Source organism: Bos javanicus, chromosome X, assembly GCF_032452875.1.
Source record: "Bos javanicus breed banteng chromosome X, ARS-OSU_banteng_1.0, whole genome shotgun sequence".
NCBI classification, from domain to species: domain Eukaryota; kingdom Metazoa; phylum Chordata; class Mammalia; order Artiodactyla; family Bovidae; genus Bos; species Bos javanicus.
This window is the reverse complement of record NC_083897.1, coordinates 100461844-100733745: the sequence shown is the minus strand read 5'-3', so window position 1 is coordinate 100733745 and position 271902 is coordinate 100461844. Positions and strand designations below refer to the sequence as shown.

The following is a 271902-nucleotide window of genomic DNA, read 5'->3' as shown; positions in this document are numbered from 1 at the left end:
TCTTGATTGAAGGATAATTGTTTTACAATATTGTGTTGGTTTCTGCCATACATCAACATGAATCAGCCATAGGTATACATATGTCCCCTCCCTTTTGAACCTCCCTCTCACCACCTACCACTTCCCACCCCTCTGCTGCTGCTGCTGCTGCTAAGTTGCTTCAGTCCTGTCTGACTCTGTGCGACCCCATAGATGGAAGCCCACCAGGCTCCCCGTTCCTGGGATTCTCCAGGCAAGAACACTGGAGTGGGTTGCCATTTCCTTCTCCAATGCATGAAAGTGAAAATGAAAGGGAAGTCGTTCAGTCGTGTCCGACTCTCAGCGATCCATGGGATTTTCCAGGCAAGAGTACTGGAGTAGGGTGCCATTACCTTCTCCTCCCACCCCTCTAGGTTGTTATAGAGACCCATTTTGAGTTCCCTGAGTCATACAGCAAATTCCCATTGACTATGTATTTTATATGTGGTAGTGTATATGTTCCCATGCTACTTTCTCCATTCGTCCCACCATCTCCTTCCTCCCCTCTGCCTGTGTCCATAAGTCCCACAATCTTCCATCTGCAAGCTGAAGACCTGAGAAAGCTGGTGGTGTGGTTCAGTTTGAATCTGAAGGTCCGAGAACCAATGGTGTAAATCTCAGTCTGAATATAGACTGGGACATATTCTAATGTCCCAGCTCAGCAATCAGGCAGAGCAAGGGTGAGTTTTCACCTGCTTTTGTATTTATTCAGGTCCTTGAAAGATTGGATAATTAATGCCCACCCACACTGGAAGGAAATTATGTTTCACTGAGACCATTGATTCAAATGCTAATCTCATCCAGAAACACCTTCACAAAAATACCTAGGAATAATGTTTAGCTAAATATTTGGGCACCCCATGATCCAGTCAAGCTGACACATAAAATTAATAATCACAATCACATAGCTCATGTCCCTGTTTTGTGTCTAATTATTGCCAAATTCTTCCATCTACTCACAGAATCTTGTAACCACAGGCTGCTCCTTCACAGAAAGGGATTTTTAATTTTAATATCTCAAGATACTTAAAAGTCTTCATGGTTAGTTTTAAATACTTTAAACTTGACAGAATCTTACATTTTCCATCTTTCTCAACATAACTCTTACAGACAGAAAAGACATCCGGAATAATTTCTTAAGGCTTTGCCCCTAGTTTTAAGGACATTGTATCCACACGTTTGGACATTTAAGAGAACTTTAAGATTCATTGTACTTTTAAGTTTAATATATTATGTTTATCAGAATTAATTAAGTACTGAGAAGGTTTTATTTGTTAAATATTTAAAGGGCTTAAAAAGTAAACTGAATTATCCAATTTATAAAGGTACTGAGTTACATGGGACCAACATTCAGTCAAAAGCATTTGTGTAAGTGATCATTAAACTTTACTAGATTTATAAATAGAATAGTAAGATTTGTAGATTGAATTCAAAAGCTTGAGGAAAAAACTAGGTTTGGAGTTTGCAGCTTTAATAAATAGAGCATTTAGGTTAAACTCCTTCATTTAATAGTAAATAATTTTCTGCAAAAAACCCAAAATCTCATTATAGCTTTAAAAACAAAAATAAACAAACATCCTGCTTCAGCACCGCACCGTGCATGCGTGCTAAGTTACTTCAGTCGTGTCTGACTCTGCAACCCCATGGACTGTAGCCCACCAGGCTCCTCTGTCCATGGGATTCTCCAGGCAAGAATACTGGAGTGGGTTGCCGTTTGCTTCTCCAGGGCATCTTCCCCACCCAGAGACTGAACCCAAGCCTCTTACGTCTCTTGCATTGGCAGGAGGGTTCTTTACCACTAGTGCCACCTGGGAAGTCTGCATTTCACAGTGAAAGTGAAAGAAAATGAAGTCGCTCAGTCGTGTCCAACTCTTTGCGACCCCGTGGACTGTAGCCCACCAGGCTCCTCCATCCATGGGATTCTCCAGGCAAGACTACTGGAGTGGGTTGCCATTTCCTTCTCCAGGGGATCTTCCCAACCCAGGGATCGAACCCAGGTCTCCCGCATTGCAGGCAGATGCTTTAACCTCTGAGCCCGATAGCTTGTAATCTACTCTGTGCTGGGAAACCAGATAATCAGGATTTTGAGAATACTGCTCCAGTCAGTATCTGAGGAGCTCCTCAATAGGGAAAGAGCATGAATTTTAGTGCACATAAAAGATGTAGTATATTTAGAACAGAACAATGATCAGGGATGTTTGTTAAAAAAAAATCAGATCCTGGGCCTCTTACCTGTGACTTGAGGTCAGATTTGAGGGATCTGGAATTTTTAACACAGTGCTTTTCAAAGGGTGGTTCATGAACCAGCATCATCAGCTTTACTTATATTAAGATATTTCTTTGCAGGCCACAAAAGCAAAAATAGACAGGATGGGACTATATCAAACTGAAAAGCTTCTGTACAGCAAAGGAAAAAATCAGCAGTGTGAAAAGGCACTATTTGGAATAGGAGAAAATATTTGCAAACCATCTATCTGATAAAGGGTTAATCTCCCAAATAATGAGATAGTGGAGGACAGAGGAGCCTGGAGTGCTGCAATCTATGAAGTCACAAAGAGTCAGACAGGACTTAGCGACTGAACAGCAAGAGCAGTCGTTGGGGAGGTATAAATCTAAAGCACAAAGAGATATCCCCACATACCTGTCAAGATGGTTATCATCAAAAAACGGCAGATAACAAGTGTTGGTGAGGGTGTGGACAAATCGAAACACTTGCACACTGTTAGTGGGAATGCAAAATGCTGCAGCTGCTATGGAGGAGCCTGTGCAGATTCCTCCAAAAATTAAAAATAGAACTACCATATGATCTAGCAATCCCACTTCTGGGTGCTTATCCCAAAGAATTGAAATCAGGATTTCAAAGAGATATTAGCACTCCTATGTTCTTTGCAACACTATTCACAACAGTCAAGAGGTTGAAACAACCTAAAAGCTCATCAACAGATATGTGGAAAAAGAAAATGTAGTCTACACATACAAAGGAACACTATTTAGCTTTAAAAGGGAAGGAAATTCTGCAATATGAGACAACCTTGAGGACATTAGGTTAAGTGAAATAAACCAGTCATAGAAAGTCATCTACGACATGATGCCACTTATATGAATATCTAAAACAGTCGAATTCATAGAGTCAAAGAGTGGAATGGTGGTTGCCAGGGGTTGGGGAGAAGAAGAAATGGGAGTTACTAATCAATGGACATAAAATTTCAGTCAAGCCACATCTATTCCCTGAAATCCCTCTATAACAATTCAGTTTTGCTATACTTATGATTTTCAATCATTAAGCAGCCCTTAAGAGCTAGAGGAGCCACTGGTGGCTCAGATGGTAAAGAATACACCTGCAATGCAGGAGACCCACGTTTGATCCCTAGGTTGGGGAGATCCCCTGGAGAAGGACATGGCTACCCACTCCAGTATTCTTGCCTGGGAAATCCCATGGGCAGAGGAGCCTGGCGGGCTACAGTCCATGGGGTCACAAAGAGTCAGACCCAACTGAGCGACTAACTTTCACTTTCAAGCGCTAGAGTGTCTCAAAATTCTTTGGAATTTTAAGTGCTTTATGAAATAAAAAAAAGAGTTTAGTGTTTAATCAGGTTCATGGAATTCTGCATATGTTATCTCCCTGACTTGGTGACTTAATAGAATAGCCTGGCATATTAAAGGCTCTGAGAATTCCTGAAGTAAGCAAATATGTTTCACTTCATTTAACTCTTTGGTTCCCATATGAATTTGAAAATAGATATCCCATTCTTTTGATTTCAAAGACAAGCTTACTGATTGTTTCTGCGCTAAAGGAAAGTTAAACTAAGGCACTTATCTATTTATTTGATACCTATTTATTATCCCAAAGACAAGACTAGACATACAAAGGGAAACAAAATAAGACTCTGCCTTTGGGGAGCTATTAATCATTTTACCAATGACTTCAAATGTTGATTCATTTTTCATTTTAAATTTGGAGAAACCTCAGTTTTGTTTAGGAATCTTGGTTCAGTTATAACGCGAGGTCAGTTTCCACTTAAATGGTTGGAAAAAATGCAGGACTGTCAGGGTGTGACTGTTGCTGATTACATTTTTCATGTGTTCTGTGAAAGGGGTTTTGAAATTTGAAAATCAGATATCCTTTATCTTGGACCTTATGGGTACCATTCCCCAAACCCCAGGGTACTTTGGGACTGATGTGGCCCAGCACCAACCTCCTAGGATTTGTTGAGGGGCTAAAGTAGGCCAGTATTACTTCCTAGGTTACTTTTACCAACCTCTCATGATACCTTGGGGCTTCTGTGGCCTATCCCTACTTCCAAGGGTACTTTGTAGGCTGTCAAATGATCTTCCAGGAGCCTGTTCAATCTAAGAGTCAGTAAAATATTAGAGTTGTTGCTACTTAGAACCATTGCTTTTGTTGAGTGGGCATAGGCTCTTTGGGGACCTTTCAGAGCTTCCCGTACATTTCAAATCTTCGTTTTATCTCACCGCTTGCCTGCCATGATCAGGAATGTGTGATGTAACTTGATATGAAATAAGAACTGCTTGTCTCCTTAGGGGTGTTTTTAGGTACTACCTTTGATGAAAACAGGGAAAGGTCTGGGCGGTCTCTCAGCAGCTCTTTAGTTTTTGTGATTGTAGCAATACCATTGGTGCCCCATCTGTATTTCTTCCGTATTCACCTCTACATGCTGAAGGCTGCTTACTGTGAAAACCCATGATTCTGAAAGAGGGCTTTTGTTTTTTTCACTTTGATTGGGGGAACATGCTCAGCTCTCACATATACTAAGCATAAAGTGCCTGACAGTTAATGCTTCTGGAAGCAATCTTCAACCAGTGATAGTGGAAAGTTAGTGAATAAATACCCCAGCTTTCTCATCCTTAGTTGAGATAACTCTGAGGATCTACAGTACAACAACCCAAAAGGACCTGAATTCTGTCCATAATGGTATAGTGAACTTGGAAGTGGATCCTTCCCTTCCTGAGTATTGAGATGAGACTCTATCCCTAGCTGACATCTTGATTGCCGCCTCATAGGACACTCTGTGGCGCTAGTGGCAAACCCTCCTGCCAATGCAAGAGACGTAAGAGACCTGGGTTTGATCCCTGAGTCAGAAAGATCCCTTGGAGAAGGGCATGGCAACCCACTCCAGTATTCTTGCCTAGAGAATCCTATGGACAGTGGAGGCTGGAGGGATACAGTTCATAGGGTCGCACAGAGTTGGACACGATCGAAGCAACTTAGCATGCACAGGGTACTCTAAGGCAGAGGACCCAGCTAAGCTAAGCTCAGATTCCTAATCTACAGAAGCTATGAAATAATAAATGCGTGTTGTTTTAAGCCCCAAATATATGTGGTAATTTATTATGCAGCAATAGATAACTAATATACTTGTGTGTACATGGCTCAGACGGTAAAGCGTCTGCCTGCAAGGCTGGAGACCCTGATTCGATTCCCGGGTCGGGAAGATCCCCTGGAGAAGGAAACGGCAATCCACTCCAGCACTCTTGCCTGAAAAATCCCATGGATGGAGGAGCCTCATAGGCTACACCGTCCATGGGGTCGCAAAGAGTCGGACATGACTTCATTTTCACTTTCACATGCTAAGTCACTTCAGTCATGTCCGACTCTCTGAGACCCTATGGACTGTAGCCTGCCAGGCTCCTCTGCCCATGGGTTTCTCCAGACAAGGATACTGGAGTGAGTTGCCATGCCCTTCTCCAGGGGATCTTCCCGACCCAGGGATCGAACCCACGTCTCCAGCACCTCCTGCATTGGTGGGTTGGTTCTTTACCACTAGCGCCACCTGGTGTAAAAATGAGCAATAGTTAAGCATTTGAACTTCTAAAAATTCATTCTGTATTAGGAAAAATACTTGGGATGTAGAAGGAAAATTCAGGCTCTAACAGGGTCAATGTCACCCTGAGTATTGAATCAAATTGACCATGATACTGATGGATTATGCTTAAATTTCAGGCTTGAGCTCCCACTGTTCTCAAAAGAAAAGGAACATATCTTCTCTTTGAAAGTAAGATTCTTTATATAAAAATGACCAAGATTCTTTATATAAAAATAGCCACTCATAGATTAGCTTTTAAGTATATTTTCTACCAATGATCTTAAGTCATCCCTAAGCTTATGCAAGTCTCTTAGCAACAGAATATGATCCCAAATGAGAAAGCATACTGAGCCAACTCCCCTGCAAGCTTCTGAGGCGACAAAGATGGGATTTTAAACTTTATTTTAAAAAATCTTTTAAATGAATTCATCTTGAGAAAATGGAGCAGCATGTATAAATCCATTAACTGTTTGAATAAGTTCAGTTGTTTCAAGGTTACACCTTCTGTGTCTAGTATAAATATATTTTAAAAATCCACACGGGAAAATATGAAAAATATTTTCTTTGGGATCAACATGTCTGCTGCCAGAGAAGTCACATTTCTTGTAAAACAATGTAACATAATGGATGATGATGGAGTGAGGCCAGCTGGTTTTAAATATCAAGCTGACAGTGGAATGTGATATTTAGAAGACAGTCACAGCACAACATACAAGAAGACACAGAAATCTATTGGTTGACAGCTTAGCAAAATGCGGTGTGTTCTCCAAAGGATTATTTCATCCTCAGAAATAGCTACCTTTCACATAGCTTCACTTTATGCCTAGCATATTCTGTCTGTTTTGGGTGAATTCCACAGAATCATCTCAGAGATGAAATTGCTTCATGACTGGGTCTTTTTGCCCCTTTATTCTCTAGCCTAGATATTTCTGAGTATCTGAGTGGAGGTACGTAAGATAATCCACTGGGGTATAGGGAAAAAAAGTATTAGAACTTTTCCTTTAAAAAATAAGAAAGAAATTAAGCTTTATTAACAGTTGATATTCAGACTGACACTGATGCCTTCACTCTGCATAGAAAGCTATTTTATGTCAGGCTCAGTGTCCATGATTTCCTGACAGAAAAGTGGGATCCCCTAATGCAGACAGATTGACTGAGGTCCCTTCACCTTTGTTCGTTCTATTCCAGGGTATTGAAGTTACCATGAGACTAATTAAGCGGATTTGACTGTTATGTTTTCTTGCCAAGTAGAAGCTACAGTGAGTGATCCTGAAAATCTTTTCTACCACACACAAGTTCATTGGCTATCCCAAAGCAAAATGTGAAAAAGAGGTATTGAACTTATTTTTGTTCTTTTTCTTTTCAGTTTCTTGACGTGGAAACTTAGATTATTTATTTGACACTCTTCTTTAATAATAGAAGAATTTAATGTTTACATTTCTCCCTCATTATAGATATCTGTGGACAACACATAGGTCGGTCTTGTTTTTTTAATCCAGTTGGCCGATTGCCTTTTAACTGATGTATGGACCATTTTAGCTGCATCTCACAAATTTTGTTATGCTTTATTTTCATTTTTTTGTTCAGTTCAAAATATTTTATAGTCTCTCTTGGGACTTCCTCTTTGACCCATGGATTATGTACAAGTGTGTTAATTTCTAAGAGTTGGGGGATTTTTGAGATGTTGTTCTATAATTAATCTCTAGCTTAATTCCATTATTGTTGAAGAACATACTTTGGATCATTTTAATTCTTCTAAGGTTTATTTTAATACCCAGGATATAGTCTATATTAGTGAACATTCTATGTGCACTTAAAAAAATGAGCACTTTGCTGTTAAGTGAATTTTTCTATAAATAAATATCAATTAGATCCAGGTGATTGATAGTTTTGTTTGGTTCTTTTATATCCTTGCTGAATTTCTTATACTTGTTCCATTAAGTACTGAGAGAGAAGTGAATTTTTCCATCTGTTTTGTGAATTTATCCATTTCCTCTTTCAGTTCGATCAGATTTTTGCTTCATGTAGTTTGAAGCTCTGTTTGGTGCATAAACATTTAGAACTCTTATGTCTTTTAGAGAATCGAGCCTTTTACATTTTGTAAAGTCACTTTTTTTTTAATTTAAATTTATTTATTTTAATTAGAGGCTAATTACTTTACAATATTGTATCGGTTTTGCCATACATCAACATGAATCCTTTTAATCCCTAGTAATTTTGCTTGCCTTTAAATCTACTTTGTCTGATATTAATATAGAACTTCTATACCATGAATAAATAAAATATAAAATATTATATTTTCTATAGAAAATATATTTTCTAAAAATATAAAAATTTTGAAAATATTATTTTATTCCATCATCTTAAATTTCTCTTTCATGTATGTTATACAATGTATATAATACTTAAGTACACAGTGGTTGTACAATGTATGTAAAATATAAATAATACATAATACTGCTTGCAGATATATTATTTAAAAGTTTGGAGATCATTTTCCTAAACTTGCATAATCCAAAGTGTACTGTAATTTGCACTGTTTTCACAGAGAACAGTTATTATGATGAATGTAAATGATAATAAAGGTTCTCATAGACTTAAAAGGATAGGAAATGCTGTATTAAGCAGAACTGAACATATTTCTTTGCTCCATGACTTCTTGGAGCCTTTAGGGTGCCAATATGTATGATTACTCACCAAGAGGGGTATGGTATGCAGTATTCCCCAAGCTCTGGGTCTTGGAAGAGATTTGTTAGCTTTACTTTGTTATCAGTCTGTGTGCCTCACAGTAGTCAGACTTATGGTAAAAATGTCACATTTGGCTTTTTGTGTTTGTAACGTCTTGCTAGCATCAAGTTACCAGTATGTTTTTTTTTCATCCTAAGTAAAGAGCAGCATCACTTTATTTTCCCAAAAGAAGTGAAATTGTATTGGGCAATTAATCAAATTCTGACCAGCCTTGAAGTACGAAATAATTTTCTTAAATTAATCTAAAATAGTACCCAAATATTCACTACTTTATTTTGGTCTAACTAAATAGCGAGATCTCTCTGTCTCCACACACACACGCACCCACACACACATATATGTGTGTGGATTCTCATGCAGGCTAAAGTTTGAGAACCACTGTGCTACTATAATTTAAATTTTTTTTGGATTGGAACCTGTAGTGATAAATGCATTTAAAACAATATCCCACTACCATCCATATTACATTCTCTCTATTTATATGACTGCAACCAAATTTCCATGAAACAATAGTAACCCTGAATATAGGTTACTGTGATGTTTTCTTAGATTAGAAAACTGTTATGTTTTCTAATCTGTACCATCTCATTCCATTTCATTGAAAAATATGAGTCATAACTCCTTAAATTAATTTTACAATCCACTAATGTGCTATGACCTGCAGTATGAAGAACACTGATCTCATGTCCTGTCCTACAGAGGCTGGGATATTAAAATCTATGTTCTGAAGACTCCCTTGCAAACTGTGACACTGAAAAACAGGCTAAAAAATTTATTCAAAATTTAGAAATAGACAAAAGGATGACTACATATCTTTGCAGAGTCATACTGGGATATTGGCAATATACTTATTGCCTGAAGGTCAATTCTTTTTAAAATTAATTTATTTTCTTATTTATTACTAATTCTTTAGGTCAGTGGTTCTCAAACTTTCATTAAGCATCAGAATGCCCTGGAGGGCTTTTAAACCCATAATGCTGCATCTTATCCCAGAGTTTCTGATTCAGTAGGTCTTGAGTGCGGCTTAAGTAATTGTATGTCTAACAGGATCCCAGTGATGCTGGTGCTGTTGGTCTGGGAAGCACACTAGAATCATTGCTCTAGAGTAACATACCTGCGCCCTGCCACGCGTTGGGACCGGGTGCAGAGTGCCCTTCTTCGTAGGACATGGGCACGGCCTGAAAGGCGGCCACCGCCTCGTGGGTCACGCACCACACATTCGTGGGGAACGTGGTGCTAAACCATTGATAGATGACCTGCTTCTGGGTGGCGTTTCATACTAGTGAAAGTCAGCCCTGGACACAATGGTTTGAAAAATAAAGAGAAGAAGAGTATTTTAAAAAGAAGGATTATTTTTCTTTAATAAAAATTTTTAAAAATAAAAAAATAGAGTAACATACCATTGCCTGATTTACTATTTATTAAGTTGAGGATTCTGCACAGTTGCAAGTTAACTTGTAGAAGTTGCCAGTGATTTCTGTCAGTAGAAATACAAATAATTGCTGTCCCATGAAAAAGATAATTTCAATAGTTTTATTCTCTTGTAAGACATTCACCTGTTTTATATTTCAGCAATTTAGCGATCTTATTTCAGCATTCTTCCTTTCAGTGACAGTATATACTAGTCTCTCAGATCCTTCTTTGCGCTAGCATTAATACATACTTTCATTAACAAGTTAAATAAATCTTTGTGTTAAAATAAACTTTTACATGCATACTACGTTTGTATGATAGTCATGATTTTTAATTTTTTGAAATGTATATAGAGTTGTGTGATCAAACAAGTTTTAGACAAGCCAAGTTAAACAAAGTTATCCAGGATTCTTTTTTTTTTTAATATAAATTTATTTATTTTAATTGGAGGTTAATTACTTTACAATATTGTATTGGTTTTGCCATACATCAACATGAATCTGCCACAGGTATGCACATGTTCTCCATCCTGAACCCCCCTCCCTCCTCCCTCTCCATACCATCCCTTAACAAAGCACCTCTCCCAGACTTTAATTTCTGTTTAAAAAGTAGATGATGCAGCATTTCACAAACTTATTTGGTATTGGACATTTTTTCCTCAAAGTGTCTTTAGAAAACACTGCCCTACACAGTTATTATCAGTGACATCACAGCCATTTCCACAAGTTCTAAAAGAAATATGTTACCTAACTGCACAGATTGAATCTCATCTCAGTGGGAGAGCATATTTTTAAAGCCAAGGAAGAGAGCTTTTGTGTCATTTGGCACTGAGGAGGCCTCCACCACCAGATTCGGGGTGGAGAAAGGTTTTGTCCTCTTTTTATCTCCTAATATCAAGCAGGACTCCAAAATTCCCCTCCGAGTTCCTGTGAGATGACAGAGAAATGTTCAATGCATTTTTTGCTTCCAAGGGCCAAGTCTCCCATTTCCAAAAAACCTTTCTTTTCAGCCCAACAAAATGTTTGTAGATTTCTCTTTTTTCAATGATGTCTAGGATAACTATGCCACAGAGTTGGAGAACATTCACTAGTGGTTTGAGAGCAAAGGTAGCTACTATGTCAGGAATTCAGGGTTTTCTGTTTCTGCAGCCCCACATCAGTAGAGGCCTGGATTGAGCCCAAACCATGTTCCAACTATGGTTTCTCATTCTGGAAAGCTCTGTTGTCTGAGCTTCTGCCCCCACCCACCCCTTCCAGAAAAGCTCTTGCTTTCTCTCTCCACAGCCAATTGACTCCCTTGAGTGCTAAACTAAAGTTGGAGAATTTGAGGATTGTAAAGATTGACAGTTTGTGGTCTGCTTCAATTTAGAAGCAAGTCTTGTAGAGGATCGTGTATCTATGTCTATGAAGTAGAAAAAGTGCTCTCCTTATGAGTGAGCAAGGAATTAGAAGACTGATCCTATGAACAATTGTGTGTTGGTCTAAACTGAGTAAACCACATAGGTTTATGTTTGAAGTTCCTGGAAGCATTTCCAACAATTGGATTGTGATGTAGTCCTTCTAACCTATAAATTTGGTCACTTTTTAAAAACCTGCTGGAACTTATTCTCTCAAGCAGCTCTTTCCCATATTTCATTGACATGAAACACCCACTGAGGTTGGTAACCTCATTCTTGGTGGGCTCCACAAGAGATGTATGAAGATCCTTAGCATCCATATGTCCACACTCACACTACCCTCAATAGTCCCTTCAATACTGTGCAGATTGGAACAGGCCCTGAGTCTACGGAACAACTTAAGGCTGGAAAAGTTTCCTGAGGTGAATCTCCAATTTCTAAAACTGAACCCTGGCTTTAACTACCATCAAGGCCATCATGTGGCCATAGTGATACAAGTCAACTCTCTATGAGCAAAAGCTTTCTTGTTGTTCAGTCAGTAAGTTGGGTCTGACTCTTTATGACCTCAAGGACTGCAGCATGCCAGGCTTCCCTGTCCTTTATCATCTCCCAGAATTTGCTCAAACTCATGTTCATCGAGTCAGTGATGCCATCCAAACATCTCATACTCTGTTGTCTCCTCCTTCTGCCCTCAATCTTTTCCAGCATCAGGGTCTTTTCCAATGAGTCAGTTCTTCATATCAGGTTTGGCCATCAGTATTGGAGCTCCAGCTTCAGCATCGGTCCTTCCAATGATTATTTAGGACTGATTTCCTTTAGGATTGACTGGTTTGATCCCCTTGCTGTCCAAGGGACTCTCAAGAGTCTTCAGCGCCACAGTTCAAAGGCATCAATTCTTTGGCTCTCAGTCTTTTTTATGGTCCAGCTCTCACACCCGTACATGACTACTGGAAAAACCATAGCTTTGACTAGATGGACCTTTGTTGACAAAATGATGTTTCTGCTTTTTAATACACTGTTTTGGTTTGTCTAAAGCTTTCTATATTTGGTCAAGTTTGTCTCCTCCTTTTACAATGTACTGGACAGGAAAAGCACTTTTCCTACTATCACAAGATTTGCTCTTGCCTTGGAGAAATGTTCCTATAATTCATTCTGTTTGTATGTACCATGGTCACCATCTTGCCTCTCCTTTTATTTAAACTTTTAATTTTGAGATAGTTGTACATTTACATGCAGTTGTAAGAAATAATACAGAATGAATTTGTGTACCCTTTACTCAGTTTCTCCCAGTTGCAGTATCTTGCAAAACTGTCATAAAATAGCAAAGCCAGGATACTGACATTAAGACAGTCCAAGAACAGACCAATTTTCATTACTACAGGAGCCCATTCTGTTGTCTTTTTATAATTATATCCACCACCTTACCTCCCTTCACCTGATCCCCTGGCAACCACTAATGTGTTCTCCAACTCTAAAACTTTATCTCTTCAAAATGTTACATAGCTAGAATAATATAGCATGTAACCATTTCAGACTGACTTTTTTTTCACTAAACATAATTCTCTAGAGATTCATCAAAGTTGTTATGTTTATCAATAGTCTGTTTCTTTTTATTACTGAGTGGTATTCAATGTTATGAATATATTGTCACTTGGTTAACCATTTACAAGTTGAAGGACATTGAGTTTATTTTCCAGTTTTAATTATATTTGTATAAGGTTTTTATATGAATTTAAGTTTTCATGTTTTGAGTGCAATTACTCCTTCATATGGTAATTTCATATTTAGTTTAAGTGAAAGTGTTAGTCTCTTAGTCGTGTCCAACTCTTTGCGACCCCATGAACTGTGGCCTGCCAGGCTCCTCTGTCCATGGAATTCTCCAGGCAAGAATACTGGAGTGGGTTGCCATTTCCTTCTCCAGGGGATCTTCCCGACTCAGGGATCCTACTTGCGTCTCTTGCATCTCCTGCATCGGCAGGTGGATTCTTTACCGTCTTAGCCACTCAACAAAGCCGTAGTTTATTTAAGACACTGTCAAACCAATTTACAGGATGGCTATACCATTCTACATTCTTACCAACAATGTATATGTGATCCAGTTTCTCCACATCTTTGTCAGCATTTTGATGTTATCAATATGTTTTTATTTTAGTTCTTCTAATAGCTGTGTAGTAATATCTCATTTTGGTTTTAATTTGCGTTTCTCTAATGGGTAATGATATTGGATATCTTTTCATGTGTTTAATTTTCCAATTAAGTATCCTCTTTGGCAAAATGCCTGTTTATGTCTTTTGCCTATATTCTAATTGGATTGTTTGTTTACTGTTACATTTTGAGAGTTTTTTTTATTCTAGATACAAGTCCTTTGTCAGATGTGTGTTTGAAAAAATCTGAATAAATTCTATTGCTCTGTCCTCAAGTTTACTGATTCTATCTTCTGTCATCTCCACTGTACTATTGAGTCCATTCAGTGAGTTTTTATTTCTCATATTGTAATTTTCACTTCTTAATTTCCATCTAGTTTTTTACAACCTTCTGTTTCTTTGCTGAGATTTTTAAAACTTATTTTTCACATCTTCAATATAATGTGTAATTCTTGAATCTTTCTAAGATAATTCCAACATCTGATTCATTTCAGTGTTGACATCAATTAAATATCTCTTTTCCTTTAGGTTTTGATTTTCCTAGTTCCTGATTTGAAATGATTTTCAATTGTATGTTGGACATTTTGGCTATTACACTGGAGAATTCAGTTCAGTTCAGTCTCTCAGTCATGTCCGACTCTTTGTGACCCCATTACCCCATGAAGGGTCACCCCATGTGACCCCTCAGCACACTAAGCCTCCCTGTCATCACCAACTCCCGGAGTGCACCTAAACCCATGTCCACTGGGTCAGTGATGCCATCCAACCATCTCATTCTCTGTCGTTCCCTTCTCCTCCTGCCCTCAATCTTTCCCAGCATCAGGATCTTTTCAAATGAGCCAACTCTTCGCATCAGGTGGCCAAAGTATTGGAACTTCAGCTTCAACATCAGTCCTTGCAATGAACACCCAGGACTGATCTCCTTTAGAATGGACTGGTTGGATCTCCTTGCTGTCCAAGGGACTCTCAAGAGTCTTCTCCAACACCACAGTTCAAAATCATCAGTTCTTTGGTGCTCAGCTTTCTTCACAGTCCAACTCTAACATCCATACATGACCACTGGAAAAACCATAGCCTCGACTAGACAGACCTTTGTTGGCAAAGTAATGTCTCTGCTTTTTAATACGCTGTCTAGGTTGACCATAACTTTCCTTCCAAGGAGTAAGCGTCTTTTAATGTCATGGCTGCAGGCACCATCTGCAGTGATTTTGGAGCTCAGAAAAATAAAGTCTGATACTGTTTCCACTGTTTGCCCATCTATTTCCCATGAAGTGATGGGACTGGATGCCATGATCTTCGTTTTCTGAATGTTGAGCTTTAAGCCAACTTTTTCACTCTCCTCTTTCACTTTTATCAAGAGGCCCTTTAGTTCTTCTTCACTTTCTGCCATATGGGTGGTGTCATCTGCATATCTGAGGTTATTGATATTTCTCCTGGCAATCTTGATTCCAGCTTGTGCTTCCTCCAGCCCAGCATTTCTCATGATGTTCTCTGCATATAAGTTAAATAAACAGGGTGACAATATACAGCCTTGATGTACCCCTTTTTCTATTTGGAACCAGTCTGTTGTTCCATGTCCAGTTCTAACTGTTGCTTCCTGACCTGCATACAGGTTTCTCAAGAGGCAGGTCAGGTGGTCTGGTATTCCCATCTCTTTCAGAATTTTCCACAGTTTATTGTGATCCACACAGTCAAAGGCTTTGGCATAGTCAATAAAGCAGAAATAGATGTTCTTCTGGAACTCTCTTGCTTTTTCCATGATCCAGCGGATGTTGGCAATTTGATCTCTGGTCCCTCTGCCTTTTCTAAAACCAGCTTGAACATCTGGAAGTTCACGGATCACATATTGCTGAAGTCTGGCTTGGAGAATTTTGAGCGTTACTTTACTAGCGTGTGAGATGGGTGCAATTGTGCGGTAGTTTGAGCATTCTTTGGCATTGCCTTTCTTTGGGACTGGAATTAAAACTGACCTTTTCCAGTCCTGTGGCTGCTGCTGAGGTTTCCAAATTTGCGGGCATATTGAGTGCAGCACTTTCACAGCATCATCTTTTAGGATTTGAAATAGCTCAACTGGAATTTCATCACCTCCACTAGCTTTGTTCATAGTGATGCTTCCTAAGGCCCACTTGAGTTCACATTCCTGGATGTCTGGCTCTAGGTGAGTGATCACACCATTGTGATTATCTGGATCGTGAAGATTTTTTTTGTACAGCTTTTCTGTGTATTCTTGCCACCTCTTCTTAATATCTTCTGCTTCTGTTAGGTCCTTATCGTTTCTGTCCTTTATTGAGCCCATCTTTGCATGAAATGTTCTCTTGGTATCTCTAATTTTCTTGAAGAGATCTCTAGTCTTTCCCATTCTATTGTTTTCCTCTATTTCTTTGCATTGATCACTGAGGAAGGCTTTCTTATCTGTCCTTGCTATTCTTTGGAGCTCTGCCTTCAAATGGGTATATTTTTCTTTTTCTCCTTTGCTTTTCGCTTTTCTTCTTTTCACAGCTATTTGTAAGGCCTCTTCAGACAGCCATTTTGCTTTTTTGCATTTCTTTTTCTTGGGGATGGTCTTGATCCCTGTCTCCTGTACAATGTCACAAACCTCTGTCCATAGTTCATCAGGCAGTCTGTCTATCAGATCTAGTCACTTAAATCTATTTCTCACTTCTACTGTATAGTCGTAAGGGAGACCATACACTGTATAGTCATTGGAGAATGTGGACCCCTTTAATTTCAGCAGGTAGTCACTTTGTTTAGATTTAGCATGCAAGTCCTGACCTAATTTGGGGACTGTGGTTCCAGTGAAAATGTTCCTTTTCAGAGCCTTTGTGGTCCTATTTTTGTCCCTGTCATTTGTCTCATGCCACTGGGGCTTCCACTGATCCTTGCAAGCATTGTATGAGGGAGCCGAAGAAGTTTGCTCCGGATTGGTTCTCTGCATCTTGCACGTGGGGGAAGGGAGTCTCCTGCTTCAGGGTTGAATGATGTTTCCTGGTGCTTGTTTCGGCAGGCTCCTCCTATCTGTGGAGGATGAAGAGTGCCTCCCTAGCTTGGTGCTTGTTATGAGGTTTGTCTGTGAGTGGGGGCAGGGAGAGTCTTAGGCCTGCAGGGAAGAATAGGCTTCCTCAACTGGGTGCATCTTGTTGCAATCTCCCCACTGTCTGTGGAAGATGAAGTACACCTCAGGCTACACATTTATTGTGGCATGATCCACTTGCTAATCCCCCCTCCTTCCCCCCAATCTGCACACGCACACACACGCACATACACACACACATTCACACACACGCATACACACAGTGTCTCTGAGTGGAGGAGGAGGGGAACCTCAGGTCCAATGCGGAAGGAGAAAGCTTCTCCAGTTGACGCTTGTGCTGTGACCCTCTTTGTCAGTGCCTTCTAGCTGTGTGGCATCTCTAGGTGGGGGAGTTGAGTCTCAAGCAGGGTAAGGATAGACGACTGCTTATCCTAGTAAATAATTTATTGTCAGTAGGACTTTCAATTGATTCCCCTTCCTGGCTCTGCCAGGGACACATAATATTGTCATGGGACTCCTGTACCATCTCGGGGAGGAGTGAACCTGTCTGGGCTGTCCTTTCTCTGAATAGGTTGGGGGTCAGGAAATGCCAGGTCTTGGTGGCCTTCTTGGCCTTCTTCAGTGGGATGGTGGTTCAAAAGATGCCTTACTCCTTTTGTGTTCCTTCAGTATTGTGGTCCATCTTTCAGAGTTTTTCTTTGTTGCATCTTGAGTTATTTTTAGGGTTCATAGCTGTTTTTAGCAGGGAGCAGAGAAAAAGTAGTCTACACCATCTTGTCTGGAACGCTCAGCTTTCTTTTAAAATATAATCTCTATTTTAGGATTCCTAGTAATCTTTCAAGTCTCTGTACTATCACTTTTGACTTTATCACTGCTTTGGCACTTATTAGAGAATTAATAATATTTGTAAGGCATCTTATAACCAAGTACCAGGTCAGAAAATATGAATCCATCTAACAAATATTGTGAGACTAGATGCGAAAACGTTGGCATACAAACACTGATAATATAATAATCATGCATTTTCTGTAGAGCAGGACTTTCATTGTTCCTAGGTAAGCTCGTAAGTAAAGAAGACTTAACATGTTTGTAATCATAGTGATCATTTATTGAATTCTTACTGTCCATGGGCAATATGTTACTTTGATTTGGGGATCCTTAATTTAATCATCCTGGATTACAAAAAAATGAAAGTGTTAGTTGCTCAGTCATGTCAGACTCTTTGAGATCCCATGGACTGGAGTCCACCAGACTTCTCTGTCCATGGTATTTCCCAGGCAAGAATACTGTAGTGGGTTGCCGTTTCCTACTCCAGGGGATATTCCCAAACCAGGGATCAAACTCAGGTCTCTGACATCACAGGCAGATTCTTTACCATCTGAGCCACCAGGGAAGACCATCCTGGATTAGAGTAGGCCCTAAATCCAGAATAGCAAGAAAAGATAAGAAAGCTTTCCTCAGCAATCAATGCAAAGAAATAGAGGAAAACAATAGAATGGGAAAGACTAGAGATCTCTTCAAGAAAATTAGAGATACCAAGAGAACATTTCATGCAAAGATGGGCTCAATAAAGGACAGAAACGATAAGGACCTAACAGAAGCAGAAGATATTAAGAAGAGGTGGCAAGAATACACAGAAGAACCGTACAAAAAGATCTTCATGACCCAGATAATCACAATGGTGTGATCACTCACCTAGAGCCAGACATCCAGGAATGTGAACTCAAGTGGGCCTTAGGAAGCATCACTATGAACAAAGCTAGTGGAGGTGATGGAATTCCAGTTGAGCTGTTTCAAATCCTGAAAGATGATGCTGTGAAAGTGCTGCACTCAATATGCCAGCAAATTTGGAAAACTCAGCAGTGGCCACAGGACTGGAAAAGGTCAGTTTTAATTCCAATCCCAAAGAAAGGCAATGCCAAAGAATGGTCAAACTACCACACAATTGCACTCATTTCACATGCTAGTAAAGTAATGCTCAAAATTCTCCAAGCCAGGCTTCAGCAATATGTGAACCATGAACTTCCAGATGTTCAAGCTGGTTTTAGAAAAGGCAGAGGGACCAGAGATCAAATTGCTAACATCTGCTGGATCCTGGAAAAAGCAAGAGAGTTCCAGAAGAACATCTCTTTCTGCTTTATTGACTATGCCAAAGCCTTTGACTGTGTGGATCACAATAAACTGTGGAAAATTCTGAAAGAGATGGGAATACCAGACCACCTGACCTGCCTCTTGAGAAATTTGTATGCAGGTCAGGAAGCAACAGTTAGAACTGGACATGGAACAACAGACTGGTTCCAAATAGAAAAAGGGGTACATCAAGGCTGTATATTGTCACCCTGTTTATTTAACTTATATGCAGAGTACATCATGAGAAATGCTGGGCTGGAGGAAGCACAAGCTGGAATCAAGATTGCTGGGAGAAATATCAATAACCTCAGATATGCAGATGACACCACCCTTATGGCAGAAAGTGAAGAGGAACTCAAAAGCCTCTTGATGAAAGCGAAAGAGGAGAGTGAAAAAGTTGGCTTAAAGCTCAACATTCAGAAAACAAAGATCATGGCATCCAGTCCCATCACTTCATGGCAAATAGATAGGCAAACAGTGGAAACAGTGTCAGATTTTATTTTTCTGGGCTCCAAAATCACTACAGATGGTGCCTGCAGCCATGACATTAAAAGATGCTTACTCCTTGGAAGGAAAGTTATGACCAACCTAGATAGCATATTCAAAAGCAGAGACATTACTTTGCCAACAAAGGTTCATCTAGTCAAGGCTATGGTTTTTCCTGTGGTCATGTATGGATGTGAGAGTTGGACTGTGAAGAAGGCTGAGCACCGAAGAATTGATGCTTTTGAACTGTGGTGTTGGAGAAGACTCTTGAGAGTCCCATGGACTGCAAGGAGATCCAAGCAGTCCATTCTGAAGGAGATCAGCCCTGGGATTTCTTTGGAAGGAATGATGCTAAAGCTGAAACTCCAGTACTTTGGCCACCTCATGCGAAGAGTTGACTCATTGGAAAAGACTCTGATGCTGGGAGGGATTGGGGGCAAGAGGAGAAGGGGACGACAAAGGATGAGATGGCTGGATGGCATCACTGACTCAATGGATGTGAGTCTGGGTGAACTCTGGGAGTTGGTGATGGAAGGGAGGCCAGGCGTGCTGTGATTCATGGGGTCGCAAAGAGTCGGACACGACTGAGCAACTGAACTGAACTGAACTGAACTGGTCTCCACGTAAGGAGGAGAAGGAAATTTTGAAAAACAGTGTGTTAATCACTCAGTGGTGTCCGGCTCTTTGTGACTCCATGGACAGTAGCTCACCAGGCTCCTCTGTCCGTGGAATTCTCCAAGCAAGAATATTGGAGTGGGTTGCCATTTCCTCCAGGGAATCTTCCCAACCCAGGGATCAAACCTGGGTCTCCTGCATTGCAGGCAGATTCTTTACGTTTTCTGCCACTGGGAAAGCCCTAAGTGTTTCTTTGAAACACAGAGAAAGTGGTAATGTGCAGACAGAGGCAGGAATTGGAGTTATGTAGCCCAAGCCAGGGAACATTAAGGTTTGCCTGTAGCTACCTGAAAGTGGTAAGAAGCTTGGAATGGATTCTCCCTCAGAACCTCTACAAGGAACCAACTCTACCAACATTTTGATTTAGGGCTTCTGGTTTCCAGAACGGTGAGATAATAAATTTCTGTTGTTTTAAGCCTCCAACTTTGTGGTCATTTTTTATGACAGGCTCAGGAAACAGATACAGGTAGTATTACCACATATCTCCATTTTATAGATGAAGAAACAAGGTTTGAAACATTAAATACATATCATACGTTCACATGGCTAGTAAGTAGTGGAGCTGATAATTCAGCCCAAGACTATCCAATGCAAAGCTTGTATTTTCAATCTTAACCTTCTATTAATAAAATATCATTGATAACAGTTTATAAACAGCCCCAAGACCTCTTCACTTCTCACTCTCCCAATCCTTTCTTCAGGGGTCTTTCCCTATTCCAAGAGACTTCCATTGCTCTTAAGCCATTCCTGCTTCCTATCACTAGTAGAGATTATTGACTACAGTTGGCACCTCATGGTTGGGTATTCCTGACCCTCAGTTTTTCCATCTCAAGGCACATTTATACAAGTTCTAGAGGAGAGGGCCATACTTAGCACAAAGGCAAAGCTTCTGATAGGCAGTCTTAAGGCCATGAGCAGTCAATCAGTAGAAATGGCTTTAGGCTGAGCAGGGTCTGTCGGTTCATGTCACTCACGCTGATGCCAAGTTTTGCAGTGGATAGTCTTGGGCTGAATTCTCAGCTCCACCTCTTACTAGCTGTGTGAATGTATGCAAGTCATTTAATATTTCCAACCTTGTTTCCTTATCTATAAAATGGAGATATATGATAATATGATAATACTACCTGTATCAGTTTCACTTAAAGCCATTCCAGCCATTGTTTTGAGGATAAGGCTACAGGTAAAGAGACTTGCCTCCTGAAACAGTCTGTGGGCCCTGGAAGTGAGCAAGAGCTGTTAGTCAATGCTTCTATTGCCAAACCTTGTATCAGGTGTTAAGGAGAAAAGCAGCAATTGTTACTTCCCTGTGGTTCTTCTAAAAGTGTTTCTTTGTTAATAGGATGTCATTAAACATTATGCACAGTTGGCTGGATATTAAAATTATAGATGAAAACATTTTTTTAATAAAATGTGTGCATGTAAAAATAAACCAATGTGTGAGAACAGAGTACCTAAACAACAGACAGCACACTCTGGGGCTGGGTGCCAGATGTTTCGATGTGATGTCTGTCACCACACTCGGGGTTGTTAAGTTATTTCAATATCATATACTTATTAAGCACCTACTGTGTGTTAGATCTTGTTCTGGCTGATTCTCTGCCTAGTGTCAGCTACATTGCACAAATTCTTAATTTACCAGTCCTCTGAGTATAGCTAAGATGAAGCAGAATTTTTTTTTCTTTTGCTTCGTCTGGCAGGAGTTAAGAAAAATTGGAGCATATATTTCTACACTAGAGCCAAGTAAATTTGAGACTGAATTCTGTTTTAATCTTGACCTCTCCAATTGGAACATTTTCCACATGCATTCAACTGACAACCTTGGACAAATGGCTCAGTGATTAGAAGTCAGAGAGAGAATTAGCAATCAGTTCTTTTCTGAAAGACTAGCAAAGAACTGTTTCTCGAATACTAGCTAATTACTTAAACATTACTGGAAAAACTGTTCTAGTACATATCAGTTAAATTGCTTGGATAAACAGGGGTACATGAAACCTTATCAGTGTAATCATATCTTAGAAAATGTGAGCATATGCCCCAGTATCCTTCTCTTTGAGAACTTTTCAAGGAAAAAAATATTCCCTGGACAGTGAAATCCTTCATGTGGCAAGAGTCTCCCTAGATAAAGCCTAAGGGGAGAAGAAACAAATGCTGAGATTGAACAATCTCTACAGCTTGTCATGTGGTCTAGTCAGTGATGGAGAAGATCCCTGACTTAAGAATAGACCCAGTAGAGAGGCAGTCTTTGAACTGAGCCACGTGCTGGTTGTAAAATGTGACATGATTAGAATTCAACTGGGGATTGGCTCTATAAAATAGTGTGTGAGCAACATACCCAGTGTCAAAGGTAAGAATATTCTTGATGATAGAGAGTTATTCTGAGAGGATCAATTGTGTGATATAATGACAGTGGTGAAGCAAACTTCAATCTTATGGGGTCACATAGCATCTGACACATGCAGGCAACAAGGCCCTCCCAGGTCTGAAGGAAGAGTATAAATAAAAGACAGAAATATATGTTGAAGATTCCAATCATTTTTATTTGCTCAACTGACTAGTAGAAGTTTATGTAAAGTTCTGACATGAGTCTAGAGAACTCTTTTAGTAAGTTGAAGGCCCCATCAAACAGGAATTTTTTTCCTGAGGGTGGGGTGGCAGTGATATTTCAGTGAGGATGTAAAGCTCAGAAAAAAAGAGTCTCTTTCTTTCAGAAATGTGAAATTTACTTAAATTTGAGAAGAACTATTATTTTGACTAGAGTGTGCCCTGACAGAGATTATATATTTTTTTCTTCTCCAGTAGAAGAAGCAAATAGACGTTTGCCACACATGCAGAGGTAGGTCCCTATGGAGGAGGTATTTGAAAGTTTCCTTTGAATTAAGTTGGTGGAAGGCAAGCCCAAGAGAATGATATCATGAGCTCTCATTTAACTTGGCAAAGCCAAGTCCAGGCAGAAGTTTTGCATGAACAACTAAGAGGATCTCCATCTTTTTCTCTGCAATTCTTGGTCAGTGTTTCCAGCCTTAGACACTTGCTCACTGGCCAGGTCTGGAAGAATTCAAGGATGATCTGCATGCTCTTCAGTCCTTGACATGCCAAAGGCAGGTTGCCCCAGCATCAGATGTCTATCAAAAACTTGGGTTTCTATGGCTTTCTAACTGCCATCACCCTTTTCAGACTCTTACCCTGTGTCTTTCAGAGCATTCCAATCCCATACCTTGCCCACATTACCATCCCATCCTTCCTCACTGAAGTTGTTCCCCGCTTCCCCGTACCCCCAACAAGAGACCCAGCCCTCAGTGACAGTTCCTTTCAGGAACAGGCCAGATGACTTCTCCAATAATGTTCCTGTGTTGACTCTGAAACTGCTAGAAGGCTTGCCCTGGGGAATAGAAATGGGTCTATGTCCTTCTGTGCTACTTTTTGAAGAAACTATGGGTTGTTATCAGGACTGAAAGGAGTTAAGAGTGTGAGGGTATGAAAGCAGAATTCCACCACTGCTGAGTCCTGCAGTTTGGAGTCAGAAAGGGAACAAGCAGGATGGTGACAGCCAGATGATTCATGTGATTCCACAAAGAGAAGTCATTTTAAAAAATTATTTATTTTTAATTGAAGGATAATTGCTTTACAGAATTTTGTTGTTTTATGTCAAACCTCAACATGTATCAGCCATAGGTATACACATATCCCCTCCCTTTTGAACCTCCCTCCCATCTCCCTCCCCATCCCACCCCTCTAGGTTGATACAAAACCCCTGTTTGAGTTTCCTGAGCTAGACAGCAAATTCCTGTTGGCTATCTATTTTACTTATGGTAATGTAAGTTTCCGTGTTACTCTTTCCATACATCTCACCCTCGCCTCCTCTCTCCCCATGTCCATAAGTCTATTCTCTATGTCTGTTTCTCCACTGAGGGCAGTCATTCTTAATCACACTTAACCATCTTGACTGGGACCCTAACCTCCCCTTGTGAGAAGATAGGGATTTTTAGTGTTAATTTAAATTCTTTTTTTAATTAAAAAAATCGAATCTTAGAAGGCCAGTTTATATATCCATTTCAATAGCCCTCAATCCTGTCATCTATCAATCTATATCTATCATCTATCATTGGTGTATCATTGATTTATCATCACTTATCTATCAATCAGGACTTCTCAACCTTGGCACTACTGAATTTTGTTCCAGATGATTCCTTGTGGCAGAATGTCCCGTGCTTTGTAGGATGTTTAGCAGCAGCACCTTTGGTTTCTACCTACTATATACCAGTAGCATTGTGGCTCCCTTCTCAGTTGTGGCAGCCAAAAATGTCTCCAGCCCTTGCAAATGTCCTCTGGTGGGGAGCAGAATCACCCCCTATTTGAGAACTGCTAATCTATATCTTTCTATACAAAACAAAGTGGTTAAAAGCACACAGAACCTCTGGAGTCAGACTGCCTAGATTTGAATCTGGACTCCACCTGGCTCACTAGTTATGAGTCCTTGGGCCTCTCTAAGCCTTGGTTTCCTCATCTATAAAAAGGGGATGATAATATTACTTACCTAACAGGGTTTCTGCATGATACTGTTAAATGAGTTGATATGTTTGTAAAGTACTTAGAGCAGTATCTCACATATATTAAGCACTATAGAAGTCTTAGATATCAAAGCCATTATCTCTTAATGTATTATTGGAATGTTAACATTTAATCAAGATTCTATAATTTAAAATAAATAGAAGATGTCAGAGTAGGAAGACTTTGAGCTCACCTCTGACAGCTATTTACAGAGCAACTATTTATAAGAACCTGAAGATTGGCAGAAAAGACTTTCATAATTTTGCTCTAATGTTGCAGAAAAAACATGCATACAGTTTGTATCTTGTACTTAATGTTATAAGTAGAAAGATATAGAAAATATGAATGATTAAACGAATGTTAGAGAAAGGAAGTCATAAACTATAGAAGTTACAAAATATTTCTTTCTCCTTGTTCATCCAGGTCAAGTCAAACAAATATGTTTCTTCCTCTAGGGAACGACATGATCAAAGCTTACTTTCCCTTATAGAGAGTATATACTTTAGAACAAACACATTGATACTGGTTAAAATTATGTTGTTACTTAAAATGGGAAAGGAGCTAAATTATTTCAGAAGTTATACTCACCAAGCAAGCTAGATATTTTTTTAAACTGTACTTTCACAAGAGTACCAGAAGCCTAAATATACTTTCAAAATAGCCTCCAGACACCCAGTAAATTTATACAAGCCACAGTTTGAAAAATCTAACTCTAGCTTTCCATTGTTAGTTTCAAAGCCAAGGCAATGTGAATGCTGGATGACAGATAGCTCAGAGGGTTGCTGTCTATTTCAGCTCTCGCTCGGGCTCTGGATTCTGACCTCAGAACACAAAGCAGGGCCCTCCCTACTCCCAGACCTCAAGGGAAAGGGCAACAAAGACAGCTGAATCCCCCTCCCTCCACATGGTGTGTTGCCTAGTTTTTTTTTTCTCTTAGGAGTCAGTGACACATGATTGAGGTGAATCCCAAGTTGTCTCTTTAGGGTTCTCAGAAAATAAAAGATTTTATGTCCAAGTACTCAGTGGGAACAGATAAAACTGATGTTATTTTTTTTTTTTTTTTTTGTATTTAAAGAGTTTTGAAGTCAAAAGCCTTTAAGCATGCTGACCTGTCCAGACAATCAACCTATGTACAACCCCGCTTGCAAAATCCTGCATCAATAATCCAAAGGCATCTCAGGATCATAATTCTGGGGTTACCACCACTTGAAGTTATCATAGATGTCTTTGAAACAAATAAAACATGGAAATATATAAATTCAACTGAACTTCAACCAAAACGGTGATAGTGAAATACTCAACTCATCTGAAGACAATCTTATAAACCTCAAACACTTAAAATTGTCTTTCAAATATAAAAACAATCTAAAAAAAGGAAGTGGTATTGTGTATGACTCAGAAACTAAAAGATTATAGCATTTGGTCATAAGATTCTTGGACAGGCGATTTTCTCAATGACAGCATACTCTGAATCTTACAGCTTGGACCAGTCACCCATTTAGTTAGTATCACTGCCTCCTACTCTTGCCAATACTCTGTCAAGCACTGAACATATCATAATGAACAAGGTGCCATCTCTGTCTTCTTGGAGTTTATACATATTGTGGGGACAGACAGGTAAATAGGCACCTCTAATTCCTATAAGTAAGATGAATGCAGTTTGAGATGGGACCACATAGGACACCTGACACATCTAGAGTATTCACCCGAAAGATGGAGTTAGTGAGGGAAAGGAAGTGGGTAGTGCAAGAGGTGGTGGTGAAAAGTGGGTAACATTCCAGGTGAAATCAGAAGCAAAGAGCACTTGAGAAAGAGCCCTGTGCTCTAAAGCAGCTGCTTGTAGTCCATTTTGGCTAGAGCCTGTAGTTGTGGTGGGGGCACAGGGTAGAGTTGAGATTAGTAATCAAGGGGAAGGGACAATCATGGCCTACCAATCAATTTTCTAGGTGGCCCATGTCTCTTTGAAATCTCTCCCATCTCCCTCTGAGTAGGTAATGGACCATAGGGGTCTGTCCCTTCCCTGGTTACCAGTGATTGGGTCGGTACATGATTCAAGTTGGCAAAATTTGGTTTCTTTTCATAAGGATTTGTATTTATATTTAGTACATGGGGATTGAATTCAGTCTTTGTTGTGTACTCAAATGGGGGAAGTAGTGAAAAGCCATGAATGGGGCAAACAAATTTGGCTTCTATGTAGGTGCAACACAGAAAGTATGTCCAGACATAGATAGAGAATTAGCCAGATGCAAAAAAACAGCAGTTCTCTCAGCATCTATAGGGCGTTCAACTCCTTGCCCTGGCCTTATCTAAAGCATGGCTGTGTGCTTTCTGACCAAAGACTTAGAGATGATCTTCTTTAAGCTGGCTTGAAACGGATTTATTATTTGCAATCATGTCATTCTGCCATGAAATTAATGCAAGCCTCCATATACAAGGAACTTGAGCCCCACTGTATGAAACGTTATGGAGAAAAGTCCCAGTACTGTATCTAGAGTTACTTGGGACCAATTGTGAGTATTGGTTATGAAATAATTTTAAGTCAAATCACTAACATACAAGTAACCCCAAATCTTTGTCTGATACACACTTAAATGTTTCCAATGGATTAGGGTTTTGGTCCCAGAAAATTAGCAATCTTTGGCAGAAAATAAAACATTTGCAGCATTTCCACCAGCTTCCTTGAAACTTACAAATTCAAAGTCCCTGATGAAAATGCACAGTTACTTCTGTATTTGCTTATTCACGGGATGTCTTTGAAAATCCTGAGGTTCTTTCTACATCAGTGAGAACTTCTTAGGGAACTCTGTAGCACCCAGGTTTTATATTCCCTCCCTGTGATAAAAACACAATTCTGGAAAGGTGAAAAATCAATCAAGCAAATGAGACACACTTCTTGAGAGGTCACCACTATGAAAAATATGGAAGCCAGAGTGATGGCTTATTGTCAACCTCCTCCCAGACATGTGGTAAACAGATTGGGTTCCCTGAATAATTGCTTTTTCAGAGTCAGGAAAAACTGTGATATTTGTAGATTTGCTCAGAGAAGGAGAAACATTAAAATATTTTGTGGGGATCATGGTGGCACATGATGCTCCCATTGTCTCTCCCCTTCTGTCTACAACCAGTAAAACATCCATAACTCAGCAAACACACCAATAACTCTGTCCAACACACCAGGATGCTGGACAGTTCCGGACATCTGTACATCTAAAGGTACTGGGCCAAAACACATGGAGGAGGCAGAACTGGGGGAGCAGCAGAGGCGGTGCTTGTGATCCTGGCTCCCTGGCTATGAACCTGCAGCCCCGGAGCACTTGATAGCAGAAGAGGAGGCAGGGCACTTGAGTCTGGTCTCCCAGCTGCAGTGGCACCACAGCTGCAGGGAACCAGGCAGCAAGAGCAGTAGGTGCTGGGATCCCATCCCCCCAGCCATGGAGGCACACATGACTCCAGCCTTCTTGACTGCCGGGTTGGTACCCATGAACCCAACAAATCTGGAGGTGGCAGATGCACTTGTGATGCCAGCTGGATAGCTCCCCTTCTCTCCCTCCTCACATAGCAGTGACCATGCCTGTGACTCAGGTAACCCTGGATGTGGTGGAGGTATCTACCATCCTGGTGCTCCAGGGGCAACAGCAGCAACACTGGAAGCAGCAAGGCACCAATGACTCCAGAATCACAAACAGCAACAAAGAAGTCACCAGGAGACGTTTTTATCGGACATCGTAGAGGGTGGAAAGTACTGATTTTCAAATATAGCCAAAGGCTCAGGTAAAAGGAACCCAAAACTTGTATTATATCACCACCTACTGAAAAACTAGAGAAAAGCCTCTAATCACGAACCTGTTGAATTCTTAGAAGTAAAAAAAAAAAAAAAAAAGCTTTACCTAAAGAAGAAAAGTGTTTGCTATTTCAAATGCATGGGAAGAAGGACTCATCAAGCATCATGAGAAACTATGGTAACATGGTGTTACAAAAAGAAAATGACAATAAAAACCAAACTTCAAGTCATGGAATATTGTGGTCTAAAAGAGAATTCAAAATAGCTGTATGAAGAAACTCAATGAACTAGAAGAAACTCAGAAAAGCAGTTCAATGAATTCAGAAATAAAACTAATGAATAAGAATAGTTTACCAAAGAAATTGAAATTATAAAAATAACCAAACAGAAATTGTGAAGCAGAAGGACTCAATAAATGAGATGAAGATTGCATTAGAAATCACTGGAAAGAGAATAGACCATATGAAAGAAAATAATGTGAGTTTGAAGATAGAAATGTGGAAATGATACACATAAGAGAGCAGAGAGAACTAAGATCTAAAAAAGAAAAGAAATTCTATAAGAACTATCTGACTCCATTAGTTAGGGCAACATAAGGATGATTGGTATCTCAGTAGGAGAAGAGAGGGAGAAGGAATCAGAGAGTTTACTTAAAGAAATAACAGTTGAGAACTTCCCAAACCTGGAGAAGGAACTGGACATGTAAGTCCACAAAGCTAAGAGACCATCTTAGCTTTACTTCAGTGCAAAAAGACCTTCTCCAAGATATATTATATTAAAACTGGGTAAATGACAAACATAATACTTAAGTGTCAACCATAAGCTAATCTGTACAAGAATCAGTCATATGAAGATTTAATACTGGGATGGATCATTTAACATCATTGGTACATGTGGGTGTACAAGCACTTCTTTCTTGTTTCTGCTTCTATCCCTCTGCTTCTTTCTTTGCCACTCTTTGACCTCTTCCTGATTTCCTGAACTAGGATTATTTTATGTGTTACTTTGATTCCTATTTATTTTTCAAAGAATATGCTATTTGTCTGAAGAATGTGCAGCTGGAAATAATTCAGAAACAACCACAAGCCCAGACTCCTGCCCCTCAATTATGTAGTCTCTCTCATGTAAAGAATAAACAATTCTAGGGCATTAAATAATAAAAAAGAAGTAAATTTTTTTATTTACAAAGGAAGAATTTTAAAAATAGCTATGAAAAAGTACAGAAAACTACAAAGGAATGCCCATTAGGGTATCGGATTTCTTAGCAGAAGCTCTATAGGCCAGAAGAAAGTGGAATAACACACTCAACATGAAAGTTTAAAACTGGCTGCCAAGAATACTCTATCCAACAAAGTTACCTCTCAGGTTTGAAGGAGAAATAAAGGCTTTCCCAAACAAACAAAAGCTGAAGGAGTTTATCACCACTAGTGTTACCTTAGGAAAATGTTAAAAGGAAATCTTCTACCTGAAACAAAAAGACAGAAATACACAACAGTTTGAGTAAGGTGGCAGTATCAGAAGACTGCAACTCTACATCAGAAGAGGTTGTTAAACATTTAATTATAGAATAAAAAGCAAAGAGAAAAAAGCAGTAGAAATAACTGTAGCTACCTTAATTTTGTAACAAACTCATAAATAAAAAAGGATACTTTGAGGCAACAAAAACATAAAAGGGGAAGAGGAAAAGGAGAGAACCTGTATAGGTAAATGAAGATAAAATGCTAACAGCAGAAAAACGACAATTTTATCTATGAGACAAACTTCATGATAACTACAAAACATAAATCTAGAGAAGAGACATGAAACATAAAAAATAAAACTGAGAAAAGCATCATAGAAAACCACCAAACTAAAATAGCAGACAGAATAACAAGGAAAAGGAAACAAGGGAGCTATAGAACAACCCCCAAAAAATACAAAAGAAAAATTGGCATTACTAAGTCCTCATTTATTACTAATCATCCTAAATGTAAGTAGACTGAGTTTCCCAGTCCAAAGACAGAGTGGATGGATGGATGAAAAAATAAGACCCAACTATATGCTGCCTCCAGGAGACTAATCTCAGCTCTAAAGACAATCATAGGCTCAAAGAGAAGGGATGGAAGACCATACTTCAACAAAATGACAACCAAAAGAAAGCAAGTGTACTGTACTCATGTTAGACAAAATAGACTTCAAGGGAAAAAGGGTAACACATAACTGTTATTAATATACGCATACCCAGGATAGGAACACCAAAATATATAAAGCAATTAACAGACCTAAAGGGAGAAATTGACAGCAGCACATTAATAGCAGGGGACTTTAATACTCCACTTTTATCAATGGATAGATTATGCAGATAGAAATTCAACAAGGATACAGTGGCCTTAAATGAAACATTAGACTAGATTGACTTAGTGTATTTACACAGAACATTTCATCTGAATGCAGCAGAATACACATTTTTCCCAAGTGCACATTCTCCAGGATAGATCACATCCTAGGCTGCAAAATAAATTTAACAACTTGTTAAATTTCAACAAATTTAACAAGATTGAAATCATATGAAGCATTTTTTCTGACCACAGTGTTTGAAATTACAAATCAACTCTAAGAAGAAAGCTAGAAAAATCACTAATATATGGAAATTAAACAACATGTTAGTGAGCAACTGTTGTGTCAACAAAGAAATTAAGGGAGAAGTCAAAAAATATCTTAAGACAAATGAAAACAAATATACAACATACCAAAACCTTTGTGATGCAACAAAAGTAGTACTAAGAAGGATAGCACTATAGGTCTATCTCAAGAAACAAGAAAAATCCTCCCCCAAACAATATAACTTTACACTTAAAAGAACTAGAAGAAGAACAAATGAAGCCCAAAGTTAGTAAAGAAGAAGGAAATAATAAAGATCAGAGTGGAAATAAATGAAATAGGGACTAAAAAATAACAGAAAAGATCAATAAAACTAAGAGCTGGCTATTGAAAAGATAAACAAAACTGACAAATCTTTAGCTAGACTCACAAAAGAAAAAGAGAAAGCTCAGATAAATAAAATCAGAAACAAAAAAGCAAAAGTACAATGACTGCCACAGAGACACAAAAGATTATAAGAGAATATTATGAATATGCTAAAAATGGACAAATTAGAAGAAATGGATAAATTCTTAGATTCATAAATCTTCCAGGACTGAATCATGAAGAAATAGAAAGTCTGAATAGATGGAATTCTAAGGAGATTGAAACAATAACTAAAAACTTCCCAAGAAACAAGAGTTCAGGACCAGACAGCCTCACAGGTGAATTCTACCAAACATTAAGAGAAGATATAATACCTATCCTTCTCAAACTTTTACAAAGAAATAAAGAGAAGGGAATGTTTTCTAGCATTTTATGAGGCTAACATTACCCTGATACCAAAATCAGAAAAGGACAACACAAAAAAAAATTATAGGGGAAAGTGATGAATATAAACACAATAATTCTCAACAATATATTAGCAAACTGAATACAACAATACATTAAAAGAACCATATACTATGATCAAGTTGGATTTATTGCAGGGGTGCAAGAATGTCTCAACTTTTGCAAATCAACTGACATAATACAACAAATTAACAAAAAAGAATTATTAAAATCATATGATCATCTCAGTAGATGCAGAAAAACTTTAAACAGAATTCAACATCCATTTATGATAAACATAAACTCTCCAGAAAGTGGACATAAAGGGAGCATACCTCAACATAATAAAGGCCATATATGGCAAGCCCATAGCTAACATCATACTCAAAGATGAAAAACTGAAAGCATTTCCTCTAAGATCAGGAACAAGACAAGGATGCCCACTCTTGCCACTTTTTATACAATGGTATTGGAAGTCCTAGCCAGAGCAATCAGGACAGATGAGGAAATAAAAGTAATCCAAATTGGAAAGGAACAAGTAAAACTGTCACTGTTTGCAGATGACATGATACTATAAAATAGAAAATTCTAAAGATGCCACTAGAAAACTCCTAGAGTGCATCAATGAATTTAGTAAAGTTGCAGGATGAAAAATTAATATACAGAATTCTGCTTCATATCTATACAGGAACAGCATGCTATCAGAAAGAGAATTAAGAAAACAACTCCATTTACTATCACACTGAAAAGAATAAAATACCTTGGAATAAACCTACCTAAGGAGGTAAAAGACCTATTCTCAGAAAACTTTAAGACATTAATAAAATAAGTTGAAGACAATGCAAATAGATAGAAAGATATACTGTGTTCATAGAACTGGAAAAACTTATTATTGTTAAAATTATCATACTACACAAGATAGTCTAGAGATTCAATGCAATCTTTATCAAAATACCAAGGGCATCTTTCACATAACTAGAAACAATAATTTTAATATTTGTATGGAGACACAAAAAATCCTGAATAGCCAAAACAATCTTGAGAAAGAAAAGAACTGAAGGAACCATGCTCCCTGACTTCAGACTGTATTACAAAGCTACAATCATCAAAACAGTGTATCACTGGCACAAAAACAGACACATAGATCACTGGAACAGAATAGAGAGCCCAGAAATAAACACAAAAGCTATGGTCAATTAATCTACAATGAAAGAAGCAAGAATATACAATGGAGAAAACACAGTCTCTTCAATAGTGGTGCTGGGGAAACTGAGCAGCCTCATGTACAAGAAAGCAATTAGAACATTTTCTCACATCACATACAAACAAATTCAAAATGGATTAAAGACCTAAATGTAAGACCAAACCTCACAAAACTCATAGAAGAAAATATAGACAAAACACTCTGACATAAATCATAGCAATAGTTTTTTGGATCTGTCCTTTAAAGCAAAGGAAATAAAAGTGAAAATAAATAAATAGGACTGAATTAATCTGAAAAGCTTTTGTACAGCAAAAGAAAGCATTAACAAAAACAAAAAGACAAGCTACTGAATGAGAAAAAATATTTGCTAATGATTGCGGCTCACAATAAACTGTGGAAAATTCTGAAAGAGATGGGAATACCAGACCACCTGACCTGCCTCTTGAGAAATTTGTATGCAGGTCAGGAAGCAACAGTTAGAACTGGACATGGAACAACAGACTGGTTCCAAATAGGAAAAGGGGTACATCAAGGCTGTATATTGTCACCCTGCTTATTTAACTTATATGCAGAGTACATCATGAGAAACGCTGGGCTGGAAGAAGAACAAATTGGAATCAAGATTGCCAGGAGAAATATCAATAACCTCAGATATGCAGATGACACCACCCATATGGCAGAAAGTGAAGAGGAACTAAAAAGCCTCTTGATGAAAGTGAAAGAGGAGAGTGAAAAAGTTGGCTTAAAGATCAACATTCAGAAAACTAAGATCATGGCATCTGGTCCCATCACTTCATGGCAAATAGATGGGGAAACAGTGGAAACAGTGGCTGACTTTATTTTCTGGGGCTCCAAAACCACTGCAGATGGTGATTGCAGCCATGAAATTAAAAGACGCTTACTTCTTGGAAGGAAAGTTATGACCAACCTAGATAGCATATGCAAAACCAGAGACATTACTTTGCCAACAAAGGTCGATCTAGTCAAGGCTATGGTTTTTCCAGTGGTCATGTATGGATGTTAGAGTTGGACTGTGAAGAAGGCTGAGCGCTGAAGAATTGATGCTTTTGAACTGTGGTGTTGGAGAAGACTCTTGAGAGTCCCTTGGACTGCCAGGAGATCCAACCAGTTCATTCTAAAGGAGATAAGTCCTGGGTGTTCATTGGAAGGACTGATGCTGAAGCTGAAACTCAAATACTTTGGCCACCTGATGCAAAGAGTTGACTCATTGGAAAAGACCCTGATGCTGGGAGGGACTAGGGTCAGGAGAAGAAGGGGACGACAGAGGATGAGATGGCTGGATGGCATCACCGACTCCATGGACATGAGTTTGAGTGAACTCTGGGAGCTGGTGATGGACAGTGAGGCCTGGCATGTGACAATTCATGGGGTCACAAAGAGTTGGACACGACTGAGCAACTGAACTGAACTGAACTGAACTACCTATAAGGAGTTAATATCCAAAATATATAAACAACTCATACAATTCCATATTAAAAAACAATCTGAGTAAAGAATGAGCAGGAGATCAGAATAGACATTTTTCGAAAGAAGACATACAGATGGCCAACAGGCACATGAAAAGATGTTCAACATCATTAATCATCACAGAAATGCAAATTAAAATCACAATTAGATGTCACCTCACACCTGACAGAATGGCTGTCATCAGAAAGAACATGAATGACAATATTGGCAAGGATGTGGAGAAAAGGAACTCTTGTTCACTGTTTGTGGGACTGTAAACTGGTGCAGCCATCATGGAAAACAGTATGGAGGTTTCAAAAAACTAAAAATAGAACTACTACATGATCTGGCCATTCCATAGTATCTATCCATAAAAAAATGAAAACACTAATATGAAAAGATACATGCACACCAGTATTCATACCAGCATTATTTACAATGACAAAGGTATGAAGCAACCTAAATGTCCATCAACAGATGAATGGATAAGGAGGTAGTGTGTATACACACATGTAATGGTACACTGGTTTTCCAGATGGCTTAGTGGGAAAGAATCTACCTGCAATGCAGAAGTTGCAGGAGACATGGGTTTGATCCCTGGGTTGGGAAGATCCTCTGGAGGAGGAAATGGCACCCAATCCAGTATTCCTGCCTGGAAAATCCCATGGACAGAGGAGCCTGGCTGGCTACAGTCCACAGAGTTGTAAAGAGTCAGATATGATTGAGCAACTGAGCATGCAAAATGGAATATTACTCAATGTAAAAAAGAATGAAGCTTTGCTATTTGCAGCAACATGGGTGGACTTGAAGGTTATTAAGTGAAATGTCGGACATAGAAAGACAACTACTGTATGCTGTCATTTACCTGTGGAATCTAAAAAATATAACAAACTAGTGAATATAACAAAGCAAAAACAGACCTGCAGATACAGAGAACAAACTGGCAGTTACCAGTGGGGAGAGGGAAGGAAGGAGGGGCAAGATAGGGATAGGAGATTAAGAGGTACAAATTATTATTTATAAAAGAAGTAAGCTACAAGGATATATTGTACACCATGGGGAATATAGCCAATATTTTATAATAGCCATAAATAGAGTATAACCTTTAAAAATGTAAACCAGTATTCTGTGTACTCATAAATTATATAATATACATCGAATATATCTCAATATTTTGAAAAGGCCTGGTACATAGAAGGTATGCCATAAATGTTTGCTGATTAACTGAATGAACTGATGAATGAGGTGTTCTGGCTGTGGATTCAACACATAAACATACCTTGGGAAATGAAGAATAAAAGAATTCTAGATTATAAGTGTTAGGAGATGAATTAGGGGAAGAAGGATGTGAAATGCAGTGTCAGAGATGGCAAAAAATGAGAAAATGAAGGAGAAATGGGTGCATTTAGTGGTTAATGGAGAAACTGGGTTTTAACATGTATTTCCCAGAGTGAAATTGGAATTATCTAATGTATTGGAAGATCCATCTAACTTTATTTAGTTAATTGAGTTTAATAAATAGTTATGTGTGAGGTTTTGAGTTAGTAAAGAGTTTCATTCAATGAGAATTTCATGTTAGATATCTCCTATTGTACCAAAAAAGGTCTTAAATGGCTTCAATCCACACAGTTGGAGGCTATTTATGCAGGCAATTTTATTCATGATCCTTTTGGGTACAGAATTAGAAAAACTGAATTGATTATTTCCTGAGGAAAAATTCCTGCTAAAGACATACTCAGAGTTTAAATACTAGATATAGTGTTGGTTTGATTGGATCAATTGGTCAGTTAATCAGAAATAGCTCTTGTGTGGGCATGTGCTCTGTGAAATAAACATGAAATATCCCTGAAAGTGTGTTGTTCCACACTCTTTACAAAATAATAAAAATTCAGAAAGCTTTTCTACGAAATAATTATTTAAATTTATTCTATTTTAAAAAGTAAACATTATGCAGCATTTTGAATAAAATTTCTAAAGATACTGGTACATGATTTATTTCAAAAATAAATGTACATGTAATAAGATATTAATTAAATGGATCCTGATTATAACAACAAATTAAACTTAGGTTAAAAAGGCAAATGAGAAGAAAAAAATCTAGAACTAAGGGACTTACTTAAAGAAAACAAATAGGATTTATGTGTAACCAGTTTCCTATACGAAGCCCAGACAAGACCAGAAAGTGCTTTGAGATATTTAGAATCAAGACAATGAAGGTATACTAAGATGTGATTCCCAAGTAATCAGAGTTCTTACTCATTCACCCTAAACTAAAAACATACCACCATAGTTTCTCACCACATGCTTCTTCTCTTTTTTTCAAATATTTTGAAGGATAGACACTTTTGAAAGCTTGATGATTTGCCTGCTTCCTCTTTTGATGCCTTCCACACCCATCTCTAGGGTCCCTGAAAACCTTCTTACCTGCTACCACATTCCTGAGTCCATTTCCCACCTTCTAGAACCAATCTTGCATCTAGAGAAAATTTAAGAAGCCCAGTGTATGAGCAGTGCCTTCCCTGTGTGCCTGGCTTTGATACCCGGCTTCCTGCTTAATTGCCATTTATTTTTGCTCAAGTTCCAGAGCGGAGGTTCCTGTTTTGGTTCTTTCACTGAAATCTTGCTTGACTCCCCTTGTCCTGAAAAAATCACTCCCTTCTTAGCTTTCCATGGTATCTTTGAATCCTGATCTTATCTTATTGTTGGATCCTTATATCCGATGCTTCTTGCCTGCATTGTCCTCCATTTACTAACTGAATCCCATGATGCATGGCCTCCTCCTGGGTATTTATAGGTACTGTAAACTCTAATACATGTACTATAGTTGAATGGCAAAGAGGAGTATATACCTTAATATTTGGAGACAATCATTTCGGATGTTATTCTCAACTAAAGGTACACAATAGAATCACCTGGGGAACTTTTGGAAATATGAAGTTATTCATATTTCATATTCATAACCTAGGCTCAACCCACATTTAAGTTTAAATTATTTATATATGATTCTGATGCTACCCATAGAACAACAGGAGGCTATGCACTCCATCAAGGAGCTCCTTCCTTTCTGTTTGCTGAGATTAGATGTTACCTGATTCATGAATTGTTGAATAAAGCCAGTAAGATCTTTAAAATTTATTCAGTTGAATTTTTTTTCACAATGTTGATTTAGCATGTGATGTTTTAAATATTAAAAGAAGTAGGGAGAAAACAGAAAATTGGCAAGGCTTTCAAAATTCTTCTGTCTTATGTGATTCATGCCTAAAACTAGCTTAATCAGCCATAGATGGAGTCCCTGGATATATGCTTATCTCTCCCTAGTTTAGATCAGTGGTTCTCAAACTTGAGTGGGGTTGAGAATAACCTGGAACAGTTGCTTAAATGTAGAAGTTACAATTTGGAAGGTCCATGGTCTATATGATTGAATAGTTATTCCAGGTGTTTCTGAGCAGGTGGAAGACATTTTGAGAAATGATGTGTTTGTATTAGACAAACACAGCCCTTACCTGGTAGCATTATCTGTGTGGCTAGGGGGCAGATATAATGTGTCTCATGGATTTTTATCTTTCACATCTTACCTAATTCAGGAAGAGAATCATCACATAACTCAATCACCGAGTTCGAGCTTTGTTTTGAAAATACTTGATTTCAAGAGTAAAATGAAGTTCTTTCTTTGAGACACCTTCTTTGTGGGGTATCTTCTGTGTGTTGAGGCAACCTGAAGGAACTGAAGCATTGGGACATTTGGTATTGAAGTGGGAACAGCCAGTGTACGACACCATATACTGATTATTCTTCAAGAGGAAGGAGGGAGGTGGGGTTGTTTATTGGTACAAAGTAACTGGATGCTGAGGAAGGCTGGCATTTGTGTTTGTGGGGGTTGAGACTACCTCAGACTTGGTAATTTCTCTGAGTCAGGTTCACTCTGTGGTGAAAGATGGTAGCTAACTCAACTTGTTTTCTTTTACCCACAGCTCCAGAACAAATGCCCCCAAATACAAACCCACCAAACAAATAGGGGGAGGAGACTATACAGTTCTGGTGGGTGAGGATTTGCCGGGCAGCTTGTTCTTTGCTCATGAGAAGGGAGGTGTGCACTCCAGTCACTGTGGGATGCAGCAGACTTCCTCTGTTGACACCCACAGGCTAGTAACATTTCTGTGAAAAAGAACATGATTTTGTATCTTATTCCCTTGGTGGAAATTTAGCAGACAGGAGGATTTTTTAAATCACCACATTTTTCAAGTCGGAGTTCAGCAAAGGGCCTAAGGGTTCATCTGTGACACTAGTCATTATTTGTGAGTGACAGTGGGGCACTCTTTGTGAAGGCAATGGGAGTTAACACAAAAGCAGCCCTGGGAGCTGAAGGCAGAGGGAAGGACAGGTGGAGGAAGCAGGGGGGTGTTGGGGAGAGGAGGGAAGAGGAGAGGGCAATGCAGGGAGGCGCAGGGACTTCTTGTTCTCACTCTGATGTTCATAACACTGTGAGACTATTGTCCAGCAGATTGTGAATTTCAAAAGCACAGGACATTTTTATCCACAATCTCTTTGACTCAGAGTGAATTGCCTATTGAAAGGCAGAAAAAAACAATGTTCTCTCTTTTTATAATGAAGATTACAGGTCATATCCCACAGAGAGATTGTAGAGCACAGTTTGAGCTTTCTGTTTACTGCTCTATCAAGGCTTAGCAGGTATGCTTTTCCCAAAGGCCCCCACACAATCTGTGAACATGCCACATGGTGGTAATCAGAGTCTCTATTTCTTCCTCAATTATAAATGATAATAGCTAAAGTTTTCTTTGGTGAATAATTCTTTCTAGAAATGCCAAGAGCCAGTTTGTAGAGTAGTTTTAAAACGGTTCTCCCAAGATGTTCTTCTTAGCTGCAGAAATGGCAGGCATAGCAAAGGAAAGATGATCATGGGGTTCTCCTTTACTTTCATCCCAATAGCCACACAATGTCATGTGTATGTAATGGCCTTAGAGCAAATCAGTGAATTTTGAGGCCTTGACTTTTTTGTCAATACCTTGTTTCTAGGACCCTGAAGTTAGGCACTTGGAGAAACTATGGGGTCCTGTAGTCAGCTCAGCTATTAACCATCTGGGTGACCTTAGGTAAGTCACCTTATCTTCTCTAAGCCTTAATAGTCTCAATTGTCAGTGGGGCTATTACCTGTCCAATCTCATCTCAAATGGTGCTTGGGAGAGTCACATCAGAGGATGAATGTGCTACAACATTGTTAAGTTCTATATTTTCTTTTTAAGCCCTTATATCCAAAGGCATAGAAGTCAGGAGACGTGATTGGGGTAGAAAGTAACTCCTTTCACATGCCTTTTCAGACTTCTACAACCACTTGGGGTTGTTACATTGCTCTGATCACTGTTAAAACTGAGAGAGATCTAAATGTAAGACCAGAAACTATAAAACTCCTAGAGGAAAACATAGGCAGAACACACTCTGACATGAAGAATCACAGCAAAAAGAAACAAATGGGACCTAATTAAACTTAACAGCTTTTGTGAAATGAAGGAAACTATAAGCAAGGTGAAAAGGCAGCCTTCAGAATGGGAGAAAATAATAGCTAAGGAAGCAACTGACAAAGAATTAATCTCAAAAATATACAAGCAGCTCATGCAGCTCAATTCCAGAAAAATAAACAACCCAATCAAAAAATGGGCCAAAGAACTAAACAGACATTTCTCCAAAGAAGACATACAGATGGCTAACAAACACATGAAAAGATGCTCAACGTCACTCATTATCAGAGAAATGCAAATCAAAACCACAATGAGGTACCATCTCACGCCAGTCGGAATGGCTGCTATCAAAAAGTCTACAAACAATAAATGCTGGAGAGGGTGTGGAGAAAAGGGAACCCTCTTACACTGTTGGTGGGAATGCAAACTAGTACAGCCACTATGGAGAACAGTGTGGAGATTCCTTAAAAACCTGGAAATAGAACTGCCATACGACCCAGCAATCCCACTGCTGGGCAATACACACCGAGGAAACCATAATTGAAAGAGATACGTGTACCCCAATGATCATCACAGCACTGTTTAGCCTGGAAAATCCCATGGATGGAGGAGCCTGGTAGGCTGCAGTCCATGGGGTCGCTAAGAGTCAGACACGACTGAGCGACTTCACTTTCACTTTTCACTTTCATGCATTGGAGGAAGAAATGGCAACCCATTCCAGTGTTCTTGCCTGGAGAATCCCAGAGACGGGGAAGCCTAGTGGGCTGCCGTCTATGGGATCGCACAGAGTCGGACACAACTGAAGCGACTTAGCAGCAGCAGCAGCAGGACATGGAACCAATCTAGATGTCCATTGGCAGATGAGTGAATAAGAGAGTTGTGGTACACATACACAATGGAATATTACTCAGCTATTAAAAAGAACTCATTTGAGTCAGTTCTAATGAGGTGGTTGAAACTTAGCCTATTATACAGAGTGAAGTAAGTCAGAAAGAAAAACATCAATACAATATCAGTTCAGTTCAATTCATTTCAGTCACTCAGTCGTGTCTGACTCTTTGCAACCCCATGGACCACAGCATGCCAGGCCTCCCTGTCCATCTCCAACTCCCGGAGTCCACTCAAACTCATGTCCATTGAGGTGGTGATACCATCCAACCTTTTCATCCTCTGTCATCCCCTTCTCCTCTCACCCTCAATCTTTCCCAGTATCAGGGTCTTTTCAAATGAGTCAGCTCTTTGCATCAGGTGGCCAAAGTATTGGAGTTTCAGCTTCAACATCAGTCCTTCCAATGAATATTCAGGACAGATCTCATTTAGGATGGACTGGTTGGATCTCCTTGAAGTCCAAGGGACTCAAGAGTCTTCTCCAACAGCCGAGTTCAAAAGCATCAATTCTTCATTTCTCAGCTTTTTCTTTATAGTCCAACTCTCACATTCATGCATGATTACTGGAAAAACCATAGCCTTGACTAGACGGACCTTTGTTGGCAAAGAAATGTCTCTGCTTTTTAATATGCTGTCTAGGTTGGTCATTAGCCAAAGGCATAATACAGTATATTAATGCATATATATAGAATTTAGAAAGATAGTAATGACTACTCTATATACGAGACAGCAAAAGAGACACAGATATAAAGAACAGACTTTTGGACTCTGTGGGAGAAGAGGGTGGGATGACTTGAGAGAATAGCATTGAAACATGTATATTACCATATGTGAAATAGATGACCAGTCCAAGTTCGATGCATGAAACAGGGCACTCAAAGCCAGTGCAGTGGGAAAACCCAGAGGGATGGGATGGGGAGGGAGGAGGGAGAGGTTTGGGATGTAGAGGGTGGGGACACATGTACACTCTTGACTGATTCATGTCAATGTATGGCAAAACCCACCACAATATTGTAAAGTAATTAGCCTACAATTAAAATAAATTAATTAATTAAAAAAAAAGAAAACTGAGATAGCCTAGGAGTTACTAAGCCAGAAAAGAATATTGCTGTCAAACACTTTCTATTTATAACTGAGGGCCCTGACACTATGTTCTCTTCAGATTGGCATGATTGGTTACAGACAGGCCAAGGCTATGTCGGGAACAGAGGGGTACAATACACACACATGTGAATATACACACAGAGCTCCTGCCTCCAGAGGAGTAGGACACAGGATAGAAGATCAGGGGAAAAGGCCTGGAGGCAGAAGTCACTTTTAGCACTTGAGTGACCCATTTTCAGTTCATCTTGTGCTTCCCTCCCTTCTATCTGTGATCCAGGATTTCGAACACTGAATTTTTGTTCCCCCTGCTTAGTATTATAGAGGAACAGTGATCAAAGCTACTGCTGTCTCCTCCATTGCACACAAACTGGATAAATGTGTACTGATGTAATAGAGAAGGCAGTACTTTTTTCATTGGCCAGTCCATCATTTTTACCTTAAAGGTAAGTGCTAAAGGAACCATTTCTAAGATTAGCACACAATGCATTGCTGGGAGACAAGAATTGCTATCCTAAAAACCTAAGTATTCTTTAAATCAACAAGAAAAAGCAGTAAATAGATTTTTACCTTTCTTGTGGATACCATTACTGTTCCTAAGATGACTTCATTAAGATATATTCAAGGGCAACCCTGGGCTTCCCTTGCGGCTCAACTGGTAAAAAATCTGCCTGCAATGCAGGAGACCTGGGTTCCATCCCTGGGTTGGGAGGATCCCCAGGAGAAGGGAAAAGCTACCCATTCTGGTATTATGGCCTGTACAATTCCATGGACTGTATAGTCCATGGGGTCTTAAAGAATCGGACATGACTAAGCATGCATGCAGCCAAAGGCAACCCTCAAGAATATGAAAGAGTTCGCAAGACCATGTACATCTGCATACAGCTAGGTGATTTTCAAGTTAGTATTTCATGATCATGCTTTTGGTTCTCTGCTTACACTTGATTCTCTTTGATTTCAAGTCATTGTGTGGAAAGAGCACTGGACTGGGAGTCAGGAGAACTCATTCTTCCCTATTTAAGTCATTTAATTTCCCTAAACCTGAGTTTCCTATCTTCCAAATGAGAGTCTTAGGCTGGATGTCTTCCAGTGTCCCATCCAACTTTAATGTTTTATGATTTTATGACTTAGAGAAGAATCAGATGAGATCAGATCAGTTGCTCAGTCGTGTCTGACTCTTTGCGACCCCATGAATTGCAGCATGCCAGGCCTCCCTGTCCATCACCAACTCCCAGAATTCACTCAGACTCATGTCCATTGAGTCAGTGATGCCATCCAGAAATCTCATCCTCTGTCGTCCCCTTCTCCTCTTGCCTCCAATCCCTCCCAGCATCAGAGCCTTTTCCAATGAGTCAGCTCTTCGCATGAGGTGGCCAAAGTACTGGAGTTTCAGCTTTAGCATTATTCCTTCCAAAGAAATCTCAGGGCTGATCTCCTTCAGAATGGACTGGTTGGATCTCCTGGCAGTCCAAGGGACTCTCAAGAGTCTTCTCCAGCACCAAAGTTCAAAAGCATCAATTCTTCGGCGCTCAGCCTTCTTCACAGTCCAACTCTCGCATCCATACATGACCACTGGAAAAACCATAGCCTTGACTAGACGGACCTTTGTTGGCAAAGTAATGTCTCTGCTTTTCAATATGCTATCTAGGTTGGTCATAACTTTCCTTCCAAGGAGTAAGCGTCTTTTAATTTCATGGCTGCAGTCACCATCTGCAGTGATTTTGGAGCCCAGAAAAATAAAGTCTGACACTGTTTCCACTGTTTGCCCATCTATTTCCCATGAAGTGATGGGACTGGATGCCATGATCTTTGTTTTCTGAATGTTGAGCTTTAAGCCAACTTTTTCATTCTCCACTTTCACCTTCATCAAAAGGCTTTTTAGTTCCTCTTCACTTTCTGCCATAAGGGTGGTGTCATCTGCATATCTGAGGTCATTGATATTTCTCCTGGCAATCTTGATTCCAGCTTGTGTTTCTTCCAGTCCAGCGTTAATCATGATGTACTCTGCATATAAATTAAATAAACAGGGTGACAATATACAGCCTTGATGTACTCCCTTTCCTATTTGGAACCAGTCTGTTGTTCCATGTCCAGTTCTAACTGTTGCTTCCTGACCTGCATACAAATTTCTCAAGAGGCAGGTCAGGTGGTCTGGTATTCCCATCTCTTTCAGAATTTTCCACAGTTTATTGTGATCCACACAGTCAAAGGCTTTGGCATAGTCAATAAAGCAGAAAGAGATGCTTTTCTGGAACTCTCTTGCTTTTTCCATGATCCAGCGGATGTTGGCAATTTGATCTCTGGTCCCTCTACCTTTTCTAAAACCATCTTAAACATCAGGAAGTTCATGGATCACATATTACTGAAGCCTGGCTTGGAGAATGTTAAGCATTACCTTACTAGCATGTGAGATGAGTGCAATTGTGCGGTAGTTTGAGCATTCTTTGGCATTGCCTTTCTTTGGGATTGGAATGAAAACGGACCTTTTCCAGTCCTGTGGCCACTGCTGAGTTTTCCAGATTTGCTGGCATATTGAGTGCAGCACTTTCACAGCTTCATCTTTCAGGACCTGGAACAGCTCAACTGCAATTCCATCACTTCCACTAGCTTTGTTTGTAGTGATGCTTTCTAAGGCCCACTTGACTTCACATTCCAGGATGCCTGGCTCTAGGTCAGTGATCACACCATAGTGATTATCTGGATCATGAAGATCTTGATTGTATAGTTCTTCTGTGTATTCTTGCCATCTCTTCTTAGTATCTTCTGCTTCTGTTAGGTCCATGCCATTTCTGTCCTTTATTGAGCCCATCTTTGCATGAAATGTTCCCTTGGTATCTCTAATTTTCTTGAAGAGATCTCTAGTCTTTCCCATTCTGTTGTTTTCCTCTATTTCTTTGCATTGATCACTGAAGAAGGCTTTCTTATCTATTCTTGCTATTCTTTGGAACTCTGCATTCAGATGTTTATATCTTTCCTTTTCTCCTTTGCTTTTCGCTTCTCTTCTTTTCACAGCTATTTGTAGGCCTCCCCAGACGGCCATTTTGCTTTTATGCATTTCTTTTCCATGGGGATGGTCTTGATCCCTGTCTCCTGTACAGTGTCACGAACCTCATTCCATAGCTCATCAGGCACTCTATCTATCAGATCTAGGCTCTTAAATCTATTTCTCACTTCCACTGTATAATCATAAGGGATTTTATTTAGGTCATACCTGAATGGTCTAGTGGTTTTCCCTACTTTCTTCAATTTAAGTCTAAATCTGGCAATAAGGAGTTCATGGTCTGAGCCACAGTCAGCTCCTGGTCTTGTTTTTGTTGACTGTATAGAGCTTCTCCATCTTTGGCTGCAAAGAATAGAATCAATCTGATTTCGGTGTTGACCATCTGGTGATGTCCATGTATAGAGTCTTCTCTTGTGTTGTTGGAAGAGGGTGTTTGTTATGACCAGTGCATTTTCTTGGCAAAACTCTATCAGTCTTTGCCCTGCTTCATTCTGTATTCCAAGGCCAAATTTGCCTGTTACTCCAGGTGTTTCTTGACTTCCTACTTTTGCATTCCAGTCCCCTATAATGAAAAGGACATCTTTTTTGGATGTTAGTTCTAAAACGTCTTGTAGGTCTTCATAGAACCGTTCAACTTCAGCTTCTTCAGTGTTACTGGTTGGGGCATAGACTTGGATTACTGTGATATTGAATGGTTTGCCTTGGAAACGAACAGAGATCATTCTGTCGTTTTTGAGATTGCATCCAAGTACTGCATTTCGGACTCTTTTGTTGACCATGATGGCCACTCCATTTCTTCTGAGGGATTCCTGCCTGCAGTAGTAGATATAATGGTCATCTGAGTTAAATTCACCCATTCCAGTCCATTTCAGTTCACTGATTCCTAGAATGTCAACATTCACTCTTGCCATCTCTTGTTTGACCACTTCCAATTTGCCTTGATTCATGGACCTGACATTCCAGGTTCCTATGCAATACTGCTGTTTACAGCATCAGACCTTGCTTCTATCACCAGTCACATCCACAGCTGGGTATTCTTTTTGCTTTGGCTCCATCCCTTCATTCTTTCTGGAGTTATTTCTCCACTGATCTCCAGTAGCATATTGGGCACCTACTGACCTGGGGAGTTTCTCTTTCAGTATCCTATCATTTTGCCTTTTCATACTGTTCATGGGGTTCTCAAGGCAAGAATACTGAAATGGTTTGCCATTCCCTTCTCCAGTGGACCACATTCTGTCAGATCTCTCCACCATGACCCACCCATCTTGCGTTGCCCCACGGGCATGGCTTAGTTTCATTGAGTTAGACAAGGCTGTGGTCCTAGTGTGATTAGATTGACTAGTTTTCTATGAGTATAGTTTCAGTGTGTCTGCCCTCTGATGCCCTCTTGCAACACCTACCGTCTTACTTGTTTTTATCTTACCTTGGGCGTGGGGTATCTCTTCACGGCTGCTCCAGCAAAGCGCAGCCATTGCTCCTCACCTTGGACGAGGGGTATCTCCTCACCGCCGTCCTTCCTGACCTTGAACGTGGGATAGCTCCTCTAGGCCCTCCTGTGCCCGCGCTGCCACTGCATGGGGTTGGTCCTCCCCGCAGCTGCCCCTGGCCTCGGGCTTAGGGGGGTGGGGTAGCTCCTCCTGGCCACCACCCCTGACCTCGGATTCTGGGTATCTTCTCTCGGCCGCCCCCCTTACCTCGGATGTGGGGTAGCTCCTCTCGGCCGTTCCTGCGCTGTCGCAGTCTGTCACTCTCGGCCACTGCCCCTGACCTCGGACGTGGGGTAACTCCTGTTGGCCGCCGCCCTTCGGGCATGGGGTCCTCCTGGCTTCTGCCCCTGACTTCGGACGTGGGGTAGCTCCTCTCAGCAGCGCTTAGCGTCCCCATCGCAGCCACCTGCGCTTTTTTAGGTTAGCCTAAAGAAGCAAGAACTAGGAAGGAACTGAGTTCAGTCTCTTGGTCAGAAAGATCCTTTGGAAGAGAGCATGGCAATCCACTCCAGTATTCTTGCCTAGAGCATCCTATGTACAGAGGTGCTTGGCGGGTTACTGTCCATAGGGTCACAAAGAGTCAGACAACTGAAGCAACTGAGCATGCATGCATGCATGGAATCTAGAAAGATGGCACAAATGAACCTGTTTGCAGGGCCAGAATAGAAATTCAGATGTAGAGAAAGGACATGTGGACACAGTGGGGCAAGGGGAAGGTAGAATGAACTGGGAGAGTAGGACTGGCATAAATACACTACTGTATGTAAAATAGATAGCTATGCTATGCTATGCTAAGTCACTTCAGTCGTGTCCGACTCTGTGTGACCCCATAGATGGCAGCCCACCAGGCTCCCCCGTCCCTGGGATTCTCCAGGCAAGAACACTGGAGTGGGTTGCCGTTTCCTAGCTAGCAGGAAGCTATTATATAACACAGGGAACCCACCCTGGTGTTCTCTGATGACCTAGATGGGTGGGATGGGGAGGTAGGAAGGAGGTTCCAGAGGGAGGGGATATATGTATACATATAGTTGATACACTTCATTGCACAGCAGAAACTAACACAACGTTGTAAAGCAGTTATATTCCAGTAATAATTTAAAGAAAACCTCCTGAGTTAATTCTTGTCAACTGATGGAATACTAAGTGTTGTCTAACAATGACTTCATGTAGGTACAAATGTCTGATAGGGTGAATGGAGAGACTATCAAAAATACTCTGGATTTTAGCAGTTTGGGACCTACCTCTCATAGGAAATAAAATAATTCTCTTCTTACTTTTGCTCTCTTCTGACCACTATTGTAGGTGCATCTCCTGTGTCCTTTTTCAAGGATTAATCAAAGAAACAAAACTAGCTTCACTCTGGATTAGGCCTAGAATATAAAGTTCCATAGTTGAAATTGTGAATTGCTTTTACTGAGAGTTGACCAAGTACCTCTCCAAGAACTCGCCTCCAATATTTCCAAGACCATCCCCTACATCCTTATCCACATTTCACAGGACCTTTATAAGGATCTTTGCGATTGCTCCCCTTTTGTTTGTCTCTGAATGGAGGAAGTGTTGGAGCACCATTGACTTCATTGTTCATGTCATTCCTCTGTTTTCCAGACAGATCCATAGGACAGTAATTTCTCAAGATAAAAAAATCTGATCAAATAAGCTTGGGAAGTACTGTGTCTTTTACCTATTCCAGGAGAGTCATCAATCACAGATACATATTAAGAGCACTAGAAAATTTTTAGCATAAATTGGCTTACCTTAGTTTAATTTAGAGCTTCCTAAGTTTGTTTAATATGGAAACTTTTAGAGGGCACTTTAAAAAAATTGGAACTGTAAAGGTTAGATTTTACTTAATCTCTGTTGTAAGAAATAGTTTAAAAGAAAAATCAAGCAATAATTTTGGAAATTTTTTATTTGGCATAATTGTAATGGAACTAGAAGGGCAGAGGAGGCAATAGTGAGAAAATAACTGTCAATTGAATTTGCAGATGGTCCTGAAAAAGAAGTGCTTTCAAATGCCAATGCATAGTCATACTTCTAAAGCAGAATATGATGGTTTTGTCAAGTTTTAAAAATCAGCAATTTATCAACAGATAAAAAGAACTTGCAAAGTGAGCATATTGCTGAGTCCAAGCTCTCTCGGCTCACCACACAACAGGCCAAAGAATTTGAGATGAGGTGTTGAGGCAAGGAATATGATTTTATTCGGGAGATCTGGCTGACTGAGAAGATGGCAGACTAATGTCTCAAAATAACCATCTTATCAGGGTCTGGATAACAGGTTCTTTTATAGATCAGAGATGGGGGAGGTGAAGAAACAAAGCAGAAAGGCCATACATAAATCTTGCGAATATCTCCTAGAATGGCAAGCCTCTGGCAGGGAATGTGTTAATTTCTTCCTTCCTGCCATCTACTGGTGGACAAAGTTCTGAACAAAGGCACTTTAGAGTAACAGTCAGGCAGAGGGGCTGGATTCTCTGAAGCAGACCATTATGAATGATTACAATAACAAAAGCAACGAAGAGCGAATCCAATAAACAGTTTCAACATGGAATCAGAATTGGCTTTTCCCTGCAGCAAGCAGACGTCCAGCATGGTTCTAGATGTCCTGTGTACTGCATATCTCTATTTGCTCCTCCAGACATGTCTTTCACTCTTCCCTTGTCTCTGTCTCAGGAGACTCACATGTTTAGACCACATAGTCTTGCTTGTACTCTGATTTCTGTTAGATTTGTTCAATGGGAAGCATCAGTAGGAGATTGGAATGGTGACTTCAGTTATTTACTCTCACTATAAGCTTGTTTCGGACTTCCCTGTAGCCCAGACAGTAAAGAAACTGCCTGCAATGTAGGAGACCTGGGTTCGATCCCTGGGTAGGGAAGATCCTCTGGAGAAGGGAATATCAAGCCACTTCAGTATTCTTGCTTGGAGAATCCCATGGACAGAGGAACCAGGTGGGCTACAGTCTGTGAGGTAACAAAGAGTCGGACACAACTGAGTAACACTACTACTACTACTACTACTACTGCTACTAAAAGTTTGTTGAGGCTGGCTGTATCCCCTACCAAAATTCACAGCCCTCTCCACATAGCTTTTTCTGAGTCCAGGTTCTGCTAAACACATCTTCCCCTCATCCTCTCAGGCCTGGGATTGATAACAAAACTTCACTGTAACCTGCCCCTCATAATGTACTATCCATGTGAGATCCATAAACTCTAACTTCATCTTGGTAAAAGGTCCCTTTAATTAAAGTCTCCTTAAGTTACCCAATTTGAGTATGTCACCAATTTCTGCCAGAACTCTGATCAATATACTCTGAAAAATAGCTTTAAAATAAAATAATACCAGTGTATGAAACATCGGCCCTACCTTCAGGGAGCTTACAATCTTGTGCTATAAAGTTATTATAAGAGGAATATATTTTAGCACCCACAACATCCACTATATCAGCAGAGAGATATTATAGAGCAATGAGTTTTGTTTATTCTTTTTTTTGTTTGTTTACTTTAATAGCTTTACTGAGGCCTTATGGCTATGCAATTAAGTGCACTTATTTAAAATGAGGGCTTCCCTGGTAACCAAGCTGGTAAAGAATCTGCCTGCAATGCAGGAGACCCCAGTTTGATTCCTGGGTCAGGAAGATCCCCTGGAGAAGGGATAGGCTACCCACTCCAGTATTCTTGGGCTTCCCTGGTGGCTCAGATGGTAAAGAATCCGCCTGCAATGCGGGAGACCTGAGTTTGATCCCTGGGTTGGGAAGATCCCCTGGAGGAGGGCATAGCAACTCACTCCAGTATCCTTGCTTGGTGAATCCCCATAGACAGAGGAGCCGGGTGGGTTACAGTCCATGGGGTCACAAAGAGTTGGACATGACTGAGAGACTAAGTACAGCACAGCACATTTAAAATGCATCATTTGTTAAATTCCGACATATGTACACACCCATGACATGATGTGTGTGTGTGTGTATAGCATGCACAGGATATATATGGTATCATGTGTATGATTTTTTCTCTGTATGCATTTTGTCTTTTCATTCTCTTCAATAGTGTCTTTATCAGAGTGGGATTTTTAACTTTGATAATGTTCCAAACGTCAAATTTTTTTTCTTTTATGGATTGTTCATTTGGTGTCATATGTAAGACAACTTTCCCTAATCCAAGGTCATGGTGGAGCCCTTATAAGTTTTTTTCTAAAAATTTTATAGTTTTAGGTTTTACATTTAGGTCTATGATCCACTTTGAATTAATTTTTATATGATATGAAATACAGGTTGAAGTTCTTTTTTGTTTTTGCATATGATATCCAATTACTCCAGCTTCATTTGTTGAAAAGATAATTCTTTCTCCACTGAATTGTTTTTGTACCCATGTGTGTGTGGGTCTGATTTTGGCAAGTGAAAGGACCTTGGTCCTAGTCTTATTTGAAGAAAGAATTCAGCAAGGAGACAAAGATTGAAAAGCAGACACAAAGTTTATTAGAAACACAGTAGATGTGGGAGAGCACACAAAGAAACAGTTTATTTAGGGCAGAGGTGAAAGTTACACACTTAGAGAAGAAGAGTGTGAGTTTCCTTGGGAGCAAGGAGCATATTATGGGGGCAGTTTAGGTTGTTAATATAGTGGTAATCTTCCAGAATTTAGATTAGGATGACTCCTCTTTTCCTTCCCCTAGGATTATGTCATCTATAATTCTTTATTTGGATTTATACCAGGCCCCATTTTGAATCTTTGCCATGAGCACCTAAGTGAAACCCATGGTGAGGAGTGTGTGTCAAATCTGCAATGTTAATATTATTATAATGAAATTACAATGTGATCAAGGCCATTAGAGGACCACTTGACACCCCTTCTGTGTTGAGCTGTGAAATCCTCTTGACCACAAAAATGGGGAGGCTGGGGTGGGATGCTTCATCTTTTACCCCATCATCAGCAACTTATGAATTTTTATTTGCAAGTGTTCCACAGTTTTCAGGGTCAGAGTTTGTTGCTCAGGTGCTACAAAGTTTCTGTTTTAGATGCCATTCCTTCTTGTGTCATGGCCTCCTTATGTGCAAAACAAGGAGGTGGATTTGCCTTCTGCTTAATACCTATGCATGAGGAGGCTGTCCCTGGGCTCGAGCCTGTCTTTCCTGTCTCAGTTCCATTTCCTCTTCATTCTGTTCCTATTTGCATTACGAAGAAGCACAAGCTGGAATCAAGATTGCCGGGAGAAATATCAATAACCTCAGATATGCAGATGACACCACCTTTATGGCAGAAAGTGAAGAGGAACTCAAAAGCCTCTTGATGAAAGTGAAAGAGGAGAGTGAAAAAGTTGGCTTAAAGCTCAACATTCAGAAAACGAAGATCATGGCATCTGGTCCCATCACTTCATGGGAAATAGATGGGGAAACAGTGGAAACAGTATCAGACTTTATTTTTCTGGGCTCCAAAATCACTGCAGATGGTGACTGCAGCCATGAAATTAAAAGACACTTACTCCTTGGAAGGAAAGTTATGACCAACCTAGATAGCATATTGAAAAGCAGAGACATTACTTTGCCAACAAAGGTCCGTCTAGTCAAGGCTATGGTTTTTCCAGTGGTCATGTATGGATGTGAGAGTTGGACTGTGAAGAAGGCTGAGCACCGAAGAATTGATGCTTTTGAACTTTGGTGTTGGAGAAGACTCTTGAGAGTCCCTTGGACTGCAAAGAGATCCAACCAGTCCATTCTGAAGGAGATCAGCCCTGGGATTTCATTGGAAGGAATGATGCTAAAGCTGAAACTCCAGTACTTTGGCCACCTCATGCGAAGAGTTGACTTATTGGAAAAGACTCTGATGCTGGGAGGGATTGAGGGCAGGAGGAGAAGGGGACAACAGAGGATGAGATGGCTGGATGGCATCACTGACTCGATGGACGTGAGTCTGAGTGAACTCTGGGAGTTGGTGATGGACAGGGAAGCCTGGCATGCTGTGATTCATGGGGTCGCGAAGAGTCGGACACGACTGAGCGACTGAACTGAACTGAACTGACACATATACTACACTGTATTGATTACTGCAGCTTTATAATAAGTCTTGAAGTAAAATAGTACACATTTTCCAAGTTTTTTGTTCTCTTTGTAAACTTGTAGATTTTAGGTTCTTTTCATATCCACATGAAATTTAAAGTCAGATTGTCAATTTTTACAAAAAGGCTGCAGAAATTTACAGTGAGATTATATTGAATCTATGCTTTAAATAGGGAAGAATTGACATCTTAACAATATTTGGATTTCCAACCCATAAATTGACCAGCATTTGGTCCCTTTATTTAGGTCTTCTTTAATTTCTCTTATCAATATCTTATATTTTTTTATGAGTAGGTTTTTCACATCATTTGGTATATTTTTCCCAAAATATTTAATATTTTTAAGGCTGTTGTGAATGGTACTGTTTTTTATTTTAATTTTTGATTGCTTGTTCCTAGTATTGTATATCAAAGATACTTTGAATTCTGTATGTTGATCTTTTATTCTACAATCTTGCTAAGTTCATCTACTAGGTTTAATAGGCTTTTTGTAAGTTCCATAAGGTTTTCTACATATATCATCATGTTGCAAATAAAGATAGCTTTATTTCTTCTTTTCCTTTCCAATCTGGATGTTTTTATTTCTTTATCTTGCCTTTATTGTTGTGGCTAGAATATGCATTATACAGTTGAATAAAAGTGATGTAAATGGACATCCCTGTCTTGCTTCTAATCTTAAAGAGAAAGCATTAACTTTTTGACTATTAAGTACGGTGTTAGCTGTTATTTTTTTGTAGATGCTCTTCATCAGGTTGAGGAGTTTACCTTCTATTCCTAATTTGCTGTTTTCTTTGATTTTTAAACATTAAGAATGGGTGTTATCTTGTGCCAAATATTTTTTCTAGGACTATTCAGGTGATCATATTCTTTTACTTTGTTAATATGATTAACTGCATTATTGCTTTTTAAAATGTTAAGCCAACTTTGCATTTCTTTGACAAACCCCATTTTGTTATTATATAGATGAAACTGGAGCCTATTATACAGAGTGAAGTAAGCCAGAAAGAAAAACACCAATACAGTATATTAACGCATACATATGGAATTTAGAAAGATGGTAACGATGACCCTATATGCGAGACAGTGAAAGAGACACAGATATAAGGAACAGACTTTTGAACTCTGTGGGAGAAGGCGAGGGTGGGATAATTTGAGAAAATAGCACTGAAACATGTAAATTATCATATGTGAAATAGATCACCATTCCAGGTTTGATGCATGAGACAGGGTGCTCAGGGCTGATGCACTGGGATGACCCTGAGGGATGGGATGGGGAGGGATGTGGGAGGGGGTTCAGGATGGGGAACACATGTACACCCATGGCAAATTCATGTCAATGTATGGCAAAACCACTACAATATTGTAATTAGCCTTCAATTAAAATAAATTTAAAAAAAGATATAGGGAAATTTACATTATTTCTTCTTGAGTGAGCCTTCATACTTTGTATCTTTTAAGTAGTTTTTCAATTTCATCCAAGTTGTTGAATATAATGAAATAAAATTATTATTATCTTTTTAATATCTGTAGAATATCTAGTGATATCTCCTCTTTCAGTGTGAATACTGGTAATTGTGCCTTCTCTCTCTTTTTTCTTAAACAGTTTGGCTGGAGTTTAATCAATTTTATTGATGTATTCAAGGAATTATGTTTTGGTTTCATTGATTTTTTTTCTATCATTTTTCTGTTTGCTTAATTTCCTTTCTGAGATATATATATATATATATATATATATATATATATATAATATATCTCCTCTAAAATATATATATACCTAAAACTCACAAGCCATGTGGCACAGTCAAATATATATATGTGGGTTGTGGATTTTAGTTCCTGGACCAGGGATGGAACCCAAGTCCCCAGTACTGAGAGTGTGGAGTCCACTGGATTCCCAGGGAATTCTCCCTCTCTGATATTTATTATTTAGTTTTTTCTGCTTAATTTTGACTTAATTTGTTCTTTTTTTCCAGTTGTTTACAGTAGACACTAGCATGACTGATTTAAGACCTTTCTTTCTTCTCTAATATTGGTGTTTAGTGCTATAAGCTTCCTCTAATTACTGCTGAATTGACATCTCACAGATTTTGATGTGTTGTGCTTTAATTTTTATTCAGTTCAAAATACTTTCTACTTTCTCTTTTAATTTCTCCTTTGACCTATGGGTTATCCAGATGTGTGTTATTCAGTTTCCAAAATTTTAGGGATTTTCCAGAGATTATTTCATTATTGATTTTAAAGGAAATTCCACTGCGGTCAGTGGACATACTTTTTACGACTTGAGTCATTTAAAATTTATTGCTTGTTTTATGGCCCAGACTATGGTCTATCTTAGTAAATATTCCATGTACAACCAAAAAGAATGTGTATTTTGCTAAATTAGATAAAGTAATCTATAAATGTAAATTAGGTCAAGATGACTGAAAGTACTGATCAAATATATTTCCTTGCTGACTTTCTATTCATTCTATCAGTTATTTGGGAGTATTTAAATCTCCAACTATGATTGTGGGTTTGCCTCTTCCTTTTTGCAATTCTATTAGTTTTTTATGTTTAACATATTTGGGTCTTTATAGCAATAATACAGTTGAGTATCACTTTTTTTATTCAGTCTGACAAACTGGTTTTTTATTGAGGTATTCTTGAGGTTTTACATGTTATCGAATCATTAATATGGTTAGATTTTATTTTATTTATTTATTTTTTTAAATTTGGCACGCAGGCCTCTCCACCGCACGTCCCCGCTCACCCGCGAGCCCGCAGCGCCCCACACGCTACCACCCAATATGGTTAGATTTTAATCTGCCAACTTGTTTTCTATTTGTCCCATCTTAGTTTTGTTCCCTTGCTTCCTTTTTCTTTATCTTGTTTTGGATTGATTTTTTAAAATGATTTCATTTTATTTTCATTTTTGGCTTATTACTTATTAGTAGTTGCTTTAGGATTTAAGTTATTACATTCTGCCTTCAAATGACTTTATTCACTGCATACATATTATAAAGGCTTACAATAATGTGTTTTCATTTCTGCCCTCTTGGTCTTTGTGATATTGTTTTCATGTATTTTACTTATATATATAAGCTTCACACTCCTCTGTCATTATTTTGTTTAAATAGTCTTTTAGAAAAATGTAAATAATATTAAATATTGATCAGTTATTACTATTTCTTGTGTTATTTATTGTGTAGAACCATATTTCCATCTAGTGGCATTTTCTTTTTGCCTTAAGGACTTCCTTTAACATTTCTTGTAGTGAAAGTCTCCTGATGATGAATTCTGAATCTAAAAATTTCTTTATTGCAAAATTTTTTCAAAGATATTTTTAGCAGTTATAGAATTCCAGGCTGATTATTTTGTTTTCTTTAGTACTTTAAAGTGAAAGTGAAGTCGCTCAGTCGTGTCCAACTCTCTGCGACCCCATGGACTGTAGCCTACGAGTCTCCTCCATCCATGGGATTTTTCAGGCAAGAGTACTAGAGTGGGTTGCCATTTCTTTCTCCAGGGGATCTTCCTGACCCAGGGATCGAACCCGGGTCTCCCTCATTGTAGGCAGACGTTTTACCATCTGAGCCACCAGGGAAGTTCCAGTACTTTAAAAATATTACTCAATTTTCCTTACTTGCATTGTTTGCAACAGGAAATGTGTCATCATCTTTCTCTTTGTTCCTTTGTATGTAATGTGCCTTTTTTCTCTGGCAGTTTTTAAGACTTTATTGCTAGTTTTGTGAAAGTTTATTATTATGTGCATTAGTATAGTTTTCTTCACACTGATGGTGTTAAGGTTTTTGCGGTTCTTAGACCTATGAGTTTATAATTTTCATCAAATTTGCAGAATTATTGGTTATTATTGCCTCAGATTTTAACCCCCTATATACCTCTCTCCTTATAAGAATCCAACTACATGTATAATAAACTGCTTTGAATTGTTCCACATATGATTCTGAGTTTATTTCCCCCCTTAATTTGATTTTTTCACTTTGGACAGTTTCTATTGCCATGTAAGTTCAGTTTCACCAATCTTTTTTTCTATTATATCTATTTTGTTATTATTCCCCTTGAATGTACTTTTCATCTCATTATAGCTGCCATATCCAGAAGCTTGTATCTTCCATATGTTTCTCTCTAGCTTTTTGGAAAAAACCCACTCCAATATTCTTGCCTGGGAAATCCCATGGACAGAGGAGCCCAGTAGGCTATAGTCCATGGGGTTGCAAAAGAGTTGGGCATGACTTAGCAACTAAACAACAACAACAGCACTATTGTTATAACTCTTTTAAATGCCCTTATCTGCTAACTCTAACATCTATGTCAGTTCTAGATTGGTTTTAATTGATTGATTTTTCTCTTCATTATAGGTCTTATTTTATGCTTATTTGCCTGCTTTGTAATATTTTTCATAGTTTATTGAGATACAATTAACTCACCATTCAATTCACCCATTTAAAGTGTTTACATCAGCAATGTTTGTAGACTGATAATTTTGATTGAATGTCAAATGTGATGAATTTTCACATTTTGGAGGTAGATAATTTTTATTCCTATATACATTATTGATACTTTTTTCCTATGATTCAGTTAAGTTAATGAAAAATAGAGCCTTTCAGGTCTTACTTTTAAGACTTTTTAGGCAGAAACAGAGTTGTATTCAGTTTAAGGCTAATTATTCCCTACTACTGATGCAATATATTTCTGTGTACCCTACCCAATACCTTGTGAATCATTAGGCTTTCCACTTTGACTCATTGTAACAGGCAAAATTCCCAGTTCTGTGTGAGCACCAGGTATTGTTTCCTGTAATCCTTTTAGACAGTTCTTTTGCCAGCAGTTTCCTGCATGAATTTGAAGACAATATCCATTTTCTTCAAAATCATTGAGTCATATATTTGTTTCTTTCAGGTAGGAAATTAATCTGGCCATTTTACTCCATTTTGGCCAGAAGCAGAAATGTGAAGTGGTTTTCAAACAACATTTTTCTGTAATTTTGGAATTTGTCATATATCACTTAAAAGATAGTATGATTTTAGGATACATGAAGCTTGTATCTACTCCAGAATATTTAACCTTGACCCAGTGTAGCACTGGGTTGAAAAATAAACTAAAAAAAAATCTAAAAGCATAACTCAATTGCTTTTTAAATGAGCCAATCTGCAATGCTCTTTTTGGGTTACAAATGATTCTTATAATCTATTTATCAGAAACTACCCTTCTCTTAACATTCACTTTCTACTGCAGCTGGTGCCTTTGAACCATCCTCAATGGTTTGCTTTTTTCTTGACAATGGAAATGTAGAAAACCAGAGGAGATGAGGCGCAGGTTTGGTATCCAGTGCCTTCAAAGTTCGGAGAAGGCAATGGCACCCCACTCCAGTACTCTTGCCTGGAAAATCCCATGGACAGAGGAGCCTGGTAGGCTGCAGTCCATGGGGTCGCTAAAAGTTGGACACGACTGAGCGACTTCACTTTCACTTTTCTCTTTCATGCATTGGAGAAGGAAATGGCAACTCACTCCAGTGTTCTTGCCTGTAGAATCCCAGGGACGGGGGAGCCTGGTGGGCTGCCGTCTATGGGGTCGCACAGAGTCGGACACGACTGAAGTGACTTAGCAGCAGCAGCAGCCTTCAAAGTTACCTACTGAATTTCTTGCCTGGATAGTGGTATCCATTACTCAGACCCTGTGTCCCATCTAGAGCTATTCTAAACTGTGACCATTCTTTCTACCTAGCTTTGTATTTATTTCAAATCTACCAGGAATCTGAATGTTCTTCATCTTTAGCTTCCAGCCTTGTTCCAGCTGTCCCGAGTCCACTTCCTGATTGGTGTTTACATCCACTCAACTCAAGCACTAATGGAATAGGGCTAATTGCAATGCTCAATCTCTAGCATGCTTGTGGTTCTTTAAAAGAGCCATGAATTGAATTCATTTGATCAATAAAGAGTGTGGGAGGGGACATTATTGAGGCTAACTAAGTGATAGAATCAGGTCTCCATACTCTATATAGACACTGGATGCCATTTATTTGTCTTTTGTCTTGTAATATAAGGTTTTTTTTCTTCTCCTGAATGTGTCCCTTGATTTAAAAATTTCCCCTTTTATGTTCATGGATCTTAAAATGTCTACAAAATGGTATTTTCTGTTTTTGAGCTTCACTGGTAAAGCCTTGATGAATTATCAATCTCTGTTCAGTTCAGTTCAGTTCAGTTGCTCACTCATGTCCATCTTTTTGTGATTCCATGAACCCGCAGCACGCCAGGCTTTCCTGTCCATCACCAACTCCCAGAGTCCACCCAAACCCATGTCCATTGAGTCAGGGATGCCATCCAACCATCTCATCCTCTGTCATCCCCTTCTCCTCCTGCCCTCATCTTTCCCAGCATCAGAGTCTTTTCCAATGAGTCAACTCTTTGCATCAGGTGGCCAAAGTATTGGAGTTTCAGCTTCAATATCAGTCCCTCCAATGAACACCCAGGACTGATCTCCTTTTAGGATGGACTGGTTGGATCTCCTTGCAGTCCAAGGGACTCTCAAGAGTCTTCTCCAACACCACAGTTCAAAGGCATCGATTCATTGGTGCTCAGCTTTCTTTATGGTCCAACTCTCACATCCATACAGGACTACTAGAAAAACCATAGCCTTGACTAGACAGATCTTTACTGGCGAAGTAATGTCTCTGCTTTTTAATATGCTGTCTAGGTTGGTCATAACTTTCCTTCCAAGGAGTAAGCGTCTTTTAATTTCATGGCTGCTGTCACCATCTGCAGTGATTTTGGACCCCAGAAAAGTAAAGTCAGCCACTGTTTCTCCATCTATTTGCCATGAAGTGATGGGACTGGATGCCATGATCTTCGTTTTCTGAATGTTGAGCTTTAAGCCAACTTTTTCACTCTCCTCTTTCACTTTCATCAAGAGGCTCTTTAGTTCTTCACTTTCTGCCATAAAGGTGGTGTCATCTGCGTATGTGAGGTTATTGATATTTCTCCCAGCAATCTTGATTCCAGCTTGTGCTTCCTCCAGCCCAGAGTTTCTCATGATGTACTCTGCATATAAGTTAAATAAGCAGGGTGACAATATACAGCCTTGATGTACTCCTTTTCCTATTTGGAACCAGTCTGTTGTTCCATGTCCAGTTCTAATCTCTGTTAATGAGTCACAAAGAATGGTTTTGCTATTTTCTCCTTTAGTCCAGAGCTTGCCATGGGGGATAAGAAAGCTTTACTTCAATTGCGATATGAAGTGTAGACTAATTAGACTAAATTTAGCTTGTGTCATCTGGGATCCTAGCAGGTAACTGTATTCAACAAGATAGATCAAACAAAATACTTTGATGAAGGGACTACTTACAAAGGTTGGGCTTGGTCAAGAAATTCAACAAAGAATGTTGAGGCATTTAGAGACTAGTGTCAGTGGAAAACCATTATCACTCCTAGGACTGAGGGTCAATGGAAAAAAATCATGGAATGAGGCAGAGGGGGAAGCTTCCCAGCACTAGCAATAGTCTCATAGGGATACAACCATGTAAGAAATGTGGCACTAATGAACAGAGAAAGCAGGGGAATAAATAACTTTACTCCTCTTAGCACTTTTAAATCTTCCATGAGTGCTTCCTTTGTAATCGCCCACCCAGAAGTCTACTGGCAAGGAGGCTTGGATAATACAGTTCACAGGGCCCCCTTGGGATACATAACAGGGCATGAAAGGGCATAGAATGTACATGATAGGAATGCAAACAGAGGAAACCTGACCAAAAACCTTTGCCCTTTTCTGGATTCTAGTTGCTGCGTTAGATGATTACTTAATTGTTGTAGGTTACCAACTACAATAACTAAGACTAATAATCGAGCTAAGCTACCATTATGCTATTTTTTTTATTAGCCACAGAAATTAAAAAAGATTTTTAAGCACCAACTAAATTGTTTGGGATGATGTTTTTAAAATCATGTTGGCTATTTCAAAGTTTTAATGGCTTGTAGTATAAAAGATTTTTCCAATGCAGACTGTGAGACATGCATGTCTCTATTTTAAAAGGGCCAATAAGCTGGGGTGGTATGAGTCTACACTCACTGACCACTCCAATTTTGACTTCTTTTTTAATGCTCAAAAATAAACAACAAGATCCCTGAGTGCTCTTGTTGGCAGGGCTTTGTTTTTTAAAGTACTTCCTCAGAACACCACAGTTATTTGAAGGATGTGTCATACAGTCTGGCTTAAGAAAAAAAGAGACAGGGGACATTCAGTTGCCTTTTTAAATTTATTTATTCGATTTTAGAAGTAAATGCATGACAAAGGGAGCTTTGAGTCTATAAGCTGAGACCCTGTGCACAAGTCCTAAACTTTTAAGCTTTACGTCTTCTCTGACTCTGGAGTGAGTGGTTGTCTGGACTGACATAGATTCACCAGCCACAGCCGGCAGTGTGTATACTACTTCAACATACTTGATCCCCAGGCCCAGTTGTAGGAATTTCTGAGCAAGTTAATACTTGTACTACTGCAGTTCAGGTTCACTCAACACGGATGGCTTGAACCACCACAATGTATCAGGTACTGTGCTTGATACTAGGGGATCAAAGATAAACAAGATGTGAAACCATAAGCAGATTCTTTCAATAGCATGTGGTGTGTGTGATATATGTATCTCTACACCCCATATAGGTATGCAGTATTTAAGGCTTCCCTGATGGCTCAGAGGGTAAATAATCTGCCCACAATGAAGGAGCTGCAGGAGACACAGTTTCGATCCGTGGGTCAGGAAGATCCCCTGGAGGAGGGCATGGCAACCCATTCCAGTATTTTTGCCTGGAAAATTGCATGGACAGAGGAGCCTGGCAGGCTACAGTCCATGGGTTGAAAAGAGTTGGATACAACTGAAATGACTGAGCACACAAGGGTATTTAGCTCACCTGAGTCATAAGAAACCTTCCTGGTGACTAATAGATTATGTAAGGTTTCTGTATTTCACATCCAGTGGGGGAATGAAGATGGAAAGAGCGGTCATGGCAGGAAAAATGTCATAACTAAAGGTGCAGAGGCATGAATCAGGATGGTGAATGCTGGAAACTATACTAACCATGAATAGCAAAGAAGGGAGCGATAGGGGATTAGGCTGAGGGAAGTCAGTAAGACAGTCGATGTCCTAAATAGGACACAAAAGCATGGACCACAAAGGATAAAATTGATAAACTGAACCACAACAATTGATAAATTAGGCTATTTTAAGAATTTCTTCTCATCAAAAGACATCAATAAGGGTGAATGGGCAAGCCACAGAGACTCAGATCTAGTTAATTACAAGGAAAGTATAACAATAAAAATGGAAAAAAAATTTGAATAAGAATTCACAAAGGTGGATAATCAAATGGTCATTAAGCACACTGTCAAAGATCGGTTGATTTTATTTATGAGTCTATTTATGGGCTCTCTATTCAGTTCCATTGATCTATTTGAATATTTTCTCACCAGTCCTCACTGTCTTGATTAAAGTTGGGTAGTGTCAGTTCTCCTTTTTCTTCAGTAATGAATTGGCTGTTCTGAGTCTTTTGCTTCTCCTCATTACCTTCAGAATAAGTTGGTAGATATCCACAAAATGATCTTGCTAGAATTTGATTGAGGTTGTACTGAATCAATAGGTCAAGTTGGGAAGAACTGACATCTGGACAATATTGGGTGTCAGATGATAAAGAATCCCCGTGCAATGCAGGAGACCTGGGTTCAATCCCTGGGTAGGAAATATCCCCTAGAGAAGGGAATGGTTTCTTGCTCCAGTATTCTTACCTGGAGAATTCCATGGACAGAGAAGCCTGGCAAGCTACAGTCCATGAGGTTGCGAAGAGTCAGACCCGACTAAACGACTAACACTTTCATTTTTCCCAATTATTAAGTTTTTCTTTGATTTAATTCATCAGAGTTTTGCAGCCTCACTCACATAGATCTTGTATGTATTTTGTTAGATTTGTACCTAAGTATTTATATCTTTTTTTGGTGCTAATATACATGATATTGTCTTTAATTTTAAATTCTAATTGTTCATTGCCTACACATAGGAAAGTGATTGACTTTTGTGTATTTACCTTGCTGCTACCTTGCTATAATCTCTTATTAGTTCCAGGAATTTTTGTGTGTGTATTTAAAATTTTCTACATAGACAATAATGTCATCTGTGAACAAGGATGGTTTTATTTCTTCCTTCCCAGTGTGTATACCTTTTATGTCCTTTTCTTATTGCATTAGCTACAACTTCTAGTATGATATTGAAAAGAATGGCTTATAAGGGACATCTTTGCCTTGTTCTTATTTGTTATTTATATATCTTATGTATTTTATGTTCCTTTATTCCCCCATTACTCCCTTTTGGGTGTTAAATCAATATTTTCTAGTATAACATTTCATTCTCTTGTTTCAGTCTCTATATTTTTTATTTTCTTAGTAATTTCCCTGATCAAGACAACTATCACTTTAAAAAATCTAATTTGGAATAATGCCAACTTAATTTCAATAATGTACAAAAATTGCTCTAATATACCTCCATTTGCTCTTCCTTATTTCTGTAATTATTGACACAAAAATTATATCTTTATGTTATGATCCCATCAGCACAATTTTTAAATTATTGCTTTATGCAGTTGTCTTTCAAGTCAAATTAAGAAGAAATAGGAAAAACAAAAATACATTGATATTGTCTTTTGTATTTACCTATGCAATCACTCTTACCAGTGCTCTTTATTTCTTCTTGTCAATTTAAACTGATACCTAGTATTCTATTTTTTTTAAATTTTTTACTGGAGTATAGTTGATTTACAATACAGGTATAAAGGAAAGTGTTTCAGTTTTATATATATATATATATATATATATATATATATATATATATATATCCCCACTCTTTTTCAGATTCTTTCCCCATATAGGTTATTATGGAGTCTTAAATAGAGTTTCCTATGCTAAACAGTAGATCCTTATTAGTTATCTATTTTATATATAGTAGTGTGTATATTCCAATCTTTTCAATTTATCCCTCCACTCCCCATAAGTTTGTTTTCTACATCTGTAACTCTATTCTGTTTTGTTGATAAATTCATTTGTAGCCTCTTTTTTAGATTCTACACATAAGTGATATCATATGATATCATTATTTATCTTTCCCTGTCTGACTTACTTCACTCTGTATGACAATCTCTAGGTATATCCATGTTGCTGCATGATTTTGTTCTTTTTTATGACTCAGTAATATTCCATTGTATGTAGGTACCACATCTTCTTTATCCATACTTCTGTTGATGGACATTTAGGTTGCTTACAAATCCTGGCTATTATAAACAGTGCTGCAGTAAACATTGGGATGCATGTATTTTTTTTTTTTAATTATGGGTGTCTTCAGATATATGCCCAGGAATAGGATTGCAGGATCATATGGTAGTTTTACTTTTAGTTTTTGAAGGAACCTCCTTACTGTTCTCCATAGTGACTGTACCAGTTTACATTCCCACCAACAGTGTAAGAAGATTCCCTTTTCTCCACACCCTCTCCAGCATTTATTGTTTGTAGATTTTGTGACAATGGGCCGTTCTGACAAGTGTGAGGTGATATCTCATTGTAATTTTGATTTGCATTTCTCTAATAATTAGTGATGTTGAGCATCTTTTCATGTGCTTTTTAGCCATCTGTATGTCTTCTTTGGGGAAATGTCCATTTATATCTTCTGCCTATTCTTTGATTGGGTTTGTTTTTTTTTTTTAATTGAGCTAGCTGCATGGATTATTTGTATGGTTTGGAAATAAATCACTTTTTGTTTCAGTTTTTTTTTTCTTTTTTAATTTATTTTAATTGGAGGCTAATTACTTTACAACATTGTGGTGGTTTTTGCCATACATTCACATGAATCAGCCATGGGTGTACATGTGTTCCCCATTGTGAAACCCCCTCCCACCTCCCTCCCCATCCCATCCCTCAGGGTCATCCCAGTGCACCAGCCCTGAGCACCCTGTCTCATGCATCAAACCTGGACTGGCGATCTATTTCACATATGATAATATACATGTTTCAGTGCTATTTTCTCAAATCATCCCACCCTCGCCTTCTGCCACAGAGTCCAAAAGTCTGTTCTTTACATCTGTGTTTCTTTCATTGTCTTGCATATAGGGTCATCATTACCATCTTTCTAAATTCCATATATATATGCATTAATATACTGTATTGGTGTTTTTCTTTCTGGCTTACTTCACTCTGTATAATAGGCTCCAGTTTCATCCACCTCATTAGAACTGACTCAAATGTATTCTTTTTAATGGCTGAGTAATATTCCATTGTGTATATGTACCACAGCTTTCCTATCCATTCATCTGCCGATGGACATCTAGGTTGCCTCCATGTCCTGGCTATTGTAAACAGTGCTGTGATGAACACTGGGGTACATGTGTCTCTTTCAATTCTGGTTTCCTTTGTGTGTATGCCCAGCAGTGTGATTGCTGGGTCATATGGCAGCTCTTGGAGAAGGAAATGGCAACCCACTCCAGTACTCATGCCTGGAAAATCCCATGGGTGGAGGAGCCTGGTAGGCTGCAGTCCATGGAGTTGCTAACAGTCTGACATGACTGAGCGACTTTACTTTCACTTTTCACTTTCATGCATTGGAGAAGGAAATTGCAACTCACTCCAGGGTTCTTTCCTGGAGAATCCCAGGGACGGGGGAGCCTGGTGGGCTGCCGTCTCTGGGGTAACACAGAGTCAGACACGACTGAAGCGACTTAGCAGCAGCAGCATGGCAGTTCTATTTCCAGTTTTTAAAGGAATCTTCACACTGTTCTCAATAGTAGCTGTACTAGTTTGCATTCCCACTAACAGTGTAAGAGGGTTCCTTTTTCTCCATACCCTCTCCAGCATTTATCGTTTGTAGACTTTTAGATAGCAGCCATTCTGACTGGTGTGAGATGGTACCTCATTGTGATTTTGATTTGCATTTCCTGTGGTCATGTATGGATGTGAGAGTTGGACTGTGAAGAAGGCTGAGCCCCGAAGAATTGATGCTTTTGAACTGTGGTGTTGGAGAAGACTCTTGAGAGTCCCTTGGACTGCAAGGAGATCCAACCAGCCCATTCTGAAGGAGATCAGCTCTGGGATTTCTTTGGAAGGAATGATGCTAAACCTGAAACTCCAGTACTTTGGCCACCTCATATGAACAGTTGACTCATTGGAAAAGACTATGATGCTGGGAAGGATTGGGGGCAAGAGGAGAAGGGGACGACAGAGGATGAGATGGCTGGATGGCATCACTGACTCGATGGACGTGAGTCTCAGTGAACTCCGGGAGTTGGTGGTGGACAGGGAGGCCTGGCGTGCTGCAATTCATGGGGTCGCAAAGAGTCGGACACGACTGAGCGACTGATCTGATCTCATCTGATCTGAATAATGAGTGATGTTGAGCATCTTTTCATGTGTTTGTTAGCCATCTGTATGTCTTCTTTGGAGAAATGTCTGTTTAGTTCTTTGGCCCATTTTTTATTGAGTCGCTCATTTTTCTGGAATTGAGCTGCAGGAGTTGCTTGTATATTTTTGAGATTAATTCTTTGTCAGTTGCTTCATTTGCTATTATTTCTCCCATTCTGAAGGCTATCTTTTCACCTTGCATATAGTTTCCTTCATTGTGCAAAAGCTTTTAAGTTTAATTAGGTCCCATTTGTTTATTTTTTCTTTTATTTCCATTACTCCAGGAGGTGGGTCATAGAGGATCCTGCTATGATTTATGTCAGAGAGTGTTTTGCCTATGTTTTCCGCTAGGAGTTTTATAGTTTCTGGTCTCACATTTAGATCTTTAATCCATTTTGAGTTTATTTTTGTGTATGGTGTTAGAAAGTGTTCTAGCTTCATTCTTTTACAAGTGATTGACCAGTTTTCCCAGCACCACTTGTTAAAGAGATTGTCTTTTCTCCATTGTATATTCTTGCTTCCTTTGTCAAAGATAAGGTGTCCATAGGTTTGTGGGATAAATCCCTTTTTGGTTGCTTCATTTGTAAATATTTTCTCCCATTCTGAGGGCTACCTCTTTGTTTTGTTTATGATTTCTTTTGCTGTGCAAAAGCTTTTAAGTTTAACTAGGTCCCATTTGTTTATTTTTCTTTTTCTTTTCACTACTCTAGGAAGTGGATAAAAAAGATCTTACTGTGATTTTTGTTTACCCCTGTTTTCTTCTAAGAGATACCATGTTCTTGGATTGGAAGAATCAAATTGTGAAAATGACTATACTACCCAAAGCAATCTACAGACTGAATCCAATCCCTATCAATTTACCAATGGCATTTTCCAAAGAATTAGAACAAAAACTTTACAGTTTGTAAGGAAACACAAAAGACCATGAATACCCAAATGGAGCTGGAGGAATCAGGCTTCCTGACTTCAGATTCTATTATAAAGCTGCAGTCATAAAAACAGTATGGCACGGCCACAAAAACAGAAATATAGATCAATGGATCAGGATAGAAAGTCCAGAGATAAACCCATGCACCTATGGTCACCTAATCTATGACAAAGGAGGCAAGAATATACCATGGAGAAAAGATAGTTTCTTCAATAAGTGGTGTTGGGAAAACTGGACAGCTACATGTAAAAGAATTAAATTAGAACACTCCCTAACACCATACACAAAAATAAATTCAAAATGGATCAAAGACTTAAATGTAAGGTCAGATAGTCTAGTAGCCTTTCATTTCAGCTGGAAGAGCTCCTTTAAGAAGCTTTTGTAGCTACTGTAGGGCAAGGTTGCTGGCATTTCTGTCAATTTTTGTTTGTTGCTAGTGTCATTTCTCCTTCATTTTTGAAAGATGATTTCGCTGGATCTAGAGTTCTTGGTTGGAAGTATTTTTCTTTGAGTACGTTGGGCATATTATCCTACTGCCTTCTGGCTTCCAGGGTTTCTGATAAGAAATTAGCAGTTAATCTTATTGAGGATCTTCTGTACATGACAAGTTGATTCTTTTGTGTTGCTTTCAAGACTCTCTTTGTATTTGTCTTTTGACTGTTTGATGACAAAGTATTCTAGGTGTGGATCTCTTTGGATTTATCTTACTTGAAGTTTGCTGAGCTTTATGGATGTGTGGGTTGTTTTTCTGTCAAATTGGTAAGTTTGGGGCCATTAATTTTTCTCCAAATAGTCTTTCTGCCCTTTCTCTTTTTGAGACTCCCAGTAATGTATCTCTGTACATTTGATGATCCTTCACATGTCCCTCAGACTCTGTCCATTTTTCTTCATTCTCTTTCCTTTCTGTTCCTCAGACTGGATAATACCAATTGATCTTCCCTCAAGTTCACTCATTTTCTTCTTCTGATAGTTCAAATCTGCCAAATTACCTTTAGCAAATTTTTCATTTTGGTAATTATAGTTTTGAACTCTGGTATTTCTCTTTGGTTCTTTTATTGTAATTTCTGTCTCTTTTATTTGTATTCTTTATTTGAAGAGACATTACTCTCATACTTTCCTTTTGCTCTATAGACATGGCTTCTTTTAGTTTTTTGAACATGTTTATAATAGCTGATTTAAAGCCTTTGTGAAGTTTAAGTCCAACATTTGGGCTTCCTCAGGGGTGGTTTCTATTGGCTGCTTTTTCCTCCTATGTCTGAGCCATGCTTTTCTGTTTCTTTATGTGTTTCATAATTTTTTTTTTGTCAAAAACTAGACATTTTAAATACTATAATGTGGAAACTCTGAAAACTTCCCTCCCCAAAATTCACTGCTTTCTGCTTAGATCAATTCTATAAAGTCTATATTTTTTCCTGTGTACTGTGACTGAAATCTCTGCTCAGTTATCTTGCTAAATGCTAAGTCGCCTCAGTCGTGTCCGACTCTGCGTGACCCCATAGACGGCAGCCCACCAGGCTCCCGTCCCTGGGATTCTCCAGGCAAGAACACTGGAGTGGGTTGCCATCTCCTTCTCCAGTGCATGAAAGTGAAAAGTGAAAGTAAAGTCGCTCAGTCGTGCCCGACTCTTAGCGACCCCATGGACTGCAGCCTACCAGGTTCCTCCATTCATGGGATTTTCCAGGCAAGAGTACTGGAGTGGGGTGCCATTGCCTTCTCCATAGTCAGCTAAGATTATGTGTTCAGGTATTTAAGGTTTTTAAATACTTATTTAATAAGTAAATAAATATTTACTTAAATAAATATTTAAGTAAATATTTATAAGTAAATATTTATAAGTAAATAAATATTTATTTATTTACTTAAATAAATATTTAAGGACAAAGATTTCCTTAAATACCTGAACACATAAGTCTTCAACTATTTGCCAAAGTGCTCTGTGTAGGTGTCAGAGCACAACTAGCATTTTAAAACTATGCCTCAGTCTCTACTTTTTGTTTTCATAGAGCCTCAAGATCAACAAAGATGAGAAATTAGGACCTTCTCAGTTCTTTCTTGGGCATGTATTCAGCCCTGTATATGCATATAGCTTTCTAGATTCCCAGAAATACATCAGAGGTTTGCAAAGATACCTATTGATATCTAGTTTCTCACATTTTCCTTTTAAGTTATTGACTACACCCTTGTTTTCCCCAATTTATATCACTGCCTCAGGAAACTGTGCTGCTAACTAATTGCTCCTGATTGTTTTTGACAAACTTTCTAAAAATATAGAGAGAAAAAGGCAGAAGAAATATTTGAAGAAATAATGGCCAAAAACTTACCAATCTGATTTATAAACATTAATATACACATCCATAAAGCTCAACACACTTAAACTGAGATAAACTCAAAGAGATCCACACCTGGACACATTGCTATCAGACAGTTGAAAGACAAATACAAAAAAAGCATCTTGAGAACAGCAAAAAAATAAGTAACCTATATATATGAGGGATTCTCAGTAAGAAACCCTGGAAGGTGATCCCTTGGGATGGTACAGAGTCCACCAAACTGGGTTCTCACTGGGTTTGAGTAAAACTAGTCTCAGAGGTGGAAGTGTTGATAACTGGATTCCTCATCCAAAGCCCAGTAACACCAGTCTCTACTCAATTGCCTCCACATGATAGGAAACTTATTGCTTACAAAACAGTCCATTTTGGTTATAGATCATTTTAACTACTACCTTTTTTCCCTAATAAAAGCTGTCTTTAAACCAATAGGAAGAGTAGCATGGAAACAAATACATTGCCATCTATAAAATAGATAGCTAGTGGAAATTTGTTGTGTGATACAGAGAGCTCAGTCCAGTGCTCTGTGACAACTTGGAATGAGGGGTGGAAGGAGATAGGAGATTGGAAGGAGTTTCAAGAGAGAGGGGATATATGTATACCTGTGGCTGATTCATGTTAATATATGGCAGAAGCCAGCACAATATTGTAAAGCAATTATCTCCCCAATAAAAATTTTTTGAAAAAACTAAACCAAATAGAAGAGCCCATGTATCTCTCACTTGAATGTATTTTCCTTTAGTGCAAAAAGTGTTGGAAAATTAGAAAATAAAGGTCCTTACAAGAACCAGAGATTATTCCTTGTGCAATCTTCCATTTTCTCTTAGTTTTCTTCATTTACTAGATGGTCTTTGTAGAAGAGACTCCTTTTTGAGAAAAAATATGAATGAACTACTATACCTGATTTATGACAGAGTGTATAAATCAGTATAGGTCAGCTGCTGTAACAAACAATCTCAACAGACCAAATAAAAAAGGAAACCTGGAAGCCAGAAAGCTGTTGTTGTTTAGTCACTAAGTCATGTCTGACTCTTTTGTGACCCTGTGGACTGTAGCCCACCAGGCTCCTCTGTCCAAGGGATTTTCCAGGCAAGAATACTGGAGTAGGTTGCTATTTCCTCTTCCAAGGGATCTGCCCAACCCAGGGATTGAACCTGCATCTCCTGCTTGGCAGGATGACTCTTTATCACTGAGCCACCAGGAAAGCCCCCAGAAAGCTGTAGGATAGCATATTTAAAGTAGTCAAAAGGAAAAAGAATGAGGCTTTTCCAGGGAGCTGCCAGCCAGGTCAAATAGTGATAGTTCTCTGCGAATGTATCTTTTGATAGGACTCCAAACCTGTTCTGTCCCTTCTAGTTGCTGATCAGATCAGATCAGATCAGTCGTTCAGTCATGTCCGACTCTTTGCGACCCCATGAATCGCAGCATGCCAAGCCTCCCTGTCCATCACCAACTCCCGGAGTTCACTGAGACTCACGTCCATCGAGTCAGTGATGCCATCCAGCCATCTCATCCTCTGTCGTCCCCTTCTCCTCCTGCCCCCAATCCTTCCCAGCATCAGAGTGTGAGTCTATGTGCTTAGTCGTGTCCAACTCTTTCCAATCCCGTGGACTGTAGCTCACCAGGCTCCTCTGTACATAAAGATTCTCCAGGCAAGAATACTGGAGTGAGTTGCCATGCCCTCCTCCAGGGATCTTCCCAACCCAGGGACCGAACCCAGCTCTCCCACATTGCAGGCAGTTTCTTTACTGACTGAGTCACCAAGGAAGCCTCAAAATACTGGAATGGGTAGACTATCCCTTCTCCAGGGGATCTTCCCAACCCAAGAATTGAACTGGGATCTCCTGCATTGCAGGCGTGTTCTTTATCAGCTGAGCTACCAGGGAAGCCCAGTGTTTTTCATAGCTACTGTGATTTTGAAGCTTTGGTTTTCAAAGACAGCTGCAAAGCTAGCGAGATGGAGATGGGTATAAGTCAAGTTAAAATACCATAAAGCTCACTGTTCTTACTGAGATTCAGATGTTTTTGGAAATAGATAGTCCTAAAATTGTTGCAAGCTGTGGGTTAATTTCCAAAATTCTGAAATAATTTATTTTGATATTTTTTTTGGCCAGTATTCCATTTACTTTTATGGAGGAGCAGATTTTCAAAGGTCTTTACACTTTAGAAGCATTCTAGAGGTGCTTATTTAGGTGCAGATTTTAGGAGAAAGACCATGAGGTCAGTTTTGGGCTAAATGAATCAAATTTGCCATGAGGGGATACCCATGAGGAGATGTTCAATAGACAGTTAAATATATGCATCATTTAACAGATGCAATTGTTAATATTTCTTTTTGAACTTCAGTTGAAGAGGGTAAGTTATCATATTTCTCAGTTCATTGCATATTAACATCATTAGTTCATGTAAAGCCCCTCTCTTGTATGTATATTTGCATGTATACATGCATACATGTATATATGTGGTGGTAGTGGCTACAGATGATGGGGCTGCAAAGAGTCGGACATGGCTGAGTGACTAAGCACAGCAGAGCACAGTGGTTTTGTCACTAACTCATGTCCAACCCTTTTGACCCCATGGACTGTAGCCCACCAGGTTCCTCTGTCCTTGGGATTTCCCAGGCAAGAATACTGGAGTGGGTTGCCCTTTCCTTCCCCAGAGGATCTTCCCAACTCAGCAATCAAACCTGGGTCTCCTGCATTACAGTCAGATTCTTTATCAACTGAGCAACTGGGGAAGCCCTGGTGAGAAGGGATAGGCTACCCACTCCACTATTCTTGGCTCAGATGGTAAAGAACCTGCCAACTTTTAAACTATACCAGGTGATCCCAATGTGCAGCCAGTCTTGAGAACCAGTGACATGTATCATTCTGTTCCTTTCTTTTTAAATCCAGCAGTATATTTTAAAGATATGTTCAAGTCTCTACTTATGCATCTAGTTCAGAAATCAGCAAACATTTTCAACAAAGTGTCAGATATTCAATACTTTCAGCTTTGCAGGTCATATGGTCACTGCTGTAACCCAGCTCTGCTGTTGTAATGTGAAAACAGCCATTGATGATAGTAAATAAATGGACATGGCCATATTACAATAAAATTTTAGCTACAAAAAAAAAAAAAAAAAAAAAAACACCAGGAGATGGACCACATTTGGCACATGGGCCATATTTTGCTAACCCCTGATATAGTCCTTTGCTTTTAACTACTGGGCATTACCCCTGATATAGTCTTTTGCTTTTAACTACTGAGCATCTCCATAGAATATTTACTATGCGTTTCCTATCTTTTCTTCTAGCTAGAGACTAGTTTGCATATAACTGTCCATTACTGCAAGTAATATTGCAAAGAATATGTATATATCTATCTATGCATTTCCTTATGTCCCCATATAACAACATACATGGGAATTGCTAGACCATCTGGTATAAGTACAGTTACTTTGTTCATATACTTCTAGGTTTTTCCAAAATAACTGTATCAATCTACACTCCCATTTGGGCATAGGATTCCTACATCTGTACATCCACACCTACACTTGGCATTAAGTGTCGAAATTTTACCAGTTTAATAGTTGATTTTGCATTCCTCATTTTTATTTGCATGATTATCTCATTAATGTCTATCTCTCATAAAACACTATGCATGCTCCATGAGGGCAGAGACCTTATCTATTTTTGTTCACTATTCTATTTCCAGCACCTAGAATAAACCTCACATATTGTAGGTGTTCCATCGATATTTGTGAAACAAATAGGTGGGTATTTGAGCACTTCTGTGATAGTTTTACAGAAATTCTCATTTCCTTATTGAAAAGTTTGAGTTGGTGACCTGAGGTGAGTAAAGGGAACCTGTTTAGAGTAGCTAGATTCTTGACCTCAAGAGGACTTACACTCTGGAAGAGAGGACAAAAGAGTAATTTATCCCACTTAGTCACAAAATATTTTGAACACTTATCAAACTATGTGGCAGACATTATGCACAATGGTGATCAATGCAGATAAAGTTCTGCCCGCAGGGAGCCCACAGTGTGATGGGAGATGTCAGCAGGTTGACAATTATTTAATTGTCATATGCTACTGAGGAAGTATCAGATACTTTGGAGGCTCTTAGTAAGTGTCTTCTAACCTAATCTAATGCTACTGAGGGAGGATAAATATGGTAATTACATAAGATGACTCCTTATAAATGCCCACAGAGTTTCCCTGGCAATGGGATGTTGAAGGAATTCAGGGATTCATAGGAGAGAACAGTAATATTCTAGTAGCAGTATACAAACAAGCTTGGATATGTCTTCAAGCTGTTCTGCAAATAGTGGAGTGATTTAAAGGAATTTAAGATAATTATGCTTAAATCTCTCTTTCCCCACTTATTCTAGTTTAGACTGCTAGAGAGGAATTGCTGGACTCATTCCCTTTTGTTTTATTAGTTATAAAATAAACAGATATCCAGGATCTCAGAAATGCAATGGGTGCCTTACTTCTTCAGCCAAAAGCTGATATAAATAATCTTCAGTAAACCATAACTGATTTCATGCAATTTTGAAGGTTTTAACTGCTTTAAGAGAAATTCTGGATTCCTGGGGAAAGTAGAGTTGAAATTTAATGGCTTGCATTTGCTTAATGAGCACTGCTTCTTCCCCACACCCTGAAGAGATTTAAAAGCTCCGTAAAAATCCACAATTTCCAAGCAATTACTTCAGCTATGCTTGTTTATTCTTCCTTCCCTTTCAACATCATTTATTTTCATGTCTCCCTCTCCATTATCTCCTTTTCCTTCCTTTAATAAGCTTAGCAAGTAAGGACTAGTAGATCTTTATTTTTTGCTTTATTTTACATTTGGAAGAAACCTGGGGGCATCTGGTCCATGCTTCACATTTAGAGACAAAACTGTGGTCCAGAAGGTTGGCCAACCTGTCCGTATTATGAGTTCATTCTCAGTGGGGGAGGTAGGCAGGAGTCAGGACAAATGTTAAAGAACAGTTCTAGATGAGGAAGATTCAGGAAAGCAAAGACTGGCACAGGAGATTAAAAGCAACAACCAAAAACACACAGATACCAGTATTCCATGAACTCGGTTTTCTCTTGCTTATGTTTGGTGTCTGCCCTAGAATAGACCTTGCACTCTACTACATTCAGAACACTGTGATGGGTGTGGCTGAGCCTAGAAAACACTGAAGTCTTTACTGGTGTTAGGGTTATTCTCTGTTAACAGCCTCCTTTTCCCTGCCCCCATTCTATTCTCTACACTTCTCTGCCCTGCTTTGTGATCTGAGAAGAGACTCCCCATGGACTAAATCACTGGACTCTTTTATCCCTAAGCTCCAGTTGGGTTGAGTCAATGGAAGGCACAGGCATGAGATAGGAGGACAGAAGGAGAACACACAGAGGTATTCCTCCCGCACCCTCCCTTCTCCGACGGTGGCTGAGTTCTTTCATGACCACAGCTCCCACTCAATGGCCCCTCCCTCCTCCATGTGCCAACTCCCTCAGGGTGCTCTTTCTTTCCCGTATTCTCCTCAACCATACAGATGGTAAAGGATTACTGCTGTGCTAATCTCTGGGTACCTCAACACCTTTTATTTGTTCTCATAGCCCAGTATGTGGTTACTTCATTAAAGTATCTTCATTTGAACCTTGTGAGTTAGATTTGATTTCTTGTTGGGATTCTGATTGATATGATGATTCCTCTAGGTCTATCTTGTAGTCCTTTTGTAAATAGTATTAGGTGTAGAATAGTATTGTGGAAATTTAGAGGAAGGATAACAAAGCCTCTGATCTCATAGCTTTATTGCAAAAATGAGAAACACACAAACACACACACAGGGACATAAGTCCCAAAATCCAATAAGCAAGAGCAATATCAACTCAGTATGTATAGAGACAGGTGCAAGATACACATAAGTAGGGAAGTGGGGGAGATAAACCTGTGTCTCTGAACCTCTGTTCCTACTAGAGTGTGCCTCACCAATGCCAATTCGTGCTGTGAACTCTCTCGTCTGGCAAGATGATCATAATGTGATGTTACCCCAGGGGAACCTACATTTGAGCTTGCCAGTCAGTGGGGAAAGGTCTTGTTGCTTTGTGTTTTATTTGATGAAGGTAATGCTTCCTTTTGGGAAAATCATTCAGTTCTAAGGTATTTTATGTTTCCTGTTTCTTTAAAGTCTGTCATTTCCTAAACAGTGTATATCTGTTTCCCTTTTTAATAGCCCAGAGGAAGTAAAAGCACATTCCACTTAGGAGAAGGAAAAATAGAAGTTTTAACCCTGTAAATATTTTGATGTTGTTTTCTTAAGCAAGATAGTGAATCTCGTGCATGATGTGCAAATGCCTGTCTCTCTACAGAGTGCCTACTCATGGGCCCATGAGCTATGGGGTGAACATCTTTGTAGACTGAGACTACTTTCTCATCTAGGCTGTATATTGTGGGATGCATACCTTCAGCAACTTGAAGTCTGATGCATTTCAGTCTTGTTTTACCCAATGTGCTAAACTGAAGCACAAAGGGCCTTTCATAAATCTACGCCCACTGGAGATTTTTTGGGTTAAAGAAAACTCTTTTCTGTAACTATGTTCTGGATAGACTCAGAAAAGCCCCTTTTAATGGTACCCAGGGACACCTTGTTAGTAATATTTCAAGAAAGCTGGCAGGACAAAGGTAGAGGCATCAGAATTTTACCTCTTTTTAATTCTCTAAGTAAGATAAATGAGAAGAAACTTTGGGAGACCTGAAAGGTAGGACCTCTTGTTACTCTTGTTAAATTTAATTTAAATACATTTAATCTAACTGTACCTGAGAATTCATTCATTTAACAGAAATATATTAAGTACTTACTATGTGCTCACTAAGTAAAGTATAAACTACATTTAAAATAAAAAAGGAATGATTTTGGTTCTCAAGAAGTTTATAGCCTGATGGCTTATCTGTTTACTACCATTTAAAGGCAGCCCTGGAAGACAAATTAACTTTTCAGACTTATTTCTTAAGTTGTTCTACTTGTTTTACCACAAGTCATAAGTGGAATTGTATGCTTCGGTTTTATCTTCTTTAATCATTGCAACTACTCCGTGAGATCAATGAGGTTCGTATAATATCCCTCATTTTATAGGTAAAGTGAAAGAAAGAAACTCCGTGAGATCAATGAGGTTCGTATAATATCCCTCATTTTATAGGTAAAGTGAAAGAAAGAAAGTGAAGTCGCTCAGTCGTGTCCGACTCTTTGCGAATCCATGGGCTGTAGCCTACCAGGCTCCTCTGTCCATGGGATTTTCCAGGCAATAGTCCTGGAGTGGATTGCCATTTCCTTCTCCAGGGGATCTTTGCAACCCGGGGATCGAACCGGGGTCTCCCACATTGTAGACAGACGCTTTACCATCTGAGCCACCAGGGGAAGTCATTTTATAGGTAAGGAAACTGAAACACTATATAAGTTAAGGGTTTACCCTGCAATCATACCTCTGGAGGAAGTAAGGCCCCAGACCTCACTCTGAGAAAGGCCTTTGCTTCCTCCACTTTACTACCCTCTGCCCCTGGCCTCTACTACGATTTTTTTTTTTTTTTTTGCCTGTCTGATATTCCAGAAGATTTTAAGCTCCCGAAGGCTAAGTGTCATACACTTTTTTGAACTACTCAAAACATGGAACATAATGCTGAAGATATTGCTAATCCATATGGATTGGGTATATTGACTTAGCAAGATTTAAGTTAAAATTTGAAATGTGCTTAAAAGGTAAGATGTGCTGACAAGGTAATTCAAACTCACTTCTTCAGGACCTACATATTTATAAAAGGGTTGGCACTGACTTCTTTCTTTCCAAATGACAGTCTTCTGGATGAGTTTAATCTACTGTGGGTTAGGGTAATTCTGAGGGGATGAGACCATTACCTGGGAGACTTAATGGCTGAAGCTCTTACTCACACACTTCACTGGAAGTAAATGCATGAGTAATTTTCGCGTGGCTTAACCAGGGCCTGGATTTCACTTGGGAGATTATGATTTTAATTTAACATATCCTGCTGTACAGTGTGTGAAATATGCAGCCAGCAGTGATTGCTGTGAGATGAAAGCCCAGTTGTGTTTATTTTAAGAGACTTGCGGTTCTTTGCCAAAGCCAACATTCCTAGGGAATGAATAGCCTGAGTGAATCATTCAAAGTAGGTGAGAGGTCAGAAGCCTGAAGAAAAAATATCGAAAGCTGAAAGGTTTTCCTCAGTCAAATGATAAGTATTTGAAAGGGCATTTATAAAGCGAAGATATTACAGAAACAGGTATTTCTTTTTTAAGATTACTCTTGTGCAGGTAGATCCCAAAGACCTTTTCCTTGGCTCCAACTAATTAGTCCTGATGTTGTTCACTTTTCCTGGAAATCAGAGCAGAGAAATACTCTGGTTCCAGTCTCTGGCTCTGGACAATGGCCTCATTGGGGAACAGAACAGTAGTCATGTTCTTGAAGTCAATGTAGACACATTCTCTGTTAGGAACAGGGTGTTGTACAGCTCACATGGCATGACTTTGGTGAGTTTCTAACAAATCTTCATAATCATCTCTAGATTCGTTATGTATCAAGCATTATAAAATGTCAACAAGCATGACATGAAAGGTTGAGGATATGAAACTTATTTATTGAACGACTACTGTGTAGCAGTCCATCCTAAAGGAAATCAGTTCTGGGTGTTCATTGGAAGGACTCATGTTGAAGCTGAAACTCCACCTGATGCAGAGAGCTGACTCATTTGAAAACACCCTGATGCTGGGAAGGATTGAGGGCAGGAGGAGAAGGGGACGACAGAGGATGAGATGGTTGGATGGCATCACCGACTCAATGGACGTGAGTTTGAGTAAACTCCAGGAGTTGGTGCTGGACAGGGAGGCCTGGCATGCTGCAGTCCATGGGGTCACAAAGAGTTGGACACGACTGAGTGACTGAACTGAACTGAACTGTGTAGCAGGTAAACTATTTAATCCTCACTCATCCAATCATACGGATTTCAAATTCCCATTTAATGGATGAGGAAAATGAAGTTTATAGAAGTGAAGTCACTCAGGTAGTGTTCAAGACAAGATTCAAAGTTGAGTAGGATGGAAAGAACCATTGGATTCTATTACCATCAGATATAGTAGCTGGAATAAAAAGCATACCCAGTTCATTCTCTGACAGTATGGAACGTAACGGCTATCTTTATATGAAAGGCAAACAACAAACAAACCAATTCATGCTACTCACTCTAGTATCAATAAGGAAGATACCCTCTGTAAGCCCAACCTTAGGAGAAACCAGAGGAGAACAAATCAGAAAAGTTACCAAAGCTGAACCTAATCCCTGTTCTGAGGAAACAAACAGGGGTCTGCATGTGAATAGAGACAGAAACTTGGACACCAGCAATAGGACAGGGATTGCAGAAATCTGTTCCAGTTATCCTTTGAGCTATCCCTTGAGATAAAGGGATGACATCTCCAGAGGCCTCCAGTTTTCCATCTGGAAGGGAAACCCAACAGGTCATATCAGATTTTCCCTGAATTGTTTCATTTAGTAATTAGCCATCATCTTATGAAGCAAGAAGGGACTGGTTGAGATAGGATGGGAAAAAGTAGAATGGATCAGAGCACCTCCCTGAGACTGGGTCTAATAGAAAGTTCTGACACAGAACCACAACAGTTCAGTGAAAGCAGTTTCAACATGGAAGGCAGTTCCTGGGCAGCAAGAAGTTTCCCCTTGAACTGTGGGGTATAAAGCTCAAGGAGGGAGTCCTGAGAGGGGAGATGGAAGTTCCATTCACTAGAGCTCATCTGAAGGGGCAGCAGTGATGATGAGCAGCCAGAGAAGCATGTTTTATTTCTGTTTCTTTGACCAAGTGGGATTTCAGTTCCACGATCAGGGACTGAACTCGGCCCCGGCATCACTGCCAAGTCTTAACCACTGGACCAACAGGGAATTCCCATCATTCCATAAATGTTTAATTAACACTGGGCTAGGTTAGTTGTCAATTTCTACAAAATTAAAAGATGCCTGTTCCTTGAAAGAAAGCTGTGACACACCTAGACAGTGTATTAAAAAGTAGAGGCATCACTTTGCTAACCAAAGTCCATATTGTTAAAGCTTTGGTTTTTCCAGTAGTTGTGTATGGATGTGAGAGTTGGACCATAAAGAAAGCTGAGCGCCAAAGAACTGATTCTTTCAAACTGGTGCTAGAGAAGACTCTTGAGAGTCCCTTGGACAGCAAGGAGATCAAATCAGTTAATCCTAAAGGAAATCAACCTTGAATATTCATTGGAAGGACTGTTGCTGAAGCTGAAGCTCCAGTACTTTGCTCATCTGATGCAAAGAACTGACTCATTGGAAAAGACCCTGATGCTGGGAAATATTGAAGGCAAGAGAAGGGGACAACAGAGGATGAGATGGTTGCATAGCATCACCAACTCAATGGACATGAGTTTGAGCAAACTCTGAGGGATGGTGAAGACAGGGAAGCCTGGCATGCTGCAGTCCATGGGGTCTCAAAGAATCGGACACAACTTAGCAACTGAACAACAACTTTTCTTTGGGATAAAAAAAAAAATGGTGGATGCTTTAAATAACAAAACCTACACAAGAGTAAAAAGCATTTTTTTTTTTTTTTTTTTGGCTGCACAGCTTGCAGGATCTTAGTTCCCTGACCAGGGATTGATCAAACCCAGCCCTGGCATCACTGCCAAGTCCTAACCACTGGACCACCAAGGAACTACCTGGAGAAGCATCTTTTGAAGGGCTCCCATCTATGCTTTCAGTTGAGTTTTAGGGATGACAGGGTGTGTGTATGGGTGGGGGCTAAAGTTTTCTTGTAAAGACTATTTTGTCTGAGTCTTTACTTTCCCTTCCATTACCTCCAAAGTGGGTATGTTGTTGTTGTTGTTCAGTTGCTAAGTTGTGTCCGACTCTTTGTGACCCCATGGACTGCAGCACACCAGGTTTCCCTGTCCTTCACCATCTCCTGGAGTTTGCTCAAACTCACGTCCATTGAGTCGATGATGCCATCCAATCATTTCATCCTCTGTCATCCCCTTCTCCTCTTGCTTTCAATCTTTCCCAACATCAGGGTCTTTTACAGTGAGTTGGCTCTTCAGATCAGGTGGCCAAAGTATTGGGATTTCAGCTTCAGCATCAGTCCTTCCAGTGAATATTCAGGGTGGATTTCCTTCAAGATTGACTGGCTTGATCTCCATGCTGTCCAAGTGACTCTCAAAAGTCTTCTCCAGCACCACAATTCAAAAGCATCAATTCTTCAACATTCAGCTTTCTTTATGGTCCAAGTGGGTATGTTGGGGAACTTATACTGGAAGAGGCTTTTGAGACTGCACTTTGTAGGAATATTCTTGGCAAGTTCTGACATAGACATGGCCTCAACTGATGATTCTCCAAGGAATCTGGGTGTTTCATCTGTTCCAGGTGACTTAACAGAGACCACTGTATGAAGGAGCAATGCATATGCATGTGTGGGAAGGGGGCTGGGAAACATTTAGGAGTGGTTTTCCTCTGGCCCCTCCTTGTCTTCCCTGTTTTCTTGTGTCCCTGCTAATTGCTCAGTTGTCCCTGTCTGGTGGTAGCATCCTTTGTGGTTTAGTTTTCTTTCACCCTTTCCTAAGCCCTAACTGATTGAAGACACTACCACAGTCATTTTCAACACACCCACTCTGCTACCTTTCCTGTCTGCCCTGGGCTTAGTCCCAAGGGGACTGATAAATGGGGCTTGTTACAGCTCCCAATTCAGAAGAGGGGACAGCCAGCCCCTGAGACAAAAGTTGAGCTGACAGTGGCTGATTTTGTACAGTTTGGAGAACAGGAGAGAGCAGGGCAGCTGTCTATGGTACATGGCCTGAAAGGAACAAATGAGAAGAGGCCACTGCCCAGTCTGTGAGGAGAAGAAAGGTGAGCATGGTGAAGCTGATTTTCTAGCCAACCCATGACCTACAGGGCTGCCTGTAATCAGCTTCCATGTCCACTCCTTCTTCTCAGAGAACATAGAAAGTGATGTATAGATATGAGCTGACCACACATGTCACTCTCAATTTGAGCATTTCTTTATTTAACAAACACACATAGCATTGACTACATTCCAGTCCCTATCTTGAGGGCTTTGCAAATATTAACTTAATACATTATAACCATAAGGAATAGGTACCAAGATTATCTTATTATTTTACAGATTAGGAAATAGAAACACAGGTTACTTAGCTTGCCCAAGGTCACACCCTTAGTAAGTTCAGTAAGTAAGATACACACTCCCACATACACCCTAGATTTGTGGGCCTTGCTATGCTAAGCTCTTTGCTAGCATGTTACTAAGGAAATGAATGAAATGCCTAGTGTTATATAATACCAAGTAAGAACTGTTTTTATTGTTGTTATTAGCTAGTGGTTTACACCTATAATACTTGCAAATTTGTAAAGAAACAGTTCCTGCTCTGAAAGTGTCAGTTCAAATCCTGGTTCTGCTACTTGTTAGCTGTGAGGTATTGGCCACATTCCTTAATCTCTCTATGCCTCCAATTCTTAATATTTAACGTGGGGATTATAATAGTCTTTAGCTCATTGGTTTGTTGTGATTAGTAAATAGGGTGATGTTTGTACAGCACTCAACAAAATGCCAGGCACAATGTAAGTGTTCAGTAAATATTGTTGTTCACATTGCTACCTGTTGCCATTGAATTAAATTGCTTTTAATCCTTTGGAGTTTCTTTTCATTTTCCCAATTAGTCACTTAATTTCAAGGAGTTCCTGGTACTGCTGCATTGAATTTATTTATGAAAACGTTAGTATGTTTCAAGCCTCCATGTGAGTTATTCCATTTAATTTGAGATTGATGAGACAGGTATAATCTCCATGTTGAGTATGGAAAATGAGGCCAGAGAGAAGGACTAGGTCAAATCTACATACATTCAACCAGTCCTGATGGGTTTTTTTATATCTTTGTAGTCTTCTTTGAACCCTGTCTACACTTGCACAAAAGCACACACACACATACACACACTCCCTTTGCCTTGGGCTCCCTGATTCTGTGTCACCTAACCCAAATTCTTAAATCCCTTGCTATCTGCATTAGCAAAGACTCATTTTCTCCACATGATTCTTTTTTATGGATTTGTTTGTATTTTTGTCTATGCCGGGTCTTTGTTGCTGCACGGGGGCTTTCTCTAGTTGCAGCGAGTAGGGACTACTCTTCAGTGGGGTACACGGGCTTCTCACTGCAGAGGCTTCTCTTGTTGCAGAGCACGGGCGCTAGAGTGTGGGCTTCAGTGGTTGCAGCAGAAGGGTTCAATAGTTGTGGCTTAGTTGCTCCATGGCATGTGGGGTCTTCCTGGAACAGGGATCAAACCTGTGTCTCCTGCATTAGCAGGCGGATTCATAACCACTGGACCACCAAGGAATTCCTCCACTTGATTCTTAAGTCTATGAACAAGTAAGCTTCTGCAGACTGCTTCTTCCTTTCCTGTTTACTCCTCTATTTCCTTAAACTTTTCACTTGCATGTGGGCTTCCCAGGTGGCATAGTGGTAAAGAATCCGTCTCCCAATGCAGGAGACTCAGACAGGCAGGTTTAGTCCCTGGGTCTGGAAGATCGTCTAGAGGAGGAAATGGCAACCCACTTCAGTATTCCTAAAATTCCATGGACAGAGGAGCCTGGTGGGCTACAGTCCAGGGGGTCTCAAAGAGTCAGACATGACTGAGCCACTGAACACACATGCACACGATAGCTATATAGTTATTATCTGGAGAGGAGGCACTATAAGGATTCCACCATATAACAAGTCTAATGTAATTGCCCTCTGCCCTCTGCCCTCTGTCTAGCTCTTGATCTCTCATGCTGTCCCTTTCTCCACTTTCTGACCAGGACCTTACCCCAAATACAAATCTCCTTCTACCCCTAGCCTCAAGTAACTATTGTTTCTTTAGATCTGGCTTCGTGTTTGCTGACCTGCTAAACAAATTCTTGTAGGGCTCTGAGGTGACAATGATTTGGGGTTTGTTTGTTGCCTCCTTCATATTAATCAGAACTTCTTAGAAGCAAAACCCTAACCTGAAAGATTGAAGCTTATGATGAGATTTCAGGCATTGGTATGCAGACCATTTTGTATGTTTTAGAACAGCAAGGAGAGATAAGAAAGCCTTCCTCAGTGATCAGTGCAAAGAAATAGAGGAAAACAATAGAATGGGAAAGACTAGAGATCTCTTCAAGAAAATTAGAGATCCAAGGGAACATTTCATGCAAAGACGGGCTCAATAAAGGACAGAAATGGTATGGACCTAACAGAAGCAGAAGATATTAAGAAGAGATGGCAAGAATACACAGAAGAACTGTACAAAAAAGATCTTCATGACCCAGACATTCTGGAATGTGAAGTCAAGTGGGCCTTAGAAAGCATCACTGCGAACAAAGCTAGTGGAGGTGATGGAATTCCAGTTGAGCTATTTCAAATCCTGAAAGATGATGCTGCGAAAGTGCTGCACTCAATATGCCAGCAAATTTGGAAAACTCAGCAGTGGCCACAGGACTGGAAAAGGTCAGTTTTCATTCCAATCCCAAAGAAAGGCAATGCCAAAGAATGCTCAAACTACCACACAATTGCACTCATCTCACATGCCAGTAAAGTAATGCTCAAAATTCTCCAAGCCAGGCTTCAACAATACGTGAACAGTGAACTTCCAGATGGTCAAGCTGGTTTTAGAAAAGGCAGAGGAACCAGAGATCAAATTGCCAACATCCTCTGGATCATGGAAAAAGCAAGAGAGTTCCAGAAAAACATCTATTTCTGCTTTATTGACTATGCCAAAGCCTTTGACTGTGTGGATCACAAGAAACTGTGGAAAATTCTGAATGAGATGGGAATATCAGACCACCTGACCTGCCTCTTGATAAACCTGTATGCAGGTCAGGAAGCAACACTTAGAACTGGACATGGAACAACAGACTGGTTCCAAATAGGAAAAGGAGTATGTCAAGGCTGTATATTGTCACCCTGCTTATTTAACTTATATGCAGAGTACATCATGAGAAACTCTGGGCTGGAGGAAGCACAAGCTGGAATCAAGATTGCCGGGAGAAATATCAATAACCTCAGATATACAGATGACACCACCCTTATGGCAGAAAGTGAAGAAGAACTAAAGAGCTTCTTGATGAAAATGAAAGAGGAGAGTGAAAAAGTTGCCTTAAAGCTCAACATTCAGACAACAAATAAGATCATGGCATCTAGTCCCATCACTTCATGGCAAATAGATGGGGAAACAGTGGAAACAGTGGCAGACTATTTTTTGGGGGCTCCAGAATCACTGCAGATGGTTGACTGCAGCCATGAAATAAAAAGATGCTTACTTCTTGGAAGAAAAGTCATGACCAACCTAGACAGCATATTCAAAAGCAGAGACATTACTTTGCCAACAAAGGTCCATCTAGTCAAGGGTATGGTTTTTCCAGTGGTCATGTATGGATGTGAGAGTTGGACTATAAAGAAAGCTGAGCACGGAAGAATTGATGCTTTTAAACTGTGGTGTTGGAGAAGACTCTTGAGAGTCCCTTGGACAGCAACAAGGTCTAACCAGTCCATCCTAAAGGAGATCAGTCCTGAATGTTCATTGGAAGGACTGATGTTGAAGCTGAAACTCCAATACTGTGGCCACCTGATGCGAAGAGCTGACTTATTTGAAAAGACCCTGATGCTGGGAAAGATTGAAGGCAGGAGGAAAAGGGGACAACAGTGGATGAGATGGTTGGATGGCATCACTGACTCAATGGACGTGAGTTTGAGTGGACTCCGGGAGTTGATGATGAAAGGGGAGGGGCCTCGCGTTCTGCAGTCCAAGGGGCTGCAAAGAGTTGGACACGACTGAACGACTGAACTGAACTTGTTTGTTTAGTCACAAAGTCGTGTCGATTCTTTGTGACCCCACAGACTATAGCTTGCCATGCTCCTCTGTCCATGGGATTTCCCAGGCAAGAATACTGGACTGGGTTGCCATTTCCTTCTCCAGTGAAGATCATGATAGCTCTAAAATTCCACTATCCAGAATGCTCATTCTTTTGCCCCTCCCCACATAAGACCAACCCGGAATTCTTATGTAAAGACATAAGCTCTTTTGATGAAAATCCTGGAGAAGCAGTGAAGTGTGGTGGTTCAGATTAAGGCTCAGGAGGACAGAAATGCATCACACTTTCATTTATGTTTTCCAACCCATCCTGTCCTGGTATGTGTGAACACACACACACACACACACACACACACACACACACACAGTGTTCTCTTACCTTTCTGCTTCATCAGACTTGACCCAGCAGTTAGCAAAGGGGACTTCTTAGCACAGTGGGAGGAAAATCTCCTGGTGAAGCTCCCTGGCAATGAAAAACATTTGATTATAGCCACACAACCCCATGACTCATTTGCCACTGAAGGGACATCTGATAAGACATAATTGTGCTTTAAAGTTTCTTCTAACCCTAAGATTCTGTGAATTTTACTGCCTCCCACCTTCCTTCAGCAACTGGCCCTCCTGGGTGATGTGGCAATGGAATGTGGGATGTAGATGCTACCAGCTATCACTCCTTCCCTTCAGTACTTTCTGTGAGGAAGTCCAGGACGAAGAGCCACCTCAGTAGTGTGTGTGTCCATGCCTGCTAAGTTCCTTCAGTCATGTCTGACTCTTTGTGACCCTGTGGACTGTAGCCCACCAGGCTCTTCTGTCCATGGGATTCTCCAAACAAGAATACTGAAGTGGGTTGCCATGTCCTCCTCCAAGGGATCTTCTCGATCCAGGGATTGAAACTGTGTCCTGAGTCTGTTACGTCTCCTGCACTGGCAGGCAGGTGCTTTACCACTAGTGCCACCTGGGAAGCCCCTTGGAGTAGCAAGGAGTATTCTTTGTATATGCAAACCTTGATTTGAAAAGATATCTCCATGATGTGATGATTGTCATTTTTCTGGGTGACAGGTGGAAAGGTACACCCAGGACTCAGTAGTGACCTTTCTGTTTGATGGAATCGATGAACATTATGCATTCTCCTGGAACGGTAACTTAATATTTGTTTCATTAAGACTGGGAGAGGTGGCACATGGTGGGGGAGGGAGGAATATCAACCATAAACAGCAGGGAGTGATCTGTCCAAAAGTCAGGGAAGAGAAATATCTACATACATACAGTGGACAGGAAGACTGCCCCAGAAGACATCAGAAACATTCAATTATACATCAGACCCTTGTCAGAAGACTTTTGGGTCTTTGCTTTCTGCACCATGCAACAAAACCTTTCCTGTACCCATGTATGTGCATGCTAAATTACTTCGGTCGTGTCTGACTCTGCGACCCTATGGACTGTAGCCTACCAGGCTCCTCTGTCCATGGGATTCTCCAGGCAAGAATACTGGAGTGGGTTGCCATGCCCTCCTCCAGGGGATCTTCCTAACCCAGGAATCAAACCTGCATCTCTTACATCTCCTGCATTAGCAGGCAGGTTCTGTTGCATGGGAAGCCCATGCATGGGACACAGGGCAATAGAACCTGTGTCCACAAACAGGATATAAAGCCAGATACAGGGCTCCAAAGGAGAAACAATGAGAAATAGTAACAGAAAGAACTAACTTGGCAGACTACAGAGATGAGAATTTTAGGTCTAGCCTACTTTTAACCTGCTGTTTAACCTTGGGCTAGTCTCAATCTTTTCTTTCTTCATCTGAAGAATTATAATGTGATTTCTATTTTGTAAAGATCCTGTGAGAGCTAGATGAGTGTCAGATGAGTCCTACGGAAGCAGAGCCTGAGATGAGGATACCGTGCTTGTGATTTATTAACAAGTAAACCCAGCGAGACCAGTAAGGCAGTGGGGAAGCAAGAGAAGGATGGAAGAAAACTAAGCAAGGCAGAGCCCAGTCTTGGCTCGGCTGCGGGGAGCTCTGGAAAGTAAATTATACCCAAGAGTTGATGCAACTTGAAGGGAGTTGGGCTTTCCTGTTCCAGCCAGTCTTTTGTCAAGGGCCTTGGGTTAGAGGACGGCAGCAAAGTAAACTCCTAGGCATTTCCTGTTCTCTGTGTCTGAAGGGTAGCTTCAAGTTTAGTAAGGGCAGTTAGAAACCAAAGGACAGTGAGGCTGGGAGAGGCATTCGTAGGAAAAGTAGAAGGAATAAGAGGACTCCTGGGCAAAAAAAATGACAGTATCTGCTAAAATGGGAAAATAGCTCATTGGCCAGGGATTCATCAGGGATTACCCAAAGAATAAGGATCTGCTCTCAACCAAGAATGGAATACCAGCTCATCTGATGTTCAGTTATGTGCAAGTGATCTAATACTGAAAGCCAGGACCAGTAAAGGAACATTTAGCGGATGTTGTGTAAGGGAAACACCATTCCTCTCCTCCATTAGACACTCTGTACTCAGTCCTTACACAGGACAGAGAACAGAAATAGATTATATTCGGTTAGGCCCTATTAGAATCACTTTCACTGTGTTAATGCTTGTAAATCCCACCAACCAAAGACCTCCAGGAACAAACTAGTCGTTGCTGAGCTCGTTGGAGCAAAAAAGAACATGTACCAGAAGAACTGCGGGATGTCTTGGAAAAGGGGGGGCAGGGACCTCTGAATAAATTTGGGTTTACTCCAAGTGATTTCCAAGAGAAATCAGGGAAGAAAGGGTCATTCTGGATTGAGCATTTTCAACAGCAGGGACGATTCACCGTTTTGGCATCTCAACGGATTTCATACAAGACAAAAAGAACTCTAGAAATGATCCCTGAAAATATAGTTTTCATATAGGATAAACGAGGCTGGAATTGTCACTTGGCAAAGAACAGCAGTCACTCGTGTTAGTCAGAGAAGAAGGATGTTTAGTCACTTTTTGTGATTACCCAGTGTTTTTATCTTATCTTGTTCCAAATACAATCATGGGGTGACCTCGTCCCAGCTCTGTTTATAGGAGTTGAGACCTGGCTGCCAGCAGGTCCGTTTCTCACTTTCTCTGCTTGTCAGCAGGATGTATTTCATTTTCTCAATGGCACACCCTTTTTTTTTTTCCTCACAAAATTTAAAAGAAACAAGCCTACTAAGTCTGCTCCTGCAGCAGCAGTACAAATTGTAAGGAGCATACCAGCCCTTGTACCACTTGGGATATGCCACAAAATCCCCATGGGAATTTCATTCAGAATTGAATGCCAAGAAAAATGATTCTGCTTGAGACGTGATAGTCTTTCTTCATCATGATAGTAAGCTCTAGGCGATCATTCATCATACTTTTTTTTTTTTTTTGTATTTGGATTTTAGTCCTATTTTTTTAAATTTTATTTTATTTTTAAACTTTAAAATATTGTATTAGTTTTACCAAATATCGAAATGAATCTGCCACAGGTATACATGTGTTCCCCATCCTGAACCCTCCTCCCTCCTCCCTCCCCATACCATCCCTCTAGCTTTTTGGTTGCTCAGAGCCAAATTTGAAACTCCTGTAGACATTGACCTTTAGGTCTAGCACATTTGCATTCACTTTTCTCCCGAATCTGCACTTTCTATTTTCATTTTTACTAGTTTTTCCCCTGATATCGTTAGTTTCTTCAGATAAAGGTGGAGAAGAAATGAAGTCCCACTTTGAGCCATGTTGCACAGCTTGAGGCTAACACAAAATTAGATCTTGCATCAGTTCCCGGTTATCTTATGGGTGTAAGCTGTCTCTTACAATTTAAGAGGAGAGCACCTATCTTTTCCTTTTTCAATTTCCTTCCTCCACATAACACAGTATGCAGAAATGGTAGATAGATGCTACCTGGAAACTCTTTGTCTTTGACGGGATTCTTGCAGTCAGACAGTAGAGGTCACCATGGAGCTGTGTATGATGGAGCTTACAGACTTGGAAACAGCCCAGTGGGTCTGAAATGATAGGAGACTTAATCGTTCGATTCAGATATGTATTCTTTGTGCTCTGGTCCTTCAACAGACAGAATTTTGCCATGGTTGCCTTCAATGTCACTTTGGTAATATAATTGTTTAGAGGAGAGAAGGTGGCTTTTATATATTGTTTACCAAAAAGAATTCCATTTTAAGCACTAAGGAACTCTGGAAAAAAAAATGGTTACAAAATGTGTTTACTTAAATATTGTGAAATGAGGATGGAAATTCGCAGTTCAGAGTATTTGTCATCTGCTCATGACTAGCAGATGGCTGCCTCCTCCTCCTCCTCCTTTGCAAGCCGAGTGACTCACATCTTACAGGGTGTGCAAATTGAAATTTCGAAACTCTCCACAGAGTAGAGGTGGCAGTGCCATAACTCGACGCAGGAGAAGTGTGCCAGCCAGATGACTTTGCCAGCCAGCATGCTGCCAAAGACTTAACAAAATGTCTCTCTCATTGGAAAGAAAAGTGTTTGCCTGTCTCTCCGCACATGTTCAATGCACCATTTCTGAAAGGATATAAGGTATGCTTCAGGCTGTGGGTGAGCCTGTCTGTTGTGCAAGGGAGTGCGTAGTCTACTGTCCCAGAGTGAGGTAGTAATTGCTCCTACCAAGGTGAATCATACAAGATGGACTCACCTGTTTTGGCTTGTCAGCTCTAGGATGGTGGCAAGTCTGCCTCCAGCCATCAACAGAACAAAGTCTGAGTGATTATCACATGCTCCAATAAATGGAAGGTTAAATACAGTTTAGAAAGATACAAGTCATCTAAGTTCAAAGTTTTTTTTTTTTCCCTCTTTTGTTTAATTAAGAGGAACTCTGGGTCTGCTATGCTTAACCAAAAAATGAGGGCTGTATTTTAGGTAATTATATTTGTTTTAAAAAAAATGGAGTCCTGCCAACTAGATGAACTAACAGCAAAATTGACTTTTAGTTACAGATCCCACTTCCCTTCATGCAGTAGCTAGTTACCAAAGAGCCCCCTACCCAGCCCCCCTGCAATGAACTGCAGATGTGAATACTCTGGTATTCACATCTTTGTGTAGCCCCTTCCTTTCGAAGTCAGAGAGAGCCTTGTAGCTCCCACATGTGTCTCCTAGAATATCGGCTCTAGGAGAAGACAACTGTCACATAAGAAGTCTGACTACCCTGAGATTGCTTTACTTTGAGGAAGCTCAAGCTGTCACTTGAAGAACCTGTGTAGAGAGAGGAAAATGCCTGGTAAGCCCCTAGCTATTTCAGGCTTCTCAGCTGATAAGCCAGACATGTGACTAAAGAAGCCATGCTGGACATCCAGTTGAGGGGAGCCTTCAGATGACTGACTGCAACTGACTGCAACCACCTGGGAGAGCCCAACATCACCTAAATAAGCTCAGTCAACCTACAGGGCCATGAGAGATAATAATACATTTTTTAAAGCTACTGTTTTGCTGTTGTTTGTTAAGCAGCAATAGATATTACCCAAACACTTTATATTGAAAGAGTTAAATATGAAATTCTTGCAATTGCACTGACCTGGCTCTCTTTTTTTTCTCACCCAAGATAGTGTTTATGAGGAAGCCTCATAATCTCTATTTTTTTTAAAATTTTCTTTTACTATGTTTTGTTAGTTTCAGGTGTACAGCAATGTGATTCAGTTACATAGGTTGTTGCAAGCACTTTTGATAAGATCTGATCCTCCAATATTTTCTAAGGGAACTTAGACACTAGTAATGTGATGAACATACAAGTGAAGACAGAAACAGAATGCCCTTAAGGGCTATATTACTTGGGGACATATTCTATTGAACTAAGAAGTAGGAGAAAACTTGCAAGTCATTCAGTACAACAGTAGAATTGTCATTCCTGGGGCTCTCATTCTTTGTTCATTATTGAGTACCAAGGAAAGTTATGACCAACCTGCTGCTGCTGCTGCTGCTAAGTCGCTTCAGTCGTGTCCGACTCTGTGCGACCCCAGAGACAGCAGCCCACCAGGCTCCCCCATCCCTGGGATTCTCCAGGCAAGAACACTGGAGTGGGTTGCCATTTCCTTCTCCAATGCATGAAAATGAAAAGTGAAAGCAAAGTCGCTCAGTCATGTCCTACTCTTCGCGAACCCATGGATTGCAGCCCACCAGACTCCTTCATCCATAGAATTTTCCAGGCAAGAGTACTGGAGTGGGGTGCCATCGCCTTCTCCGATGACCAACCTAGATATCATTTTAAAAAGCAGAGACATTACTTTGCCAACAAAGGTCCATCTAGTCCAGGCTATGGTTTTTCCAGTAGTCATGTATGGATGTGAGAGTTGGACTGTGAAGAAAGCTGAGCACCGAAGAATTCATGCTTTTGAACTGTGGTGTTGGAGAAGACTCTTTAGAGTCCCTTGGACTGCAAGGAGATCCAACCAGTCCATTCTAAAGGAGATCAGATCTGGGTGTTCTTTTTAAGGAATGATGCTAAAGCTGAAACTCCAGTACTTTGGCCACCTCATGCAAAGAGTTGACTCTGATGCTGGGAGGGAGAAGGGGACGGCAGAGGATGAGATGGCTGGATGGCATCACCAACTCGATGGATGTGAGTCTGAGTGAACTCCGGGAGTTGGTGATGGACAGGGAGGCCTGGCATGCTGCGATTCATGGGGTCACAAAGAGTCGGACACGACTGAGCGACTGAACTGAACTGAGACACCTAAAACGTGTAAATAACTGGAGATGGATGAAAATGTCATGACGAGTTATTTAGAATAATGAAGAGATGATGTTATCAAAGGAGATTAAAGGCTCTAAATTAGGAGAGCTTAACTGAACAATGGTTAAGGAATGGCAACATACAAGAATGTCAATGCCAAAGAGAAAAGCCTATCTTAGTCATTTGTAGCTCTGGGTTAGAGCCAGTGAGGGAGGAGAAGAAAGAGGGACAGGGAGCAATGGAGTCGAGAGAGAGAAACAGGCTCAGGATTTAAAGTAGGACTTTTAGGTGAAAGTCTTTTAGGTTAAAGTCTTTCCAGTCAACCACAACCAATGAAATTTAAGCAGAAAAATTTTAGTATAGCAGAAAAAAAAGTACCAGCATGCCTGTCCGGAGGTATTTGTTCAGCTACTTACAGTATAAACTTGGCGAGTCTCTTGTCCTCTCTGGGTCTCAGGAAGGCATGTTGTAACTTATAAAAGACTCTACAAAGGCAAAGTATTATATCAATTATAATAAAATGAGAAGTAGTACTTTATCATGCAATCTAAGTTCCTTTTCAACTATAAAAAACGTATGGTTCTATACTATAGAAACAGGAAACAGTTGTAGAATTTAAAAACTAGATAATTAGGCTTATAGACTCGAGATATGGATAAAAAGCTTTGGTTGAGATTTCGTGTAGTATTTAAAGGAAAGCCAGTATGTGGCAGATGCTAATAAAAATATTTGTGGGTTGACTGAATGAGCTATTCCTTGGACACCAAGGACAAAAATGGCTGAAAAAGCAGACACACCAAATATAAGTCTGTCTTTATGTCTTATTTTATGAATTTTTCTCACTTGGTTCTATTGCTTGGCAACACTGATATCAAAATTTCTAAGGAATATTTAGTATTGCTTCTCTATTCTCAAGATAAATGGGGAAGCAGGTATTTTTCCCAACTAATGTTAACTCAGTAATTTATAATTATTTTTATTTTTACATTTTTATTAAGGAAAATCACAAGCACATAGAGTAAATAGACTAGCCATCACCCAGATTCAGCAATTATCAACATTCTACAATTCTAGTTTTATTTATACCTCCATCATTTCTTACTCCCACTGGATTATATGTGGTTATTTGGGGCTTCCCACATGGCACTAGTGGTAAAAGAACCCTCCTGCCAATGCAGGAGACCCAAGAGACCTGGCTTCGATTCCTGGGTCCGGAAGATCCCCTGGAGGAGGAAATGGCAACCCACTCCAGTGTTCTTGCCTGGAAAATTCCATGGATAGGAGCCTGGTAGGCTACAGTCCATGGGGTCACAAAGAGTCAGACATTACTGAGCACACAGTCCCATCCATTTTTAAAATAGATTTCCCTCCATCTAATAAAACAAAATTTAGCATTCCATTTATCTTAGCCTAGTGTACTCATTTATGGGTGTTTTAATTTCCCATATTTTTAGTATATTGGTGAGTTGCAAAGAACTTCCCTAGGGTGCCATTTCTTCTGACTCTGGATTAAGTAAAATTGCATCCATTTTAGAAAAGCTTTCTGTGGATAAGTCCCCTTGTATTGTAAAGAGGATTTTCAGAGCTGTCCTATTTAAAAAGGGATCCATATCACTCAGATGTCTTGGTTACACCATTAAAACTCACTATAGCTGGTTAAGCAGAAAACGTATCTAACAACTTTGAGAAGTCTCTTTAGACCCTCTGAGAGATTAGAGATCCAGGCTTGAAGATATATGGGCAACACTCAAATGTCACTTCAGAATGGGAATCCAGAAAGGGATCCACCATTGCTGCCACTGGGCACAGACCTCACAGATTTCCCCACTGATCATGGACAATGAATGTTGAACTGCTGTTATTATTGTTCCTGAAAGCCATTGCCTCTGCCATCATCTTCAGAGAGTGGTCTCGACCCTGCCCACTTCCTCATATGTGTCTCTTTTAAACTGAAATCTCATTAAGTACACTTCATTGGTTTGAGTGTATTCATTGGCTGAGGTGTTTATACCCTAGTTTCCAGAAAGGCTGAAAGAGTGACTTTTGGAATTCTAGGTCGGGAAAACCAGATGCATGAGGTGGGCTGATCCCCAAATTTAGGTATTCAAAAGATCTGACTGGCCACAAATTATGACATGTGTTTATTAAAGGAACTTTAAATTGAATGGTCTTTGAAGGAATTCCTAGACTATGAAAGGGATAATACAGTTGATGGACCTACATGTTAGAAACAATTTGTTCATTTCTTCTTGGGAAGGGGGAAATCATTATTCTTTTAACTTAAAAAAGAAAAGCCATATGCGCTGTTTTCTCTAGCTTTAATATCTTCTATCTTCTGGATTCTCTCCAAAATCTTCAAACCTCTTTCATTTTAGAGGTCCCCAGTGTTCTGACTTGGAGAATCCCAGGGACAGGGGAGCATGGTGGTCTGTCATCTCTGGGGTCGCACAGAGTCAGATACTGAAGCAACTTAGCAGCAGCAGCAGTATTTCCTTCTGTTCTAAGCTTCCCCCACTCTACCACCTTAGAATTTTTCTAAAATACTTCTTATTCTAAGCCATTCTCTGACACTATATTTTCTTTGCTCTGCAATTTTCTCTCATTTAAAAAAAGTTTTCTACAGCATATATGCTTCCCTTTATAAGGAAGAATGTGTCTCAAGAGCTATAAAAAGACAATGTTAACTGATATACACTAACTCACTCCCCAGGAATTTCACAATTACAGGCATGTTGGGATACTTTTTCTAAGTGAATGTAGTAAGCCATCTATTTTCTACTGAAAAAAAAGAAAGTAAAAAAGACAAATTAAGGAGGTAAGATATTTGCTCTTATAGACTTAGAAGATACTGTAAAACATCTATAATTCATATTAAACATCTTTTGTTTGACCTACATCTTCCATTACCTCCCTTTCTGTTACTTGCTGGAAGATCATACTCACTCTTTCAAATGGAATTTGGATAATAATTTTCCTTTCAAAAGACAAAAGAGCTTTACATTAGGTAAAGAAATACTGAAATGTGTTTATTATACATTATCCAAAATAAATATACCAAAGGTCACTTTTGAAAATGATTTTATGTGTAAAATAACTTATGCTAGCCTTCCCTGAGGGATATAAACTATAAAGCTAGCACAAAAACATTTCTCTCCAGTTAATTTTCTTCTGTGTGTCACTAAAATACCAAACTCAGCTACTTACATAATAACCACAAGTAGAGTCACTTTAAATGTTTGAAACATTCAAGTTGTCCCCTCTTCCTTTAAGAAATATAATTTAATAGGCAATTCAGTGAAAATATACTACCCAAATGTTTGATGGCTTGAACTGAAATCAGCCATCAAGCAAAGCCTGTTTTATATTTAGATTTTTTGAGGGGTCAGGTTGGATTCTCTTTTTTTGTTGTTTTGCATCATAGAATGCAAATGAAACATTTAAGAGATAGAGGCCAAACTAAATGTCAATGTGAAATATGAAATAAGGTCAACTTTATTCTGATTAATCAACTCCTGGACTTGACTAAAACACAGAGTTTCATGATAGAAAGGGTTTGATTATTTTGCAGTCTTTGTTACTAGTTTAAAGGAAAAAAGTATTAAAATATTATTTATTTCCTTCCATAAAAAATGGTAAATGCTTACTCTGGAACAAACAAAAAAAATAAGATTTACAACCTCCAATAAACACTGACAGAGGTATGAAAGAGAAAAAGCAATTTAAAATTTAAAATAAGCAGTTTGTATTAATTTTCTATTTCTGTAAAACAAATGACCAGAGATTCAGAAACTTAACACAATAGGCATTTATTATCTTAAAGCTTCCATAAGTCAGGATCCTGGTCACCACTTATCTGGGCTCTCTGCTCAGGGTCTCACAAGGCCTACAATCAAGGTGTCAGCTAGGCAGTATTGTCATCATAGGCTTGACTGGGGAAGGATATCCTTCCAGGTTCCCTTAGGTTGTTGGAAGCAGTAATTTCCTTGAATGTAGAACTCACGGCAGCTTTCTTTTTCAAGGTCATTAGGAGAGTGGAGAGCTAGTTTGCTCAGAGGCTTCCGTATAAATTGGAAGGTAATCACAGGAGAGCTAGCTCATTATCTTTGCAATATGCTGTGGGTTAGAAGCAAGTCACCAGTTCTGCCTGCTACTCAAGGGGAGGAGATTATACAGAGTGAGAACATGGGGGCCATAAGAACAACATAATACGGGGTAGAATTCCATTTCTACCACATTAGAAGCACAATTGAAACAAACACCAATGAACCCCAGGGCAGACGGTTTACCAGAGAGAATGCCCTTTGATTAACATACTTGTTGGTATTTATAACTATAAGATTAATAACCACAAGATTCCCGGGTATTTCAAGGATTTAAAGGTAACCTGTTGAAAGACTCTTGACTATGCAAAACCTAGCAGAGTACCCTGCCCTGCTGTGGCCTTGGCCAATTTTCAGCTCAGGCCACAGATGAGCTTCAGGAGTCCACCCTGTCCACAGTGTGTAGGATCACATATAAGTATACTGAGCACAGACAATTGTGTTTGTGACACTACTGATGAATTACTCCTACTCAGATCAATAGGTATTAAGACCCTTGAGGGACCTACAGAGTCTGTTCAGCCACTGCAAGCAGAGTCTTCCTTGAATGTCAGCAGTGAGTTTAGTCATCTCATGAGGAGAATCAAGCAGAAGTGAGGTTAAGCACTCTTCAGGTGAGAGAAAAATAATATGGTGAGTAGTAAAATAAGGAAATGAAGGGCTGCACTTCCCCCTTTTGAAAGCTTACTTCGGCTCCAAGTCTTCAGTTCAAAGGCTGTAGCCTGTATGCATTCTCTTTAGCACGTGTTCATTTACAAAACCAGGATTATGGAGCAAAACTAATGTGGGAACTGAGGATAATATACACTTTAGATATTTTCCGCATTGTGGAAAGAAGAAATAAACTATACTCTTGTGTTAGTTTGGATTCTCTGAGAAGCAGATGCTGAAATAAAGTTAGGAGGGCAAAAGGTTTATTGGGAAGAAACACCCTCGAGGAAACAGAATTTGGAAAGGAATGCTGCATCTGCCACAATTCCATATGGCCTATGGAGGTCACAGATTTGACCTTTAGTTAAAAAAAAATCAAGAAAGTTTCTGGTTTTGTGGGATTCGGGCCCTGTTTACAACAAGGAGGACTATTTCACAGAACCTCAGGGGTTTAAGCAAATTCTCAGAGGTTGTCCATTTCAACTCTTCATCTTTAGACAGGAATGCAGTGAATCATTCTGATGGTAAGGGGTGGCGGGGGGACTTTCCCATCTCTGAGAAGGTCCAGGTAGGTGGTTTTAGAAATCTCTTGTTTGGCTAGTTCATTAAGAGGTTGCAGACATTTGAAAATTTCTAAGTGAATCCTCCAGGTCTACTCCAGGTTAGGAGCAAGGCAGTATTTTCTTGTGGTTCCTTTTCTTTTGCTAGTCCCTCATAGGTTGGGACTTACGTATCCTCTACTATTATCCTCTTCTTATTGTAAACAGTTTCCCAAAGAGAACTCATCCACTGCCATGGTTTCAATTTTTATCTGTAGAGTTGTCGTTCTCAACTAGGGGCTATTTTGCCTCACAGGGGACTTCTGGCACTGTCTGAAGACGTTTTGGTTGCTATGATTGGGGAAGTGCTACTGGTATTTAGAGGACATAGACAATGGATGCTATTAAATATCCTACAGTCCCTCACAACAAAGAATCATACCGCACAGATTTCCCACAGTGCCAAGGCTGAGAACCCCTGCTGTATAGAGATGATTCCAACTCCAGATCTCCTACCCAGGTTTCACTTGCAAGCTCTACATGGCAAGATGAAGAATTTTTGACTTATTTTCTAAATAAAGTTAAAAGCAAGACCACCAGATGAAGAGATGCAGGGGAGCAGAGCTGACCCACAGGAACAGTCACAGTGCCCACCTAGGGTGCACAGTATTTTAGGTGCCCTCGAAAACGTTTTAACTTCTTTTGAAATCAGGAGGAAGCAAATGAATATGACAACAATGAATATATAGTAATGGATTAACCTATACCAACTCAGTGGTAAAGCATAATTTTTAGGGTTTTTTGGAGGAAGAGATTCATGAAGGCAAAAGTGTCTAGGCCATGAAAATCATAATACAGTCCTTTCAGGGAGGAGAAGGAGGCATAGGAAATGTGGAGAGTGGGTAGAGTGTGAAACATTATTGTGGGCAGTGGGAAAGCAGCTTTAGGGGGAAAAAATGTATGAGTTTTGGTAAGACTACTGGGTGTTATTAAGTGCCCACTTGCAGTTGGTATTCATCAATTTATAGGCATACTGATTTGTCTAGTGCTGGAATTCTCTAGCCAAGCTCAGCTGCATGGACACAGCAGAAAGCAGGCAAATGTTTGGGATGTTCTAGCGCTGGCCATTTGGAGTAAAGGAGATCAGAGACTTTGCAAGAGAATTTATAGAATAATGAAGTGAGGGAGTGAAACTGGACAAAGAGTGAAGTAATAACAGAATGGACACTTTGGATTGAGATTAAAAAGTCGATGAATTAGAGACTCCACTCAGAATGAAAAAACTAACACATGTGTTCTGATTTGTGAGATTTGGGGAAGATAGCATGTGTCCAAATATCTACTCTGGTATATGACAAAAGCTAGAAAATTTGACAACATAGATTTTGTTACTCTAGGAGTTGCTAGAGTCATTTTGTCAATTTGTCAAACTTGCCAATTTCTCAAGTTCTCTGTTAAAATGCAGACATTATTGAGAAAGGGAAAAAAATTATACTCTTAGTTAGCACCTCAGCTTATAACTAGTTATAATTGAGACCAATAGGGAATAGAACCTTGAATGTGGAACTAGGAAGCACACCAAGTCAAATAAAGATCTATTTGCCAAAAATCAGTTCAGCTTGTAGAGTGGCCAACATGACAAATTGCCAGTTGCAGTAGTATTGATTCACCAAAAAATGATTTCTGTTTATTAGTATAAAATTTGTAGCAATCTATGTCGAATGAGACAGTTCACCAACCACTGAAGATTTTCTAAAGCTTAATTTCAGTTAATGTAGTTTAGCTTGGGTTTCACTTTTAATTTGCTGCGGCCACAGGGATTTTACCATAGAATTATCAATCTCAGTTGAAGCTCATTTTCTTGGGTGATTCACATTTCAGAAATTGAGCACTTTTCATCTGCTTTTTGGGAGACAGTTATCCAAGGCTCTCTCATGTTTCTGTACATCTTGTAAGCAAGATAAGCATCTTGTAAGCAAGACAAGACTATCTTTGTTCTGATTTGTCTTTTCAAGGATATTTGTATAGTGAACAGTGTCTCCCTCCTAAGCAAAGGACAAGGATGTTTACTTTCCATTTCAAAAGATTCGGGTTCCCTAAGCTCAGAATTCTTCTCTTGTAATACAGCTCTGTGTGGGTGTGTGGGGGGATATCATCTGGCCGTCTACCCATCACTTTTGGGAATTGGGGCTCAGGGAACCTGCACCAATGTGCTGATAATCTAGCTTCTGCTGTTTCTTTGAGTAATAAATTTCACTTCACTTCTGACCTAGGAGTCTCCTGTCTTATGTTGGCACCCATGGAACTATGTCAGACTGAGTTTTTAGATAAGTGGAGTGAAATCTGAGACACTTTGCAGTTCTTGACACTGCCCAAAACTCGTGCAAAATATTCATTTTTATCAAGTCTGTTTAACAAGTCTGAATTAAAATAATTGCAAAATACTATGAGCTGAATTAAAAATACATTGGATGAGCAAATCCTTCTACCTTGGTTCTGAAATCCTTGGTATTTGAGATATGAGCAACACTTGTAATTTGAAATACACAAGTAATTCTCAGTTTAAAAGGTCATATATCCAAAGTATTGAAAAATCTAGAATTCATTGAACTTTACCTATCCATGATGAAAGGCAGGCACAAAACATCTGCAGAAAAACTAGATTCAGTGAAATCTTTATGCTGGTAACCTAAACTGCACAAAAATTTCCAAAAGCTGCTACAAACATCCCAGCCAATTTGGACTGCTATAAATGTAAATGGTTAAATGAATCAGTTTTTAAAATAATTTGATAAATTTAGCAAATTTTTCATTCATTGAGTTGGCCTAGGGGAAAGGGAGGGGTCAGAAGACTTGGGGGGGTGTGGGAGGCACCAAGGCAGGTGTCCCCAACCGCATGGTTTAAACAAGAACACTAGCCTGTGGCCAAGGGAATCTTCATAGGTAGATAAGAACTAATATTATTTGGCCTTTCTCCACAGAAGTTGGTACGAGATAATTGCTCCATCAGACTGAAACAATCACATCTAATAAAAGCTCTAGTGATTAAGAGCTGATGTTTTAGTGACCTAGGTTCAAGATGTGGCTTTTACAATTTTACCTAATCACTTAGAACCTCAATTTCTACATCTTAAAAGTAGATATAATCGTTAACATTTGTTTCTCAAGGATATTGTGAGAATTAATTGAAATATGCATTTAAATTGCTTAGCATGAGATCCACCATAAAGGAAGTGCTTAATAGTCATAGTGTGAGATGTTAGTAAAAATGAATTTTTTATATTGGAATTTCAAAGCATTTTTATCAAATATACTTATTTCCTTGCTTACTTTTGTGTTTTAGTAACTTTTTCTTTAAACATTTAAGGGGGAAAGGCACAAAGATATAGCACTTTCTAAAGAGCATATTGGGTGAGATGGATGTATTTTAGAGAATCCAGATACTGCATCCCACTTTAGATTTTGGCAGAACAGCAAACGAATTTTGCAAAGACTCTGTCCTTTAATTATTACACAACTATGTATTAAAAGGAATTTAATCCATGTGGTATTTTTGATCAATTTGCAATTAATTAATAAAACTATGGTGTTGTAAAAAGTATTTGATGTTCAAGCAGTTATTTACCTCCTACTCTCTTTATAAGTTACCCTTTCCTTTTGGAGGTTTACTTTTGGAAGTTGAGTGACATGGCAATTAATGTTCACCTAAGATAAGTCTACTGTACTTTGAATACTTAGTGCTGCAGAGTCAGGTAAATACCATGACTCAGTATCCCTAGAGGTAGAATTATCTTTATTGTCAAACAGACAACTTTTGAAGAGAGATTACCTTAAGCGGAATCCTGCTACCTTCTCCTAGATGGAAATTGGTGAAAACTGGGGTAAGTCTGGGTACTACTACTATTTCAATGACTAGTGTTACTGGCTACAATTTATTGAGCACCTACTATGTGATAAACACCTAATTTACATTTACTTATGATTTAATTCTTGTAACAGCCCTATAATGTAAACATTACTACGTTTTTGCTGATGAGGAGACAGGCTTAGAGTTTAAGGAACTTGGTCAGGATTATTCAGCTTATAAGTGACAGAGCAAGATGCCACTGAACCCTTAGTCCATCATTTGCTGCTTCATTTGGGCCTGAAAAAACTTTGATCTGAGATTAACAGTGTTCTGGATATATCCCAGGAGTGGTCTGAGTTAAACTAGCATGAACCAGAGTGGGGTAGGGACTGGTCCCACTCAGGTGGGAAGGTGAAAGAAAGCAAGGTATTGAAAGAAGAAGGTGTGTTGTAAGATACTAAGGAAATGAACTAAGTCAGTGTAGGTGGGTTGATGTGCAGGGTCCAGATTTAAGATTTGTGTCTGATGATTGATCAGCTATATATGTGAGTGTGATGTTCTGAATGGGTCCAAAATTTATTATAGGAGTGGTTAACTGTAACTCCATTAACAGAGAAAAGATGGTGGAGGAGCAGCAATTCATAGTAGTGTCAGCTTTCTGACCATAATGCAATTAATTTAGGAATCATTTTTGGAAGATAACTACACATAATCTTTTAAAAAATTGTTTGGAAACTAACAAATATAGTTCACAGTAACTATTGGTCAATAAAGAAATCATAATGAAAATTAGAAAATATTTAAAACTGAATAATAACTGAAATTTTGCACATCAAAACTTAGATGCCAATAGAACTTTATTTAAAAACCAGAAAAAACTTAGATGCACATAAAGCTATATGTAAAGTAACATTTGGGGCTTCCCCAGTGGCTCAGCAGTAAAGAATCTGCTTTCAATGCAGGAGATGCAGGAGACACAGGTTCAATCCCTGGATTGGGAAGACCTCTGGCAGAAGGCACGGCAACCCACTCCAGTATTCTTGCCTAGAGAATCCCATGGACAGAGGAACATGGTGGGCTATAGTTTAAAGGTTCACAAAGAGTCAGACATGACTAAAGTGACTGAGCACGTACTCATGCAAAGTAACATTTAGACCTTTAAATGCATATGTTAAAAAAGAAGCCTGAAACTGATCTCAGTAAAATAAAAATAAATTGTAAAATGGAAAAAATTAAAAACAAGAAAAAAATGAATGAAGTAGAAAAAATACAGAAATCAACAAAATGAAAAAAGGCTCCTTTGAAAAGACAAATAAAATATATAGACCTCTGATAAGACTGTGCAAGAAATCAAGGAGATAAGGAACAAATAATCAATCCTATGAACATATGAGATATTTACTTCAATGTATGAAGCAAACATTGGTAGAACTGAAGGGCTAAACAGACAAAACCACAGTTATAGCTAGAAACTTCAAACGTCCTCTCTTAACAACTATAAAACGACTAGATGAAAATCAGCAAGGATATAGAACTCAGTAATACCACTGACCAACAGAATCTAATTCACATTTATAGAATATTTCATCCCAAAACAGTAAAACACACATTATTTTCAACTGCCTATGAAATATTCCTCAACAAAAACCATATTCCAACTCATAAAACAAGTCTCAACAAAATTTTAAGTTGAAATTATACAGTGTATTTTCTCTGATCATAATGGAATCACACTAAAAATCAATAATAGAAAGATATCAGGAAAATCTCCAAACACTTTGAAATTAAACAAAACACTTTCTAATAACTCATGGGTTAAAGAGGAAATCTGTATACCTGTGGCGGATTCATTTCGATATTTGGCAAAACTAATACAATATTGTAAAGTTTAAAAATAAAATAAAATTTAAAAAAAAGAAAATATGACATCAAAATATGTATGATGCAACTAAAGTAGTGCTGAGAGGGAAATTTATAGCATTAATGCTTTCATTAGAAAGGAAGAAAAGTCTCAAATCAGTAAGTCTGTACCTCAAGAAACTAGAAAAAGAAGAGCAAAATAAAGCAAAACAAGTGGAAGAAAGAAAACAATACAGATAGCAGAACTCAATGAAATGAAAAACAAGAAAACAAATGAGAAAATCAATGAAACAAAAAGATGTTTCTTTGAAAGATCAATAAAATTGACAAACACTAAGAGATACAAAAATAAAGAGAGAAGACTCAATCACCAAAAATAGAAATAAAATTGGATATCACCTGCAGTCATTAATAAGGATAAGAGACTATTACAAACAATTTTATACACATAAATTCAACAACTTAGATGAAATAGACCAATTTCTCAAAAACCGTAAATGATCCAAATTCAGCCAATGTGAAATGGATCATCTGAGTGGCTCTACAACAATTAAAGAAGTTGAATTTATAATTTGAAAATTTCCTCTCAAAGAAATCTCTTGGTTCAAATGTTTCCACTAAAGAACTTTACCCAACAATTAAAGAATTAACACCAATTTTTACATAATCTCTTCCAGAAAATAGAAGAGGAAGAAATGCCTTGTAATACATTTAATGTGGTGAGTATTACCCTGATATTAAAACCATACAAATCAGTTCAAAAAGAAACTATGGACCTTATCTCTCATGAACTTAAGCACAAAAATTCTCAAGAAAGTATTTTTAAATTGAATCCAGAAATATCTAAAAAGAATTGCTACATCATAGCTATGTTAATGTTCTATTGCTGCTGCAACAAATTACTGCAAATGTAATTGTTTAAGCAACATATATTACTTTATAGTTCTGTAGGTTAGAAATCCAACATGGATCTCACTGAGCTAAAACCAAGGCATTGGTTGTGTTACTTTTTGGAAACTTTAAGAGACATGCTGTTTCCCTGTCTTTTTCAGTTTTCAAGTGCTACCAACATTCCCTGGGACATGACCCCTCCCTTCATCTTCAAGGCCAGCAATATTGCATCTCTCTAAGCATTCTTGGTAGTCAAATCTTCTGATCACAGCTGGGAAAAGTTCTCTGCGTTTAAGAATTCAGGTGACTAGATTGGGCACACACTAACTATCAATGATGATCTTATCTCACAGTCCTTAACCTTAATCTCATCTGCACAGTCAGTCCCGTCTGCCATATAAGTAGCATATTTATGGTTTCATGAAGATTAGATTGAGGGCATCTTTGGGGCCAGTATTCTGCCTACCTTAGCTCCCAAGTAGGACTTATTTCATGTATGGCAATCATTGTAATCCACTATATCAACAGGCCAAAGAAGAAAAATCACATGATCATATCAGGAAGGGTGTTGGACAAAATTCAATACCCATTCATGATTTTTAAAAAAGAAATCTTAGTGTTGCAGTCCATTCTGGCTGCTATAACAAAATACTAGAGACTGGGTGGCTTATAAGCAACATTTCTGGAGTCTAGGAAGTCCAAGATCAAGGCACCAGTATAATCAGAGGAGGAGGGCTCTCATGCTGATTCATAGCTGGTGTTTTCACATAGTGGAAGATATGAGGGTTCTCTGAGGTGTCTCGTTTAGAAAGCACTATTTCCATTCAAGAGAGCTCTACCTCATGATTGAACCACCTCCCAAAGGCCCACATCCTGATAGCATCATCTTTGGGGATTAGGATTTTAACTAAGAATTTTGGAAAGACACAAATCATTTAGATCACAACACTTAGCAGACTAGAACTAAGTGGGAATGCCCTTGGGGTGCTAAGGAGCATCTATAGAACACAGGTAATCTCATACTAAAGAGTGAAAGGTTGAATAATATATCCTTAAGATCAGGAACCAGATAAGGGTGCCCATTCTCATCGCTTATATTTGATACAGTATTGGATGTCTTAGGCAGTACAATACAGCAAGAAAGGGATATAATAAAAAGATTCATATTCAGAACATGTAACTCCTGCAAATGAATAAAAATCAAACCACCGAGAAAATGTTTATTATTTTCTTTACAAGAGAGCAAATACAAATGGCCAAATAACATAAGAAAAGGAGCTTATCATTAGTGATCAGGGAAAACCATAATGGAATACCAATGCAAAATCAACAAAGTATGCAAAATTACATATTTCTTCTTATATGCTGAGAGAAAGAAATTTTACAAAATAATTCACAATACAGTAATTCAATTTTATGAGATTCAAACAGGACCTGGATAGTGCTTTACAATTATTTGTCAAACTGTATACATTTTAATGGAATTTTCTATATGTATGTTTTATTTCACAGTACTTAAAAATAATACAATAAATTAAAATTTACAATTTCACAATAATAAAATATATTCAAAGAATACCTATATACATCCAAGTCAAAAGCGTTTAAAAATATTGGAGTAACCCAAAGCAGAACAAAAACTAGTAAAGATAAAAGCAAAAATCAGGTGACATCTTCAAGATGGTAGCGTAGGAGACCCCAAACTTCATCCGCCCATCAAGATCAGTAATTAGCTATCCATGAACAAAAACCAAACAACAAAAAGCAGCTCTGCGAGTGCTCTGAAGTCTACTAAAATCTACTTCAGCAATGGAGTGGAACCAAAAAATGTGAAAATAACCACACAAAAAGGGAAGGAAGACAGCTGCATTTTGCCTGCATCATCCCATCTCACAGCCCACTGGCACTGTTCAGCACCCAGAGGAAATTCCCAGCTAAAAAGAGTTCTCCCAGGGAAAGAAGAGTGGCGTGAACGAGCAGCTTTCCGAGCCCTTCAGTGCACTGCACAAAGTTTCCACTTCAGTTTCAACCATCCCAGAGACTGACAAAGCAGAGATGCACAAAGACGGCAAGGAACAAGAACTAAAAGCAAGGACTACCGGTCGTAGTCACAGTGGGAGCAATTGTGGCTCCCAGTGACCTGCTCTGTAGACAAACCCAGGAGCTTTTGCCACCGAAAAAAAACTAAGGGTCAGCACAGCTGCAACAGATCCCCTGCTGATTACACTCACTTTGCCCCATGGCTTTTTGCATTCCCTGATGCCCCCTGCCTGAGTCCCGCCCCTCCCTCCTCCTTCCTCCTGCTCCCTGCATCTTCCAGAGTCCAGGAACTCTGCAACTGTACTAGAGAAAGACACCAGTCTTGACCCTTGGGGCTGACCCACACTACTATGCACTTACTCGAGGCTAGACCCTCCGCTGTACACCACCTGCCTCCACGTCTGATACCCTTCCCTGGCCTCCATTTCTGTGCTACACACCTAGAGGGAGACTCACAGCCATGGGAGAGCATGCCAACAGCCAGGGTCCCTGCTGCAGCTTGAGGACTGGGATCAGGCCCTATCTTTTACCACGGACGTGCAACACTGTGTTACCTGTAGCTAGTCCCTCCACCCGTGCACCTGCATGCCTTTGGCACAAACCCCATCAGCAGCCTCCACTGCTGTACACCTTTAGCAAGACCCAGAAGCCATAGTAGTGCACACCAACAACCAGGACCCCTGCAGCTTCCAGTGCTGCCTGCCCTGGTACTCATTATTACCTTTGTGTTTGAAACTGACCCTTCGCACTCACAGGCACCTACAGCTGGCACCTTCAGCCAAGCATGTGCATACCACCAGCTCTAGCTATTTCCACTGCCTGTCCTGGTCCCTAGTTGCTGAACCTGGAGGCACTGATAAGGACTCCAGCAGCCCTTAAAGGCTCTATGGATCCCTTGAAGGGCTTTCCAAGTGAAAGTGAAAGTCACTCAGTTGTGTCCAACTCTGTGAGCTCATGGACTGTAGCCTGCCAGGCTCCTCTGTCCATGGAAATCTACAGGCAAGAATACTGGAGTGGGTTGCCATTACCTTCTTCATGGAATCTTCCTAACCCAGGGATTGAACCCCGGTCTCCCGCATTGCTGGCAGATTCTTTACCATCTGAGCCACTAGGGAAGCCCAAGAATACTGGAAGTGGGTAGCCTATCCCTTCTCCAGGGGATCTTCCTGACCCAGGAATCAAACCAGGGTCTCCTGCATTGCAGGCAGATTCTTTACCAGCTGAGCTATCAGGGAAGTTGTTGATGCAGTGGACTCTAAAAGTCTGAGCTGATGAGCCCTCACATTCCCCCAGACCCAATGCTACCTCATGCCCCTGTACTTGGGCCCAGTATCGCTAGACCTGGGATCACAGCATGCTCCAGCATGCCCTACCTTCAGGTGACAGTCTTCCTGCTGTGAAATCAGTCTAGAAAGTCTGGAGAAAATGACTGCTTCTTTAAATGTTCAGACACCTCCACCAAGCTATGGGGATCACAGAGAATCAGGGAAACATGACTACCAAGGGAACATAGTAAACTTCCAGTAACTGATCTCAAACAATGGAGATCCAGGAATTTCCTGACAAAATATTCAAAATAACTTTGCTAAAGATGCTCAGAGACCTGCAAGAGAACACAGATAAACCCAAATTACCTCAATCTGTTGGAAACTAAAGAGACCAAATGTGATAGTTAATTATATGTGTCAGCTTGGCTGGACTATGGTGCTCAGATATTTGGTCAAACATTATTCTCGATGTTCCTGTGAAAGTATTTTTTGGATGAACTTAATGTTTAAACCAGTGGACTTTGAGTAAAGCAGATTACTCTCCATAATTGGGCATCATCCAGTCAGTTGAGACCTTAATAGAACAAAGACTGACTTCTCCCTAGCAAGGAGGAATTCTGCAAGCAGACTGCATTTGGCCTCCAACTATGACTCTTCCCTGAGCCTCCAGCCTGCCAGCCTACCTTGTTAGTTGCTGAATTATTAGTTTCCAACAGACTTGAGTTAGTTTGGGTTTATCTGTGTTCTCTCATAGCTCTCTGAGCATCTTTAGAGTGTATTGAATTCACAGCCTCCCAGGGTGTCTACTGTTAAAGTGAGGACATTGATTGGGAAAGAATTCCTGAAAATTGGAATGAGGGTATATAGGATGTCTTGACAAGGCTGGAGACACTGGACCCCTAAATTTAAATGAGCTTTCTTTACCAAAGGAAGTAGCCTTTCCATCTCCAGCTAAGGAGATTAACTTTGCATTGTCTAAGGAACTGTAATGGCCTTTACTGAAGTACTTGCCTCACAAGACACTGCTGAGTCTTTTCAGTAGTCTCTTCCCAAACCCTTCTTTATTTCTTGACCTATAATTAGACTCAAGTTACAGGCAGCTCCTAACGATAAGGTCTTCAAAAAAATAAAGGGTGTATATGACAAACCCACAACTAGCATCATACTAAACGGTGAAAACTTGAAAGCTTTTCTTCTATGGTCGGAAACAAGAATGCCCACTCTTACCACTTATAGTCAACATAGTACTGAAAGCCTTGGCCAGAGCAATTACACAAGAAAAAAAGGCTTCCAAATCAGAAAGAAAGAAGTTAAATTTGTAGATGACATAATCTTATAGAGAGAAAACACTAAAAACCCATTAGAACTAATAAATGAATTCAGTAATTCAGTTTCTGGATACAAAGTCAACATATAAAGATCATTCATGTTTCTATACACTGCTGCTGCTGCTGCTAAGTCACTTCAGTCATGTCCAACTCTGTGCGACCCCAGAGATGGCAGCCTACTAGGCTCTTCTGTCCCTGGGATTCTCCAGGCAAGAACACTGGAGTGGGTTGCCATTTCCTTCTTCAATGCATGAGAATGAAAAGTGAAAGTGAAGTCGATCAGTTGTGTCCGACTCTTCGTGATCCCATGGACTGCAGCCCACCAGGCTCCTCCATCCATGGGATTTTCCAAGCAGAGTACTGGAGTGGGGTGCCATTGCCTTCTCCGTTCTATACACTAACAATGATCTATTTGAAAAAGAAATTAAGAAAACAACTTCATTTACAATTTCACTGAAAATAGTAAAATACTTGGGAATAAATTGAATGAGGTGAAAGATCTCTATACTGAAAACTAAAACTTTGATGAAAGAAATTGAGGAAGGCACAAAGAAATGGAAATATATCCCATGTTTATGAATTAGAAAGTTGATATTGTTAAAATAGCTACACTACCCAAAGTAATCTACAGATTCAATGCAATCTCTGTGAAAGTTCCAATGCTATTTTCCACAGAAATAGAAAAAAAATAAAAGTCCTAAAATTCATATGGAACCACAAAAGACCTTCAATAGCCAAAGCAATCATGAGAAAGAACAAAATTGGAGGCATCACACTTTTGATTTTGGATTATATTACAAAGCAATAGTAGCCAAAACAGTATGTGTGGTACTTGTACAAAAATAGACACAGAGACCAATGGCATAGACTAGCAAACCCAGAAATAAACCAACACATATATGGTCAACTAATCTTTGACAAAGGTGCCAAAACATACAATGTGGAAAAGACAGCCTCTTCAATAAATGGTATTGAAACACACCCAAAACGGAATATTCAGTTCGGTTCAGTTGCTCAGTCGTGTCCGACTCTTTGTGACCCCATAAATCACAGCACGCCAGGCCTCACTGGAAAAACTGGATATTCACTATGAAAGAATGAAATTGAATCCTTATATTATACTATATGCAAAATCTATTTGAAATGTATTGAAGACTTAAACATAAGACTTGAAACTATAAGACTCCTACAGAAAACATAGACAAAGAGCCTTTTGACACTGGTCTTGGCAATTATTTTTGGGACATAACACCAAAAGCACAAGCAACAAAAGCAAAAATAAACAAGTAAGACTATATCAAACTAAAAAGCTTTTGCACAGCAAAATAGACAATCAACAGAGTGAAAAGGCAACTTATGTAAAAGGGAGAAAATATTTGCAAACCATATATCTACTAAGGGATTAGCATCCAAAATATATGAGGAACTCATACAACTCAAGAACAAAAAATGAAAAAAACAAACTGATTTTAAAATAGGCAAAGGAACCAGAAGACATTTTTCCAAAGTAGATACACAAATGACCAACGAATATACGAAAGGGTGCTCAGCATCACCAATCATCAGGGAAGTACAAATCAAAATCACAATGAAATATTACCTTACACCTATCACAATGACCATTATCAAACAGGCAAGAGATAAGTGTTGACATGGATGTGGAGAAAAGGGAACATTTATATACTGTAAGAATGTAAACTGGCACAGCCATTGCATGAAACAGTACAGAAGTTTCTCAAAAAATCAATAATAGAACTATCGTATCATCCAGCAGTTCCACTTCTTGGTGTATATCCAAAAGAATGGAAATTAGGATCTCACGAGACATCTGCACTCCTGTGTTCACTGTAACATAATTCACAATAGCCAAGATATGAAACAACCTGTATCCATCAATGGATGAATGGATGAAAACTATATGGCATGTATATACATACACACAAACACACCCAAAATGAAATATTCAGTTCAGTTCAGTCACTCGCTCGTGTCCAACTCTTTGCGACCCATGAATCGCAGCATGCCAGGCCTCCCTGTCCATCACCAACTCCCGGAGTTTACTCAGACTCACGTCCATCGAGTCAGTGATGCCATCCAGCCATCTCATCCTCTGTCGTCCCCTTCTCCTCCTGCCCCCAATCCCTCCCAGCATCAGAGTCTTTTCCAATGAGTCAACCCTTTGCATGAGGTAGCCAAAGTACTGGAGTTTCAGTTTCAGCATCATTCCTTCCAAAGAAATCCCAGGGCTGATCTCCTTCACAATGGACTGGTTGGATCTCCTTGCAGTCCAAGGGACTCTCAAGAGTCTTCTCCAACACCACAGTTCAAAAGCATCAATTCTTCAACACTCAGCCTTCTTCACAGTCCAACTCTCACATCCATACATGACCACTGGAAAAACCATACCTTTGACTAGACAGACCTTTGTTGGCAGAGTAATGTCTCTGCTCTTCAATATGCTATCTAGGTTGGTCATAACTTTGCTTCCAAGGAGTAAGCGTCTTTTAATTTCGTGGCTGCAGTCACCATCTGCAGTGATTTTGGAGCCAATAAATAAATAAATAAATAAATAAATAAAGTCTGACACTTTCCACTGTTTCCCCATCTATTTCCCATGAAGTGATGGGACCAGATGCCATGATCTTTGTTTTCTGAATGTTGAGCTTTAAGCCAACTTTTTCACTCTCCTCTTTCACTTTCATCAAGAGGCTTTTTAGTTCCTCTTCACTTTCTGCCATAAGGGTGGTATCATCTGCATATCTGAGGTTATTGATATTTCTCCCAGCAATCTTGATTGCAGCTTGTGCTTCTTCCAGCCCAGCTTTTCTCATGATGTACTCTGCATATAAGTTAAATAAGCAGGGTGACAATATACAGCCTTGACGTACTCCTTTTCCTATTTGGAACCAGTCTGTTGTTCCATGTCCAGTTCTAACTGTTGCTTCCTGACCTGCATATTATCTAACTATAAAAAAGAAAGAGACCTCAAAACTTTTGTGACAGCGTAAATGAACTTTGTGGGCATTATGTTACATGAAATGTCAGAGACAGACAAGTACTGTAAGATCTCACATGTGAAATCTAAAAAAACCTAACTCATAGAACCAGAGTATAGAATGGTGTTTGCCAACAACTGAGGGGAGGTGGGGTGGGGAAATGGAGATATTGGTCAAAGGGTAAAAACTCCAAGTTATAAAAGTCATAAATTCTGGGGATCTAATGTATATTATGGTAACTATAGTTAACAATACTGTATCGTATACTTAAAATCTGTGGAGAATAAATCTTAAACATTCTTTCTGTAACAACAGCAGCAACAGAATAGTAATCATGTGAGGTGAAGAATGTGTTAACTATCCTTATTGTGGTAAACATTTTGCAATATATAAGTGTATGAAATCTTCATATGGTGCACCTGAAACTTGCACAGTGTTATATGTCAATTGTATCTCCATAAAGCTGGAAAATGTATATCTGTGTTCAAATTTTCACTTTTTATAAGGATACCAATCATGTTGGGTTAGGGACTCATCCTAGTTTAATGTGACCTCATTTTACCTAATTATATCTTCAGCAACACTATTTCCAAAAAAGATCATACTCTGAGGTATTAGGGGTTAGGATTTCAACACATGGGTTTTGGGGAACACAATCCAATTCTTAATCATATGTATCAAATGTACATATAAGCATTGTTTATGGATATGTAGGTAGGTAGTGAATGTCTGGAACATCACAAAAATGTTATATGCCAATTCTAGGATAGTAACTATCTCTAGAGAGTAAGGGAGATAGGAGGAAAGGTTTAGTGATGAAACTTGAACAGTATCCTTAACTTCATCTTAACAAAAAGTTCCATAAAAAATAATAAAAATTAAAAAAATTCTATAGTCAGTATGGCAAAATAACTTTTAAATCTAAGTTCTGAGTGTTGGGTATATAGATGTATGTTGTATGGTTTTCTGAACTCTTCTGAGTATTTGATAGCTTGTGTCTATGTAAGTTATTATTCCTTTATTCATTCCCTACAAAGATGCTACAATGGAACTGACTCATTAAGTCTAACAACACAGACAGCCTTTCCTCCAACAATTAGAGTATGTCACTGTTCTTTTTTTTTTATGATCAAAAGAGGTAGTTATATATACTACCTGTTATATATATCTTTAAAGGTATGATCATATTCAGTGGGCTAATGCTTCCATCATGAAAGGTAAGCAGTATCTGAGACAGGCAGAGAGAAGAAAATTTCTAACCTTGCCTACCATGCCTACTTCATGGCTTATTCTTTTTGACTGGAATGGGGGTAAAAAATTGCAAAATTTTCCAAATATTTCTTCCTCCCTCCTGTCCTTTATCTGTCCCTCTCTGTTTTACTCCTGGCTTGTGGGTTTCAGTTCATTTAAATCCCATTTGTGAATTTGTTTTCTACCCAATACTAACTGCATATATTTGCAGAAATTAAGAAGAGATGTGAATCAAAGGACCTCAAAGTCTAACCCTGCTTCACCAAAAGCAAACTGCTTGTTTCTAGGTAAATATCTCAATGTTTATTTTTTTCATTCAGAAAATCAAAGATTTGGATTAGACAGTCTCAGATCTAAATGCATTTAGGAGAACAAAGGTGATTGATGGAGCAGGACACACACATTTCATGTAACTTGTGAAAATGTAAAAATTTCAAAATATGGGTGTGTTTTCAATTATGTAATCAATTAGGTAGTTGATGTGGTTAACTTTTTCTCAGAGGAATACAATCACCTGTCTGTTCTGGCAATGTGTCCACACAATCTATGGTAATCTGATTCAATTATGTAGCTCCCAACATGACATGATCCACATATTGAGACTCTTAAAAGTCACTCTTGACAGTGATAAAACTCACCTCCTAGGAAGGAAAAATAATTTTTTTTATAATCCTGTACCTCTCATCCACAAGCCTTGACTGTGTTTTTTCTCTGAGTTGAACTTGATGCAATGTTGGCCTCTTAACCAAACTCTACAAGAAAGCCAATCATACTAAATATTTCCTAGGTTTTATGCTGGTAAAGAATCCGCCTGCAATGCAGGAGACCTGGGTTCAATCCCTGGCTTGGGAAGATCCCCTGGAGAAAGGAACAGGTACCCACTCCAGTATTCTGGCCTGGAGAATTCCATGGACTGTATAATCCATGGGGTGGCAAAGAGTCAGACACTGAGCAACTTTCACTTTCTCTTTCACTTTCATGAAAGATTTTGTGGGGCCTCAGGGAGAAATCAGTTTGGACAATATACAATATCTCATGTGAATACTTTCAAACTGAACCACCCCCCCTCTAAGTCTCTTTGAGGTTCCAGCCATTGGCTCTTTCTCCTTTCCCAAACTTTGCTCTAAGCAGTGCTTGGTTAACTCCTTTTCCTTGGAGGACTCTGGTCCTTGGAGACTCTCTCCTCCTTCTCCATATTCTCATCCAACTATCTTCTCAACAAAGCTGGTCTGTACCTTCAAAGAAATTCTTCTAGACATTAACATCAACTTTTCTACCTCTAGGCATTTGCAAGCAAAGTTTCCTTGCCTGTTGAAGACTGTATTTAATGTAGAAGCAGACTTTTTGACTCTATGATTCTAATTATGTACAAAACCTTTGACTCATGTCTGCAGGAATTATGCCCCAATACAGCACATTCAGCAGACCTTCCAGTTTATTTCCCAGGCACAAAAGTTGTTAGCTGACACCAAAGTTTCCTTGGATCCAGCCTCTAATTCCATCAGAACCTGATCTATTCAGAAGGCCAGCTTATCTACTCCATCCAAACTGGACTGGGAAAAAATCTGCTTAATCAGAAGGAAAAATATATTAAGTGGTTAACACTGTGCAAGTATAATTTTCTCAGATGATTAGATACTTTTTATTTTGAAATGAATAAATAAAAGGGAAAGAGGGGCAGAATAATAATGGTACAGGTTTTACCTTTAAAAATTTTGAATAAAATTAGCATAATTTCCCTTTTATTAAGCTACAGTAGATAGAAAGCACATTATAGACACTGTAGGTGGAGATGTGGGTGGACACATAAGAGGGGTAATGAGGGAGCATTGAAAATACAGCTGAAATAATGAGCATGTCATATGAAGAACAGCAGCAAGGATCAGGTTGGAGGAGGGAAGGATGCCTGCTTTGATTACAGACAAAGGGGATGGAGAATAGAAAATAAGAGGGAACCATTCAGCTGAGCTGAGAAACTGGGGCAGCCTGGACCAGTGGAGCTGGATATAGATGGGAAAAGAACAGGGGACACTTCACCATTGACTTGGGTTTAAAAATGATAACCTTGTGCTTAAAGGGAAGGAAATTATCCCTGATAGAAACAGAAATTACACAACTCAGCTACATATTTTGCTTCCATCCAATTTGGAGTGACCCTGTTAGAATATAGGGCATTGGGTTTGATGGCCATTCTGTCCAGCCCACTCAAAGTATGAACAATACAACCCTCAGCACACACCCTTACTGATCCATTCATTTTGCAAATGAGGAAATAATGGCCCAATGTAGTTATGCAAAAGAAGTGATTTTTTTCATCTTAGAGCTTTGAGAAGCAGACAACAAAATCTCCATGCATGATTTCTACAGAAAGGGCTCTGCTGCTGGACGTATACAGCAGAAACTGAATCCAGATATTATTAGCCAGATTGAGGTAATTGATCTAGATTCTGGGTGGATATTTACAAACTAGTAGATGAATATGAATTTGGGATTTCTTCATCTGATCTGTTGGAGAAGGAAATGGAAACCCAATCCAGTGTTCTTGCTTTGAGAATCCCAGCGATGGGGGAGCCTGGTGGGCTGTCATCTCCGGGGTCACACAGAGTCGGACACGACTGAAGCGACTTAGCAACAGCAGCAGCAGCATCTGATCTGTGCCAGGCATAGTATTTAGATGGTACCATTGTTTCAGCTACTAATCTGGAAAGCCCAGGAGCTTTCTGTATAATATTTTTCTTTCTCAAAACCTATGCAGTTAGGTGGCAAAGTCTCACATCCAAAATGGATGCTGGGATGTCATACTTTCAGCCAGCTCTCTCTGCATCTCCCAGGCAGTGGGCCTACTCTCTAACCTTTCTCCTTTCTCAGAATCTCCCTTCCACTCTCCTCTCAGACTTCTTTACATCTCATCCACACCTCCTTTATTCCTTCCCATATTCCCTACTCTTTTCTTTTCAGTGTGATTGCCCTTGATGGCTATTGAGAGGAACTTTGATTTCTCAGCAAATATGAAGCCCAAATTTTCATTAATTTTAAAAAGCTGAATCTCCTTTACTCAAGGAAAAGAATCATTCTTCTCCAAAAACAATTAATTGTTTGGCATCCCACTAGAGATTTTTCTTCTAGGGAAGAGGGACCTTCTATACATGTTAGAATTAACAGTCCTAAAGCAGCCAAATAAATACATAATTATCCATTTTTAATTTTATCACTTATGCTTTTGCTATTGTATCTAAGAATCCACTGTGCAAATCCATAGTCATAAATAGTAATTCTTATATTTTCTTCCAAGATTTTTATGGTTTTAACTCTCATATTGAGGTCTTTCATTCATTTCCAGCTAACTTTTGTATGGTGTGTAAGACCAAGGGTCCAGCTTAATTCTTCTTCATGTGGATATCCAGTTATCCCAGTATCATCTGTTAAAGAGATAATTATGTTTCCTTTGAATGATCTTGAAACCCTTGCTGAAAATCAATTGGCCATAAATGTATGGCTTTTTTCCTGAACTCTCAATTCTACTCCATTAGTCTATACATATCACTCTGTTTTGATTACTATAGCTTTGTGTTAAGGTTTGAAATTGGGAATTGTGAGTCTTCCCAGTTTTTCTTTTTTTAGATTATTTTGGCTCTTTGGGGCTCCTTACAATGTCATGTGAACTTGGAAACTGGCCTTTTGATTTATAAAAAAATAAATCATTAGAATTTTGGTAGAGATTGTATAAAAAAAACAGATTTTAAGATAAAGCATAAAAAAAAATAAGATAAAGCATGAGTTTGATTTTGAGCACAGTGAGTTTGGGGTACTTGTGGGAAATTCAAGATACTTATCTATAAGGAATCAGATATATGTTTTAGAGCTTCAGAGAGAGGCATGAATAGAGATGTATATTTGCGATATGAGTATGTATGAAGATGATAGCTGAAGCCATGGCTATTGATGAGATCTTTTGGAAAGAATATATAGTAGGAGAAGAGAGGAAAATCTTTGGATTCACTAATATTAAGAAAGTGTAAAGGAAGAAGAGTCTGTGAAAATAATTTTATTGAAGAGGATAGTAGAGAAAGTAAGTGAACAAGAAAAAAGTGTTATCATAGAAACCAAGGGAGGAGACAGATTTAATACAAGCAGTGTCTCAAGTTGCAGAGAACTTATGACATAAGTCTGAAAAGCGGTAAATTGACTTGACAGTCATGAGGCCAGGTGACCTCAGCCAGGTCAGTCTGTGTGGACCGTGGAGGCTGAAATCTGGCTAGTGTGGGTTAATGCATATACAGGAAGAGAGAAAGAGGGGGCTGTGTTAGTTTGGAATATTGTTTTTTTAGTATTTTTACTGTGAAAAGAAGGAGAAAGATAGGGCTAGTGATGATAAGAGGATGATATAATATTAATGGAAGATTTTGAGGCCACAGTAAAGTACCTTGAAGAGGGAGATGTTGAAAATAGAGAAAAAAAGGAAGTAGTGATTGGGATGAGATCTTGCATCTGTAGGAGATGAGGGGGATATGGAAGAAGTTGCCTTGAACAGGAGGAAGAACAGCTTCCACAGCCTACTCTTCTTTAAAAGGAATGATCAAACCAGAAGATAAGTGCAAATAAAAATGACTCATAGGTATGGGGGGGATTATGAAAATTCAATATCTGATAGCCTTGATATTATAGGTGAAATAGGAGGTAAGTTCATCTGTGCTAAAGAGATGAGGTACTCGAGGTTAGTGGGGCATCCATTCAGAGAAATTGGAACAGAAGCTAGTAAGAGACAAAGTAACAATAAGGGGTGCTGAGGGTCTAGGAGATGTTGGATACCCTAAATATGTGGTGGTCTTAATTCATTCAAGGCTGTGATATTTAGCACCAACATTCAGCAGCCTAGATGTGGGAGCAGCAAAGAAAGATCGCAAGATTGATCTAAAGTTGAAGACTATAAGACGAATGTGGTAGAAAGACAATGGGCTTGGTTTTGAGTGCAAGAGTACAGTGCTTGAGTGCAGTGGAGTCAAGACTGGATGCGTAAGAAAGTGAAGCCTAGCAGGGTTAAAGGACTAGAAATAAAATGACTTTGAGGTCTCTGTGAGTAGGGTTAAAGAACTGAAGTAAGGGAAAGAAAAGACAAGGAGGACAGAAAGATAAGATCCAGAATGGTACATTAGAATATAAGAGTTCAGAGGTAAAGCTGGATTGGGTATGGACATCAGAATTGCATCACTGAAGTAGTGACGGGTAAAGACTGCTGGTGTTTAGGATGTTTTAAAAAAACAACGATGAGGCTGGGAGGCTGGAGGGTGTCACATGGATATAGAAACTATCCAGCATGAAGATGGGACATAACCAGGAGAAAACAGCAAGCTGGTGTCCAGGCCCTTAATGAATAAAGGGAAATAGGTGAAAGTTTCAAAAAGCGTTAGAAAGGAAGTATATACAGCTGATACAAACCTTAACAAAGGAAGGTTTCTTGCCTCAGGATGGAAGAGTAATTATCTGCCACTTGTATTTGGATGCTAGGAGATAGAATCAAGTCACAGCCTGTGATATATGAATATAGAAGAATCAGCCTTCTTCATGGAATAAGTTTAAGAAGAGGTGTTGTGCTCTGAGGATAACCAGGAGATACTGCTCTGTGAAGTGGTTGAGAAAATAAAGTAGGTTATTTATAATAGAATAAGAGTCTCTGAGGAAATGGTTAGAGGGAAATAAACAGTGTAAGAAACATCCAAATGCAATGAGAATAATGAATGATAATAATAATGTATCGTCAGGTACAATGCCAAGGGCTTTATGTTTTTATTTTATTTAATAATTGTACTAATTCTGCAATGTAAGTAAATATCTCTCTTTTTCATATGAATAAATTTGAGATTGAGGGCACTTAGAAACTACATTTGATCTTAGCCAAAAGGCTGAGAAGTGATGAAGGCACTTAGAAACTATTCTGGGGAACACATGTATACCTGTGGCGGATTCATTTTGATATTTGGCAAAACTAATACAATTATGTAAAGTTTAAAAATAAAATAAAATTAAAAAAAAATAAAAAGTGACTGAGCTGGTTTTCCAAGATTTGACTTCAAATCTTGGTCTCTCAACCACTAAACAGGATTTGAATGAGAGGATATAAGAGAAGAAGGTTCTAGAAGAGTTCTCATCTTGGGAAGGGGCTTCCAATGGTAGAATAGGAGATCTCATGGGTCCAACTAACTGAAAATGTAGGCATGTGTTTATAGGGTCTTTCAGATGGTGGAGGTCTCCAGTCACGGTCAGCTGTCTGCAGAGTTTCATTTTATTTGATTTTTTAAAATATTTTTTGGCCTCACTGCACCATTTTGGGGATCTTAGTTCCCCAGCCAGGGATGGAACCCAGGCCCCCATCATTGGAAACTCAGAGTCCTAACAACTGGACAGCCTGTTTTCAGAGTTTAAGATGGAGTTTGGGCAGCGGGTATTCTATGCCTTCAAAGAAAGAATGAGAGAGTGTGGTAGTAGAGTGATCAGGCTTAGGGGGACATCCATTCCTTTGGTTGGAGGAGCAGATTCATGGCTTTTTATGTATGGTCTTAATTCTTATAATGTTTCATGGACTCCTGGGGAGAAATATGAAGACAGGCTTTTGTTGGGAAAAACTTTTTATTGGGAAGGAGACTTCAGAATTGCTTATCTAATAATCAATAAGATGTTGGAAATTTCCTTCTGATCCAAGTGTTTCTACAAAGCCAAGACTTCAGTGTAAACAGAGATAATTAATCATGTATCGGCTATCTGAGCTGCAGGAGTATAGCAATAACAGGATGCAGAGACAAGAAGTGATTTTTCTTTGGGCTTTTTCTCTCATTCCCTCCCACCACTAGCGGTGCTCCTCCCACAGCCTTCTGCTTTTTAGGTTTTGCAAAGCTGTTGTGAAAGCTTCATCAGTACTCACTCAAATCATTTCAGGTCTTTCTTTCTGTTTCTATGCACTCCTCTGCTGGTTTTGGTGTGCTTTGCCTCCAAAGGTTTCATCTCAAACTCTTCTGATGGTAGCTGTCTTTGCCTGGAACATAATTTATTTAGCTAGTGTCTAATGGATATAGGAATATGAAAACTCAGCCTCCTTGCCTCATGTCAGGACAACTTGGAGGGGTAATTTACATGGAAGCTCCCTGAGGGATCAGGCTGAATCTGTCCTCCATGAGATCTTGCCTGAAGTTGCATCTAGTTTGGGTCTTTCCCTTCTCTGTCCTGCTTCCCTCACTTCTTTTCTAGTTTCTTCTGTGAGCACTTTTAAAATAAATCACATGTATATGAAGCCTTAACTTAGAGTCTGCTTCTGGGAAACTCAAGACAGAGAATCAGACAATTATTAACGGGACGTTTAAAATGTAATTTAACATATAAACAAAAATACATAAAAAACAACTTAAATACTAAAATAAAGTATAGGTGAATTACTTCATAATATAGACTTGGGAAAAACTTTTCTAACTATGACTTAAAATCAAGAAGCAATGAAAAGATTGATAAATTCTACTACATAAAAATAAAATTGTCTTGAAAAAAGCTTCATAAGTTAAAAGATGACAAAGTAAATGGAAAATATTTGCATCTTATATCACAGAAGAACGGCTAATCTTCCTGATGCATAAAGATCCATTAAAAATCGAAAGGACAGCAAGGATGCACACTCTTGCCACTTCTATTCAACATAGTATTGGAAGTCCTAGCCATATCAATTAGTCAAGAAAAAGAAATAAAAGCATCCAAATCAGAAATGAAGAAAAAAATTGCCTCTGCTGGTAGATGGTGTGATCTTATACACAGAATACTCTAGAGACTCCATAAAAACTGTTACATCTAGTAAATGAATTCAGTAAAGTTGCAGGATACAAAATCAACACACAAAAATCAGTTGGGTTTTCATATACCAACAATGAACTATCTGAGAAAGAAATTAGAAAACCATCCATTTACAATAGAATCAAAAAGAATAAAGTACTTAGAAATAAACTTAACTGAGGAAGTAAAAGACCTATATATTAAAAACTACAAAACATTGATAAAAGAAATTAAGAAACAAACAAATGGAAAGACGGCTCATGTTCATAGAATGAAAGAATTGGCATTGTTAAATTGTCTGTATGACCCAAAGTTACCTACAGATCTAATGCAATCCCTATCAAAAGTCCAATGGCATTTTTTACAAAAAAAAAAAAAAAAAAAAAAAAATTCTAGAATTCATATGGAACCACAAAAGACCATGAATAGCCAAATCAATCTTGAGCAAGAAGAACAAAGATGGAGGCATCAGGCTCCCTGATTTCAAAATATATTACAAAGCTATAGCAACCAAAACAGAATGTATGATTATGGCATAAAGACAGTCATATCAATTAATGGAAAAGAATAAAGAGCCAGAAATAAATCCACACATATACATTCAACTGATTTTTGACAAGGGCACCAAGAATACACAATGGAGAAATGATATTCTCTTCCACAAATAGTGCTGAGAAAATTGAATAACCACATGCAAAAGAATAAGATTGATCCTTTATCTTACACCATACACAAAAATCAACTCAAAATGAATTAAAGGTTTAAATATAAAATTCAAAACTGTAAAACTCCTGGAATAAAACATAGGTAGAAAGCTTCATGACATTGGTCTTGACAGTGATTGCATGAGTATGACACCAAAAGCACAGGCAAAATAAATAAAAATAATGAACAAATGAGATTACATTAAGTGAAAAACCTTCACAGCAAGGGAAACGTTTAATTAATAGAGTGAAAAGCCAACCTACATAAAGGGAGAAAATATTTACAAACCATATATCTAATAAGGAGTGAAAGTCACTCAATCATGTCCGACTCTTTGTGGCCCCATGGACTATACAGTCCATGGAATTCTCCAGGACAGAATACTGGAGTGGGTAGCCTTTCCCTTCTTCAGGGGATCTTCCCAACTCAGGGATCAAATACAGGTCTCCCATATTGCAGGTGGGTTCTTTATCCAGCTGAGCCACAAGGGAAGCCCATGACTGAAGTGGGTAGTCTATCCCTTCTCCAGCAGATATTCCCAATCCAAGGATGCAACTGGAGTCTCCTGCATTGCAGGCAGATTCTTTACCAACTGAACTATCAGGGAAGCCCAATAAGGAGTTAACATCCAAAATATATAAGGTACTTCAACTCAATTATAAAAAAGTGAGTAACACAAGTGAAAAAAATGGTCTAAGGACAATTCCCCAATGAAGACATACAAATGGCCAATAGGTATATGAAAAAATGCTCGGCATCACTAATAATCAGGGGAATGTAAATCAAAACCACAATAAGATATCATCTCACAACTGTCAGGATGGCTATTATCAAAAAACAAAAGACAACAAATGTTGGCAAGTGTGTGGAGAAATTGGAACCCTTGCACACTGTTGGTGGGAATGCAAAATAGTGTAGCCTCTTTGGAAAACAGTATGGAGGTTCCCCAAAAAATTAAAAATAGAACTATCGTAAGATTCAGCAATCTCATTTCTGGGTATTTATCCAAAGGAAATGAAATTAGGATCTCAAAGAGATATTAGCACTCCTATGTTTATTGAAGCATTGTTTACAGTAGCCGAGATGTGGACAAACTTAAATGTCAATCAACAGATGAATGGATTTTTAAAAATATGGTCTGTACATACAATAGAATACTATTCAGCCTTTAAAAAGAAGGAAATTTTGCAGTATGCAACAACACAAATGAACCTTGAGGACATTGTGCTAAACAAAATAGACCAGGCACAGAAAGACAAATACTGCATGATTCCACTTATCTGAGTTAGCTAAAATAGCCAAATCCATAAGATCAAAGGGGTTGTGGAAAGGGAGAAATGACTTACTAGTCAATCGGCATAGTATTTCAGTTAAGATAAATAAGCTCTAAAGATCTGCTGTACAACATCATACCTAAGTCAAGAATAATATAATGTACACTTCAAAATCTGTTAAAAGGTTAGATCTTCTGTAAATGCTCTTATCACAATAAAATAGACATTAAAATATAAATATGTATTTTTAAATTGAGAAAAAAGTACCAAAATCCCAATAGAAAAATGAGAAAAATGACAGAGAAACTGCAGGAAAAGAAAGTGAGATGACCCTTGCTGCTGCTGTCACTTCAGTCGTGTCTGACTCTGTGTGACCCCATAGACGGCAGCCCACCAGGCTCCCTTGTCCCTGGGATTCTCCAGGCAAAAACACCGGAGTGGGTTGCCATTTCTTTCTCCAATGCATGAAAGTGAAAAGTGAAAGTGAAGTCGCTCAGTCGTGTCTGACTCTTAGCGGCCCCATGGACTGCAGCCTACCAGGCTCCCCCGTCCATGGGGTTTTCCAGGCAAGAGTACTGGAGTGGGGTGCCATTGCCTTCTCCAGAGATGACCCTTAAACACATGGAAATATGCTTAAAATCAATCAGAATAGGAATACAAATTACTACTATATTCAAACATATTTTAGGTTTATTAAACTGGCAAAAGTGAAATACTTGACAAAACACCCTGTTCAAGGCTTTGCAGAAGCATATGCTCTCTTCATTGATGGTGGACAATACAAATGGCACAAGCCTTTTTGTGGGGAACTTGGCAATATCTCATGAAATTAAATATGTGCATACTATTTTACTAAGCAGTACTGAAGATATACTTCTGCAACTCTAAATTATATATATATACATATCTGTTGATTGGTCACATATTATTTGTAACAACAAAGGCTGAAAACAATGCATGTCTTGTTAATGTGGACTAGTTGAATAACCTAGCCACATGATGGATACTATACAGTGATAAAGAAAGAATTTAGGACAAACCCTATGAATTATTATGGAGTAATTTCTAAGAGGTATCAAGTTAAAAAAAATCAAGATATAAAACAGTCTATATGGTCTGCTACATTTTGTGTATGAAGGAAGAGAGATCTGCTGTACAGCACCATACCTACAGTCAACAATATTATAATGTACACTTTAAAGTCTGTTAAGAGGTGTACATTAACAGGTATGCATATGTACATCCCACACATACATGCACATGTATAAAACAGTGTGTTTGTATACACACACATTATTTACATTGTATATATTGTAGTATATATATACAATATAAAAGATATATATAAACAATATGTAACTATTAATATATATACTTGTTTTTTGCAAAAAAACATAGGATGGACCATCAGAAAGTAATAAAAATTACTATTATGGAGGTATAAATAAATGGGAGAAAGGTATCAAGATGGGATGGAGACTTCTCTGAGGATACCTTTCTATGTAGTTCTCACTTTTGAAATATGTATTAATATTCTGCATATTCAAAAATAAAATTACATCAAAAAAGGAGAAAAAGAAAATCCTGATATTGACCATAAGAAACAGATGAGCTTTGCTATAAACCACATTGATAGTATTACCAGAGAAATCAAGAATTACAAATTATTTCAAGTGCCTTTGAACACATTTATCTGACTCCAATAAGCTATATATTTAGCAGCATACATTATAAAGATGAAAAGAACTGCAAAGAAATTTTTTTAACTTTACTTAGTTGGTATACTGTTAATACTGTCAGTGTCATTTGAATACAGTTTAGAATAATGTAATTTGACAATTTGATCACGAATTATAAAATTGCTATATTTTATTTTAACAGGAACTTTAAAAAAATGTAAAAGATCATAGTGATATTCAAAGAGAGAAGGGGAGGGACAGAGAGAGGAAGGGAGGGAGAGAGGAAGGGAAGAAAGCTCTTCTATGCAGAAGAATATCAGCTAATAAAGTGCAGAAGAAAGGATATAATTAACAAGTCAACATTTTGAATGTTCTTTAATAATAATTGATTCAAGCAAAGATCATCAATATATGCTAAAATGTCAATAAGTGAAAATTTCCTAGGGAACAAGATACCTTCACAATGCCAAAGTATTCATCATAGATTTCTTATTAATTACGAAAAGAAAAATGTGATTTAACAATGGGAAGACCTAGCAGTAAACCACCTTAACTAAGTGATCAAACTTAGCATAACCCATAGAGGGCCGACCTGACAGTATCTGCCCCTTTGTGTGATGTAATATGAAGTACACAGCATTATGAATTCTTATGACTTCTTGTCAAATCTGTTGAACTTGATTCTAACCAATCCTTATCCTAACTTACAGTCTACACGGAAAATAGTGGACGGAGGAACAAATTAAATGAACTTAAGAGGAAATGATCACTCAAATCCAAAATGCAGAATAGGACAGTTGTCCTGGAAGTGAAAATGTTAGTTATTCAGTCATATCCAACTCTTTGCGACCCTATGGACTGTAACCAGCCAGCCTCCTCTATCTATGGAATTCTCCAGGCAAGAATACTAGAGTGGGTTGCCATTCCCTCTTCCAGGGAGTCTTCCAGACTCAGGGATCAAACCCGTGTCTCTTAAGTCCCCTGCATTGGCGGGTGGGTTCTTTACCACAAGTGCCACTTGCATTTCTCTAATAATAAGTGATGTTGAGCACAAGCTACTTGAGTGTCCCCGCAGCATGGAAACTAACTTGCCCTAGAATGAATGATCTAAGAAAGAAAGTGAGCACAGAAAGACTTAGTCTCTGAAGTTACACAGAGGTATTTTTGTTTTATTCTATACATTAGAAATGAGTCACTAAGTGCAGCTCACACTTATGGGGAGGGTAATTAGGCTCTGCCTCTTAAAACCAGCAGTATCAAAGAATTTGTAGATAAACTTTAAAACAACTAAAAATATGGATGGAATACTAAAAGATATGTTAAAATTATTGTTAATTTTCTTAGGTTTGATACTTTAGAAATTTGTCATTTTAAGGAGATATGTGCAGAATTTAGGGTTGAAGTGTCATAATGTCAAGTAAAAGAAAAAGATGAAGCAAATATGGAAAACTATTTGCATTTATTGAGTCTGGAAGGAGAGTATATGGATGTTCATTGAATCATTCTCTCAAGATCTTTCTATGTTTAAAATTTTTACAATAAAAAATGGGCACTAAGTATTACAAAGCATTGTGCCTAACATGTACTAGATTTGGGAGTGGCAGGCAAGACTGATGACCCATACAAGTTAGGCAGCAGGCACAGACTCACAAGTGCCAAAACAGTTAGAGGTAGTGAGTAGAAGGGAAAGAGTGAGGATATAGGTTGAGAGGTTGGATGCAGGAGGAGAAAGGGGAAGAGTGAAGCAAAGTGTGAGGAGGTATGAAATTACAGAGGGAGTATAGAAATAGTCATCCCTAATTTTAAAAATTGGGCCCCCATTGTAATGGCCACTTTAAAAAAAATGTTACTGGAGTATAGTTGATTTAAAATGTTGTTAGTTTCAAGTGAACAGCAAAGTGATTCAGTTATACATATATATATATTCATTCTTTTTCAAATTCTTTACCCATATCAGTTATTACAGAATGTTGAGTAGAGTTTCCTGTGCTATACAGTAAGTCCTTGTTGGCTATCTATTTCATATATAGTACTGTGTGTATGTTAATCTCAAGGTCCTAATTTTCCTTCCCCTCCCCATGTTTCCCTTTTGGTAATCACAAGTTTGTTTTAGAAGTCTGTGATTCTGTTTTTGTTTTATAAATAAGTTCATTTCTATGATTTTTAAAAATTAGATTTCACATATGAATGTTATCATATGATATTTGTCTTTGTCTGACTTCACTTAATATGATAATCTCTAGGTCTATCCATGTAGCTGCAAATGGCATGATTTTGTTCTCTTTATATGGCTTAGTAATATTCCATTGTTTATGTGGCCCACATCTTCTTTATCCATTTCTCTGTTGATAAAAATTTAGGTTGGGTCCATGTGATGGCCACTTAAAAATATCTCAATTTGTTGAAACTTTGATGAGGAGCAAACTATTTACATAGCTTCAAAGCATCTCTCCATAAATGTCATATTCATTCCAATGGGAAAAATAGCGACTTTATAGTTGACAAACCTGGAGGACACCAGCTTTGCCAAATGATCAAAGTTTAACATGACCAAAATTAAGATAAACATTGTCACATGCCTCCTGATGTACATGAGGTATTAGAAATGGTACGATGTTATTTAAATAGTATTGCTGCCAAAAATTGACATGAATCCAATCATAAGTAAAAATCAGACAAACCCAAATTGAGGAACTTCTACAAAATAACTGGCTTGTGCTCCGCATGGTAATTTAAAAAACGTTAAGGAGCTGTTCTAATTGAAGGAGATGGGGAAGACATGGCAACCAAATGCAATGCATGATTCTGAATCGCATACTGGATTAGGAAAAAATTAAATAGCTATAAAGATCATTATTGAAACAACCGTGAATTTGAAGTATGGAGTACATAACAGCATTGCATCAATGTTAAATTTCCCGATTTTGATTGTGGTACTTTCCCGATTTTGACTGTGGTTAATTGAGAGAACGTCCTTGATCTTAGGAAATGTACATCAAGTATCTGTTGCCAATTTACTTTCATTGAGAGTTTTTAGTTCAAGAAATTATGCACATACTCACAGAAAGAGGGGAAAAATGACAGGTAGGGCAAAATGTGAACAATTGGTGAATCTGTGTAAAGGATGTAGGAGAGATAGTCACATTATTCTTGCAATTTGAAATTAAGTCAAGTGAAAATTTAACAAAAAACAGTTACCCCCCCCCCCAACCAAATCCACCTTTTCAGTACGTGCAATATTTCAGAGCAGACCAGATGAAAGTGCCGCTCTCTGTGCTCAAATACTAACCCGAGGATAGGATTCAGGGTGATTAGAAGACAAAAAGGTCCAGTCCCGAATAACAAATCAATCTTTCTTTTTTTTTTTTAAATTTTATTTTTAAACTTTACAATATTGTAATAGTTTTGCCAAATATCGAAATGAATCCGCCACAGGTATACCTGTGTTCCCCATCTTGAACCCTCCCCCTCCTCCCTCCCCATACCCTCCCTCTGGGTCGTCCCAGTGCACCAGCCCCAAGCATCCAGTATCGTGCGTCGAACCTGGACTGGCAACTCGTTTCATACATGATATTATATGCATTTCAATGCCATTCTCCCATATCTCCCCACCCTCTCCCTCTCCCACAGAGTCCATAAGACTGATCTATACATCAATCTTTCAATGACACATGGTTTGCAAAATCCAAGTGTCATCTAGTTTTGGTCATTAAAAATCACAGGTATTTTAACTGTGCAAAGCGAATGGATGGTGTTCTAGATGCATAATAATAAATGCTAAGACCAGGCAAGAAGTCACAGCCCAGCTTGGGTTGATTGGTCCTCAGAGAGAGGTCTAGTATCTACACACAGAAAGGTTAGTCCTCAATGCAGAGGGAGGGGACGAAGAACAAGTAAGGCAGCAGCAGGAGCATTCTCCTGAATAAAGGGGACCAAAGGTGCCAGGAGGCCGCAGCCCCTCTCTCTTGGGCCAGAACCATCAGGCCTTTGCAGCCACCTCATTAACACATCATTAAGAAGAGTCCATTCTACGTGAGTGTTTCCCAGAAAAATGGATTATTTCTGTCCCTTTAAAATTCATAAATGCTGCCCAGAAAGGCCCAGGTTTCCTGTAATGTCTATTAAAAATTCCAGATAGGTCCAATCCCCACTATTTCCACTAAGAGAAATAAAATAGTAACACTAAATTACGCTGGTTCTTTCTTAGATGATGTACCCAGTGGAGAGAAGGTGTAATATTGGATTGAATCTGCAGTCTCTCAGCATCATTACTAAAATACCTGATAGTCTCTTAAAAACTGTAATATGTTTCTTTCTCTTAAAACTGAAATTCAGGAAAACCATTTCAATTATTAGAGCTTGTTTTTTTTTCCTTTTAAATGTTAAAACTAAAAGAGTTTACTATAATAGGGAATGTTTGATGAGGTTGGCTTTGATTCCCAAACTATTGTTTCTTTAAGGCCATAAAGCTACTTTTATTTCAGAGTTATCTTATATTTCATAGGAAGGAAGGAAATTAATATTTATTGGCTGCCTACTATGTGCTAGGCATTGCAGTATTTCATTTCATCCAGAGTTTAGCTCATTCCATACTCAGAGGGAAAATAAAACAGTAAAGCAATTGTTTTTATTAGAGAGGAATAATGTCAGTACCATTTTGTGAATACAAATTCTGAATCTATACATGCCAACATATTTTCACACATATTCTGTGGCATCTAAGTATTCATATTCCCCTGAGTTATTTTTGTCAGTAAGAATTTCTTACTGCAACGATTTTTCCATTCTTCATTTTCTAATGGTTTCTTCTTTTTATAGACTAGAATACTTACCATATTATATCAGTGAGGCAGATTATGTCATATTTTCTCCTGTTTTCACTTAAAGACAATGTAAAAGCATTACAGAAAGTTTGGCAAAATGATGGGAGGGGCATCCAAAAATCTTACCATCCTGTAACAATAATGCTTTACAATTCTGTGTATTGCCTTCAAGCCTTTGTTCATAGTTACACTTTTTTTTACATTGTTGAAATAAAAGTGGTATGTGCCACTGAGGGCTTTTTACTCACCTGAATATCTTATGATAAAGTCAAATTTTCAATAATTACAATTCTTAGTGCCTGAGATATCCAATCAAGTGGCCACACCATAATTTCTTTGTGTGCCTCTACCATTAAAGCTATATTCTTCCCTATTTTTCAACCTTATGTAACTTGTATCAAAAATATCCTTACCTGTAAAGCATTTACTGTCTTTTCGGATTGTTTCCTTAAGATAAAATCCTATGACATATGAGCACTTTTATGGCAAATGACTTCTCTAGTCAAATTGCTTTCTGAAAGTACTGTAATCAAGTGACCTTCCCTCATCAAGTGTGTTCCGGAGCTCCCACATTCTCCTCAGCACTTGTTCAGTACTTGATTATTTCAATCCTAGTGCTCTGGGGCTCATTTAGTAGATAAATCATCATGTCATTTAGTTTCCTATGTTATCTTCTATTCAACATTTTTTTTTAAACTTAAAAGGTTTATTTCTTTTTAGTGCAGCTGTAGGTTCTCAGCAAAATGAAGAGAAAAATTTTCCATGTACCCTCTGCCCCCACACACGCATAGCCTCTGCCATTATCAACATCTTCCCACAGATTGTAGACTTGCTACAACTGATAAACCTACAGTGAGATACCATCACCCCGAATCCATAGTTTACATTAAGATCTTCTCTTGGTGTTGCCCATTTGTTTGGACAAATGTATAATGACATCTATCCACCATTAGAGTATCATACAGAGAACTTTCACTGCCCTAAAAGTCCTTTGTGCTCTGCCTATTCATCCCTCACCCTTCTTAATCCTGGGCAACCACTGATCTTACTATTTCCATAGCTTTGCCTTTTCCAGAATGTCATATAGTCGCAGTCATATACTGATGCTGTGAAAGTGTTGGTCGCTCAGTCGTATCCAACTCTTTGCAAACCCATGGACTGTAGTCTGCCAGGCTCCTCTGTCCATGGAATTCTCCAGGCAACAATACTGAAGTGGGTACCATTCCCTTCTCCAGGAGATCTTCCGAACCTAGGGGTCAAACCCAGGTCTCCCACATTGCAGCTGGATTCTTTATTGCCTGAGCCACCAGGGAAGCCCCAGAATGTCATATAGTTGCAATCATACTGTATGTAGCCTGTTCAGTTTGGCTTCTTTCACTTATTAATAGGCATTTACTACTCCACTATGTCTTTTCATGGCTTGATCACTCATTTCTTTTTAGCACTAATATCCCATTGCCTGGATGAACCAGTTTATTTATCCATTCACCTACTGAAGGACATCTTGGTTGCTTCCAAGTCTGGGCAATTATGAACGAGGCTACTATAAACATCCTCATGCAGGGTTTTGTGTAGACATTCTATTTGATTTTTATCTGCATATCTTCAAGTGTAATCAAGATGAAACAATTTACCTTATGTGTATTTACTAAAGTAGTTTGTTTTTGTGCAAATTTTCTTTTTCCTTTTTCTGTCTTTTTTATTGATATCTTCATGCTTTGTATTTTGACCAATTTCTACTTTTTGTTTTAAAGCTAAATATCCCTGAAAATTATTACCTAAAACATTCTCCTCAATATGTGGCTTGTTATTTGTCAAAATGATGATCTTGATGTTTATCTGGTTGAATCTATTTTTTCTTTTGTGCTTTCTCCTAATGCTTTAAAGTTTTTAAAGTCATCTCTCCACCAGATACTTAAAAATATTCAACTTTATGCTTTTACTTAACTTGTTAATATATTCATAATTTTTTGCTGAATTCTGTGAAATTCTTCTAAGCTTATCTTTTATGTTATCTATAATCATATCTACTTCTAGATTTTCCATTCTATTCTGCTGATCAGTGTCTGCTCTTCCTCTACTACCACATTTCTTTATAGTATTGTTGCTTATAAATAAGCATTTTTATTGTCTGTAATAGGGGCTGCATTAGCTTGGGCTGCTATGACAAAATGTGACAAATGGAGTGGATTAAATAGACACTTCTCATGGTTCTAGAGGCTGGGAAGTGTACTATTAAACTCAGTACCCAGTGAGGGTTCTCTTCTTGACTTAGAGATGTTTGCCATCTTGCTGTGTCCTCACATGGTAAAGACAGTGTGAGCTCTCTCGTGTCTTTTCTTATAAGGACACTAATCCTATCAGATCAGAGCCTCACCCTTGTGAACTCATTTAACCTTAATTACCTCCTTACTCTAAATATAGTCATCTTGAGGGGGACACAAACAGCAACATATAAATTTGTGCAGGACACAATTCATCCATACCAGGGTGAAATATCCCAGTAAGCATCCAGCCTAAGTATGTTCTTGACCCTATAATTCCTGACCACTGCAAGTCATTATAGCCAGCGATGACCCCAACAGCTACTTTTCTGATCATCATCCTAGATTCTCATCCTTAGGTCTTACATTACTGCTCTAACTTCTGGCACTATACCACAACTCCCATGATTTGATTTTGAATCTCAGCAACCCTGCATGGTTCTAGCTTTCCAATTCATTCTTCCTTAGAGCTTCCTGTGGCCTCAAATGGAAATCTTCACTGAGTTGTCATCAGGTCAGCCCCGAGCTCCCTACATATGTAGAGTTTCTTCTCAAAATGATGAGACACATAATGGTTTCACAATTCAATTTCCAGTTACGCATTGACTCATAATACAGGCCTCTGTGATAACTTTATCTCTACTAAGAGTGGTTTAGGTCAATATAATGAGTGTGTATTTCAGGCTTCTTAAATTAGAACCTTAGGATGGGGCTTCCCATAAGTAATAGGTCACTAAAATTAGTACTATCTGCATGTAATATTCTTCTGCCACATGTTCCCAATACTGTTCTTTTACTCTAGTTGCTCTTCCACATCCTTTTTGGGGAGGCTGGTATTCTTCTCAGTGTTACACTTCCATATCTGGGTGGACACACATGGGATGGCCTACTAACTGATCATGTCACCATGGTGACAAAGACTGTTTCCTTAACCGTCAGACTGTTCCTTAAAGGCCTACGGAAAATCTGGATCGCTTTTTTTTGGAATGAAGGGCTTCAATAAAAAATTCATTCACTTCCAGAAAATGTAACTTGGTCTTTCACTTCTCATTATAAGGAATCTCTTAAAATAGTAGTTGAGACTGAATATTTGGCCAGGGACTGTCTTAATTTGTTCCTCTAGCCTCAGCACTTAATGCAGTACCTGATACATAATAGATGCATAACAAATATTTATGGAAGGCAAGGAAAAAGAGGTAAATTTAAAACTGGGAGCTGAGATCAACTTTTGATTTTATTGTTGAAGTAATTTGTTGGCTTCATGAATGTATGACTCCTTCAATTTAGATACAATAAGATGCTGCTCACAGGAATAAAATTCTGAGCCCCAGGATCGTTCTTCCAGTGATTTGGCCAGAAGTGTGCTTCACAGCAGATGAGTCTATTAGATATCTCTGCCTAAAACCTAAAAGAGGGTGAGTGAAAGTCGCTCAGTTGTGTCTGACTCTTTTCGACCCCATGGACTATACAGTCCATGGAATTCTCCAGGACAGAATACTGGAGTGGATAGCCTTTCCCTTCTCCAAGGGATCTTCCCAACCCAGGGATCGAACCCAGGTCTCCCACACTGCAGGAAGATTCTTTATCAGCTGAGCCACCAGGGAAGCCCCAAATAGGGTAGGGGGATTTTATTCATTCTTCCATTCTACATGTATCTAATGTAGTTCCAAAGATAAGAAGAAGCAATATGCCCGCATAAGACAGGAACACAAGCTATGGTCGTTTAAAGAAAAGTAACACTGAAATTGTGGAGAAGACAATGGAACCCCACTCCAGTACTCTTGCCTAGAAAACCCCATGGATGGAGGAGCCTGGTAGGCTGCAGTCCATGGGGTCGCTAAGAGTCAGACACAGCTGAGCGACTTCACTTTCACTTTTCACTTTCCTACATTGGAGAAGGAAATGTCAACCCACTCCAGTGTTCTTGCCTGGAGAATCCCAGGGATGGGGGAGCCTGGTGGGCTGCCGTCTATGGGGTCACACAGAGTCGGAAGCAGCAGCAACACTGAAATTGATGTTGTGCTTGTATTTTTAAAGGTAGAATGATCTTAAATATCATGAAAACCGTGATGATTTGTGATAAGAAATTTGCTCTTATCTCCTAACTTCCAAAATTGGATCTTAAAAGTCATAGGATTAGTATTTCCACCAACTTAAAAAAGAAAAAAAAAACCACCATCTAGTCATTCTGATACATCACTTAGAAATTGTAATTTATGGAGTGGGGATTCAGGAGGGAATTTAATGTCAATTCTTATCAAATTTGTACTGTGTGAAATTTCTGTTTTACAAAGTCTCTCTTATCTGGAACAGCTTTCCTGTATCATTCTACCTCATTGCTTCCCATTTTAAAATTAATCTTTTGTTTTGTGTCTGTACTTGGTATTAGTAATTTCTCTTGTCTTCTGTTATTATTTTAAGTCTGTGTGGTTTTAGGGACAGTCTACTTGAAAGGTATATTAAGAAAAAGTTTTATGGCCAGAGCAGTACACTCCTGGAGCAAAGCAGCCTGTGCCACCTAACCGACAGACTGTAGAACATTTTCAGCATTTTGTTTGGGACTCTTAAGAATTCTTAAGAATGTTGTCCTAAGGACTTGGCATCACTTGACATCAGCTTGAGCAAATTCTGGGAGGCTGTAACGGACAGGGAAGCTTGGTGTGCTGCTGTCCATGGGGTTGCAAAGAGTTGGACATGACTGAGCGACTGAACAACAACAAAAGATTTGGTGTGGTCCTTACTCTGAGAGGATAGAGACTCCTAAAAAGAACAAACAGACATTCGTGGAATTTCATGCATACAAAGATATGACGATGCTGCAGTCTAATCTTGAGGATTTCAAGGTACCAAAGAGAGGCCATGCACAAACACAACACTTCTCTAACTTTAACGTGCACATAAATTACCTGGGGTTTGTGTTAAATACAGATTCTAATCCAGTAGATCTGAAGTGAGGCTGCACTTCAGATTCTGCATGTCTAATCTGCTTTCAGATGATGCTTTTGCTGATGATCCATGGATCACATTCTAGGAGAAGGCTCTCTGTAAATACAGTACCTAATGAGGCTATTTTATGACTTTTTAATTTATATCCTCTTTGTTTCAAGAAAAAAAAATCATTGCCATTTATAAAGCTACAAGCAATAAAACAAGATTGAAAAAATAAAATAAAGGAAGAAATTGAAGTGAAGGGGGAAAAAGTAGGAAAAGAAAAAAGCATAAGTCTGGGAGGATCAGTTGACATAAGAAATGCAAATCTTTGTGCCTTGAACAATTGCTAGAGAGAAAATATTTCTGTGCTTTTAAATAACCAAATGAAATGAAAAATGACCTGTTACAAGTCTTACAGTGTTTGTGAGATTAAACCTTCCTAGTGCTCAGCAGAAGCAACTAGCACTGAGCACCAGGGGCATCATTTCCTGTGGGTAACCATGCAAGAGGCTCAAAGTGAAGTAGTAAGCAATATCCTTTTACATGTTCTAAGAGGAAATAGGATGCTAAACTTGTAGTTTTAATTTTTTTAATGATGTATGCATCTGTGTAGGCCAATGGCATAGTGCCCATGTGTAGATTTATGACTCTCTGATGCTCTGGCTTGTATCAAGGATAAGATTTAGGATCTCTAGGATGAAAGGACGGCATATCCTTCAGTATGGATTATTTATATAGATAAAAATCATAAATACGTATGAAGCTCAGGAGAAATTTCTGTAACAAGATGCATAATATGGAACTATTTTGTTCAAAGCTGAGGACAAGTCCTCCACTAAGCACAGCCCTCAAGATTTGCTAAGATGTAGATCAACTGGTCCTTCAATTATCCACCCTATCACACATCTCCAGAATACATATGAGAAAGCTGGATAGTCGCTAGTGTGATTGTTGAAGGGAATTTACAGAGAAGAAGAGAAAGGTGGCATTTTCTCCCCACCGCTACCCTTGTGGGGAAGGATAGGAGTTTCCTCCTGCCCAGTCAATTTTGGAGTCTCAAGAGAAGCATTTGATGAGGGACTGCTTCCTAAAAAGGGAGCCATAGACTCTCACAGACTTGCCTAATGCTGTTTTTAGAGTTTTCTACATAGTAGAGTGTGGCAACCCACTCCAGTGTTCTTGCCTGGAAAATCCCATAGATGGAGGGGCCTGGTAGGCTACAGTCCATGGGGTTGCAAAGAGTCAGACACGACTGAGCAACTTCACTCACTCAGAGTGCTAGTAAATGTTTAACAGCCTGCCTCCGGAAAGGGGATGAGGGTGGGGGAAGCCCTGATTTGTATCATTTGCTGAATTCTGTACTGTAAATATTTCCATCATGGCCAATTTCAGGCTACAAGCCACAACTGAAGTTGTAAAGAGATGTGTACAATCAGCTTGCAGCTCTGAATACCACTGAATTTAGGTAAATTCCATGTTTCTACAATAATGGCCTCCAATCTATGCCTTTTTGTAGATTCCTTCAACATCAGCTCTGGGCTTGATCATGTGACTTACTTTCAGTTATGGGAAATCAAATGAGGCACAAGCAGAGACTTAGAAAGTCCCTGTGCTTTGTCTCTTCTCTTCTTGGAATGCTTCATCTCATAAAGAAGCCTGGGGTTGCCTACTGGAGGATGAGGGATCACTTGGATATATGTGGCCCAGCCAATACCCAACACCAACTGCCAGACATGTGAGTAAAATCATCTTAGACCATCTAGTTCCAGTCAATGAACAATATAAAGTTCTTACCTTCATAGAACTTACATTCTAGTATTGGGGAAAGATATTAATAAACTAGGCAAATACATAATAAAGTATCAATGAGAAGTGCTCAGATGAAAACAAGCATTTGCTTTCTGATAACACTTCACTGAGTAAGAGTTTCACCTCATTACTCCGGGTGAGGGTGATAGTCCAGGGTTTCCACTGAACTTCCATTGATCCCCAGGTGGAAGTGACTCCTTGTTCCTTGGTGAGGGCAAGTGTGCACGGGTGCTCAGTTGCTCAGTCCCATCTGATTCTTTGTGACCCTATGGACTATAGCCCACCATGCTTCTCCCTTCATGGGATTCTCTAGGCAAGAACACTGGAGTGGGTTGCCATTTCCTCCTCCAGGGAATCTTCCTGACCCAGGGACTGAACTCCTATCTCCTGTGTCTCCTTTACTGCAGGCAGATTGTTTAACACTCGAGCCATCGAGGAAGCCCTCAGTGAGAGCAAGGAGACAAAACTGCAGATGAGGAGAGGATAGCAGAGGAGCAAAGGAAGGTAGAGATGCTACATTTCATCAGGCCCTAACACTTCCCAAGCAATCTTGAGACAACTTAAATATTCAACATAAGGAAGGTAGATGGTGACATATTCATAAAATGGAATGCTATCCATCAATGGCCACAAATAAATGATAGCTGTATGTATCAATATAGATGAATCCCAAGAACATAATGTGCCAAATAAAAAGCAAGTCACAGAAGAAGATATATACTGTGTCTCTAATTATATAAAGCTTGAAAACAGGCAAAACTAGACAAAGTATGTTTTAGGGATACCTAAGTGGGTATAAATGAAAAACTATAAAGAACAATAAGGGAATGGTTAACAAAATTGAAGACAATAGTTGATTCTGAAAGAAAGAATGGAATATGACTGGTGAGAGGTATACAGAAGCCTTCAAAACTATAAGTAATGTTCCAGTTCAGCAGAACCATGTGGGGAATTTGGTAAAAACAAAAACAAAACAAAACCGGAAAACCTGAGTTCTATGCTACTTCTAGGAGCTTGGCCTCTGTGTTCTCTCTCTTAGATTTCCAGAGGATTCTGATAGATACCAAGGTTTGAGAACCAAGGTTAACTCTTCAGATAGGTACTGTGTAAACAGAAATTTATTTTGTAATTATCATTTAAGTATATATATACATTAGGTATTTTCTTTTACATGTAAAATGTACTTCATTAAACTTTTTATGTAGTTCCTTTAATGGCCTTGTCTATACTTCTTAGGCATGAAAACCTCCGGTAGCCCAAACCTCTTGACCATAACTGGACAGAACTCAACATACTTTATGTGACAGTCTCCACAAGTCAGATTGTCCAGTCTAGTTTGAGTCAAAACTCCAAACTTGATTTAGCATTAAACTGTATTTCTCTCCCAGTTTAAGCCTGCTTCTGACAAGATATCTGCAATAGAAAAAGTGAGGTGTGATTGATATGGTTGACTTCTTTTTTTCTGCTTAAGTTCCCCTCCACTAACTGCTACACTCAAACCCACCACCATCATCAGTACTATAGTGATTCATCTACCTTTTTTCACTTAAGCTTTCTCTACAACTCATTCTCCACACAGCAGCCTCAATAATATTTGTTTTAATATTTTAATTTAAACTAATTTTTGGCTTATAGAAAAGTTACAGAAATAGTATGAGTGTTCCTTTTTTTTACCCATCATCCAACTTTCCCTAATATACTGTTTTATATAACTGTAGTACCCTTATTAAAACCAAGAAATTCACTCCAATACAATACTATTAACTAAACTCCACGTGTTATTCTAATTTTAGTAGTTTCCCCACTGTCCTTTTTCTCTTCCAGGATCTTATTTCCAGCATCACATTGCATTTAGTTGTTGTTTCTGCTTTATCTCTTCCATCTATAAAAACTTCTTCACCCTTTCCTTATCTTTCATGATCTTGATACTTTTGAAAATCAGTTATTTTGCTAAATGTCTCCTGATTTAGTTTTTTCTGATGCTTTTCTACTGATTCGAATAGGGCATTTTGGTATGCCTTTATTTTAAAACTTACAAAGTCTCCAGTACACTAAGAAAACAAACAAACAAACAAACTTGTACCAAGTCTGGTGTCATCTGACCCTTAATGTTTGTTCTTGATTCACCTTAAGTCACTCTGATCTGGCCACAGTGGCTATTGTGTTTTGAATTCTGCAGTAAGTAAACTCTGATAGAATCTAATGAACAAGATGTTTATTATGGAGCACCCTTAAGACCAACTCCTGTGAAAGGAAGGGAAGAAGGAGGAGCGGGCATGTGGAGAAACTGAGCTGCTATGTGACAGACTGGACTGATCCTACGTGGAGCCCTGGGGCTAGAAATGGTCTTTGGGGTTGTCCTCCTTTGAAATGAGATAGCCAAGCCTTATACTCTCCACATGCATTGATCACTCTGGATATGATCCATCTTGGAAAAGACATGACCTTATTGGCAGGGCACCTGAAGGTGCCAACATTGAAAGTTGTTTGCCCTTAGCCCTTCCAGCAGCTGGGACAGTAAGTACTTCAATGAAGGGGGAACTTGGTGGAACAAGATAGTGTTACATCACATTGTCTTTAAGTTTAAGGTCTTTTTCCCTTTAGAAATTTTTATGTACTTGTCCTTCTAGCTGTTATGCATCCCATTGGTTGTCTGCATAGATGATTCATCCTCTTCCTTCAGAAATCAGCTAAAACATCACTGCCACAGTGAGACCTTCCTGGCCTCCTTCTTCTTGCTTTGTGATTTATAGAAACATGCTTGTTTATTAACTTACTATCTTCCAATGAGGCTGAGAGCTCCGTTAAGGCAGGAGGCACATAAATTTGATTCAACTGTTTACCACCACTTAACATAGAGCCTAGCCCATAACAAAGCTTCAATAAATTGTTTTAAAATGAATGGATAACAAGATGAATGGATGAAATAAAATATACTAAATCTGGGTTTTCTCAGACAGAGCTTCAGAGTATGGTAAATAGTCACAGAGAACCAGGAAATGATATAGGGCATGTGGTGTGGTACAATCTCCTTAAATAAAGAGCTCAGGGAGTGGAAAACATAGTGAGAGACTCAGAAGTCAAGGAAAGTCAATATGTTGTTGAAGATATGTTTTAGTCTGCTCAAGCTGTCATGAAAAAAACACCATGGATTGAGAAGCTTGAACAACATAAATTTATTTTCTTACAGTTCTGGAGGTTGGAAATCCAACATCAAAGTGCCAGCATGTTCAAGTTCTGGTAAGGGGCCTCTAATTGATATGTAGATGGGCTGTCTTCTTGCTTGACTTGCTAGTTTGTCCTCTCATGGCAGAGAAAGAGGACAAGCTCTCTGGTGTCTCTTCTTTAAGGGCACTAATCCTATCATGAGGGGCCCAGCCTCATGACCCTACCTAATGATCTTCCAATGATCCTATCTCCAAATACTATTACATTGAGAGGGAGGGCTTCAACATATGAATTTTTGGAGGACACAATTCAGCCCATAGCAAGATGCAATTCATTTTGCATTGTTGGTTTAAAAGACTATTAACTTACATATTTTTGCATTAAGTGTATCTAAGAGACTCAACTTACTAACTTATTATCCAACTCTAAAGCATATAGTTAGTGCTTAAGGTATAACATCACCACATATTAAGTTTGAAATATTAAAGATATACTTCTTAGGACAACATGTGCTGTTGGTAATTGACTATGAGTAATATACTAACCTTTGAGAGTGCCAATTTTTAAATGTTCAGGTACATTAGAGTCTCTTGAGGATCTGGTTAAAATGTAGATTCCTGTGTTCCATAGCAGGTACTTCTGCCACTTCTGCTATAGCTGGTACTTCTGCCATTTTAACCAGAACCCCCAGGTGATTTTGCTATAGATGAGTAAGGATTACATCTTGAAGAATAACTGGCTGGTTAAGTCAGAAATAAATAACTTGGTCCCTCAAAATGAATTCAAGTTTCTGCTGCCTCCTTCCTTGGCATGACTGCAATGGTAGCATTGTGACTGTGTAAGTTTCTTAAACAACAGAGAAAAAGGAAAGTTATTCCTGATGGCCAACAGAGCACTGCTTCCACTACAAAATCATGTGCACACACACACAGAGAAAGACAGAAACAGAAAAAGACAAAGAAAGAGAGAATTAGGCACCAGAATCTGATTGGGGTTGGGGGAGAGTTGGTAGGCAGCTCTGGGAAAGCTAGAAGATGGGTGTTGCCTAACACAGCACTGTCACTGAGTGAATAAACATAATGACTTAAAAAAATTTTAATCTTTGTTAATTAATACTTTTGGAGTAACTTTAAGTTCACAGCAAAACTGAAGTGAAGGCCTATGATACAGAGTGAAGTAAGCCAGAAAGAAAAACACCAATACAGTATAGGAGGAGAAGGGGACGACAGAGGATGAGATGGCTGGATGGCATCACTGACTCGATGGACATGAGTCTGAGTGAACTCCGGGAGTTGGTGATGGACAGGGAGGCCTGGCGTGCTGCGATTCATGGGGTCGCAAAGAGTCAGACACAACTGAACGACTGAACTGAACTAAACTGAACTGAATGCATATACATGGAATTTAGAAAGATGGTAACTATAACCCTGTATGCGAGACAGTAAAAGAGACACAGATGTAGAGAACAGTCTTTTGAACTCTGTTGGAGAGGGAGAGGGTGGGATGATTTGGGAGAATGGCATTGAAACATGTATAATATCATATATGAAACAAATCGCCAGTCCAGGTTCAATGCATGATACAGGATGCTTGGGGCTGGTGCACTGGGATGACCCAGAGGGATGGTATGGGGAGGGAAGTGGGACGGGGGTTCAGGATGGGGGACGTGTGTACACCCGTGGCTGATTCATTTTGATGTATGGCAAAACAAATACAATATTGTAAAGTAATTAGCCTCTAATTAAAATAAATAAATTTTTATTAAAGAAAAAAACTGAAGTGAAGGTATAGAGATTTCCCATATATACTTTGCCCACTTCCCACATGAATAGCCTCCCCACCAATTATCAACATCCCCCACCCGAGGGGTACATTTGTTACCACTGATGAACCTACATTGAACATCAGAATCACCCAAAGTGCATGGTTTCCATTACGGTGTTACACATTTGGACAAATCTACAATGACATCTCTCCATCATTATAGTATCATGCAAACTATTTTCACTGCTCTAGAAATGTTCTCTGCTTCTCCTAATCATTCCTTTCCCACCCCAAAGCCTGGCAACCACTGATATTTTTACTGTCTCCATAATTTTGTCATTTCCAGAATGTCATATAGTTGGAATCATACAGTATGTAGACTTTCAGATTGACTTCTTTCAATTAGTAACATGCATTTAAGGTTCCTATATGTTTTTTTAATGGATTGATAGCTCATTACTTTTTAGTGCCAAATAATGTTCCATTGTCTGAATGTGTCATAATTTATTTATCCAGTTGCCTACAAAAGGATATCTTGGTTGCACTGAACCTATGACCACATTGGGAATAACTGACACCTTGGCAACATTGAGTTTTCCTATTCATGAATAGTTTCCTCTGAATATACATGAACTTTCTCTCTATTGCTTAAGCACTTCCTTTTATTTAGTTCTTTGATTTTGTTCATCAGAGTTTTGTAGTCTTCCTTATATAGATCCTGTACATATTTCGTTAAATTTACACCTAAGTATTTCATTTTTGAGCATGTCCATATAAGTACTCTTGCCTGGAAGATCCCATGGACGGAGGAGCCTGGTAGGCTTCAGTCCATGTGGTTGCGAAGAGTCAGACATGACTGAGCGACTTCCCTTTCACTTTTCACTTTCATGCATTGGACAAGGAAATGGCAACCCACTCCAGTGTTCTTGCCTGGAGAATCCCAGGGACGGGGGAACCTGGTGGGCTGCCATCTATGGGGTCACACAGAGTCGGACACGACTGAAGTGACTTAGCAGCAGCAACAGTTGCAGCAGCATATAAATGGTATTGTGTTTTTAATTTCACTTGCTGATTTCTGGCATGCAAGAAAGTTGCAGGCTTTTGTATATTAACTTTGCATCCTGCAAGCTGGCTATAATTGCTCTTCCAAAGTTTTTTTTGTTGATTCTTTAGAACTTTCTACTTAGACAATCATGTCATTTGTGAACAAAGAAAGTTTTATTTTTCCTTCCCAATTTATATATATTTTGTTTCCCTTTCTTGTCTTATTGCATTAAGTAGAATTTTCATTATGATGTTGGAAAGGAGTGGAGGGGAGAGATATCCTTGCCTTGTACCTGATCTTACTGGAAAGCTTCTAGTTTTTCACCATTAAGTATGATGTTAGCTCTACTCATTATTAGTTTGAAAAACTTACCTTCTATTCATAGTTTACTGGGTTTTCATCATGCATTGTTGTCGAATTGTGTCAAATGCTTTTCCTGAATCAATTAATGTGACTATGATTTTCATTTTTAATCTGTTAATCTGCTGGATTACACTAATTGATTTTTGAATGTTGAAGCAGTCTTGTATACTTGGCATGAGTCCCACTTGATCATGGGGAATACATTTTTTATACATTGTTGGATTTTATTTGCTAATATTTATTGAGGATTTTTGCATCTATGATCATAAAAGATATTGGTCTACAGTTTTCTTTTCTTGTAATTTTTTTTCTGGTTTTGGCATTGGTAGGGCATTTCTGGTTGGGCAATGGTAGCCTCATAGAATGAGTTAGGAAGTAACACTTCAGTTTCATTTTCTGAAAGAGATTGTAGAGGATTGCCATAATTTCTTTCCTAAATGTTTGGCAAAATTCATCATTGAATCCATCTATAGATCTGGTACTTTCTGATTTGGAAGGTTATTAATTACTGATTAAATTTCCTTGATGGCCTATCAGATTGTATATATCTTCTTGTGCGAGGTTTGGTTAATTATGTCTTTCAGGGAATTAGTCCATGTCATCTAGGTTATCAAGTTTATGGGCATAGAATTGTTCATACTATTCTTTTATCAAGCTTTCAATGTTGATAGAATCTGTAATAATGTCCCTTCTTTCATTTCTGATATTAATAATTTGTGTCTGCTTTTTTTCCTTAACCTGGCTAGACACTTACTGATTTTATCTTTTCAAAGAACCAAGTTTTGGTTTTCTTGATTTTTCTAATTGAGTTCTTGCTTTCATTTTCACTGATTTCTGTGCTAAATCATATTATTTCTTTTCTTCTGCTTACTTTGGATTTAATTTGCTCTGTTTTTCTAGTTTCCTAAGGTAGAAACTTGTTTTTTTCTTTTCTAATATATGCATTCAATGCATTTATTAGAAAAGATGCACTGCTTTTGCCACATCCCACAAATTTTGACAAATTGTGCCTTCATTTTCATTTAGTTAAAAATATTTTTTACTTCTCTTGAGACTTCTTTTGACCCGTGTGATTTAGAAGTATATTTTTAATCTTCACATATCTGGGGATAACAGCTTTTTAAAAAATAAATAAATGAAGGAAGACAGTTAAAGGCTTTTTCTTAATCTGATGTAGCCCAGCCCAGCACCACTGAGGCTCTCAAAATAAATGGGAGTTTAAGAATATTATTTTTATCTCCCTGCTGGACTTCTATGTTTAATAGGACTCACTTCTTTCCATACCCAAGAGCATTAATGGAATGCAGGGCAAGATTAGTTAACTTGAGGATGGAATTTAATTACCATAAATTTTAAAAGAACCACCACATTTGCTATGTGCAATGTGGAAAACTGGAACAAGTGAAATCCAGTTTGACTTCCATTATGATTAACACCATAGAAAAGATTATATTTCCTATTATTATTATCACTCAAGTGTTAATACACATATTTTAAAATCCACTCTAATCTGGTAATGGAACTGACCATGGAAAGTTGAATTACTTATTTTCTTGCTTTATCCATTTTATTGACTGAAAAGTTGCATTCATTTAATTAAAGGTTAATATTTAGTGCTGAAATAGCATGATGAATCATTTATAGAAATGGAAGGGAGAGATTAAAAATTAAACCAATCACTTTGTGTTAATCACTTAACTATTTTTAAATCTCATTTTAATGGAAGAGTAAGTTAACCTTCTATCCCCTGCCCCCTAGCTATGATTTCACTGTAGGTTGAAAGCTAATAAATAAGTAGTTTCCAGGTTTTCTTTTGTGATGAGAGAACCTTTAAAAAAAAAAAAGAAAAGAAACTATTGCTTAAAACATCTTTCTCTTGTGTGAGAAACAAATAAAATTGAATCTGATGATTATACTGTGTTTGCAACAATTGTTTGTCAAGCCTGGGACTTTTTAGAAACAAGTATACAATTATTCATCTAATCTAAACTTTACATTTTTCTGTTTTCAGGTCAAACTCCCAAGAGTTTGAGGTCAGATTTTGATGGAGCACCCAGATGTCCTCAGCTGTCATGGAGAATACTTAACATATTTGCTTGCATATTTCCCCCATTATATTGGCAGATACTTAGTTATTAACAAAGAAGAAAGAGGTGGGTTAAGGAGTTAACCTAGCAATCACTGTAGTCTGAGGCCAAAACCATCCTTGACATGATCCAAAGCTTTTAGCTTTATTGTATTCTTTCAGAAAGAAGACATTGTCTCACATGTGACTAGTAAAATAATAAAAATAAGGATAAGAAGAACTAATGCCTATTGGGCACCTGATACCCAACTACACAAATGTGTGTGCACATGCATGCACACCCATACACCATACTCCGCCTCTTCTCTCTACCATAGTTGTCATCACCCCCTCACATAACCATTCACCTCCCTCCTGGTGAAAATCTTTCAGAGGGGCTTAGTGAAGCCTGCAGAAGTCTTTGGGATGCACTGGTTTGGTGTGAAATGCATTCACAGGTATGGAAATGTGGCTTTAACTAAGAGTTCTTCAGCTTGGACCAAATGTTTGCAGCATTATGTAAGGCACTGTTTGTACTTCAAAAAGAAGGATCAGCAAGGGAAGGAATGGTGCAAAATTATTTTCTTTGAGTTGTAGGGGAAATTTTTCTTTGTTCATAATAGCCCTATGAATAGAACAAATGTGGAAATATTGCCAGGACTGAAAAATCCCAGCCTATAGTAACTGCCAATCTTAGTGAACTTCCAGAGGATGAAGTACTGCTGTTTGACCCCAGCAAAAATTAGGAGGAAAAAAAACTTCCCTTACCCGTCATTATTTGGGAAAACACATGTGTTAAGCCCTCTGTGAGCAAGAGCTTCATGGGAAGTTAACACACAAATGGAGACAAAAAAGAGGTAACAACAGAGTTTTGTTTTCTATTATCTTTGGAATTTTCTCAAGTTTAACAAATGTTGAACATCCCAGAGGAATATTTTCTCAAGTTTAACAAATGCTGAACATCCCAGAGGAATAAACTCTAAGGCTAGGGAAAGATGGATACCAACAAGACATACCTTTTTCGTCTTTGCCAGGTTAAGGCAATACAAATAGCTCCTTCTGTTTCAAATGACCATGGATGCTGTCAACTAAAAATATAGTCACAACCCAAAAGTAGAGGGTTACTTTATTTGGTGGGAATGTTTAGGACTCCAAGCCTGGGAGACAGGATCTCAGTAGCTCTGAGAAAACTGCTCCAAGGAGGCAGGAGGGGGACTCAGGCTATATACAAATTTGCAACAAAGGGAGCAGGCAGTCTGAACATCAAAGATCAGATATCAAGTTAAAGAATTTAGCCTTCTTTGTATGGAAAGACGCAAGCCTCTGGGCTCACTGAATTCATTCCTTTCATATGCATCTCAGCTATCTGGGGTCAAATCTTGTTTCTTTTTTCACCTTGCCTCTTGCATTCCCCCAGCTCTTCAGCAATCACCCATCAGGGGTGGCAGCATCCGCTGGATCACAGTTTTAGGAGCTCTCATTCATGTTTGGAGACCAGAAATCAATGATGGCTGTGACAGTTCTTGTTTATTGATATGGCAGGAGACATTTTCATTTCACAGTGCTCTGAATAGACAGACTCACAAGCAATGTGTAACTAGAGCTGATTGTGTCAATGTGCCTGGGTAAAGCATTTTCATCAAGCCCTGAGCTGTGTTCCATGGTGCTATTGAATTAAGGTGCCCAATTACTTTGGGCAATCAATTTAATGTGCAGCCAAACAATGGTTTTATTTTTTTTTTTTAGCTGAATTCGTTGATTATGTTACTGGATTGACTAAACTAACTGGCTACATTAGGACCAGAGGGGAAATGTTACATGCTCACCTAGAAGAAACTGTGGAAAAAAATTATTTCCTCACAATTGAGAAAAATCATCACTTTTTTATTATGAGAAATCTATACTGTTTGGGTTTCTTTAAAACGATTACTTTTTTAAACTACCCACTTTCATGCTCAGCATCAGGCAAAGTATAGGTAGTATAAAAACTGGACAAACCATTGCAGTTTCCGACCTCATGAAATTTACAGCTTAGATGACATGAGAGATTTGAATAAATAATTAGGCAAATAAAGAAATACGTACAATGAAATTTGTGCTTTATACTTTAAAAAATGGAAAAAGCAATGCAAAATAACTTAAAATTTTTCGTTTTTCCTTCCTCCTTTCTGTTCTTCCTTTCCTTATTCCTTCCTACTTCCCCTTCTGTCTCTTTTTTCTTGTTGCTTGACTAGAGAATGTGTAGGTTGAAGGAGATTGCAATATGTAAATATGAGGTAAATCTAACAGACATCATGAAAAGTTTCCTCAAGTTAAAAAAAAAGCTTGGGAAGAAGAAAAAATAGCAGGTGTAAGAAAGGGAGTGGAGCAAGGAAGGAAAAATACCAAAGATCCTATGAATTTCACTTAAAATATACACTAATGGAAATGAATGTCTTAGGTTGGTAAGCTTAGGAAAGTAAATCCAGAGGAAGGAAATAATTTAAGAAAGATTTTTTTTTCACTTTTCTATAAGTAAGAAGTTTTGTTTTATTATGTTTCTAAGCTGTTCTCACAAAGTTTTTCTATTGATAGAATTTTGGATGAAGTAATTAAATACTGGCTCAGAGGTATGAAATGTAATGTTCATGGTCACACATTGGGACAGAACTGTGTTGGACCTTTAGATCTCCTAATGCCTAAATTGGGGTTCTTTCTACTATATCACACCAATTCTAAGAAAGCTTTCCAGTGCAATGCATCACTATTTTTAAAGGGCAACTTGGTTTACATATAATCAAATTGTCTACACTGTGGCTCCTGGTTACGTGCAATCACAGTTCTGTCCTCTGACCAGCCCATCTGGTGGATGAGATTGGGAAAAATAACTGGGCAAGTGCAACTCTGTTCCTTCCTCCTTCTGGTATCTGCCTGCAGAAAACTGAGTTTCCATGGGAGAGGCTTGTGACAGGCAGACATTTCTCCTAAATGCCTTGATAAAGTATCAAGAAGCCTAGTCTGCATATGCTCAGTTGCTCAGTCATGTCTGACTGTTTGTGACCCCATTGACTGTAGCCCACCAGGCTCCTCTGTCCATGGGATTGTACAGGCAAGAATACAGGAGTGAGTTGCCATTTCCTCCTCCAGGGGATCTTCCCCACTCAAGGACTGAACTGGTGTCTCCTGCAGCTCCTGCATTGGCAGGTGGATACTTAACCAGAGCCACTGGGAGTCACCTATTTAAGCTTCATTCTTCAAACAGCTTTAACAATAACAAAGCTGATAGTTTTATCTCATCTGTTGAGTCCTACAAGCTCAAATACTAGTAGAAGTCATCAGTAAATCTATCTGTGATTGGGCTTTCCTTTCTGGGAAGTTTGTAAATTATTAATTTAATCTCTTTAAATGTTTGCCTCTATTCAAATTTTCTATTTCTTCTTGAATCATTGTTGGTAGGTAGTGTCTTTCTAGGAATTTTCCATTTCATCTATGTTGTCTAATTTCTTGGTATAGTATTTCTTTATAATTCTTTTTTATTTCTGTAAGGTTGGTAGCAACGTTCTCTCTTTCATACCACCTTTAGTAATTTGAATCTCTCTTTTTACCTTGGTTAGTCAAGTTTGCCCATTTTGTTGATTGTTTTAAAGAGTCTGTGTTTAGTCTTGCTGATTTTCTCTACTTTGTACTCTCTTTTTCATGCAAGTCAGCTCTGATCTTTATTATTACCTTCCTTCTGCTTTCTTTGGGTTTAGTTTCCTCTTCTTTTTCTAGGTCCCTAAGGTAGAAGGTTAAGTTATTGATCTGAGATCCTTCTTTTTTTAAAATATAGATGTTGGAGCTATACATTTCTTTCTATCCATGGCTTTAGCTATATCTCAATTTCATTTACAATTGCAACAAAGAGAATAAAATTTCTAAGAATAAATTTAACCAAGGAGATAAAACACCAGTACTTAGAAAACTATAACATGCATATGAAAAAAATTGAAGGGAACACAAATAAATGGAAATATATACTGTGCTCATGGATTGGGATAATTAATATTGCTAAAATGTCCATACTATCCAAAACAATATGCAGATTCAATGCAAACCCTATCAAATACCAATAGCATTTTTCACAAAAGTGGACAAAAAATCCTGAATGACCAAATAAGCTCTGAGAAAAAAGAACAAAACTGAGGCATCATGCACCCTAACTTCAAATTATACTACAAAGCTATAGTAATCAAAACAGTATGGTATTGGGACAAAAAATAAACACATAGATTAATGGAACAGAAGAGAGCCCAGAAATAAACCTGTGCACATATAGTCAACTAATATATAGTGAAGGTGCAAGAATACACAATAGGGAAAAACAGTCTACTCAATAAATGGTGTTGGAAAAGTTGAACAGCTACATACAAAATAATACAACTGGACCATTCTCTTACACCATATACAAAAGTAAACTTAAAATGGATTAAAGACTTGAATGTAAGACCTGAAACCATAAAATTCCTAGAAGAAAGTGCACGCTGTCAGTTCTGTTTTGTATGTCTCCTCATGCAAAGACAACAAAAGCAAAAATAAACAAGTGAGATTACATAAAAGTATTGATAAAAAGCTTTTGTACAACAAAGAAAACCAAAAACAAAAGGCAATCTACTGAGTGGGAGAAGATATCTACAAATCGTGTATCCAACAAAGAGTTAATATCCACTATTTATAAAGGACTCATACAACTTTATATTATGAAAATGAAAAATCTGATTAAAAAAATGTACAGAGGACCTAAATAGATATCTTCCCAAAGAAGACATATAGATGGTCAATGAGCATATACAGAAAGACTCAACATCATTAATCATTAGGGAAATACAAATCAAACTACAATGAGATATAACCTCATACCTGTGTCAGAATGGCTATTATCCAAAAGATAAAAAATAATGTGTTGGTAAGGGTGTGTAGAAAAAAGTACTCTTGCACACTGTTGGTGGGAATGTAAATTGGTACAGACACTGTGGAAAATGATATGGAAATTCCTAAAAAGTTAAAAGTAGAACTGTTATATGATCTAGCAATTTCATTTCTGAATATTTACCCAAAGAAAAGAAAACCGCTAATTCAAAAAGATATACATACCCCAATTTTCATTGCAGCAGCATTAGTCAAGATATGGAAGCAATCTCAGTGTCTACTGATAGATGAATGGATAAATAATACGTGTTTTATATATATATATATAATATTATATATACATATATACACACATGGAATATTAATCATGAAAAATGAAGTTTTATCTTTTGTGACTACGTGAATGGACCTAAAGGGTGTTATGCCAAGTGAAATAAGACAGACATAGAAAGAGAAATGCCATGTGATTTTACTTACATGTTAAATCTGAACAACAAAACAAAGGAACAAACAAAAGAAAACGAAAACACATTCACAGATACAGAGAAGAAACTGCTGGTTGTCAGAGAGGAGGTTAGGGGGATAGGTAAAATTAGAAAGGAGATTAACAAGAACAAAGTTTCAGTTATAAAATAAATAAGTCATGTGTATGTGTAATATACACAGTAGGCCATATAGTTAATAATATTGTAATATCTTAAATGGTGACAGATCATCTCATAATACATGTAAATGTTGAATCACCATGTTATATGCTTGAAACTAATGTAGAATGTTATGTCAATTAAAAATAAATACATAGAGACACAGATGTATAGAACAGTCTTTTGGACTCTGTGGGAGAAGGAGAGGGTGGGATGATTTGGGAGAATGGCATTGAAACATGTATAATATCATATGTGAAATGAATCGCCAGTCCAGGTTCGATGCATGATACAAGATGCTTGGGGCTGGTGCACTGGGGTAACCCAGAGGGATGGTACGGGGAGGGAGGTGGGAGGGGGGTTCAGGATGGGGAACACATGTATACCCATGGCAGATTCATGTTGATGTATAGCAAAACCAATACAATATTGTAAAATAATTAGCCTACAATTAAAATAAATAAATTTATATTAAAAAAATAAAATAAATACATAAAGTGGTGCAGCCCCTTTGGGATATAGTTTTGTTGTTTCTCAAATAATTAAATATATAGTTACCATATGACCCAGAAGTTTTACTCTGAGGTATATCCTGAAGAGAATTGAAAGCCTATGTCCTCATAAAAGCTTGAATATGAATGTTCATAGCAGCACTATTCATAGAGCCAAAAATAGAAAAACCTGAATATCCATCAACTGAAGAATAGATAAACAAAATGTAGCATACCCATTTTATTGTTATTGTTTAGTTGCTAAGTCATGTCTGACTCTTTTGCGATCCCATGCACTGTAGCCCACCAGGTCCTCTGTCCGTGAGATTTTCCAAGCAAGAATACTGGAATGGGTCATCATTTCCTTCTCCAGGGGATCTTCCCAACCCAGGGCTCGAACCCACATGTCCTGCATTGGTAGGCAGATTCTTAACCACTGAGCCACCTGGGAAGCTGGCATACCCACACAATGTAATATTATTTAGCCACGGAAAAGAATAAACTACTGAAATATGCTGCAACATGAATGAACCTTGAAACATACTAAGTCAAAGAAGCCAGATGTAAAATGCCACATATACCACATAATTCCATACCATCATTAAAAGCACTGAATTGCATGCTTTAAAATGTTGAACTTTATGGTATGTGAATTAGATCCCAATAAAACTATTATTTTTTAAAACATGAATAAGGTAACTTCACAACTTTTAAGAAAGTGCCCCAAGGACAAACTTCTGTCACCCACCTGGGAAGAGATGATTTTCTGAATATCAGGGGAATGCCAGAACCCACTGAGCCAACTGCATGTCCATCAGGACTCCTGGCATATACACAGTAGACACTCAGAATTTCTTGTTGAACTAAATTGGTTTCTACCAAATTCTCTCAGCGTGTCTATGGGAAAGTCAATTAGTCCCCTGCTGGATCACTCTGATACCTATCCTGTCTACCTGGATGATTACTACCTCAGAAAAAAATATTTTTTCACTAACTGTCCTCAGTTCACTCTCTCAGTTGTGTCCGACTCTTTGCAACCCAATGAACCACAGCACGCCAGGCCTCCCTGTCCATCACCAACTCCCGGAGTTTACAGACACTCATGTCCATTGAGTTGGTGATGCTGTCTAACCATCTCCTCCTCTGCTCTGTCGTCCCCTTCTTCTTCTGCCCTCAATCTTTCCCAACATCAGAGTCTTTTCAAATGAGTCAGCTCTTCACATCAGGTGGCCAAAGTATTGGAGTTTCAGCTTCAACATCAGTCCTTCCAATGAACACCCAGGACTGATTTCATTTAGGATGGACTGGTAGGATCTCCTTGCTGTCCAAGGGACTCTCAAGAGTCTTCTCCAACACCACAGTTCAAAAGCATCAATTCTTCTGTGCTCAGATTTCTTTATAGTCCAACTCTTACACCCATACATGACTACTGGAAAAACCATAGCCTTGACTAGATGGACCTTAGTTGACAAAGTAATGTCTCTGCTTTTTTTTTTTTTTAATTCAATTTTAATTAAAAAAAAATTATACATGTGTTCCCATCCTGAACCCTCCTCCCTCCTCCCTCCCCATACCATCCCTCTGGGTCGTCCCAGTGCACTAGCCCCAAGCATCCAGCATCGTGCATTGAACCTGGACTGGCATCTCGTTTCATACATGACATTTCACATGTTTCAATGCCATTCTCCCAAATCTTCCCACCCTCTCCCTCTCCCACAGAGTCCATAAGCCTGTTCTATACATCAGTGTCTCTTTTGCTGTCTCTGTCTAGGTTGGTCATAGCTTTTCTTCCAAGGAGCAAGTGTCTTTTAATTTCATGGCTGCTGTCACCATCTGCAGTGATTTTGGAGCCCCCCAAAATAAAGTCTATCACTGTTTCCACTGCTTCCCCATCTATTTGCCATGAAGTGATGGGACCAGATGCTATGATCTTAGTTTTCTGAATGTTGAGCTTTAAGCCAACTTTTCACTCTCCTCTTTCACTTTCATCAAGAGGCTCTTTAGTTCTTCTTCACTTTCTGCCATAAGTGTGGTGTCATCTGCATATCTGAGGTTATTGATATTTCTCCTGGCAATCTTGATTCCAGCTTGTGCTTTATCCAGCCCAGCGTTTCTCATGATGTACTCTGCATATAAGTTAAATAAGCAGGGTGACAATATACACCCTTGACTGTCCTAGTGGACATGAATCTGATTTGTTCTACCTCCAGTCAAGCTCCATTTATAACCATGCCCAGCAAATATCTTTTTAACTACCTGTCCAGTGAACTCAGATGTATGGAGAGGCAATATTGTCTTATATAAGACCATGAGAGTCCAAAGCCCTCACTGTTTCCAGCTTAGATAAATAGTAAAACATGGCTTCCTCTTTCTCATCGTCCCTCTTTCCAACATCACACTGCAGAAAGAGTCATTTTTTTTAAAAAAAATGTAAATTGGATCCTGCCTCTTCCTTTCTCCATTGCTAACACAAATTAAATGCTTAATGTCAAGTACATTTCTAAGCCGTTTATGTTTACTGACTCATTAAATCTTCCCAACAATAAATATTATTCTTATTTTATAGATGAGCAGGGTAAGGCACAGAAAGGTTAAGCTGCTTATCCAATATAATACATCCTTGAAGAGGTTGGGGTGAGAAATGAGCCTAGACAACGTGTCTCCGGAGCCCTTGACTTCAGCATGACACCATCTCCCTCTCAATGGCTATTCATTCCACTGAAAGTAGAATCTTTACCATGGTTTTCAAGGCCTGCATGATGAGGCCCCTGCTTTTCCCATCTCTTAATACCACCCAGTACCTGGGATCATCATGCTGCCATCACACTGGCCTACTAGTTAATGAATTCCTTGTATGTGCTAAGCTTTTCCCACCTTGCACCTTTGTACTTTCAGTTTTCTCTGTAATGCATTTCCTCTCCTCTCCTTCCCTCACATGTCTTGTTGTTTAAATGTTATCATATCAGGAATCTTCCCTTACCATTGTCTCTTGAGAAATACCCCCTCTTCAGCTCTCTGTCTTCAAACCATCCTTTGCAACCTCCTAATTTTGTTCAGATCACTTTTCTCAGAGTGTTTACCAGATTGTGAACTGCCTCCCTTGCTGGACTGTGGTATCTTAAAGACAGGAACTATTTGGCTGGTTCATCTGGCACCTAGCTCTCTATCTGTCACAATGTCAGCACTTAATCAAAATTGGCTTAATGAAGATGAAGAGGACTTAATCCATACCTTTGTTATAAGTCTTAATGACTTATATTGCCTTTGTTTTGAACCCCTTAAATCCAGACTCTATTTTGTTCATTTTTGTGCACTTCATATCTTGTATTCAATATGCTTTAATATATATTGAAAAAGAGAATGAAAAAGGAGTGAGTCATTAAGGATGGGATTTGTTAAGTAAGGCTTCATAGAAGAGGTATACTTAAATGACTTATTCTTAATTTGCCAAAAACACTTTTTCAGACATAAAAGACCCACATTTTTAGGGCTCCTTATGAAGCAAACAGTTCTTGCTAAACAACATATCAATCATTCAAATGTAACTGAGAAAATACCATATGGGTACTTTTATTGCAAAAAGCCATGGGCTTAAGTTATATGTGAACCTACAGAAAAGGATAATTTTGCCAAATATTTAAATAGTGACAAGGTGTTAATGCCGGTTTCCAAAGCCCCAAAGTGGCAGACTAAATCTACACACACCTTCTGAACTTGATCAAGAGCCAGCTGACTTAATTTTCAACAATTGTAGCTGCTGGAAATCAATTCTTTTTCAATTCGAATGAGTGATCAGGAAGACAGAGATGAATTAAATAGGTTATTGTGTAGGCTGTTCATTTCACTCATGGTTAATTAACCTATATCTCATTATTCTTATAATACAGTGCTTAGAGATAAATATCTCTGAAGTCAGAGTTCAGGATTAGAAGCCCAGCTCTATCATTTACCTGCTGTGTGACTTCAGATAAATTATTGTCTCAGCTTTGGTTTCCTGGCTTGTAAAAATGGTGCTAATGATAATACCTGCCTCAGTGAATTTAAAATGCTTCACATAGTGCTCGGGACACAGAAATTCTTTAGTAAGTGTTGCATGTTAGCAGTAGTATTTTGAGTCATGTAGTGAAAGAAACAATCAGCTATCAAGAGATTTGAATTTTAGTATCAGTTCTGCGTAAAGCGTCTGCCTGCATGCAGGAGACCTGGGTTCAATTCCTGGGTCGGGAAGATCCCTGGAGAAGGAAATGGCAACCAACTCTGGTACTCTTGCCTGGAAAATCCCATGGACAGAGAAGCCTGGTAGGCTACAGTCCATGGGGTCTCAAAAGAGTCGGACACGACTTCACTTACACTTTCACTGCCACTGCCACTAATTAGTTACAGGACTTTGGGCAAATTCTTTGGTTTGGTCACTTTCCTCTTTGATAACATGAGGGTGTTTACATGATTATTTGTTTCAAGTATCCAACTAAAACAATAGTGTCTTAACAACAATAATTCATTATTCTTGTAATTAATTCTTTGGGTTGACTGGCAGCAACTGGGAGGTTCTTTTGCTCTATGTAGCATAGCTGAAGTTACTCAAGTAGTTGCATTCATCTGGGGGTTTGGCTAAGTCAGTAACATGGAAAGTGGGCTTTCAACCTCCAGAGTCTCTCTCCTTGAGTCCTTTCCTCATTCCATAGCCTAGTTCAAGTGTCTTTACAACAATGTTTTCAAGCTGGAGTGTTCCAAAAGGACAAATCCCAATGTGAAGGCTTTATCAAGCCCCTGTGTCATCCTGCTTACCAATGTTCCATTGGCCAAAGCCAGTCAGATGGCCAAATCCAAGCTAGTTTTTAAGAGACCTACACAATGGCATGAATACTAGGAGGTGTGCTTCATTGGAGTCCACCCATGTAACTGTCTACCCCACAATGACTCCAGATTTTCTTCAGAGTCAGCATACTCCAATTTAATTATCCAGCATTTAGTAACCAAATTTCTTTCTACGATTCTTTCCATTTTGTAATTTTGCTTCTCAATAACCTATTGTTTCTGTATTATGGAGCCATCATAGGTTGAGTTCTCCTGTATTTAAAAAAAGCTGTAAACAAGTGTCCCAGTTTTATTTTTATTGCTGTAGTTTTCCCTATCTGTTGATGTGACCCCTAATTTCCCTAGGTCCAATATACTTTAAAATGTTACTTTTCAATCACTTAACTGCTACATATGATTACCCATCCATAGAAATGTAAGCACCTTTTCTTAAGCCTCCTTTAGTCCATTCTCTTCCCCACCTCTATTCTCCTTCTCTAGAGTCCTGAGAGGTTCTTACATAACGTTTTGCAGCTCTAGCTGTTCAATGTTTATGCAGGTCTAATATTGCTCTTTTGAGGAGCTTTCCCCTTACATCCTACTGGGAACAAAACAGAGGCGGCTCTCTTCACATATAATGTTCAAGGGCGGCTCTTGCATCACATGTTTCAGCAAACAGTGATCCTATGCCTCTTGATGCTAGGAGAATTCCTAAGCTTCTATCCATCTGGATGCCTTCTAGAGGATGTGTGGGTTCAGGAAAACCCTCGTCTCTCCAGCTGACAGTCCCATGTGCATTAATGTCATTGCACCCACTATGCTCTTTGTAACCTACCCACATTTCAAAAGGTGTACATCAAACCACTGTTCATAAGAACAAGCTGTTTTACGCTATCCCATTGCTCACATAAGGACTTTATGCAAGGGATGGGTTTTTCATATCAAAATGCCCCATTTTAGTCTCTGGGAGAGTCATTTCAAGTTAAAGTGGAAACCTAGCAACTATCTGGTTAATGGGATCAATTTAGGCAGCAGGAGGTCTGGCTGAGTTACAGAATTTAGCATTTAGCAACAATGAAGAGTTTGGAGTTAGGCATTCCATAAGGTCAAAAAAGGCTTGTGAAAAGGCATTTCAGGAAGCTCAACAGTCACTTCCCTGGGATTCTTCTCCTTACAAATCAACAGAACAAAAATCCCACAGATCTTATCTGATAATTACTACTAACTATGTCGTAATATTTTCCTAATATTATCCAACTTGTCTGTCATTCATAAAACACAGAATAGAACTAGGGCGGTTCTTTCAAAAAAGCATCATGCCAAGAAGTTAACTAATATCTCAACTTGTCACAGCTTCAAGAGAGCACATAGAGTGCACTGATGAAATTTTTTGAAGCTATGCATTTTGTAAAACAATATGGATCCATTAATGATATAGCAGCCCTGAATACAAACCATCTGACTTGTGTGCTCCTTTCTGAAGACAGATTAAAAATATATTCTCGTCATTAATTTGCTCACTTTTAATTTAATGTAAATATATCTGAGGTTAGCATGTGTTTTGCAAAGAATTCAATGACCAGTAAAAATTAAATGTTCCAAAAAGTCTCACCTCTATGTAAATGATACAAGAATCATTTATAGGATTGTTGCTTACCTGTATTAATATATTTTAATAAAGTCATTTTGAAAAAACATTTTAATGGGAGGGACACTAGAAAGAATAAGTTAAATACATCAGAATATAAAATATATTCCTGTTGTATCTGTTTCTAACAGTACTGCTTAATGGAACAACTTTCAGTTTAAAAAGACTAAGATTTTGTGTATGCACAGAAAATATCTGGGAGAATCTACAAGAAAATATTAACTGTGTTTGACTCTGGAAAAAGAAACAAGGGGTGGCAGGGAAATTTACTTCACAGTTTATGTACTCATCATAGTGGATTTTATAACATTGTCATGCATTACTGTATCATAGAAAATGAGTCGATAAAGACAAACCTAAATTTTTAAAAATTTTATTAACCTTGACCCCAGGTCAGAAGCAGAATTTAATAGGGATCTAATTTATAGAATTCTTAGAATTTGAGTTGGAGAATTTTGAAATCATCTGTCCCATTACATCATCTGTTTCTAAACCAGTACTGAGTTTATTCAGTTTGCCTAACACTAAATACAACTACATTCCAATAGAGCTAAAGAATGTGTGTAGCCCTTAGAATTCACCTTAATGGAATTTGACCTACAGTTGAATGTGCGTGGTGTAGGTTTCAGCTTTAGCCTTTAGTGTCGTTAAGTGTTGAGATCATTCCTTGAAGGTATGGATAGGATGGGTAGGATAGGTGTTTGCTTACTAGGGTGACCCTGAGGGCACTAGAAAAGTTCTTTCCCATCTTCTTCCTAATTTCCAAATACATTCCAGTACAGATTCAGATTACTAAATGAAAACACTGACATTTACTGAAATGCACATGTCCTTGTGAGAAGTAAGCAATGAAATATAACCACAAAGAAGAACTGATTCTACTGATTCTTTCCTGAAAGTTGGGAAAAAAGCAGGTGGGGAAGGGAGAAGAAAAACTGGGGTACCATAGAGACAAAAGAGAATACCAAAAAAAAGTTTGGCCTGCTTCACTCTTCTGCCTACCAGTCATATTGCTGTGTAATAAGCTTTAGAAAATGGCTTTTAGTGATAACTCGAGACTTCCTAAAACTTAGCAACACTAGCAAACTTAGCTTGAAAACCATATAGTGACTACTGAGTATCATAGTCGAGTGGTAAAGAGAAATACTGAACAACTGGAAGGAAAGCTATGAAGAAGTTCAGGATGCTATGGGAGAGCACGTGTGTGTATGTGTGTGCGTGTGCATGTATGTGTGTACAGACACATGAACACACAAAGTCTCCTTGTTAACCACTATTTATCATTTAGGACTTCAGGGATTGAGCCCCTGACTCCTGGTGGTGGTGGTGGTTTAGTCGCTAAGTCCTGTCTGACTCTTGCCACCCAATGAACTGTAACCTGCCAGGCTCCTCTGTTCATGGAATTCTCCAGGTAAGAATACTGGAGTGGGTAGCCATAACCTTCTCCAGGGGATTTTCCGGACCCAGGGATCAAACACACATCTCCTGCACTGCAGGCAAATTCTTTACAGACTAAGCCACCAGCTCCTGGTGGCTCCTTAAGGAAGCCACCAGCTTCTTTAAATACCATGGCATACTGACTGAATACGCATCTCTCTGTCTTTTCAGCACTGTACTGTAATTACTGTTTTTCTTCTCTTCTTCACTAAACTATAAGAATCTCTGGGCAGTGGCGATGTCCTCCATCAGAATCTCCTCCTACACCATGCTTGGAATATAGCAGGTGTGTGATACATTTTTGTTGAATAAATGAAGGAAGGAAATGAAGCAGCATAACTGCATTTTAACACAAGAATAAAAAACATCTCTCTAAATGGAACACAAATTTCTAAAGAATTATGGATGCATCTCTCTCCCAACAATGATTCTTATGAGCTCTCCATGGCTGTGGCTTAGGTGTGAGTCTATCAGACAGCATTGACAGCACTCTACTTCGCTGTTGTCCAGGAAAAAAGAATTCTAAGTGATACTTATTAAAGAACTCTTGGATTTTTGCATGAGTATTAAGATTTGGAGTTTATGGGGAAGGATGGTTAGGCAATGAACTGAAAATAATAGAAGAAAAGAATAAAAAGGAATGGAAAAGACCAACCTGGGTGGTGAAAACCAGGGTGAGAACCGAGAGAACTGGCAGAATCTCTAGGGAAATCTTGTGTTAGCTTGGCTCTTCCCACTTCAAGTCTACACACGTCTCTGGAACTCCCTGAAGCCTTTTGTGGGGAAAAACCCCACCTACGGGTTCTGGATGAAACGTTCCTCCAGACCTCCAGAAATGAGTCCTCCCCTGGTCTTCCAATTACTCATTTCCTGGAAAAGTCATAGCTGGTCTATCCTGACCTTCAGAGCCTGAAGGAGTGCAGATTCATCTTCCAAATTCAAGAAGAATTTACAAAAATCACTCAGAAAAGCCTCAAAAGCCAATCTCTCTTCTGCTTTATCTATCAAAAACTCTATGAACATTTTTACTGATTTTTTCTTTGGCTGGTTCTGGATGAATCAGCAGGAAAACAGTGACTTCACTGTCAAGTTGAAATTTAAATCTGCAAAGGACGTTATTTCTAGTTTTGAAACACTGGACTCAGAACTTGAATGTAAAGTAATGATACACCCTTTCTGGCCTTATATAAAGTCATCCTTATAACCTATAGCTTGGCATGATCTCTAGTTTTAGTGGTGCTGTTATTAGCTATATTTCTTTATTTGCCACAACAACTCTAGTCTTGTTTTCCACCTTGGCATTGGTAACAGTAGCTTACCTTTCAAGGAAAATGTTTTTATATTACTCTTACCTGTGTATGATTACCTGGCAAGCAGAAAAGCTAGTCTTACGAATTTGCCATCCATGATTTCCTCTTCCCTTATGCCAAGCTCTTGGAATTTTGACATGTTAATTGGGCAAGTTTCTTCTCTCCAATTCAGTAATGTCTTTCCAGACTGAGTTTGAGTATGGCCTATGGATTTGAGTTCTAGATTTCAGAAGGCAGAAAACTTGTTCATGATCCCTCTCTAAAATAGCTTCCATCAATCCAAAGAAGCAGATAATCCCCTTCTACACAAAAGGCAGCATGTTTTGCAATGCTGTGTTGCAGAAATACCTATGTGAGCTTGTGAGAAAATTTGACCTAAGTACTTCAGCATCTGTACACAAGTGAGCTTGCAGTTCACTCCAGTCTGGTCTTTCCATCAGAGAATGACACAGACACCATGATATAAATAAAGTCCATGGGTCACGAATGGGTCTTAATCATCAACTGTGGCAAAGAAAGTTCTACTTCTTGCAACCATTATATTTCATCTTTCATACAATGCTTTAAATGTTATAGATGCTCATATATATGTATACACACATATATATGTAGTAGACCTACCAATTCCTTTAAAAGGAAGAGAATTAAGGGGTATGTAACAAAGAGATATAATTTATATATGTAACATACATGTATGTCTGCCTGCACGCTAAGTTGCTTCTGCTGCTGCTGCTGCTAAGTCACTTCAGTCATGTCCGACTCTGTGCGACCCCATAGACAGCAACCCACCAGGCTCCCCCGTCCCTGAGATTCTCCAGGCAAGAACACTGGAGTGGGTTGACATTTCCTTCTCCAATGCATGAAAGTGAAAAGTGAAAGTGAAGTCGCTCAGTCGTGTCCGACTCCTAGAGACCTCATGGACTGCAGCCCACCAAGCTCCTCCGTCCGTGGGATTTGCCAGGCAAGAGTACTGGAGTGGGTTGCCATTGCCTTCTCCCTAAGTTGCTTTAGTTGTTTTAGCCCTAAGTTGCTTTAGTCCCCAATTCTTTGCGACCCTATAGACTGTAGCCTGCCAGGCTCCTCTGTCCATGAGATTGTCCAGGCAAGAATACTGAAGTGGTTGCCATTTCCTTCTCAGGGGATCTTCCCATCCAGGGATTGAACTTGCATCTCCTGCATTGGCATGAGGATTCTTTACCACTGAGCCACCAGGGTAGCCAGATTTATGCTTGAGGGGCCATTGAAGCAGTGAACCAAGTAACTCATTTACCATCACAAGTAGAATGATCCATGGATTTTGGGAGGCTACACTGGGTGGACACTAAAACTTTTATTCCATTTATACCCTGCCAAGACTCTTGGGATGATGAAATTTTTATTAACAGAATGTTCTCATTAAGAAGGGAAAAGGCAGTGATTTATCAAGACAGCAATGTAGTTTTTCCTGACTTCAGTCCCTCTCGTAAGAAGATCAAGTAGTAACTCTTCATAGACAATACATCATTGTGAAAATCCTAGAGTCCAGAGGTGAGGCTAAAGCATCCCCTTAGACCAAAGAGACTGAGAAAGACTCATTAGAAGGGTAGGGGGAGCGGCTATACTGTGACCATATAGCCACTTCCCCAGACTAGCACAGTGCCGTACCAAGAGGGCCCTCCTGGGCTTTGGTTTCTCTAGTGAGTAAAAGAGAGCCCAAGATGGACATCCAGCTCCATTAGCATTGTGGAGTCATTCTCAAGAGTACCACTAGGGGAAATTTGCAGGGTTTGAACACTGAGGATCAGATAGAAATGGAGAAGAGAAGTGGGGCTTATAGTAAAGTTGAAGTGAAGTAAAGTAAAGTCGCTCAGTCATATCCGACTCTTCACAACCCCATGGACTGTAGCCTACCAGGATCCTCTGTCCATTGGATTTTCCAGGCAAAAGTACTGGAGTGGGTTGCCATTTTATTCTCCAGGGAATCTTTCCAACCCACAGTTCGAACCCAGCTCTCCAGCATTGCAGGCAGACGCTTTACCATCTGAGTCACCAGGGAAGCCAGGCTCATAGCAACCAATATTCAGATCTTGGCAAACCACATTCACCCTCCCAGCTGTGCTCAAGTAGAGATTCCAGCCAGTAACCCCAAGTTGGTGCCCCTGTATGGCCATGAAATACAATGGTCAGTTCTGCCTGTTTTAGGTCATCAGTCAGCAAGCTATACCAGCTATGGAGCTTATTCTATGGCTGTATGCAAGTAGGAAACCAAATTTGAATCTGTCTGCTGCTGAATATAGCTCCAAATCCTGCCCAACCAGAGAACCCAGGTGGTCTCATAACCAATGCTATAGTCACATTTGCAGCAGCACTCAATCAGTAAGTTCAATCACTGGCTCTACTCATCTGCAGAGCCAAGTCAATGGCCCCTTCTGGGCAGGGACCTGATGGGAAGTTCTTTCTGATTTGGATCACCAGCCAATGGGCTGAATGGGCTGTAGAGCATACACTATATAGTGACACAGGCAGAGAAGCAAATCTGAAGCCCTGCCCAACTGCTCAGTATAGCCTCTGGTCTCACCCAACCAGAAAGCCAGACCAGAGAACTGGGCAGCTGTAGAGCCCATCTGACAGCCACACTTGGGCATGAATAAAGCCAGCAGTCCTGCCCAACAGTGAAGTATAGCCTCTGACCTTAAATAATCAGGGAGCCTTAATAGAGATGCTGGACAGCCTCAGAACCCAGCCTACAGTACCACCCAGCCATAGAGCCCAGCCTACAGTCTTTCTCACAGCAGAGCCCATTTTATGGCCTTGATGGATTGCTGAATGCAGTCCACAGCCTCAGTCAGGCAAGGAGCTCAGCCAGTGATCCTGTCCAACCACAGAGCATAGCTTGCAGTTCCTCCCAACTTGGACAGTGACTCCACCCAACGATGGAGCAAAGTCTCTAGCCCTGCCGAACTGTAGGATACAACTGCAGGTCCCTCCTGACCAAAGAACCCAGCCAGTGACCTTGATCACCAACAGAGCAGATCCAGTGGCCTAACTGATCATGAAAACCAGCCTATGGCCCACCTAACTTCAGGGCACAACCTGCTTCCCTGTCCAATCACAGAGCATACCTTATCCAACTAAAAAGTCCTGCCTGTAGCCCTGCCTAAATGGAGTTCAGCTAGCAGGACCATACAGTCAGGTGTCATACAACCTGAGATTCATTGCCACAAGATATGATTGCAGAACCAAGCCTGTAGCCCTAGCCAATCAAGGAACCCAACCATGGGAACCACTCTGCCAGGGAACACAGCCAGTTACCTTGTCTATCAGGAGGTGATTGCAGAGCCCAGTTAGTGGCCCTACCTAAGGATTGAACACAGTCAAAAGCTCTGCCCAGTCAAGGAGCCTAGTGGCCCTGTTGGAATGTGGAGCAGGCTCACCAAACTGCAGAGCCCAACAAACAACATTATTCCTGACCTCAAAGAACAAGCAGTGGCCTGACTCAATGAGAGACCCCGAAAGCAAGAATTGCCTGCCCAGGGATCCTACCAGCTGACTCATCCAGAACTCCAAGCTGAGATGTTTGGTGAATGACTATCCCTGTGAAGAGAATCTGTAAAGTCTGAAAGAGGAGACCACTTATGCAAATGCGTGCACAGAGATACAAGGAATCACGGATTATAAAATATCAGGTAACTATGACAACACCAAAGGAATCTAACAAAGCTCCAATAACTCATTGTAAAGAAATGGAGATCTATGAGCTATCTAACAAAGGATTCAGAATAATCTTCTCAAAAGAGCTCAGTGAACTACAAGAATACACAGACAACTACAAAAAACAGCAGAACTGCAGCAGAACTGACCAAGCAGAAGAACCCATGAACTAGAATATAGTCATATGAAATTATCCAGTCAGAGGAACAAAAAGAAAAAAGAATGAAAAAAAGTGAAGAAAGCCTGCAAGACTTATGAATACACACACACACACACACATTATAGGAATCCCAGAAGAAGAGAAAGAGAAAGGAACAGAAAGTCTATGTAAATAAATCATGGCTGGGGATGAGGGGAGTGGCCAAGATGGTGAGCTCACCTCCTACAGGCACATCAAGCTTACAAGTACTTGCAGAGAAACTGTCCATAAAGGTAACCTGAAGCCTAGCATAAAAGATCTTCTACAGTTAAAAAAAAAGTAGGAATCACAACTAGTGGATAGGAGGGGCAAAAATGCAGTATAATCAAGACCCATATCCCCAAGTAGGTAACTCACAAATAGAAGGATAATTACAACTGCAGATGCTCTCTGCAAGGAACCAGGGCTCTGAGCCCCACATCAAGTTACCTAGCCTAGGGGTCCTGCACCAGGAAGATAAGCTCCCAGAATGTTTGACTTTGAAGGTCAGCAGGGCTTACTTTCAGAAGACCCAGAGGGTATGGGAAATATAGGGCCCACACAAAATCTCACATGCTTTGGGTAGAAACAGTAATTTGAAAGAGGCCTGGGGCAGACCCACTTGTTGATCTCAGAGAGCCTCCAGGAAAGGCAGGAAGCAATTGAAATTTACCCTGGTGACATAGATGCTGACAACAGACATTTTGGGGAGCTCATACCACCATGTAAGCACCAGTTTGTAATCCTCCCTCTAGCGTATTAATGCCAGAACCTACCCTGGCCCACCAAGCAGTCAACACCAGTCCTGGGATGCCCCAGGCCAGACAGCTAGTTGGACAGGAACATGGCCCCTCGCACTAGGACCCCCTGAAACTCTGGCTGCCCTGGGACTGGCTTTGCCTACTAGAGGGTCCAAGAATTGGCCCTACCCAGCAGTGGGCTGGCATTCCTTCCAGGATCTCTTCAGCACAGACCCCTTTACCTTCCAGCTGGCAACAACTCCAGGACCCTAGGGCCCTGCAGCCAGAGACTCTAGGACCTGGTTCTTCCCACCAACTCATCAGCACTAGCCCCAGGTACTCGTGGGTCTTGACACCATCCACCAACAGGCTAACACCAGCTCTAAGGCCCCTAGCTCCATAGCTAGAGTCCTCAGGACATGTTGCCTCCCATCAGTGGGCTGGCACTAGCCACAGGACCAAGCCTCATCCACAGCTGGGTGGGCACCAGCCTCAGGATGCCCTGGGCCCCAGCCTCACCCATCAGTGAGCCGAAACCAGAATGAGGACTTCCCTGGCTGTGCAGTCAGCCACATCCCAGCCCCACTCACAAGTGGCCAGCAGTCTCCATACAAGGCAGGGCCTGAAAACCAACCAGACTGGGGGCCAGTCCCACCCACCACTGAACCCATAGTAGTCAATCCACCATAACAAAAGTACCCCTACAGCTCACACAGAGGGCACTCCTAGGGCATATAGCTCTACTGACCAGAGGGGAGTGCACTGCTGAGCCCCACAGGACATTTCCTGCATAAGGCCACTTCTCCAAGACTGGGAAACATAACCAATTTACAAAATATATAGGAATAAAAACAGAAAACTAGTCAAAATGAGGTGACAGAGAAATATGTTTCAAATGAAGAAACAAGATAAAAAACAAAAAAAGAACTAAATGAAATGGAGACAAGCAATCTACCCAATAAAGAGTTAAAAGTAATAATCACAAAGATGCTCAAAGAACTCAGGAGAAGTTCAGAAGATTAGAATAAGAAGTTAGATGTTTTTAACAAAAAGTTAGAAACAAACAGAACTGAAGAATACAATAACTGAGATTAAAAAAAAATACACCAGAGGAATCAGTGGTAGATTAGATGAGACAGAAATGGACCAACAGACTGGGAGACATAGCAGCAGAAACCACTGAAGCTGAATAGATAAAAAGAATTTTAAACATGAGGACTGTTTAAGAAAACTCTGGGACAACATCAAGCATCCTAACATTTGCGATATAGGGGTTCAAAATAAGAAGGGAGAGAGAACATTTTATAAGGCATAATAGCTGAAAATTTTTCCTAACCTAGTAAAGAAAACAGATATCCAGGTCTAGTTTGTACAGAGAGTCCCAAACAGGATCAATACATAGAGGACCACACCATGACACAGTGTAATCAAAAGGACAAAAATTAAAGATGGAGAAAACATTAAAAGCAGCAAGGGAAAAGCAACAAGTTATGTACAAAGGAAACCCATAAAGCTATGAGCTTATTTTCAGCAGAAATTCTGCAGACCAGAAGGAAGTGCAAGATATATTTAAAGCGATGAAAAGGAAAAATCTAAAACCAAGAATACTCTACCTGGTGAGGCTCTCATTCAGATTTGAAGGAGAGAACAAAATTTTAGAGACAATCAAAAGAAGAAACCATGAAATCCACTTTACACAAAATGTTAAAGATAGTTCTATAAGCAGAAAAGTAAAGGCCATGACTAGAAATAGGAAAAGTATGGTAGGAAAAATCACATTGGTAAAGTAAAATATGCAGTAAAGGTAGTAGCCCAACCACTCATAAAGTAGTTGGAAAGTTAAAAGATCAAAGTAGTAAAATCATCCATATCCACAATAAGTAGTTCACCTCTTGTACACCTCAACATAATACAGGCCATATATGATAAGCCCCCAGTGAATATCATACTCAACGTTGAAAAACTGATGGCATTTCCTCTAAGATAAGGAAAAAGACATGATGCCCAATCTCATCACTTTTATTCAACATAGTATTGAAAGTTCTAGCTACAGCATTCAGAGAAGAAAAAGAAATAAAAGAAGTCCAAAAAGGGGAGGGAGAGGTAAAAATGTCTGTTTGCATATGACATGGTCCTGTACACAGACAATCCTAAAGATGCAACCAAAAAGCTACTAGATGATGGTCATTCTGACTGGCGTGAGGTGATACCTCATTGTAGTTTTGATTTGCATTTCTCTAGCAATGAGTGATGTTGAGCCATCTATTCATGTGTTTATTGCCCACCTGTATGTCTTCTTTGGAGAAATGTCTGTTTAGGTCTTCTGCCCAATTTTTGATTGGGTTGTTTGTATTTCTGATATTGAGCTCCATGAACTGCTTATATATTTTGGAGATTAACCCTTTCTTGGTTGCTTCATTTGCAATTATTTTCTCCCATTCTGAGGGTTGTCTTTTCATCTTGTCAGCATGGCCATCATCAAAAATATCTACAAACAATAAATGCTGGAGAGGATGTGGAGAAAAGGGAACCCTCTTGCACTGTTGGTGGAAATGTAAATCGATACAGCTACTAAGGAGAACAGTACAGAGATTTCTTTAAAAACTCGAAATAAAACTACCATATGACTCAGCAATCCCACTACTGGGCACATACCCTGAAAAACCACAATTCTATAAGACACATGTACCCCAATGTTCATTGCAACACTATTTACAATAGCCAAGACATGGAAGTAACCTAGATGTCCATCAACAGATGAATGGATAAAAAAGTTGTGGCACATATGTAAAATGGAATACTATTCAGCCATAAAAAGAATGAATTTGAGTCAGTTGTAGTGAGGTGGATGAACTTAGAGCTTGCTATACAGAATAAAGTAAGTCAGAAAGAGAAAACCCAATATAATATGTTAACACATATATATGAAATCTAGAAAAATGGTACTGATTAATGTATTTGCAGGGAAGGAATGGAGACACAGACATAGAGAAGAGACTTGTGGACACAGCAAGGGAAGGAGAGAGTGGGACAAATTAAGAAAGTAGCATTGATATATATACACTACCATGTGTAAGATAGCTAGCTAGTGTGAAGCTGCTGTATAACACAGGGAGCCCAGGCTGGCACACTGTGACAACCTAGAGGGGTGGAATGGGATTGGGGCGTGGGAAGCAGGCTCTAGAGGGAAAGGGTGCATATATAGTTATGATCAACTCACGATGTTGTACAGCAGAAACCAAAACAAAATTGTAAAGCAATTATCCTCCAATTAGGAGGCTGGTGGCTCAGACTGAAAAGCATCTGCCTGCAATGCAGGAGACCCAGGTTCGAACCCTGGGTCTGGAAGATCTCCTGGAGAAGGAAATGGCAACCCACTCCAGTACTCTTGCCTAGGAAATTCCATGGATGGAGGAGCCTGGTGGGCTACAGTCCATGGGGTCACAAAGAGTCAGACATGACTGAGTGACTTCACTCACTCACTCTATCCTCCAATTAAAAATAAATAAAAAATGAACTAAACTAGAAAAAAATTTATCAACAAATTCAGTAAACTTGCAGAATACAAAATTAATATACAGAAAATCTGTTGGATTTCTATACACTAACAATGAACTATCAGAAAGAAAATTAAGAAAATAATCCTATTTATAACTGCATCAAAAAGAATAGAACACCTAAGAATAAATCCAAGGAGGTTAAAAATCTATATTCAGGAAACTGTAAGACATTGATGAAAGAAAATGAAGATGACACAAACATATGGAAAGAAATACCATGCTCATGGACCAAAAGAATTAATATTGTTAAAATGACCATACTACCCAAGGCAATCAAGAGATTCAACGCAATCTTTATCAAATACCAACTGCATTTTTCACAGAACTAGAACAAATAATTCTAAAATTTGTGTGGATACACAAAATATTCTGAATAGCTAAAATAATTTTGAGAACAAAGAAGAAAACAAGGTATCACACTCTCTGATTTAAAACTATACTACAAAGCTACTGTAATCAAAACAGTATGGTACAGGCACAAAAACAAATACATAGATTAATGGAACTGAATAGAGAGCCCAGATATAAACCCACACTTATATGGGGTTAATTAAATATGACAAAAGAGGCAAGAATATAAAACAGGAAAAGTACAACCTCTTCAGTAAGTGGGAAAACTGGACAGCTACATACAGGACAATCAAACTAGACTACTTTATCACACCATATACAAAAATAAACTTAAAATGGATTAAAGATGTAAACATAAGACTTTAAATCATAGTACTTCTGTAATGAAACATAGGAAGTATGCCCTTTGACATAGGTCTCAGCAGTATTTTTTGGATATGTCTCCACAACTGAGCGACTTCACTTTCACTTTTCACTTTCATGCACTGGAGAAGGAAATGGCAACCCACTCCAGTGTTCTTGCCTGGAGAATCCCAGGGACAGTGGAGCCTGGTGGGCTGCCGTCTATGGGGTCACACAGAGTTGGACACAACTGAAGTGACTTAGCCTCAGACAAAGGAAACAAAAGTGAAAACAGACAAATGTTTCTTTTACATCAGACTAAAAAGCTTTTGCACAATGAAAAGAATGATCAACAAAAGGAAAGTTTGCCTACTTTATGGGGAAAGATATTGCAAATGATATTGACAAAGAGTTAATATACAAAATATACAAGAACTCATACAACTCAACATCAAAAAATAAATAGCCTGATTAAAAAATGGACAGAGGACCTGAATAGACTTTTTTTTCAAAAAAGACATATACATGACCAACAAGCACATTAAAAGCTCAACATCGTTAATCATCAGGGAAATGCAAATCAAAATCACAGTGAAATATAATCTCATGCCTGTCAAAATGGCTATTTTCAAAAAAAACAACAAACAACAAATCCTGGCAAGGTTATGGAGTGAAAGGAACCATCATGTAATGTTGGTGGCAATATAAATTGGTGCAGCTACTATGAAAAAATGATATGGACTTTCCTCAAAAAAGTAAAATTGGAGCTACCATATGGTCCAGCAATTCTACTTCTAGGTATTTCTCTGAGGAAAATGAAAACACTAATTCAAAATAGATATATGCACTCCTATGTTCACTGAGCATTATTTATAATAGCTAAGATATGGAAGCATCCTAAGTGATCATTGACAGGTATATGGATCAAGAAGATGCGTGTATATGTATGTGTGTGTATATATATATATATATATACACACACACACATCTATACATGTATACATTATATATACATATAAATAAAATGGAATACTACTCAGCCGTAAAAAAGAATGAAATCTTGCCATTTGCAACAACATAGTTGGAGCCAAAGGGTATTATGCTAAGTGAAATAAGTCAGAGAAAGACAAGTACTGTATGATTTCATTCATATGTGGAATCTTAAAAACAAAACAAAGGAATAATCATAACTTAACAGAAACAGTGATAGATACAGAGAACAAATTGGTGGTTGCTAGAGAGGACAGGGAAAAGAGAAATAAATGATAGAGTTAAAGATGTACAAAGTTTCTATTACAAAATAAATGAGCTATAGGTATAAAATGAACATTGTGTAATATAGTCAATAATTATGTAGCATCTTTGTGTGGTAACAGATTACAACTGGACTTATGGTGATCATTTTGAAATCTATAGAAATAACAAATCTCAGTGTTGTGTAAAAGAAACTAACATAATGTTATAGGTAAATTATATTTCAAAAACAAAGAGAAACAAACAAACTCCTAGAAAAATATCAGATTGTGGCTATCAGAAGCAGAGGTTGGGGCAGGGGAAATTAAATGAAGGTAGTCAAAAAGTACAAACTTACAGTTATAAGATAAATAAGTACTAGAAACATTAACAGTGCTGTATGTTATAAATGAAAGTTGTTTAAGAGAATAAATCCTAAGAGTTTTCATTTCAAAAGAAAAATATATTTTTTCTATTTTTAAACATTGTATCTATATGAGATGAAGGATGCTCACTAAACCTCCTGTGATAATCATTTCATGATGTATGTAAGTTGAATCATTGTGTTGTATACCTTAAACTTATATAGTGCTGTATGTCAATTGTGTCTCAATAATACTGAGGGAAAAACTCTAAAGTAATTATGGCAGATATGGGCTGTGGATATAAAGCTTTATTTATTCATTTTTTGAATAATAATTTTTTATTTATTCATTTTTTATTGCTTTATTTGTATTTTTAACTTTTTACAATAGAACCAATTCCCTACACTCTCTCAAATACACAAACAGAAAAAGAAATAATGGCTGAAAAGTTCCCAAATATGGTGACAGAAATGTGTATTCAGATTCATGAGCCCAAAAAAATTCCAAATAGATCACACCTGAAAAAAAGCACATTATGATTAAATTCAAAAGTCAAAAACAAGAAGAGAATTTTGAAAGCAGCAAAAGAAAAGTAACTTATCTCAAACAAAGAAACCCCCATGAATTACAGCATAATTCTCCACTGAAATTTTGCAGGCCAAGAGACAGAGTTACAATATACTCCAAATGTTGACAGAAGGAAAACTATTAAGAATATTACTATAACTGGCAAAACTGTCCTGTACTAATGAAGGATAAAGATTTTCCTGAACAAACAAAAGCCAAGGGAGTTCACCACCACTAGAACTGCCTTATAAGAAATGCCAAATTTCTTGAAGAAATGAATTCTTCAAGTATCAGGAGAAATAAAATGATACTAATTAACATCACAAAAAATAGGAATGTGTAAAATTCACTGGTAATGGCAAATATATAGTCAGATTCTCTAAAAGTATAATAGTGGTATATAATTCACTTATGACTCTAAAAGTAAAAAAATAAATGTATTAAAAATACCCACAACTACAATAATTTGCTATTGATACATAAAATTGAAGAGAGATAAATTATAATATCAATAACTTAAACTGTAAGAAGTGATAAGTAAAAGTATAAAGTTTCTGGATGCTATTAAAGTTGTTTTTTAATTTAAAATACAATAATTGTTGTGGAATTTACTACCTTATTCTCATCAATGGATAGATGATTCAGACATGGATATATTATATGTAAGCTTAATGGTAACCCAAAGAATAATAGGTACAGAATAGGTACCTATAATAGGTACAGAAAAGATTATGATAAATGACTCAAAGTGTACCACTACAAAAAGTCATCAAACTGCAAAGGAAAACAGTAAGAAGGTAAGCAAGGAATAATGGATTTACAAAACAGTCAGAAAAAAAAATTTTTAATGGCAAATAAGTCCTTACCTATCAATAATTAAATATAAATAGATTAAATTCTACATTCAAAAGACATAGAATGGCTGAATGAATTACAAAACAAGATCTGATGATAAGCTGCTTATAAGAAACTCACTTCAGCTTTAAGAATACATACAGACTGAGAATGAAGGGAGGGAAAAGATATTTCAAGCAAATAGGAACCAAAAGAAACCAGGAGTAGCTATATTTGCACCGAAAAGTTGAAAGTGTTCAAAAGAGAAAAAGAAGGTCATCACATAATGATAAAGGAGTTAATCCATAGAGAGTATTTGGAGCACCTAAACATACATAAGGGGCTTCCCTAATAGCTCAGTTAGTAAAGAATCTACCTGCAACACAGATCCAGCTTCAATCCCTGGGTTGGAAAGATCCCCTGGAGAAGGAAATGGCAACCCACTCCGGTATTCTTGCCTGGAGAATCCCATGGACAGAGGAGCCTGGCAGGCTACAATCCATGGGGTGTTAAGAGTCAGACATGACTTAGCAACTAAACCACCACCAAACATACAAAGCTAATAATAACAGAACTAAAAGATAAACAGAAATACAGTAATGGTTTAGGACTTTAATATCCCACTCTTATCATCAATGGGTCAATTATCTAGAGAAAATATTAATGAGTAAACAGTGGATTTGACCACTACAGACTAAACAACCTAAAAGACATATACAACACATTCTAATGAACAGCAGTATAATACATTCTTCACAAGCACCCATGAAATATGTTCTAGGATATATCATATGTTAGGCCACAAATTAAGTCTCAACAAATTCAAGAAGATTGAAATCATACTATGTATCATGTCCAACCATGTGCTATGAAACTAGAAATCAATAACAGAAGGAAAGCTGAAAAAAATCACAAATATATGGAAACTAAAAATCACACACCTAAATAACCAATGGATCAAAGAATAATTAAAATAGAAATAAAAGGTATCTTTAGACAAACGACAAACAAAAATGAAAACACAACATACCAAAACATGGGAGGCAAAACAGCAGTTATAAGAAGGAATTTTATAGAAATAAAAATACCAATAAAAAGAGAAAAACCCTAAATAAACAACCTGACTTTACATCCAAGGAACCATAGAAAGAAGAACAAACTAAGCCCAAATTTGCAGAAGAAAGGATATAATAAAGAGTATAGCAGAAATAAATGAAATGGAGAATAAGAAAACAGAAAAGATGAACAAAACCAAGATTTGGTTCTTTGAAAAGATAACCCCAATTGACAAATCTTTAGCTAGACTAACCAAGACAGAGAGAGACTCAAATAAATAAAATTATAAATGAAAGAGGAGACAATAGAACTTATTGAAATAAAAAGGATCATAAGAGACTATTATGAAAACTTAAACATCAACAAATTGGGTAATTTAGAAGAAATGGATACATACCCAGAAACATGCAACCCACTGAGATTGAATCATGAAGAAATAGAAAATATGAAGAGATCAGTAATGAGTAAGGGGTTTGCACCAGTTAAAAAACTTATTAACAAAGGAAAGCCTATGTCAAATAATTTCACTGGTTAATTCTGTAAAACATAAGGATGAATTGATACCAATTCTTTTCAAATTCTTCCCAAAAAATGAAGAGGATGGAAAACTCCCAAACACACTTATAAGGCCAGAATTACCCTAACAGCAAAGGCAGATAAGGACATTTCAAGAAAAGAAATTGACAGGCAATACTTCTGTTGAACATAGACACAAAAATGTTCAACAAAATACTAGCAATCCAAATTCAACAGCACATTAATAAAATCATATACCATTATCAAGTGGGATTTATCACTGGAATGCAAGGAGGGTTCAAACTACGTAAATCAATAAATGTGATAAATCACTTTACCAGAATGAAAGCTAAAAATCACATGCTCATCTCAATAAATGCAGAAAAAGTATTTGACAAAAGTCAATATCCATTCATGATAAAAAGTCTCAAAAATTAGTCATAGAAGGCCATACCTCTACACAATAAAGGTAATATCCATAAAGCCCACAGGTAGCATCACATTCAAATAGATGGGAAAATAGTGGAAACAGTGACAGACTTTATTTTTTGGGGCTCCAAAATCACTGCAGATGGTGATTGCAGCCATGAAATTAAAAGACTCTTACTCCTAGGAAGGAAAGTTATGACCAACCTAGACAGCATACTAAAAAGCAGAGACATTACTTTGCCAACAAAGGTCCATCTAGTCAAGGCTATGGTTTTTCCAGTAGTCATGTATGAATGTGAGAGTTGGACTATAAAGAAAGTTGAGCACCAAAGAATTGATGCTTTTGAACTGTGGTGTTGGAGAAGACTCTTGAGAGTCCCTTGGACTGCAAGGAGATCCAACCAGTCCATCCTAAAGGAAATCAGTCCTTAATATTCATTGGAAGGACTGATGTTGAAGCTGAAACTCCAATACTTTGGCCACCTGATGCAAAGAACTGACTCATTTGAAAAGACACCCTGATGCTGGGAAAGATTGAAGGCGGGAGGAGAAGGGGATGACAGAGGATGAGATGGTTGGATGGCATCACTGACTCAATGGACATGAGTTTGAGCGGACTCTGGGAGTTGGTGATGGACAGGGAGGCCTGGAACGCTGCACTCCATGGGGTCACAAACAGTCAGACACGACTGAGTGACTGAACTAAACTGAACTGAACATTCAACACTGAAAGACTGAAAAGATTTCCTCTAGTTAAGTGATCATGACAAGGGTTCCCACTCTGACCTCTCTCATTCAACATAGTAATGGAAGTCCTAGATAGAGATATCAGTCAAGAAAAAAAAATTTTTTTTAAGGTATCCCAATCAGCAAGGAAGAAGTAAAATTGTCTCTGTTAAAAAAAAAAAAATTATTGGGGCTTCCCTGGTGGCTCAGTGGTAAAGAATCCATTTGCCAAAGCAGGAGAAACAGTTTCAATTCCTGATCTGGAAAGATGCCACAGAGCAACTAAGCCTGTGTGCCACAACTATTGAGCTTGTGCCCTAGAGCCCAGGAGCCACAACGACTGAGCTACTGAAGCCTGTGTGCTATACAGCCCATGGTCTGCAATAAGAGAAGCCACTGCAATGAGAAGCCTGTGCACTGCAATGAATAGTAGCCCCCACTCACTGCAACTAGAGAAAAGCCCACACAGCAATGAAGACCTAGCACAGCCAAAAATAAATAAAATTATATTTTTAAGTCTTCATTGAATTTCTTACAATATTACTTCTGTTTTATGTTTTGATATTTTGGCTGTGAGGCATGTGGGATCCTAGCTCCCCGACCAGGGATCAGACCTGCACCTCCTGCATAGGAAGGTGAAGTCTTAAACACTGGACCACCAGGGAGGTCCTCTGCCTCTGTTGGTAAATAACATGATCTTATATATGGAAAATCATAAAGACTCCACAAAAAACTTGAAACTAATCAATAAATTTGGTAAAATTGCAGAAGATAAACTCAATATAGAAATATTAGGTGCATTTCTACTCACTAACAATGAATTATCCAAAAAAAAAAAAAAAGAAATTTAAAAATTTCCTCTTACAATAGTATAGGAATAAATTTAACCAAGGAGGTTAAAAATCTTTCTACTGAAAGGTATAAGAAATTGATGAAAGAAATTGAAGAAGACACAAATAAATGGAAATATATTCCACGTTCACTGATCAGAGAAATTAATATTGTTAAAATGTCCATACTCTGCAAAGTGAATCTGTAGATTCAATAGATTCCCTGTCAAGATTCCAATGCCATTTTTTACAGAAGTACAAAAAGGCAATCCTGAGAAAGAATAAAGCTGGAGGCATCATGCTTCCTGAATTCAAACTATATTGCAAAGTTACAGTAATCAAAACAGTATAGTACTGTTCTGGCTTCCCTGATAACTCAGTTGGTAAAGAATCTGCCTGCAATGTAGGAGACCCAGTTCAGTTCCTGGGTTGGGAAGATCCACTGGAGAAGGGATAGGCTACCCACTCCAGTATTTTTGGGCTTCCCTTGTGGCTCAGCTGGTAAAGAATCCGCCTGCAATGTGAAAGACCTGGGTTTGATCCCTGGGTTGGACAGATCCCCTGGAGAAGGGAAAGGCTATCCACTCCAGTATTCTGGCCTGAAGAAATCCAAGGACTGTATAGTCCATGGGGTCGCAAAGAGTCGGACACAACTAAGCAACTTTCACTTCACTTCATAGTACTGTTACATAAACAGACATAGATGGAACCAAATAGCAAGCCCAGAAATACACCTATGTGTATACAGTCAGCTAATATTTGAGAAGGGAGCCAACAATACTCAATGGAGAAAAAGTGGTCCCTTCAATAAATGGTGTTGGGAAAACTGGACAGCCACACATAAAAGAATGAAATTGGACCCCTATCTTTCTCTACTCAGAGAAATTAAACTGAAGTAGGTTAAATTAAGACTTACATGTACAACCTGAAACCACAAAACTCCTAGAAGAAAACAGAAAAAAAGCTTCTTGACATTGATCTTGGCAATGATTTTATGGACAAAACACCTAATGTACAAGCAACATAAGCAAAAATAAACATGTGGAACTACATCAAACTAAAAGATTCTGCACAACAAAAGAATGTGCATGCTAAGTCGTTTCATTTGTGTCCAACTCTGTGCAACCCTGTGGACTGTAGCCTGCCAAAGCTCCTCTGTCCATGGAATTCTCCAAGCAAGAATATTGTAGTGGGTTGCCATGCCCTCCTTCAGGAGGTTTTCTTGACCCAGTGATTGAACCTGCAACTCTTACATCTCTTGCATTGGCAGGCTAGTTCTTTACCACTAGTGCCACCTGGGAAGCCCAACAATAGAATACTCAACAAAATAAAAAGATTATCTATGGAATGGGATAAACTTTTGCAAACCACATATCTGAGAAAAGAATATTAATCCCAAAATATATAAGGAACTCATACAGCTCAGTTCAGTTCAGTTCACTCAGTCGTGTCTGACTCTTTGCGACCCTATGAATTGCAGCATGCCAGGCCTCCCTGTCCATCACCAGCTCCTGGAGTCTACACAAACCCATGTCCATCGAGTTGGTGATGCCATCCAACCATCTTATCCTCTGTCATCCCCTTCTCCTCCTGCCCGCAATCTTTCCCAGTATCAGGGTCTTTTCAAATGAGTCAGCTCTCTGCATCAGGTGGCCAAAGTATTGGAGTTTCAGCTTCAACATCAGTCCTTCCAATGAACACCCAGGACTGATCTCTTTTAGGATGGACTGGTTGGATCTCCTTGCAGTCCAAGGGATTCTCAAGAGTCTTCTCCAACACCACAGTTCAAAAACATCAATTCTTTGGCGCTCAGCTTTCTTTATAGTCCAACTCTCACATCCATACATGACCACTGGAAAAACCATAGCCTTGACTAGATGGACCTTTGTTGGCAAAGTAATGTCTCTGCTTTTTAATATGCTGTCTAGTTTGGTCATAACTTTCCTTCCAACTCAATAGCAAAACAACAACAAAAGCAAAAAAACAATTTAAAAAATGGGCAAAAGGACCCGAAATGACATTTTTCAAAAAAAGATAGTCAAATAGCCAACAGGTACATGAAAAAGTGCTCAATGTCACCAATCATTAAGGAAATGCAAATGAGAAACACAATGAGATATCATCTCACACTAGTTAGAATGGCTGTTATAAAAGACAAGTGATAATAAGTGCTTGTGAGATGTAAAGGAAAACTTTTTGCACTACTGTTGACAATATAAGTTGGTTACCATCACTATGAAAAGTAGCAATTAAAAATAGAACTATCATATAATCCAATAATTTCACTCCTGAGTATATATCCAAAGGAAGTGAAATCACTATATTGAAGAGATATCTGCATTCAATGTTCACTGCAGCATTATTTGCAATAGCTAAGACATGGAAACAACTTAAATGTCCATCAGTGGATAAATGGATAAATTATATACATAATATTATGTGTACACAATGGAATATTCAGCTATAAAAAAATTCTGTCATTTGTAGCAACATGGATGAAACTTAAGGGCATTATGACAAGTGAAGTAAATCAGACAAAGAAAGGCAAATACTTCCTGATCGCATATATATGTGGAATCTAAAAGGGTTGAACTCATAGAAACAGAGAAGAGATTGATGATTGCTAGAAGCAAGCAGTTGAGGGTGGGAATAATTGGTCGAGATGGTCAAATGGTCCAAACTTCTAGTTGATGCTGCTGCTGCTGCTAAGTCACTTCAGTTGTGTCCGACTCTGTGCGACCCCATAGACGGCAGCCCACTAGGCTCCTCTGTTCCTGGGATTCTCCAGGCAAGAATACTGGAGTGGGTTGCCATTTCCTCCTCCAACTTCTACTTATAAGGTGATTAATTTCTAGAAATACAATGGACAGAATGACTATAATAATATTATATTATTAAATGGTACATTTGGAAGTGGCTTCTCTGGTGGCAAAGAATCTGCCTGCCAATGCAGGAGATGCAAAAGAAGCAGGTTCGATGCCTGGATCAGGAAGATATCCTGGAGAGGAAATGGCAGCCTACTCCAGTATTCTTGCCTGGAGAATCCCATGGCTAGGGGAGCCTGGTGGGCTACAGTCAATAGAGTTGCAAGAGTTGGACATGTTTTAGCAACTAAACCACCATATTATTAAATAGTATATCTGGAAGTGGCTAATCAAATAAATTTTAAAAGTTCTCAGTATACACAAAAGTTGTGACTTTGTGAGGTGATGGTTGTGTTAAGTAATCTTATTGTGGTTATCATTTGCAATATATACATTGTATAAAATCACTACATTATACACATTAAACTTGTGTAATATGCTCAATTATATCTCAATAAAGCTGGAGGAAAAGAAAACAACTGAACTGTAATATTTAATCACATCTAAGGAGTTTGCCCCATTCTCCCATTTCTGGAGAAGATTGTTACAATTTTGTTTTCCTGTTTTGAGCAGTTTAGGAACACCTGGTTGTGTAGTCACAACTTAGCAATGTGGCTCATGTAATTCATCTAAATTGGAGCATAATTAGCAAAATGTGTTCACATAAATTGCAGTTTCAATACTAAATTCTGGGGAGAAACCAGGAGACATGGAAGACAAAATAGCATGCGGGAAATGGTAATTAAGCTTTACTAAAGTAAAATACATCTGTCATAGCTTTGAGTGAAGAGAGTCAAAGTCAGAATGATTTAGGAATTTTTTTAAGTTACTATTAGAATTCCCAAGCTGTAGGCCAGTCATAGTCTGTAGCATTTTTTGAATGGGAAAAAATATGTAGACTCCAAATATTAGACTCAGAAGAATAATGTATTTGTAAGACTAAGCGAACACTCCAACTTTAGTAATTCTAAATTTAGAACCAACCTTGAATATTTGAAGGTCTGTGTCCACGAGGGCTGAAAATGGAAACTCCTTTGTTTCCACTCCTTAGTGCCTATAAGAAACACAACTCCTTGATTGCAGGATCAATGGGGAAAATAAAGGGATAGATATTTTTCCCCCTTTATAGCTCAAAATCGAGTCAGTTGTCAACCAGAGTTTGGCCATGATGTAGACCACAGACCTCTGTTTCTCAAATATGCAACTATGACCTGTGGGGATATGAGGACATGCAGGTGCATTTGAGAAGTAGACCTATAGAGCTGCCAACATACAAAACAGATGTAGAGAAGAGCTGATAAGCAAGGTCCTACAAATACCTTGTTTTTCTGCCCTGGAACCCTCTTTTGCCCTGTACTCTGACATGGGCTAGAAACACATTTCTACCTGCCCTCCCTCAGGAAGTAAAATTTGACCTGACTTCTGAAGTATGTTGTTCAGCCACTCAGTTGTGTCCAACTCTTTGCAACCCCATGGACTGCAGCACACCAGGCTTCCCTGTCCTTCACCATCTCCCTGAGTTTGCTCAAACTCATGTCCATTGAGTCGGTGATCCCATCCAACCATCTCATCCTCTGTCGCCCCCTTCTCCTCCTGTCCTCAATATTTCCTAGCATTAGTATCTTTTCCAATGAGTCAGCTTTTCACATCAGGTGGCTGCAGTATCGGATCTTCAGCTTCAGCTTCAGCATCAGTCCTTCCAATGGATATTTAGGGTTGATTTTCTTTAGGATTGACTGGTTTGATCTCCTTTCTCTGAAGTATGCAAAAGAAGAAAACAATATTCTAAACAATGTTCAGATAGAGTTGTGAACAGGCCCTGTGTCAAAGATATTAAGGCACATTCAAGGCACAGAAATAAGGTTAGTGTGGCTAAACTACAAGGAGTGAGGGGGAGAGTGGCTGGAAGCATGAAGTGTCAGATCATCCTTAGAAATCTTGTCATTTTCAGTTGTATATCCTTACACTCAGAAAAATGAGTAGCCAATGAAGATTATTTGGAGAGACACTGCATATCCTAACTGTCATTTTGTGATTACTGTGTATGGATTATGCTGAATGGATTGGAGGTTGACAGACTGGGTTCAAGGAGATCTTTCAAGAGAATATTTAATAGTCTAGGCAGGAAATGAGTGTAGCTTAAGACTAAGGTGGTAGCAGAGGGGATGGATGGAAGTATATGGGTATAGAAGAGAATCTTGAAAGGGCTTGTTGATGGATTGGCTATAAAGAGTAAGAGAGATGTAGGTACCAAAGAAGATTCCTGAATTTCTATCATGTTCAATTTGGTGGAGTTACTGACATGCACGTTTGATCCCTGGGTCAGGAAGATCCCCTGTAGGAGGTAATGGCAACTCCAGTATTCTTGCTTGGAGAATCGCATGGACAGAGGAGCCATGGCAGGCTATAGTCCACAGGGTCACAAAGAGTTGGACATGGCTGAAGCGAGTTAGCACACATGCATACACTGGATAAAGTAAGGAACACTAAAAGAGTCCGATATTTGAGAGAAAGCATAAGGTCAGACTTGGACCTGTTGAATTTAAGGTATCTTTGAAACTTGAAAGGGAAGATGTTAAGGAGGACTTTGGATATTCTGGTCTGAACCTCAGAGGAGAGGTTTCAGATGGTGTTACATCATTTTAATAATCAGCTGTGTTTGTGAATGACTTTGCCTCACAGGAAGTGTTAGAGAAAGAGAGGGGAAGGGGGCCTTAGACAAACTGAGTCTTAAGAAACTCTGTTAATGGACCTGTAGAAGACGATACACCTTCTACATAGAAATAGGAGAAAAACTATAGGTACATGATTTCAGGAAGAGAAAGCTTCAAGAATTAGCTAAAAATTTAACAGTGTCAGAATTAATAGAAGTGCTTGAATGAGGAAATCTACAAGGCAGAAACTTTAAGCAAACTTGGCCTGATGGTGAAAATAAAAGTGTTATTATTGATAAGGAGAATGGTCAGCAGTGAGAATTACAGGGTTGTAAAAGTTGCAGATTTATCAGAATAAGTTGTCCTCAAATGGAATTTTTAGTTTGGGATTCTGGTATGGGTTTGTCTAAGTTTGGTAGCAAGAGATGTGGGTATTAGGACTGGGCTTGAGTAACTGTTTCAGGGGATAGTCTAGGGGATCGCTAAGGAATGAGAGATTAAGATTTCTTTTCACAGAGATAATTGCCCTTTCCTCAGTCTTGAACCCAACCAGTGATTCCAGCTGACTTGACAGGAGGTGACTTCTTGCTATATTGCTTCTACTTCCATTTCTAAAATAATTTTTAATCTAATACAAATTTGTAACCCACTCCAGTGTTCTTGCCTGGAAAATCCCAGGGACAGGGGAGTCTGGTGGGCTGCCATCTATGGGGCCGCACAGAGTCAGACACGACTGAAGTGACTTAGCAGCTTAGCAGCAATACAAATTTGTAACAACTAATTAATGACCTAAAAGCATGTGATTAGGTTAATTATAGATATCTACGTTTATTCAACAATGTCTCCTCTTTCATTTATGATTTTATGCATGAGTCCTCTCTCTTTTTTACTTAGTCCAACTAAAAGGTTTGTCAATTTTGTTTATCTTTTTAAAAACAGCTTAGTCTTGTCAATCTTTTAAAGTTCATTTTCTAGTGTTTATTTCTGCTATTATCTTTATTATTTCCTTCTTTTGGTTCACTTTGGGCTTAGTTTGCTCTTTTCCTAGTTTTTTGATGTGTGTAGTTATTTTTTCACCTATGTTAATACGTGTTTATCACTATAAAATTCCCTCTTAGAACTGCTTTTTACTACATCTCACAAGTTTTGGTATATTCTGTTTCCATGTTTATTTGTTTCAAAATATTTTTAAAATTTCCATTTTGATTCCTTCTTTGATTCATTGGTTGTTCAAGAGTATGTTGTTTAATGTTCACATCTTTGGGAATTCTCATTTTCCTCCTGTTACTGATTTCTAGTTTCATACCATTATGGTCAGAAAAAATACTTGGTATTATTTCAATCTTCTTAAATTTGCTAAGACTTTGTTTTATGATATAACATATGACCTATGATGGAGAATGTTTCATATGCTCTTGAGAAGAATGTGTATTCTGATGTTATTGGTTGAAAGGTTTTGTATATGTCTGTTAGATCTTTAGCCCAAGTATAGTTCAAGTTCAGTGTTTCTGTATTGATTTTCTCTCTGGATGAACCATTCATTGTTGAAAGTAGGGTATTGCTATGAAAGAGGATGAGATAGTTGGATAGCATCACCGACTCAATGGGCATGAGTTTAAGCAAACTCTGTGAGATAGTGAAGGACAGAGGAGCGTGGCATGCTGCAGTCTATGGGGTCACAATGAGTCAAACACGACTTAGTGACTGAACAACAGCTATTGCATTACTGTCAAATTCTCTCTTCAGATGTGTTGATATTTGCTTAGTATATTTAGGTGCTTCTATATTGGGTGCATATATATGTATATATATATAATTGTTATATCTTCTTGGTGAATTGATAACTTTATCATTATATAATGATCTTCTTTGTCTCTCATTAGAATTTTTGAGAAAATCTTTTCTGTCTGATATAATTATAGCTACTCCTGCTTCACTATGGTTTCTGTTTGTGTGGAATATCCTTTTCTATGTCTTTAATTTCAGCATATGTGTGTCCTTAAAGTTGAAGTGATTCTCTTATAGGCAGTATAAAGTTCGGTCTTATTTTTTTTCCCCGTTCAGTCATTCTGCCTTTTGTTTGGAAAATGTAATCTATTTTTATTTAAAGTAATTTATTGATAAATAAGGACTTAGTGATGCCATTTTATTCATTATTTTCTGGTGGCTTTGTAATTCTCTTATCATCTTCTTTCTCTCTTCATGTCTGCCTTTGTGAACTGATGATTTTTCTGTGATGATATGCTTTGATTTCTCTCTATCTTTTGTGTATCTACTGTATGTTTGACTTCCTTGGTGGCTCAGATGGTAAAAGTGTCTGCCTACAATGTGGGAGACCTGGGCTTGATCCCTGTGTTGGGAAGATCCTCTGGAGCAGGAAATGGCAACCCACTCCAGTACTCTTGCCTGGAAAATCCCATGGATGGAGGAGCCTGGTAAACTACAGTCCGTGGGGTCACAAAGAGTCTTTTTCTTTTTGGTTCCCACATGGCTTATACAAAACGTCCAGTAAATATAACAATATATTTCAAGGTGATAACAATTTAACAACTCAACATACAAAAACTCTACCATTTTACTGCCTTACTGCCCTCATTTTATGTTTTGATATGACAATTTATATCTTTTACATTATGTATCCATTAAAAATTACTGTATAGAACAGTTTGTTGTTGAATACTGATTTTTCTTTCTGCATCTCCCTAATTTGTCTATAAATTCTAATAAATTAGGTTTTCCATACAGATAATAATCTCAGCTTTGAGAAATAACAGTTTTCTGTTTCTTCTTTTGGAGTTCTTATATCTTTAATATCTTTCCTTACTGTGCTCATTATGACAATTTTAAACATAGAAGTGCTGATGGCAGAGGTCCTTGTGTTGTACTTGCTCTTTAAGGATATGCATTCGACATTCTTACATTAAGTATGAATTTTGCTCAAAATTTTTTAGATGTCCTTTGGATTATTGGGGTTCCTTTATTTTCTTAGTTTAATAATTTTAAAATCAGGAGTGTTTTTAATTTTGCTGAACTTTTTGCATATATTCAGATGATTATAAAATGTTTTATTTAATATGTTAATGTGAAAAATTTATTAGATTTTTATTTAATCCAATCTTGCATTGCTGGGATAACCCAGTTTGGTCATGATGCATTATCTTTATTACACACTACAATGTTCTATTTGATAATGTTTTATTTGGGATTTTGCCTCTATATTAATCATTTCTGTCCTTTATCATGCCTATCTTTGCATGAAATGTTCTCTTGATATCTCCAATTTTCTTGAAGAGATCTCTAGTCTTTCCCATTTTATTGTTTTCCTCTACTGATATGCAGATGATACTACTCTAATGGCAGAACTAAAGAGCCTCTTGATGAGGGTGAAAGAGGAGAGTGAAAAAGCTGGCTTGAAACTCAACATTCAAAAAACTAAGATCATGGCATCCAGTCCCATCACTTCATGGCAAATAGAAGGGGAAAAAGTGGAAGCAGTGACAGAGTTTATTTTCTTGGGCTCCAAAATCACTGCCAACAATGACTGCAGCCATGAAATTAAAAGACGCTTGCTCCTTGGAAGGAAAGCTATGACAAACCTAGACAGTGTATTAAAAAACAGAGACATCACTTTGCCAACAAAGGTCCATCTAGTCAAAGCCATGGTTTTTCCAGTAGTTGAGTACAGATGTGAGAGTTGGACCATAAAAAAGGCTGAGTGATGAAGAACTAATGCTTCCTTTTTAAAAAAAATATTTATTTTAATTGTAGGATAATTACTTTACAGTATTGTGATAGTTTTTGCTATACATCAACATGAATTGATCATAGGCATACATGTGTCCCCCACCCTGAATACCCCTTCCCAACTCCCTCCCTAGGCCATTCCTCTAGTTTGTTACAGAGCACTGGCTTTGATTTCCCTTCTTCATACATCAAACTCCCACTGGCTATATATTTTGTATATGATAATATATATGTTTCAGGGATATTCTCTCAAATCATCCCACCCTCTCTTTCTCCCACTGTGTCCAAAAGTCTGTTCATTATGTCTGTGTCTCCTTTGCTGTCTTGCATGTAGGATTGTTGGTATCATCTTTCTAGATTCCATATATATGCATTAATACTTGATGCTTTCCTTTCTCTTTCTGACTTACTTCACTCTGTATAATAGACTCTAGGTTCATTTGCCTCACTAGAACTGACTCAAATACATTCCTTTTTATAGCTGAGTAATATTCCATTGTGTATATGTACCACAACTTCTTATCCATTTATCTGTCGATGGACATCTAGGTTGCTTCCCTGTCCTAACTATTGTAAATAGTGCTGAAATGAACATTGGGATACATGTGTCATTTTCATTTCTGGTTTCCTCAGGGTATATGCTCAGTAGTGGGATTGTTGGGTCGTATGGTATACAGGCAGCTCATGCAGCTCAATACCAGAAAAAAAAAAAACAAGCCAATCAAAAAGTGAGCATAAGACCCAAACAGACATTTCTCCAAAGAAGACGTAGAGATAGCTAACAAACACATGAAAAGATGCTCAACATCACTTATTATCAGAGAAATGTAAATCAAAACCACAATGGTCAGACTCACACTGGTCAGAATGGCCAGAATCAAAAAGTCTACAAACAATAAATGCTGGAGAGGGTGTGGAGAACAGTATGGAGATTCCTTTGAATTGATGTTTTCAAATTGTGGTGCTGGAGAAGACTCTTGAGAGTCCCTTGGACCACAAGGAATTCAAACCAGTCAATCCTAAAGGAAATCAACCTTGAATATATATTGGAAGGACTAATGCTGAAGCTGAAGCTGAAGCTCCAATACTTTGGCCACCAGATGTGAAGAGCCAACTCACTGGAAAAGATCCTGATGCTGGGAAAGATTGAAAGGAAAAGGAGAAAGGGGTGGCAGAGGATGAGATGGTTAGATACCATCACCAATTCAATGGACATTTGAGCTAACTCTTGGAGATAGTGGAGACAAAGGAGCCTGGTGTGCTGCAGTTCATGGGGTCACAAAGAGTCAGACGTGACTTAGTGACTGAGCAACAACCTATATTAATCAGTAAGATAGCTCTATAAATCTCCTTTTTCATACTGTCAGAGTCAGGTTTTGATATAAAGCTTATGCTGGTCTAATAAAAAGTGTTGGGGAATTTCCCCCTAGAGTTGGTTATTAGTACAGTTTTTCTTTGCATGTTTATAGGAATAACCTATAAAATTGTGTTGTGCGTGTGCTCTCTAAAAATGGACTTTTGAAAGGCTGTGGATTTGGGGCTCATGGAAAAATAACCAGTGATTAGTGCAATAAACTATGCAAGCTTCCGTGTAATACTATGAGAGGTGGACCTATGTTATGCTGGCCTTTAAGTGCTTGACCAACTTCCTTTGAAATTGCTTCCACTTCAAGATATTCACTTCTCACTAGCCAAACAGAGTACTGATAATAGATGGCACAAAAAGGGGTTAAAAAAATAGCATTTTAATTCATGTTTTCCTGGATAAGAATCAAAGAACAGTAGTATGAGTAGCACCACTTTCAAAAAATGTTTTTTCTTGTTTTCACATACTCTGCTCTGCTAAAAGTCTTAATACCCAGGGAAAGGAGGCACCCATAAGAAAATATATTAATGACTGAGTGTTTGAAAACTGAAATAGAAAATATTCACTTTAACTTTTTATTTCATAAGTAGGAACTGTTTTTACAATTGTAGTTAGCTTAACAATCGGAGAAGGCAATGGCACCCCACTCCAGTACTCTTGCTTGGAAAATCCCATGGACGGAGGAGCCTGTTAGGCTGCAATCCATGGGGTCGCTAAGAGTCGGACACGACTGAGCAACTTCACTTTCACTTTTCACTTTCATGCATTGGAGAAGGAAATGGCAACCCACTCCAGTGTTCTTGCCTGGAGAATCCCAGGGACGGGGGAGCATGGTGGGCTGCCGTCTATGGGGTTGCACAGAGTTGGACACGACTGAAGTGACTTAGCATAGCATAGCATAACAATAGAGGTATTTTGCTCGTGGGTAAATTTATCATTCAAGTTCACAGATATTTGAATAATTTTTTTAAGTATCCAATTTAGAAGTTGTTGTATAACACAGGGAGCTCAACCTGATGCTTGGTGGTGCCCTAGAAGGATGGGATGGAGATTGGGGTGGGAGGTAAGTTCAAGAGGGAGGGGATATATGTATACTTATATCTTATTCATGTTCTTATACAGCAGAGACAAATACAACATTGTAAAGCAATTATCCTCCAATTAAAAATAAAATTCAACACATGTATACCTGTGGCAGATTCATTTTGATATTTGGCAAAACTAATACAATTATGTAAAGTTTAAAAATAAAATAAAATAAAAAAAATAATAAAATTCAAAAAGTACTCAATTTAATAGAATCACACACAGAAAAAATTGGGAAGGACCTGGTGATCATACTCTTAACACAGTCTAACATGTTACTAATATACTTGAGCAAATATAGTTTTGATTAGCTATTACCCCACATCACCACAAAAGTTAGTGGCTTAAAAAACAGGTACTTTATTATTTCTTATGGTTTCTGTGCACCAGGAATTTAGGGAAGAACTACTTTGGGTGGTTCTGGCGCTGGACCTCTCATGTAACTGCAGTCAGATAATAAGTAAACCAAGGAATAGCTGGGTGCTGACTGCTTAGAGATCTCGCATCCTTCAGAGTCTCTGGGAGTTTCCATGTAGTCCCGCTACATTTGCTAGTTTGAGCTTCTTAGTAACTCACACTGCCTAATGGTTGCTGAAAGCTTCAAGAGCAAATATTCCAGCTCATAAGGTAGAAGCCTAATTGACTACTATGACCTAGCCTTGAAAGTCCCATAACATTAAATTCTGTCATAGGAAGACACTTCTGTCATGCTCTGGGTCAAATCAGTCACAATATCCCACCCATTTTCAAGTGGAAGGGACATAGACACAATCTCTGAATGGGTGGGAGTCCAAAAATTTGCAAACATATTTTAAAAATCATCACAAGTATACAGAAAGTAGAGGAGGGCAATTTATAGTCCTTGTTTAGAATGACTGCGCGTTGGTTAATCTTAAAATAGACCTTCCTTCACCTGGATGTTGAACCCTTAAATACACACATTTGCAGTGTTTCAGATATTTGGAGAAGGAATGGCAACCCACTCCAGTACTCTTGCCTGGAAAATCCCATGGACAGAGGAGCCTGGTAGGCTGCAGTCCATGGGGTCGCTAAGAGTCCGACACGACTGAGCAACTTCACTTTCACTTTTCACTTTCACGCGTTGGAGAAGGAAATGGCAACCCACTCCAGTGTTCTTGCCTGGAGAATCCCAGGGACGGGGGAGCCTGGTGGGCTGCCGTCTCTGGGGTCGCACAGAGTCGGACATGACTGAAGCGACTTAGCAGCAGCAACAGCAGCAGATATTTGGAGTCCTGACTTTTTTCTTGTCATCACCTTTGTTTTCCTTCAGCATTAGGATCTACATTAGAAGTGAGGCAATCTTGGGCATGTATGTCTCATGATAGAAGCCCTTTGGGAGGAAAAAAAGGAAAGAAACTAAGATTAATGAACACCAATTTTATACCAAGTATCAAGCTAAATTTGATACTTTTATCTTACTGTATCTTACTTTTATCTTACCTATTGCTGTATAACAAATTACTCTATAAACTCTTAGTGTTGCAAAACAACAATTGTGTTTGTTTGGCAAATTTGGGAGTCAGGAATTCAGACAGGGCCCAGTGGGGCTGATTCATTTATGTTCCACAATAAAGTCTTAGCTAGAGTGGACTGGAAGGCTGGGGAAGACTGTCATGGCTCTTCTGGGGCCATAAATCTGTGAACATGGCTCTAGTCACTGGTTGGGTTCCTTGATTCTTTTCCACATGGCATTTGTTGGAGCCGGAATGCCTAAGATTACTTCATCATTTACAAGTCTGGTGCTTGTTCTTGGATAGCTGGAACAGCTGGCTTTGTCTAGATATCTCTGTGTGTGTGTGTGTGTGTCTCTTTCTTTCCATGCAGCCTCTCCCCATGGCTAGCTTAGTGATCTCAGGTTAATCAGACTTCTTACACAATAGTTGGTGCCAGTCAGAGTGAGTGTTCCAAGAGACCAGGTGGAAGTAGCAAGGCTTCTTGGAAGTCACCTGGTGTACTTTTCACCATATTCTATTAGCCAAAAGTGAGTCACAGAATCAGCCCAGATTCCAAGATATGAAGGAATAGGTTATTCTTCTTCATGGGAGAATAGCTGGTGCATATGGAAAGGTGGGCTTCCCAGGTGGCGCCAGTGGTGAAGAACCCACTTGCCAATGCAGGAGACGTAAGAGATGCAGGTTTGATCCCTGGGTTGGGAAGATCCCCTGGAGGAGGGCAACCCACTTCAGTATTCTTGCCTGGAGAATCCCATGGACGGAGGAGCCTGGTGGGCTACAGTCCATGGGGTCACAAAGAATCGGGCACAACTGAGGCAACTTGGCACACATATAGGGAAGGAAGGACTCGATAGTGGCTACTGTGGAAACAAGCTGCTATGCTTCCTTTCTCATAGGTGAGGAGAATGAGACTAAGAAAAGTTAATCAAACTGTTTGGGATTATACAGTAAGTAAGAAAGTAAGCAAGGAATGTGGAACACTAACCCAGGTAGAATGACTTCAAGTTGAGAACTCCTCTCACTTTATTGTAAGGGTTCTATGCAATCTATCAATTGGTGCATCCCCACATTTGTTCCTCAGAAGCTCTGCTCTGCAAAAAGCCATGGTTTGAAGTAGCTTGGGAAACATTGCATAACATATTTTTTTTTTTTTGGAGAGTCAAAATACATATTAATATGTAAAAGACACTGAGATATCTGTTTAACTTTTTAAAACTTGTTTGACTAAGGAAACTTTTTAAATATAAGACCCATTAACATCAGTCCATGGAATACGTTTTCACAGATGTTGTATTAAATAACATTAAAAGATGCGCTATTGTTGATGTTATAAAATGTAATATTACAGGAAAAATCTCATTTTAACAAGTACCATTTAACTGTCAAAATTACATAACAAGGCTATTTTCATGTTCTGATTAATCATCAGATTGAAATTGCTGTTTGTGTGCATGTGTGCGTGCTCAGTTGTGTCCAACTCTTTGGGACCCCGTGGACTGTAGCCCTGCAGGCTCTTCTGTCCATGGGATTCTCCAGGAAAGAATACTAGAGTGGGTTGTCATTTCCTACTCCAGAGGATCCTTCCCACCCAGAGATCGAACTCGAATCTCCTGCGTGTCCTGCATTACTGGCAGATTCTTTACCACTGAGCCATGGGGGAAGCCCAACTAAATCTAATAGGTCCCTTATTAAGACTGATGAATGAGCCCATGGAGGTAGTAAAGAGTGATGTAAATGCTTTCTCTGGGCATAAACACGAAAGGGTGAAATTTAGAACTAGAAAAACATATGACTGGCTGTAGTTGATTGATTAGACCATTGGAGACCAGTAGAGGTGCTCTGAAAGTGTAGCCACTGGGCAAATGCAGGGTTTTGTGAGTATTATTCTCACAGTAGAGCTGTATAGAATTAACTGAAGGAAGGGGAGACTATAGACAGGGAGATCTGGTGAGAAGGCAATTGAAGCTCACGAGTGAAGCAGTGAAAACTGTTTCGATACGTTATGAGTAGATATACAGAAGAGGAGATTAATCTGTCATATTTCAAAGAAAGATTTTCATAACTTGGTGACAAATTGACCATAGGGGACAACTTTTGTTTCTCTATTTTTAAAATGAGGGAATTAAAATAGGTGCTTAATTACATTTCCTTCAAACTATGTAATATCTATGAGTCTTGGATACTCAGACTAGAAATGTATTTTTGTCTTAGGACTCAGGCTGCTATGTATAATGAAATACCATAGACTGAGTGGCTTAAACAGCAGACATTTATTTTCTCACAGTTCTAGAGGGTGGGAAGTCTAAGATAAATGTGCTGGCAGATTCAGTTCCTGTAAGAGCCCCATCCTGGCTTGCTGATGGCTGCCTTCTTGCTGTATTTTTCCATGGTAGTGAGGGAGAGAACCAGCTCTCTAGTCTCTTCTGACAAAGGCACTAATCCCATCATGAGGACTTCACCCTTAGAAACTCATCTCAACGTAATTATCTTTTAAGGGCTCCACTCCTAATACCATCACGTTGAGTGGGTGGCAGGGATCCAATGTATGAACTGAGGGTGGCACAAAAACCTTCAGTCCTTAAGAGTTTCCCATTCTGAGTTTTCTGTTGTTGAGGTCTACTATAGTCTTAAACACTTGTGTTATTAAATGATGGTTATATCTGTGCATGCATTCCTGCAAATAATAATTATTTGTACTATGGAACTATACTTGCATTGTGCAAGTATTACATATTACTCATAATAATTAACTGTCTTCCTCCTTGATAACTTTGAGTAAGCCTTTCAACTCGTTTTCTGATTTTATGTGTATCAGCTAGGATTAGGTTTGGTTGAATACAACATAAAAGCAATATAATAGTGTCTTAAACACAATAAATATGTTTTTTCCACATAAAAGAATGGTAAACATAAACCGTCTAGACCTGATATGGCAGGTGCACTGATGTCAGAGATTGAAGTCCCTTTACTCTCTCTGCTCCTCCATCCTAGCACGTGGCCTCCATTTTCAAGACTATTTTATCATTCACCACTTGGGGATTGTCCTAGATGATGTGATATCTCTAGCACTTCTGGGTTGCTCTACAAGAAGGCTAGGTAAGTCCTCAGGGGAAGAAAAAAAAAAAGCAGACAGGCTCAGGAACTTGAGGTGAAAAAACTGTTACCATACTGGAAACTCTTCTTCAGCTACCAATGAACTAGAGGTAGATGAGGCAATGGGCACCCACAGGGTCTACTACTTGCCCCTGAGGCTCCATGTTCAGGTGGTCACATGCCTGATCAATCACAGGGCCACCTTCTGTGACCACAGTGATTGGGTCAGGTACAGACAGGTCAGTGATCAAGCATTTGTTACTTCACAAACACAGATCCAATCTCTTTCCTTCCTAAAATGCCACCCATTTCCCCAGAAGTGACTTTTTTCCCTCAGAGGTCAGTGAGGGCTCCTCCCTATGTATCTTCCCTTCTGTATTAGGTATCTATTCCTGAGTAACAAATTACTACAAACATAGCACCTTAAATAACATGCAGTTAATGTGGATTAGGATCTGAGCATTGCTTAGCTGGGTCCTCTACCAGTCTGTGGTCAAGGTGCTGGTTAGAGCTCAGTTCTTATTCGGAGGCTCAACTGGCAATGGATCTACTTCCAAGCTCACTCAATTTGTTGGCAGAATGTGTTCCCTTTTGGTTGTAAACTGAAAGTTTAAGTTCTTGCTGGCAGTCAGCTGTGGGCTGCCCTTAGCTCTTAAAGTCTTCCCACAGTTCCTTGTCATGTGGCCCTCTCCACTGGTGCCCCTAACAACATGTTAGCTTGCTTCTCTAAAGTCAGCAATGAAGAAAGAGAGCGATTCTGCTAGCAAGGTGGAATTTTGTATAACCAAATAAAATCGCAGAAGTTACCTCCCATCATCTTTGCCATGTTCTGTCAGTTAGAGGGCTTCCCAGGTGGGCTTGGCAGTAAAGAGTCCTCCTGCCAATGCAGAAGATGCGGTTTTGATCCCTGGATTGGGAAGATCCCCTGGAGAAGGAAATGGCAACCTACTCCAGTATTCTTGGCTGGAGAATCCCATGGATAGAGGAGCCTAGCTGTCTACAGTCCATGGGGTCACAAAAGAGTCAGAAATGACTGAGCAAGTAAACAACCACAACAGTCAGTTAGAGGCAAGTCACAGGTTCTACCTACATTCAAGGGAAAAGGGACTATATAAAGTTATGAATTCTGGGAGGTGAGGATCATAAGGGCCACCTTAAAGTCTGACACCACTTCTGAAGTACTCAATTCTACCATGATAAGAAAGGTCCCTCTCAGGAATTCCAAAGCCACCATGCCTACTGAGGCAGGTTTCTTGCTTCTGCCTACACTGTGATGATTTAATAAGTTCTCTCTCTAAAGAAGAGAAAAACCTCACAGATTTAGTCTCTCATAGAGTTCTCTCTCTGGTGGAGCCTCTGATAATTTGGAATTTACTTCAATTGTTTTGGACACCATATTTCTCTTAGTGAATCCCAATAATGAATTAATTAACCTTGTTGGCAATCATGTTACATCACTGATTTAAATAATATTAAGACCCACTAATCCATCAAGGTCTTCTTTAATTATGAGCTGCTGTTATCATATGTGTTCATTCTTGCACTTTTCAGATCTCAGTGAATTACTTTACATTTATCCCTATTAATTTTGCTAGTTTTTTTGAACCAGGTTTAAAAACTATTTTCTCTATTTATTGGTTTTGGCTATCCTGCAAATTCTGGGTCATACACCTGTTTGATAAATGTGTATTATATGTATCAAGCCAGGTATTTGACTTAAAATGCTAAAAAAGGGCAAAGTTGAGTTTATAGTGCTGTCACTATGCTTGACACTAATAAATTCTTGCTTTTAATGCTGGTTTTACTTGTTCCCAATGACCCAACCTAGGTGCTTAGCGGTCACCACTTATTTTTCTAAAGGCTCCAAGACCATCTGTTTAATAACCAACTGGTTGAAATATAATAGCAAGTTCACTGGTATATATAAATGGTTTCTGGAATCCAAGTTTCTCTTTCTTTTGTAAACTGGGATACTATGATATGCACAGCCAGATACCTCTTTAGAGACTAGGAAAGAACTCATTTTCTTGGCTGTTGGGAGTTTGGGCTGTGACAGCCTACAGTTGAGTTCCTTTCTAGGTATTGCCCTCTTCTAGAGAGAGCACCTCTCCTAAGGTCACCAATCATGGCTCAGACAGTAAAGGATCTGCCTGCAATGCAGGATACCCAGGTTGGACCCCTGGGCCAGGAAGATCCCTGGAGAAAAGCATGGTAACCCACTCCAGTATTCTTGCCTGGAGAATCCCAAGGACAGAGGAGCCTGGCAGGCTACTGCCCTTGGGGTCGCAAAGAGTTGGAAACGACTGAGTGACTAACACTTTCAGAGAGAGCCACCTCTCCTAAGGTCACCAATCCTGAGGCGGGAATGGGGCCACATTAATCATCTGGTGGAAATAAGTTTATGAAGCCTTGACTCTCTTGTCTCAAGTGAGACAACTCTGTAAGGCCCTCCCAATTCCAGAGCCCACCAGGGGACCACCTTAAGTTTTTGTTGTCATTTAATTGCAGTTCAATTGCTCCCTCTGTCCAGTTCTGCTTCCCTTAGTCCTCTGTAAGTGTTGTTTGGTGAACGTGAACGTGTTAGTTGCTCAGTTGTGTCTGACTCTTTGTGACGCCATGGACCGTAGCCCACCAGGCTCTTCTGTCCATGGGATTTCTCAGGCAAGAATACTGGAGTGGGTTGCCATTCCCTTCTCTAGAGGATCTTCCCTACCAAGGGATTGAACCTGGCTCTCCGAATTTCAGGCAGATCTTTAACCATCTGAGCCACCAGGAAAGCTCTAAAGGCATAGCCTAAGGTAAGTCTCTGATTCAGAGTCTGTTACCTGGGGAACTTGACCTGCAAGGCCATCTCCATTCTTTTCAAGAGTCTCTGACACCCTCCCAAAATCTTTCAGAGCCCAGGGTGTAATTTAAATTCATTTTTATCAAGCAAGAGCTCTCAATATCTAACTCTTGTGCTTTCAATAAATTATTGGTTACTTGTTTTGGAGGCTGAAGATACTTCGTGATTGTGAAGGAAAAAAAACCCTGAAGCATTTTGCTTTTACCCTGTGACCTGTTCACATTTGGCGAGCATCTCCCTTCCTTGTACTTCTTGTTCTGTGCATAAGTGGCTGAGTCCATTTTGTGCTTTTTGTGCTTTCCATGTGCCTTAACTCACTCTGAACCTGACCCTCCTGGCACTGCTCATTATCCCCTGATGCCTTGTAGGTCTCAAAAAGGACTAATGGTGGACCTACAGAACACTCACTAAGAACATCCACTTTGTAATTCAGAGGTGAAGTCTGTGCCTTGATACAGAAAAGTGCAATCTTGGTTTTATCACTGCCTTCCTTTTAACTTCTGGCCCATTTACAAAAAGATTCTTTTTCTCCATCCCCCAAACCCACCCTGTCCAGCTCTGCTTTGGGTACCAATTTTCCTACAACCAATGCTTTTGAATAGACTTTTTGTGCCATGTTGTTTCAGACTATAGGAAGCCAGCCTAAGCAGCATTAATGCATCTTGCTGTTTTCCAGCCAAACATCTAATTGAGTTGATTTCTATGACATTTAAGAGCCGCCCACTGAACGTCAAATTTTTTCAAACTTACATTTTGCACCTTTGTTTTTGCTACCTCCTAAATAAAATAGCACTCATCACATTTTTCTTTTAGGAAAAAAATTAGTAATAACCTTCTGAGAACTAGGGAATGGAGCTCCTCCCTCCCATGATGTCCCAAGTGAAACAGAAAACTGGTGGCTGTTAGAATAATAGTCATATTTATGCTGTTATGAGACATAAAATTATCCAGACACATGCAAGCACATTTCTATGTATGTAAAAGTTAAGTCATTTCCAGTTAAAGGGAAAATCATTAGTATTGTCTGAACTTCAACAGATCGGTTCAGCTTTTCCAGTGCACTGCTACATTTCCAGCACATATCAAACTCTGACTGAAAAGGCTTCCTAATGTGGTGCATGTAAAATAAAATCGACTTGCAGTGGGTTGAGGTCTTGGATCACAGAGATCGAGCACTGAACCAAGTTGGGCACACATGGTAATAAGCCAAAGAATGGGAACAGCATCTGAGATCTTCAGGCAAAAAATACTCCAAGAAATTTCCAAGATATGATTAGGGATCTAGCAGCTCTATTGCCAGCCACGTGCAAAGGAAAATGCAAAGCAGAGTAGAAGCATTACGAACTGACTGCCAAGAGAAAGCAGACAGAATTAGCATGACTCCTTGTCTTATCTAGCTACTGTGGATTTTTAATTACAGATTTCCAAAATTAATAAGATGTGGATGAAGATTTTCTTTGCTCACAGGAGGGGTACATCCAAGGTGTGTCTGTGTGTGTTCAGATGCTCGGTTGTGTCCTACTCTTTGTGACCCCGTGGATTGTAGCCCACCAGGTTCCTCTGTCCATGGGATTTCCCAGGCAAGGATACTGGAGAGGGTTGCCATTTCCTTCTCCAAGGAATCTTCTTGACCCAGGGAGCAAACTCATGTCTCTTGTGTCTCCTGCATTGGCAGGCAGATTCTATACCTGGGAAGCCCCATACATCCAAGGGGTACATCCTTGGAATTCTGACTCCAAAACGTTTTAGCTGTGTGACCTTTGGCGAATTTCTTAATCTCTCTGGTCTGGGTTCCTTCCACTGTAGAAAAGGAATTACAGTGATAACTAAGTCTAAGATTGCTATAAGGATTAAATGAGATATGGCATTGGACGAGTTTAGCACAGTGCCTGGTTATAAAATAAAAGCCCAGTGAATTTTAGCTATAAGTACAATTGTGATTATTATAATATGATATTAATATCGATGACTTTTCATAGGTAGTCTCCATGATTGGAAATTAATTACAATTAGTTAAGGATCAACAGAAAGAGTCAGTTTTCCCATGAATGGGCATTGGAAGGACATGTTGGAGGAAGAAAGGAAGCTTCTAAAGGTGGGTAAGGTCCTATGTGTTTTATGAGTTTATTGACATTTCTGTGGACCTGGACACATTTTAATCCCTTTTAGCTAAATTGTGGTGGTAAATGTACCTGGCTGCCAGCTCTCCTTGCCCTTACCACCCTAAGTATGATTGAGACAAAGATCTGACTTTTATTTTTTACAGTAGGTCCTTGTTGATTATTTTAAATATAGCCGTGGATACATGTCAATCCCAAATTCCCCTTAACTATCTCTCCCTGCCTGGGGGAGGGCATGGCAACCCACTCCAGTATTCTTGCCTGGAGAATCCCATGGACAGAGGAGCCTGGAGGACTACAGTCCATGGAAATGCAAACAGACATGACTGAAGTGACATAGCATGCATGCATCTCTCCCAGCCACCCTTCTCCTCTAGTAACCGTCAATTCATACTCTAAGTCTTTGAGTCTGACTCTTAATGAGAACACTGCCTCAAAGGCTGGGACAATTTTTATTTCTTGAGACCTTATTTTTGTCAAAAGTTTCCCAGTCTTGGGATATAAGGGCCGGTGTACTCATCACCTCCTTTCTTGAAGGAAAATGTAAGAAAGAAGAGACAGAATCTCTGACTCCAGGTCTCTTTACAGCCTCAACCCTCAGGGATGGTGTCCCTCCTATTGTCAGAAGAAACCCTCATCTACTTCAGAGGCTTCAAACACAGATGCCTACAACAGCCTAGAACATAAGTGAAATAGACCAGGAGATTTGTAGGGCTTGTGATGACATGAGAGCTCAGGTCTCTCCAGAGGGAAGCTTCAGTGCTCTGAGTATAGGTGCAGTGATGTTGTTGTTACCTGAGGGTATAGGTGCAGTGATGTTGCTGCTGCTGCTGCTGCTGCTAAGTCACTTCAGTTGTGTCCGACTCTGTGCAACCCCATAGACAGCAGCCCACCAGGCTCCCCTGTCCCTGGGATTCTCCAGGCAAGAACACTGGAGTGGGTTGCCATTTCCTTCTCCAATGCACGAAAGTGAAAAGTGAAAGTGAAGTCGCTCAGTCGTGTCTGACTCTTAGCAATCCCAAGGGGGTTGCCATTGCCCTCTCCGATTAGAGTCTCCAATTATTCAAGAGAAGCTACAACTCTAGTTTTTTTTTTTTTATGTAGAATCTCTTAGTTTTTAAATGTTTGCAATGATTCCGGTTTTTAAAAACACCATGTGGACCAAACAAAATATGTCTATTTGCCAGACATGACTCAAAGATTGCCAGATTGGTATCCTCCTCTACAATTTTAGGTCCCTAGGGAGGTTCCTTTTGACCCCAAATATGTCACGCTCTTAATGCCACAACACTGGAAGTCCAGCAGGGTCCTTCCCAACTCTAAAACATTTTCCTCAAGATGCAAAGTCACCCATGTGAAGAGCAAATTGAGCACTCATCATTCACTAGCTGCTTAGGTTATGCTAGTTAATTGCATCCACTTAGGGACTGAAGGCAGGGGAGGTTGTAGAGATGGGTGGGGATAAGGCAGTCCACTGGAATCAGCACCCCGAATCCCTTGCTCTGATACTCACTAGTGGTTGTAACCGCAAGGAAATCAGTTCTCTGGCACTCACTTTTCCTTATTTGTGAAAAGGGGCTAATAATTGCTACTTCATGGGACTGTGGTGAGAATCAAGTGAAATAAAGCATACCAAATATCTGGCCCAGAGCAGACTGTCCTTAAATAAAAGTTGAATCTGGAGGGAAGAAGGAAAGATGTCTTCTTGCTCACGGGCAGTTCTTAAGTGGGGAGTGGTCACATGGGATCTCTTGGAAGAGGGGTAAAAGGGGTGGAAAAACAGGAGGGAGCTGCGAGCAATCAGAGCACATCATTCTCTGGCCAGCAGCCCAGCAAATACAGAAAGGATAAAGGACTAAGGGAGAAATAGGCATATGATAATAACCCACAAATGCAACCTGTCACACTGACCTGTATTCTAAGCTTACACAGGTCTAATTCATCCTTCCCATATTTTTGGCCACCTATGGATTCATTTTTCTGGATACTGTTTCCTTGACTTCTTTGTTCAAATCAATGTTCCATGCCTTCCTTTCATACTTCTATAACATATAAATGAGTTGTGAGCCAAATTTTTTGCTTTATGAAAAAATTAAAACAACAAAATGTCTTATGTTTTGTGCTGTGCAGAACTCAGGAGAAATTTTAGAGGAGAAAATTTGATCAGAAGGAAACCAACATGAAAGGTGTATGGCAAGGGTGTAGAGTTGAGCAAAGAATGGGAGATAAGCATAAAATCCCATCAGTAAGACAAAAGGAAATAAGTAAATGTTACAGAATCACATGCCAGCAGCTTGACTTGGTAAAAATGTCCTATTGCCACAATACAAATGCAATAGAAGGGCAAGAGAAATTATGTACCATGTACCAAAACCACACTTTCAGTTCCTAGCTTCTATCCCATGCCCTTTGCTGAGCTATTCCAACTACAAGGGGTTGCAAATTTGCCTGTTTTGAGAATTCATAGAGGAAGAGATCAGGTTTTATCCAGGAAGCAGACGACAGGAAGATGTTTCCCAGTTGAGTATTGAAATGTCTAACACCCATATACACATGAATGTGAGCGCATATGCACACACATATTCATTCATGAACATGGCCAAAGTGCTTTGAATTTGTGTTACTATACTTTATAAATTAAAAATGTCAGCAAATCTCCATACTCTGTGTGTTTTCTGTGGTTGGCCTCTTGTCTAAGGAAAAAGATCAGACAGGATGTTAACCAGGGGTCCAGATGTGACTTTTCAGAAAAACACATTCCTGAGGTTGGCTTCTGTATGTCTTAGTTGCCAAGATCCACTCTTCTGTATTCAACTTAGCCTCTCTGCACCACCCTCACCCCTGCCTCATCTCAAAGGCCACCACTGTGGTTGGCTTTGGTACTGAAACAGAAAGAAGGAAAAGCCTTGAGAATATATGTTGGCTCCACAACAAGCTGGAGAAGTTATGTCAAATGCAATCCACTACCGTAAGTCAACTCCTTTCCATATCCAGGTAATTTCTGCAAGGTATATTGTCTCAAAAACTCTCACCATTTGTACAAGAGTGGCCATAATTCTTGTGATTTGGGTCTCTGGTAGAACAGATATTATGTTCCTTTTGATCATCTAGAGTCTTGAAAATACTGACCACACTAGCAAGGGACTACCTTAACTGTATTAAACTAAAGCTTTATTCTGTTTGGAAATTTCAATATATGAAAACAAAGATAGGCTGATCCTTTAAGAAACCTGATTCAGTCCGGGACAAGACACAAGAATATGCATTTTATAACAAGGTACTCAGGTGGTTCTGATATAAAAAGTTACCTGACCTAACTAACTTTGGGAACCACTGTTCTATGTCACCTAGGCCAGCAGTTCTCCCAGAATTTCTTTACACTTTCATAAATTATTTACCATATCAATAAACTTGGTGGGTTATATTTATTGATAATTACCATATTAGAAATCGAAACTAAGAAAAATTTAAATATTTATTTCTAAATAATTTTGAAATAACAATAACAAACTTGTTACAATTTAACAGAAGTTAAATATTCTATGAAAAATAATTATTTTTTTTTCTAAAGCAAGAAAATTAGTGAGAAGAGTAGCATTATTTTACATTTTCAAATCTCTTTACTGTTGGGCTTAGTAGAAGATAGCTGAATTCTCACGTCTGCTTCTGCATTCTAGCTGTTGAAATATGTTGTTTTGATAGAAATATGGGGCTTCCCTGGTGGTTCAGATGGTAAAGAATCAGTTTGCAATGCAGGAGACCCAGGTTTGATCCCTGGGTCGGGAAGATCCTGTAAGGAAGGGAATGTTATATGTGAAGAAAATCCAGCTTACTCAAACATGTAGTTGAGAAAGGGAGGGATTAATTTAATAGCCATCCTAGGTAATTGTGAATATTCTTCTTTGATACTATACCAAAATACAGGCTGTGGTTCCTTAAAGATTGGTTGCAATATTAAATGTGAGATCCTATCAGTGAGTTTATCATTCTTTGCTACATTAAAATTCTCTTGGAATGCATTTTTAGCTCATGCATGACATCATAAAACTATAAACTGGTCATTTAGAAAACATTGGCTCATCAAATTTTTCAGATCTTCCGTGTTGACACATTTCATTATACAAAAATTTAAAAATCATATTTATTAATATCAACACCAATCTCATCAGAAAAGGTCTTTAAGTATAAAGACTTTGACAAGCTCCTGGTGATGGATATAGGCTTTCCAAAATTTTAATTTTCTCTTGAAAGCTGGAATTTTCTTTTTGGCAACAAATACTGTCACTTGTTTTTCTTGAAATAACAGGCTCACTTATTCATTGTCAAGAAAATATCTGCCAAATACCCAAGTCAGAATAACCATGATTTGTCTGTCAGTTATTCATTCAAATAAAAATGGTCTTCCATGAAAAAAGCAATGAGCTCAGTCACAACTCAATTGCACAAATACATTTTTTTCTTGAGACAAATATCACACGTCAGTGTGCAACAGAAATGCTTTTTGCATACTTCTCACTTTGTCACACAGAAAATTAAAATACAATTTAAAAGAAAGTACAGGCTTAGAATTTCCCTAGACATGTATTAATACAAGCTAGTGTTTGAGAATCCTGAAGCACTGGGCACTCCTGATGGCTCTAGCTAGATACAAGTCAGATGTTCACTGGGGATTAGGACTTCAACATATGAGTTTGCAGTGGTTGGGGGGAGGGAGACACAATTCAACCCATAATAGAATCATTCCATGATTTGTTGTATATAGATAAGATTTAAAAATTCACCTCAATATATACTCTTTAGATTAAAAGTGGCCCATTCTATTTTTGAAGAAACTACCAAAATCCCAAGAAATGCTGCCAACAGCAACAAAAACCACACACCAGTAAATAACATCTCCCCACAACAATGACTGAATCCAGTAAATTTACATTTGATGGGCCTAGGTTTGATTCATTATTTTCTACAAACTTTGTCTTTCATTGTGGACTTGGGGGATAAGCTAACTGATTTGGGCTCTTAAAAGATGAAGTAGATGTACAGAATGTGTATAAACATTACAGTAGGAGTCAAAATCCTCTTTTTCTGTCTAGAAGGACAGATATTTGCTCTAGAAAGACCCTGCCATTATGGATGTAGTGGGTTTATAACAAAGGAATGATATTATAATGGTGTTGGGCTAGAGATTCAAGAATATTGCCTCAACTCACCTGTCTCTCATTCCTGAAGGACCTCAGAAAATAGAAACAAAAATATTTGCAAAGTGAGACCAAGTAAAACTTGATTCCTAGCTAGGATTTTGCTTCTAAACTCAAACTGAAGGAAGCTATTATTTGAGCTAGGTTCCATGGATGGCTCATTTACCCAAATAAAGTTGGCTTCAATGTCCTAGAACATAACTAACTATCCTAAAGGCCCACTTTGTATCTCTTCCCTAAGTTCAAAAGTTACTATTTCACCAAGACAAAAAGCCACCCCATACATCAAATTTTATAGCATTAATGACAATGGTGAAAAGGTGGAAACAACTCAAATGTGCATCACCACATTCATAGGTAAACAAAATGCAGTATATACACACAATGGGATATTGGGCAGACTTTTTTTTTTTTTCCTTTTTAAAAAAATTTTTATTGGAGTGTAATATTACAATGTTGTGTTACTTTAGGGTGTACAGCAAAGTGAATCAGTTATACATATACATAAATCCACTCTTTTTTCTTAGATTTTTTTTTCATATAGGTCATTACAGAGTATTGAGTAAAGTTCCCTGTGCTATACAGCAGGTTCTTAATAGTTATCTATTTTATATATGCTGCTAAGTCACTTCAGTCGTGTCCGATTCTATGCGACCCCATAGACGGCAGCCCACCAGGCTCCCCTGTCCCTGGGATTCTCCAGGCAAGAATACTGGAGTGGGTTGCCATTTCCTTCTCCAATGCGTGAAAGTGAAGTCGCTCAGTCGTGTCCAACTCTTAGCGACCCCATGGACTGCAGCCTACCAGGCTCCTCCGTTGGGCAGACTTTAAAAGGAATGAAATTCTGACATATACTACAATATGGATGAACCTTGAAGACTTCATGCTAAGTGAATAAAACAGACACAAAAAGGCAAATACTGTATGATTCCGTTTATATGAGGTATGTTGAAGACTGAAATTCAGAGGAATATTTAGCAGTGAAGAGACTCATTCAATTCCAAATATTTGGGGAAGACATAAGTACATTATCTAACGAGGTCAAGATAGTGAATAAAATTGACAGTTACATTTGGGTGACACAATTACAAATAAAATCACAATTGATTCTAAGTGTTGTTGCCTGTCGGTTTATTTTTAGTCTTCTCATTCAGTTTCCAAAGCACTTTCTTTCTCCCCCACTTCCATTTGTTTCATTTTTTCTCTGCGTGTGTACTAAGTCACTTCAGTCGTGTCCGACTCTTTGCCACCCAATGGACTGTAGCCCGCCAGGCTCCTTTGTCCATGGGATTCTCCAGGCAAGAATACTGGAGTGGGTTGCCATGCCCTCCTCCAGGGGATCTTCCAGACCCAGGGATCGAACCTGTGTCTCCTGAGACTCCTGCACTGCAGGAGGATTCTTTACTGGTGCGCCACTGGGGAATTTTCTCCTCCGTTTAATTCCTTTTTTTAATCCTTTTTACTTCTTTTGCTGCTATTTCTTCGGCCTTCACACCTGCCTTTGTTGCTGTCTGAGTCTTCCCTTCCCCTATTTTCCCAAGATGGGTTTTGTGGAAAGATTAAAGCCTCTACCTGCTCTGTCTTTTGCTTCCCATATACCTCTCAGTGGGCTTTCCTGGTGGCTCAGTGGTAAAGAACCCTCCTGCCAATGCAGGAGACGTGGATTTGATCCCTGGGTCAGAAAGATCCTGTAGAGGAGGAAATGGCAACCCACTCCACTGTTCTTGCCTGGAAAATCCCATGGACAGAGGGGCCTGGCAGACTACAGTCCATGTGGTTGCAAAAGAGTCAGATGTGACTTAGTGACTAAACAACAAATACCCCTCAGTAATAACAATGTTATAGAGAGACTCAGATAGCCCGGGCATCTCAAACCTGGTAGTATAGTGGACACCAAAAGAGGAAAAACTGACACAGCCTATTTTCAGCGACTGACAAGTTCTTAACAGCTAGAGTAAAATAGGTTGAATCAGATGAGTTTTTTTCCTTATCACAGCATAAATTAGAACTGCAATTCAGCACAGAACTCTAGAAGCACATTAGAGTACAATACATTTGACAGCAGAGACATCCTACCCACCTAGCACATAGTTGACAAATAAAAGAAAGTCATATTTAGTTCATGTAGCTTATAATTGACATAGGGGCTTCCCAGGTGGTGCTAGTGGCAGGCTGTCAATGCATGTGATGTAAGAGACCTGGGTTCGATCCCTGGATCGGGAACATCCCCTGGAGATGGAAACAGCAGCCCACTCTAGTATTCTTGCCTGGAGAATCCCATGAACAGAGGAGCCTGGCGGGCTGCAGTCCATAGTGTCACAAAGAGCCAGACATGACTAAGTGACTACCACCACACCACCACAAAACGATATGTTGAAGTCCTAACCGCTAGTGCCTCAGAATGTGACCTTATTGGAAATTAGATCCTGGTTGCTGCTGCTGCTGCTAAGTCACTTCAGTCATGTCCGACTCTGTGAGACCCCATAGATGGCAGCCCACTAGGCTCCCCCGTCTCTGGGATTCTCCAGGCAAGAACACTGGAGTGGGTTGCCATTTCCTTCTCCAATGCATGAAAGTGAAAAGTCAAAGTGAAGTCGCTCAGTCGTGTCCGACTCCTAGTGACCCCATGGACTGCAGCCCACCAGGCTCCTCCATCCATGGGATTTGCCAGGCAAGAGTACTGGAGTGGGGTGCCATTGCCTTCTCCAGATCCTGGTAGATGTAGTCATATTAAAAAGACATCATTAGGTTGAGCCCTAATCCAATATGACTGGTGTCCTTACTAAAAGGGGAAATTTGGACACAGAGACAGACACTCACAGAAGAAAGACAATGTGAAGAGACATGGGGAGAAGACAGTCATTTACAAGCCGAAGAATGCCAGAGCGAACCAGAAGCTAGGAGAAAAACCTGGAACAGACAATTTTCTCGAGACTTCAGAGCAAGCACGGCCCTGCCAATACCTTGATTTTGGACTTCTAGCCTCCAGAGTTTATTGGGAGACAATAAATTTCTGTTATTCTAAACCACCAAGTAAGGTACTTTATAATGGTAGCCCTAGAAAATGGATACATCCTTTAACATGAAAACTTCAGACTACAACACTTCTAGGGGTATCTGTATAGTCAAGAGACAATTCCTTTACAGTGGCCAAGCCCCTCTCAAGAATCTTCCCCCTACCCCTTCCTGCCTTAGCCCCCAGCATTCCTTCCAATAGAACCCAGAAGGCATAAAACAGACCTGCAGTACCTTCAGCATTCATTATCCTCACAACTAATCTATAAACTAGTGTCTTAATCTGTCAGGCTGCTATAACAAAATACCACTGACTGAATAGTGTATAAATAATAGAGATTTACTTCTCACAGTACTGGAAGCTGGGAAGTCCAAGATCAAGGTGCCAGCATTGTTACATTCCAATGAGAGAGCTCTTTTCCTAGTTCATGTACTCAGTCTCTCAGTTGTATCTAACTCTTTGCAACCCCATGGACCATAGGTTGCCAGACTCCTCTGTCCATGGGATTTTTCCAGGCAAGAATATGGAGTGGGTTGCCATTTCCTACCTCATCTTTCTAGTTCATACCTGACTCCTTTTTGCAGTGTCCTTACATGATGGAAGACACTAGAAATCTCCCTGAGGTCTCTTTTATAAGGCACTACTCTCATTCACGAGGGCTCTACCCTTACAATCTAATCACCTCCAAAATGCCTCACTTCTGAAATCAGATACTAGGATTTCAACATATGAATTTTAAAAAGGCATATTCAGGTCAGAACAATCAGGTATAAATACTCCCATTTTGCATAAAAGGAAATTAAGCCCCAGTGGTCATGGAACCTATTCAAAATCATGCAGTTATGAGCTGCTGGAAAGATGACATTGGCTTCCATTGTGAAGTTCTCCCTGCCACAGCATAGCAGCCTCCTTCTGCACCTGGACTCTTTTGAAGAGGGAAAGTATTTTGAGTGTAGAACTTAATATTTATCTTATTCAATGCATTTCTTTTTTTTAAATTTTATTTTATTTTTAAACTTTACAAATTGTATTAGTTTTGCCAAATATCAAAATGAATCCTAGTGCACTGGGACGACCCAGAGGGATGGTATGGGTAGGGAGGAGGGAGGAGGGAGGAGGGTTCAGGGTGGGGAACACATGTATACCTGTGGCGGATTCAATGCATTTCTTTTTCCAAAGGCAGCACTTTTGTCTAAGATGTTGTAAACAATCATTCATTTTACTGGGTCTATTGCCATGAGCCAATCTAAAGGTTCATAATAAAATTAAATGACAATTATTACCTTAAAAGTTATGCGTGCCCACTAAGGACATTTTAAATATTCCAAGAAAACTGAAACAAGAAACTCCTAGCAGACATTTCTTGAACACTTACAAGTTAGTAAGTGTTACAGTGGTACTGACATGGTGACCACCAGTCTTCAGGTAGTCGAAGAAGCTAGTAATAAACACAAGTAGGATATGTAACTCAAGGTATGGCAAAAACCACTACAATATTGTAAAGAAATTAGCCTCCAATTAAAATAAATTAAAATAAGAAAACCAAGTGACAGATATGTAATCTCATATCTCATATGATATGTGATCTCACTTTTACACAGTGAGGTTAGATGGATGGTTCACCTGAAATAACAAGTGGCTTCCTAAACTCATCAGCAGTTTTACTCTGATATAAATACAACCTTCTGATTTCTAAATTGCTTTTGTTTCTAGAGGAGAGAGTCTCTATTTGTCAGGCTCACTCACAACTCCTTCCTAGATGCAAAAGGTCCATCCTGATTCACTGTCAACTGCCCTCTCCTTCAAACCCTCTGATCACCCTATCTCTTTTGGCAGAGTGTCTTGATAGCTCAGTGCAAATAAATGGGAACAAAGTTTTAAAGTTCATCACTCTCAGGTCAACTCATAGGCATAGAATTTCATCACCATGGTGCAATTTCAGAATCACAAACAGACATACCTCTAACTCCTTAAAAGTGCCATCGTCCATTGATTTTGTTAGAGAAAAAAAATTGAGCTAGTACTTCATTCTTTTGCCTTAAACCAAAATTGCAACCTTTTGTGTGTATGTATGAATGCTTACAAGTATGTGTGTGTGTGTGTGTGTGTGTGAATACACATACATGGCTATATTTCTTAGTTTTATTGTCTGAGAGTACCTAGAAACACTGACACATCAGTAACAATGAATATATTTAGTGCCATATCTCATTTTCTATTAATAAATATTATTCTCTATTAAAAGGGACCATGGATTCTTAGAGAAATGGATGATTCCAGCACTGGGGCATAGAAAGCATAAGATGATACTGAAATATCTTGTTGTGCCAGAAAAAAGGAAGTGTTCAAAGAATAGTGGGGACCTATCAAAAGGACACAGGACTCAGCTTGGAGAGGCTCCCACTGGTGAAATCTTGGATAATTTGAGATTTAAAATAAATAGTAATGCAGTAATGGATTACAGCCCAATTAATGTAATAAAAACCTGTGAGTCTATACTGACATGAAAAAATGGAGGAAAGGGGAAACTTTTTCTTCAAGTAAAATGCCAACTAATAAATGTAGAAGATATTATGGAGTTAGAAAATCATCAGCAGATGCCAAATCTCATGAATAAAAGTTGGGTGAAGAACATACTGACATAGTCTCAAAGAATCTCCCCAAATACTTGTTAACTACTATGGGAAAAAGTAATCTTACAATGGAGAAATCTCACAGATGTCCCTTTAACAAAGGGATCAAACTTAACATCGCCAGTATTATGACAAACCAGTGTTATGTCCCTCTTGATAGGATGCACTGGGGAAGCACAACCTCACTTCTGTGGCATTCCTATCAGAGGACCTAATCGTGAGCAACCCTCCTATATTGTTGGTGGGAATGTAAACTGGTATGGCAACTATGGAGAACTGCATGGAGGTTCCTTTAAAAGCTAAAACTAGAGCTACCATATGATCCAGCAATGCCACTCTTGGGCATCTATCTGGAGAAAACCATAATTCGAAAAGATACATGCACCCCAATGTTCAGTGCAGCACTATTTACAATATCCAGGACATGGAAGCAGCCTAAATGTCCATTGACAGAGGAATAGATGAGAAGATGGGTCGTTACTCAGCCACAAAAGAAGAACAAAATAATGCCATTTGCAGCAACACAGATGGACCTAGAGAGTGTCATACTGAGTGAAGTAAGTCAGACAGAGAAGGACAAATATCATATGATATCGCTTACATGTGGAATCTAAAGAAAGGGTACAAATAAACTTAGCTACAAACAGAAATAGAGTGATAGATGTAGAAAACAAACTTACAGTTACTAGGAGGTAAGGGAGTGGAAATTGGGAGATTGGGGTTGACATATACACACTATTACATATATAATAGATAACTAATAAGGACCTACTATATATTAATAGCACAGGAATTCTACTCAATACTCTATAATGACCAATATGGGGAAAAAATCTAAAATAATGGATATATATATATATATATATATATATATATATATATAACTGATTTACTTAGTTTCACATCTGAAACTAACAACATTGTAAATCAATTCTACACCAAAAAATTTTTTAAAAAGGAAACGATAGATTCAATTTGAGGGACATTCTACAGAATAACTAGTCTGTACTCTGCAAACCTGCTAAGGTAAAAAAAAAGACAAGGAAGTGCTGATGGACTTCTCCAGCTTAAGGGAAATTAGGGTTACATGGCAATCAAATACAACACATGATCCCAAGTCAAATTATGGATTAACAAAAACAAAATGGCTACAAAAGACATTGGGACAATTGTAAGATTTGATGGACTAGATAATAGCATTGCATCAGTGTTAAATTTCCTGATTTCCATTGCTGTACTATGGTTATATAAGAGAATATTCATATTCTTAGGAAATGCACACTGAAGTACTGTTTCAGAAAACAAATGAACAACAAATATATACACACGTATGTATATATGAAAGAGAGAATGATCAAGTAAATGAAGCGAAATATAAATAATTGGTGAATCCAAGTAAAGTGTATAATTATGCAACTTTTCTGAAAATTTGAAATTATCAAAATAACTATTAAAATAATCAAATATAAAAGAGCAAATTTTTATTTTTTAAAGGCAAGCTTCATAGTAAAGATATCATGGTAGGTTTTATTAGTCATATATTCTTAAATGTGGGTGAACTTATCAGTTCCACAGCACCTGAGGAAGAGTTCTAATGAGGTGCGCAGAGGAAAGAAGGCTTGAGGGCACTGGTTGTCTAGGAAAAAGAAGGAAGGCCACAGAGGAAAAAAATGGATAGAACACAAATAAGAGGTTGGGGGTGGCCAAGCTTCCCTTTGCCATCACTCAGCTATTTCAGGCTTACTCACCTCCTCCATCCTTGACACCCGAAGCAGATGGTATCTCTCAGAGAAAGAACATGGATCAATTCCACACATGTTTTGAGATAGATGACTCTTATTTCTGCCCAGTGGTTATGTGCCTTTTCCCCTCATGCTTCTTGTTGACTCCAGTAACTATGCCTGTGTGTAGGTATCCTCCTATTTAACCTTATTAACTGCAGGAAGGCAAGAGCATAACTGCTTAAAATATTTATCATAGTAGTGAGTTATTGCTGGGAAAGATTGAAGGCAGAAGGAGAAGAGGGCAACAGAGGATGGGATGGCATCACCAATGCAATGGACATGGACTTAGGGAGACTCTACGAGACAGTGGGGGACAGGGAAACCTGGTGTGCTGCAGTCCATGGATCTCAAAGACTCACACAGGACTTGGTGACTGAACAACAACAAAGATGAGGCTAATACAAAGTTTTCTATGATCTATTCATCTTCCAATTATCATTTATTCTACTTTGATTTTGTTAATGTACAGAAACATTTCCTAAGCAAACAGCAGTTTCATATCTGATTATCCTGTCTTATCTGAAATGAGGATTCCAGTGAGGTAGTCCCAGAGGACTTAGAAATAAAATTATCTTTTCAGAATTAAATTCCTTCAATGAGAGAAGACACCAAACTCAGCTTTAGGAATCTGGAGGTTAACTTCTGGAGCTGGTATGCTGCAAGCAAGAAATTTCTTGAAAGTTTTATGCTTTACAGCAAACAGTTACATAAATTTCACATTTCACTCCACATGCAATCTGTGTTTATATTAATACCAGAATGTTTATTGTTGCCTGAATCTTCAGTGAAATTGTCCTCCAGGAAGATGGCTGACGATTGTTCTTTGGTTGCTATGAACCTTGGTTTTGTGTCTTGGGTTGAGAAAAATTCATGAGTAACAGTGATATTCATAGTCACCTTAAAGAAGGGCTCTGATAATTATAAGAGTTATTAACTATATCGTTTTTATCGACTGGACAATACTAATAGCTTATATTCACTGAGCATCTTTTGTGTGTCAAGCACTCTTTTAAGGGTTCCCTTTTTACTAACTCTTTTAGTCCTTATGAAAAATCTATGTGGTAAGTTCTATCATTCAGTCAGTTCAGTTCAGTTGCTCAGTCGTGTCCTACTCTTTGTGATCCCATGGACTGCAGCATGCCAGATTTCCCTGTCCTTCACTATCTCCCAGAGTTTGCTCAAACTCATGTCCAGTGAGTAGGTGATGCCATCCAACCATCTACTCATTTTATAGATGAGAAAACTGAGGACACAGAGAAGTTACTTTAATACCATAATGGTTGCTACTAGCTCTAGAGCCTGCACTTAGTCAACACCAGTGTGTTTCCATTCAGTGTCTAGGATCACAGATGCAGTCTGATGACTGAACCTCATCATTCATTAGCAGCTCAGAAACCTGACTCTCTGTCTCTCCAGGGCAGCTTCTCATCAACCCAGTGTATCCAAAAGGGATATTTATCAATATGCTTTTGGAAATCAGAATCATGGGGATGGAAATTATTAAGCCCCTCTGACCAGCGTCTTCTCTTCCTGGGGGTAGTCTTCCATGTGAGGCCAAACCACAGCTAAAGGAAAATAGACTCCAAACAAAACAAGTTGACGAGTCCAAGGTTTCACGGTGTTGGACCAAGATTGCTTGATATTCATGAATCCCTCAGACTAAAGAAATCTGCTTCACCGAAGGAATTGCTTAAATTCCTTCATCAGGTCATCTCTCCTATGGAGAAGGATACTAGAAATGCTGACACAAGTCTTCTCCTGAAAATACCAGGACTGATTTTGAGAATACGGCTCAAAGCAGTTCACTCCGAGTTGGCATCTACAGTGAGTACCTGGGCACATTCATCCACACTCCATCTGCATCTCTAATTATTGCTTTGTACTGAGATACTAAGTAAAATGCTATAGCATTTAAAATTCAGGTGCATTTCAACTTATGAGGACTTCCAGTATCCCTAAACAAGTTATGCCTTTTCTTGCCCTCAAGTCCTCGTTTATGCTATTCCTTCTCTAGATTGCTATTTCCATCATCTTCTTCTTATCAAAATTCTCTTTATTCTTTTATGGTCAGTTCTTCAGTCAATATTCTCCTCTACATGATTTCCCATTCCTATCTGCCCCCTCCATACACACAGAAGAAAATTATGGTGATTGTTTTATTCTGCCTTATACTGTATTTTCTTATTTGTATTCATATCCCAGTTCTCAACACTACATCCCAAGACTCCCAAGCTGGTCTGTCTTGGTCTTGAATGTAGAATCTGGACAGAAGTAAATTTGTGGTGTAGGTTTGATATAATTAAACTCTTGTTGTATGCTTGTACCATAAAGCCTGACGTGCTGCAGTCCATGGGGTCACAAAGATTTGGACATAACTTAGCAACTGAACAATAACAAATCATAAACTTACATTTCTCTCCTATGTCTCAAAAACCCATTGATAGCAATAACCAGAATCCAATACATATTTATTAAGTGCCCACTACTTGCCAGAACGTGGGGCTCTATATTGGAGGGACAGTGATAACTAAGACAGCCAAATTCCCTGACCTCATGAAGTTTACAATCTGGCAGGAAACACACATAAGAAAACAAACAGTCACAGAATTCATACTACAGGGTCCTATCCTACTGTGTGTTTGCAATGAGGTCACGAGGAGGATATCCACAGATATTAGGTGTTAGATAGGCAAAGAAATGCAGAAAAAAGTATTCCATAAAGAGGGACCTGCATGTGAGAAAACATGGAGGTGTGGCAAGAAATGATACATTGAAGAAAGTGGATGAAGTTACTTAGGGAAAGAGATTAGACTGCAGGGATGGCTGAAAGATGAAGCTGAGACATACAAAGAAAGTCTACCTTCAGATGATGTGTTTGCAGCCACATTATAGTATTTGGACTTTGCCCTAAAAACAGTGGGAAGGTATTGATAGTTTGTGTTCTATTTTTATAAAAATTACTCTGGCTGCCACATGGTAAAGAGACTGAAGAGGAACAAGGAATAGCAAGGGAGTATGTGTGATCTTGGATAGCTTCCGTATCCTCTCTGTGTCTAGGTGTCTTCACTTGTGAAATGTGGAAAATAATAGTCTCTTTCTCATAGGCCTGTGATGAGAGTTAAATGAGTTAATATATGTAAAATGTTCCAGGCATTACCTGGCCACATATTGGCCTTTCATTAAGCATTAGCTATAATTATTAAAACATTTATTCATGTACCTTCAGAAAAGAACAGGTATATATACATATGAGCATACATCATATTTTATGTCAGGGATTTCAGTTTTTCTTTTATTTGTATTGTTAAAGACTTAGTTATTACCCTTTTGCTGCAAACCAAGATGATTTTAGGATATGAATTATGTTCTTGCAACAATATTTCCAAATATTCCACATACTTTCAACTTCCATGAAAAGTAGAAATGAGGTCAGTGTGAGGGGCAATCTTTTCAGACTGACAGACTTAGTTTCTGTGTTGTGTCTGGACTGTGCTAAGCATTGTGGGCATAGCAAGGTGGTAGGGCCTCTCTCTTCCTTTTAACATCACAAATTTAGAGCCCATCTGACCAAGAAATTGATCCACCTGTCCTGAACTAAATGGTTAGGCCCAAGATGTCAGATCAACTCCCAGAGCTTCAATGCCACACAGACAAATCTATAGTCCCAAAGTGGATGCTGAGTAGGTCTTAACAAAGCCTAACAAATATGGCAACCAGAAGCAAGCTTCAACATTTTTTCTTTTCAATTTGGAGAAACAACCCCAAGAAGTTTTTGTTTTTGTTTTTTGTCTTCATAGCTGTATATCTAATCCTCTGAAGTTTTATTTATTATTTCATTGCAAATATCAAATACTAACTGGGGATTCTTTCCTCTAACTTTGTCAATAGTTTTCATAGTGCACTAAACTGGAAGAAAGCCTCTGCTGAGTATGAATGATTTCTGACTTATCCTCTCCACTACCTCCAACATTATCTTCATCTAAACACCCCATAAGACAAGGCATGCCTAGGTCTGTAAAAATATATTTGGCTTCTATAATGTAAGTATTTTCACATGGACCATATCCCCAGTTCATTCTTTTGTCTATAACAGTAGTTGATATTTTTTAAATTTTTTATTTTAAAATAAAGCATAGATACAAAAAATCTCATCACCCAGTAGAGTTGTGCCTTTGTAATCATCACCCAGGTCAAGAAAGAAAACTTTGTCAACCATCCCGAGCTTCTCAATTCTCTGCCCTAATCCCAACCTCTCCTTCCCCTGAAAATAACCATTATTCTCACTTTCTTGTCTTTATAATTTCATCACCCAAGGGTGCATTTCTATGTTCTTTGCTTTAATCTTGCCCATTAAAAAACTGAGGTCTCTTAATAGATGGTTTCCTTCTCCATCTCATTCATATTAAGTTTCTGTTGAGGAACTAGGAGAGTTTGATCTGTAGAATTTCCCACAGTTTAGATTTTTTATTGTATGTATAATTGTGGTGCAGTTAAGCATATTCATCTGACGTCAGGATACCCTGAAAATTGACAGCTGGAGCCAGAGGCTTGATTAGAATCATGTTCAATCTCTTTGGCAAGACTATATATATATATATATATATATATATATATATGGTGTTAAGTTCTGTCATCAGTAGGGTTACATAATATCTGATCATCTCTCTTGTTATATTATCAACTATCAATGTTCATATGCCTGGATTCATTTATTCACTGGGAAGCTGTAAAATGGTGATTTTCTAATTCTATTTTTTATTTTTATTAAATAAAATACTTTTATAAAAAGATATTACCTCTCATTTATAATTGTTAGTGAGAGGGTTCATGTAGGAAAAGCAGGATAAATGCTTGGTTATTTTCTCTTTTTATCCCCTGATGATGACCAATTTGTTTTTTAAACTATTAAGAACTATGGATGTAATGGATTTTGATTGCAATTTTTATCCTTTTGAAGCTCAAATTGTCTGATCTTTTGCCAGCGGGAGCCTCTTCCAAGTTGGCTTCTGAGGCTTTTTTAGTATCTCTGATTTGTTCAACCTGGATTCTCTTTCTCTTTCATGATCTGGTTTTGGGTTACCTGCCAAACTCTTCTATATCTCACATTGGTTTGTATGATGGTCTTTATAGTTAATTTAAGCACCTTTCTTCTTCTGATTAGAGCAGTGGTTCTCAAAGCATTGTGTCCAAACCAGCATCATCAACATCACCTTGGAACTTGTTATAAATGCAAATTTTCAGATCCCACTCCAGGCTACTGAATCAGATAGATACTCTGGGGGAGAGGCTCAGGAGTATATGTATTTTTAAAAATCCCTCCTGGTTATTGTGATGAATCCTAAAATTTGAGAACCATAGCTTAACAAACAAACCTTTAGAGTCCTTAAATGTACTGCTACAGCTCTAGCCATTGCAAAGATCTGTTAATGAAATAAAGATTGGTTTTCCTTCCATATGTTTTGTCAAATGTTTGTTGCAGCTGCCAGTAGCTTTAGAAATGGCATCTCTGGTTCTTTTAATGAGGCGATAACTTCTGTTTTATTTAACGAAAGGGCTGGGAGACCTGCTTTTTTCTGCTAAGGTGAATATGATAATATCCTGCTTTATAGTTTCTAGGTAGAGTCAGTAAGAGTCAATGAATACTTATTGTGTATCTGCTGAGAGCCAGACTTGATGCTAAAAGAAAAGGATTCAACATAAACTAAGACACAGACCCTTCCCTTGATGAATTAGAAGAAAGGTGTTTGGGAAACTAGTATAAGGATGCTCAAGAAAGCAATTTCCACTGAGGTAGGAGCTTGGCATAGTTCACTTCAGTCAACGTAGCTCAAGATTGAACTTGGCCTTCCTGGAGTCTCTTGATGGCTCTATATCCATCTTGGCCTAGAGCTCATGCATCCCTGATGCTGTCCTAGCCCAGCCATGAACAGTGAACAACCTTATGACCCAACCTGTAACTTGAAATCAGAGAGAAGCAAGACAAAAGGTTAAGATCAGATTCTTATGAATGGACTTGAATTCCACTGAACCCAAGTTTCAGCCTGGGGTGGAAGAAAGTTATATCTTTCCCTAACATTGATGAGCTTTCTGACAATAGGATCAATGAGGCCCTAAGCCTGTGGCCAATTCCTCTGTTTATATCCACAGTTATGCACTATGAGGGACCATGCACACAGCTATGTGGACACAAGACATTCCAGATTCCATGTCCTACCTCCATCCATAGTACTATTCTCAAAAGGAAGAACTGCCCTCAGGAAGACAGGCCCAGGGAAGAGGACTATAAGGGTCTTTGAATCCAGTTTGGAGTTATCTGGCAGGGAATCTCCCAGAGCATGCTCCAGAGGCATCAGAGCCTCTGTATAGGCACATCTCCTTCGATTCATGGAATCCTTATCACACAGGGTTAACCCATGCTAAAGAAAGGCCAAAGCAGGTCCTTCTAAGGAGCAAGCACAGGTTATCCATGTCTAAGGGTGGTGCTGGAGAAAGGTAGTGGATGTGAAGTGCTCCCAAGTCCTTGGTTCAGTGAGAGAGCTTGCAGTCTCAGAGCTTTTTGGGTCAGTTGCTGGTTCTAATCCTGGCCATTTTGCCTGGTAAATATTATCATTGAAGATATCAGCAAAGACACTAGCTCTGGTTCACAGTTGGATTTCAGAAAAAAAGACAAAAGACTCAAATATATAAAATAAGAAATGAAAGAAGCAGCACTACAACTGATACAGAAATACAAAGAATCACCAAAGACTACAATGAACAATTATAAGTCAACTAATTGGACAACCTAGAAGAAATAAATAAATTCCAGGAAAAATACAACTTACCAAGACTGAATCATAAAGAAATAGACCAAGAACAAAAGGAGACTGAATCAGTAATCAAAACCCTCCCAAAACAGTAAAGCCCATACCAGATGGCTTTACTCATGAATTCTACCAGACATTTAAAGACTTAATACGAATCCTTCTCAAACTCTTCCAAAAAAACTGAAGAGGAAGGAATACTCCCAAACTCATTTTACTAGGCCAGCACTATCTTGATATCAAGCCAGACGAGGATACTACAAGGAAAAAAAAAACAAAAAACAAATTGTAGGCCAATATCCTTGATGTGTACAGATGCAAAAGTACTCAACAAAGGTATCAGCAAACTGATTCAACAGTATGTTAAAAGGATCACACACTCTGATCAAGAGAAATGTATTCCTGGGTTGCAGGGGAAATTCAACATATGAAAATCATTCAATATGATACATAACATTAAAAGAATAAGGGATAAAAAATCATATTACCATCTCAATAGGTACAGAAAAGGCATTCAATGAAACTCAGCATCATATCATAATAAAAACTCTCAACATTTTAGGCGTAGAAGGATTGATGTACTTCAACACAACAAAGGGTATGCATCACAAGCCCACAATTAACATCATACTCTAGGCTGAAAATCTTCCTCTAAGATCAGGAGCAAGACAAGGATGCCTGCTCTAGCCATTGCTAATGCAACATAGTATTGGAAATCCTACCTGGAGCAACTAGGCAAGTAAAAGACATAAAAGAACTTTAAATCACAAAGAGTGAACCTTAATATACACAAAAAAATTTTTTTAAATCAACCAAGAGGTTGGGGAATCCCAGGACGGAATGCAGACTATGACCAAAAAAATCTAACTGTATTATAAGTGTAAAATACAACCTCACTGAATAGACTGAGGAAAAGGTGCTGACCTAAGTAACTCTGATAGATGATGTTTTCACCATATACACTAAGACTAGACAAAAGGGACTGTACAGGAACATTGAATGCTAGTCGTTTCTCATGGGGATCAGTCAGTTCATTCAGTCATTCAGTTGTGTCCAACTCTTTACGACCCCGTGAACTGCAGCACGCCAGGCCCCCCTGTCCATCACCAACTCCCAGAGTCCACCCAAACCCATGTCCATTGAGTTGGTGATGTCATCCAACCATCTCATCCTCTGTTGTCCCCTTCTCCTCCTGCCCTCAATCTTTCCCAGCATCAGGGTCTTTTCAAATGAGTCAGCTCTTCGCATCAGGTGGCCTAAGTATTGGAGTTTCAGCTTCAACATCAGTCCTTTCAATGAACACCCAGGACTGATCTCCTTTAGGATGGACTGGTTGGATCTCCTTGCAGTCTAAGGGACTTCCAAAAGTCTTCTCCAACACCACAGTTCAAAAGCATCAATTCTTTGGCACTCAGCTTTCTTTATAGTCCAACTCTCATCTCCATACATGACCACTGAAAAAACCACAGCCTTGACTAGATGGACCTTTGTGGGCAAAGTAATGTCTCTGCTTTTTAATATGCTGTCTAGGTTGGTCATAACTTTCCTTCCAAGGAGTAAACATCTTTTAATTTCATGGCTGGAATCACCATCTGCAGTGATTTTGGAGACCAGAAAAATAAAGTCAGGCACTGTTTCCACTGTTTCCCCATCTATTTGTCATGAAGTGATGGGACCAGATGCCATGATCTTCGTTTTCTGAATGTTGAGCTTTAAGCCAACTTTTTCACTCTCCTCTTTCACTTTCATCAAGAGGCTCTTTAGTTCCTCTTCACTTTCTGCCGTAAGGGTGGTGTCATCTGCATATCTGAGGTTATTGATATTTCTCCTGGCAATCTTGTTCATGGGGATATGGCTAAACAATTTCAACATGGCTGCACATGTATACTGGGATGAGCAAATAAATAAATGGGTGGTGGGAGCCAGGTTGCTCACTATTGGTGAGGAAACTTACAAATAAGCAAGGAGAAAAGGCTAGAATGGTTCATATGGTATTGGAAAACATTTATTCCTTAGGTCTGTCCTCTGAGAAGGCCTAGAAGCAAAAACACCCCAGTAGCAACAAGCACACCCAAAACCCAGACCTTGTTTTCTAACAACATTCTCTAATAAAAGGAACTGGGACTTACTGGAGAAATGCTGATACTAGGGTTGGAGCAGGAGATATACAAGACGAGCCTGGAGGGTCTTTTAGCACCAAAAGGTAAGGAAGAGTTCAAATAATAAAACAATGTCAAAGTGACACAGAAGCCACCTGAAACAGTTACCTATGGCTAAAGCTGGAACAATTTGAGCAACAAATACATAATATAGTACTGGAATATAACACAGAGTATAAAACAAATATCCATGAGTCCATACTGGTGGACTATCAGTAAAGAATCTGCCTGCAATGTGTGAGACCTGGGTTCAATTCCTGAGTTGGGAAGATCCCCTGGAGGAGGGCATGGCAACCCAGTTCAGTATTCTTGCCTGGAGAATCCCCATGGACAGAAGAGACTGGAAGGCTACAGTTCCTGGAGTCACAAAGAGCTGGATACAAAGGAGGAACTAGGCACAGCACAGCACATACTGATATAAGCAAATGATTGAATAATAAATGGAGAAGACACACATCTGCACACAAGACCTCCCAACTGTAAAGCAACTATACTCCAATTAAAAATATTTTTAAAAAAGGAACTTCCAGTAATTTAGGTAGATACTCCCTCATCAAGTAAGTAGAATTTAAGTCCCCACCTTTTGAGTGTGGGCTGTGTGACTTATTTCCAAAAATTAGAGTATGTAAAGGAAGGAGTTAAAAGTAACTTTACAATTGAAAAATACATGTGTACCCCAATGTTCATCACAGCACTGTTTATAATAGCCAGGGCATGGAAACAACCTAGATGTCCATCAGCAGATGAATGGATAAGAAAACTGTGGTACATATACACAATGGAATATTACTCAGCTGTTAAAAAGAATACATTTGAATCAGTTCTAATGAGGTGGATGAAACTGGAGCCTATTATACAGAGTGAAGTAAGCCAGAAAGAAAAACACCAATACAGTATACTAACCCATATATATGGAATTTATAAAGATGGTAACGATAACCCTATATGAGAGACAGCAAAAGAGACACAGATGTATAGAACAGTCTTTTGGACTCTGTGGGAGAGGGCGAGAGTGGGATGATTTAGGAGAATGGCATTGAAACTTGTATATTATCATATGTGAAACGAATCGCCAGCCCAGGTTCGATGCATGGGACAGGGTGCTTGGGGCTGGTGTACTGGGATGACCCAGAGGGATGGGATAGGGAGGGAGGTGGGAGTGGGGTTCAGGATGGGGAACACATGTACACCCGTGGCTGATTCATATCAATGTATGGCAAAACCACTACAATATTGTAAAGTAATTAACCTCCAATTAAAATAAATAAATTTATAAACAACAACAACAAAAGTAACTTTGCAGTAGAAAAACCTGATAGATACTGTCTTGGGTGATTAAAGACAACATCAACAGTGATAAATCTTGTTGATAGTATGAACTTTGATATAATGTGAAAAGAAGGGCACTTCACTCTAAATCTGTCCTCCCAAAGTCCTATCGCCCCCAGTCTAACCATGAAGAAAACACCAGGCAAACCCAAACTGAGGGACATTCTACAAAACATCTGAGGGTATTCCTCAAAACTTTCAAGGCCATCAAAAACAAAGACAGTCTGAGAAACTCTCACAGAGTAGAGGAAGCTAAGAATGAATGTCATATGGTATCTTGAATGAGATGCCTGAACACAAAAGGAACAAAAGGGAAAAACTAAGGAAATCTGGATAAAGTATGGTATTTTGCTAATGGTGTATCAGTGTGCTTCCTTAGTTTTAACAAAGGTACCCTAATAATGTAAGAAGCTAAAAATAGGGGAAATAGGGAGAGGGGCATTTAGGAACTCTGTATTATTTTTGCAAATTTTATATAAATCTAAAAGTATCCTAAAATAAAATGGCTATTTACATAAAATAACCTGATAATTATAGAGTTTTATTATAAGTACTATGGAAAAAACAAAACAGAGTAAGGGAGATTGGGTGTAAGGGGAGCTGGGTGCTCTTCTACACAGGGTGCTTAAGGAAGGTCTGTCTGAAGAGCTGACATTTGAACAGGCAAAGGAGGGCAGCAAGCCATGTGGGCATCTGGGGGAAGACTATGCTAGGAAGTGGAATCAACAAGAGCAAAGCATCAGGCGGGAGCTCTCAGGGAGGAGCCTCTTAAAAATGGTCCAGATAAGACAAAAAAGTCTGAACCCTGCTAGTCGTGGGACGGAAGGAGGGAACAGACTTGAGAAATCTTACTTTATGGATCAGGAAGAAGAAAAGAAGAATGGTCCAATAGAAAACAAACTTGTGATTACCAAAGGGGACAAGTGTGTGTGTGCGCTCAGTCACGCAGTCAAGGGGGGGATAAATTAGGAGTTGGGGATGAATACATACATACTACTATATATAAAATAGGTAGATATACTGAATATATTCAGTATCATGTAATAACCTATACTGAGAAATAATATGAAAAAGATATATATATATATATATATATGGAAAACCACTGGACCATTCAGGTATGACCTAAATCAAATCACTTACGATTATACAGTGGAAGTGAGAAATAGATTTAAGGGAGTAGATCTGACAGAGTGCCTGATGAACTATGGACAGAGGTTTGTGACATTGCACAGGAGACAGGGAGCAAGACCATTCCCAAGAAAAAGAAATGCAAAAAAGCAAAATGGCTGTCTGAGGAAGCCTTATAAATAGCTGTGAAAAGAAGAGAAGTGAAAAGAAAAGGAGAAAAGGAAAAATATACCCATTTGAATGCAGAGTTCCAAAGAATAGCAAGGACAGATAAGAAAGCCTTCCTCAGTGATCAATGCAAAGAAATAGAGGAAAACAATAGAATGGGAAAGACTAGAGATCTCTTCAAGAAAATTAGAGATGCCAAGGGAACACTTCATGCAAACATGGGCTCAGTAAAGGACAGAAATAGTATGGACCTAACAGAAGCAGAAGATATTAAGAAGAGGTGGCAACAATACACAGAAGAACTATACAAAAAATCTTTATGACCCAGAATCATGATGGTGTGATCACTCACCTAGAGCCAGACATCCTGGAATGTGAAGTCAAGTGGGCCTTAGGAAGCCTCACTACGAACAAAGCTAGTGGAGGTGATGGAATTCCAGTTGAGCTATTTCAAATCCTACAAGATGATGTTGTGAAAGTGCTGCATTCAATATACCAACAAATTTGGAAAACTCAGCAGTGGCCAGAGGACTGGAAAAGGCCAGTTTTCATTCCAATCCCAAAGAAAGACAATGCCAAAGAATGCTCAAACTACCACACAACTGCACTCATCTCACATGCTAGTAAAGTGATGCTTAAAATTCTCCAAGCCAGGCTTCAGCAATACATGAACCATGAACTTCCAGATGTTCAAGCTGGTTTTAGAAAAGGCAGAGGAACCAGAGATCAAATTGCTAACATCCGCTGGATCATCGAAAAAGCAAGAGAGTTCCAGAAAAATATCTATTTCTGCTTTATTGACTATGCCAAATCCTTTGACTGTGTGGATCACAATAAACTGTGGAAAATTCTGAAAGAGATGGGAATACCAGACCACCTGACCTGCCTCTTGAGAAATCTGTATGCAGGTCAGGAAGCAACAGTTAGAACTAGACATGGAACAACAGACTGGTTCCAAATAGGAAAAGGAGTATGTCAAGGCTGTATATTGTCACCCTGCTTATTTAACTTATATGCAGAGTACATCATGTGAAATGCTAAGCTGGTTGAATCACAGCTAGAATCAAGATTTCTGGGAGAGATATCAGTAGCCTCAGATATGCAGAAACCACCACCCTTATGGCATAAAGTGAAGAAGAACTAAAGAGCCTCTTGATGAAAGTGAAAGAAGAGAGTGAAAAGTTTGGCTTAAAGCTCAACATCAGAAAACTAAGATCATGGCATTCTTTTCCATCACTTCATGGTAAATAGATGGAGAAACAGTGGAAACAGTGGCTGACTTTATTTTTTGCGGCTCCAAAATCACTGCAGATGGTGACTGTAGCCATGTAATTAAAATACGCTTACTCCTTGGAAGAAAAGCTATGACCAACCTAGATAGCATATTAAAAAGCAGAAATATTACTTTGCCAATAACAGTCCATCTAGTCAAGGCTATGGTTTTTCCAGTGGTCATGTATGGATGTGAGAGTTGGGCTATAAAGAAAGCTGAGTGCCAAAGAATTGATCCTTTTGAACTGTGGTGTTGGAGAAGACTCTTGAGAGTCCCTTGGACAGCAACAAGGTCTAACCAGTCCGTCCTAAAGGAGATCAGTCCTGAATATTCATTGGAAGGACTGATGTTGAAGCTGAAACTCCAATACTTTGGCCACCTGATGCGAAGAACTGACTCATTTGAAAAGACCCTGATGCTGGGAAAGACTGAAGGTGGAGGAGAAGGGGACAACAGAGGATGAGATGTTTGGATGGCATCACCGATTCAACGGACATGAGTTTGGGTGAACTCTGGCAGTTGGTGGTGGACAGGGAGGCCTGGTGTGCTGCAGTCCATGGGGCCACAAAGAGTCAGATATGAGTGACTGGCTGAACTGAACTGACCAATATATATTGTACATAACTTTGCTGTATAACTGAAACTAAGAAAGCATTTTAAATCAACTATACTTCAGCTTTTTACAAAAGCATAAGAGAAGAATGATCTAGAAGGAGAAAGGTCCCCCTCACTATGCTATCATGTGGCAGTGCTCAAGGTGCTATGGCTTTGCCACTGCACAGTACATCTGGTCCCCACTGCAGCCCTGGTCTCCTGATCCTCACTTCTAAGAATCAGTATCCTGAGGCCCCAACTAAGAGTTTCCCAGGTCACAGTTCACCAGGACAAAATGAAAAGGTTGAAACTAGGCCTTCTGACTGTATATCCCATAATTTTCCATTTTGCTTCTGTCCCACAATACTTTGTGTGAGAGTACCAAAGCATCTGGGCTTCCCTGGTGGCTCAGAGGTTAAAGTGTCTGCCTCCGATGTGGGAGACCTGGGTTTGATCCCTGGGTCGGGAAGATCCCGTGGAGAAGGAAATGGTAACCCACTCCAGTATTCTTGCCTGGAGAATCCCATGGACGGAGAAGGCTGGTAGTCTACAGTCCACGGGGTTGCAAAGAGTTGGACACGGCATCTGGAAGGAGCAAATATCGTGTGGTCCCCTGAATCCTAGGAAGTCTAATGGGACAAGTTGCCACCCCACCAAACACTGGGAACAGGTCCTAGTCTAGTTTACACCTGACTCAGAAAAACTTTTAAGAACATCTTATAATTCTTGATATTAATAACGTCACTTTATAATATGCATACAGAAGGTCCAGAGGACAGGTTTCTGCTACTCTCTTACCATCCTTTCAAATGGATCTTTGTGCCTCATGCCTCATATTGTGTGTGTGTGTGTGCACGTGCGCATATATGTATCTCCTACATTGCTAGATTACAGAATGTAAGTTCCTCTTTCTTCTTTTCTCATTTGTACACATGTTCTTAAGGTTGCTGAGGGCTGTAACTGCCTCAAGCAAATTTTCTCAGGCCTAACAACAGCTGACTCCCCGCTAAGTGCTTAGCTGAGAGTAAAACCAACCACAGGAAATGATCATGCTAAAGTACCACCCTTTTAGGTGCTCAGACCTCAAGGAGATAATGGTGGAGGTGGGGAACAGGAGAGAACTCAAAGTTATCTATCTGAGTTCCCTTCAAATCTATTTGATTATGAGACCATGTTAAAATTAATATTATTGGGCTTCTGAATCATCAGGCTCCAGAAACCACAACATATCAAGATTCTTCTATGCTCTCTGCCTCTAATTTCAAAACATTTCCAACTTATTTTATCCCAAACTTCTTAGTGGTGGATTCAAGCCCATCTTAGAAAGGCCTCATGTATACCTATGGCCAATTTATGTTGCTGTATGGCATAAACCATCACAATATTGTAAAGATACTATCCTCCAATTAAAATAAATAAATAAATGTTTAAAAAAGAAAGGCATCCTATCGTGCTATCTCTTCACTTCTTCCCGAGCTTGGTCCCACGTTAACTCTGTGCCACCCCACTCTTGGCCCCATAGAGCAGAATTTCTTCTCATCCCTGAACCCCACCCCTAACCCTCTTCTGAATGGTTACATGGAGTGTTCCCTAGCATTTTGGAAGCTTCTGGGTATTGGGCCTTTCAGAATCTTATAGCATTGAGAAATTTGAGTGTGTGGAAAGATTTTTTTTTTCTTAAGTAAAGAGGAAAATGTTAAAACGCTTATCAGTCCATAAGGATTTAAATTTTCTAACAATCTAATTTAACTTGATCCTTCTTCATTTATTAATAGATTTCAGAGCAGTGTCTTCCTTCCCTCTTTTACCCACTCTCTTCTCTCCTTCCGAAAAGATGTATATTAATTACATAATCCTCAGGCTTAGTTGCTCAGAAGTGGATTAGGAGACCTCTTCAACTGTTACATTATTTTCTGTTCCTGAAAGGAAATAATTGGAACATCTACGTCTTGGAGAAAGACAGGACAATGAAGGTGTTAAATTAAACTGTCTGAGAACTGACTTCCTCGACAGCTCTGATTCAGGCCTCCCAAAATGTCGCACACTATGACTCATGCTTCCTTCTGGAAATGAGAAAACTTCCTCACCACCCTGATCTAAGCTGCCTGCTTTTGGTCCTCCGTGCTCTCAGGAAGGGATTGAGTTGTATGTTACATTTTTTCCATGGTGGGCAAGGAAACCCATCTTTTGTTTTTCCAAAAGGAGAAACACACACACATACACACACACAGGATGACACACTGAAAATCCTGAACATTAATACCAGGCAGAGAATCAATACCATCACCCCCACCCTTCGTACCCCTGGAAAATAAATAAATGATCTAAGAATTGTAAAAACAAGAGGGAGCTGACTTTTTTAACCATTTATGTTACAAAGCTTTTTTTTTTTTTAAGCTCAGTTTTCTAAGGGAAGAAATGCATAGTAACTTTGCAAAGCTAATGTTTTTATTATTCAAGGTAGTCTTAAAGAATTTGGATGTTGTAGGTAGCTAAAATTCAGTTCTAAGCAGTGCTGATATATTTTCCAGGGATACTGCATTCCCCATGTATTAAGATGCTGGGAGGAAGAGCAAACTTGGGGCACAGAAAAGAGAGGGAAAATGAGGAGAGGAAGGAGTATAATTGCCAACAATATTCTGTTCTGAAATCTGCTCTAGATTGTCCCATAGCAGCCCCAAGTATAAATGTGTGCCCATCTGCATAATACTCATTAAAAAAATACTGTTTACTACACCTGAGACTATCGCAACATTGTTAATCAGCTATACTGCAATATAAAATAAAAAGTTTTTAAAAATAATAATAATAACTGGGCACTTTTTATTATTAAATTCAGATGAACATCCTAGGCAGCTATTCCTTTTTCAACCTCTCTCACTGAATTTTATTTCTACTTATATTTTCTTTTATGATAAAAAATTGTCTTCTTTATAATAGTTATGGAATATCACAGAACAGTGTCCTTCCTATTGGGTAAATTTTTTAAAATAAATTTTTAAAAATGCTATTTACTAGAGTGAAAAAGCTCCTAGGATATTAACTCAGTATAAACATTTGCCATATGATGAATAAGAATTTATTTTGAAGGTAAGGAATTTGAGATCAGAAATTTTAATATTTTTCTATTTTCCAGCTAAATTAGGTTGAAATTTTGACAAATACTATATATATAGAGAGAGGAAAATGTTATATATATATATTATATATATATAATGTTTATGAAATAAAGAATGGTATGCATATTTATACAGGGAATCCCTAGTGGCTCAGAGGTAAAGAATCCACCTGCAATGCAGGAGATGTGGGTTTGATTCCTCAGTAGGGAAGACACCCTGGAGAAGGAAATGGCAACCCACTCCAGTATTCTTGTCTGGAGAAGCCCATGGACAAAGGAGCCTGGTGGGCTACAGTCCATGGGGTTGTAAGAGTTGGTCATGATTTAGCAACTAGTCCACTACCAGCATGCCTATCTATTTATAAGCCTTGCATTTGCTCTCTGAGTCTTCATGCATAATGATTGAGGAGAAAATTGCCTTACACACTTCATCTCTTTTTCTTTCCTTACAAGACAACAGGTATCAGTTCTGAGTTCTATTCCCAGATCCACTACTGAGTTACTGTGGGCTAGTAATTTAATTGAAAGTAGGAGGATGGATCAGATGACTTCCAAAGACCGTTGCAATTTTAAGATTTTGTTTACAGCCATAGGATTTCTCTTCCTCTTTTCAAAGGAAACACCAAGATGTATTGCCTGTTCTTGCTGACAGCTCTTGACTGTCACCCAGGGACCCCAGTGGCTCTGTCAAGCTCCCAGTCCTAGGAGATAGGGCTCAAGAACAGGGCACTCACCCATCCACTCTTTCTGGACCCTCCTCTTCACTGGCAGATCAGCTGGCCTTTGGCCTGATTCTGAGAGGGTTTGAGAGGTTTGAGGCAGGACTCCTATTCTTCCTTGATCACTGTTGATTTGCATTCCTTTCAAACAATTTTATGAGTAGATAGAAGCCCCCATTCATGTCACACACATTTATGAGTGCTTGTTATATTCTTAAATCACTGTGCCAAACCCTGGATATAAGACATACTTGGGTAAGCCCTTAACCTCCATGAGCCTACAAGTAATTACACAATTGTGCTTTAGATCAGGGATGCAGAGAAACCCAAAATAGTTCTCTATCAAATAACAATGGCCTCTGAAGTTTCACCAGTAATAATACATTCTTTGAGTCTTTTAAGTTCCTTGGACTTTGAAAGTACTTTACTATAAATTTTTAAAAGTACTTGGAATGAGGGAAGAGCCTGTTATGGCCCTAAAGGAATGAGGTGAAGAGGAGGAGGAGCTGGGGAGTGGTGAAGAGATATCAAAGAGAGACCAAGGCAATTAACAAGCACAGAGAGAATGGGTCCCAAAAAGTCAATGCTAATAGAAGACAAAAAGTTCTAATTAATACATTAAATTAAGGTCTGTTCTGATGGTAGCGTATTATCAGTTGGTCAGCCTGCTGCAAACATTGAACTACTGCCATGTTCCAGGCGCTATTCTAGGTGCTGGTGATATATCAATGAACATGACATCAGTGAACATAACTGCTGAATGAAAGGAGCTTAAAATTTATAGATAAGAAGAAAGGCAGGAAGGGAGAGAGAGAAGAAGGTAATTTCAGAGCTTAATAATCACCAACCACTAAAGGGATAAAAGAGAACGATGATACCATGTGTGACTGGGAAGAGTGGGAGTGGCTACTGTAGCTGAGGTGGTCAGAGGAGAATTTTCAAGGAGGTAGTATTTGAGCTAAGGCCTGAATAATGAGATATAGGTAGACTTGTAAATATTTGGGGGAAGAGTTATATTATTAATAAGTTAAATGAATAGCAAATGTGAAGACAGCCCGGTTGAGTGTCAGAAAGAAGTTTGGTGTGACTGGAGCACAATGGGTGGGAGGAGAGAATTATAGGAGATGAGGCTGAGAGTTGGGCAGGGGCCATCTCATGCAGGCTAAGCTGATATCCTAATAATAATAACATTAATAGCAGAATCTGGCATTTATTGCAACCTTGCACCATGCCAAACACTTTCTGTGGATTAGCTTCTTTGTCACATCTAGTCCACAAGATGGGTGCTACTTCCACTGAGCTCTCCAGAATATGACTGCAAAACTAGTTCTAGTTATTAAATATTTTACTCTATTGATATACTAAAGAAATTGGTGGACTCAGATACCTTGTTGTACACATACAAAATAAAGCATGCCCAGTATCATCATTCAACTTAAAGTCTCGAGGGCACTATGGAAGGGACTCTCTTTAAAAGTCTGTGTAAGGAAAGAATGCCATTTGCAGCAACATGAATGGACCTAGAGATTATCATATTAAGTGAAGTAAGTCAGACAAAGACAAATGTCATATGATATCATTTAGACATGGAGTCTAAAAAAATGATACAAATGAACTTATTTACAGACTCACAGACTTAGAGAATGAAATTATGATTGCCAGAGGGGAAGGGTAGTGGGGAGAGAGAGATTTGGAGTTTGGGATCAACATGTACACATGTACACACTGCTGTATTTAAAATGGAGAACCAACAAGGACCTACTGTAAGGCACAGGGAACTCTGTTTAATATTATGTAACACCTTAAATGGGAAAAGAGTTTGAAAGAGAATAGATATGTGTATATGTATAACTGAATCACTTTGCTGTACAACTGAAACTAACATCACATTATTAATAAAATACACTCCAATATAAAGTAACAAGTTTTTTTTTTAAAGTCTGTGTAAGAGTGGAGAGCAATGCCTGAGAGTAATGAATGTCCTCTATGCGGCTGCATGAGATGGGGAGATGATCTTGCATTATCCAGGTGGGTCCAATGTAATCACAAGCTTCCTTCTAAGAGGGAGGCAGGAGAGTTAGTATCAGTGATTTGATGTAAGGAGGACTCAATCCACCATTTCTGGCCTCAAAGATAGAGAAAGAGGTCATGAACCAAGGAATGCAGACAGGCTCTACAGTCAGAGGAAAAAGCAAGGGAATGAATTCTGCCCCCAGAGGCTCCTAAAGGAGCCACCCTGCTGATACCTTGACCTTAGTTCAATTAGACTGATTCTGGACTTTGACTTCCAGAACCATAAGAAAAATACATTAGTGTTGTTTTGAGCCACTAAATCTGTGGTAATTTCTCTCTCTCTTTTCTTTTTTTTTTTTTTTTGATAACTCTGTGAAAGCATGGAGTCCTAACCACCGGACCACCAGGGAATTCCTGATTCTAGTTTTGTTTTAAAGAAATGTGCCATCTACCAGCACCACATTTGTTCTCTGAAAAATGTGGCACAAAACTGCCACTTTTTTCTTTACTCCATGAATGGTATTCTCTGAAAGTACAAAATATGCTTTGGATCTAGAGCCATGGGCCATACACACCAGCAAATCTCACAACCCTCATTCATTGAGTAAATACAAAGGGAGCCGTGAGAACTTTAAAGTTGGAGTCACAGCCTCCTAGGTTTGAGGGGGATCTTAAAGATCATTTAACTTCCCCTGTGAGAACAAACATCTCAGGAGTGGGATATGGTGGGGATCAGTCCTTTGCCAGATTAAATTGTGTCTTTGTAAGTTCTCACATGTCCCTAAAATAAATACAGAAAGATGGACCATCCCTAGGGCTACTCTGCTTCCCAGGTGGCGCTAGTGGTAAAGAACCCACCTGCCAGTACAGGTTAGACATGACAGACGCGAGTTCGATCCCGGGGACGGGAAGATCCCCTCGAAGAGGGCAATGGCAACCCATTACAGTATTCTTCCCTGGAGAAATACATGGACAGAGGGGCTTGGTGGGCTGCAGTCCATGGGGTCGCAAAGAGTGGTACAGGACTGCAGCGACTTAGCACAAAGGGCACACTGGAGCACTACTCTGGAGCAGTGAGAAATAGGCCTCTTGGTCTATTCATGTAAGAGGATCTGGGATGCCCAACTTCTGAAGATGAACACTATTCCATTTCCCATTAGCCTGAGCTATGCCAACAATTTATTGAAGTTTTGAAGCTACTGTTGCTACAGAAGCTAACCAAGCAGATGAAATATTGATGTTCTTAGAAGAGATGATTAAATAATTAGAGAAAATAATTATCTACATCAAACAAAGAGTCTAGGAGAACTACACACTGCAGATTTCTTTCTAATCTAACACTGAGTAACAAACATTGTGGTTTAAGGTACTATAAAAAAAGTTCTTCTTCAGCTTTTTTTGAGTTTAGCAAAGTAACAATCACGGGGATTTTTTTTTTTTTTTTAAGATATGAAACTATTTGTTCTCAAGTTAAATAATTGACTAAACTACCTTCGTGAGTCAAAAAATCTCTTAATGGTAACAATAACCCGGTGTACGAGACAGCAAAAGAGACACTGATGTATAGAACAGTCTTATGGACTCTGTGGGAGAGGGAGAGGGTGGGAAGATTTGGGAGAATGACATTGAAACATGTAAAATATCATGTAAGAAACGAATTGCCAGTCCAGGTTCGATGCACGATACTGGATGCTTGGGGCTAGTGCACTGGGACGACCCAGAGGGATGGTATGGGGAGGGAGGAGGGAGGAGGGTTCAGGATGGGGAACACATGTATACCTGTGGCGGATTCATTTCGATATTTGGCAAAACTAATACAATTATGTAAAGTTTAAAAATAAAATAAAATTAAAAAAAAAATCTCTTAAAAGTCTGACCCTGAAAGATTGGTATAATTTCCCTTCTCTCATATTATAACCTCAGATTACAAAATCCCGTTTAAACTTCTCTTTTCTTTGAAATAAATGAGAAGCAGGAAAGTGAAACTAAAACACTGGTATAAATATGGAGCTTTTCTAGAAGTGCAAAAAAAAAATCAGCATGCATACAATTTCTTAGTAGTACAAATATTTCAATAGATCTTTTTGAAAAGTTCAACACAAAGAAAATCCACTTAACCCTTAATAAAAATGCTCTCCGTATTTGCTTTTCTCTTCTTGGCTTTCTACAGTTAGAATGCAGCAAGCATAAGCTTTTTCAAGTGAACTTCTGCCTTGTAAATCAATGATATCGGTGATGTTTCTTACTTTTTGTGTCAAGTTGCTTAGTGATGGTACCATAACTTTTAAGGGTTTGTAGTGTGTTAAGAAAACAATGAATATTTAGATGCTAGTTAATAATGTCTGACCAATTTAGAGATTTCTTTTTTTTTTTTTTTTTGCCAAAACCGGGAGTCTTTTTTATAAAAGGTCTCTTAAGTCAAGGCACGTTAAACTTTGAATTGAAAGGTCACTAAAAGACACTGACATATGGCTGATTCACATTGTTGTATGGCATAAAGCAACACAACATTGCAAAGCAAGTATCCTCCAATTTAAAAAAGAAAAACAAAAAATAGTGAAAGAAAAAGACACTGAGATTTTCAATTAAGTGTAATTCCCTTTTGGAGAAAGATATCACTACTGATTCTCTGCATGAATATTCTTTGGGAATGATAAAAAAAAGTGTATGAGGGGCAAGGTTCTTTAAGATCAGAAAGAACATCAGGGTCATTGGTACATTTATGTATAGCCTGTATGATGTGTTAAATAATGGGCTTTTAGGTTTGTGAACCTGGCTTGGTGGGTAGAGAAATCTGGCTACTGCTTCTCTGGAAAGAAATTAGTGAGCTCGTGTCCTCTGAGGGCTTCCCTGGTGGCTCAGACAGTAAAGAATCTGCCTGCAATGCCAGAGACCCGGGTTCTATCCCTGGGTGAGGAAGATCCCCTGGAGGAGGGCATGGCAACCCACTCAAGTATTCTTGCCTGGAAAATCCCATGGACAGAGGATCCTGGTAGGCTACAGTTCATAGGGTTGCAAAGAGTTGGACATGACTCAAGTGACTTAGCACACATGCATGTCCTCTGATAGCTCTGTTGACTAGGAACCTTCAGTCTTCCATGCCCTGGGTGAAAGCCTCTCGGGAAAATTCCAGGAGACTGAAGGAGTTGAGAAGCTTCCTTGCTACATATGACATGCTCAATAAAACTACAAGTAGGTCCTAGTCTCCACAGAAATCTTTTATCCTCTCTTCATTTCCAAGCAAAGACTAGCCATTAGACAAATTATGAAGTAGGTGAAGTTAATCTCTCTCTCTCTTTTTTTTTTTTTTTGAAGTTAATCTCTTGTATCCTCATTTTCTCCTTTTCTCTTCTGAGGGGAACTCACCCCTAACCAATCAGATGCCCTGTAAACTAACATGACATCACTCTCAGACCACCAATGGCTTCCCATCTTTAGAATAAAATAGAAATAAATTTAATTTATTTTTAATAAATAAATAAATTTTATAATAAATAAATAAATTTTATAATAAATAAATAAATTTTATAATCAGATCAGATCAGATCAGTTGCTCAGTCGTGTCTGACTCTTTGTGACCCCATGAATCGCAGCACGCCAGGCCTCCCTGTCCATCACCAACTCCCAAAGTTCACTCAGACTCACGTCCATCGAGTCAGTGATGCCATCCAGCCATCTCATCCTCTGTCGTCCCCTTCTCCTCTTGCCCCCCATCCCTCCCAGCATCAGAGTCTTTTCCAATGAGTCAACTCTTCGCATGAGGTGGCCAAAGTACTGGAGTTTCAGCTTTAGCATCATTCCTTCCAAATAAATAAATACATTTAATTTATTAATTTAATTAAATAAAATTTTAGAATAAAATCCAAAGTACATACCATGGCCAACAAGACCCTACATGATCTGACCCCTGCCTGCCTTTCCATCTTTATCTGCTACCACTCTCCCCTTCCCTCACTGCTCCTGTGACACTGAGATATTTGCTGTTTCCCTAACAGGCCAAGTAGGACCCCATCCAAGGCCTTTGCACTTGCTATTCCCCGAGCCTGGAAAGCACTTCCCATGGGCAAGGATATGGCTACCTTCTTCACTCTTTAGGCCTCTACTCAAATTTCACTTTCCCAGAGTTGGCACTGCCTAACAACCAACATAAATAGCTTACTCTCTCTCTCTCTTTTTTTTGCTTCACTTCATTTTGTTTTGTTTTTGGCAACATCACGTGGCTTGCAGGAACCTAGCTCCCTGACCCAGGTGGTCCAGTGGTGAGGACTCTGTACTTTCACTGCCAAGAGCCCAGGTTCAATCCCAGGTCAGGGAACTAAGATCCCACAAGATGCACGGCACAGCCAAAATAAAATAAAGCTGATATTTAAAAAGATAAAATAAATAGCCCATTCTCCCATTACGGTGCATCATTGTTTATCCTCTCATCCTGCTTTATTTTCATCTCCCTGGTCATTAGTATAACACTCTAGAGGAAATCCTCACTTTACATGGTATTGAGGGATCCCCAAAATGGTCATACAATCATGCAAAGCATTCTTAACAAATGGGAGAAATTATGATTGCTCCATGAAAGACCATTAAAACTTTTGGTCAAAACATTAAAACTCTATCATTGATTATAAACATATATAGAAATGTGAAAAAACTTGTATAATAAAAATTTATTTACTACATTGTAATTAAAACATTAGGAATATCAAGAATTTAAATGTTCCATTTCTTTATAGAAAACATAAAAGTTGAATGGACATTTCTCAAAAGAAGATATACAGGTGGCGGAAAGGTATGTGAAAAGATTTTCAGCATCTCTAAATCATTACTGAAATGCAAATCAGAACACAATGAGGTACTGTTGCAAATCCATTAAGATGGCTGTCTATTTAAAAAGAAAAACAAAATAACAGGTGTTGTTGAGGATGTGGAGAAATTAGAACCTGGTGTGTTGCTTTAGAGATGTAAAAAGGTACAGCCACTATGGAAGATAGCATGGCAGCGCCTCAAAAAATTAAACATAGAATTATACTATGATTCAACAATTCTAGTTTCACATTTAGGTGTATGTATGAAAGAATTAAAAACTAAGGACTTGAATAGATATTTGCACACCAAGACTCATGGCAGCATTATTCATAATAGCCAAAATGTATGAAACATCTAAAAATGGGATAAATAAAATGTAGTATATACATATACTGAAATACTTTTCAGCCTAAAAAAGAAAGTGAATTCTGACACATTACAACATTAATGAACCTTAAAGACATTATTCTGGGGGACTTCCCTGGTGGTCCAGTGGTTAAGAATCTGCCTTCCAATGCAGGGGACACAGGTTCAGTCTCTGGTCAGGGAACTAAGATCCCACAAGATCCCACATGCTGCTGGGCAATAAGTTTGTGTGCCACATCTAAGACTCAATGCAGCCAAATAAATAAAGTAAAATGCATTAAAAAATTAAATTAAAAGACATTATGCTGAGCTAAATAAGTCAATCACAAAAAGATATATACTATATGTATGTCTCCACTTATATGAGGTATCTTGAGTAGTGATATTCATTGAGAAAGAAAGTAGAATAGAGGCTACCAGGAACTGGGGGAAAGGCAATGAGGAATTAGTGTTTAATCGATACAGATTTTCAGTATAGGATGATTAAAAAGTTCTGGACATGGATATTGGTGATGGTTGTACAACAATGTCAACATACTTAATGATACTTTACATTTAAAAATGGTTAAAATAGTAAATTTTATATTACAGATATATATATATATTTGCCAATTGAAATAATTTATAAAGAGTAGTGTGAACAGTGTTTGCCTCTTTCTTCTCATTGTAAAATTTATGACATGGAGAAAACATTATTTATATTCTTTGGTGAACAGTCATACCCCTTTTTAAGTTTGGAGCAGCTTCTAATATTCTGTCCGTTGTGTTTCCAATGTCATGAAAAATCTGTAAGAGTTCCTTTAATGTGAAGTTTTCGCTGGTGTGCTTTCCTCTGGGACATCCTCATCCTTTTCATCACAAGTCACACTCACTTTCTTCATTTAAGCCCATAAAGTTGCCTTTTCAAGTTCCTCTGGCTGCAAATCTAGAGCCTCTCAGAGGCACTGTTCCCTTTATCTCACAGTCAGCTTTTTATTCTATAACTCCATTTACTTTCTATTGTTCAGTTGCCAAGTCATGTCTGACTCTTCCTGACCACATGGACTGCAGCATGCCAGGCTTCCCTGTCCCTCACCATCTCCCAGAGCTTGCCCAAGTTCATGTCCATGTCCATGTTACTTTCTATTAAAAACTTATAAAATTACTTACACAGAGCGGTAAAAGTTCCTGACATGCTGTGTGCATACTACTTGCTATATGCTTGAATATTTTCAACTGCGTGACATGTATTTCTTTCAAAATTCAGCTAAAAAATTGCATGAAATTATATATATATATATATATCTCCAGTTTTATCACCAACAACCTGTTAATAAAGTCCATCTGAGTGAGTGAAAGTCGCTCAGTCATGTCCGACTCTTTGTGACCCCATGGACTATACAGTCCATGGAATTCTCTAGGCCAGAATACTGGAGTGGGTAGCCTTTCCCTTCTCCAGGGGATCTATCCAACCCAGGGATTTAACCCAGGTCTTCCACATTAGAGGTGGATTCTTTACCAGATGAGCCACGAGGGAAGCCCGTCTACTAAGCTTTAAAGGTTGAAAAAAACCCAGGGTCCATTAGATGCGATTGTGTTTGGTGGTAAAAAACAAACTTTCACATTTCTATTCAAGAGAATCAAGGTGACCTGGAGCATTATCCAATAGCAGTAGTGTTTTAATAGTTGAATTATTGTGCCTTCAATATTTCTCTGTCACTGGAAGACAAGGAGACAACTGAACTGCATGTTTTGCTCTTCTTGTGTGAACTGAACAACAGATGAGTAGTGACCGGCCACTGACTGACTTTGAAAGGAACAACTAGTGGGACTTCTCTGGTGGTCCAGTGGTTAAGACTCTGCACTCCCAATGCAGGGGACCCTGGTTTGTTCCCTGGTCAGAGAACTGGCTCCCACGTGCTGCAGCTAAGAGTTTACATGCCACAACTAAGAAAGATCCCACATGCTGCAAGGAAGACTGCAAGTCCCTTGTCAACTAAGACTCGGCCCAGGCAAACAAATAACTATTTTTCTAAAAAAAAAAAAAAAAAGTATGTGATTGGTCACTGACCATACCATAACAAACATTTGTGGACTGGAGAGATAGCAGTGAAATTTGTATTTTATGCAATTGCTCTTAATTAGTATATGGTAATGACTGAAATTTGAAGTGTGTTATTGGTTGACTATTCTTAACTCAACTATGGTGATTGAAATTCATATAAATCAGAACAATGTAAACTGAGGCCTATCTGTATTATAGATCTATTTATTTGTTTGTTGTGTTTCCCCCACCATAATGTAAGTTACGTGGGATGGAGACTTAGCCTATTTCTGTTGTTCAGTTGCTCAGTCATGTCCAACTCTTTGCAACCCCATGGACTATAGCACGCCAGGCTTCCCTGTCTGTTTCACTTCTAGTTATATTCCCAATGCCATAGGACCAAGTCATAATAGGGGTTGAACAAATACTTGCAGAAAAGGAGGAGAGACAGGGAATGGAAGAAAGGAGGAAGGAAGGGGAGAGGGAGGTAAGATCATTAAGTTAGATCAACTATCATGATCTACAGAGAAGTGAAACAACTTTCCCGAAGGCACCTAGCTCTCCAAGGTTCTGACTTGAGCTGTGACATATATCCTGTAAGCTACATTGTTCTTTTTACTCTCTTCTTCTCTCCAAACCTATTTCAAGTTATGTATTCACATGAAGATGTGACTAACAACATATTGGGGCCTTAATCACTTGACCTTTGAGGAGGGATGAGAGCCTTACGTCAGCAGACCACAGTCCTGTGGGGGGAGGTGACATTAGGGTCTTCCCAGACTCCGTAGTATCAGACCACAGAGCCTACTAATTCTTAGTCTATGTCAAACTATTTGCATTTTCTTTCCTAAATGTCCTTGTGTGGTGCTACAATCAGAGAGTACAGGATGCTGGGGTTTTTCTCTGAGTATCTCACTCCCTTTAAGTTAGGTTTCTAATTTACTCATGGGGCTCCAGTGTCCCAGAGCAGATGGGCAGCCTGGCTAACTCAGAGGAGAAAAGACTGACTTCAGATGAAAAACTTCTGTTTCTGTGACTAAGGACTTAGTCAGCTACCTGGTTTAGGATGTACTATTTGTCAGAAAGTAGATCTGGAGGAAGTATCACTCATTCTGGCTAGAGTAATGGGTTTTCAGTGCGTTCTTTACTCATGAAATTCAAAAAGAACAGGGTGCCAGTTTAACCTTGTGGTTGAGGTTATGAATGAGAAAGGAAGTTTAAATTACCCAAGGAGGCTGTCCCCTTAATCAGAGTTTCAGAGCATTCCAGACTCTTGTGTCAATTAAAGCACATTGAACTTCAATAAAATAACAAAAAGGCAAGCACTGGTCTGTTTTGAGACCCCCCCCACCTTCTCCTAATGTTCTGCTCAATGCGCTCTCTCCTCACTCCCTCCTCCTTCCTTCTCTCTTTCCCTCTTTCTCTTTGTTTTTCTCTCTTTCTTTCCTTCCTTCTTTCCTTAAAAAAAGCACCTATTCTTTATAAGAATAAAATTACTTAAGTAATTAAATGGAAATGGCCTTAGCGGATCTTGTTTAAGTTTCTAAATCCAAGCTCTACATCAACAATTATACATCATCTTTAATTTTCAGATCTTTTGCTTTTTCCCCTTTCCTTTGCCATCTTCCTCTGGTACCTTCAGATCACGGTACTTTGGATCTCCCACTAATGGTTTGAACCTGAGAAAGAAAGAGAGGTCAGTGGTGCCTGAGCCTCTTCTTGTTAGATGCTCTTATAGAAAGTTTGGTGAAAAGAATTAGTTGGCTAGAATTAGTCTTCAGTTTGGTACATGTCCAACATCTGTGCTTTTCCTGGTTGTCATTAGCATAAATATTTGAGAGTCAACAACTGAAAGAATTTGAAAAACTTATTGACTGAAGATTTTTGTCATAGACACTCCATTTCAACTGGCATCTTCCACTCTTTAAGAGGTCTCTCATTTTAAACAGTACTTTCTTCATTTGTCCTAGTGAATTTCAGTTATGTACAAGCCCTGTAGGGAGATACAGAGATGGATAGGACACAGTTCCTACCCTTACAACTGAAAACCATCCAAGGAAATAAGAGTCAGGCTGGCCAAGAGCTGAATAAAAGCACAGGGCTGTGCTCGCTTCGGCAGCACATATACTAAAATTGGAACGATACAGAGAAGATTAGCATGGCCTCTGCGCAAGGATGACACGCAAATTCGTGAAGCGTTCCATATTTTTAAGTAAGCCAGAAGGAAAAACATAAATACAGTATACTAACGCATATATATGGAATTTAGAAAGATGGTAACAATAACCCGGTGTACGAGACAGCAAAAGAGACACTGATGTATAGAACAGTCTTATGGACTCTGTGGGAGAGGGAGAGGGTGGGAAGATGTGGGAGAATGGCAATGAAACATGGAAAATATCATGTAGGAAACGAGTTGCCAGTCCAGGTTCGATGCATGATGCTGGATGCTTGGGGCTGGTGCACTGGGACGGCCCAGAGGGATGGTATGGGGAGGGAGGAGGGAGGAGGGTTCGGGATGGGGAACACATGTATACCTGTGGCGGATTCATTTTGATATTTGGCAAAACTAATACAATTATGTAAAGTTTAAAAATAAAATAAAATTGGAAGAATAAAAAAAAAAAAAAAAGCACAGGGCTAAAATAATAGTAAAAGAAAACATTGAGCAAGACAAGGGGCATGCAGACCTTGTTTAATTTTCAGGTCACCACTGTAGACAGAATGTACCGAAGAAGGTCTGAGGAAAGGGAACACCTTGGGGGTTGTGGTAAGGAGGGATGTGAGGATAGAGAAAGGAGCTCAGATCAGAGATGCATGTGGAAGGAGTCAAAAGGCACAGTTGCAGGGGAAGATATTGTAGGTGGAGAATATGTGGGCAAATAGGGCCACCAAGTGAAGTTGTTCAATACATAACACAAGGGGTTGCCATTCATATCACATTCTCTGCTCAGAATACAATCTTCGTGGCCATTGGTGGAAATCTTGGGGCAAAAGTCTAAGAGATTTCTAGGACAAAATCTCTTGCAGGGATAAGGAGTAGACTTGCTATCATGATGTAAGTCCTCAGAGGGCAAGGCTCAGGTCTTATTTGTCTTTGGAACCTCAGAGCTTTGCACAGTGTCTGGCACATCTTAGGTATTTAATATATGTCTCCCAAATGAACAGACTACATACCTCAATTTTATCCAAGCCCCACCAGCTGGTTGGTCCAAATGAAGGTGAGTTCACAGAATGGGGATAACTCATATTTCTTTGATATCTCTGGATAATGTTGGGACTTGGCCCCTGAACTATCTCCCTCTCAAGTCATTTCAGTTATTCCCAGGACCTTAAGGGGTGTACTGTTTTCTCTTATTCTTCTGGTCTGGTCTTTACCCAATGTTTTGAAAGGGACAGCATCCCAGCCATGCCCACTTTGCAGAGCCATCACCCCTTGTATGGTATCCCTCCTGGGCATTTGTCTGTGCTGCTCTAGTGGTCCCTTTGACTCCTGGGACTGCAGCCTTACTAATTCTATGGAGAATTGGAGAGAATGGCCTTTTGTTTTCCAGGATCGTCCACACAGACATGAAGCTACGTTGAATGTCTAATATCTGACAAAGCCCTCCTTAAAACAATCTCTTCAGCTTCTGTCTGTCACAACAATGAGCAGAAATGGACACCATGCAGCTCTTTGTATACACTGTCCTCATCTTTCTGCTCTCAAAAAAAAGAATGCACATTGGAAAATGTTGGGGGTATATGAGAACATGGAATATTTTAGTTTGATTGGAGCAAAGTTTGTCCAGGCAAACAGGAACAAAAGTTGGCCCCGAGGGAGACTGAATTAAATAGTGAGAATGAATGAGTGTGAACACTAAACACTATTTAGTGGAAAGCCATTTAAAAGTTATCTGAGGAGAAGCCATAGTTTTATGATTAAGTATGGAGGAAAATATCATTATTACTCATTAGAAATGTAGCAAAAGTCTAGGCAGAATACAACAGTGGAGTTACACAAACCCAGGTTTGAGTCTCAGTGACCTAGATTAAGTCACTTAACTTCAGGGAAGCTTAGTTTCCTCATCTGTAAAATAAGTACTCTACTCACTTCTCAGGACCTTTTATAAGAAACATATTCATAAAATGCTTAGCACAAATCCTGGAACATAATAAATATCCAATAAAGTGACCAAAAAAAGTAACATATTATAAGGTATTCTCGCCTCAGTGTAATCAGGAATCCCCTAAGATAATGATATAGTAAGTAAACAAACCTGCAAAGGAGATGGAGTTTTATGTGGGGCTCTTTACCTTCTGCTTTACCAAAATGGCCCAGATAATAACTAGGGAACGAGTTTGGTTAATTGATTCACATCTTGGTAGTAGCATACATTTTTCTTCCATAAAGTTCAAGAAGAGGGAGGCTGGGGAGTGACTGGTGGTAGAAGTTCAGAGATCAGTAACAGTTTGGGACAGGGTGGTGGTCTTTTGAGTGTGAACTCTTTGTCCCTAACCTTTTGCACCACATCCTTAAAGATGACTCACCATTACCCAGAGTTTATTTTGGCATCAAATGGCTCAAGGCTTTTACTCCGTTGAGCATTCTGTGCATTTCCGTCAAAGTTCATTGTGGAGGACTCACACTGGCCATCTATAGGCGTGGCCTATAGCTGACCATTCACCATTATTTTTAAGCACTTTCTTCCCAGCTTCCAGAAAGCACTAGATTCCAGGAACAGGCTTCACTTATCAAGAATTTCTAAGCTTTCTGAAGATCAACTTCTACCTTTTCAAGTACTTTCCAATTACTCTGGTATAAGTGACAAGACTATCGCTTCTCAGCATCATGTTAGCAGGTCTAGAGGTTCCTGAAGAGGGTTTATGTTTGCATTTTAAAGTTTTCTGCTGACATAACTTTCAATAATACGAAGAAGACAACTTTTAAAGTGTGCGGCTGCAAATCCTGGCTATTTTGTAATCTATGGTGTATTCAAAAATCATTCATAGTAGATGGCACTTAAACAAGAAGTTTCTTGATGGTAGATACATCCCTGAAAGACATAAAAAACAACAAATCTTGTCTCAGTCTGTAAACTGAGTGATCATGCCATGGGATGTTTGACTTTGGAATAGAGGAATAGGACCATGCCTCCTTTGGGGGACTGGATTTGGATCCAAGAAACACAAGTTCTTCATTCTCTCTGCCCATATCTTGTAGCCTTGGACAAGAGAATTACCAGGAACCTCCTCATGATGTATGACACTGCTCACCTTGGACCAGGGGAGTTAAGGAAGGAAAGGACTCAGTAAGAGCTTCGGACTAACTGGCACTAACAAAGGTGTCCACCAATAATGCTCAAACAAGTTGTCCTCCTGAATACAAATGTTGTAGCCAATATTTCTGACATTTCAAGAGCCTGAGAAATGCCAAGGGTTTCTACTGTCTGAGGCAGAACTTCCTCTGAGGAAGTCCTCCTGAAGTGGCAAGTGTTTTCTTTTCCACTGCTTGAAGGTCAAACCAAATCACTTCTTCCTCAAATAGATCTCACTTTCACAGGCTCATAAAATGGCCAAGTTAGAATGTGTCTTGGTTGATGAAGTCAGTTGAGGGTGTGAGGCTGACTCAGGCTGACCCAAGTTCCTCTGTTTATTTAGTAACAGGAATATTTAAATCAGAACTGACCTTAAAATAGCAACTCCTTGGAAAAAAGGGCTCAGTACTGACTCCTAAAGAACCTTTTACAGCTACCCCTCTAACTTTTCCAGTGGTCACTGCTTAGAAAGTCTATCACAATATATGCTTCATGTCTGATATTTTCCTTTTCAGTAAACATTATTATGCCTCATAAAATTCTAGAATGCATGAAGGCTGATTAGAATACCTTAAATTCCTTTGATCACTGAGAGAATATTATGGCAGAATCTAATTCCCACACTGGGATACTTAGGAATTTGCTTGCATGAATATGTTTGTTTGCTAGAAATTTAAAGTATAATGTCCTTCATTAAAATTTTTAAGAAAATAGGAATAATACCTTCATTTCCTTCTTATTTTATACACTATGATCAAACCAATTTTTGATCATTTTAACCACAACTATTAATTCTCAAACCTCTCTCTTGGGGTCTACATGGCTGCTCTAATTCTCCACCTGAGTGGCTCATAAAAACTCCAAACTCAGTGAGACTAAAAGATAATTTAAGTCTATTCTGCCTTCCATCTCCATCTTAATGACATGACACTTGCCAATTTTCTCAAACTGAAAAACCCAGAGGCACTTATCCTCATCTTCCCCTCTTCATTCTTAGTGTGCAATTAGTCACCATATACTGTGGGTTCTCTTGCAGAAATGTCTCTCAGATTAGTCCACACATTATTTTCTGGATGGCTTCAGCAGCCTCCTGCAGAACCCTCTTGCTACTTTCCTCTCCTAGAGAGTTCAGGACCCACATATGATCATGCCACTTCCTTGTTCTGAAACTTCAGGTTGTTGGAAGATTAAAATCCAGACTCCTTGGCTTGGTACTCATAGTTCTTAGTCTGGCCCCAACTACTTCTGCAGCTTATTTTCCTGCCAAGTAACACCTCTCTCCACCCCTTAGACTTCAACCATGCTCAGTTTTTCACCACTCTAGAAATAGGACTGATCTTTTTACCACGCTTACCTTGGCTCATTCCCTCTCTCTCTAATGCCTCCTCTATCCCATCTGCACCTAGCCAAATGCTACTCATTCTTTAAGATCCATTTCAAATGTATCCTTCCAGGAGAGGCCTTCCTCAATCTGTTCCTCAATCCCACCCCAAACTAATGACCCCACCCTCCACATTGCCTCAGCATTTTATTCACACTCATATGACAATAGAACTCTCAGCCACCATGTATGAGCAACTTGCAAGAGGTTCCCTGTCTTATAGTTCATTTTTATCCCTGACACTCAGTAGTATTTCATAAGTGGATTAATGGATATATGGATGGCTTGGGTGGTAAAGTTTAAACTGAGGAGAATGGGCAGACATTGGAGAGCAGGTAGTGTAAAAGCATGGAGAAATGGAAAAAAATTGGCAATCATGTCTCCTTATTACTCACTTCTAAATTTTATTCATTTCATCTATTTTCTTTCAAATGCAGTTATAATGAATATTTATCTTCTTAATAGTCCAATACCCTTGTATTTAAGAAGTTGGGAAATTAAATTTGCCTTCTAAATCTGCTTACTGAATTCATGAAAAACATTTTCCTACAGTTTATTAGTGGGAATTTTATTGCCCTTTAAATATTTTACAGCAACAAAAGTACTATGAGGAACTTCCTCTTGTAGCCAAGATGGAGTAACAGGGAGAACATTTATCTTCCCATCTTAAACAACTAAGAAATTGGATACAGTTAAGCTCTCTGAAAACTCTTGACCTACAGAAATGATACAATAAATGTGTGCTTTTCAAGTTGCTAAAAAAAATAATAAATTGGACAAAATATATGAAACAATGGTTTTTAAGAAACTGGACAGCAGGCTAATAAGGACAGTGATCCCTGAAAGTAAACAAAGAAAGTAATCTCTATAATCACTCCTATTTACTGCTTGTAGAATGCATCCAGGTCATAGTGCAGGAAGGAAGAACACAAAAGTTGGGCAGAAGAATCCTTGAGTTGAATAAATGGAGCTCAGAGTCCAGGGATATCAAAGCAACTGGAGTTCACAATGTAGAGACGAGATGTATACAGAGAAAAACCTCAGAAGAGCTGTGGAGGGCCTGCCTTAAGTATTTAGTAGAGTACTGATCAGACTTCCCTGGTGGCTCAGACAGTAAAGAATCCTCCTGAAATGCGGGAGACCTGGCTTGGGAAGGTCCCCTGGAGGAGGGCATGGAAACCCACTCCAGTATTCTTGCCTGGAGAAGCCTTGTGGGCTGCAGTCCATGGGGTCACAAAGAGTTGGACACAACTGAGCGACTAAGCACAGAACAGCACAGAGTACTGATCAGCATATGTGTGAGGAAACTACACAAGGCTGGGGAGAGAATCATCCCAAAGGTTTAGAGGGAGCATGTCAGTATGGCCAAGTGGTCTAAGGCACTAGACTCAAGCTTCTATTTCCCCAAAGGTTTAGAGCAAAGAGTGTCCAGTATTCACACAGGGTCAGGAATAATTAATAGTGCCTATTCCTACCAGTTTGGAGATGGGAGTGGGGATGGGCAGGGCTATAAGGAGTTAGAAGGAGACATTATAAAAGGTCATAGGAAAGTTTTGGAGGTGACAGATATGTTTATTACCTTGATTGTGAAGATGGCTTCACAGCTATACGTATATACAAAAAATTTATCAAATTGTATATTTGAAATATGTGCAAGGGGAGTGGAGGGAGGCTCAGGAGGAAAGGAATATATACAGTTATGACTGAGTCACATGTTGTATAGCAGAAACCAACACAAAATTATAAAGCCACCAATTAAAAAAGAAAAAATGTGTTCAGAATATTTTATGCTCATTATATTTCAGTGAAGCTATTAAGAATATAGCAATTATATGGTAGAAGTATGGATCCTCTATAGATAATTGTTTTTCTTTGAATCAATTATTTATGATAAACAGTTCACATAGATGGCATTTCATTCATTAATTTTAAAGATTTTTAATTCAAATGCAAGCAACTCACTACATTTAAAAAAATTTAACATCTAATTGGTAGCAAAAAGAAGAAAAATTACATGGCAAAATAAAATATGGGCAGTGAGACAAGAATAAGCTGGAAGGAAAATAAAAGGTGGGCTCTTTCTGTCCCAGAGAAAACCTTAGGGTGGAAGGAGCTACTCCTCCACAAGCATCTTTGGGAATGGATGAGGCATAAAAATCTGACTCAAGCTGGGTCAGCACTGAAAAAAACATCTCAATGTTTTTCACAGACTTTCCCTTTTATGTGAATGGATAGCCCAACTTTATAGAAAAGCAGATTGAGAAGCCTTGCTAATTCCCTAAATCACAAGCAGGGAAGGGGAAAAGGAAAAATTAAAACTGCATGGATATCCAATTTACTTTGGTGGGCAAAGTATTTGAACTCATCTGAAACTGCCTCATCTTGGAATGAGTAGGACTCACAAGAGTGGAGGGAGGTCTACAAACACATCTAAAGGACAAAGACTGCCTCAGAATTATCAGTGAATATATTGACACACTTTTTAGGTGGGAGTAGATGGAGTATGAGGCAGCATCAGAATCAAGTAGAATATAATTGGAATTATAATAATTTCCCCAATGGCTTCACTGTAATCTATAGTCACTTCAGATTGGAGTAAGGGGACAGAGGTAAGTGTGTGTTTTGGCAATGCCGTGTTAGCTATTTTTCTTTCATTTTTTATGGTGTTTTCCCACATAGGGCTCATAGCCCTTTGTAATATTGAGGTCCATTCTTTTGTGTTTTTCAAAAATCCAGTCAGTGGTGGAAAGTTTTGATTTTGATTCTTCCAGTGGCTCTACCCAGTGAGCACTAAGTTTTTGGTCTTCCTTAGGCTACTCTTAGAAGTCTGACCACAGGCATAGACACTAGATAAAGGATGGTACTTGTCTGTGAGAAACAGTGTGGCTGGGAACAAAGTACAGTTTTCGGGACTTCTCTAGGAGACCTCAGTATTATTCTACTTGCTTTTATTCCCTGTATGATAATGAGATCAAAACTCAAAATGATTATCAGAAATAATTTTATATTGGGGAAAATCAAGTAGAAAAGGTTGATCAACATTGGGACAGTTCATTTGAATCAACATTTATTGAAGCCTGATATATGCAAAGATGTGCTTGGCATTATTGGAGACATACAGGTGGGAAAGACTCAGGCCTTGATTTCAAGAAGTTAGTAGCCTAATGTACAGTAAAAGTAGGAAATCATTCATACAAAAAGCTAGTAGAAAGGTTAAAAGACAAAAGTAGTACAATCATCTACATCCACAATACCCAATTAAGGGAAACACAAACAATTAGACGTAAAATATGATATCAAATGGAGAAGGCAATGGCACCCTACTCCAGTACTCTTGCCTGGAAAATCCCATGGACGGAGGAGCCCGGTAGGCTGCAGTCCATGCGATAGTGAAGATTCGGACACGACTGAGCAACTTCACTTTCACTTTTCACTTTCATGCATTGGAGAAGGAAATGGAAACCCACTCCAGTGTTCTTGCCTGGAGAATCCCAGGGATGGTGGAGCCTGGTGGGCTGCTGTCTATAGGGTCGCACAGAGTCAGACACGATTGAAGTGACTTAGCAGTAGCAGCAGCAGCAGCATGATATCAAAAAGAGTAAATATGAGGGGAAGAGAATGCAAATGCAGGGTTGTCAAAATGCATTTGAAATGAAGAGATCACAACTTGAAATAATCACATATAGAGAGAAATTGCTATATAAAAACCTCATGGTAACCACAAACCTATAATAGATGCACATACAAAAACAATAAAAGAATACAAACAGAGCAGTAAAGACGATGATCAAATCATGAGAGAAAGAACAAAAGAAAGAAACAAAAAAGACTACAAAACAATGCCCTAAAAATTAACAGAATTGCAATAATAATATGTGTGTGCTCAGTCACTCGGTCATGTCTGACTTTTTGCAACCCCATGAACTGTAGCCCGCCAGGCTCCTCTGTCCATGAAATTTTCAAGTCAAGAATACTGGAGTGGGTTGCCATGTCCTACTCCAGGGGGTCTTCTTGACCCAAGGATTAAACCCACATCTCTTGCATCTCCTTCATTGGCAGACAAATTCTTTACCACTGCGCCACCTGTGAAGCCCATAATAAGAACATACATGTCAGCAATTACCTTAAATGTAAATTGAATAAGTGCTCCTATCAAAAGACACAGAGTGGCTGAATGGATACAAAAATAAGACCCATCTCTGCTGCTTACAATAGACTTATTTCAAATATAAAGACAAACAAAGACTGAAAGTGAGGGGATGGAAAAAGGCATTCTATGCAAATGAAAATCAAAAGAAAGCCTAGGAAACAATACTTGGACAAAATAGACTTTAAATAAAGACTGTTACAAGAAATGAGGAAGGGCATTGCATAATGATCAAGGGATCAATTCAAGAAGAATATGTAACAATTTAAAATATATATGTACCCAACATAGGAGCACCTAAATACATAAAGCAAATATTAATGCATATAAAAGGAAAAATTGACAACAACACAATAATAGTAGGGGACTTTAACAACCCCACTTTGTGGGCAGATCATTCAGACAAAAAAACCAATAAGGAAACACTGGCTTTAAATGACATATTAGATAAAATAAACTTTATATATATATATATATATATATATATATATATATATATAAAGAACATTCCATCTGAAAGCAGCACAATACATCTTCAAGTGCTCATGGAACATTCTGCAGGATAGATCATATGGTAGTCCACAAAAGAGTCTCAGTAAACGTAAGAAGACCACCTGACCTGCCTCTTGAGATATCTGTATGCAGGTCAAGAAGCAATAGTTAGAACTGGACATGGAACAACAGACTGGTTCCAAATTGGGAAAGGAGTACGTCAAGGCTGTATATTGTCACTGTGCTTATTTAACTTATATGCAGAATACATTATGAGAAACGCTGGCCTGGATGAAGCACAAGCTGGAATCAAGATTGCAGGGAGAAATATCAATAACCTCAGATATGTAGATGACACCACCCTTATGGCAGAAAGTGAAGAACTAAAGAGCCTCTTGATGAAAGTGAAAGAGGAGAGTGAAAAAGTTGGCTTAAAGCTCAAAATTCAGAAAACCAAGATCATGGCACCTGGTCCCATCACTTCATGGGAAATACATGGGGAAACAGTGGAAACAGTGGCTGACTTTATTTTGGGGGGCTCCAAAATCACTGCAGATGGTGACTGCAGCCATGAAATTAAAAGACACTTGCTCCTGGGAAGAAAAGTTATGACCAACCTAGACAGCATATTGAAAAGCAGAGACATTACTTTGTCAACAAAGGTCCGTCTAGTCAAGGCTATGGTTTTTCTAGTAGTCATGTATGGATGTGAGAGTTGGACTATAAAGAAAGCTGAGCACAGAAGAACTGATGTTCTTTTAAACTGTGGTGTTGGAGAAGACTCCTGAGTGTCCCTTGGACTGCAAGGAGATCTAACCAGTCCATCCTAAAGGAAATCAGTCCTGAATATTCATTGGCAGGACTGATGCTGAAGCTGAAATTCCAATATTTTGGCCACCTGATGTGAAGAGCTGACTCATTTGAAAAGACCCGGATGCTGGGAAAGATTGAAGGCGGGAGGAGAAGGGGACGACAGAGGATGAGATGGTTGATGGGATCACCGACTCAATGGAGATGAGTTTGAGTAAACTCTGGGAGTTGACAATGGACAAGGAGGCCTGGCATGCTGCAGTCCATGGGGTTGCAAAGAGTCAGACACGACTGAGTGACTGAACTGAACTGAAATGTAAGAAGATTAAAATAATACCAAGCATTCTTTTCAACTACAATGTTATAAGATTAGAAATCAACTACAAGAAAAAACTACAACACAGACACACAAACATGTGGAGTCTAAACAATATGCTACTAAACAACCAATGGATCACTGAAAAAAATCAAAGATGAAATAAAAAACACCTAGAGAAAAATGAATATAAAAACTCAATGACCCAAAATCTATGGGTGGCAGAAAAAGCAGTTCTAAGAGAGAAGTTTGCCTTGGGAAACAAGAAAAATCTCAGATAAACAACTTAGCCTATTTCATAAGGAAACAGAAAAAGAAAAAACAAAGTCCAGTTAGTAGAAGAAAAGAAATAGTAAATATCAGAGTAGATATAAGTAAATTAGAGACAAAAACAATAGAAAATGTTAATGAAATTAAGAGCTGGCTCTTTGAAAAGACAAACAAAATTGATAAACCAGTAGCTAGATGCATCAAAAACAGAAAGAAAGAGGGCTCAAACAAATTAAATCAGAAATGAAAAAGAAGTTACAACCAACACCACAGAAATACAAAGGATCATAAGACACTACTATGAACAACTATATGCCAATGAAATAAACAACCTAGAAGAAATGGAAAAATTCCTAAAAATATACAATCTCCCAAGACTGAACCAGGAAGAAGCAGAAAATATGAACAGAGACATTCCTAGTAATGAAATTGAAACAAATAACTTTTTAAAAACTCCCAAAAAATAAAAGTCCAGGACCAGATGGCTTCACAGGTGGTGAATTTTACCAAACATTTAGAGAAGAGTTAATACCTACCCTTCTCTATCTATTCAAAAAATTTCAGATGAAGGAATGCTTCTGAAATCATTCTACAAGGCCAGAATCACTCTGATACCAAAACCAGACCAAATCGCAAGAAAAGAAAATTACAGGCCTATATCACTGATGAACATAGATACAAAAATCCTCAATAGAATATTAGCAAACTGAATCCAACAATACCTGAAAATAATCATATACCATGATCAAGTAAGGTTTATACCAGGGATGCAAAGATTTTTCAATATCCACAAATCAATGTGATATACCACACTAACCGATGTAAGAATAAAATCCATATGATCATCTCAATAGATACAGAAAAACTTTTTGACAAAATTCAACATTCATTCATTTATTTATTCATTTATGATAAGAAAAAGTTTCCAGAAAATGGGGATAGAGGTAGCATACTTCAACATAATAAAGGTCATATATGACAAATCCATAGTTTCACATTATACTCAATGGTGAAGACCTGAAAGCATTTCTTCTAAGATCAGGAACAAAACAAGAATGCCCACTCTTGTCACTTTTATTCAACATAGTATTGGAAGTCCTCGTCACAGCAATCAGACAAGAAAAGGAAATACAAGGAATCTACATTGGTAAAGAAGGAGTTAAACTGTCACTGTTTGCAGATAAGATAGTATTATATCTAGAAAATCCTAAAGATGCCACCAGAAAATGCTCATCAGTGTCTGGTATGGTAAAGTTGCAGGATACAAAATTGATATATGGGAATCTGTTGCATTTCTATATACTAACAACAAACGGTGAGAAAGAAAATTCTTATTTTCTTATTCTTGTTTTCTTAAACAACTCCATTTATAATTACATCAAAAAGAATAAAACACCTAAGAATAAACCTACCTAATGAAGTATGCAGATGACACCACCCTTATGGCAGAAAGTGAAGAGGCATTAAAAAGCCTCTTGATGAAAGTGAAAGAGGAGAGTGAAAAAGTTGGCTTAAAGCTCAACATTCAGAAAACGAAGATCATGGCATCTGGTCCCATCACTTCATGGCAATTAGATGGGGAAACAGTGGCAGACTTTATTTTTGGGGCTCCAAAATCACTGCAGATGGTGACTGCAGCCATGAAATTAAAAGACGCTTACTCCTTGGAAGGAAAGTTATGGCCAACCTAGACAGCATATTGAAAAGCAGAGACATTACTTTGCCAACAAAGGTCCATCTAGTCAAGGCTATGGTTTTTCCAGTGGTCATATATGGATGTGAGAGTTGGACTGTGAAGAAAGCTGAAGGTGGAAGAATTGATGCTTTTGAATGTGGTGTTGGAGAAGACTCTTGGGAGTCCCTTGTATTGCAAGGAGATCCAACGAGTCCATCCTAAAGGAAATCCATCCTGAATATTCAATTGGAAGGACTGATGCTGAAGCTGAAACTCCAGTACTTTGGCCACCTCATGTGAAGAGTTGACCCATTGAAAAAGTCTCTGATGCTGGGAAGGATTGGGGGCAGGAGGAAAAGGGGATGACAGGGGATGAGATGGCTGGATGGCATCACCGACTCGAGTTTGAGTGAACTCCGGGAGTTGGTGATGGACAGGGAGGGCTGGCATGCTGCAATTCATGGGGTTGCAAAGAGTCAGACACGACTGAGCGACTGAACTGAACTCAATGAAGTAAAATGCCTGTATTAGGAAAACTATAAGACACTGATGGGGGCTTCCCTGGTGGTTGAGTGGTTAAGACTCTGTGCGCTACGTGTGGGTTCAGTGCCTGGTGGGGGAACTAAGATCCCACATGCTGTTCAGTGAGGCCAGAAAAAAAAAAGACATTGATGAAAGAACTTGAAGACAACACAAACAGATGGAAAGACACATCATTTTCATAGTTGGAAGAATTAATACTGTTAAAATGACCATATTACCCAAGGCAATCTAAAAATTCAAGGCAATCTCTTTCAAATACCCAGGGCATTTTTCACAGAACTAGAACAAATAATTGTAAAATTAGTATGGAAAAACAAAAGACCCCAGATAGCCAAAACTATCTTGAGAAAGAACAGAGCTGACAGTAACACACTCCTCGGTTTCAGACTATACCTCAAAGCTACAGTAATCAGAACAGTATAGTACTGGCACAAAAACAAACACATAGCTCAATGGAATAGACTATAGAGCCCAGAAATAAATCCACGGTCTCATGGTCAATTAAACTACAATGAAAGGTGCAAGAATACATAGTGGAGAAAAGACACTCTCTCAAATAAGTGGTGCTGTGAAAACTGACCAGCTACATGTAAAAGAATGAAATTAGGACATTCTCTAACACTATATACAAAAATAAACTCAAAGTAGATTAAAAGGTAAGACCAAAAACCATAAAATTTCTAGAAGAAAACATAGGCAGAACACTCTTTTACATAAATTGTAGCAATGTTTTTTGTATCTATCCCCTTAAGCAAAGGAAATGAAAAGAAAAATAAACAAACGGGACCTAGTTAATCTGAAAAGCTTTTGCACAGCAAAGGAAATCATCCACAAAATGAATACTTACTGAATGGGGGAAAATATTTGCAAATTATATGACCAATAAGGAGTTAACATCTAAAATATATAAGCCATTCATACAACTCAACATTAAAAAAACAAACAGCCCAATTAAAAAATGGGGCAGAGCAGATTAATGGATAGAGAAGATGTGGTGTATGTATAGTAGAATACTACTCAGCCATAAAAAGAATAAAATGTTACTATTTGCAACCACATGGATGCACTCTGGAGGTTATTATGCTAAGTGAAATAAGTCAGATAGAGAAAGACAAATACTGTATGATATCACTTATATGTGGAATCTAAAAAATAAAACAAACTAGTGAACATAACAAAAAAGAAAAAACAGACTCACAGATATAGAGAACAAATTAATGGTTACCAGCGGGGAGAGGGAATGCGGGAAGGGCAAGATAGGGATACAAGGTTAACAGGAACAAACTACTATGCTTAAAATAAATAAGCTACAAGGATACAACACAGGGAATATAGACAATAGTTTATAATAACTATAAATGGAATATAACCTTTAAAATTTTTGAATTGTAGATCTTCATAGACCTGGTCAATTTCAGTTCCTTTGGCATCAGTGGTTGGGGCATAGACTTGAATTACTGCAATGTTGAATTGTTTGCCTTGAAAACCAACCGAGATCATTCGGTCATTTTTGAGGTTACACCCAAGTACTGCATTTTGGACTCTTTTGTTGGCTATGAGGGCTAGTCCATTTCTTCTATGGTATTCGTGCCCACTGTAGTAGATACTCTTTGCAGCCAAAGATGGAGAAGCTCTATACAGTCAGCAAAAGAAGACCGGGAGCTGACTGTGGCTCAGATCATGAACTCCTTATTGCCAAATTCAGACTTAAAATGAAGAAAGTAGGGAAAACCACTGACCATTCAGGTATGGCCTAAATCAAATCCCTAACGATTATACAGTGAAAGTGAGAAATAGATTTAAGGGAGTAGATCTGATACACAGAGTGCCTGATGAACTATGGACAGAGGTTCGTGATATTGTGCAGGAGACAGGGAGCAAGACCATCCTCAAGAAAAAGAAATGCAAAAAAGCAAAATGGCTGTCTGAGGAGGCATTACAAACAGCTGTGAAAAGAAGAGAACATGAAAAGCAAAGGAGAAAAAGAAAGATATACCCATTTGAATGCAGAGTTCCAAAGAATAGCAAAGAGAGATAAGAAAGCCTTCCTCAGTGATCAGTGCAAAGAAATAGAGGAAAATGATAGAACAGGAAAGACTAGAGATCTCTTCAAGAAAATTAGAGATACCAAGGGAACATTTCATGCAAAGATGGGCTCAATAAAGCACAGAAATGGTATGGACCTAACAGAAGCAGAAGATATTAAGAAGAGGTGGCAACAATACACAGAAGAACTGTACAAAAAATATCTTCATGACCCAGATAATCATGATGGTGTGATCACTCACGTAGGGCCAGACATCCTGGAATGTGAAGTCAAGTGGGCCTTAGGAAGCATCGCTATGAACAAAGCTAGTGGAGGTGATAGAATTCCAGTTGAGCTATTTCAAATCCTGAAAGATGATGCTGTGAAAGTGCTGCACTCAATATGCCAGTAAATTTGTAAACTCAGCAGTGGCCACAGGACTGAAAAAGGTCAGATTTCACTCCAATCCCTAAGAAACGGAGTATCAAAGAATGCTCAAACTACTGCGCAATTACACTCATCTCACACGCTCAAAATTCACCAAGCTAGGCTTCAATAATACGTGAACTGTGAACTTCCAGATGGCCAAGCTGGTTTTAGAAAAGGCAGAGGAACCAGAGATCAAATTGCCAACATCCGCTGGATCATCGAAAAAGCAAGCGAGTTCCAGAAAAACATCTATTTCTGCTTTACTGACTATGCCAAAGCCTTTGACTGTGTGGATCACAATAAACTGTGGAAAATTCTGAAAGAGATAGGGAATACCAGACCACCTGATGGCCTCTTGAGAAACCTATATGCAGGTCAGGAAACAACAGTTAGAACTGGACATGGAACAACAGACTGGTTCCAAATAGGAAAAGGAGTACGTCAAGGCTGTATATTGTCATACTGCTTATTTAATTTATATGCAGAGTATATCATGAGAAACACTGGGCTGGATGAAGCACAAGCTGGAATCAAGATTGCCGGGAGAAATATCAATAACCTCAGATATGCAGATGACACCACCCTTACGGCAGAAAGTGAAGAAGAACTAAAGAGCCTCTTGATGAAAGTGAAAGAGAAGAGTGAAGAGGTTGGCTTAAAGCTCAACATTCAGAAAACTAAGATCATGGCATCAGGTCCCATCACTTCATGGCAAGTAGATGGGGAAGTAGTGGAAACAGTGGCTGACTTTATTTTGGGGGGCTCCAAAATCACTGCAGATGGTGATTGCAGCCATGAAATTAAAAGATGCTTACTCCTTGGAAGAAAAGTTATGACCAACCTAGACAGCATATTAAAAAGCAGAGACATTACTTTGCTAACAAAGGTCCATCTAGTCAAGGCTATGGTTTTTCCAGTAGTCATGTATGGATGTGAGAGTTGGACTATAAAGAAAGCTATGCACCAAAGTATTAATGTTTTTGAACTGTGGTGTTGAAGAAGACTCTTGAGGGTCCCTTGGACTGCAAGGAGATCCAACCAGTCCATCCTACAGGAAATCATTCTTGAATGTTCATTGGAAGGACTGATGCTGAAGCTGAAGCTCCAATACTTTGGCCACCTGATGCGAGGAGCTGACTCATTTGAAAAGACCCTGATGCTGGGAAAGATTGAGGGCAGGAGGAGAAGGGGATGACAGAGGATGAGATGGTTGGATGGCATCACCGACTCAATGAACATGAGTTTGAGTAAACTCCAGGAGTTGGTGCACAGGGAGGCCTGGCATGCTGCAGTCCATGGGTTCTCAGAGTCGGACACAACTGACTGAACGAACTGAACTGTAGTAGATATAATGGTCATCTGAATTAAATTTGTCCATTTCCTTCATTTTAGTTCACTGATTCCTAAAATGTCAATGTTTACTCTTGCCATCTCCTGCTTGACCATATCCAACTTACCTTGATTCATGAACCTAACATTCCAGGTTCCTATGCAATATTGTTCTTTACAGCATCGGATTTTACTTTGATCACCAGACACATCCAGAACTGAGCATCATTTCCACTTTGGCTGCTTCTTTCTTTCTGGAGCTATTGGTAATTACCCTCCACTCTGCCCCAGTAGCATAGTTGATACCTTCTAACCTGAGAGGGGGCTCATCTTTTGGTGTCACATCTTTTTACCTTTTTATATAGTTCATGGGGTTCTCGCAGTAAGTATACTGGAATGGTTTGCCATTCTGTCCTCCAGCGGACCACGTTTTGTAAGAACTCTCCACTATGACCTGTCCATCTCGGGTGGCCCTGTGTGGCGTGGCTCATAATTTCACTGAGTTGCACAAGACCCTTTGCCACGACACAGCAGTGATCCATGAAGGGGACTATGTTGTATACTTGAAACTTAATATTGTACATCAACAATACCTCAATTTTTAAAAGTCAGAAGCCTGGTAAAGAGGAAATGACCAGTAGACAAACGGCTGGAAAACAAAACACCCTAAAAATTGAAACCTAAGAGTGGGTTGGAAGATTTAAGCTGGACAAGAATTTGGGGTTCTCCCCATGTTTTCCAGGCATCAGGCGAATTACTTTAAATTAGTCTCTAGGGCCAACATCACAGATAGCCAAAGTCACAAAATAGCTTCAAGAACAGACGCCAGGCTAGGTTGCTTAAATCCAGCTGGAAGTATGTTGTGGCAGATTACTAAAAATCACATCTTCTTGTGTACATGCTCCTTTGCAATGTGACTTTGCTGCTTTTCCCATCAAGAGGTGACATTTCTTTCCTCTCCCCTTGAATATAGGCTAATCAATCCTATGACATGTTTTGATTGATAGAATGGTAAAATTTACATCCATGACAGAGGCTTGTCCAATGTGATGAGTACTTTCTAAATCCAGGTCTTCCTGAATCCATTAAAAAAAAAAAAAATTGTTCATCCGTTCAATCACTCTAAGATGTCACTTCCTCTGCTATCCTGCACTGCCAAGCCCTCTTGCTTCTAAATGGGGCCTTGTGATTAGTTCACATTACTGGAAGTGCACAGGAGGGTCACTTTTGGGTGAGGCATCAAAATCCAAGAGGTAGTAGGCCTTCTCTGTGTTCTCTCCACCTGTCTGTAAAGCAGATGTCCCAGAGTAATGGTGAAGCCATGTGAAGATAGTGGGGCCCCACAATGAAAGGAGTCAGATCTCTGGTTTTTGCCTGGAGTGGAGTCCCTTGTCAGCTGATATTATATGGCAATGTGAGCAAGAAATAAAAATGGATTGTATCACTTCACTGAGATATCGGAATTATTTGTAAAAGCAGATCATATAACCAGTTGTGCTGGTAAATGTTTAGCAACTGAAACTCTAAATGAAACAAATAAAACAAAAATAACCTGATTTGTAAAGCTTGCTGATTTCCATAGTATAAATACTCCCACCATGAGCCAGTTTCAAGCTATCAAAATGATGTCACTGAAAGTAGAGTTGGGAAGTGATGGTAACCACGGGTTCTTACGACCCTGAATGAACTGACTCCAGCACACCACTGTGCGTAACTTACCCTGACTAATGTACTCTACCATTTCCAACTCAGGCTGGGTTCCTGAGAATCCAGCCAGTCTGTCACATGGAGCTATAGACTAGATAAAGCTTGGGTCACCCCATCATACTGCCAACACTTGGTGACTGCACGGGCCTGTGACTTAAGTGTTTAGTTACTGCAATTTGAAGATTGTTTGATAAAGGAAATTCAATACTTCCTTAGCATCTGGCACACTGCCTTGCACATGGCAGGTATCAATAAATGTCTACTGAATCAAATTCTCAAAGCTAGTTCTTTACAAAATTCATGTAGCACTCAAGCCTCATATTCATTTTTTAGTATTCTTCTCTCTTATTTTTGGCTGCGCTGCAAGGCATGTGGGATCTTAGTTCCCTGACCAAGGATGGACCCTGTGGCCTCTGCAGTGGAATTGTGGAATTTTAACCACTGGACTGTGACAGAAGTCCTGATTTTTTGGTATTATTTTTAAGAATGAAGACTAGGGATGTTCAGAGTCCAAATAGTCAAATTAGCCTCTCTGTTGATTATGTACATACATACATACATATATATATACATATATATGCACACATATATACATTATAGCTGCTAAGTCATTTCAGTCGTGTCCGACTCTGTGCGACCCCATAGACGGCAGCCCACCAGGCTCCGCCGTCCCTGGGATTCTCCAGGCAAGAACACTGGAGTGGGTTGTCATTTCCTTCTCCAATGCATAAAAGTGAAAGTGAAGTCACTCAGTTGTGTCCGACTCTTCGCGACCCCATGGACTGCAGCCTACCAGGCTCCTCCGTCCATGGGATTTTCCAGGCAAGAGTACTGGAGTGGGTTGCCATTGCCTTCTCCATACATTATAGCAGATATAACTATATATAATATATAGTCGATATATATACTAGAATTATATATAACAGATATAATTATATACAATTGTTATATCATATATAACATATATTATACTAATTATAATTATGTGAAAGTAAAAGTCGCTCAGTTGTGTCTGACTCTTTGTGACCCCATGGTCTGTACAGTCCATGGAATTCTCCAGGCCAGAATACTGGAGTGGGTAGCTTTCCCCTTCTCCAGGGGATCTTCCCAACCCAGGGATTGACCCCAGGTCTCCCATATTGCAGGCAGATTCTTTACCAGCTGAGCCACAAGGGAAGCCCAAGAATACTGGAGTAGGTAGCCTATCCCGTCTCCAGCGGATCCTCCCGACTGTTATATATTATAATTATATAGTATATATATTTTCTCCACTTTTATTATGTATTAACAATACACTCAAAATTAGAGACATATATTGACATCATTTTGAAACATTCATGTTTATTATCACTATTCTTTAAATTTTTTTTGCTAAAAGCAGATACATATCTTGGCTTACCAGCCAGATCTCAGTACTCTGTAAAATGAGGGCAATGTTCTCTATCTGTGAGTTGCTGGCATCTCTGTAACTTGAAAAGGTAGTATTTTTAAAAAAGAAATTACAAAATATGCTTTAAAGCTAATTTTCTAGTTTTTTAGTTTCTTCCCAGCTAAGAGGTTGTTTTGAAAATTGGACCTTAAAATAAACAGAGAAACCAACAAAACTGGGTCCTTGTAACATTGGAAAGTAGCCCAAAGACTTTAAACATATCTTAAGCATGCATAATGCAGAACAGAGGGCATGTTGATTGTCAAATTCCTGTAGAGGGATTTTTTTTAAGCTATAACTCTTTCCACAAGTGGCATTAGGATTTGGATTTTAAAACACTCCATATTTGCCCTTTCATTCAAGTGTTTTCTTAATGTGATGTACAACTTAAGAAATGCATAACATCAACTAAGACATATATATTACAGGTTAAAATTTTTCTTCAATTCTATGTTTAGTCTCGGGACTGATTAAAATGTGAATACTAATGAACCATGGGCTGTATGTAGATTCAGTCAATGAAAGGGGAGAGAAGGACATTTGTACAAGAGATCAAGCATAAGCCCAAATGGTAACTTTGACCAGAGGCCATGTAAGCCACATAATAAACATCTTCCCCTCCAAAAAAAAAAAAAAAATCTTCTTACATTCCCAAACAGCAGAAAGTGTAGCTTGTGTGTTTGTTATCTTTTAAAAGTCTGAAAAAAATGAATTTGAGGGTATTTTCTTACATTTCTGATCCAGAATCCTAAAATATACAATATTATTACTAAAGAAAGAATTCTATTAACTTAATAACAGCCATGCTGTAGGAAAGGACAAAATGGGAATGAACTTTGCTTACTCCTTAATATGAGGACTCAGACTCAGACCAAACTCCTTGCATGTGAGCTGAGTTCAAATGAGAAAAATCCATTTTGCCAAAAGGACTAAATACCAAAGAAGAACTCATAAAACTGATGATTTTTTTTTAACTTCGACTCAACTGCCAAAAATGCAGGACATTTAAACTTGCTAAAGGCATTTTCAGGGCAAGGAGTAAAATTTGGGGCATATGAGCTAAGCCTTCCTTGGCTTATGGGTGAAAATCCTCTTTGGTGGCAGCGATCATAATAGCTAGAGCTCACCAGTTCTGCTGGGTAAAAATTTCTGAGTTTATTTCCTCTGTACCCACAAAAGTCTTTGTTTAAACAGCAATTTGGAGTGGCAGCTTAAAAAATGGAGAATATTCAGGTTACTCCTTTTGGTCACATATTATATTTTACAAATGAAATGAATTATTTAGTTATTTATACCTTGATGACACACTATCACTCTGTTTCCAGTTATTCATCTTTTGAACTCAGTTATGTTTGCCATTTAGAGGCTAAAAAAGTATTCTCTACAAACAGACTTGCACCAAGCACTATGGTCCTTGTAGCATCCAGCACAAGGCTACATGAAGGTCTTGAGCACCTTATAAGTCTTTAAAGCTCCTATAACTAAACCAATCTACACTATATGGACTCCTATTGTGTTCCATTCAATGGACGTGAGTTTGAGTGAACTCTGGGAGTTGGTGATGGACAGGGAGGCCTGGCGTGCTGCGATTCATGGGGTCGCAAAGAGTTGGACACGACTGAGCGACTGAACTGAACTTAACTGAACAAAGAAACAAAACGTATTACTGGGAGAAAGGCCATATGCAAATTGAGAGGACAAACTCTCTAAAATTGCAAGTTTCTGTATCATTTATGCAGATCAGGAATTGCTTAGAACTAAAAAGGTGTGATGTTAACAATAATATTACTGGTTGCAAGAGTAATAAATGGCTTTTGCTTAAAAAGACTCATTTGGACATTAACATTGCTGTATTCCACAAACACTAAAATCAGACATTTGGGAGATTGTTTTACAATTTAATGCTGGACGATCTTTTGACAAAACATAGGATCAGAGCCACTCCAGCAAAAGGAGTATTTTACTGAAGCCCGGGGACAGACTGTAGGGAAACAGGCTTTCCAGGAGCCTGGGAAGATGGATACAGAGAATGTCCATGGAAACCTTCACACTCTGTATTTCCCTTTAAATGAGCATAGGATCTTGCTGATGCTGAGTTTCCTCAAGAATCACTTGCCCATCTACCCTACAGGTTGTCTTTTAATGGTCTAGGATTGTTGTTGTTCCTTCACTAAGTTGTATCTGACTTTTTGCTACCCTATGGACTGCAGCACTCCAGGCTTCCCTCCCCTTCACTATCTCCCAAAGTTTGCTCAAATTCATGTCCATTGAGTTGGTGATGCTATCTAACCACCTCGTCCTCTATCTCCCCCTTCTCCTCCTGCCTTTCATCTTTCCCAGCATCAGTGTCTTTTCCAGTGAGTCGACTCTTCACATCAAGTGGTCAAGGTATTGGAGCTTCAGCATCAGTCCTTCCAAAGAATATTCAGGGTTGATTTCCTTTAGGTTTGACTGGTTTGAGCTCCTTGCTGTCCAAGGGACTCTCAAGAGTCTTCTCCAGCACAATTCAAAAGCATCAATTCTTTGGGGACACAGCCTTCTTTATGGTCCAACTCTTATATCTGTACATGATTACTGGAAAAACTGTAGTTTTGACCATACAGACCTTTGTTGGCTAAGTGTTGTCTCTGCTTTTCCTAGGATAGCTCTAAATATTTTCCTCTAAAAGCATAAACTCTTCTTCAATGGTACTGTGGTGTGGTTTATTAAAAAATGAGTTTCTCAAGTCAAAAAAGAAATCAAACTAAATACTTCAATTTTGCATGTTCAGTGTCACCTGCAGCTTCCAAGAGGTGCTGGGGTGGAGACTGGAAGGACAGAGTTACAACATATCTGAACCGCCTTTGTCCTGTTTGGCCAACTTGCTTCCAAGATGATTCTATGTTCTTCCCTAAATACAATAGGTGTTTAACCTAATCATATTGTGTGTGTGTCTGCATATACCCATGTACACTCAAACACATTTGGTTTCTTCCAACAGTTGCACTGAAATATGCAACTGTCCTTCAGAACCTTATGTGTGCAGCATGAATGAGGTCTAACATTCGAACATATGGCGAGATTGAGGGGAGAGAAGGATGATGGGATCAATGTGAGGAAATAAGTGTATCAGAAAAGCACAAGAATATTATACTGAATTCGACTAAAAGGAGGGTTCTGTTTTGAATAATGATGACCAACCGAACCAACATTATTGACCAACATTATTACATCTGCCATAGAGCCATGAGAACAAAGAAAAGAGAGAGAAGACAACAGCAATAAAATGAAGGAAGGTGGATAACAAATGGATAAATGGTAACTGACTTAAGAGGCTCACGTTAGCTGAATTCTAAGCCAGCAGTGGGAAGGCCAAGAAAAAACCCATTTTGCACCCCAGAATTTCCTAAGAGCTCAGGGATTTGTGGCATATGTAGATGAGGCAGATAAGGTAAGGCTAAAAACAGGAGGTTTCATTAGAAATCTGTGTAAGAAGTTAGATCCTAAACTGTCCCTCCACTGCAAACAGAAAAGAGACAGATCTTACCTCATCCTAGCAGAAGACTGAAGTTTTATTCATTTTAGTAGATGAGAAGGACAGCAAGTTTCTGAACTTGGGGACATCAAATACAGCAGATGAAAGAGATACTATAATGCACATAAGGAGAATAAAGGATACTTTACACACTAAATATTGATGCCAGCTTTCTTTTCGCAATCAGATTTCCCAATGCTGGAAAGAGGGGATAGGGTCCTCTCTTGGGAATCTGACCAGTTCAAGGGGGAAAATATATTATCACTGGGGATTTCCTAATGAAACAGATCATCTTATATAATGCTTCCACAGTTGAAAAACCTAATCACATGAACACAGATTTATAATGTATTCAGACAGTCAAGGGTCATCAGATATGAGAAATATGAAACAAAGTAAACAAAAAACAAACAAACAAACAAAAAAGTAGGATACAAACTTTGCAGAGAGAGGAAAGCTTTTATAAAGGATATATAGTCACAGAGAGGTAAGATACTATATTCATAAAACAAGAATGCAATGATATGAGAAAAGAGCATTCAGAATACACAAAGAGTTGAATAGCTATTGGAAATAAAATTAAAATTCAATAAAAGATTAGGAATATAAAGTTGAGAAAATCTCAGAAAAGAAAGCAAAACGTGTGAGATTAAAAATCAGAGAAAATAAGTAAAGGACCAGTTTCAGTTCAGTTCAGTTCAATCGCTCAGTCATGTCTGACTCTTTGCGACCCCATGAATCGCAGCATGCCAGGCCTCCCTGTCCATCACCGACTCCCAGAGTTTACCCAAACTCATGCCCATTGAGTCAGTGATGCCATCCAGCCATCTCATCCTCTGTCGTCCCCTTCTTTCTTGCCCCCAATCCCTCCCAGCATCAGGATCTTTTCCAATAAGACAACTCTTCGCATGAGGTGGCCAAAGTATTGGAGTTTCAGCTTCAGCATCAGTCCTTCCAATGAACACCCAGGACTGATCTCCTTTAGGATGGACTGGTTGGATCTCCTTGCAGTCCAAGGGACTCTCAAGAGTCTTCTCCAACACCACAGTTGAAAAGCATTAATTCTTCAGCGCTCAGCTTTCTTCACAGTCCAACTCTCACATCCATACATGACCACTGGAAAAACCATAGACTTGACTAGACAGACTTTTGTTGGCAAAGTAATGTCTCTGCTTTTTAATATGCTATCTAGGTTAGAAGATCCAAATTTGAATAAGCTGAGTTACTTTTGTAGAAGGAAATTGAAGTAATTTAAATCATTTGCTGAGGTATTCTAATGAGTTCTTAAGTTTTACAAACTGTTCCTTTTAAAAGTTTTAGTTGTTTTTCATACTTATAGCTTAATTTTGTAAAAGTTGCAGAGGAATTGTACATAGTTTAAGAGGCAAATAGTTCTATAAGGCTTACAGAGAAGAGTAATAGCAGTCTCTCTTTTGCATTCCTGTCTTCCACAAATACAGGGCAAGGAAAAACAGATGAGAAGACATCATCAACAATATAATTCCAGAACATTTCTCAAAATTGAAAGACTTGAATTTCCAGTTTAAATAAGCTCATCACAAAAGAGAAAACTAGATCCACATCAAGGCACAGTTTTAATCACTTGAGACAAAGACAACATCTCTCCAGAGAAAAAGAGAAGAAAAAAAAGTTCCTTCATATAAAGGATCATGAATCATTATGGCATTTTATTTTTCCACAGCAATGCTGGAAGCTACAAAACAATGGAACAATGCCATCAAAACTTGAAAGAAAGAATAATTTTCCAACTAGAATTCTACATTCAGTGAAACTAGGAAATAAGTATGAGGGCAAAGTAAAACACCTATAGTCTTATAGTCTTAAGTTTTATCTGTCATGCCCTCTTTCTTGGTAGACTACTGGAGGATGTGCTCATCAAAAAAACCGAAACAAAACAATAAAATACAAAAGAGGAAGATACAAGAAAAGGCAATAGGAGAACAAAGTCAAGAAGACAAAAAAGCATACCTAAGATGGTATGAAGGGAGATTCTAGGATGATGGTTTTCAGCAGATATAAGGAGCAAGCTGTCTATATTTAAGCAGATCGTGGGAGAGATTCCTCTGGAAAAAAAAATAATAAACTGAAAGAAGAGCTAGTGTACTCAAACTTATTGAGAGGAAGGATAGAGAAGAGTCTGAGGGTGGTGTTATTAGGTACATAGAAAACAAAACAAACAAAAGAGAGAGGAAAATTATTTATTCCAGGGGGGAAAAAAGTTATGCAGTAAGAAAAAAAATAGTTATTTATATACCTCATGGCTTGTCTGTGACTAGCTTTTATTACAAAGCCATAATTATTGAACACTGTATTTTGTTTCAGGTGAGATTTCTATTAATATAGGAATGGTAAAGAATCTGCCATCTCTAGAGATTTCTTTAAGAAAATCAGAGATACCAAGGACATTTCATGCAAAGATGTGCACATTAAAGGACAGAAATGGTATGGAACTAACAGAAGCAGAAGATATTAAGAAGAGGCGGCAACAATACACAGAAGAACAATACAAAAAAGATCTTCATGACCCAGATAACCATGATGGTGTGATCACTCACCTAGAGTCAGACATCCTGGAATGTGAAGTCAAGTGGGCCTTAGGAAGCATCGCTACGAACAAAGCTAGTGGAGGTGATGGAATTCCAGTTGCGCTATTTCAAATCCTAAAAGATAATGCTGTGAAAGTGCTGCACTCAATATGCCAGCAAATTTGGAAAACTCAGCAGTGGGCACAGGACTGGAAAAGGTGTTTTCATTCCAATCCCAAAGAAAGGCAATGCCAAAGAATGCTGAAACTACTGCACAATTGCACTCATCTCACACGCTAGTAAAGTAATGCTCAAAATTCTCCAAGCCAGGCTTCAACAATAAATGAACCGTAAACTTCCAGATGTTCAAGCTGGTTTTAGAAAGGCAGAGGAACAAGAGATCAAATTGCTAACATCCATTGGCTCATGAAAAAACAAGAGTTCCAGAAAAACATCTACTTCTGCTTTATTGACTATGCCAAAGCCTTTGACTGCGTGAATCACAACAAACTGTGGAAGATTCCGAAAGAGATGGGAATCCCAGACCACCTGACTCGCCTCTTGAGAAATCTGTATGCAGGTCAGGAAGCAACAGTTAGAACTGGACATGGAACAACAGACTGGTTCTAAATAGGAAAAGAAGTATGTCAAGGTTGTATATTGTCACTGTGCTCATTTAACTTATATGCAGAGTAAATCATGAGAAATGCTGGGCTGGAAGAAGCACAAGCTGGAATCAAGATTGCAGGGAGAAATATCAATAACCTCAGATATGCAGATGACACCACCCTTATGGCAGAAAGTGAAGAGGAACTCAAAAGCCTCTTGATGAAAGTGAAAGAGGAGAGTGAGAAAGTTGGCTTAAAACTCAAAATTCAGAAAACTAAGATCATGGCATTCTGTTCCATCACTTCATCGCAAATAAACAGCAAAACAATGGAAACTGTGAGAGACTTTATGTTTTTGGACTCCAAAATCAATGCAGATGGTGACTGCAGCCATGAACTTAAAAGACACTTGCTCCTTGGAAGAAAAGTTATGACCATGGGACTTCCCTGGTGGTCCAACGGCTAAGACTCTGCGTGCCCAGCACAGGAGGCCTGGGGTTTGATCCCTGGTCAGGGAACTAGATCCCACATGCCACAAGTAAAGATACAATGTGCCACAACTAAAGCCAAATAAATAAATAAATATTTAAAAAAAAAAAAAAAAAAAAAGAAAAGTTATGACCAACCTAGACAGCATATTAAAAAGCAGAGACATTACTTTGCTAACAAAGGTCCATCTAGTCAAGGCTATGGTTTTTCCAGTAGTCATGTATGGATGTGAGAGTTGGACTATAAAGAAAGCTGAGCACCGAAGAATTGATGCTTTTGAACTGGTGTTGGAGAAGACGCTTGAGAGTCCCGTGGACTGCAAGGAGAACCAGTCCATCCGAAAGGATATCAGTCCTGAATATTCATTGGAAGGACTGATGCTGAAGCTGAAGCTCCAATACTTTGGGCCCCTGATGCGAAGAACTGACTCGCTGGAAAAGACTGTGATGCTGGGAAAGATTGAAAGCAGGAGGAGAAGGGGATGACAGAGGATGAGATGGTTGGATGGCATTGCTGATTCGATGGACATGAGTTTGAGCAAGCTCTGGTAGTTGGTGATGGACAGGGAAGCCTGGTGTGCTGGAGTCCATGGGGTCACAAAAGTTGTACAAGATTGAGTGACTGAACTAAACTATGAACTGAATATCTACATGATCTGCAGTGATGTCTCTTTTCATTTTTCATATAATTTGTGGCTTTATTTATTTTAATTGGAAGCTAATTACTTTACAATATTGTTGAGCTTTTTGCCATACATTCACATGAATCAGCCATGGGTGTACATGTGTCCCCCATCCTGAACCCCCTCCCACCTCTCTCCCCATCCCATCCCTCTGGGTCGTCCCAGTGCACCAGCCCTGAGTGCCCTGTTTCATGTATGGTAATATACATGTTTCAATGCTATTCTCTCAAATCATCCCACCCTCGCCTTCTCCCACAGAGTCCAAAAGTCTGTTCTTTATATCTGTGTCTCTTTTGTTGTCTCGTATATAGGGTCATCATTACCATCTTTCTAAATTCCATATATGTGTGTTAATATATTGGTGTTTTTCTTTCTGACTTACTTCACTTTATATAATAGGCTCCAGTTTCATCCACTTTATTAGAACTGACTCAAATGCATTCTTTTTAATAGCTGAGTGTATATGTACCATTGTGTATATGTACCACTGCTTTCTTATCCACTCATCTGCTGATGGACATCTAGGTTGCTTCCATGTCCTAGCTATTGTAAATAGTGCTGCGATGAACACTGGGGGACACGTGTCTCTTTCAATTCTGGTTTCCTCGGTGTGTATGCCCAGCAGTGGGATTGCTCAGTCGTGTGGCATTTCTATTTCCAGTTTTTTAAGGCATCTCCACACTGTTCTCCATAGTGGCTGTACTAGTTTGCATTCCCACAAACAGTGTAAGAGGGTTCCCTTTTCTTCACATCCGCTCCAGCATTTATTGTTTGTAGACTTTTTGATAGCAGCCATTCTGACTGGGAGTTGGTGATGGACAGGGAGGCCTGGTGTGCTGCGATTCATGGGGTCCCAAAGAGTCGGACACAACTGAGCGACTGAACTGAACTGAACTGAACTGACTGATTCTGACTGGCGTGAAATGGTACCTCATTGTGGTTTTGATTTGCATTTCTCTGATAATGAGTGATGTTGAGCATCTTTTCATGTGTTTGTTAGCCATCTGTATGTCTTCTTTGGAGAAATGTCTGTTTAGTTCTTTGGCCCATTTTTTGATTGGGTCGTTTATTTTTCTGGAATTGACCTGCATGAGCTGCTTGTATATTTTTGAGATTAATTCTTTGTCAGGTGCTTCATTTGCTACTATTTTCTCCCATTCTGAAGGCTGTCTTTTCACCTTGCTTATAGTTTTCTTCGTTGTGGAAAAGCTTTTAAGTTTAATTAGGTCCCATTTATTTATTTTTGCTTTTATTTCCATTACTCTGGGAGATGGGTCATAGAGGATCCTGCTGTGATTTACGTCAGAGAGAGTTCTGCCTATGTTTTCCTGTAGGAGTTTTATAGTTTCTGATCTTACGTTTAGATCTTTAATCCATTTTGAGTTTATTTTTGTGTATGGTGTTAGAAAGTGTTCTAGTTTCATTCTTTTACAAGTGATTGACCAGTTTTCCCAGCACCACTTGTTAAAGAGATTGTCTTTTCTCCATTGTATATTCTTGCCTCCTTTGTCAAAGATAAGGTGTCCATATGTGCGTGGATTTATCTCTGGGCTTTCTATTTTGTTCCATTGATCTATATTTCTGTCTTTGTGCCAGTACCATACTGTCTTGATGACTGTGGCTTTGTAGTAGAGCCTGAAGTCAGGCAGGTTGATTCCTCCAGTTCCATTTTTCTTTTTCAAGATTACTTTGGCTATTCGAGGTTTTTTGTATTTCCATACAAATTGTGAAATTATTTGTTCTAGTTCTGTGAAAAATACCGTTGGTAGCTTGATAGGGATTGCACTGAATCTATGATTGCTTTGGGTAGTATACTAATTTTCACAATATTGATTCTTCCAATTTATGAACATGGTATATTTCTCCATCTATTTGTGTCATCTTTGATTTTTTTCATCAGTGTTTTATAGTTTTCTATATAAAGGTCTTTTGTTTCTTTAGGTAGATTTATTCATAAGTATTTTATTCTTTTCATTGCAATGGTGAATGGAATTATTTCCTTAATTCCTCTGTTTTCTTATTGTTAGTGTATAGAAATGCAAGGGATTTCTGTTTGTTAATTTTATATCCTGCAACTTTACTATATTCATTGATTAGCTTTAGTAATTTTCTGGTGGTGTCTTTGTTTAATCTATCTAGCTGGAGGTTTTCCAATTTTAGTGGTCTTTTCAAAAGCTAGATTTTGGTGTAATTGTATTACACCAAAATTTGATTCTTTGTATTGTTTGTCCATTTTCTATTGTATTGCCTTCTGCTCTTATTTTCATTTCTAGCCATCTACTTATTATGGATTTACTTTGCTCTTCTTTTTCTAGCTTCTTAGGTAGAATTTTAAGATAAACTGACATTGGACCATCATCTTTTCTAATATAAATATTTAAAACTATACATTTCTAACTCAACACTGCTTTTAACTGTATCCCACACTTTTAAAATATTTATTTACTTGGCTGCATCCAGTCTTAGTAGTGGCACATGGGATCTTTTTTGCAGCATGTATGAACTTTTGTTGCAGCATGGCATATCTTTCACTGCAGCACATGGGATTTTTCATTGTGTTGTGCAGGTTTCTCTCCAGTTGTACCATGTGGGCTCTAGAGCATGCAGGTTCAGTATTTGCGGCACGCAGGCTTAGTTGCCCCGTGGCATGTGGAATCTTAGTTCCTCGACCAGAGATTGAACCCAGGTCCTCTGCATTGGAAGGGAGATTCTTAACCAGGGAAGTCCTCCCACAAATTTGATACACTATATTTTTATTTTTATTCATCTCAAAATATTTTCTAATTTCCTTTTTATCTCTGGATTATTTAGATGAGTATTAATTTCCAAATACTTGGTGTTTTTCCAAATATCTCTTGTTTATTTCGAATGTAATTTTGTCATACCAGAAAACACACTCCATATGCTTTCAACCCTTTAAAATATATGGAAACATGTTTTATGGCCCAGAATATGGTCTCTCTTGGTGAATGTTCCATGCGTATTTGGAAAGAATGTGTATTATATTGTTGAATGGAATATTCTACAAATGTCAATTAAGTTGGTTGATAGTGTTATCCAAGTTTTTTATACCCTCATTAATTTTTTGTATTCTCCTTCTATCAATTACTGAAAGAAAAATGTTGGAACCAAATCAAGAAAAAAAAGTGAAAAGACAAAAATTCTTTGGAATATACAAATATAAACACTGACTCAAGAACACAGAAAATCTTGACTGGTATCTATTAAAGAAATTAACTTCTTAACTTAAAATCTTCCCATAAAGAAAACTCCAGTCTCAGATTACTTTAGTAGTGAATTTTATTAAATATTTTAAAAAAGAAATAGTACTAATCTTATACAAACTATTTAAGAAATTAAAAGAAGAAATACTTCCCAACTCATTTTATGAGGTCAGCATAATCCTGATGTGAAAGTCAGAAAAAAAAAAACAGCAACTAGAGACCAATATCCCTCATGAACATATCTGCAGACATTTCCAACAAAATACTAACAAGGATTATGCATTTTGACCATGTAGAGTGTATATAGCAGGAATGCAAAGTTGATGTAATATTTGAAAAATCATTCAATGTAATTCATCTTACAGACTAAAAATGATAGGCCATATAATCATCTTAATACATGGAAAAAAAAAGAGAAAAAGTATCCTTGTTCTCACAACATGTATTCAACATTGTACTTGAAGTCTTACCCAGGGTAATAGGTCAAGAAATAAAGATATATATATATATATATATATATATATATATATATATATACACACACATATAAAAGCAAAACTATCATCATGTGCTAACAACATGGTCATGTTTGTTATTTTAAAAAATCCTGAGATTATCTACAAAAAGCTACAAGCATACTGAATTGAACCGAATGTCTGTGTCACCCACAACACCAAAATTCATACTGAAATCTTAATCCCCAGTGTGACAGTATTAGAAGGTGGGACCTTTGGGAGGTGGTCAGGTCATGTGTGTAGAGCCTTGAGGAAGGAGATTAGTGCCCTTATAAAAGAGACCCTAGAAAGCTCCCTAATCCCCTTCTACCATGTGAAGACAGAGCAAACAAGGAAGCAGACCTTCATCAGACACCAAATCTGCCAATGCCTTGATCTTGGATTTCTCAGCCTCTAGAACTGTAAGAAGTAAGAAATTGATTTCTTACATATGTATAGCTGAGTCACTTTGCTGTACAACAGAAATTAACATAACATTAAACCAACTATATATCAATAACATTTAAATATACATACACTATATATATATGGAATAAATTTATTCTGTTTATAAACCACACAGTCTATGGTATTCTGTTATAGCAGCCCAGACAGACTACGACAGACAGATGTGTAAGTTTAGTAATGTCACAGGAAATGAGGTTAAATATACTAAAATAAATTGTATTTTATATATTTAGAGAGTAGAATTGGAGACCAATATTAATAAGACCAATTTCAGGACTTCCCTGGTGGCACAGTGGTTAAGAATTTGCCTGCCAATGGACGGGACATGGGTTTGATCCCATGTCCAGGAAGATTCCACATGCTGTGAAGCAACTAGGCTCATGTATCATGTACTACAGCTGCTGAGCCTGCACTCTTGAGCCCATAAGCCACAACTACTGAAGCCCATATGCCCTAGAGCCCACATGCTGCAACTACTGAAGTCTGTGTGCCAAGAGCCTGTAGAGCCTGTGCTCCATAATGAGAAGCCTGCAGACCAAAACAAATAGTACCTGCTCCTCACAACTAGGAAAAGCTCGTGCAGACAACAAGGACCCAGAGCAGCCAAAAACAATAAATAAAAATTATAAAAACATAGGTATTTTTATAAAAAGACCAGTTGCAATAGCACTGATAAAATATAATATTTGGAATAAATGTAACAAAATATGGACAAGATCACTACTCTTGCAAAGTGTGAATCATTGCTGAGAAAAAATTTTAAAGCTCTAAAGGAAATATCTGTACCATGTTCATGCATCAAAAAAGCTCAACATTGTTAAGATAACAATTCTCCCCAAATATATCTACAGATTTTATGAAAACTCAGTCAAAATTCCACTTGGTTGTTTTGTAGAAAACAAAAAAGATGATTCTAAAAGTTGTATGGAAATACAAAGGATCTAAAGTAACCAAATAAGATTTGAAGAAGAATAAAGTTGATGGACAAAAACTACTGATTTTAAGTCTTACAATAAAGCTTCTGCTCTCAAGACACAGTGGTATTGACATGAAGATAGACATACTTAACAGAAAAGAATAGAAAGCATAGAAATAGACCCACACCATGTATGGCTAATTGATTGTCTAAAATGTGGACAATGTAATTAAATAGGGATAAAATAGGCTTCTCAGCAAATGGTGCTCAAATATTTGGAAATCTACATGGAAAAAGAATTGTTATCTTTACTACAAGCCATATATAAAAATTAACTTGAAAAGGATCATAAACCTAAATACAAAAGCTAAAATTATAAATATTCTGCAAGGAAATACAACAAAAATATTTTCCTAACAACTGTGGCGTAGGCAAAGATTTCTTCAATAAGCCATTAAAAGCACAGTAATTTTAAAAGGAAAATGTATAAATCAGATGTTACAATTAAAAATGTTCTTTCAACAATAATACTCTTAAGAAAATGAAAAGGCATGCAACAGAGTCAGACTGGGATAAAATATTAGCAAAACAGGTATCTAATAAAAGATATATACCTAGAATATATAAAGAACTCTTAAAACTCAATAATGAGAAGACAAATTAAATAAAAATGAACAAAAGATAAATATTTAACCAAAGAATATATACGAATGGCAGATAAACACATGAAAATAAAGTCAACATCTTTAGTCATTAGAAAAGTACAATTTAAAACCATAAAGAAATGCTACTGTCAGTGTAACCATAATGAAATAAAACCCATAAGTGTAGCTGAAATTAAAAAAGGACTGCCAACACTAAGGGTTAGCGAGGATATAAAGCTAATGTAACTCATAAATTGTAAAATTAAAAATACAACTACCTATGACTTATAGCTATTTTCCAGAGAAAATATATATCCATACAAAGATTCAATATTCATAAAACTTTGTTTATAATGGTAAAAAAACTGACAAGAACTCAAATGTCCATCTACAAGTAAATGGATAAATAAATGTGTGATATTCATACAATAGAATACTAGTCAGCAATAAGGAGGAACAAATTACATATACATGCAAAAAGCTTAACTCACAGGGCTACATATTGCATAATTCTATTTACATAAATCTTTAGGAAGGGCAACACAATGTACAGTGATAGAAAGCAGATCAGTGTGTGCCTTGTGTATGTGACAAAGATAGGAATTAACTTAAGAGAAGTACAAGGGAGATTTTGGAGGTAATAGGTTTTATGGGCTTCCCTGGTGGCTCAGACAATAAAGAATCTGCCTGCAATGAAGAAGATCCGGGTTCAATCCCTGGGTTGGGAAGATCCCCTGGAGAAAGGAATGGCAACCCACTCCAGTGTTCTTGCTTGGAGAATTCCACAGACAGAGGAGTCTGGTGGGCTACAGTCCATGGGGTCTCAGAGTCGGAAACAACTGAGCGACTTACACACCACACACACACACACAGTATGTGTATTCAACACAGAATACTTTGTATCTTGATTGTAATGGTTGTTAATGGGTATATACATTTATCAAAATTCTTCAAACTATATAATTAAGATGGCTCCATTTTAACATATGTAAATTAGACCTCATTAAAGGTGACTTAAAAAAAATCAGTGTAATTCACCACATTAACTAAACAAAGAAGACAAAAATTAGATAACCATCTCAATAAATGTAGAAAAAGCATTTGATAAAATTCACTACCTATTCATCATAAAAAAATTTTTAACCACCTTGGAAGAGAAGTAAACTGTCTTAAAAGATGCCCACTCTACAAAGAAACTAAATGTTGAAAGCTTTCCCTTTGATACTAAGGATGACCTCTATCTACTCTTCTATTCAACATTGTACTACATGTCCTGGCCAGTACAATTAAAAAATAAGAAGTGTAAAGATTATAAAGAAAATTTATTCACAGGTATATTTGTATGTATAGAAAACTTCAAAAGAATCTAGTTAATTTGGGGATTAACAACTAAATTTAGCAATGTTGCTGGATACAAAGCAGAAACAAAACAAAAAAACCTGCATTTTTATATACCAGCAATGATCCACTACAAAGTGAAATTTTAAGATGCCACTTATAA

General features: G+C 38.8%; 2 long non-coding RNA genes and 1 other non-coding gene across 4 annotated transcripts; 2 read left to right on the top strand and 1 right to left on the bottom strand.

Annotated features, from left to right (window-relative positions):
• Positions 1 to 48098: 48098 nt before the first annotated feature.
• LOC133243444 (uncharacterized) lies at positions 48099 to 160065 on the bottom strand. 2 transcript variants are annotated; one of them, XR_009735087.1, is made up of 5 exons: positions 158520 to 160065; positions 91910 to 91978; positions 88700 to 88803; positions 85204 to 85287; positions 48099 to 49170 (listed from the first exon to the last, which is right to left on the bottom strand). It is a non-coding gene; the product is annotated as an uncharacterized LOC133243444 (long non-coding RNA). The 2 variants fall into 2 exon arrangements; XR_009735086.1 differs by lacking the exon at positions 88700 to 88803.
• Positions 88945 to 104701, top strand: LOC133243443 (uncharacterized). The gene is made up of 5 exons (XR_009735085.1): positions 88945 to 89347; positions 100591 to 100664; positions 101593 to 101703; positions 103168 to 103209; positions 103543 to 104701. It is a non-coding gene; the product is annotated as an uncharacterized LOC133243443 (long non-coding RNA).
• A 77003-nt stretch (positions 160066 to 237068) lies between the features above and the next one.
• LOC133243647 (U6 spliceosomal RNA) lies at positions 237069 to 237175 on the top strand. Its single transcript, XR_009735188.1, has one exon. It is a non-coding gene; the product is annotated as a U6 spliceosomal RNA (small nuclear RNA).
• The last annotated feature ends 34727 nt before the right edge of the window (positions 237176 to 271902 follow it).